Raw genomic sequence first — 259,737 nt, 5'->3', positions numbered from 1 at the left:
GAGGCCCCTAATAACATAATAAGGCCCCTAATAACATAATAAGGCCCCTAATAACATAACGAGGCCCATTATAACACAATGGTGCCCCTAAAAACATAATGAGGCCCCTAATAACATAATTAGGCCCATAATAACATAATGATAATAAATATAATGAGGCCCATAATAACATAATGAGGCCCATAATAACATAAAGAGGTCCATAATAATGTAATGAGGCCCCTAATAACATAAGGAGACCCCTAATAACATAAAGAGTCCGTTATTAACACAATGAGGCCTCTAATAATTTAATGAAGCCCATAATAACATAAAGAGGTCCATAATAACATAATGAGGCCCCTAATAACATAACGAGGTCCCTAACAACATAATGAGGCCCCCAATAACATATTGAGGCCCCTAATAACATAACGAGGTCCCTAACAACATAATGAGGCCCCTGATAACATATTGAGGCCCCTCTAATCATTAGTGAAAACAAGACAAAAACAGAACTACCAGAGTGTGTGTGTGTGTGTGTGTGTGTGTGTGTGTGTGTGTGTGTGTGTGTGTGTGTGTGTGTGTGTGTGTGTGTGTGTGTGTGTGTGCGTGTGTGTATGTGTGTGTGTGTGTGTGTGACATGTACATGTGTGTGTACTTGTGTCAGTGTGTGTACACGTGTGTCTACCTGCATGCCTGTGTGAGGCAGATGTTGACAACTATCTTTTCTTCTTTTTTTTGTCTCCTTGTCATTGTTTACTCTAAGTCTCTGTCTGTTATACAAGAGTTGTCATGAGTTTATAGATCGAATACGCTTCAAATAAAAAATGTAGACATAAAAAGGTATGTCTTTAATTTACGTCTTAGACTCAACCAGTAATGGTTACCCCAGGGTTGTGGGGAGATGGTGGTGGCGCTTTGCGGAGCACAGAATTGCATGGTTTGTGTTTGGAGTGATTCTTAATGTTTCATCTCCACAGTGAAATATTTATTCCAAGAGTCTGGACCTCATAATTATAAAAGAGCATAAACATATTTTGTGGTATTGTCCTCAGGGAAGCACGGGGAAGGAAAGAGGCGCCCCATGAGGACAGCATGGTCCACCTCCTCAACACTATAGACCCCAGACCAGATCCCCTTCAGTACAGCATGGTCCCCCTCCTCAACACTATAGACCCCAGACCAGATCCCCTTCAGGACAGCATGGTCCCCCTCCTCAATACTACAGACCCCAGACCAGATCCCCGTCAGGACAGCATGGTCCCCCTCCTCAATACTACAGACCCCAGAACAGATCCCCGTTAGGACAGCATGGTCGACCTCCTCAACACTATAGACCCCAGACCAGATCCCCTTCAGGACAGCATGGTCCCCCTCCTCAATACTACAGACCCCAGACCAGATCCCCTTCAGGACAGCATGGTCCCCCTCCTCAATACTACAGACCCCAGAACAGATCCCTGTTAGGACAGCATGGTCCCCCTCCTCAATACTACAGACCCCAGACCAGATCCCGGTTGCTGTTCTGGTTCTGGTTGCTGTCTGGACCACTAGCTGCTGGTTGCTGTCTGGACCACTAGCTGCTGGTTGCTGTCTGGACCACTAGCTGCTGGATGCTGTCTCAACCAGGGCAGAGTGCCATTGAGGTTTATTCAAAAAAGCCGTAGCAACCTAATTCCATTCTGTTGTTGGTATGACTTTCAACCAGCTGACCAAAACCTTAACTGTTTTTTAAAACTTGTATGCAAGCATGATTTTCATGATAGTCCTATCATTCATAATTAATCATATAATATCATTCTTAATTATTCATATCTTCTATTTTTCACAGAGCATAACAGACCAAGATCAAGACATCCAAACAGACAGAGATACCACCTGGCCCCTAGGTGAGATACCACCTGGCCCCTAGGTGAGACACCACCTGGCCCCTAGGTGAGACACTACCTGTCCCCTAGGTGAGACACCACCTGGCCCCAGGTGAGATACCACCTGGCCACCAGGTGAGATATGACCTGGCCCCTAGGTGAGACACCACCTGGCCCCCAGGTGAGATACCACCTGGCCACCATTTGAGATACCACCTGGCCCCTAGGTGAGACACCACTTGGCCCCGCAGGTGAGATACCCCCTGGACCCTAGGTGAGATACCATCTGGCCCCTAGGTGAGACATCACCTAGCCCCTTGGTGAGACACCACCTGGCCCCTAGGTGAGATACCACCTGGCCCCTAGATGAGACAACACCTGGCCCCTAGGTTAGACACCACCTGGCCCCTAGGTGAGACAACACCTGGCCCCTAGGTGAGACAACACCTGGCCAGTAGGCTAGACACCACCTGGCCCCTAGGTGAGATACAACCTGGCCCCTAGGTGAGATACCACCTGGCCCCTAGGTGAGACACAACCTGGCCCCTAGGTGAGACACAACCTGGCCCCTAGGTGAGACACCACCTGGCCCCTAGGTGAGACACCACCTGGCCCCTAGGTGAGACACCACCTGGCCCCCAGGTGAGATACCACCTGGCCACCAGGTGAGATATGACCTGGCCCCTAGGTGAGACACCACCTGGCCCCCAGGTGAGATACCACCTGGCCACCATTTGAGATACCACCTGACCCCTAGGTGAGACACCACCTGGCCCCTAGGTGAGACAACACCTGGCCCCTAGGTGAGACAACACCTGGCCCTTAGGTGAGACTGTCACGATCTTTCAAGATCGAACCCAGAAGCAGACCAGGACAAGGAGCGTAGGAAGAAGGTGAGTATTTATTTACAGTGAAATGTGAAAAGGTAGATATATCCAGATGGCGTAGCGGGCAGCGGTGGTGAGTAGATGAGAGGAAATAGGTGAATCCAATGTAGTAGCAGAATCCTCTGTCAACCAGGCGGGAATGGAGTGAATGATCCAGGTGAGTAACTGAAGACAAAACAAACGGAGGTAAGTTCAAGGCAAGCAATACGTAAATGAAAACAACAAAACAAATTCTATCCAACTGGAGTCTGGTACTCAGGCACAACATACTGTTCATGGCTAACGATCCGGCAGGGAATGGAAGTCAGGTCAGAGCTTTTGAAGGGTAGAGATGATGATCAGGACAGGTGTGCAGATTACTGACGGGAAACAGGTGAGGGTGAAATCAATCTCCCAATGAGCTAATTCGCCCGGCAACCAGACAGGGTGCGTTCCAGGACACCTGAAACACACTCCAGGACAGACACACAGGCAAACCCAGACTCAGGAAGCGGGATTCGTGACAGTACCCCCCCTCCGACGAACGCCACCGGGCGGACTACCTGGAGCGCCAGGATGGAGGCGGTAGAAGTCACGAATCAGGTCGTCATCCAGAATCTGTCGCCGAGGAATCCAACTCCTCTCCTCTGGACCATATCCTTCCCAGTCCACTAGAAACTGGTACCCTCGACCCCGCCGTCTGGAGTCCATGATGCGGCGCACCGTGTAGACAGGACCACCTCCGATCATCCGAGGAGGAGGAGGACGAGGAGGAGGAGGCAACAGAGGACTGAGGTGAACCGGCTTGAGACAGGAGACATGAAAAGTGGGATGCACTCTAAGTGTTGCAGGCAACTTGAGTCGAACCACCACAGGATTTATGATTCTCTCCACTACAAACGGACCAATGAACTTAGGTGACAACTTCCTTGACTCCGTCCGTAGAGGAAGATCCCGTGTAGCCAACCAAACCTTATCTCCAACCGTATAAGCTGGGGCAGGAATACGGCGACGGTTCGCCTGTATCTGATACCGGTCAGAAACTCTAAGGAGAGCCTTCCTGGCCCGATGCCAGGTCCGGTGGCAACGACGAATATGGGTCTGGACAGAGGGAACCGAGAGATCCCTCTCCTGAGAAGGAAACAAAGGAGGTTGGTATCCGTAAAGGCATTGGAAGGGGGACATCCCAGTGGCAGATGAAGGAAGGGTATTATGGGCATACTCAACCCAGGGTAATTGAGATGACCAAGAGGTGGGATCAGAGGAGACAAGACAACGCAGCGTGGACTCCATCTTCTGGTTGGCTCTCTCCGCTTGACCATTAGATTGTGGGTGAAATCCAGAAGTGAGACTGACTGTAGCTCCAATGGCCAAACAGAAGGATTTCCAGACAGCAGAGGTAAACTGAGGACCACGGTCAGACACAATGTCACTGGGCAATCCGTGAACCCTGAAAACCTCCCTGACCAGGATCTCGGACGTCTCCGTAGCCGATGGAAGCTTGGAGAGAGGAACAAAATGAGCAAACTTGCTGAATCTGTCCACAATGGTCAGAATGACCGTGTTCCCAACAGAAGGGGGCAATCCCGTGACAAAATCCAGGGCCAGATGCGACCAAGGTCGCCGAGGAATAGGTAGGGGGTGAAGAAGCCCAGAGCTGGGCCGATTGGTACTCTTGTTCTGGGCACAAACAGGACATGCGGCAACAAACCTCCGGGTATCTTCTCCCATGGCAGGCCACCAAAAACGTCTGCGCAGTAGTGCCATAGTCCGAGCAACGCCAGGGTGACAAGCTATCTTGCTGGCGTGGGACCACTGAAGGACAGCAGAACGGACCGACTCGGGTACGAACAACCGACCGGGTGGACCGTTACCGGGGCCGGGCTGCGTCCGAAGGGCCGCCATCACATCCTCCTCTATCCTCCATGTAACGGCTCCCACGACAACATTCTGGGGAAGAATCGTCTCAGTCTTGACCCCACTCTCCTCCGTCTTAGAGAACATCCGGGACAGGGCGTCCGCCTTCCCGTTCTTAGACCCAGGTCGGAACGTCAGGGAAAAATTGAAACGTCCAAAAAACAAGGCCCACCTAGCCTGACGGGCGTTGAGACGTTTAGCCGATTGTACGTAAGCCAGATTCTTGTGGTCAGTCCAGACCACAAACGGTTGCTCCGCTCCCTCCAACCAGTGCCGCCACTCCTCCAAGGCAAGCTTCACAGCGAGAAGCTCCCGGTTACCCACATCGTAGTTTCTTTCAGCTGGAGAAAGACGACCAGAGTAGAACGCGCAGGGATGGAGTTTACCGTCAGTGGAGCTACGCTGGGACAGGATGGCGCCCACACCCACATCAGAAGCATCCACTTCCACAACGAACTGACGGGAAGTGTCAGGTTGAGAGAGAATCGGGGCGTTGGTGAATCGGCTCTTCAAGTCCAGAAATGCTCGGTCTGCCTCAGGAGTCCAACAGAACTTTCTGGTGCAAGACGTCAGGGCAGTTAAAGGTGCAGCCACCCGGCTGTAGTCACGGATAAACCTCCGATAAAAATTCGCAAACCCCAGGAATCTCTGGAGCTGCAATCTTGTACCGGGCTGGACCCAATCCCGAACCGCCCGAACCTTCTCTTGGTCCATCTTGATCTCTCCCCTGGATATGATGTACCCGAGGAAGGACGTTGTATGGGCGTGAAAATCACACTTCTCCGCCTTCACGAACAGACGGTTCTCCAATAACCGCTGCAGGACCTGCTTGACATGCAGAACGTGGCTAGAAAGCTCCTTTGAGAAGATGAGGATATCATCCAGGTAAACGAACACAAAAATACCAATCATATCTCTCAAAACGTCATTCACCATACTTTGGAACACCGCCGGAGCGTTGGTCAGTCCAAACGGCATCACCTGGTACTCAAAATGTCCCATCGGAGTATTGAACCCAGTCAACCACTCGTCCCCCTCCTTGATCCGAACCAAATGATAAGCATTACGTAAATCAAGCTTCGTAAAAACCGTAGCACCCTGTAAGGAATCGAAAGCCGAGCTCATCAAGGGCAGGGGATACTTGTTCTTAACCGTAATCTCATTCAAACCCCGATAATCAATACACGGTCGAAGAGAACCATCCTTCTTGCTCACAAAAAAAAATCCTGCTCCCAAAGGTGATGACGATGGCCGAATGAGACCTGTAGCTAGAGACTCCTTGATGTAGGTCTCCAAGGCCTCACGTTCCGGTCGAGAGATACTGTATAACCGTCCCTTGGGAAAGGCAGATCCAGGAAACAGATTAATCGCACAATCATAAGGTCGGTGGGGAGGAAGAGACAGAGCCTTCTGTTTACTGAATACCTCACCCAACTCGTGATATGTTTCTGGAACCAGGGACAAATCAGGAGGAGCAGAGTCACTGACCTGACTGGAAACAGCAGGAGAACAGGCAGTCCTAAGGCAGTTAGCATGACACTCAATGTTCCAACTAGTTACCTTCCCTGTCACCCAATCAAACGAGGGATTGTGTTCCTTCAGCCAGGGGTAACCAAGAACCAGAGGAACATGGGGCGAGGACAAAATGAAGAAAGAGATAAACTCTGAATGATTTCCCGACACCAACATCTTAACCGGTTCAGTCCTCATAGTGATCCGTGCCAGACTACTGCCGTTCAGAGTGGTTGCTTCAATGGCTTCCGGCAATTGCTCCTTGGAAAGCCCCAGCTGTTCCACCAAGTCGGCATCCATAAAGTTGCCATCGGCACCTGAATCGATAAAAGCGTTCAGGTCAAAACTCTGATCCTTATTCATAAGGGTCGCAGGAAAACGGGGTCTGACAAGATCCTTGAGAGATTGAAACTGGCTCGCTAAAATTCCTCCCAAATTTAGCGAGCCGGGCAGTTTAACGGGCGCTGTGGACAAGCGGAGTTGTAATGTCCCGATCTACCACAGTAGAAAGAGCTATTGGTCTCACGTCTACGTTGGCGCTCCTCCTTAGTTAGCCCGTGTCGCCCCACTTGCATTGGTTCAGAATCTGGTGGCAAGACTCCTCCACTAATCCCGTGTGGAGAATAACGATCAATACGTCCTGGTTCACCTCCTGAACCGAATGGTAACCGAGTTACAGATTGATTGGATAGACCCCACTGCTTCTCCCTCCTTCTCTCTCGGACTCTATTATCAACCCGAATAGATAAAGCGACCAAGCTGTCTAAGTCACTAGGCTCTGGATAAGAAATCAGCTCATCCTTAAGTTCATCTGACAACCCCTTGTAAAAAACCACTTGTAGTGACTCATTCCAACCACTCTCCACAGCCAATGTCCTGAACTCAATCATAAAATCTGCCACACTGCGATCTCCTTGGCGAAGAGAGAACAAACGTTTAGCTGCGTCCTTACCTCGGACTGGATGATCAAAAAGCTTCCTCATCTCTCCCGTGAACTCCTGATATGAAGCCGTGCAGGTTCCCTGTCGTTCCCAAACGGCTGAAGCCCATTCCAGAGCTCTTCCACGCAACAGTTCAATAACCAAGGCTATCCTAGCCTTGTCAGTGGCGTAAGAATGGGGCTGTAGATCAAACACTAACCCACACTGCATAAGAAACGAACGGCATTTTCCCAAATCCCCTTCATATTTATCAGGCGTCGGTACCTTGGGTTCACGAAATGGAACCGCTTCAGACACGGCAGGTGAGATGGGTGAAACCGGTGGTGAATGAATCACCTGCAAACTGAGCTGATCCTGGACTTGTGTCAAGCTAGCAGATAAATTCTGGATCGAACTCGCTATCTCCTGTAGCGCCGTATTGTGTTGTCCCAATTTCTTCTCCTGCAGGGTAATGGCATGGCAAACGGAGTCCAGGTCCGCTGGGTTCATTACAGGCCGGATCGTTCTGTCACGATCTTTCAAGATCGAACCCAGAAGCAGACCAGGACAAGGAGCGTAGGAAGAAGGTGAGTATTTATTTACAGTGAAATGTGAAAAGGTAGATATATCCAGATGGCGTAGCGGGCAGCGGTGGTGAGTAGATGAGAGGAAATAGGTGAATCCAATGTAGTAGCAGAATCCTCTGTCAACCAGGCGGGAATGGAGTGAATGATCCAGGTGAGTAACTGAAGACAAAACAAACGGAGGTAAGTTCAAGGCAAGCAATACGTAAATGAAAACAACAAAACAAATTCTATCCAACTGGAGTCTGGTACTCAGGCACAACATACTGTTCATGGCTAACGATCCGGCAGGGAATGGAAGTCAGGTCAGAGCTTTTGAAGGGTAGAGATGATGATCAGGACAGGTGTGCAGATTACTGACGGGAAACAGGTGCGGGTGAAATCAATCTCCCAATGAGCTAATTCGCCCGGCAACCAGACAGGGTGCGTTCCAGGACACCTGAAACACACTCCAGGACAGACACACAGGCAAACCCAGACTCAGGAAGCGGGATTCGTGACAGAGACACCACCTGGCCAGTAGGCTAGACACCACCTGGCCCCTAGGTGAGATACAACCTGGCCCCTAGGTCAGACACCACCTGGCCCCTAGGTGAGACAACACCTGGCCCCTAGGTGAGACACCACCTGGCCCCTAGGTGAGACACCACCTGGACCCTAGGTGAGACACCACCTGGCCCCTAGCTGAGACACCACCTGGCCACTAGGTGAGATAACACCTGGCCCCTAGGTGAGACACCACCTGGCCCCCAGGTGAGATACCCCCTGGACCCTAGGTGAGATACCACCTGGCCCCTAGGTGAGACACCACCTGGCCCCTAGGTGAGACAACACCTGGCCCCTAGGTGAGACACCACCTGGCCCCTAGGTGAGACACCACCTGGCCCCTAGCTGAGACACCACCTGGCCACTAGGTGAGATAACACCTGGCCCCTAGGTGAGACACCACCTGGCCCCCAGGTGAGATACCCCCTGGACCCTAGGTGAGATACCCCCTGGACCCTAGGTGAGATACCACCTGGCCCCTAGGTGAGACACCACCTGACCCCCTAGGTGAGACACCTCCTGACCCCTAGGTGAGATACCACCTGGCCCCTAGGTGAGTGTCAACATTTCTTATACTGTTACATGTGCAAGCTGCATTCATTCATTCAGAATTGCCTTGAAAACAATTATGATTTATTTCCCGCACTGTTTTTATTGTAGGTGGCAGAATCCCCATCCTGATTTCACCTGACGGTCAGTGTTGAAGGGACAGCGGAGGGCCTCCGCTCCGGTGAAATGTGTTACATCCATCATGCTTTGTCTGGACCCTCTTACAGAATTGTCCTGTTGTTGTTGACCAGCCCAGCCCAACACACAGGGGATACGTCTAAGATTAGACTGACTTGTTTTACCATAACTTCACTATCAGTTGGATTGGAGAAATATAGCTCCTGTAAAGTAACAATATGAGACATTGGTTTCAATAGGATTGCAATAGGAGAGGATATTGGTCACACGGATAGGAAGAAGGGCTCTTGTTGAGTAGGTTCTCTTTTTTTAACTGTTGGAGGTGAGGGATTGTAAGAGGTGAAAGAGGACCTGAGGGAGCAGATACAATTCCCTTGGCTTAAGTTACTCTGAATCAGAGCAAACTCCAAATATACGTGAGAGTTGACTTGACTTTGTTGACGTATTTATTCAAAGTGTCACTTTAAAATATAAAAACGATCCTATGTAATTTACTATGTCATTATCATAATTATTATTCATGCAGATGTGATTGAGTATGTCATCATTTTGAAAAAAGTCATAAGCTCTGAACAAGGGGAACATCGAACACCATGGAAATCACCTGCCATGCTCCACTATCTTTATCAGTGTTATGGAAACCACCTGCCATGCTCCACTATCTTTATCAGTGTTATGGAAACCACCTGCCATGCTCCACTACCATTTTCAGTGTTATGGAAACCACCTGCCATGCTCCACTACCATTATCAGTGTTATGGAAACCACCTGCCATGCTCCACTACCATTATCAGTGTTATGGAAACCACCTGCCATGCTCCACTACCATTATCAGTGTTATGGAAACCACCTGCCATGCTCCACTACCATTATCAGTGTTATGGAAACCACCTGCCATGCTCCACTACCATTATCAGTGTTATGGAAACCACCTGCCATGCTCCACTACCATTTTCAGTGTTATGGAAACCACCTGCCATGCTCCACTACCATTATCAGTGTTATGGAAACCACCTGCCATGCTCCACTACCATTTTCAGTGTTATGGAAACCACCTGCCATGCTCCACTGCCATTATCAGTGTTATGGAAACCACCTGCCATGCTCCACTGCCATTATCAGTGTTATGGAAACCACCTGCCATGCTCCACTACCATTATCAGTGCTATGTAAACCACCTGCCATGCTCCACTACCATTATCAGTGTTATGGAAACCACCTGCCATGCTCCACTACCATTATCAGTGTTATGGAAACCACCTGCCATGCTCCACTACCATTATCAGTGTTATGTAAACCACCTGCCATGCGCCACTACCATTATCAGTGTTATGGAAACCACCTGCCATGCTCCACTACCATTATCAGTGCTATGTAAACCACCTGCCATGCTCCACTACCATTATCAGTGCTATGTAAACCACCTGCCATGCTCCACTACCATTATCAGTGTTATGGAAACCACCTGCCATGCTCCACTACCATTATCAGTGCTATGTAAACCACCTGCCATGCTCCACTACCATTATCAGTGCTATGTAAACCACCTGCCATGCTCCACTACCATTATCAGTGCTATGTAAACCACCTGCCATGCTCCACTACCATTATCAGTGCTATGTAAACCACCTGCCATGCTCCACTACCATTATCAGTGCTATGTAAACCACTTGCCATGCTCCACTACCATTATCAGTGCTATGTAAACCACCTGCCATGCTCCACTACCATTATCAGTGCTATGTAAACCACCTGCCATGCTCCACTACCATTATCAGTGTTATGGAAACCACCTGCCATGCTCCACTACCATTATCAGTGTTATGTAAACCACCTGCCATGCTCCACTACCATTATCAGTGTTATGGAAACCACCTGCCATGCTCCACTACCATTATCAGTGCTATGTAAAACACCTGCCATGCTCCACTACCATTATCAGTGCTATGTAAACCACCTGCCATACTCCACTACCATTATCAGTGTTTAGAATGCTGCCACATTCCCATAGAGAAGGCAGCTAAGCAGCGAGCATCGCTTGCATCTCCGGGGCTGCCCGTGGGGAGAGAATGTTTGGGTCTATCCGAGATGGGGGATGACATGCATGGGGTGCCAAGCAGGGCCCCTTATTCTTAACAATTCACCACAGTTCCTGGCCCTCTCCCCAACGCACATATGTATCAGTAATGTGCTGACAAAGTTCACAGAGGTCAAACCAGAATAAAAACATAATTAGGGACATACTAATCATTGAAATAGTTAACAGTTAAGCTTTTCTCCCTTTGCCTTGATAATCCTAATGGGTTTATTTAGAGCATATGGGTAATAAACTCAGCAAAAAAAAAAAGTCCTCTCACTGTCAACTGCGATTATTTTCAGCAATCTTAACATGTGTAAATATTTGTTTGAACATAACAAGATTCAACAACCGAGACGTAAACTGAACAAGACATGTGGCTAACAGAAATGGAATTATGTCTCCCTGAACAAAGGGGGGGGGGGGGAGGTTAAAATCAAAAGTAACAGTCAGAATCTGCTGTGGCCACCAGCTGCATTAAGTACTGCAGTGCATCTCCTCCTCATGGACTGCACCAGATTTGTCAGTTCTTGCTGTGAGATGTTACCCCACTCTTCCACCAAGGCACCTGCAAGTTCCCAGACATTTCTGGGGGGAATGGCCCTAGTCCTCACACTCCGATCCAACAGGTCCCAGACGTGCTCAATGGGATTGAGATCCGGGCTCTTTGCTGGCCATGGCAGAACACTGACATTCCTGTCTTGCAGGAAATCACGCACAGAACGAGTAGTATGGCTGGTGGCATTGTCATGCTGGAGGGTCATGTCAGGATGAGCCTGTAGGAAGGGTACCACATGAGGGAGGAAGATGTCTTCCCTGTAACGCACAGCGTTGAGATTGCCTGCAATGACAACAATCTCAGTCCGATGATGCTGACACACCGCCCCAGACCATGACGGACCCTCCACCTCCAAATCGATCCCGTTCCTGTAATGACTTTCGTCGGTGGAAAGAGAGGAGGACCAAAGCGCAGCGTGGTACGTTTCCATATTTATTGGAATACTTTTTCAATACGAACAAAAACAATAAACAGACGAAAACCAACGAAGCTACAGTCCTGAACTAGCGAACATAGAACACATGAACGCACAAACAGGAACAATCACCCACAAACCAATAGTGAAAACAGGCAACCTAAATATGGTTCCCAATCAGAGACAACGTAAAACACCTGCCTCTGATTGAGAACCATATCAGGCCAATAAGACAAACCTAACCTAGAAACATAGAACATAGACTATACCCACCCAGCTCACGTCCTGACCAGCTAAATAAAGACAAAACAAAGGAAATAAGGTCAGGAACGTGACAGTACTCCCCCCCCCCCCCAAGGTGCGGACTCCGGCCGCAAAACCTGAACCTATAGGGGAGGGTCTGGGTGGGCATCTGTCCACGGTGGCGGCTCTGGCGCTGGACGTGGCCCCCACTCCACCAGAGTCAATCCCCGCTTCCGTGGCCTCCTCTTAACGGCGACCCTCCAAATTAACCCCACTGGACTGATGGGCGCCTCTGGACGGAGGGGCAGCTCCGGACTGAGGGGCAGCTCCGGACTGAGGGGCAGCTCCGGACTGACTGACGGCTCTGGCAGGTCATGGCTGGCTGGCGGCTCTGGCAGCTCCTGGCTGGCTGGCGGCTCTGGCGGCTCCTGACTGGCGGGCGGCTCTGGCGGCTCCTGACTGACGGACGGCTCTAGCGGCTCCTGACTGACGGACGGCTCTAGCGGCTTAGGACAGACGGGCGGCTCTGACGGCTCAGGACAGACGGGCGGCTCTGACGGCTCAGGACAGACGGGCGGCTCTGACGGCTCAGGACAGACGGGCGGCTCAGACGGCGCTGGGCAGATGGACGGCGCAGGCGACGCTGGGCAGACGGCCACACCTGTAGGGAGGAGACGGAGAGAAAGCCTGGTGCGTGGGGCTGCCACAGGACCCACCAGGCTGGGGAGACCTACAGGAGACTTGGTGTTAGGAGGAGGCACCTGAAGGACCGGGCTGTGGGGGAGCACTGGAGCTCTGGTGCGCAGCCTTGGCACCACTCCCCCAGGCTGGAATACTACTCTAGCCAGGCCCCTCCAGAGTGCAGGCACAGGTTGAACTGGGCTGTGGGTGAGCACTGGAGATCTAGTGCCTACTACACGCACCTCTCCCTTAGGCTCCACTCCCACATTTGCCCGGCACGAGCGGAGCGCAGGCATAGGACGCACTGCACCCTCCCAGCGCCCCGGAGACCCAGCACGCAGAGCCGGCGCAGGATACCCTGGACCGAAACGGCGTACTGGAGACCAGACACACTGAGCAGGCACACCACGCCCTGGCTGGATGCCCACACTCACATGACACTTTCGGGGGGCTGCCCTATAGTGCACCGGGCTATGGGCACGCACTGGCGACACCGTGCGCTTAACCGCATAACACGGTGCCTGACCAGTAACGCGCTGCTTATAATAAGCACGAGGAGTGAGCTCAGGTCTGCTACCTGGCTTAGCCACACTCCCCGTGTGCCCCCCCCCAAAATAAATCTGGGGCTGCCTCTCGTACCTGTCGCGCTGCCGTGCTGCCTCCTCATATCGCCGCCGCTCAGCTTTCGCTCCCTCCAGCTCAGCTTTGGGGCGGCGATATTCCCCAGCCTGTGCCCAGGGTCCTTCTCCGTTTAAAATCTCCTCCCATGTCCAGGAGGGCTGAGATTTCGGCCGCTGCTGCTGCTGCTGTTGCTGCCCGTTACCACGCTGCTTGGTCCTTTTGTGGTGGGTGATTCTGTAATGACTTTCGTCGGTGGAAAGAGAGGAGGACCAAAGCGCAGCGTAGTACGTTTCCATATTTATTGGAATACTTTTTCAATACGAACAAAAACAATAAACAGACGAAAACCAACGAAGCTACAGTCCTGAACTAGTGAACATAGAACACATGACCGCACGAACAGGAACAATCAGCCACAAACCAATAGTGAAAACAGGCAACCTAAATATGGTTCCCAATCAGAGACAACGTAAAACACCTGCCTCTGATTGAGAACCATATCAGGCCAATAAGACAAACCTAACCTAGAAACATAGAACATAGACTATACCCACCCAGCTCACGTCCTGACCAACTAAATAAAGACAAAACAAAGGAAATAAGGTCAGGAACGTGACAGCTCCAGAGTACAGGGCTCGGTGTAACGCTCATTCCTTTGACGATAAACGTGAATCCGACTATCACCCCTGGTGAGACAAAACCGCGACTCGTCAGTGAAGAGCACTTTTTACCAGTCCTGTCTGGTCCAGCGACGGTGGGTTTGTGCCCATAGGCGACGTTGTTGCCGGTGATGTCTGGTGAGGATCTGCCTTACAACAGGTCTACAAGCCCTCAGTACAACCTTTCTCAGCCTATTGCTGACAGTCTGAGCACTGATGGAGGGATTGCGCATTCCTGGTGTAACTCGGGCAGTTGTTGTTGCCTTTCTGTACCTGTCCCGCCGGTGTGATGTTCCGATGTTCCGATCCTGTGCATGTGTTGTTACACGTGGTCTGCCACTGCGAGGAACGTCAGCTGTCCGTCCTGTCTCCCTGTAGCGCTGTCTTAGGCGTCTCACAGTACGGACATTGCAATTTATTGCCCTGGCCACATTTGCAGTCCTCATGCCTCCTTGCAGCATGCCTAAGGCATGTTCACGTAGACGAGCAGGGACCCTGGGCATCTTTCTTTTGGTGTTTTTCAGAGTCAGTAGAAAGGCCTCTTTCGTGTCCTAAGTTTTCATAACTGTGACCTTAATTGCCTACCGTCTGTAAGCTGTTAGTGTCTTAACCACCGTTCCACATGTGCATGTTCATTAATTGTTTGTGGTTCATTGAACAAGCATGGGAAACAGTGTTTAAACCCTTTACAATGAAGATATGTGAAGTTATTTGGATTTTTACAGATTATCTTTAAAAGACAGGGTCCTGAAAAGGGACGTTTCTTTTTTTGCTATGTTCCAAAGTTTTATCTCTAAGTACGCCATGTATGGCTCAGTGACAATACATGCTGCTCTTCTCTTTCTGTCTGAGGTGCATGCCAACACGGCCAGTTATGAATATTCAGCCCAGGCCGTATTAGTCCCTGATGATCTCTTATCTTTCAGACCTTGTGGTTTGGAACCAATCCAAACACACATGTCATACAATTGTCTGTCAGCCCATTGAAACATGGAAAGCTTTCCAGACAGAAAAAGGGAGTGGGTAGTTGTTGGTTTCAATTAGGCTAGTTGTGAATGAGAGAAATCTGTTAATGATAATGATGTGAATGATAAAACAAATCATGGCGATTAGAGGAATGTCATATGTTGCCTGACTGGAGTCATAGACTCCATCAGGTTCTTTATTTAACTTTGTAGCCCTTTACACTCGTAACCGGATACGGGTTGAAAATGGCAGATTTGGACACTGATAAATGCCTACATCAGAACGCAGTGGTTGTATAGTAAAACAGAAGTATATATTTTTTACCTTTATTTAACTTGGCAAGCCAGTTAAGAACAAATACTTATTTTACAATGACGGCCTACCCCTGCCAAACCCTACCCTAACCCGGACGACGCTGGGCCAATTGTGCACCGCCCTATTGGACTCCCAATCACATCTGGTTGTGATACAGCCCGAGATCAAACCAGGGTCTGTAGTGACACCTCTAGCACTGAGATGCAGTGACTTAGACCGCTGCGCCACTCGGGAGCCCATGCAATACATGACATCAGAGCTCAGTGAGTGTACAGTAACATGCTATAATGATGTCAGAGCTCACGGTCTCCTCTTCACATCTCTTTATGGGTTTTGACTGACAGCCGTTCTGAGCTTGAGCACCGTGCGCGACAAGAAGTTTCCCCCATCCCTTCCGCTATTGGGCAACTTTTGCACATTTTTTGTTGTGTGAGTGAGGGAAATGTTGTAAATTAAGAGGACTCTATGTATTTTGAAAGGTGAGACGTTGAAGATTATAATAAATACAGCGTTGATGTCTTACAAGCAAGCCTAACAGCCGTGAGTCCAAATGTGCACTTCACATTTCAGATCAAATCAAAGTTTATTGGTCACGTACACAGATTTGCAGATGTTATTGCAGGTGCAGTGAAATGCTTGTGTTTGTAGCTGCAACAGTGCAGTAATACCTAATGCTTGTGTTTCTAGCTGCAACAGTGCAGTAATACCTAATGCTTGTGTTTGTAGCTGCAACAGTGCAGTAATACCTAATGCTTGTGTTTCTAGCTGCAACAGTGCAGTAATACCTAATGCTTGTGTTTGTAGCTGCAACAGTGCAGTAATACCTAATGCTTGTGGTTCTAGCTGCAACAGTGCAGTAATACCTAATGCTTGTGTTTCTAGCTGCAACAGTGCAGTAATACCTAATGCTTGTGTTTGTAGCTGCAACAGTGCAGTAATACCTAATGCTTGTGTTTCTAGCTGCAACAGTGCAGTAATACCTAATGCTTGTGTTTCTAGCTGCAACAGTGCAGTAATACCTAATGCTTGTGTTTCTAGCTGCAACAGTGCAGTAATACCTAATGCTTGTGTTTGTAGCTGCAACAGTGCAGTAATACCTAATGCTTGTGTTTGTAGCTGCAACAGTGCAGTAATACCTAATGCTTGTGTTTCTAGCTGCGACAGTGCAGTAATACCTAATGCTTGTGTTTCTAGCTGCAACAGTGCAGTAATACCTAATGCTTGTGTTTGTAGCTGCAACAGTGCAGTAATACCTAATGCTTGTGTTTCTAGCTGCGACAGTGCAGTAATACCTAATGCTTGTGTTTGTAGCTGCAACAGTGCAGTAATACCTAATGCTTTCTAGCTGCGACAGTGCAGTAATACCTAATGCTTGTGTTTGTAGCTGCAACAGTGCAGTAATACCTAATGCTTGTGTTTGTAGCTGCAACAGTGCAGTAATACTTAATGCTTGTGTTTCTAGCTGCAACAGTGCAGTAATACCTAATGCTTGTGTTTGTAGCTGCAACAGTGCAGTAATACCTAATGCTTGTGTTTCTAGCTGCAACAGTGCAGTAATACCTAATGCTTGTGTTTCTAGCTGCAACAGTGCAGTAATACCTAATGCTTGTGTTTCTAGCTGCAACAGTGCAGTAAAACCTAATGCTTGTGTTTCTAGCTGCAACAGTGCAGTAATACCTAATGCTTGTGGTTCTAGCTGCAACAGTGCAGTAATACCTAATGCTTGTGTTTGTAGCTGCAACAGTGCAGTAATACCTAATGCTTGTGTTTCTAGCTGCAACAGTGCAGTAATACCTAATGCTTGTGTTTGTAGCTGCAACAGTGCAGTAATACCCAATGCTTGTGTTTCTAGCTGCAACAGTGCAGTAATACCTAATGCTTGTGGTTCTAGCTGCAACAGTGCAGTAATACCTAGCAATACAAAAAAATGCAATACACACTTAATCCAGAAAGAAAGAAAGAAATTAGGAAATATCAGAACGAGACGGAATATAAATATATATATAGATATAATAGACAGTATGGACAGTATATGAACAGAAAAGGTGTGCACAGCAGTAGTTATATAGAATGGTGTGTATAGACAGTATGGACAGAATATGAATAGAAAAGGTGTGCACAGCAGTAGTTATATAGAATGGTGTGTATAGACAGTATGGACAGAATATGAATAGAAAAGGTGTGTACAGCAGTAGTTATATAGAATGGTGTGTATAGACAGTATGGACAGAATATGAATAGAAAAGGTGTGTACAGCAGTAGTTATATAGGATGGTGTGTATAGACAGTATGGACAGAATATGAATAGAAAAGGTGTGTACAGCAGTAGTTATATAGGATGGTGTATATAGACAGTATGGACAGAATATGAATAGAAAAGGTGTGTACAGCAGTAGTTATATAGGATGGTGTGTATAGACAGTATGGACAGAATATGAATAGAAAAGGTGTGTACAGCAGCAGTAATTTCCATATCATAAAACTCATGTCATATAACCTAGAGTGTCAACGTTTATGATCACCATGTTTGATGTACAGTTACAAGACGGCATGGCGACATACCCTCGGTTGTTCTGAACAGAATGTTTGTCTGTTGTGAAGGAAATTTGCTGCAGCAGAAGCACCTGAATGCACTCATGACCCCTATGCACACCAAAATGATGATCCGTTTCCCTGAATTGCATTGTGAAAGCCTAACACTGTAGTATCGTATATTATAACTTATCTAGTCATGTCGACAATAGAACTGTCACATTCTGACCCTAGTTCTTTTGTATTTTCTTTGTTTTAGTGTGGTCAGGGCGTGAGTTGGGTGGGTAATCTATGTTTTCTATTTCTGTGTTGGTTTTCTGTGTTTGGCCTGATATGGTTCTCAATCAGAGGCAGCTGTCAATCGTTGTCCCTGATTGGGAACCATATTTAGTTAGCCTGTTTTCTGTTGGGTTTTGTGGGTGGTTATTTTCAGTCTTTGTGTGTCTGCACCAGACAGAACTGTTTCGTTTCGTGTTATTCTCGTTTATCGTTATTTTGTTTGTTTGTTTAACGTATTCTATTAAAATGGATACTTACCACGCTGCATCTTGGTCCTCCTCTCTTTCTACAGACGACGAACGTTACAAGAAGAGACTTTCAAATGATGCCCATCTGACCCAGATTGTGATTTGTAATGGACCGTTTTTGGATTGCGTTAACAGCAACAGTAATTGTGTGACGGCGGGGATGCAGGGCTGTGTTCCAAACAAAACAACCACAAGTGTGCTTGCTCTAGTTCCTCAACGGCACAGCCAGGAGAGCTAAAAAAAAAAGCACCTTTTAGTTGAAGACTCTGAGTCATAAAAGTGCATTGAAATTACTTAGGAATTGTGCACATTGGAGAGGTGTGTGGCCACTTGGAGACACCAGTTAGTCCTCTCATCCCTAGTGGCGCAGCAGTCTAAGGCACTGTATCTCAGTTCTAGAGGCATCACTACAGACCCTGGTTTGATTCCAGGCTGTATCACAACTGGGCGTGATTGGGAATCCCATTGGGCAGGGCACAATTGGCCCAGCGTCGTCTGGGTTTGGACGAGGTAGGCCTTCATTGTAAATAAGAATTTGTTCTTAACTGACTTGCCTTTGGTCTTATCTACCCCACATTTTCCAGGAATATTCTTATGTTACTAAATGTATTTCGTTATCAACAAATGCGGCGAATAGTACAGTAAATATAAAATGCACATCAAATCAACAGTGTAATGTTTGGATTCAGTCTTGTGTCAGGTGAACTGTGTTCTCACCTTTAGTCTAATCATTTTCCCATAATCTCCAAACGGTTAACTTTTAATTGCTATTATCTTTATGAATATTCTTTCCATATTTCTTCTGTAAGAAACATTTCAATTTAGCCCTATCCATATAGCCCAGTTTAAAAGGTTAAGTATTCTGTGAAAGTAAATTGTTACCTTTTTAGAATAGGGGCTAGGTCTGAATATCTAGCACATGCAAGGTCTTCATCAATGTGTGGTAACACCTCATCTTGTTCCTATTGCATCAGGTGTATGTGGTTCCTCTTATCATCTGTATCCATCTAAAGAGGAGGACTGATGCCTGTACTTTGTCAGTGAAGTTATACAGTATAGCATTCTTCCAACGGGACGTCGTAAAAAATGGACCAAAGCGGAAATAGGATATGGAGAAAGTTCCATAGCTCAAGTGGTCAAACCACAGCTCTTTCCGTTTATCTGCAGAAAATGGAACACATGCTGGAATGAAAAACAAAGCTACATAAACAGATGACTTGAACTTGGCGGCAGAGCAACATATAGATTGAGCAGGAAAGAGATCCCATTGATTTCTACAGAAAGAAGAGATGAGAAAAGGGCCAGGTTGTTGATACAGTGATGATGATGTCATGGGTTTGTGTATGATACTGAGATAGATGGGCTTTTAGACAATATACAATGAAAGTCCTGTGAAGTCACCATGAAGGGAAACTATGCTGGTTAGAGCACTACTGCACTGCCTCCCACTGCGCACAGACGTCAGTTCAACGTTTAGTTTTTATTTACATTTGGTTGAGTTGTCAACTAATGTGAATTCAACATGAAATCAACAAACTAAGATTAACTTTGGTACCAAGGTCTTTAAATATGGCCCGCATACACAATGCTAAATGAAGCATATATGTGGTATGTAAGTTGAAAAGCAGCCTAGATTGAAGCAAGGGAGCTGCAGCAGCAACACTTCTCTTTTGAGTTTCACAGTTCCCAATTAGCCATTTAATTGTGGCATGGCTTCGTGTGCCCTAATGGTAAATATAGTCTCTCTGCCCCAGAGTCGTTGTGGTCGTTGTCAAGGCCAAGTGGGCAAGAACTGGAGGTGCTGCGAGGGGGCTACGGTGGCTGACTGTGCGACAGGGGCGGGTCGCACCCATCCTCATGACCATAACAGGGAGCAAGTTGTCTGTTGTGTGGCAGGCTGGGGGAGAGGCAGGGGGAGGGGAAGAGCGGCAGGTCTCTGCCACAGGAACCAGATGACTTGGCACACTATCATCTCTGTTTCCTCTGTGGTACAGAGGGATGGGTGGGGCCTGCAGGCGCGGCGGCACAGCCAACCATCCCTGAGCCCCGAGACTGTGCCGTACCCAAAGAAATGAAAGCCTGCACACTGCTATTTTCAGTTTGGCTTTGTGTTTTGGCGGTTGGGTGTGGGAAGAGAGGGGGGTGGGGATAGTGAAGATAGTAGCATGTGCCAAAAACTGTGAATGGGCCTTTACTGCAGTTGGTTGGCTACTCTCGTCATTATCACGGTGTTGATTACAAGTAGCCGTTAGTTGTGGCTTGAATTTAACATTTAGTGGGTTTATGTTTAGTAAATATAAACAATCACCATGTAAAAATAAATGTTTACTCATAGTGGTGATGATCATAATTATAGAATGTCCAATCTGTTTTCTATAATTAAGCCCCTTCAGGACTGCCTATAACTTGAGTCGAAACACAGTAGCTTCTGGGATAGGACTGCTGTACAATACTACAATAGTTACATACATGCCAAAGTGAGCAACTATACCCAGGATATTTACAACTGAAACTATAGACACTTTTCTGTAAAAAGTGTGGAACCGGTCCGAAAATTTGTTCATGCTGTATTTGTGCATGGACTTCCACTAAGTTAAAAACCAAAGAGGAAGAAAAAAAGAACTTAACCAAACAGAGCACAGTGCAGTGTGCTGGCTGGATGTTGGCATGTGTTTAGTGGGTTGAGGTGAGTGTGAGTGTTAGTCTGCCTTTGTGCATGTCAAGTAAACAGTACCATGCCCTCGCCAACGCTATAGCGCATAGCTTTCAGTATTATCTTTTTTGTTTTTGGAATCTAGGGCCATTTAGAGACATTATTGAAAACAAAAAGGATTACCGGTAGCTCCAGTAGTTTATATGATGAGATAAGTATGAAGTGTAGTAAGAAATAGCTTGAGTAATAACAGTGAGGACCTTGAAACCAGCTCTTTTAACAGTTCTGTACTGTCAGACTGACAGCACTAAGCATGGTTTAGTTGATGTTAATGTGACAACAATCATTTTACAGGATACCCTACTGCCATTGAATTACATTTATGTCAGTGGTGCATAAATTGTGACCGAGAAACAAACAAAAAATACGACATTCTTAACAAACCATGGGAATTGGTTAACTAACTCACCTGTTGCTTTGACCAAAGTCACCCTACAGATGTAGGATCTTAATTTGAGCCAGTTTGCTACAGCTGGAAAATAATCCTGCAGCAAAAGGAAATGTGAATTATATGGATTATAATGAATGGACATATTTGTAGTGGTTGATACATTTTTCCCAAGGGATAATCAAGTCTGAAATTTCAAAGTGGAAATTACAAGCTTCAGAAGCCTTTTCAAGCCTCAAATACACTACAAGTTTACACTACAAGGAAGGTTCTGCAATAGGGTGATCAAATGAAGATCCTACATTTGTACCATGAAACCCTCCCTCCCCTTGTTACAGAGCTATAAAACCCTGCCAGTAGAGAACTATACACATATAAGTCAGCATGAGCAAACCATTCATCCTTTTTCCCATCCTGTATATCCTAGTGATATACAGCCAGTCGTCAAACCCAGTTTGGTTCTGTCTTAAAGGAGGAAAATGCAATGGACTGTCACTAATTTGCATCCAGTGCTATTTACCTCTTATGGCTAATCTCACATTGTGGAGTATAACAATGCAGCACGAAATGAGGAGGAAATGTCAGGTTATGTTTCAGTGCCAGCCTCCTCCTCACTCTCCATCTGTAGCAATAGCCGGTGCGTATTGGAACATATGCTGCTTGTTGCACACCAACCATCTGTTGGCTGAACTGATGGAGTGATCCTGTTGCCAGGGTGATGGGGCCATTCAGTGAAATAACCCTGTGTACAAACATTTCCTGTTTCTAGTACATAGGAATGTCTTTGCTACTGCATGTTACCTAGAGCAACTTTTGTCAGTGAAAACGGTTTTGAAGACAATAAACATTTTTGTAAAGTAACAACCTAACAATTTTGTGCAGAACCAAATGTGTCTTAATCCCAAACTGCTTTTAGGAGATGTCAATATCTATATTTCAATCATCAAAATAATTCTGCTTTCAATATGATCTAACATTAAGTGATATGAAAGTAACTGCCCAGTGTTTCCAGATTTCTACAAATTATGATTTATAATTACTTCCAATATGAGTGAAGTAGGTTTCCTTTAAAAAAAAAAAAAGGTAATTAAGTATGTTAAAAATCAGCTTTTCTGTGTTGGAATGGTGTAGGCGTACCCCAACAACAGAATGGTGTGGGCGTATAATAGTATTTAAAAATATTCATGCAAGTAGACCCCTGATTGGCCAGCTCATCTTCCTCTAGGCCGCTGATTGGCCAGCTCATCTTCCTCAGGGAGTTGACATCATGTTCTATGAGGAAAAAGCAAGCATTTTTTAAAAGGTCGGTTTGAGATACAAGTTTGAGGTGGGGTTTGAGTGTTTTTCTCAAATGTATGATTTGGCCACAAATACATGCATAGGATGAGTCAACAATATTATTTGGGTATGCGTTAACAGATGATGAACTTTAAAAGTATGATTTTCACTGGGCAGTTACTTTAAGACATGTTAAGTCTCTCCCAATGGAAAGTATCATTCAAAGCCTATCTACTGTTGTTTTCCGTTATGTTCATGTAGGTATGGCTCTCAGGGGTATAGACCTCAGGTATATTTCCCCAAGGAAGGCCATGCCCAGAGAGAGAGAGAGAGAGTTGTGCTGTGCACACTCTAGTGTGATGTGTCGTTGAGCCCAGCCGTGTCTGATTTCTGTTCATTCAACTGCCGTCACTCCAGCCAACCTGAGACACAAAGGGGAGAGGAGCGCCCCAACACAAAGGACCAGGGAGAAAGTCAAAGCATTTGAAACCCAATCCTCAAGACATATGCTGCCGTTTTGGCCGTCTACTTTGCTCTCAACTGTATCTAACTGATGCTGTATTCACTTCAGTCAAAAGACTGAAGGATCCTCTATACTCCCTACTCCACCCTCCATTCCACAGGCCTGGTGACCATATGTCAGCCCCACACGTGACTTACTACTGTATCAAAGTCACAGAGCATCTCCAGGGAAAAGTTCTCAAAAGTGCACCAAACTCTTTGGGTAACCTTGTCTGAATGAATACAAGGGCATGGCTATGAGTTGCAGCTGTGGCTTGCTGAAACGCTGTGAACTAACTGAATGAAACAGTGCAAGATAAAATGACAGGCTGGTGGGGATGTCATTCAACGTACAAAACAGAAAGTCAAGGAAAGTTGCCTTCGACTGTGGTCTGTAGTGTGATCAGTGTAAGGACAGAACTTGCATTGTTGCAGCATAAGCTATTTTTGTCACATAAGTGACTACAGCCGCTCACCACCACCACAAGGTTCTGTGAAATACCCGGAACAACAGGTCAGCCAAACATGAGGCTACAACATCTTCAGTTTTTAAACCCTACTTTTAGATTCTTCTAAATTGGGCGATTTTTTATAGGATCATGAGAGCCTGAACAAAAATACACCTGAGATAATTGTTTATTTTTGAGTGCCTCAAGAGGGCCTCTCTGTACCCCCACACTAACATAATGGTACCCATACCAACTAAGGATCACACAAAAAAACATTCCATGTAGTTGAATTGTGAATGGGTGTATGCCACGGTGAGCAATTACTGTATGTCGGACGGTGAAGTGGTAGGGGGCTTCACATGTCAATACGTTTTAATGACAAGGATGAGGACCACATGAGAACAGCCCCCAAGAGCAGGGGAGATGGAAGTACCACATGGAGCGAGCTGCTGCCATGGAGGTCCGAGATGTGAGACCGAGCACAGAGGGCAGGGCGTGGGCTTCCTCTAGCTCACACGGTCATGACCAACTTTTACAGTCTCACGTGCTGCTGGAGATCTCTATCAGGTCTTCAAGGGACTGGCAAATCATCCCCGCTGCTTGTAGGATGTTTTTAGGAAAAAGCACTTTCCTAAAAAACAAAAACTGATATTTTTACATTGACTCCCAGCTCTAGCTTGGTCTTATCTAGAGTCAAATGTTGGTGATGCTTTATGTGAATGTTGCATCATAATTCCTACTAGAGGGTATCATTCATAAAGAGCTTGATATTACGTACTGCATTACTGATGTCAAAGGCATCATGTTTAAATCAACTGTCTGTAGGCATGATCACATTCCCAAATTTTTGTCAATTAATCAGTATGGGGGAATTCAGACCCGAGTTAAGCATATGTAAATGGAAGGAAGTTAGAGGCAGTTTTGTGAACCAATAATACTAGCATTTATGGAATGACTGGAAGTCTATGGTATCTGCTAGCATGCTAGCAGTCATTGCGCTAGGGCTAGTTAGCAACTTCCTTCAAACTGGTCGCAGAGACATAAAAATGGTATGCCTTTAATTCCCTTTTTATGCACTTTTCTCTCTGACCTTGAACTTAAGCATGGGTAAATGCATGTGCCAGCCAGGTCACAGATATGGGCCTTGACTTCATTGCCAGATAATTAAACCACCTTTTTGTGTGAGGGAACTCTGAATAAGGTCTAGCAACCTGTCGCTTCCCGATTGAAATAACACCATTCCCCGTGCATTGTAATTGAGAAATTGATAAGAGCTATTGATAAGAGCTAGGTAAATGAGTAATCCTTTTGCATAAGTGGATTGTAAATACAAATGACTATTGTTTTAGATCTATTTTACCTTATGATCGCTGGAGACAAATGTGAAACCAGTCATATGGCAGCAAACTGAATCATATCAACATGACAGGTAGGCTATGTGTGCCTTCCCCACAGTGAAGTATATCAACATGACAGGTAGGCTATCTGTGCCTTCCCCACAGTGAAGTATATCAACATGACAGGTAGGCTATCTGTGCCTTCCCCACAGTGAAGTATATCAACATGACAGGTAGGCTATCTGTGCCTTCCCCACAGTGAAGTATATCAACATGACAGGTAGGCTATCTGTGCCTTCCCCACAGTGAAGTATATCAACATGACAGGTAGGCTATGTGTGGCCCTTCCCCACAGTGAAGCATATCAACATGACAGGTAGGCTATCTGTGTCTTCCCCACAGTGAAGTATATCAACATGACAGGTAGGCTATCTGTGCCTTCCCCACAGTGAAGTATATCAACATGACAGGTAGGCTATCTGTGCCTTCCCCACAGTGAAGCATATCAACATGACAGGTAGGCTATGTGTGGCCCTTCCCCACAGTGAAGCATATCAACATGACAGGTAGGCTATGTGTGGCCCTTCCCCACAGTGAAGCATATCAACATGACAGGTAGGCTATCTGTGCCTTCCCCACAGTGAAGCATATCAACATGACAGGTAGGCTATCTGTGCCTTCCCCACAGTGAGGTATATTTACATGACAGGTAGGCTATGTGTGGCCCTTCCCCACAGTGAAGCATATCAACATGACAGGTAGACTATCTGTGTCTTCCCCACAGTGAAGCATATCAACATGACAGGTAGGCTATCTGTGCCTTCCCCACAGTGAAGTATATCAACATGACAGGTAGGCTATCTGTGCCTTCCCCACAGTGAAGTATATCAACATGACAGGTGGGCTATGTGTGGCCCTTCCCCACAGTGAAGCATATCAACATGACAGGTAGGCTATATGTGCCTTCCCCACAGTGAAGCATATCAACATGACAGGTAGACTATCTGTGCCTTACCCACAGTGAAGCATATCAACATGACAGGTAGGCTATCTGTGCCTTCCCCACAGTGAAGCATATCAACATGACAGGTAGACTATCTGTGCCTTCCCCACAGTGAAGCATATCAACATGACAGGTAGGCTATGTGTGGCCCTTCCCCACAGTGAAGCATATCAACATGACAGGTAGGCTATGTGTGGCCCTTCCCCACAGTGAAGTATATCAACATGACAGGTAGGCTATCTGTGCCTTCCCAACAGTGAAGTATATCAACATGACAGGTAGGCTATGTGTGGCCCTTCCCCACAGTGAAGTATATCAACATGACAGGTAGGCTATCTGTGCCTTCCCCACAGTGAAGCATATCAACATGACAGGTAGGCTATCTGTGCCTTCCCCACAGTGAAGCATATCAACATGACAGGTAGGCTATCTGTGCCTTCCCCACAGTGAAGCATATCAACATGACAGGTAGGCTATCTGTGCCTTCCCCACAGTGAAGCATATCAACATGACAGGTAGGCTATCTGTGCCTTACCCACAGTGAAGCATATCAACATGACAGGTAGGCTATGTGTGGCCCTTCCCCACAGTGAAGCATATCAACATGACAGGTAGGCTATGTGTGGCCCTTCCCCACAGTGAAGCATATCAACATGACAGGTAGGCTATGTGTGGCCCTTCCCCACAGTGAAGCATATCAACATGACAGGTAGGCTATGTGTGGCCCTTCCCCACGGTGAAGTATATGAAATGCTGTGCCGTTGTACAGAATTTAAATTCTAACTTGCAGGGATGAATGTTGGAGACGCAAGCCAAATGAGATGACAAGCCAAATCTGTGCAGAGTGACAGTCGGGCCAAATATTGTAACGATCGTCGTAATCCTCCTCCTCGGACGAGGAGGAGAGGCGAGAAGGATCAGACCAATATGCGGAGTGATTAGTGTCCATGATTATTTATTATATCGAAACTGAACACGAAACAAAAGAACACCATGAAAACAATCGACAAACAGTCCCGTGTGGCACGAATGCAGACACGCGATACAACCACCCACAAAACACACGTGAAACCCCGGCTGCCTTAGTATGATTCTCAATCAGGGACAAACGATCTACAGCTGCCTCTGACTGAGAATCATACCAGGCCGAACACAAAAAACCCCAACATAGAAAAACACACATAGACCAACCCACCCAACTCACGCCCTGACCAACTAAATAAATACAAGAAAAAAGGAAAACAGGTCAGGAACGTGACATAACCCCCCCCTTAAGGTGCGAACTCCGGGCGCACCCGCATAAACTCTAGGGGAGGGTCTGGGTGGGCGTCTGTCCACGGTGGCGGCTCTGGCGCTGGTCGTGGTCCCCAACCCACCATAGTCAAACCCCGCTTCCGTGGTCTCCTCCCAATGGCCACCCTCCATGTCAAACCCACTCTACCAAAAGGCAGCACCGGACTGAGGGGCAGCACCGGACTGAGGGGCAGCACCGGACTGAGGGGCAGCACCGGACTGAGGGGCAGCACCGGACTGAGGGGCGGATCCTGGCTGGCTGGCTCTGGCGGATCCTGGCTGGCCGGCTCTGGCGGATCCTGGCTGGCCGGCTCTGGCGGATCCTGGCTGGCCGGCTCTGGCTGGTCCTGGCTGGACGGCTCTGGCTGGTCCTGGCTGGCCGGCTCTGGCGGATCCTGGCTGGCCGGCTCTGGCGGATCCTGGCTGGCCGGCTCTGGCGGATCCTGGCTGGCCGGCTCTGGCGGGTCCTGGCTGGCCGGCTCTGGCGGGTCCTGGCTGGACGGCTCTGGCTGGTCCTGGCTGGACGGCTCTGGCTGGTCCTGGCTGGACGGCTCTGGCTGGTCCTGGCTGGACGGCTCATAACAGACGGACAGCGCTGGGAAGGCAGGCAGCTCAAACAGCGCTGAGCAGGCAGGCAGTTCAGGCGCCGCTGGGCAGACGGCAGACTCTGGCCGGCTGAGACGCACTGTAGACCTGGTGCGTGGTATAGGCACTGGCTGCGCTGGAGAGGAGGAAAGCTCTGACAGCGCTGGACAGGTGGGAGCAGCTGGAGAGAGAACCCGGAGAGACAGCCTGGTGCGGGGGGCTGCCACCGGTGGACTGGTACTTGGAGGTGGCACCGGGTATACCGGACCGTGACAAATATAACCTTTGTGTGCTCTAGAATGTTTTAATTTCAGGCCAGACTTTTCTCAGTTTTTAAAAATAATGTGTATCATGTTAAATATTAGCCACCACTGTCAGTAATACCCACCCACACACTTTTTTAACTGTCACTTGTCTCCAAGGGCAAGTGCTGAGGCACATTCTATTAGAAATTAGAATGTCCCTATTCATGTGGCCGGTGTAGAGGTCTTTTTTCTCCATGTATATTAAACCCCGCCCTCCACTGTGGCCTTTATTTATTATAATAGTGCTACTGCAAGTGACTACAATTCCCATCCCACTGGGCAAAAACTGGTTGTATCAACGTTGTTTACACATAATTTCAACCAAAACAATCTATATGATGATGTTGAATCAATGTGGAAAACTGATTGGACTGAAAAAGTCATCAACGTAAGGGTATTTCATATTTTTTTCACACGACTTTTAACCTAAATCCAATGAAATGGTGACATTTGTTGTTGATTTCACATTGAATTCATGTTAGTTGACAACTCATCCAATTGTAATTCAAAACTAGACGTTGAACTGACGTCTGTGACCAGTGGGATGATGTGCTCTCATATATTAGAAGCATTTGTCTGCAACTCATTCCCACAGCATTGTGTTAGATCTGGGTTTATGTGCCACGGACTGCCACCAACCATTGCCCTCGTTGGCATTCTTTTGTCTAGATTTATATTGAAGGTAAACAGAGGGAGGTGCCTAGGTTGCATATCAATGAGGAGTAAGGGGGTTGGTGCCCATAGAGGACCCAGTTATATAAACACTCATCTCCATGCCAATCCACCCATCCTGCTAACATTTGATTGAGCCACCAACTCCTGGTTTGGAGTCCAGGTTCACTGGATTTTACTGAATGTGAAGTCAAGTAAAACCTCAACAGTGTTTTATGTTCTCTCTGGATCTGTTTATTTTGAACCAGCATGATCAAATAGTGACAACAATGGCTTGAGGAGGTCTCTACCAATGTCATCCCCATATCCCCCCTCTGGATTGGATCAACAACAGTGCTAACTAAAGCACACATAATCTTAGTAGACACAGTAGTAATTGCCATATCATATACAATATTTAGGGGTTGACATTAGCAATGCATACAATTTTTATTGTAATCAACCAGATCACTCAGAAATAAACTGCGTTGATGCAACAGGCACAAGGACACCTAATGTTTCGTAGCTGTAAATGCGTGTGTATAATTTTGCTTGTTGGAGGGTCATTTTGTTACTTGGGGGAAAAAACACCCCCGACCCCATTGGCCTTTCATATTTTGCCAAAATTGCCTGCGCATGTCCTCAGACAAGCTAAGCATTAAGTATAGCAGAGTTGTGATTTACTGGAGACAGTCACAGCCATAGATCCTCCCCTAGAAAAACTGAAGAAAGAAAGCTCACAGATTCCATGCGGTGGCTTACCCACTAAATCATCAGGGTTCTGGTGGCAAACTGATCCAAACCAGTCTTATTTCCCAACACATTTCAGGGACTTCTGTACATTAGACTCAAGTATATTTTGACGCAACACACAGAGTCAACCAAGAGGACAAGGAAAGACAATAAAAAGTAACAAGGAGGTCATAATGGTGCTTAGTCCAGTACCAAGCCTGTCATTATGAAGTTCCTTCATCTCCCTCTGGACGTTTCGCTCCCAGTTCCATCACAGCGACATTTAAATAGCTTTACTAACAGGAAGGCTTTGGCAAAGTCTCGTTCAGATCTGCTATATTTAGATGTCAGTGTTTATAAATTGCATCCCTTCACAAATGTGTTGACTCAAGCTCGGCTTTACCGGAGGCAGGCAGGCAGAAGGTCTAGCAGCCCTTTCTCTCTGGTCTCATTCAGGCAGTCAGAGGTTGCTGTGGCAGTAGTCAGCCAGCCATGGGGGGACAGCAGTCAGCCAGCCAGGGGTGGACTGCAGTCAGCCAGCCACAGGGTGGACAGCAGACAGCCAGCCGGGGGTGGACAGCAGGCTTGCAGCAGGCTGCATTCTCCCGGTCACAGAGGGCCAGCGTGCCCTAAATTCTTGCACTTAACCGTCCCTTCTCTTTAGAGTTACTGTATTCTGGAGAATTTGGCCACAAGAAAGATGGTGAGGACGATAGTAGGCTATGTAGTCAATAGAACACTGGAGCCATTGTCTCCCCTTTAGAAAGATTTGGACTGTGTCCTCTTTCCCATTGTGATTCCCCAATTACTCTTAATGATACTGGCAGAATGGTAAAAGTTGCGGTTCTTACATCTATCGAAGATTTATGCTATTGGAATCTTTCCCTTGGCCATCATTACCCCTAAATATGTTTTCTGGGTAGCTTGAGGAACACTGCCATGTTGCTGTGTACTTTGTGCTCGTAGATGACATCTGGAACAGGCTGAGGGGCGTTGCGGGTCCAATGAGCCCAGGGATCATTTAGCACGTCTTTAGCAGGGCCGGTGACTGAAGAGCTGCGAGACTGACTCCCAGTAGCATATGGCTTTGTAGTTAGGCAAGGAATCACCCCCTCCTGGGCCGAACAGCTGTCACGCCACAAACAGCCAATTACATGTACATTTAAAAGCCAGTGAACTGAACAGATCCAACAATCACTGCTAGGTTTCCCACCCTCAACCTCAGGATGCCCCTATGTCTTTCTCCTCCTGGGTTATTTCCATGGAAACTTCTGCCCTGGCCAGCCGGCCCCACACTCAGGAACATCGGGTTGTGAATGGACTAGCTAATTCCACCCAGATGGCACCTGGAATGGAGATGCCATGCACTTCCTCTGATCTGGTGTCAATCACATGCTTGAAGCTCGTTGTTAAGAGGGAGCTGCAGGGGTCACCACGGGCCAGGGTCCTCTCTTCCATGACCTGAGCTGTGGAAGATCAGCATAAGGTGAGTCACTCAGGTGTTTTCTCCCTCCCATGGATTCCTTATGATAAATCATGGGGAAGTGGCGGCCGCTATTCCATAGAGCAGACCCTTTGATCCTGTCTCCATGGTAATAAAGAGCTTTGAAGCTGCTTTAGCACTGTCCATGTTTCACAATAGACTCCAAGCTGAGATTGCTTTCCTGAATGGAGGTGTTGTTGCCTTGATCTTAAATCTTAAAGGGACGTGGCCTCCTTGGCTACTGCTAGGTGAGAGTCAGGCCGTGGCCTCCTTGGCTACTGCTAGGTGAGAGTCAGGACGTGGCCTCCTTGGCTACTGCTAGGTGAGAGTCAGGCCGTGGCCTCCTTGGCTACTGTTAGGTGAGAGTCAGGATGTGGCCTCCTTGGCTACTGTTAGGTGAGAGTCAGGCCGTGGCCTCCTTGGCTACTGTTAGGTGAGAGTCAGGACATCACCTCCTTGGCTACTGCTAGGTGAGAGTCAGGACATCACCTCCTTGGCTACTGTTAGGTGAAAGTCAGGATGTGGTCTCCTTGGCTACTGTTAGGTGAGAGTCAGGATGTGGCCTCCTTGGCTACTGTTAGGTGAGAGTCAGGACATCACCTCCCTGGCTACTGTTAGGTGAGAGTCAGGATGTGGCCTCCTTGGCTACTGTTAGGTGAGAGTCAGGATGTGGCCTCCTTGGCTACTGTTAGGTGAGAGTCAGGATGTGGCCTCCTTGACTACTGCTAGGTGAGAGTCAGGACATCACCTCCTTGGCTACTGCTAGGTGAGAGTCAGGACGTGGCCTCCTTGGCTACTGTTAGGTGAGAGTCAGGATGTGGCCTCCCTGGCTACTGTTAGGTGAGAGTCAGGACATCACCTCCCTGGCTACTGTTAGGTGAGAGTCAGGACATCACCTCCCTGGCTACTGTTAGGTGAGAGTCAGGACATCACCTCCCTGGCTACTGTTAGGTGAGAGTCAGGATGTGGCCTCCTTGGCTACTGTTAGGTGAGAGTCAGGATGTGGCCTCCTTGGCTACTGTTAGGTGAGAGTCAGGATGTGGTCTCCTTGGCTACTGTTAGGTGAGAGTCAGGCCGTGGCCTCCTTGGCTACTGTTAGGTGAGAGTCAGGACATCACCTCCCTGGCTACTGTTAGGTGAGAGTCAGGATGTGGCCTCCTTGGCTACTGCTAGGTGAGAGTCAGGACATCACCTCCTTGGCTACTGCTAGGTGAGAGTCAGGACGTGGCCTCCTTGGCTACTGTTAGGTGAGAGTCAGGATGTGGCCTCCTTGGCTACTGTTAGATGAGAGTCAGGACATCACCTCCTTGGCTACTGTTAGGTGAGAGTCAGGATGTGGCCTTCTTGGCTACTGCTCGGTGAGAGTCAGGATGTGGCCTCCTTGACTCCTGCTAGGTGAGAGTCAGGACATCACCTCCTTGGCTACTGCTAGGTGAGAGTCAGGACGTGGCCTCCTTGGCTACTGTTAGGTGAGAGTCAGGATGTGGCCTCCCTGGCTACTGTTAGGTGAGAGTCAGGACATCACCTCCCTGGCTACTGTTAGGTGAGAGTCAGGACATCACCTCCCTGGCTACTGTTAGGTGAGAGTCAGGACATCACCTCCTTGGCTACTGTTAGGTGAGAGTCAGGATGTGGCCTCCTTGGCTACTGTTAGGTGAGAGTCAGGATGTGGCCTCCTTGGCTACTGCTAGGTGAGAGTCAGGACATCACCTCCTTGGCTACTGTTAGGTGAGAGTCAGGATGTGGCCTCCTTGGCTACTGCTAGGTGAGAGTCAGGATGTGGCCTCCTTGGCTACTGCTAGGTGAGAGTCAGGATGTGGCCTCCTTGGCTACTGTTAGGTGAGAGTCAGGATGTGGTCTCCTTGGCTACTGTTAGGTGAGAGTCAGGCCGTGGCCTCCTTGGCTACTGTTAGGTGAGAGTCAGGACATCACCTCCCTGGCTACTGTTAGGTGAGAGTCAGGATGTGGCCTCCTTGGCTACTGCTAGGTGAGAGTCAGGACATCACCTCCTTGGCTACTGCTAGGTGAGAGTCAGGACGTGGCCTCCTTAGCTACTGTTAGGTGAGAGTCAGGATGTGGCCTCCTTGGCTACTGTTAGGTGAGAGTCAGGACATCACCTCCTTGGCTACTGTTAGGTGAGAGTCAGGATGTGGCCTTCTTGGCTACTGCTCGGTGAGAGTCAGGATGTGGCCTCCTTGACTCCTGCTAGGTGAGAGTCAGGACATCACCTCCTTGGCTACTGCTAGGTGAGAGTCAGGACGTGGCCTCCTTGGCTACTGTTAGGTGAGAGTCAGGATGTGGCCTCCCTGGCTACTGTTAGGTGAGAGTCAGGACATCACCTCCCTGGCTACTGTTAGGTGAGAGTCAGGACATCACCTCCCTGGCTACTGTTAGGTGAGAGTCAGGACATCACCTCCTTGGCTACTGTTAGGTGAGAGTCAGGATGTGGCCTCCTTGGCTACTGTTAGGTGAGAGTCAGGATGTGGCCTCCTTGGCTACTGCTAGGTGAGAGTCAGGACATCACCTCCTTGGCTACTGTTAGGTGAGAGTCAGGATGTGGCCTCCTTGGCTACTGCTAGGTGAGAGTCAGGATGTGGCCTCCTTGGCTACTGCTAGGTGAGAGTCAGGACATCACCTCCTTGGCTACTGTTAGGTGAGAGTCAGGATGTGGCCTCCTTGGCTACTGCTAGGTGAGAGTCAGGATGTGGCCTCCTTGGTTACTTTTAGGTGAGAGTCAGTGGAAGTGCTTGGAGTCGGCCATGGTGTCCTCCTGTCCTCCTATAGTCGTGCTAATGAGAACTTCCAATTCTGATCCAGATGTATCTTTCCACAGGAAACCAAGCAACATAGGTCTACCTATATAGTACGCAACACAGTAACCATGGTATGCTGCTAATACTACCACGTCAAAAGCAGGCCTACTCATTTAGTCAGTTTCTCATTTAGTCAGTTTCTCATTTAGTCAGTTTCTCATTTTAGTCAGTTTCTCATTCCATCCTAAACTACCAGAGCATCCTGAGGACAGAGGACATCCTGTAGATGAGCTGGGTAATTGAGCAGTAAACAGGAATCGTTCCTAATAGTCAGGTACATGCCATCAGCCTGTCTCTTTGATAAGAAGACGTGCTTCCCCTTGGCAGGGTCTTGTCAAACAGCATCCTGCCAAGGAATTCAACAAGCTCTCACAGTCTCACTTCAGAATTAGACGTTCATACATGTTTCTCAAACGTCAAATTTCTAAGTTGTTCCAAACGTCAAATTTCTAAGTGTTTAAGGTTACGTGTAGGCATTAACTCCAAATTATTGGTTAAGCATTAACTCCGAATGGTTAAAGTAAGGGTCAAGGTTTGTGATAGGCTTAATACAAAAATATCAAAAACCTTTTGAACCAGAGGCAGAGGCATACACCCATTTTTTTATGTTTTTATTTAACTAGGCACGTCAGTTAAGAACAAGTTCTTATTTACAATGACTGCCTACCCCGGCCAAACCCTAACCCAGACGATGCTGGGCCAATTGTGCGTCGTCCTATAGGAGACTTACGCCCATCCACCATCCCTGTCCACAACACCCTAGCAAAACCAAAACCTACTTGAAAGTAACAGCGCTCACTGTTGCCCCTAGCGGCCGGTTTCCATGTAATCTCCCGACATGGATGGACGTCGAATACTGACTTGTATGAAGGAACTTGCTAATATACTGTACCCTTTAGAGGGAAAGGGAGGGAGCCCAATACCTACTTCTAGAGGGAGGAGCCTACTTAAAAAACAAATGTTTAGTCATTTGGGTAGACACTCTTATCCGGAAAGACTTACAGGAGCAATTACGTTAAAGAGCCTTGTTGAAGGGAATGGGATTCAAACAAGCGACCTTTCAGTTACTGAACCAATGTTCTTAACCACTAGGCTACCTGCCACCTTTTTAGAGGGAACCGCTGGTTCTTTAGGGGACAGTAAACATGCTCTAATGCAGCAGACTGGAAGATACGCGAGGCAGTGTGTGTGTGTGTGTGTGTGTGTGGGGGGGGGGGGGGGGGGGGGGTTCTCTCTGTCTGTCTGTGTGTGTGTGTGTGGGGGGGGGGGGTCTGTCTGTCTTTCTGTGTGTGTGTGTGCATGCGTGTGTGCGTGCGTGCGTGTGTGCATGTGTGTGTGTGTGTGTGCATGTGTGTGTGTGTGTGTGTGTGTGTGGGGGGGGGGGGGGGTTCTCTCTGTCTGTCTGTGTGTGTGTGATGTGGGTGGGGTTCTGTCTGTCTGTCTGTGTGTGCGTGCGTGCATGTGTGTGTGTGTGTGTGTGTGTGTATGTGTGTGTGTGCGTGCGTGCGTGCGTGTGCGTGTGCGTGTGTGCGTGAGTGAGTGAGTGAGTGAGTGAGTGAGTGAGTGAGTGAGTGAGTGAGTGAGTGAGTGAGTGAGTGAGTGAGTGAGTGAGTGAGTTGGGGGTCAATGGGGAGGAACTCCTGAGCTAGCTGCTGCATCGTTAACCCCGGTGGAGGAGCATCCCCTGCTGCCAGGCAGGTGTGAATAACCCCCATTTTCACCTTGGACCATTCCCAAGTGCCAAAGGCCTGCTGGGCTACCACTTCACAGATTCCTGCTGGGCTGCCACTTCACATAGGCCTGCTGGGAAAGATCCAGGCAGAAACAACACAGACAGAGAGACCCCAACCAGAGGGACACCTGGAAGAAGCGACACCAGAGGGACACCAGGAGGTAGCGACACCAGAGGGACACCAGGGACACAAGGTTATGCATACAATGACTTAGACCTCCATAGTTTTTTAAGGCATTGGTTTTTATCTTATAACCTGTGCTTTGCTAAGTAGGGAAGACCATGATTTTGACCCAGATTATTGATGAAGTGGTTTAGTAGAGGGCTCTCCAAGAACAGGGCTGTCGGAAGCACATCTGTCGGTTTATAAGGAATCCTTTATTTATCTAGATGACTACTGCATAGTGTATATCACAGCATATGTGACTCACCACATGAATTTGGTCTTTTGTAGCAATATTTGAAATTGTGTTTTTTACATAGGATAAACGTAGAGAGGAACAATATGAAAGTATTTCTGCTTTGAAAGTTGTTAAACTTGTAAACTCACTTTTGAGAAAATGGCCTTTGAAGGTTTTGATATCTAGTGAAGAGCTCTTCTTTGTCTACACCCATTCAGCATCGTACACACCCTCTTAACCTTTAGCCCCACCCATCTCGTTTCGCTCTTGGAACATTCAGAGAGCACACTTGATGCTATGGCCAATGATTTGTTTACCTCTGGATAACATGAAAACAGCCTAACCAGCTCGGCTGGCAAGAATTTCATTAGGCTTTTTTGGCAACGTTTACTGACACCGGCCATATTCAACGGGTGTTGTACACTTTAACTTAAGACATGTAGCTAGCTAGGTAAACAATGAACCTAGCTAGGTAAAACAACGATGAACATAGTGCCAAATCATGTCATTACTACCCTGCATGACTCTGCTGGGAGCTAACCAACCAGGTTCAATGTTAGCTAGCTAACATTAGGGTCTAACTAGCAATGCAAACAGCTCTGGGATACGAATAATAACATCAGCTAGGGAGCCAGCCAGCAAACGTTAGCTAGCTAGCTAACAGTACACTTTAGCTTAACATGTATTTATTTTTATATTTTTATTTCACCTTTATTTAACCAGGTAGGCTAGTGGAGAACAAGTTCTCATTTACAACTGCGACCTGGCCAAGATAAAGCAAAGCAGTGCGACAAAAACAAGAGTTACACATAAACAAACGTACAGTCAATAACACAACAGAAAAATATATGTACAGTGTGTGCAAATGTAGAAGATTAGGGAGGCAAGGCAATAAATAGGCCATGGAGGCGAAATAATTACAATTTAGCATAAACACTGGAGTGATAGATGTGCAGATGATGATGTGCAAGTAGAGCAAGAAGATAAAAAAACAATATGGGGATGAGGTAGTTGGGTGGGTGGGCTATTTACAAATTGGCTGTGTACAGGTACAGAGATCGGTAAGCTGCTCTGACAGCTGATGCTTAAAGTTAGAGAGGGAGATATAAGTCTCCAGCTTCAGTAATATTTACAATTTGTTCCAGTCATTGGCAGCAGATAACTGGAAGGAAGGGTGGCCAAAGGAAGTGTTGGCTTTGGGGATGACCAGTGGAATATACCTGCTGGAGCAAGTGCTATGGGTGGGTGTTGCTATGGTGGCAAGAATTTCATTAGGCTTTTTTGGCAACGTTTCCTGACACCGGCCATATTCAACGGGTGTTGTACACTTTAGCTTAAGACATGTAGCTAGCTAGGTAAACAATGAACCTAGCTAGGTAAACAACGATGAACATAGTGCCAAATCATGTCGTTACTACCCTGCATGAATCTGCTGGGAGCTAACCAACCAGGTTCAATATTAACTAGCTAACATTAGACTCTAACTAGCAAAGCAAACGGCTCTGGGATACGAATAATAACGTCAACTATGGAGCCAGCCAGCTAACTTTAGCTAGATAGCTAACAGTACACTTTAGCTTGAAATGAAACCACTTTCTGTCAAAATGTACAGATGGCATACAAGTTTGTTATTAAAGCACATGAAAGTGTACATGTTCCAGAAGGCATTTCTGCCAGAAAGAAACGCATTTTGATGTAAATAAAAAAAAATGTTTAAATGGCTCTCCTGTGAAGTCGTGACTTAGATGCCCTCAATCTCACACAAAGCATTAAGGAACCCACCAGGTACAACCCTAAATCTGTAAACATGGGCACCTTCATAGATATTATCCTGACCAACTTGCCCTCCAAATACACCTCCGCTGTTTTCAATCAGGATCTCAGCGATCACTGCCTCATTGCCTGCATCCGCTATGGGTCCGCTGTCAAACGACCACCCCTCATCACTGTCAAACGCTCCTTAAAACACTTCTGCAAGCAGGCCTTTCTAATCAACCTGGCCCGGGTATCCTGGAAGGATATTGACCTCATCCCGTCAGTCGAGGATGCCTGGTCATTCTTTAAAAATAATTTCCTCACCATCTTAGATAAGCATGCCCCGTTCAAAAAATGCAGAACTAAGAACAGATATAGCCCTTGGTTCACTCCAGACCTGACTGCCCTTGACCAGCACAAAAACATCCTGTGGCAGACTGCAATAGCATCGAATAGTCCGCGCGATATGCAACTGTTCAGGGAAGTCAGGAACCAATACACACAGTCAGTCAGGATAGTAAAGGCTAGCTTTTTCAAGCAGAAATTTGCATCCTGTAGCTCTAACTCCAAAAGGTTTTGGGACACTGTAAAGTCCATGGAGAACAAGAGCACCTCCTCCGAGCTGCCCACTGCACTGAGGCTAGGTAATACGGTCACCACCGATAAATCCATGGTAATCGAAAATTTCAATAAGCATTTCTCAACGGCTGGCCATGCCTTCCTCCTGGCTACTCCAACCCCGGCCAACAGCTCCGCCCCCCTCCCCCGCAGCTACTCGCCCAAGCCTCCCCAGCTTCTCCTTCACCCAAATCCAGATAGCAGATGTTCTGAAAGAGCTGCAAAACCTGGACCTGTACAAATCAGCTGGGCTAGACAATCTGGACCCTCTCTTTCTAAAACTATCCGCCGCCATTGTTGCAACCCCTATTACCAGCCTGTTCAACCTCTCTTTCGTATCGTCCGAGATCCCTAAAGATTGGAAAGCTGCCGCGGTCATCCCCCTCTTCAAAGGGGGTGACACCCTAGACCCAAACTGTTACAGACCTACAGTGTATCCATCCTGCCCTGCCTATCTAAAGTCTTCGAAAGCCAAGTTAATAAACAGATCACTGACCATTTTGAATCCCACCGTACCTTCTCCGCTGTGCAATCCGGTTTCCGAGCCGGTCACGGGTGCACCTCAGCCACGCTCAAGGTACTAAACGATATCATAACTGCCATCGATAAAAGACAGTACTGTGCAGCTGTCTTCATCGACCTGGCCAAGGCTTTCGACTCTGTCAATCACCGTATTCTTATCGGCAGACTCAATAGCCTTGGTTTTTCTGATGACTGCCTCTCTTGGTTCACCAACTACTTTGCAGACAGAGTTCAGTGTGTCAAATCGGAGGGCATGTTGTCCGGACCTCTGGCATTCTCTATGGGGGTACCACAGGGTTCAATTCTCGGGCCGACTCTTTTCTCTTTATATATCAATGATGTCGCTCTTGCTGCGGGCGATTCCCTGATCCACCTCTACGCAGACGACACCATTCTGTATACTTCTGGCCCTTCCTTGGACACTGTGCTAACTAACCTCCAAACGAGCTTCAATGCCATACAACACTCCTTCCGAGGCCTCCAACTGCTCTTAAACGCTAGTAAAACCAAATGCATGCTTTTCAACCGTTCGCTGCCCGCACCTGCCCGCCCGACTAGCATCACCACCCTGGACGATTCTGACCTAGAATATGTGGACAACTATAAATACATAGGTGTCTGGTTAGACTCTAACTCTCCTTCCAGACTCATGTTAAACCTCTCCAATCCAAAATCAAATCTAGAATTGGCTTTCTATTTCGCAACAAAGCCTCCTTCACGCCACCAAACTTACCCTAGTAAAACTGACTATCCTACCGATCCTCGACTTCGGCGATGTCATCTACAAAATAGCTTTACAATACTCTACTCAGCAAACTGGATGCAGTCTATCACAGTGCCATCCGTTTTGTTACCAAATCACCTTATACCACCCACCACTGCGACCTGTATGCTCTAGTCGGCTGGCCCTCACTACATTCTCGTCGCCAGACCCACTGGCTCCAGGTCATCTATAAGTCTATGGTAGGTAAAAGCTCCGCCTTATCTCAGTTCACTGGTCACGATAACAACACGCACCCGTAGCACACGTTCCAGCAGGTATATCTCACTGATCATCCCCAAAGCCAACACCTCATTTGGCCGCCTTTCCTTCCAGTTCTCTGCTGCCAGTGACTGGAACGAATTGCAAAAAACTTTTATTTCCCTCACCAACTTTAAACATCAGCTATCTGAGCAGCTAACCGATCGCTGCAGCTGTACATAGTCCATCTGTAAATAGCCCACCCAATCTACCTACCTCATCCCCATACTGTTTTTATTTATTTTTCTGCTCTTTTGCACACCAGTATCTCTACTTGCACATCATCATCTGCTCATTTATCACTCCAGTGTTAATCTGCTAAATTGTAATTATTCGCTCCTATGGCCTATTTATTGCCTTCCTCCTCATGCCTTTTGCACACACTGTATATAGACAAACTTTTTTTCTACTGTGTCATTGACTTGTTTATTGTGTTATTGGCTTGTTTATTGTTTATTCCATGTGTAACTCCATGTGTTGTTGTCTGTGTCACACTGCTTTGCTTAATCTTGGCCAGGTCGCAGTTGTTAATGAGAACTTGTTCTCAACTAGCCTACCTGGTTAAATAAAGGTGAAATAATTTTTTTTTTTAAACACTAGGGCCCCTCAGGGGTGTGTACTTATTCCCATCCTGTATTCCCTGTTCACCCACGACTGCGTGGGCAAACACGACTCCAACACCATCATTAAGTTTGCTGATGATACAACATTGGTAGGCCTTATCACCGACAACATTGAGACAGCCTATAGGGAGGAGGTCAGAGACCTGGCAGTGTGGTTCCAGGACAACAACCTCTCCCTCAATGTGAGCAAGACAAAGGAGCTGATCATGGACTACAGGAAAAGGAGGACCGAACAGAACCCCATTAACATCGATGGGGCTGTAGTGGAGCAGGTCAAGAGTTTCAAGTTCCTTGGTGTCCACATCACCAACAAACTATCATGGTCCAAACACACCAAGACAGCCGTGAAGGCACGACAACACCTTTTCCCCCTCCGGAGACTGAAAATATTTGGCATGGGTCCTCAGATCCTCAAAACGTTCTTCAGCTCACCATCAAGAGCATCCTGACCGGTTGCATCACCGCCTGGTACGGCAGTTGCTCGGCATCTGACCGTAAAGCGCTACAGAGGGTAGTGCGTACGGCCCAGTACATCACTGGGGCCAACCTTCCTGCCATCCAGGACCTAAACAGTAGGCGGGGTCAGAGGAAAGCCCCAAAAATTGTCAAAGACTCAAGTCACCGAAGTCAACAGCTGTTCTCTCTGCTACCGCATGGCAGTTGATACCGGAGCGCCAAGTCTAGTACCAAAAGGCTCCTTAACAGCTTCTACCCCCAAGCCATAAGACTGCTGAACAATTAATCAAAGGCCACCTGGACTATTTACACCCCCCCATTTATTTTTACACTGCTGCTACTCACTGTTTATTATCTATGCATAGTCACTTTACCCCCACCTACATGTACATATTACCTTGACTAACCTGTTTTCCCGCACATTGACTCGGTACCGGTACCCCCTGTATATAGCCTCGTTATTGTTATTTTATTGTGTTATTTTTTATAATTTTTTACTTTAGTTTATTTGGTAAATATTTTCTTAACTCTTTCTTGAACTGCATTGTTGGTTAAGGGCTTGTAAGTAAGCATTTCATGGTAACCTGTTATATTCGGCTGTATCGGCATTCCTCCTCCTCTTCATACGAAGAGGAGGAGTAGTGATTCGACCAAAGTGCAGCGGGTTGTGAATACATAATGATTTATTACAGCAAACGACGAAACACGAAAAACAAACACTTGGAAGTATTACAAAATAACAAAAACGAATGTAGACTGACCTAAACCATGAAAACTTACATATAACACGAAGCACGTAGGAACAGGTACAGACTATAACAAACGAACGAACAAACAAACGCTACAGTCCCGTGTGGTGCGCAGACACAGACACCGACGACAATCACCCACAAACAAACAGTGAGAACAACCTACCTTAATATGACTCTCAATCAGAGGAAACGTCAAACACCTGCCTCTAATTGAGAGCCATACCAGGCAACCCCAAAACCAACATAGAAACAGAAAACATAGACTGCCCACCCAAAACTCACGCCCTGACCAATAAACACATACCAAACAACAGAAAACAGGTCAGGAACGTGACATCGGCGCATGTGACAAATACTGTTTGATTTGATTTGATTTGTTGAGCTACAAGGTCTTGGTGTAGTGCGTTCCTCAAAATACCGAAAAGAAAATGTATTGTGTCTCATCTGAAATATGTGATGATAATTCTCATTAGTCAAGTGACATACATGCTGGGATATTTAATGTGCTGCCATTATCTACTAAATGTATCAAGTCATACTTATCTGCCATTATCTACTAAATGTATCAAGTCAAAATGATCTGCCATTATCTACTAAATGTATCAAGTCATTTTGCTGCCATTATCTACTGAATGTATCAATTAATTTTTCTGCCATTATCTACTAAATGTATTCAGTCATTTTTTGCCATTATCTACTAAATGTATCAAGTCAATTTGCTGCCATTATCTACTAAATGTATCAAGTCAATTTGCTGCCATTATCTACTAAATGTATCAAGTCATTTTTTGCCAATATCTACTAAATGTATCAAGTCAATTTGCTGCCATTATCTACTAAATGTATCAAGTCATTTTGCTGCCATTATCTACTGAATGTATCAAGTAATTTTGCTGCCAATATCTACCAAATGTATCAAGTCATTTTTGCTGCCATTATCTACTAAATGTATCTGGTCAAACTTATCTGCCATTATTGACTAAGTGTATCAAGTCAAATATATCTACCATTATCTGCTAAACATATCAAGTAATTTTTTCTGCCATTATCTACTAAATGTACCAAGTAATTTTGCTACCATTATCTACTAAATGTATCAAGTCATTTTTGTTGCCATTATCTACTAAATGTATTAAGTAATTTTGCTGCAATCAGCAGATTTTGCCTGTCCTCTCTGAGCATTGTCTTTATTTCTTGAGTGCATAATTTGGTTGTTAGTGACCCAGCATTCTGCCACAAAATACAACATTCTAACTTAATAAAGTGTACATCTGTTTCTTTAGTTTTTCTGTAATGCATTAACTATTTACAATTCTTTAGATTTGTTCCATGAAAAGAAATTCTGATTTAAATATATCTCTTTCCCACAAGCTGTTGTCTCCGTCTATGTTTTGAACCCCTCCCCTTCCCTTTGGAGCTGTCTGTGGGAAAAGCCATCCAGCTAGCAGGGTAGAGAAACCATTGAAATGGGTAATTCAATTTCAGTGTATTGCAATGAGGAGAGAGAGAGGGAGACAGGGAGGAAGAGGGAGACAGAGAGAGGGAGGGTGACTGGGAAGAGGGTGAGAGAAAGACAGAGAGAATATCTTGTCTGGCTACTGCATTTTGAATGAATAAAATAACTGGTGGATCACTTAAATCATGGAGTTGAACCAATGCGCCACCTATTGGTGATGTTGTGTAACACATTTATTTTTTCACGTTTGTATGATACATTTGCCACTGCTTGGTATAGAGAGGTTTTTACATAATTGTTATTGGATGAAGTGAGTGACACTACCACAATGTAAAGCACTTTGACACATTGTAGAAATAACATCCCTACATGAATGCAGTCATTTAGTGTTATCACTGTATGATAGTAGGCCCCTCAGTGAACATCCAAACCAGTTAACAACAAGCAGTAAGATTCAGTTGGAGCACCCCTGATACATCTCAATATGGATATGCAAAACTGGTATATTATGACCCCTTTTGACTGCAGTAGTCTGAAGAATGATGGAATCTAAAAAACTCACAAAGATGTTTGATTTTAGCGAACAGGAATGAATAAGTCAGCAGGAAAGAGAATGGCGGTGGGCCATGTTGCATTCGGGTTCTACTACTGCAGTAGCTGAGAGAAGGTAGCTGGGCCATGTTGCATTCGGGTTCTACTACTGCAGTAGCTGAGAGAAGGTAGCTGGGCCATGTTGCATTCGGGTTCTACTACTGCAGTAGCTGAGAGAAGGTAGCTGGGCCATGTTGCATTCGGGTTCTACTACTGCAGTAGCTGAGAGAAGGTAGCTGGACCATGTTGCATTCGGGTTCTACTACTGCAGTAGCTGAGAGAAGGTAGCTGGGCCATGTTGCATTCGGGTTCTACTACTGCAGTAGCTGAGAGAAGGTAGCTGGACCATGTTGCAGCAGGGCTCTACTACTGCAGTAGCTGAGAGAATGTAGCTGGGCCATGTTGCAGCAGGGCTCTACTACTGCAGTAGCTGAGAGAAGGTAGCTGGGCCATGTTGCATTCGGGTTCTACTACTGCAGTAGCTGAGAGAAGGTAGCTGGACCATGTTGCAGCAGGGCTCTACTACTGCAGTAGCTGAGAGAATGTAGCTGGGCCATGTTGCAGCAGGGCTCTACTACTGCAGTAGCTGAGAGAAGGTAGCTGGACCATGTTGCAGCAGGGCTCTACTACTGCAGTAGCTGAGAGAAGGTAGATGGACCATGTTGCAGCAGGGCTCTACTACTGCAGTAGCTGAGAGAAGGTAGCTGGACCATGTTGCAGCAGGGCTCTACTACTGCAGTAGCTGAGAGAAGGTAGCTGGACCATGTTGCAGCAGGGCTCTACTACTGCAGTAGCTGAGAGAAGGTAGCTGGACCATGTTGCAGCAGGGCTCTACTACTGCAGTAGCTGAGAGAAGGTAGCTGGACCATGTTGCATTCGGGTTCTACTACTGCAGTAGCTGAGAGAAGGTAGCTGGACCATGTTGCAGCAGGGCTCTACTACTGCAGTAGCTGAGAGAAGGTAGCTGGACCATGTTGCAGCAGGGTTCTACTACTGCAGTAGCTGAGAGAAGGTAGCTGGACCATGTTGCAGCAGGGCTCTACTACTGCAGTAGCTGAGAGAAGGTAGCTGGACCATGTTGCAGCAGGGCTCTACTACTGCAGTAGCTGAGAGAAGGTAGCTGGGCCATGTTGCATCCGGGCTATACTACTGCAGTAGCTGAGAGAAGGTAGCTGGACCTTGTTGCAGCAGGGCTCTACTACTGCAGTAGCTGAGAGAAGGTAGCTGGACCTTGTTGCAGCAGGGCTCTACTACTGCAGTAGCTGAGAGAAGGTAGCTGGACCTTGTTGCAGCAGGGCTCTACTACTGCAGTAGCTGAGAGAAGGTAGCTGGACCTTGTTGCAGCAGGGCTCTACTACTGCAGTAGCTGAGAGAAGGTAGCTGGACCTTGTTGCAGCAGGGCTCTACTACTGCAGTAGCTGAGAGAAGGTAGCTGGACCATGTTGCATCCGAGCTCTACTACTGCAATAGCTGAGAGAAGGTAGCTGGACCTTGTTGCAGCAGGGCTCTACTACTGCAGTAGCTGAGAGAAGGTAGCTGGACCATGTTGCAGCAGGGCTCTACTACTGCAGTAGCTGAGAGAAGGTAGCTGGACCATGTTGCAGCAGGGCTCTACTACTGCAGTAGCTGAGAGAAGGTAGCTGGACCATGTTGCATTCGGGCTCTACTACTGCAGTAGCTGAGAGAAGGTAGCTGGGCCATGTTGCATCCGGGCTCTACTACTGCAGTAGCTGAGAGAAGGTAGATGGACCATGTTGCAGCAGGGCTCTACTACTGCAGTAGCTGAGAGAAGGTAGCTGGACCTTGTTGCAGCAGGGCTCTACTACTGCAGTAGCTGAGAGAAGGTAGCTGGACCATGTTGCAGCAGGGCTCTACTACTGCAGTAGCTGTGAGAAGGTAGCTGGACCATGTTGCATCTGGGCTCTACTACTGCAGTAGCTGAGAGAAGGTAGCTGGGCCATGTTGCATCTGGGCTCTACTACTGCAGTAGCTGAGAGAAGGTAGCTGGACCATGTTGCATTCGGGCTCTACTACTGCAGTAGCTGAGAGAAGGTAGCTGGACCATGTTGCATCCGGGCTCTACTACTGCAGTAGCTGAGAGAAGGTAGCTGGACCATGTTGCATTCGGGCTCTACTACTGCAGTAGCTGAGAGAAGGTAGCTGGACCATGTTGCATCCGGGCTCTACTACTGCAGTAGCTGAGAGAAGGTAGATGGACCATGTTGCATCCGGGCTCTACTACTGCAGTAGCTGAGAGAAGGTAGATGGACCATGTTGCATCCGGGCTCTACTACTGCAGTAGCTGAGAGAAGGTAGCTGGACCTTGTTGCAGCAGGGCTCTACTACTGCAGTAGCTGAGAGAAGGTAGCTGGACCATGTTGCAGCAGGGCTCTACTACTGCAGTAGCTGAGAGAAGGTAGCTGGACCTTGTCAAAGGCTACTCTCTTTTGTCACTGAGTGTAGAAGAGCCCTGATAACAGCCACCAGGTTGGTGAGAGGTGCCGTTAGAGCAGACAGGGCTGAGCTCCAGCCTCACGCCACCAGGGTGTTAGCCCCCCCCCCCATCCTCTCCCCCTCTGCCTCCACTGCCATCTCCTGTGCCTCTTTAATGAGTGTCAAAAACAGGGATGATCAATATAAAGTGGCCTTGTACAGATACAGTGTGAGAAGTGGGGGGAGCAATGGTGTGTGTGTGTGCAAGTGCATGTAAGTGTGTGTTTGTGTGTGTGGAGGACTGAGACGGTATGCAGATCAAAAGAGGTCCTGCTGTGGACCTGTAGTATGGACCACAATGTCCTTTACCATCATCCCACAACAACAATGGGCTTCCTGAAGCTGTGGAGGAATACCACAAATAACTGTCTCCAATCAGCCAGTCTGCCTCGGCGTGGAGTGTATGTGAGCCTACAGGTCAACCTGAACCATTGTAACCAAAGTCTATACTTCTAAACAATCATGTTGAGGGAGTGGTGCCTAGAATGGTGTCTGGGAAGTAACAGATATGTGTGGTTTGTTAAAAAAGCTGAGTAAAATATTTCAAATCAAATCAAATGTTATTGGTCACGTAAACATATTTAGCAGATGATATTGCAGGTGTAGTGAAATGCGTGTGTTCCTAGCTCCAACAGTGCAGTAATGCCTAACAATTCACAACAATACACACAAATCTAAAAGTAAAAGAATGCAATTAAGAAACATATAAATATTAGGACGAGCAATGTCGGAGTGGCATTAACCAAAATACAGTAGAATATAGTATATACATACAGTGCATTTGGAAAGTATTCAGACCCCTTGACTTTTTCCACCTTTTGTTACCTTACAGCCTTATTCTAAAACTGATTAAATCGTTTTTTTCCCTCATCAATCTACACACAATACCCCATAACAACAAAGCAAAAACAGGTTTTTAGAAATGTTTGCAAATGTATTAAAAATAAAAAAACTGAAACATGACATTTAAATCAGTATTCAGACCCTTTACTCAGTACTTTATTGAATCACCTTTGGCAGCGATTACAGCCTCGAGTCTTCTTGGGTATGACACTACAAGCTTGGCACACCTGTATTTGGACAGTTTCTCCCATTCTTCTCTGCAGATCCTCTCAAGCTCTGTCAGGTTTGATGAGGAGCGTTGCTGCACAGCTATTTTCAGGTCTCTCCAGAGATGTTCAATCGGGTTCAAGTCTGGGCTCTGGCTGGGCCACTAAAGGACATTCAGAGACTTGTCCCGAAGCCACTCCTGCATTGTCTTGGCTGTGTGCTTAGGGTCGTTGTCCTGTTGGAAGGTGAACTTTCGCCCCAGTCTGAGCTACTGAGTGCTCTGGAGCAGGTTTTCATTAAGGATCTCTCTGTACTTTTCTCCATTCATCTTTGCCTCGATGCTGACTAGTCTCCCAGTCCCTGCCCCTGAAAAACATCCCCACAGCATGATTCTGCCACCACCATGCTTCACCGTCGGGACGGTGCCAGGTTTCCTCCAGATGTGACACTTGGCATTCAAGCCAAAGTTTGCTCCATTCATCTTTGACCAATTCCACTCAATTGTCATGCTTGAGTAAAAGTAAAGATACCTTAATAGAAAATGATTCAAGTATAAGTAAAAGTCACCCAGTAAAATAATACTTCAGTAAAAGTCTAAAAGTATTTGGTTTTAAATATACTTAAGTATCAAAGTAAATGGAATTGCTAAAATGTACTTAAGTATCAAAAGTAAAAGTAAAAGTATAAACCGTTTCAAATTCCTTATATTTTTATTGACAGATAGCCAGGGTCATGCTCCAACACTCAGACATAATTTACAAACAAAGCATTTGTGTTTAATGAGTCCACCAGATTAGAGAGATTAGGGATGACCAGGGATGTTCTCTTGATAATTGTGTGAAGTGGACCATTTTCCTCTCAAAATGTAACGAGTACTTTTGGGTGTCAGGGAAAATGTATGGAGTAAAATGTACATTATTTTCTTTTGGAATGTAGTGAAGTAAAAGTAAAAGTTGGCAAAAATATAAATAGTAAAGTACAGATACCCAAAAAACTACTTAAGTAGTACTTTAAAGTATTTTTACTTAAGTACTTTACACCACTAGTCTGATGGCCTTGAGATAGAAGCTGTTTTTCATTCTCTCGGGGCAAGTGGGATAAGTTGAGCAAAAGGGGCAAGTTAAACCACCCTTGTTTCTAGGAAACCATACACTAAATTAATCATTTGACCAAATATTTAGGAAGAGGTCATCATTTCATGGAGTCTGATATTAAGGAAGAAACCACATGGAAAAAGTGGTAAGCAAGTTAGGTTTAAAAAAGTGATTTTCATCAAGTCAAATGAATGTATTGTGTTTGAGGTTTTATGTAGATCATTTTAAGATTGTTTCTAAACATCATTTGAGGTCTCTATAGGCTTCAATATGAGGTCCTAAACCTCGCATGAACGTGCACCCTTGTAGCTGTGGAGGCTAATATAGTCAAAATGTTTGTGTTGGGGTAAGTTGAGCATCAATAGCCATGGGTTTGAGCCAATGGTTGAGCCAATGGCAAGTTGAACAAATTGAGGTGTTTAATGCATTTATTTCTATTGACTGATTTCCTTATATGAACTGTAACTGAGTAAAATCTTTGAAATTGTTTATATTTTTGTTCAGTAGATATCTTTGTTAGAACGAATACTATATTTCCTTTGATGGAGTGATGCTGAATGCATAAACTTACCCCACTCCCCCCTACTCCGAATGTCATGAAAAGAGAAAATGAATCAGATTGTCCCCACTTTTTCATGTGAATTTAACATTCCCAGGGACTCAGTCCTTAAAGGAAAATTTCACTCAAAAACTATATTTAGGTATTTGTTTCAGTAGTCCACTGTTGATAAAGTCAAAAATCCAAAAATCATTTCAACATCAGCAATCAAGTTTTCAAGATACAGAAAGTGTCAGTCTTTAAAGCATATATTGAAAACTTGATTGATGACATTCAAAACATTTTAAACAGTTCTTAACTTGATATGACAGTTCTAATCTAGATGTGTGTTGGTGTAGACTAGAGAGGTATTTAGGGAACACTGGAGAGCCTCTACATATGACAAGTAAGGTAAAGGATATCCTGGAGAGAGGGTTTGGCCCGTGTCCTGCGCCTGTCACAAATAACAATAAAAAGTATGAATAACTCATAAGAAGGAGACCCCTGATGTGCTAGTTGTTAGATTAAAGGCTAAACAACATTAGTAGCTCAGCATGTGTGTGTGTGTGTGTGTGTGTGTGTGTGTGTGTGTGTGTGTGTGTGTGTGTGTGTGTGTGTGTGTGTGTGTGTGTGTGTGTGTGTGTGTGTGTGTGTGTGTGTGTGTGTGTGTGTGTGTTGAGAGAGAGAGAGAGAGAGAGAGAGAGAGAGAGAGAGAGAGTGAGAGAGAGAGAGAGAGAGAGAGAGAGAGAGAGAGAGAGAGAGAGAGAGAGAGAGAGAGAGAGAGAAGAGAGAGGAGAGAGACAACAAGAGAGAGGGGGAAAAGAGAGCAAACAGTCCCTTGTCCATTCAAAGACAAAAACTTGGGCGGGCGTTTCAAGTACTGATTGAATAAATGAGCCTAGTGACAGTGTGAAAAGAGACTATGAATGGAGCAGGGAAAGGTGGATGGCAGTTATTATATTTCCCTCTGGAGACTGGTGTTCCCAGGGGATGTAATTGATTTAGATGGATCAACAGTGGGGTTCCCACAGCCTGCGTCTGTTTGTTCTCCAACACCATTGAGCAGACTGACCCTCTCCACGAACAAGAGGGGAGAGAAAAACAAAAACAACTACAAAACCCGGGTGGAAGAGAGCAAAAGGACTGTTCACACTGGCCCATAAATCGGTCCCTTTCCTCTCCAACATTTGATTGTTTTCCTGCCCCTCCCAATACGCCCTTATTTTTAGGACTTTGATAGACTTTATTCTCAGGCTTCTATTTGATGCTGTTTTTATTGAGTTTTTACGTGAAATCGCAGTAATGGCCTGTTACATTCTGAATTTGTCGCTGAAGCTTTGATTAAGAAAGAAATAAGAGAATCTCAGACCACTTCATTTCAATGCAACATCAAGCCGGGCCAACTCCCCTTTGATATAACAGCACCACTATAGATGTTCTAAGTTAACTGAAATATGCTAAAGATGTACTGTAAAAGCTATCTACCTATGGTTCAGCTACAGTAGTAGCTTATGTTAGCATTCAGCTAACTAGTAGCTAATGATCTATGACGATGCAGAAATAATTTTGTTAAGTTCGCTTCTTAGCTCTTTATAAATGGCACGGTATGGTAACATTACTGTACTTTTATATATGAGGGGTAGTAATCGTTCCTTTTTAATCAGCTAACGTTATTTGATTGTTAGCCAGCTAGCAGTGCTATATGTGCTATTGTCTTGTAATTTAGCTAATGAGTTTTACAGATGAGAAAATAAACCCTTTATTTGTCTGCACATGCTTGTGAATGGTTGCAATATGGTTAAGATGGGAAGTTGCTCACATAGTTGATTAATAGTTAGTTAAAGCATGCTTACTGGCTACTGTCACAGTAACTGTGATGTTTACGGTAAATATTGCTGCTTAGCAACGTGGCGTTACCAATCCACATCCAAATGTAAGGCAATAATGTCATGTAAATTGTAGAAATCTCTTCACGACACCTCTCCTCCAACTCTCTTCCAACTCTCATCAGTCTGAATAGGCCCTTGACTATCAGCAGAGGAACAGAAGGGGGAAAACATCTGACCTGCTACTTTTCACAGCAATCTTCTCCAAAACAATGCCGACTCTGCCGGTTAAACAAGAGGTGAAAAAAGCAAACTTATTAAATAAAGTTTCTCCATACTCTGCCAAGAAAGAGTTCACATTAGCTTAGTACACTCTTAGAAAAAAAGGGGTTATCTAGAACCTTTTTTTATTTATTTTTTATTTCACCTTTATCTAACCAGGTAGGCCAGTTGAGAACAAGTTCACATTTACAACTGCGACCAGGCCAAGATAAAGCAAAGCAGTGTGACACAAACAACAACACAGAGTTACACATGGGATAAACAAATGTACAGTCAATAACACAATAGAAAAATCTGTATACAGTGTGTGCAAATGAAGTAAGGAGGTAAGGCAATAAATAGGCCATAGTGGCGAAGTAATTACAATTTAACAATTAACACAATTAACACTGATAGCTGATAACTGATAACACTGATAGATGTGCAGATGAGGATGTGCAAGTAGAAATACTGGTGTGCAAAAGAGCAGAAAAAAGGGTTCTTTGGCTGTTCCCGTAGGATAACCTTTTGAAGAACCCTTATTGGTTCCAGGAAGAACCCTTTTGAGTTCCATGTAGAATTTTACCTTTATTTAACTAGGCAAGTCAGTTAAGAACAAACTATTATTTTCAATGACAGCCTAGGAACAGTGGGTTCCTAGCTGCCTTGTTCAGGGGTAGAATGACAGATTTGTACCTTGTCAGCTCAGGGAATTGAACTTGCAACCTTTTGGTTACTAGCCCAACGCTCTAACCACTAGGCTACCCTGCCGCCCCAAAGCTTTAGAAAGAGGGTTCTACATGGAATCTAAAAGGGTTATACCTGGAACCGAAAAGGAGTATCCTGAGGACAGCCGAAGAACACTTTTGGAACCCTTTTTTCTAGGACTGTATTAACCCATACACGACACGTGGCCCACAAAGGGTGTACACACCAATTGAGCATCTTATGCAAGGTGGCTGTCATTTGGTGCATGTGATGCCAAACGAATAGATCAGTGGAGATGCTATCTGAGCCCCAAGCCACCATCTGCAGTGGAATTCCTTGCATGAGCTCAGTCTGACAGACACTCAGGTCTGTCACTTTTTAATCCCCTCCATCATCACCCTCGTATGCCACGTTGTCCCAAAAAAGAAACCATTGGCATGAATGTGGACAGGACAAATGGTTCCTGGTTCTGGTCCCCCAAAATAAGGTGGGTTCTTCTAACATGTGTGTGTGTATGTGTGTGTGTGTGTGTGTGTGTGTGTGTGTGTGTGTGTGTGTGTGTGTGTGTGTGTGTGTGTGTGTGTGTGTGTGTGTGTGTGTGTGTGTGTGTGTGTGTGTGTGTCACGCCCTGACCTTAGAGATCCTTTAAATTCTCTATTTGGTTAGGTCAGTGTGTGACTAGGGTGGGCAATCTATGTTTTCTCTTTCTTTGTTGGCCGGGTATGGTTCCCAATCAGAGGCAGCTGTCTATCGTTGTCTCTGATTGGGGATCATACTTAGGCAGCCTTTTTTCCACCTTAGTTTGTGGGATCTTGTTTTTGTACTGTTGCTTTCCAGCCCTACAGAACTGTGCGTTTCGTTTTGTATTTGTTTTTTTCGGTGTCATCAATAAAAGAAAGATGTACACCTACCACGCTGCACCTTGGTCCAATCCTTCCATCGACGAGCGTAACTGTGTGTTTGTGCGCGCGCGCACGTGTGTGTGTGTGTGTGTGTGTGTGTGTGTGTGTGTGTGTGTGTGTGTGTGTGTGTGTGTGTGTGCTGGCTCGCGACAATGTATTGAATGTTGATCAAATCTTTTTTTATTTTTTACAGATAAGGAAAATGTTATGACTTTAATATCTTGAAAACAATCATGTTTAAAGCAAATTCATAAAGGTTTGATTGTCCTAAACTGAATAAGCCTGTAATAAAAGCACTTCTCCATTGCCATGCCCTTTGACAACCCGCTGGGCCACCCAACCATAACAATATGTATGGATTTACTCCCACACTTCAAACCAGACAAGAATACCTTGTGGCATGGTCAAGGACATGGACAGCTTTTTATGGTTCATTTATTTTTCCCAAGTACGGCTTTATGGTGTCTAAGAGCTTATGCATTCAAATTAGTCTATCTGCCCTCTTTCTCACACTCTGGCCACAGGCAGCTGGCTAGTGGACAAACTGAGGGTGAATCGAGGGTGCTCTAGCTTTTAATCTTTGTTTTATAGCTATTTCAGCCCAGGCAACGCTTATTTAGGCTTCAATAAGGAGATGATGGGACACTAGGACTCTTGTATCAGTTTGAGGGAGCATTCAAAAGCACATGACCAACATCAATCACTGATGAATTGTAGGCCTGCTACAACAATGAACGATTGTCACTGGTGCTGTGAAATTCTGTATGTATCATTATCTTATACAATCCATGTTATTTCCCTCATCAACAGGATCTTTGAGTCTACAACAAGAACGCCATATTGCCAGAGGGACATCCATCATTGTGTGGAAAGGTGCCTTTTATTTTAGTATGGCACTTAAAATTCTGCCTGATTCTTCTGGTTCAGTGCTTCACGTGCAGACAGTCGTTTTTTCTAGGCGACTGCTGAGGTCATACTGTCCTGGGAAATTTAAGTTATCCATTTAAATCAACAAATGATCGCGACCTCTTCTGAGTATATGAATGTGCCCAGTGGCAGATGGCAGTGTTCCATAACCCATAGACTTAGAGCACTAACCCCCAAGGGGGATCATGCATCCCTGGGTCATCAGTTGGTCACACCAAGGAAGAGGGAGAGAGTGAGAGATAAAGGGAGGGGAGGGTGGAAGAATGAGATAGAGGTGACTCTTGTTCGCTCTTAATCCCCCAAATTGAGCAAATACATTTTAGAGTTCTGCATATGCAAACAGAGGGGTTAAGACTCTCTCCAACCCTGATTAGGCCTCTATCTTATCAGGGATAAGGATGCCCATGAATAATTACGGACAGCCATGTAGACTTATTTTACCCGCTTGTCTTTTTGACAGCTGCCAGCAGTATTTTCTATTTCAATTTGACCAGGCAAGTCAAACCCAAATTAACAAGACAGCTAAGTCTATTCTATCCCAAATAAACTAGACAGCTAAGTCTATCCTATCCCAAATAAACAAGACAGCTAAGTCTATCCTATCCCAGATAAACAAGACAGCTAAGTCTATCCTATCCCAAATAAACTAGACAGCTAAGTCTATCCTATCCCAAATAAACAAGACAGCTAAGTCTATCCTATCCCAAATAAACAAGACAGCTAAGTCTATCCTATCCCAAATAAACAAGACAGCTAAGTCTATCCTATCCCAAATAAACAAGACAGCTAAGTCTATCCTATCCCAAATAAACAAGACAGCTAAGTCTATCCTATCCCAAATAAACTAGACAGCTAAGTCTATCCTATCCCAAATAAACTAGACAGCTAAGTCTATCCTATCCCAAATAAACAAGACAGCTAAGTCTATCCTATCCCAAATAAACAATACAGCAAAGTCTATCCTATCCCAAATAAACTAGACAGCTAAGTCTATCCTATCCCAAATAAACAAGACAGCTAAGTCTATCCTATCCCAAATAAACAATACAGCTAAGTCTATCCTATCCCAAATAAACTAGACAGCTAAGTCTATCCTATCCCAAATAAACAAGACAGCTAAGTCTATCCTATCCCAAATAAACAATACAGCTAAGTCTATCCCATCCCAAATAAACAAGACAGCTAAGTCTATCCTATCCCAAATAAACAAGACAGCTAAGTCTATCCTATCCCAAAAAAACAAGACAGCTAAGTCTATCCTATCCCAAATAAATAAGACAGCTTAATCAAGGCAACCAATAGTGGTGCATCAATATCATAATTTTAAACAGACTGCAACACTCCAGTTATGGCTTCTTTTCCCATGGAGGAGGCACACTGTTGTCTGACACTCATAACATGTAGGAGCCAGTTGTCACGACTTCCGCCAAAGTCGGTCCCTCTCCTTGTTCGGGCGGCGTTCGGCGGTCAACGTCACCGGCCTTCTAGCCATCGCAGATCCACTTTTCATTTTCCATTTGTTTTGTCTTTGTCTTACACACCTGGTTTCAATTCCCCAATTACTTGTTCATTATTTTACCCTCTGTTCCCCCATGTTTGTTTGTGAGTAATTGTTTGTATGTAATACGGTCCGTTATGTGGGCTCGCTTTATTGTATTGTATTTGTCTATTTTGAGTAAATTACATTTATTTACTCATATCTGCTGTCCTGCACCTGACTCCTCTACACAAGCTACACACAGACCACATTACACCAGTGGTGTAGTGGAGGGTAAATGCAAGTAAACGCATTTTACCCAAACTTTTTTTTGCAAGACAGTTTACCCACCTTTTGAGGGAAAATGCTTTGAATGTACAGGGAGCATTACTTAATTCACTGCGACCGGCGATCAGAGTTTACTCAGCTATTCCTTGACCACTACATCCCTGGTATGAGCCGTGTGTGTGTGTGTTGAGACACATCAGCTGCTTTCTCAATTAAAACTAGAGATCTCTGTGAGTCAGCAGTTGAAGGAGGAATTTGTCCATCCCCCATCTCTGAGAGAGAGAGAGTAACGAATCAACAAAAGAACAGTGCAAACTAGAATGCTATTTGGCCCTAAACAGAGAGTACACAGTGGCAGAATACCTGACCACTGTGACTGACCCAAACTTAAAGAAAGCTTTGACTATCTACAGATTCAGTGAGCATAGCCTTGCTATTGAGGAAGTCCGCCGTAGGCAGACCTGGCTCTCAAGAGAAGACTGAGGTGAATGAGGTGGAAACTGAGCTGCACTTCCTAACCTCTTGCCAAATGTATGATCATATTAGAGACATATTTCCCTCAGATTACAAAGACCCACAAAGAATTAGAAAACAAACCCAATTGAAATAAACTCCCATATCAATTGGGTGAAATATCACAGTGTGCCATCACAGCAACAAGATTTGTGACCTTTTGCCTCAAGAAAAGGGCAACCAGTGGAGAACAAACACCATTGTAAATACAACCCATATTTATGTTTATTTATTTTCCCTTTTGTATTTTAACTATTTGCACATAATATGATATTTAATTAAAATGTCTTTATTCTTTTGGAACTTGTGTGAGTGTAATGTTTAACGTTCATTTTTATTGTTTAATTCACTTTTGGTTATTATCTACTTCACTTGCTTTGGCAATGTCAACATATATTTCCCATGCCAATAAAACCCTTAAATTAAAATTGAGAGAGAGAGAGAAAGAGAGAGACCACAGATTCCAATTGTCTATACTTAAACTCTTTAATATCATTCTGTTCTGGCATCTTCCCCAATATTTGGAACAAAGGTCTGATCATCTCAATCCACAAAAGTGGAGACAAATTTGACCCCAGTACCTACCTGGGGATATGCATCAACAGCAACCTTGGGAAATCCTCTGCATTATCATTAACAGCAGACTCGTACATTTCTTCAGTGAAAACAATGTACTGAGCAAATCTCAAATTGGCTTTTTACCAAATGACTGTACGACAGAACACGTATTCACCTTGCACAACCTAATTGACAAACAAACAAACCAAAAAAAGGCAAAGACTTCTCATGCTTTGTTGATTTCAAAAAAGCTTTCGACTCAATTTGACATGAGGGTCTGCTATACACATTGATGGAAAGTGGTGTTGGGGGAAAAACATATGACATAATAAAATCCATGTTCACAAACAAGTGTGCAGTAAAAATTGGCAAAAAACACACACATTTCTTTCCACAGGGCCGGGGGTGAGACAGTGATGCAGCTTAAGCCCCACCCTCTTCAACATATATATCAACGAATTGGCGAGGGCACTAGAAAAGTCTCCAGCACCCGGCATCAACCTACTAGAATCTGAAGTCAAATGTTTACTGTTTGCTGATGATCTGGTGCTTCTGTCCCCAACCAAGGAGGGCCTACAGCAGTACCTAGATCTTCTGCACAGATTCTGTCAGTCCTGGGACTTGATAGTAAATCTCAGTAAGACAAAAATAATGGTGTTTCAAAAAAGTCAATTTGACAGTACCATAAATAGAAATTCCATCTAGACACCATTGCCATAGAGCACACAAAAAACGATACATACCTCGGCCTAAACATCAGCGCCATAGTTAACTTCCACAAAGCTGTGAACGATCTGAGATTCAAGGCAAGATGAGCCTTCTATGCCATGAAAAGGAACATAAAATTCAACATACCAATTAGGATCTGGCTAAAAAATACTTGAATCAGTTATAGAACCCACTGCCCTTTGTGGTTGTGAGTTCTGGAGTCCGCTCACCAACCAATAATTCACAAAATGGGACAAACACCAAATTAAGACTCTGCATGCAGAATTCTGCAAAAATATCCTCCGTGTACAACGTAAAACACCAAATAACGCATGCAGAGCAGAATTAGGCCGATACCTGCTAATGATCAAAATCCAGAAAAGAGCCGTTCAATTCTACAACCACCAAAAAGGAAGCGATTCCCAAACCTTCCATAACAAAGCCATCACCTACAGAGAAATTAACCTGGAGAAGAGTCCCCTAAGCAAGCTGGTCCTGGGGCCCTGTTCACAAACACAAACAGACCCCACAGAGCCCCAGGAGAGCAACACAATTAGACCCAACCAAATCATGAGAAAACACAAAGATAATTACTTGAGACAATGGAAAGAATTTACAACAAAAAAACTGAGCAAACTAGAATGCTATTTGGCCTAAACAGAGAGAACACAGTGGCAGAATACCTGACCACTATGACTGACCCAAACTTAAGGAAATATTTGACTATGTACAGACTCAGTGAGCATAGCCTTGCTATTGAAAAATGTCGCCTAAGGCAGACCTGGCTCTCAAGAGAAGACAGGCTATGTGCACACTGCCCACAAAATGAGGTGGAAACTGAGCTGCACTTCCTAACCTCCTGCCAAATGTATGACCATATTAGAGACACATATTTCTATCAGATTACACAGACCCACAAAGATATAGAAAACAAATCAAATTTAATAAACTCCCATATCTATTGGGTGAAATATCAGTGTGCAATCACAGCAGCAAGATTTGTGAGATGTTGCCCCAAGAAAAGGCAACCAGTGAAGAACAAACACCATTGTAAATACAACCTATATTTATGTTTATTTACTTTCCCTTTTGTACTTTAACTGTTTATCATTACAACACTGTATATAGACATAATATTACATTTGAAATGGCTATTCTTTTGGAACTTTTGTGAGTGAAATGTTTTATTGTTTATTTCCCTTTTGTTTAACTATTTCACTTGCTTTGGCAATTTAAACATATGTTTCCCATGCCAATAAAGCCTGTTAAGTTGAAATTGAGAGAGAAAGAGAGGTTCTCACAGAATCACACCCCTCCATCTGGACAGGCCCCTTTCCAAATGTTAATCACAGCAGGGACCCTCATTTTTTAACCTACATCAGGAACAACTCTCTTTAGAACACTTTGGGGGTAAACAACTGCTGTTTTTTTGCGGGGGGGTTGTTGTTTTTTGGTCCTCACTTTCTAGATTCACTTTCTAGGATGTCAATCATCAACTGTTGTCAATCGTCAACAACAATGTCCACATCAAGTTACACTGTGTCAAAACTTTAGACAATTAGTATACGTTACAGGACCATTTATAAGACTATATACGTACTTTTATAAAACTAACCACACATGCATTCCACGTTTAAAACTTTGTGTTGTTCTTGCCTAGAGATAAAACAATGGTCTTTAAACACCTATGCTAAACTTTGACCCATGATAAAGCACACTGGGACCAGATCAACTCAGCCTTTTCTGTGTAAATCTGTGAGTTATATGTGCCACCTGCTACAGTATATCGATCAATGATAAGGTACAGGGCATAAGCCTACAGAGACCCATCAGCTTTATTTTACCATAAGATTCAACCTGTTCAGTATAGTCAGATTGGATTGACTCTGACAAACGTATATTATTTGAAGAGCCTGTAGCCTGTCAGAATCAGAATATTAGTATGTGTTATTCAGACATATCTCACTCCAACATGATGAAAGGCTTTGAGGTGTTATTGGCCACCAGCAGGCGTTTGGCATTCTGGCAAAAACAACCTGAGCACTGGTGTGTGTCTCCCCCCTTGTGTTTAATGATGAACTAGGCAACCCTTTCAGGCTCCACTAATTCTGTTCCCGTTCCCAGGACAGAACAATCTACACCAAGAGAAGGGGAATCTCAAATGTTGCAATGGTATTACAGAATTACAAGAAAACGGGAGTTAGAATAGTTAGACTAAACAATAGGAGCAATACCAACAGCACAGGACAAGATATTGGCACTAAAAATCGAATTTGTTTTTTCCCATCTACTGTTATGTATGCTTGGGTACAGTGAAGAAGTGGGTATACTCTAATTTTGTAAAACATTTCCCAAATGGCCCGCCCGGGGAAGGAAAGGCACCCTGTGGGAAAAATAATTTGAGAACAGTGACAAACACTCTGAATGACCTAAAATGATAAATCCCATATTGGTCTTTCACAGTCAGGCCAACCCAAACTGTACTGTGGAAGTAGGCTAACAGTAGGCCTAATATTGAAACAGATAAATGAGGCTTTCAACTGAGTAAAAAAATGGCCACTGGATTGAAGCAAATAATCATAATATCATTATGCTAGTGTAACGGATGTGAAATGGCTAGGGTACGCGCTAGTAGCGTTTCAATCATTTACGTCACTTGCTCTGAAACCTAGATGTAGTGTTGCCCCTTGCTCTGCAAGGGCCGCGGCCTTTGTGGCGCGATGGGTAACGATGCTTCGTGGGCGACCGTTGTTGATGTGTGCAGAAGGTCCCTGGTTCGCGCCCGAGGTCGGGGCGAGGGGACGGTTTAAAGTTATACTGTTACATTGATGCTGTTGACCCGGATCACTGGTTGCTGCGGAAAAGGAGGAGGTTGAAAGGGGGGTGAGTGTAACGGATGTGAAATGGCTAGCTAGTTAGCGGGTACGCGCTAGTAGCGTTTCAATCAGTTACGTCACTTGCTCTGAAACCTAGATGTAGTGTTGCCCCTTGCTCTGCAAGGGCCGTGGCTATTGTGGAGCGATGGGTAACGACGCTTCGTGGGTGTCAGTTGTTGATGTGTGCAGAGGGTCCCTGGTTCGCGCCCGTGTCGGGGCGAGGGGACGGTTTAAAGTTATACTGTTACACTAGATAGGAATAGGCTACTTTGTAGCTAGTTAACATTTAATTGAGAAGTTTATTGGGGAAAGCCTTTCTATCTACCATAAGATGGTTAGGCCTATCATTAGCATTGCTATATTTTTCCTGTTCCTCAATTGTTTGAAACCTAAACATTTGACTTGAGGCATGTCTTACCTTGCTTCAAAGTAGCCTATAGCCAAAATTCCACCATAGAAACTTGGAGGCAATTATATTATAATGACTTCCTTATATGCATTCTATTCTATTGGTTTTCTTTCAACTTTCTTTCATTGTCTAGCAGCCAAAGCCATTATCCTACTCATATTAGCAACCCATGATAGTTATTGCATCTTTAGATCTCCCCTCTTTCTACATTTCTAATGGATATTTCCAAACCTGTCCATGAAACCTCTCGCATGTATGGTGCACATTTTAGAACATGTTTCCCTCAAGTTGCATTACCGCCATGAGCACATTGCTGCCCCTTAAATGTGAATAAATAATAGTTCATCAACATTTTAAGCTAAACATTCAAAGGCATCTTAAGGCTAGGTTCATCATTAAAACCTTTATAGGAGCATCGTTAATCTCTGAGCTGTTTCCCAAAACCATCCTTATTAAAGTTGCGCTTGAAAAGGATCAAATCTAACACCCGCTTCAGACCACTGATAGAACAGCAAAGTGCTTTGTTAGATTTGACCACTGATAACTTCAGAACAAAGTTGACTACAGATACAACATTGCCAATGTCTTTACAATTGATACAAACAAGCCACATATAAAAAAAAGCTTCAAATGAAAATCGAGAAGACTGCATTAAAATATAAACAGTACCCTAGGCTATATAGCCTATTTCAATCATATTGAAATACATGTAATGATCAATCAATTGACTTATACTTTGCTACTTGTAGGCTCTATCTGAAACTTGTCTCAATATATTTCATGATGTGTAGCCTAACGTGCACAATGATGTGCCAAATTAGTGATTTTGTGCATTTTCATTGGATAAGCTTCATAATAGGCAGCCTCAGTATTTGCAGTCATAGGTGGTAATATCTCTCTAGGTCTTGTCAGTATTGTGAAATAATTATAATGTTAAGGTAAGATTTGAATGGAGAAAGTTGATCAGAGAGCCTTTATTTTGATCCTATCAGTAGCCCTATCTACACATGCTCCAACTAGCACTTAGCGAACATTCTTTTTGTGTGGTGTTTTGGGAAATGCATGTTAGGCCTACATATTCAGCGGTTGTAGGAAAGATACATCGTTAACACTCATAAGTGTTCCATGCCATCGAGAAACCGGGCCCTGATCTGTTCCATCAGCCTTATTTATTCATATGGCGTATAGCCTACTTCCGCTACACTACTTTGATATGCATCGTGGAGATAAAGAAGTTAGCAGGCCTATACACAATGGCCATTGAAAAATACGTGGGTATACAACGTATACTTGCGTAAACCCTCCACTACACCACTGATTGCGTATTTAGCCTCTCTTTCATGTCTACTGATTAAATAACTTGTTAAAATGTTAAAAGGAAAAGAAACGAGGAAAAGAAATAGCAGTGGTGGAAAAAGTACCCAATTGTCATACTTGAGTAAAAGTAAAGATACCTTCATAGAAAATGACTCATGTAAAAGTGGAAGTCTAAAAGTATTTGGTTTTAAATATACTTAAGTATCAAAAGTAAATGTAATTGCTAAAATATACTTAAGTATCAAAAGTAAAAGTACAAGTATAAATATTTTCAAATTCTTTATATTAAGCAAAGCAGATGGCCACATTTTCTAGTTTTTATTTATTTACTAATAGCCAGGGACACACTCCAAAACTCCTACATCATTTACAGATGAAGCATGTGTTTAGTGAGTCCACCAGATCAGAGGCAGTAGGAATGACCAGGGATGTTCTCTTGATAAGTGTGAATTAGACAATTTTCCTGTCCTAAAATGTAACGAGTACTTTTGGGTGTCAGGGAAAATGTATAGAGTAAAATGACAATCATTTTGTTTAGGAATTTATTGAAGTAAAAGTAAAAGTAGTCAAAAATATAAATGACAAAGTAAAGTGCAGATACCCCAAAAACCTACTTTAAAGTATTTTTACGTAAGTACATTACACCACTGGGAAATAGGGATCTACTCCCACGTTTGTTGGCCAAACTAGAATCGGTAGCTTTGGCGACACCACATGGACATCTTTGTTCATTGCAGCTAAAGTTTTGGCGCACTTTCTGAACGGACCCTTTCTGAACGCCCCTGCTCACAAATAGGCATGCGTATTTCTCATTCATCACAGCGTTTCCGCTTCCTTTAAGTCTCCCGTTCTTTTTGAGAGGTATGTTTATAGCTAGCTAGCTATGTTGTTAACGTTTGCAGTTACACGTGCTGGTATTTTCCCGTACAATGTTCTAATTGTGACTCACTTTTAGGCCAGAACTGTTTTGATAGCAACTATAATCTTCCGGTTGATGGTGTTTGAAGTTTCCCATTTGGCTTCTCTTTAAAGGAAATGACTCGTTTGCGAGTAAGAACTGTAGCTAGCTATGCTCGTTTGTTAGCCTAGCTAACGTTAGCTATCAATAATAGTAAGGAAGCCCTTTGCGACAATTGCAATGTTTATACTCCACTGCATGATATAAGGAATTGTAAGATGAAGTTGGAGCATCTGTGTAATTTAATTGATCACCTTGTTTTTGTCCTGCTAACGTTAAATCGGATTTTCCAACACCAACCAGATTGAAACCCACTGTTTGTTGGTAGCTACATCATGGGAGCTTACTTATCGCAACCCAACACAGTGAAGTCCTCTTCCAATGGTGGAAACCAAAAGATGAGCTTCGGCTTTGCAGCCATGCAGGGCTGGCGTGTCTCTATGGAGGTAAGATTATCTAAAAACATTGCTTATTGGATTCAGCAGTAATTCTTTGCCAATGTTGTCTAGTTACCACCTAGCAAGAATGCGAATGACATGGTTTGGTTTAGACGACAATAAAAAGCTTTATCTAACTGGCTGTAAGGGATAGGTAGTCCTTATATAACTTTATAAAGTGTGGCATCATAGGTAACTAACTATATGATTCCAACCATTAATGTGTCATAGTGTTAACTTAGTTGAGGCTTACATATGAAAGTCAACGTTGTTGTGCAGGAAGACTTTGTTTGTAACTAACGTTAGCTGGGTAGCTAAATTGTTAGCTAGCTACAAAGCTAACTAGCTAGCTATGTAGCTAACTTTCCTGCATGTACTGATTTGGAGATTCCACGCTTTAAAGCCACGTCGTTTAGATGTGCATACAATTAAGACTGTGCCAGCAAATGCATCCCATTACATTTTCACATTCAAATGGCACTTGTCTGATTAGTGATTTATAAAATCTGGTGGAAGGCTCATTTGTCTATTTATTTTACCAGGTAAGTTGACTGACACATTCTCATTTACAGCAACTACTTGGGGAATAGTTACTGGAGAAAGGTAGGGGGATGATTGAGTCAATTGGAAGCTGCTGATGATTAGGTACAGTGGTGGAAAAAGTACCCAACTGTCAAACTTCAGTAAAGATACATTAATAGAAAATAACAAAAGTAAGTCACCCAGTAAAATGCTACTTAAGTAAAAGTGTTTGGTTTAAAATATACTTAAGTATCAAAAGTAAGTGTAAATAATTTCAAATTGCTTATGTTAAGCAAACCAGATGGCACCATTTTCTTTTTTATTTACAGAAAGGGGCTGAAAGCCAGGGGCACACTCCGTCATCATTTACAACCAAAGAATTTGTGTTTAGTGAGTCTGCCAGATCAGAGGCAGTAGGGATAACCAGGGATGTTAGGTTCATAAGTGTGTAAATTTGACTGTTAAGCATTCAAAATGTAACAAGTACTTTTGGGTGTCAGAGAATTTATGGAGTAGAAAGTTCATTTTCTTTAGGAATGTAGTAAAGTAACGCCAAACTAATTCAGTACTTTAAAGTATTTTTACTTAAGTACTTCACACCACTGATTCGGTATGATGAGGATCAGATAAGGAATTTGGCATTCCATGAGAGTGAAATGTTTTTGTTTCTTGCAACAGGATGCTCACAACTGCATTTTAGAACTGGATGATGAAACGGCCATGTTTTCTGTGTATGATGGACATGGAGGTACTGTGTATTCTTACTATCCCTGAGAAACTTTTTTGAGCATACCATGAACTTGTTTTGTTAATACCGGAGACTATTAAGCTAGTTACTTTAATTTAAGTAATCAAGACTTAAAATGCTTTTGCCTTCACAGGTGAGGAAGTTGCATTGTACTGTTCTAAGTACCTACCTGATATCATTAAAGAACAAAAGGCTTACAAAGATGGCAAACTGCAAAAGGTGAGTGGAATAATGCATTTGGGCTAGGGAAAGGAATCCTTTTGACATGGGCAGTTTAAAAATTACAATTTAACCTTCATTTAACTAGGCAAATCAGTTAAGAACCAATTCTTATTTACAATGACGGCCTACTGGGGAACAGTGGGTTAACTGCCTTGTTCAGGGGCAGGAGGACAGATTTTTACCTTGTCAGCTCGGGGATTCGAACCAGTAACCTTTCAGTTACTGGCCCAAGTGTCTAACCACTAGGCTACCTTCTGTTGGATATGTAAGAATTAAGCGGGCCTACCAATAAATAATGCATTTTGGGCACCCTTAAAGCTACAATGTAACTTTTTGGGTGACATGACCAAAATATTTTTGCTTTAGTTTGTTTAGTAAATATTTTCTTAACTCTTCTTGAACTGCATTGTTCGTTAAAGGCTTGTAAGTAAGAATTTCACGGTTTATGCGTAGAAATGTGTTTTATAGATATGTCAGTCATTGAAAGCAAGTCGAAGAGGTGTATGTTCTATGTGCTCTATTTCTATGCTTCCCGTAAAGTTTTGTTATTGTGTCTTTTGTCCATCCGCTGTAAATATACCAGATTTTTGGTTATGGAAAATATATTTCACAGCGGTTTAGATGGTACTATGATTTTGTTTTATACAATGATAGATGGTACAATGAGTCGCAACTAGGAAATGGTGGAGCGATTTCTGCAATATTGCATCTTTAAACGATATTAGAAGTGAGTACCTACCAACTTTGGTTGTAGATCTTGTGCTCTTTGTCAATCTCCTCCATAGGAGCATACGTTGTCTTACTGGGTGGATGCATGTCGATGTGTTTCAGGCTTTGGAGGATGCATTTCTGGCAATTGATAGCAGGGTGACCACAGAGGAAGTGATCAAAGAGCTTGTTCAGATAGCTGGCCGCCCACAAGAGGAAGCACCAAATGAAAAAGTTGCTGAAGAAGATGATTGTGAGTAGACTCCAGCAACTGCCCAAGATCTAGTAAAATGATTGGTCACATACGTGTTTAACGGGTGTAGCAAAATGCTTCATATGTAGTTAAAGACATTCCGGTGGCGGGAATCGTAAACCATAATTAAAAACAAATAATTTGTAATTCAAACCCTTGTGTTCCTTTCCCTCTGTTAGTGGACAATGAGGAGGCAGAACTTTTGCATGAGGAGGCCACCTTGACCATTGAAGAGCTGCTCGTTCGCTACGGACAGAACCGCAATGCACTCAAACACAAGAAGCTCTGTCCGGAGGGCAACAAAGAGTCTGGGGAAGGTGAACCACATTCCTATGGGGAGAAGGGCATCAATGGAGAAGTGGAGGGTGAGATGGACAGCAATGGGAAGGCCAAGGCTGGTGGTGGTGCAGGATTCTCCAAGCTGCGGGCCTGCAGGAGAGCAGGAGGGGACAGCTCTTCAGCAACAGGAGCAGCAGGGTCCTGTGAAGGAGAGAAGGACACCGGGCCTTCCTGCTCTTCCTCAGCGGCTCCAGCTCCGGGAGACACCAGCTCAAAGTTCTTTGAGGACAGTGACGAGTCTGGGGAAGAGGAAGATGAGGGAAGTGAAGAGGAGGTGAGGTGGAAGAACAAGCCTTCAGGAATTACTGTAACTCTGGCCAACCCTCTACCTGAAGAGCTACTGGGTTTGTAGGCTTTTGCCAACAATTCTTACTCACCTGGTTAAGATAATCATGGTCCTGGTGAGCAGCTATTGTCTGAGATTCTGGTTGGAGAAAATGTCTGCAGAAGGACTGCTCTCCAGGAGGAGGGTTGGCCACCTCTGCTGGATCAGATTTCCCCCACTGGATTTGAACAATTAAACATTCTAAGCTTTTTATAATGTTTTGAAAGAATCGTATGTGGGTTAATGATGTAATTATGCTTCTACAGGATGGCAGTGAAGAAGCTGAAAGCAGTGATGAGGAAGACACTGAAGAGGGAGAGGATGAGGAGGAAGAGATGTGCTACCCCGGAATGGATGGAAAAGAAGAGGTAGAATACACAGCTTAATTTAGATCCTGCCATAACCCTAAAGGAAACCTAAACCTGAATGGAAAGCCTGAGTAGCCCTGGTTGTTGTAATGGGGCTATTCATGTCTATCTGGAGTAGTGGTCACTTTATCTCAGTAAATGCAACATTTTATCCTACCTTTGTGTTTTGACCTGGATTAAACTGAAGGCGGCTATTCTCCGATAAGAGCTCTGTGTCTCTACCCCTCCTAGCCTGGCTCAGACAGTGGCACTACAGCGGTGGTGGCTCTGATCAGAGGGAAACAGCTGATTGTGGCAAACGCCGGGGACTCCCGCTGTGTGGTGTCTGAGAAGGGCAAGGCCATAGACATGTCCTACGACCACAAGCCAGAGGATGAGCTGGAGCTGGCCAGGATAAAGAATGCCGGGGGAAAGGTCACCATGGACGGCCGCGTCAACGGAGGACTCAACCTCTCCAGGGCCATCGGTAAATGGATCCTCCTCCTGTATATCCTGGCATTGGTGTTTCGATTGAAGTATCAGGCATAGTTTCCAGTAAAGAATGGCCTTGCTGTTGAAGAACGGGCATCAGACTGAAAGGACATAACTGAATGGCCTTTGTTGTGTTTTCAGGCGATCACTTTTACAAACGAAACAAGGCCCTTGGCCCAGAGGAGCAGATGATCTCCTCAATGCCTGACGTCAAAGTGCTCACCCTCAACCCGGAGCATGACTTCATGGTCATTGCATGCGACGGAATCTGGTAGAGCTTGTTTGATTCTAGCATTTTATAGTACTGTTTTCTCTTAAATTAGGCCGTACTTCAATAATCAATTTGTGAAATGGAACCACCTCTGAATTCCTCCTTAATGAGTGTCATCCACAGGAACGTCATGAGCAGTCAGGATGTTGTGGACTTTGTCAGTCAGAAAATAAAGCCTGATGTCAGTGGCGTTGCCAGGCCTTTGTCCTCCATAGTTGATGAGGTAAGAGATATAGCTTTTTTATTTATTTTTTTACTCGATCCATCAGTCCCCTGTACGCATAACACCTTTCTTTAACAATGAACTATGAACTTTTTATTTGGTCTCCGTAGCTACTTGACCATTGCCTTGCACCTGATACGTCTGGAGATGGTACAGGCTGTGACAACATGACCTGCATCATCATCACGTTCGGCGCTCACCCTGGCAACAGCATGGCCGACATCACCAATAAGAGAAAGCCTGAAGAGATTATCCCAGAGAAGAACGGGAATGACAGCAAGAAGTCAAAAAGCGAATAGAACTGCCAACAAGTAGAATAACTCCAGTCCTTTTCACAAGCCAGGACTTTTTCTCTGGAAACTTTTAAAGACAGTGGTCTCTGGAATAGGATGAGTTTTAGTTAATGTCCCAAGATACAAGAATAAATGGAAAACAAACATTTTCTTGGTGTGTAATTGATTTTGCTTATCTGCCCCATTGGAAACGTGACTCCTAGTGTACTGTTTGTCACCACACCCTTTATGTATATACTTGTTAATTGAATAAATGCATTTTCTTTAATTATGGATCAATGTGGTGCATACTTCTGACACCATTGTAATTACAAATACATTTTAAATGTGATGAGGGACATCTTGTCTACTTACTTTACCAGGACAATCCCTGTTTGAATTGGGCACATGTCCCCTGACAGAACACTGAGAAACTACTCAACAGTTAAATAGATTTAAACAAAAGGATTAAATTTATGTAACATTTTATACTAGCTGTATTTTAATGAATACATTTTACATTCCTTGCACTCACTGATTCCCAGAACATAGCCAACCTGCTGAGTTAAGGCCACTTGCTATTTAAATGTCTCTCATACCTTGGTTTGCACATCCTACCTTGGTTTCTCTAACTATGCCTTGAATTTTGCATTACTCGATTATGGTCCAGGTTTAGCAAATGCTTTTGTTAGTGAATAAACTATTCAAGGGACAGAGGCTCATTACTTAATCTGTTTGTATGCTGGACTAAAAGGTCCACTCAGTTAAAGGGATACTAAAATATATTTTAGTACATTTATTACTTTCAGAGAACATTGTGAGTTGCACATGAAAAATCACAAGAATATTTTTTTCCCCTCCCTAAATCAATAAAGTTGACAAACCTGTAATTTTGTTTCTATTTAATCAGTGATGGATATGGCAAGGTTGCACAATCATGTAGCAAAGCACTAAAGCATCATGCCAATAGTTTCATACCTAACAAATAAATGGTTTGGAACTAGCCTGTTTATGCGATCATTCTACGCCATCAAGGAGTGGAATGAAAGCACAAACTGACTGGTACACAGGCCAGTTGGCACTACTGTTCCCAAAATACTAGTGAGATTACTTTATTTTACTTGAACAAAGTTTTGATGTTGGTATCCAAAAGTAAATGGAATTTCCATACCATTCAATCTTCATCTTAGATTTTCAAGATATGCAACAGATAAAATCCGATAAAGATGTCATACATTAACCAGATAACCTTTACCATTATCTACTCCTAAATCTTCTCATCTGGCTATGGTGAAGTTAATGGTATAAACAAATGGAATGTTCCTTAAACATGTTGGGCCTAGGTGTTTTCTTCTACCACATCGGTGTTCTGATGAACATCCCCAACCAGCTGTTGTGAGAATCAGCCATCTGAAACAATATCCTATATAAAACACAATCTGAATGTAACATAGCCAGTAGACTGTTTGTGGTACTCCTCTTAGTGCTCGATTCAAGTCAAACCCTCATCCTGTATGCAGTAACAGAAAATCATTTTTTTTAAATCTGAAAATCACGCTGCCCGTGTTTGTCATCAGCAATGGTTACCTGCATTCTTTTATGAATACATCTCAACTGTTGGTTCATCAACTATTTCCTATCAAAAAAAGAAATAATAATTGAGCCGACATGGATTTACATGTATGATAATACTGTAATTCAATTGGTTTCCTGCAGATGTGACGCTTAGCATTCAGGCCAAAGAGTTCAATCTGGGTTTCTTCAGACCAGAGAATCTTGTTTTTCATGGTCTGAGAGTCCTTTTGGCAAACCTCAAGCTGTTTGTTGTGCATTTTACTGAGGAGTGGCTTCCGTCTGACCACTCAACTATAAAGGCCTGATTGGTGGAGTGCTGCAGAGAAGGTTGTCCTTCTGGAAGGTTCTCCCATCTCCACAGATGAACTCTACACCTCTATCAGAGTGATCATCAGGTTCTTGGTTACCTCCCTGACCAAGGCCCTTCTCTCCCGATTGCTCAGTTTGGCCGGGGGCCAGCTCTAGGAAGAGTCTTGGTGGTTCCAAACTTGTTTAATTTAAGAATGATGGACGCCACTGTGTTCTTGGGGACCTTCAATGCTGCAGAAATGTTTTGGTACCCTTCCCCAGATCTGAGCCTCGACACAATCCTGTCTCAGAGCTCTACAGACAATTCCTTCAACCTCATGGCTTGGTTTTTGCTCTGACATGCACTGTCAACTGTGGGACCTTATATAGACAGGCGTGTGCCTTTCCAAATCATGTCCAAACAATTGAATTTACCACAGGTGGACTCCAATCAAGTTGTAGAAACATCTCAAGGATGATCAGGATGCACCTGAGCTCAATTTCGAGTCTCATAGCAAAGGGTCTGAATACTTATGTAAATAAGGTATTTCTGTTTTTTATTTGTAATACATTTTCAAAAATGTCTAAACATCTGTTTTCACTTTGTCATTATGGGGCATTGTGTGTTGATTGATGAGGATTTATTATTATTATTTATATATTTTTTGTGTAATTTTTACCCCCTTTTTCTCCCCAATTTCGTGATAATAATCTTGTCTCATCGCTGAAACTCCCCAACACGCTCGGGAGAGGTGAAGGTTGAGTCATGCGTCCTCCGAAACATGACCCGACAAACTGCGCTTCTTAACACCCGCTCGCTTAACCCGGAAGCCAGCTGCACCAATGTGTCAGAGAAAACACAGTTCAACTGACGACCGAAGTCAGCCTGCAGGCGCCCATCCCGCCACATGTAGTCGCTAGAGCACGATGAGCCATGTAAAGCCCCCCTGGCCAAACCCTTCCCTAACCCAGATGATGCTGGGCCAATTGTGCGCCACCCTATGGGACTCCCGGTCACGGCTGGTAATGACACTGCCTGGGCTGTAGTGACAGCTCGAACCCCAGGCTGTAGTGACGGCGCAACACTGCGATGCAGTGCCTTAGACCGCTGCGCCACTCGGAAGGCCAATTTTTTCATTTATTTAATACATTTTAGAATAAGGCTGTAACAAAATGGAAAAATAAGTGAAGGGGTCTGAATACTTTCCGAATGCACTGTGTGTGTGTGTGTGTGTGTGTGTGTGTGTGTGTGCGTGTGCGTGTGCGTGTGCGTGTGCGTGTGTGTGTGTGTCCGTGCGTGCGTGCGTGCGTGCGTGCGTGCGTGCGTGCGTGCGTGCGTGCGTGTATGCGTGCGTGCTATCCTTAACGAGGCATGTGGTACACAACATTCCGAGCTAGCATGACTGGCTAATATCTTGGCTAGCAGGCTAGAAGCAGCATGACTCACATGGAAAAGGAATAACTTTATAAACCTTATGAATATGGTAAATACTTTTCTGCCTTAGAAACACCCAACTAAAACCCCATGACATGTTGGAGAGTACTTACAATTATATGCCCACATTAAACACAGGTCAAATAAAATAAACATGAGGAATAGCCCAGTGAGTCCATTCTTATTTGACCTCGATCTCACTCTGACGGCAGGAGCTGGGTTGAGTGAGGTGTGATGGGGAATGGCGAACTATGGCCAATACAAGTGGTGTGACTTGCAGGTACACTAATAAGATATAAGGGGTGTTGGGCAATTACAACAAACTAATGGTTCAGAGGTGCTGAAACTGCTCAATAAGAGCTCGCCTTTTTAACTCGCTCTCCCGTTTGTGTCTGGATGGCACAATGAGCCAGAAGAGGCAGGCTCAGGTCATCTAGGAGATACAGAGCGACGCACCGGGGAGCCCATTGATCATGCTGTTGTCACTCAAAGCCGGAGGGGTGGGGGTAAACCTCACTGCCGCCTCACGCGTCTTTCTCATGGACCCAGTAAGTGTGTGTGCCATGCAGTAACAGACATACACACTCTGAGATGTGTGTAACATGCAGTAACAGACACTCTGAGATGTGTGTGTGTGTGTGTGTGTGTGTGTGTGTGTGTGTGTGTGTGTGTGTGTGTGTGTGTGTGTGTGTGTGTGTGTGTGTGTGTGTGTGTGTGTGTGTACCAGGCTTGGAACCCAGCAGCAGAGGACCAGTGTGTGGACCCCTGTCACCGCCTCAGCCAGAAGAAAGATGTTGTCATCACTAAGGTCAGAGGTTACAGGGCTGGGGGTTGTCTGTAATGTAGTCACTAAAGTGCATAATTTTGGTGGGTAGTCTATACTGAAGGACAGAGCAGCAGGAATGCAGGAATAAAGTTTCTGTGACTAACCAAATATACATTGGTCTTGTTTCTTTAAATATTATGTCTTAAAATCCCCACAGAGGGAAATTCAGGGATCAAACCTCTGTCACATCCTCCTCTAGGCCAGTGTCTCCAGTCTTCCAGTATTCCTAACAGCACACATTTTTGTTGTTGCCCCTGACAAACTCACCTGATTCAACTGGGGTGGCAGGTAGCCTAGTGGTTAGAGTGTTGGACTAGTAACCGAAAGGTTGCAAGATTGAATCCCCGAGCTGACAAGGTAAAAATCTGTCACTCTGCCCCCGAACAAGGCAGTCATTGAAAATAAGAATTTGTTCTTAACTGACTTGCCTAGTTAAATAAAGGTAACTAAAAAAACTCAAGGTCTTGATGATTATTTGACAAGTTGAATCAGGTGTGCTTGTCCGGAACAACAACAACGTGTGCTGTTGGGAAACACTCCTATAGAGAATGGGCGAGGCATGGTTTTACTGTACAATTTACTGACTTGCTTTACTTTACACCAGATGAAAATATTATGAGGCTAAATGAATGTTATTCCTAACAAAACCAAGATCTGAAATAATCTTGATACCAGTGTTTGCTTCCCCTTTTTGGCCAACTGCCATGTAATGCTAAACCAGCAGAAACTCACACTGGCATGTAGGCTAGAGGGTATTTATTGACAACACTTATTGACAATTACTGCATCCCAAACAGTACCTAATTCCCTATATAGTGCATTACTTTTGACCAGTGCCCATAGGAGACGCACACATATTTGTTTGTAATTGATCAATTTCACATGGCTGTTAGCCTATAACCAGAGAATATTCTCCACTGTAGTTCTAAAGGGAAGTAACGGTCAGATTGGTCACAGACTCCTAGGAAACCAGATGATGTTTCATGAGGGACTGAATAGAACTATATATTGAGTCACTCCCATTTTTCATAGCTCTCTGTGTGTGTGTTCCTGTCCCCCAGTCTCCATTCTCTCAGTGTTGTTCCTATACACAGTCAGTAGAACAGGAAATGATACAGAGGCAGTCAGGCAAGTTGAAACCTGTGCACGCACACACACACAGCCCCGTGCGTAGACAACTAGGCTTTATAACCGACACTACAGGAGCTCAAAACATTCTTGGACAAGTGAACTGTAATGTGATGGAAAATAGATGCTGAAAGAGAAAGAGTTACCAGGTGTAATATGATGGGAATTAATGCAAATGGTAGATTTATTAAACTCACTCTAACGTCTGGGATCCACTGAACATTCAGAGAGTAGAGGACAGAATTGGTACAAGTCTTCTGGCTGTATGCCCACCTCCAGGTATGAATACCTACTGTATTGTCAAGCCTTGAATTACATTGGTTTTATTGTAAAAGTTTGATGTACTGTTAGTGTGCATTATTATTGTAACATGAGATTCCCTTTGAACAACACTTCTGCTAGACCCCCTTAGTGTGGATTACATCATGCTTAACTTCTGCTAGTCCCCTTTAGTGTGGATTAAATAATGTTTAATGTATTCTAGTCCCCCTTAGTGGGGATGAAATCATGTTTAACTTCTGCTAGTCCCCCTTTAGTGTGGATTAAATCATGTTTATCTTCTGCTAGGCCCCCTTAGTGGGGATTAAATCATGAGGGACTGAATAGAACTATATATTGAGTCACTCCCATTTTTCATAGCTCTCTGTGTGTGTGTTCCTGTCCCCCAGTCTCCATTCTCTCAGTGTTGTTCCTCATGCTAGGCCCCCTTAGTGGGGATTAAATCATGTTTAACTTCTGCTAGGCCTCCTTAGTGGGGATTAAATCATGTTTATCTTCTGTTTTACATGCACTATTTTTTATTTTACCTTTATTTTTAACTAGGCAAGTCAGTTAAGAACAAATTCTTATTTTCAATGACGGTTTAGGAACAGTGGGTTAACTGCCTTGTTCAGGGGCAGAACGACAGATTTTAACCTTGCCAGCTCGGGTATTCGATCTTGCAACCTTTCGGATACTAGTCCAACGCTCTAACCACTAGGCTACCTGCCACCCCTCTCTGACTCCTTATAACTTAGGGTTGGATTGTTACTGTAGGCTATATCAAGTTCAAAACTTTCAAAAAGTTACCCTTTCTTAAAGAAAATATTTAAAATGGACTCTTACTAGAACAATTGAACTAAGTATTATGTCAGTTGACAACAAAAAAACAACTGTCATGTTGACATAGATCAGATGGTACACTCACTTTGAATGGGTTAGTATGGAGAGGGAATAGACTTGGACTTCTGACCAGTTATTGGTCCTGGTTGTCAATAATGTCACTACTGAAATTAGAAGAAGGAATTGAGTCCTTTGTTTTCGGAAGTTCTCCCCGTGTTTCTGGAGGCCTTATATGGCAAACTGAGATTGTAGCTTGACAATGGAGTGAGCTGTGCATCGTCAACCCAGGTTGGTGCTGGGCTACAGGCTTCCTGTTCTGTGGGCTCTGTGTTGTGAGTCTATAGAGCTCTTTAAGTTTTGGGTTAGGACATTCTGAACTGTAGTGACTGCTGGCAGCAACTTCCTGTAGCAGTATTTTTATGCACAGCGATGGGAGACAACCTTTACTGATGTCTGCCTGCCTATTGTTCAGGTTAAAATCATGAAACAGAAACAGCCATACTGGTCACTGCATTCTTTATGATGATAATCTGTAAGGCAGAAGTGGATCATGTTGATTGAGGACAACTATGACGTTAGTAACTGAGTACTCCCACCTCAGAGATCCTATTAAAATACATGTATATAATTCAATGACTCCGATAATGTTGAGGTTTCCAAATGTCTACTACTGTATGGCCGGAGTCCTGTCTCAGTTTACTGGATCTGAATATGTTTTTTATGTGTGTATGTCCCAAATGCCCAGCCTATTCTCTATGTGCTCTGGTTAAAAAGTAGTGCACTATAAAGGGAATAGGGTGCCGTTTGAGAAGCACGAAGTCAGATATGCCCATTTTAAATGTACTGTTTTGAATGTTTACAGCTCCAAGATGAACTCTTTTAAAAAGTGACTATCTGCATTTCAACACAGAGGCTCCAGCCAGCAGAGTGGCTAACTAGGCCTAACTACAGTAACTGTAGGCCTAACTACAGTAACATGGCGATGGTGCAGGTGGAGTTTGAGTATGAGTACACAGCCAAGGACGGGGCTCTGGTCTCCATCAAGCCCAACGAAAGGTAATTGAATTGAAAATCTTTATTATCCAGAAAATATTTCACAAAATGGAAATTAGTCTTTAGTTAAAAAAGTAAAATTACAAAGGAACAGATCAGACAACATGATATAGATGATAGAACTTAACAATACATGCACAGTACACGCGTCATTGCACAGCCCAAACACATTCTTCACATTGCCTCTCTGGGCCTCTAATGTTCACAGGTACATCCTGGTCTCCAGGACCAATGACTACTGGTGGCATGTCCAGAAGGACCAGAGGACCAAACCCTTCTATATCCCTGCCAAGTATGTGAGGGAGCTCTCTGTGAAGACCCAGGGCCCACTGGACCTCACTAATTCTGGGACTCAGAGTCGCACATTCTTGCAGTCAACGACTGACAGAGAGCCACTGGACATGTCTAACAAAGGTCAAAGGTCAGACGCTGTGACGAAGGTCCGCATGTCCACGGATCACTCTGCGAGAGCCACCACTCACAGGATGTCCACGTTCGGGGTATCACAAGACATTGATGAAATCAAGCATTATGAGCACATGAAGACCATGGTGGGACTGCAGACCTCCAATAACGAGACTAGAGATATCCCGCCACATGATCTGAAGAGGCGAAGTTTAGCTCCAGGTTTCTCATTCACCTCAGCCTCAGACGCTCAAGGTCTTGGTGATATGCTACAGCACTGTTCCCTAAAGCTCCATGTCTCACCTGAGCCCACAAGCGAACTTCCCCAGTTGCAGTCAAGCCCTCCTACACTTATCAAGGATCAAGATAAACAGCAGATCTCAGATGGCCAGATAACGAAAACACTGCCAGGGGATCCTAGTGGGCTATCTCATTTATCTCAGGACTCAGATATCTATGAGACTATATCAGATACCCAGCACTCAGAGTTGACAGACTTTGTGGGAACAGAACTGGCTGGATCTTTGGGTTCAACTGAAACACCAGCAGAACAACAGCAGAGCCTGGATCGAACTTCTGGTCCGATTGATGTTACAGCCCCTTCCCCTACAGCTCAGGTAAGATTAAGTTTCACTGTAGACATTCATAACATCCTACATAAATGTATAATATGCAAATATTTTATTTGACTTCATAATGATTTACATGAAGCCATTTGTAAAGGATGTGAGTTGGATGGGAACGTCAGAGAAAATAACCGGTATTACTAACTTCTGACATCAGAGGGTGCTGTTCAGTCATGGTAGAACTGGCATCCCGACAAGCATTCGAGGTCTGATGGATAAGCACAGAAGTAATCAAGCCTTGCAATGCTCTGTCATGCTTTTTTTCTCAGCTTTTTGAAGAAATTATTACTGAGGTTGGGAATCACTATGTTCATTATTTGGTTTGTTCATTGTCGCTACCCTGTTGTGTTTATCTTAAGAAAAGGAGAGATTTTATAAAAAAATTCACAGAGGAATTATTGTTATACTCTGGGAAATAGTCAATGGTTGCATCCCCAATGGCACCCTATTCCTTATATATCAGGGGTACTCAACTCTTACCAGTGGTCAAGAGGCTGCTGGTGTTCTGTTCTACCTGATAACTAATTGCATGCACCTGGTGTCCCAGGTCTAAATCAGTCACTGATTAGAGGGGAACAATGAAAAAACGTAGTGGAACTGGCTTCGAGGTCCAGAGTTGAGTTTGATGGCCCTATACAGTGCACTACTATTAACCTGGGCCTCTGGTCAAAAGTAGTGCCCTTTATAAGGAATAGGGTGCCATTTGGGATGCACAATTGAATCACAAACACAGATGAGAACTAGGCATATGACTTATTCTGTCAGATTTCCCAAAAGTTAATATGGTCAACAGGACTCAGCTAATGAATCATAAACTATATCACATTCAGGGAAATAGTTATACCATCTGGGATCCAAAAACATGACTCAAAAGATGATTTCAGTAAGTGAGCCTTGTGATCTGCATTAAAGATACATGGTGAGTTTATGGATAACAGAATGCAGTGAGTTTGATTGAAGGTTGTGCTGTTGTCTTGTACAGACATGTACAAGTTATCCATGAAAGGGTCAAATTCCTGCTAATGTATGGAAAGATTCCTAACATAGCATATACTAGCTATAGTAGACTCCATGTGTTATTCTGTGGCAGCTCATATACACAAGCCCTTTTGCTTTTGTGTGCCAGTCCAATGGGGTAAGGGGTGCCACTGCCCCTAGAATGCAACTGTAGGGTCAGGACGGTCCGGTCCAGCTGATTCAAGTGCTCTATCTGGTCCGTTCGGTACAACTGTCTGGAATACGATACGCAGGACACAATCACTGTTATGTGTATGGACCTATGCAATTTGATTGTAACATTTGAGATTTCCCAAAAGTGGAATCCTCTTTCTACCTTTTCTTTCCTCTTCTTTTTACTTTCGTGAATGTGGGTGGGGGTTAGGGGAGTTGGTGGGGCAACCACAGAACAAGTTAGAAACCGGTTAGTTCGGCTGGTTCGAATACATACCTACTGTAACCAGAAAAGAAAGAGTTAATCAGAAACTTAGGCTACCAACAAACCACTCCCAAACGACTGGCTGTAGCTTCCAGCTGCTACCTGTTGCCAGAGCACCAGTGACGTTGACGAGAACTATACCGCCGTAAAAAATATTAACATTTTGCAAACGCAAATTACATTGACTACAGTTGGTTGGTTTGACAGGCGTCACCGTGAAGCAACATCGTTTTTTGGAGAAACCTGAAACATTCCGCGAGTCTGCTTTCCATCGTTGGTTCACCTGCTCCGAGGTAAAGTGACGTAGGCCGCTCCTAGTATCAGGATGTAGTCAAGCATGGAACGAACATTTTATATCCTTCTCAATGCTGAGAATTAATTTGTTACATTGTTGCGCTTGCAGGTGGCAATGTGTAAACATTTACATTTCTGACTAAACTAGTGTGCAAAGTTTGAAAGTAGTCTGTAAAGTAGGCCTACATTGTTGTTACATTTGCTATAACAGAACTTGAACTAGTTTGCTTACTTGAAACTCTGATGTTGTTTGTGTCGCACTGCTTTGCTTTATCTTGGCCAGGTTGCAGTTGTAAATGAGAACTTGTTCTCAACTAGCCTACCTGGTTAAATAAAGGTTCAATAAAAAAATCTGATAATTGAATGACCTTGTGGTACCCCTGCTATGCAGCAACAAGGGCAGCATTCCAAATTGCACCCTATTTAGTGCCCCATAGGGATTTGGTCCCTATGGTCAAAAGTAGTGCACTATATAGTTCTGTCCTTTCTGGCATGGGATCCATCCACAGTTCATGTGTTAGTGCCAGCTATTTGCACATTCTGTACATTTCTTCTCCCAGCTATGTCATTATTTTCATGCATCCAAATCAACATATGCTAAAAAAAAACATTTGTAACATTTAAGTTGTGTACAGTACAGTGGCTGCATTCTAAATTCTGATGAAGAGGCTTTAATCAAACAGAATGTACAGAGAGCCTTCAACCTGTATTCACTGTGTTCTCGAGCTGTAATGATGTGCCATGTGCTACAGATTCCTGAAATAAGTAGAATTTTTGGTGCAGCTAGATATCAGTCCTGAAGGCTTTTTCAGGAGTGAATGACAAGGGGTTTTACATTTTGACTCTGTTTTTTCACTTTAAAATGTATGCTAACAAAAACCATTGATTTCAAAGTTTATCAAACCATACAACTCTATGCACAAGGACTACTTTTAACAATTTCCACTGAAAAATGTACAAAATTGAATTTAGTGGAAGAACTGTGCAGATTCAAACTTTGGTAAAGAAATTACAGTAAAATCATGCAATCATGTTTTCCAAATAACTGTTAAACATCATGGCAACATGAGTTCGAAAAAGTCTCTTTTGGTTATTGAACTACAGTAAGTGAAGTGGATTTACAGTCGAAGTTTACATACACTTAGGTTGGAGTCATTAAAACTTGTTTTTCAACCACTCCACAAATTTCTTGTTAACAAACTATAGTTTTGGCAAGTCGATTAGGACATCTACTTTGTGCATGACAAGTAATTTTTTACAGAAAGATTATTTCACTTATAACTCACTGTATCACAATTCCAGTGGGTCAGAAGTTTACATACACTAAGTTGACTGTGCCTTTAAACAGCTTGGAAAATTCCAGAAAATGATATCATGGATTTAGAAGCTTCTGATAGGCTAATTTACATAATTTGAGTCAATTGAAGGTGTACCTGTGGATGTATTTCAAGACCTACCTTCAAACTTAGTGCCTCTGCTTGACATCATGGGAAAATCAAAAGAAATCAGCCAAGACCTCAGAATGTTTTTTTTGTAGACCTCCACAAGTCTGGTTCATCCTTGGGAGCAATTTCCAAATGCCTGAAGGTACCACATTAATCTGTACAAACAATAGTACGCAAGTATAAACACCATGGGACCACGCAGCCGTCATACTGCTCTGGAAGGAGATGCGTTCTGTCTCCTAGAGATGAACGTACTTGGTGTGAAAAGTGCAAATCAATCCCAGAACAACAGCAAAGGACCTTGTGAAGATGCTGGAGGAAACAGGTACAAAAGTATCTATATCCACAGTAAAACAAGTCCTATATCAACATAACCTGAAAGGCCGCTCAGCAAGGAAGAAGCCACTGCTCCAAAACCGCCATAAAAATTCCAGACTACGGTTTGCAACTGCACATGGGGACAAAGACCATACTTTTTGGAGAAATGCCCTCTCGGTTGATGTATCAAAATTAGAACTGTTTGGCCATAATGACCATCGTTATGTTTGGAGGAAAAAGGGGGAGGCTTGCAAGCCGAAGAACACCATGCCAACCGTGAAGCACGGGGGTGGCAGCATCATGTTGTGGGGGTGCTTTGCTGCAGGAGGGACTGGTGCACTTCACAAAATAGATGGCATCATGAGGAAATAAATCATGTGGATATATTGAAGCAACACCTCAAGACATCAGTCAGGAAGTTAAATCTTGGTTGCAAATGGGTCTTCCAAATGGACATTGACTACAAGCATACTTCCAAAGTTGTGGCAAAATGGCTTTAGGACAACAATGTCAAGGTATTGGAGTGGCCATCACAAATCCCTGACCTCAATCCCATAGACAATGTGTGGGCGGAACTGAAAAAGCATGTGCATGCAAGGAGGCCAACAAACCTGACTCAGTTACACCAGCTCTGTCAGGAGGAATGGGCCAAAATTCACCCAACTTATTGTGGGAAGCTTGTGGAAGGCTACCCAAAACGTTTGACCCAAGTTAAACAACTTAAAGGCAATGCTACCAAATACTAATTGAGTAAATGTAAACTTCTGACCCACTGGGAATGCGATTAAAGAAATAAAAGCTGAAATAAATCGTTCTCTACTATTATTCTGACATTTCACGTACTTAAAATAAAGTGGTGATCCGAACTGACCTAAGACAGGGAATTTCTACTCGGATTAAATGTCAGGAATTGTGAAAAACTGAGTTTAAATGTATTTGGCTAAGGTGTATGTAAACTTCCGACTTCAACTGTACATCCGATAATGGAATTACGGTAACAGAATTGCATCATGGGTCCCTAATCTGTACTACACAGAAATGCATAATTATGGATATGAATGTCCAAACTTGTGAAACATGAGGAGAATGACATCACAGCAGAGTAGATTACAGTACAATGTACTCTACCTTTCTTTACTGTACTGTACTATTAGACTTTGCAGTACTGTGTTCTACTCAATGTATTGTGCTCTACTCACGGTGTTCTACTCACTGTGCTCTATTCTACTGTGCTCTGCTCTACTCACTGTACTGTGCTCTACTCACTGTGCTCTATTCATTGTGCTCTACTGTGCTCTACTCACTGTACAGTACACTACTGTGCTTTACATACTGCTCTACTCACTGTGTTCTACTCACGGTACTCTGCTGTGCTCTAGTCACTGGGCTGACGTTGCTTTCAGAGGCAATTTTTTTTCTTGGGAAATGGTGCCTTCCATGCCTTCATTTCCCAAAAAGATAGACTCTTAGCTTTCATATGACACCAATTTGATATGCTCCTATTCGATGGAAATGCCCATCACCTTTACATATCTTGTAACTGTAGCCTTCACTTACGCTGTGCAATAAGGGCTCTGGTCTCACACTTTATCACAGTGCACTACTTTTGACCAGAGCCCTATGTAGGGACTAGGGTGCCATTTGGACCTTGATTTCAATCCCTTTCTGACAGCACCCCTTTTTGATTTTAACAAAACCTTCGATACGTGTTTGCCCATGGTAGAAGTGGTCAGAAAGTTACTTTTTAGACCTGAATGCCAAAACATTCAGGAGATAGAGGTGCTCAAAGTTGACCCATTTTGCATACCCCAGCCTATCATGAAACATCCATATCTTCATCACTGGAAAATATCAACGGTTGAGTTTGATATCATTTGAAAGCTTACAAAAAGTTTTGTCAAACTACTCTGATTTCTTGAAAAAAAGTATACAATAAATACACATCTACAGTACCAGTCAAAAGTCTGGACACTTACTCACTCAAGGGTTTTTCTTAATTTTTTCTACTATTTTCTACATTATAAAATAATAGTGGAGACATCAAAAACTATGAAATATCACATATGGAATCATGTAGTAACCAAAAAAGTGAGATTCTTCAAAGTAGTCACCCTTTGCCTTGATGACAGCTTTGCATACTCTTGGCATTCTCTCAACCAGCTTCACCTGGAATGCTTTTCCAACAGTCTTGCAGGAGTGTGTTGGGTTTGAAAAACAAATGGTAGTCCCACTAAGCGCAAACCAGATAGGATGGCGTATTGCTGCAGAATGCTGTGGTAGCCATGCTGGTTAAGTATGCCTTGAATTTTAAATAAATCACTGGTACTGTAACCAGAAAAGCACCATCACACCTCCTCCTCCATGCTTCACGGTGGGAACCACACATGCAGAGATCATCCGTTCACCTAATCTGTATCTCACAAAGACATGGCAGTTGGAACCAAAAATCTCAAATTTGGACTCATCTGACTAAAGGACAGATTTCCACCAGTCTATTGTCCATTGCTTGTGATTTATGGCCCAAGCAAGTCTGTTCTTTAGTATTGGTTTCTTTGCAGCAATTTGACCATGAAGGGCTGATTCACAGTCTCCTCTGACCAGTTGATTTTGAGATGTGTCTGTTACTTGAACTCTGTGAAGAATTTATTTGGGCTGCAAATGTTGAGGCTGGTAACTCTAATGAACTTATCCTCTGCAGCAGAGGTAACTCTGGCTCTTCCTTTCCTGTGGCGGTCCTCATGAGAGCCAGTTTCATCACAGCACTTGATGGTTTTTGCGACTGCACTTGAAGAAACTTTAAAAATTCTTGAAATGTTCCGGATTGACTGACCTTCATGTCTTAAAGTAATGATGGACTGTCATTTCTCTTTGCTTATTTGAGCTGTTCTTGCCATAATATGGACTTGGTCTTTTACCAAATAGGGCTATCTTCTGTATACCACCCCTACCTTGTCACAACACAACTGATTGGCTCAAAGGCATTAATTCACTTTTAACAAGGCACACCTGTTAATTGAAATGCATTCCAGGTGGCTCTTGAAGCTGGTTGAGAGAATGCCAAGAGTATGCAAAGCTGTCATCAAGGTAAAGGGTGGCTACTTTCAAGAATTTGCTTAAGTTTTTTTTGGTTATTACATGATTCCTTAGGTGTTTTTTCATAGTTACAATGTAGAAAATACAAAACTAAAAACCCTGGAATGAGTAGGTATGTCCTAACTTTTGACTGGTATTTTGTGTCATTGTATAACATTTAACATGAATTAGGGCACGGTATGCAAAATATGTCAGCTTTGGAATGAACCAGGTTAAAAAAAAGCTTTTTCTGTTTCTAATTAAATTTACTGGCAAAAAGAATGCATGCATTTGATCAGAGTTCAAAGTTTTGATTGAATATTGACCTCTGCCTGCCAAAATCAAATGCAAGGAAACTGCTCCAACAGATTGTGTGTGTGACCTATCTATCTGATCCTGCTCTCTGACAGAAAAGAACACTGAACACTGTCTGTTTTGTTCTCCTCCTAAACAGCAACACTGGCCCAAATGCCTCCCTATTCCCTATATGGTGCATCTTATTAGTCTGGTCCAAATGGTTCCCTACTCCCTATATGGTGCACTTAATACTTTTGACCAGAGCCCTATGGGCCATTCCCTATGGGCCCTGTTCAAAAGTAGTGCACTATATAGATAATAGAGAGTAATTTGGGACACATACTAGGTTTGGCTTCTCACTGGGCACAGACGTCAATTCAATGTCTATTCCTCTTTGATTCAAACAACATTGATTCAACCAGTGTGTGCCCAGTGGGTTCTTACTGAAATCATTGGGAGGTTATTTGAGAGTAAGGATGGGTGAATACATTTAGATGAATCCAACATTTAGGGTAACACCGGATGTCATGATCCCAAGACTCTGTGGAAAATAGTGATGGTTAGACTATCGAGTGGAGTGGACTACCCTAGTTAAATGAACTCAATTGACATGAAAATGAATGTAGGAATGGTTTTCTTACATGATCAAATGAACCATAAATTCCTTAACTATTATTATAAACAAAATATGAATGTAAAAAACAGTTGTGATCTTGTTGATATCATCATGTTCATGCATACTTCACCAGATCACTATGTTATTTGCATTAGTACTGGTAAATTGTAACTGCCAAGGACCGAAAGGCTCCTTAGCAGCTTCTACCGCCAAGCCATAAGACTGCTGAACAGTTCATCAAATGGCCACCGGACTATTTGCATTGACCCCCCCATCCCCCCTCCTTTTGTTTTGTACACTGCTGCTGCTCGCTGTTTATTATCTATGCATAGTCACTTCATCCCTACCTACATGTACGGATTGCCTCGGCTGGCCTGTGCCCCCGCACATTGTCTCCGTGCCTGTACCCCCTGTATATAGCCTCGTTATTTTATTGTGTTACTTTTTATAATTTTTTACTTTAGTTAATTTGGTAAATATTTTTTTGATTCTTTCTTGAACTGCATTGTTAGTTAAGGGCTTGTAAGTAAGCATTTCACGGTAAGGTCTACACTTGTTGTATTCTGCCCATGTGACAAATAAAGTTTGATTTTATTTAGTAAACGTACACACACCATTTGAGAGAGAAATGGAAATTCAGCATTTTTCTCTGTGCTTGTTGTGCAAATCTCCTCTAGAGGCTCCCAATGACCGTTCCTCAGCTGTAATGAGACTATTTCATGGCTGTGTTTACACAGGCAGCCCAATTCTGATCTTTTTTTCACTAATTCAGATCAGCTCTGAAAAATATCTGATGTTATTGGTCAAAAGTCCAATTAATGGGGAAAAATTATCAGATTTGGCCTGCCTGTCTAAACGCAGCCTTCGGCCACGTTCCTCTGCCTAGGTGCTGCTGATGCCTGCCAGATCTTACAATACCTGGGTAGGTATTTTATTTTTTTAGCTAACCACATATGTTATAGTAATCTGTCAGTCGATGACATGGCACGCAACCATTGGTTGATGCATGCAATCTTTGGTTGATGCATGCAACATCTGAGCAGGGGAACGGAACCATTGTCTAAAGAGGGTATTCCCAAACTGGGGTACGGTACGTGTAATGCCGTCGGGGGTACCCCAAATAAAAATGTGATTCACATTTAAAAAATGAATCATAATATTAAGTTTTTGAACATTTTTTTCTTCACATTTTCAGAGTATCCTGCCTTGGCATATCGCGCTGTTAAGACACTGATGCCCTTTGCAACCACGTACCTACAGTATGTGAGAATGGACTCTCAGCCCTCACTAGCATGAAAACTAAATACAGGCACAGACTGTGTGTGGAAAATGATTTAAGACGGAGACTCTCTCCAATACAACCCAACATTGCAGAGTTACGTGCATCCTTCAAGCACACCCTTCTCATTAACCTGTGGTGAGTTATTTAAATAAGGTTTTATATGTAAGATGGTTAAAGAAAGAGAAAAATTATTTATTATTATTATATTATTATTTGTGCCCTGGTCCTATAAGAGCTCTTTGTCACTTCCCACTTGTCGGGATGTGACAAAAACTCACACTCATTCTTATGTTTAATAAATGTATAGTGTGCGTGTGGCATTCTTACAATGATGGCAAAAAACATTTGAAAGTGTGCTGACCCTGGTACTGGAGGGGGTACGCAGCTGGAGGTTGAATGTTTGAAGGGGTAGGGGACTATAAAAAGTTTGGGAACCACTGGTCTAAAGTATCTTGTCTCCTTAGTCATAGAATCATATTAGATCCAGAATGTCTTTAATTTTATCTTGATGCATGGTTCTTTTTTATGTACTCTGTTTGTAATAATAGGGTTAACTGCTTGGGACTTCGCTATCAAAGCTCTTGAGATCTACATATCTGTAAATAGTTAAAATGCCTAAGTGGCTTTATTGCCCATACAGAAAAACCATATTAGTTCACATGTGAAATGTGTTTTCGGAACACTTCACATGTGATCAAGTTTTCACATGTAGTGTCATTTTATCACGTGTTGCTTTAATGTTATCACATTAACTTCACATAAGTTCACATGAAAACATGGATTTTTGGAACACTTCACATGTGAAATGTATGTTTTTTCCGTAAGGGTGTGTACAGTACCGTAGGCATTCTTGGACAGCAGTTGTTACCCAACACCTAAGTCAGTTTCAGTGTCTTATGTTTCAGACACTGCAGTATGTTCAGAGATTAGCATATCTTCTCTTTTTCCTCTATCCATACATGTATACTGTAGAATGTATACATCTCTGTGTTCCATCTATGTTCTAGAATTTCTATGTTCTCGAAACTCTATGTTCTGACTGCCCCGCATATGAAGCAGGAGAAGAGACATGTCAATAAAGCGTCAATCAGCCTGGCCTGAGGTAAAGTGAAGTGAGGAGATGGGTAGGGAAGTGATAAGGCTGCTGTGCTGTATGTAGGTTGTAAATGGAGCCATAACTGCCGTCTCTGGGGTAATCCAGGATTCTGGGCCATGAGGAGTGATGTAACGGGTAGGAATCAGACTCCATTAATAGGCCGACTGTGTTTTTGTGGCCTGATTTTGAGCCCCAATTTGCTCCTCCATTGTTTTATTGGATGATTGCTAAAGCAGTGAAGTAATCAGGTAGATTGCTGGTTTGTAGCATTGCTCAAGGCTATAAGAGAAAGTTCTGATTATTCTCCTTTAGGGCAATTAGAGGCTATACAAAATATGGCTATCATCTCCTTCTTCAGGAGCTAGTTTAACATCACAACGATGTTTCCTCTTCAACCATCTCCTTCTTCAGGAGCTAGTTCAACATCACAACGATGTTTCCTCTTCAACCATCTCCTTCTTCAGGAGCTAGTTTAACATCACAACGATGTTTCCTCTTCAACCATCTCCTTCTTCAGGAGCTAGTTCAACATCACAACGATGTTTCCTCTTCAACCATCTCCTTCTTCAGGAGCTAGTTTAACATCACAACGATGTTTCCTCTTCAACCATCTCCTTCTTCAGGAGCTAGTTTAACATCACAACGATGTTTCCTCTTCAACCATCTCCTTCTTCAGGAGCTAGTTTAACATCACAACGATGTTTCCTCTTCAACCATCTCCTTCTTCAGGAGCTAGTTTAACATCACAACGATGTTTCCTCTTCAACCATCTCCTTCTTCAGGAGCTAGTTTAACATCACAACGATGTTTCCTCTTCAACCATCTCCTTCTTCAGGAGCTAGTTCAACATCACAACGATGTTTCCTCTTCAACCATCTCCTTCTTCAGGAGCTAGTTCAACATCACAACGATGTTTCCTCTTCAACCATCTCCTTCTTCAGGAGCTAGTTTAACATCACAACGATGTTTCCTTTTCCGCAGTACTTCGCTGTCCCTCTTTTAGTCAACGTTATTCATTATAAGGGATGATATTTTAATTTGAAACACTAATTTGAAATACTATTGGTTGGGGTGTTATTATGATACTGTTGGGTGTTATTATGATACTATTGGTTGGGGTGGTATTATGATACTATTGATTGTGGTCCCTTATGGGAAAAATCACATGATTTCACATGTAAAACCATGTGCTTTTTTGAAACGCGTGACATTTCACAAGAAGATTCACATGTGAAACCATGTGTTTTTGGAACACTTCATGTGTGATGTTATTTCACACGAAGTTTCACATGAGGATTTTCACATGTGATCACATAACCTTTCACATGTGTGAGTCGTTATGATGCACACACAGTGCTTTTAACAGTGTTTTCAACTTACATATTTGACACACATGACTACATTGTGTATGTTTATTTCTACAGTAATTATTATTCAACATGTCATTACCTGGGATTTGAACGCACAACCTCTTGGTTCACGGCATTCCTATCTTCATGCTATGCCACCATGTCTGTATCAATGACTGACTGATTTCACCTGTATTCCTACACTTTGGACTTAAAAATGTGAAAATGATTATATTTATCATAGGGATTCAGGAGTATCATTAAAACAGAATAATATGACCCACCAACTATACAGAAACTCTTCAATTGCTGAAATAAGTCAATTAAATCAATGAATAGTCAGAATGACTGATAACTAAAATAACAGTGCAGATGGCACTTTTTTGCTAAGTGCAAAGACGTAGTATAGGTAATGAATGTGTCTGGGAATGCTACAGACTTTGTGGTGCAGCAGAAAGTTCAGTGTACCTCAAATTCAGAGGTTGTGAGTTCAAATCCCAGGTGGGGTCATATTTTAGCTGAACAGCAATAACACATGAAATAGCACATGCGGAAACGTGATCACATGAAATTTCAAAAACACACCTTTTCACATGTGAAGTGTTCACATGTGAAATGTTACATGCGAAGTGTTGAAAAAAAAAAGTTTTCACATATGAAATGCCATATGTGGGGTGGCAGGTAGCCTAGTTGTTAGAGTGTTGGACCAGTAACCGAAAGGTTGCAAGATTGAATCCCCGAGCTGACAAGGTAAAAATCTGTCGTTCTGCCCCTAAACAAGGCAGTTAACCCACTGTTCCTAGGCCATCATTGAAAATAAGAATTTGTTCTTAACTGACTTGCCTAGTTAAATAAAGGTAAAATAAATATGTGAAGTGTTTCAAAAGCACGTTTTCACATTTGATATTTCACATGTCATATATGAAGTTTTCCAAAAACACATGATTTCACATGTGAAGTGTTCCAAAATGAAGAGAAATAGCTAATAGTGTAATTTATACAGCTGAACTGTGTTTTTACAGGAAATATACTGTTGCACAATGAACTGTATTCTGGAAATACAAAGAAATTCTAATTCTAAATATTTTCAAAGCTGAAAAATTAGGAATTGGAGTTTGGTTCACTTTCTGAATTGACTGAGAGTAAAATGGAATTGACCTCAACATTGGTTAGCACACTTGGAATGCAACCACTCCTACGTTTTGAACTCACAATCTTTTGGATGCCAGCAACCTGAATTTCCTGCTTCACCACCAGGTATGTGGCCATGTCAGAGATCGACCACATTTATTGTCAAGAATACATTTCTGTACTTTGCTAAAAGTTTTCCAGAATCAACTCAATGATTGTGTGATTATCTGACAACACCAACGAACAAGTAGCAGTGCTCAGGGAAACTTGACATCAAGGCCTAAATTCAATCAGATCAATCAAACAAGTGATTGCAGAAACCTGCATTTTTTATTTAAGCTTTATCTAACCAAGCAAGTCAGTTATGAACAAATTCTTATTTACAGTGACAGCCTACCCCGGCCAAACCCGGACAACGCTGGGCCAATTGTGCGCCGCCCTATGGGACCCCTAATCACAGCTGGTTGGGATACAGCCTGGAATCGAACCAGCGTCTGTAGTGACGCCTTTAGCACTGAGATACAGTGCCTTAGGCTCCTAAGTGGCGCAGCGGTCTATCTGGTGTTTTGGCGATGTCGGAGGTGTAACTGCTGTCGTGTCTCTGACTTCTTTAATGAGATGACATGCCAGTTTCAAATCGATTACATAATGTTTAATTGATTACTTGATTGAATTCAACCATGCAACAATTAAAACATTATCCTGGGCCACCACGGAAGCGTTCATTTATATAGAGCAGCTATCTCGCAAATCCACTCTTAAAGATCTGAAGATCTTTTATATCAATAGCATTCAATCAGTCATTAATAATTCTTTACCTGATATCAGTCTCATCTGAACATCGTAAAATTCTTAGTTATCTGGTTATCTGGAGCTGGTGATGTGAGGCTCTGGTTTGCCCAGTTGATGTCGCCCTCATCCTTGGTGGAATCTTCCAGGTCGTCGTGTGAGAAGTTCACGTGGTCTGAGAGGTTCAGCTCACTCTGGAGATGCTTCCTCGTCGGTCAGTGTTCTCGTACTAGATTTGCGCATATGTTCAGCTGCAGTCTGATATATGCTAGTTTAGTATGCATCTCTTCTCTAGGTGATCAATAGTTCAGAGTTCATACCATTTCACGTGTGGAGCAAGCTCTCACATTTTTTGGCCTGTAGGGTTGAAATTCTAATTAGCCCTTTTTAAACCCTCACGGTATTTGGAACTGAGGTGACTTTTTGTCACAGAGGCTTTTATTCAAGAGTGGAAAGGGGGTTGGTTCATCATTTCCAACCAATGTCTATTCACTTGGGCATGGCTACTGACTTAGTTCAACTTTACATGGAAGGCCAATTCTCTAATTTTAAAGGTTAACATCACTTTACATAATTTTGCAAATAGTTTAAGCTTTACTCAGTCATTTTATACAAGAATTAGATGCAAGCCTCATAACTGAGGAACCTGTATGAACAGAGTTAGGGTAATCAAATGTATTTATATAGCCCTTTTTACATCAGCTGATATATCAAAGTGCTGTACAAAAACCCAGCCTAAAACCCCAAACAGCAAGCAGAAGCACGGTGGCTAGGAAATCTCCCTAGAAAGGCCAAAACCTAGGAAGAAACCTATGTGCTCAAAAGTTGTCACGTGTTCTAATACAGTATGTTGAAGTTTTGGATCGCCATGTCACATTTATTTCACATTAATTTAACAAGAGGTCGTGTTCTCAGATGTGCTCACATGTTAGTTAGTGTAGTTTTATGTTATCACATTGCTTCACATGAGATCACGTGTTCACATGTGAAATTCATGTGGTTTCTCCGTAAGGTGTGGTATGATGATACTATTGGTTGGGGTTTCTAGTTTTAATGTCACATGCACAAGTACAGGGAAATGTCTTTCTTGCAAGCTCCAACCCCAACAATTCAGTAATCAATAACAATGTAATACTAAAAATAAGGAGATAGAACAAAAACACACAAGAAATAAAAAATAAGAAGAACATGAGAAAGTAAGTCAGCATACAGGGTCAGTTCCAATACCATATTTACAATGTGCAGGGATACTGGAGTGATAGAGGTAGATATGTATCGGGGTAAGCATACTAGATACAGGGTCAGGGGTGTTATTATGACACTTGGTTGGTGTGTTATTATGACACTTGGTGTGTTATTATGATACTATTGGTTGGTGTGTTATTATGATACTGTTGGTTGGTGTGTTATTATGACACTTGGTTGGTGTGTTATTATGATGCTATTGGTTGGTGTGTTATTATGACACTTGGTTGGTGTGTTATGACACTTGGTTGGTGTGTTATTATGATGCTATTGGTTGGTGTGTTATTACGATACTATTGGTTGGTGTGTTATTATGACACTTGGTTGGTGTGTTATTATGATGCTATTGGTTGGTGTGTTATTATGACACTTGGTTGGTGTGTTATTATGACACTTGGTTGGTGTGTTATTATGACACTTGGTTGGTGTGTTATTATGATGCTATTGGTTGGTGTGTTATTACGATACTATTGGTTGGAGTGTTATCATGATACTATTGGTTGGTGTGTTATCATGGTACTATTGGTTGGTGTGTTATCATGACACTATTGGTTGGTGTGTTATTATGATACTATTGGTTGGTGTGTTATCATGATACTATTGGTTGGTGTGTTATTATGATACTATTGGTTGGTGTGTTATTATGATACTATTGGTTGGTGTGTTATCATGATACTATTGGTTGGTGTGTTATCATGGTACTATTGGTTGGTGTGTTATCATGACACTATTGGTTGGGGTGTTATTATGATACTATTGGTTGGTGTGTTATGATACTATTGGTAGGTGTGTTTTTATGATACTATTGGTTGGTGTGTTATTGTGACACTTGGTTGGTGTGTTATTATGACACTATTGGTTGGTGTGTTATCATGACACTATTGGTTGGTGTGTTATCATGACACTATTGGTTGGTGTGTTATCATGACACTATTGGTTGGTGTGTTATTATGATACTATTGGTTGGTGTGTTATCATGACACTATTGGTTGGTGTGTTATTATGACACTATTGGTTGGTGTGTTATTATGACACTATTGGTTGGTGTGTTATTATGACACTATTGGTTGGTGTGTTATTATGACACTATTGGTTGGTGTGTTATCATGACACTATTGGTCGGTGTGTTATCATGACACTATTGGTCGGTGTGTTATCATGATACTATTGGTCGGTGTGTTATCATGACACTATTGGTTGGTGTGTTATTATGATACTATTGGTTGGTGTGTTATTATGACACTATTGGTTGGTGTGTTATCATGGTACTATTGGTTGGTGTGTTATCATGACACTATTGGTTGGTGTGTTATGATACTATTGGTTGGTGTGTTATCATGATACTATTGGTTGGTGTGTTATCATGATACTATTGGTTGGTGTGTTATTATGATACTATTGGTTGGTGTGTTTTTATGATACTATTGGTTGGTGTGTTTTTATGATACTATTGGTTGGTGTGTTTTTATGATACTATTGGTTGGTGTGTTTTTATGATACTATTGGTTGGTGTGTTTTTATGATACTATTGGTTGGTGTGTTATTATGATACTATTGGTTGGTGTGTTATTATGATACTATTGTTTGGTGTGTTATTATGATACTATTGGTTGGTGTGTTATTATGATACTATTGGTTGGTGTGTTATTATGATACTATTGGTTGGTGTGTTTTTGATACTATTGGTTGGTGTGTTTTTATGATACTATTGGTTGGGGTGTTTTTATGATACTATTGGTCGGTGTGTTATCATGACACTATTGGTCGGTGTGTTATTATGACACTATTGGTCGGTGTGTTATTATGACACTATTGGTTGGTGTGTTATTATGACACTATTGGTTGGTGTGTTATTATGACACTATTGGTTGGTGTGTTATTATGACACTATTGGTTGGTGTGTTATCATGACACTATTGGTTGGTGTGTTATCATGACACTATTAGTTGGTGTGTTATTATGACACTATTGGTTGGTGTGTTATCATGATACTATTGGTTGGTGTGTTATCATGACACTTTTGGTTGGTGTTTTATTATGACACTATTGGTTGGTGTGTTATTATGACACTATTGGTTGGTGTGTTATTATGACACTATTGGTTGGTGTGTTATTATGACACTATTGGTTGGTGTGTTATTATGACACTATTGGTTGGTGTGTTATTATGACACTATTGGTTGGTGTGTTATTATGACACTATTGGTTGGTGTGTTATTATGACACTATTGGTTGGTGTGTTATTATGACACTATTGGTTGGTGTGTTATTATGACACTATTGGTTGGTGTGTTATTATGACACTATTGGTTGGTGTGTTATTATGACACTATTGGTTGGTGTGTTATTATGACACTATTGGTTGGTGTGTTATTATGACACTATTGGTTGGTGTGTTATTATGACACTATTGGTTGGTGTGTTATTATGACACTATTGGTTGGTGTGTTTTTATGATGCTATTGGTTGGTGTGTTTTTATGATGCTATTGGTTGGTGTGTTTTTATGACACTATTGGTTGGTGTGTTATTATGACACTATTGGTTGGTGTGTTATCATGATACTATTGGTTGGTGTGTTATTATGACACTTGGTTGGTGTGTTATTATGACACTATTGGTTGGTGTGTTATTATGACGCTATTGGTTGGTGTGTTTTTATGATACTATTGGTTGGGGTGTTTTTATGATACTATTGGTTGGTGTGTTTTTATGATACTATTGGTTGGGGTGTTATTATGACACTATTGGTTGGTGTGTTATTATGACACTATTGGTTGGTGTGTTATTATGACACTATTGGTTGGTGTGTTATTATGACACTATTGGTTGGTGTGTTATTATGACACTATTGGTTGGTGTGTTATTATGACACTATTGGTTGGTGTGTTATTATGACACTATTGGTTGGTGTGTTATTATGACACTATTGGTTGGTGTGTTATTATGACACTATTGGTTGGTGTGTTATTATGACACTATTGGTTGGTGTGTTATTATGATACTATTGGTTGGTGTGTTATCATGACACTATTGGTTGGTGTGTTATTATGATACTATTGGTTGGTGTGTTATCATGATACTATTGGTTGGTGTGTTATCATGACACTATTGGTTGGTGTGTTATTATGACACTATTGGTTGGTGTGTTATCATGACGCTATTGGTTGGTGTGTTATTATGACGCTATTGGTTGGTGTTTTATCATGATACTATTGGTTGGCGTGTTATGATACTATTGGTTGGCGTGTTATTATGACACTATTGGTTGGTGTGTTATTATGACACTATTGGTTGGTGTGTTATTATGACACTATTGGTTGGTGTGTTATTATGACACTTTTGGTTGGTGTTTTATTATGACACTATTGGTTGGTGTGTTATTATGACACTATTGGTTGGTGTGTTATTATGACACTATTGGTTGGTGTGTTATTATGACACTATTGGTTGGTGTGTTATTATGACACTATTGGTTGGTGTGTTATTATGACACTATTGGTTGGTGTGTTATTATGACACTATTGGTTGGTGTGTTATTATGACACTATTGGTTGGTGTGTTATCATGACACTATTGGTTGGTGTGTTTTTATGATACTATTGGTTGGTGTGTTTTTATGATACTATTGGTTGGGGTGTTATGATGCTATTGGTTGGTGTGTTATTATGATACTATTGGTTGGTGTGTTATTATGACACTTGGTTGGTGTGTTATCATGATACTATTGGTTGGTGTGTTATGACACTTGGTTGGTGTGTTATTATGACACTATTGGTTGGTGTGTTATTATGACACTATTGGTTGGTGTGTTATTATGACACTATTGGTTGGTGTGTTATTATGACACTATTGGTTGGTGTGTTATTATGACACTATTGGTTGGTGTGTTATTATGACACTATTGGTTGGTGTGTTATCATGACACTATTGGTTGGTGTGTTTTTATGATACTATTGGTTGGTGTGTTTTTATGATACTATTGGTTGGGGTGTTATGATGCTATTGGTTGGTGTGTTTTTATGATACTATTGGTTGGTGTGTTATTATGACACTATTGGTTGGTGTGTTATCATGATACTATTGGTTGGTGTGTTATTATGACACTTGGTTGGTGTGTTATTATGACACTATTGGTTGGTGTGTTATTATGACACTATTGGTTGGTGTGTTATTATGATGCTATTGGTTGGTGTGTTTTTATGATACTATTGGTTGGGGTGTTTTTATGATACTATTGGTTGGTGTGTTTTTATGATACTATTGGTTGGGGTGTTATTATGACACTATTGGTTGGGGTGGTTCATTTTGGCCAAAGGCATCAGACAGTCAGCGGATACAACAGTCTGATCCCATCCCTTCACTACCGTTTCCTGTGTCAAGTCAAGCACTCACCAACTCTGCAGAACTTCAGATAATCTGGGTTCATCCTTGTGAACTTTTACAAAGATGTTTTCCCCTGAAATGTGTACATTTCACCTCTCTCCAGTGCACAATTGTGTTTTGCTGTGTACATTTCAGATTTGTTGTCATTGATTTTAAAACCATACTTTAGTAGTATTGTTATAGTTACTTTCAGGGTGATTACAGACGTGATATTCAAAGAGAAAATGTAACTCAAACCAGAGTTGTAGCCGTGAACACATGAGCTGTGAGGACAGTAGACTAGATAAAGTTCCTTCTTTTTTCGGAAAGAAGATAAACCAAGGTTTTTTTTCACTATTATCTTAGCTTTCTCTCTCTCTCTGAACCTCCTCCCCCTGTCATTGTAACAGAAAAGGCTGTTATTTTTTTCAAGGAATCTCTAACTGTCATTGGTCACCAGCAGACACAGCTGGTCTGAGAGGATGTGTAAGTTAGGGTGTGTGTGCCTGCCCGCCTGCCTCAGCTCGTGTCAGTTCAGTCCTGTGATAGCTAGTGTAGCTGTGCTCTATTCAGCTGTAGGATTATATGGCTCTACTCATTGGGATTACATAAACATGGTGGATCTTTATGCAAAGCCCCGGCATGGGTACCGGGTCCGGGGGAGCTTGGCTCTCCCAATACCAGCCCAGGTAGGTCCAGAACTAACTGTACACTATACTGTATATCTAGATGCAACAGTACAGCCTCAGTAAAACTATGGCTAAATTAGGCTGTCCAGAATAGAGATCAGAGTGTGTTGAGTTTAATTAGGCTGTCCAGAATAGAGATCAGAGTGTGTTGAGTTTAATTAAGCTGTCCAGAATAGAGATCAGAGTGTGTTGAGTTTAATTAAGCTGTCCAGAATAGAGATCAGAGTGTGTTGAGTTTAATTAGGCTGTCCAGAATAGAGATCAGAGTGTGTTGAGTTTAATTAGGCTGTCCAGAATAGAGATCAGAGTGTGTTGAGTTTAATTAAGCTGTCCAGAATAGAGATCAGAGTGTGTTGGGTTTGTTCAGTATATACAACATTGACAGTATTTACGTCTACCTTGTTATCACCTTCCTACTTCCTGTTTAGTCTACTTAGTCTCACCCCACTGAGGATATATTGCTTCAGCTCAACTTTATTTTCCTGTGCTGCAGTGTAAGTCAACCCCAGAGAGCATGCTCAATAACACAAGCAATGCCTGCTTCAGCATGTTTAGCACATATCTCCGTTAAGCACTCTTGATGTAGACTTGAGGTTAGAGTTTTGCTAGTTGTTAGTTGACACATTTGCCAACACAAAACCATAGTTTCTCACATATAGGTATTGCATTTACTGTGGGCTGCTTATTGTGGGTGTTGGTGTAATGGGTAGATTGAGGGTTAAGCCTGTAGTTTATTTTTATTGGTGACACTGACATTTTACGCCACAAACATCTGGTCAGTGTGTGCTTATTGTGGGTAGATATCTCTTTCCAGTGGGCAGGGGAGGGGGCATTCCACAATCAGAGAGATCAATGATGCAGCTCTCATTTCCTCTCTCTTGTCTGTCTAGTCATGCGTATTGATTACCTTGTGGTGATAATGAGATCAATAATGATGTTATTGAGCTCCCGAGTGGTGCAGCGGTCTAAGGCACTGCATCACAGTGCAAGAGGTGTCACTACAGTCCCTGGTTCGAATCCAGGCTGTAGCACATCCATCCGTGACTGAGAGTCCCATAGGGCGGCGCACAATTGGCCCAGCGTTTGGCCGGGGTAGGCCGTCATTGTAAATAAGATTGTTTTCTTAACTGACTTGCCTAGTTAAATAAGGGTTCAATAAAAAAAATATTAAAACATTTAAAAAACTAGATGGTGTACCGAGTCCATATCTGATCACCACAAAACATGAAATGGTCAAATTTACCCATTACTATACATATCTGCCTTCCGACCATTGACCTAAATAGGTTTCCGACCTGTCACCATTCCTCAATCCAGTGGTTGGTTGAGCAGGGAGAATATTTAGCAAAAAAACAGTGCAAACTTGAATGCTATTTGGCCCTAAACAGAGAGTAGACAGTGGCAGAATACCTGACTGCTTTGACTATGTACAGACTCGGTGAGCATGGCTTTGCTATTGAGAATTGCCGCCGTAGACCTGGCTCTCAAGAGAAGACAGGTTATGTGCACACTGCCCACAAAATGAGGTGAAAACTGAGCTGCACTTCCTAACCTCCTGCCAGCTGTATGACCATATTAGAGACGCATTCGGAAAGTATTCAGACCCCTTGACTTTTTCCACATTTTGTTACATTACAGCCTTATTCTAAAATGGATTCAATAGTTTTTTCCCTCATCAATCTACACGCAATACCCCATAATGACAAAGCACTTTTTTTTTTAAATTAACTTTATCACATTTACATATGTTTTCAGACACTTTCAGACACACTACTACAGCCCTGAGTCTTCTTGGGTATGACGCTACAAGCTTGGCACACCTGTATTTGGGGAGTTTCTCCCATTCTTCTCTGCAGATCCTCTCAAGCTCTGTCAGCTTTGATGGGGAGCGTCGCTGCACAGCTATTTTCAGGTCTCTCCAGAGATGTTTGATCGGGTTCAAGTCTGGGTTTTGGCTGGGCCACTCAGGGACATTCAGAGACTTGTCCCGAAGCCACTCCTGCGTTATCATGGCTGTGTGCTTAGGGCCGTTGTCCTGTTGGAAGGTGAACCTTCGCCCCAGTCTGAAGTCCTGAGTACTCTGGACAGGTTTTCATCAAGGATCTCTGTACTTTGCTCCGTTCATCCTTCCCTCAATCCTGTCTAGTCTCCCAGTTCCTGCCGCTGAAATACATCCCCACAGCATGATGCTGCCAGCACCATGCTTCACCGTAGGGATGGTGCCAGGTTTCCTCCAGACGTGACACTTGGCATTCAGGCCAAAGAGTTCAATCTTGGTTTCTCATGGTCAAAGTCCTTTAGGTGCCTTTTGGCAAACTCCAAACGGGCTGTCGTGTGCCTTTAACTGTGGAGTGGCTTCTGTCTGACTACTACCATAAAGGCCTGATTGGTGGAGTGCTGCAGAGATGGTTGTGCTTCTGGAAGGTTCTACCATCTTCACAGGTGTGTGCCTTTCCGAATCATGTCCAATCAATTGAATTTACCACAAGTGGACTCCAATCAAGTTGTAGAAACATCTCAAGGATGATCAACGGAAACAGGATGCACCTGAGCTCAATTTCGAGGCTCATAGCAAAGGGTCTGAATACTTATGTAAATAAGGTATTTCTGTTTTACAAATTTAATACATTTGCAAAAATTTCAAAAAACTTGTTTTTGCTTTGTCATTATGGGGTATTGTGTGTAGATGGACGTGGAACAAAATTAATTTAATCCATTTTAGAATCAGGCTGTAACAAAATGTAGAAAAAGTCAAGGGGTCTCAATACTTTCCAAGTGCATGCACTGTATTTCTCTCAAATTACACAGATCCACAAAGGATTTGAAAACAAACCCCATTTTGGTAAACTCCCATATCTATTAGGTGAAATACCACAGTGTGCACCACAGCAGCAAGATTTGTGATCTGTTGCAACAATGGCAACCAGTGGAGCACAAACAACATTGTAAATACAACCTATATTTATCTGTTAATTTATCTTCCCTTTCATACTTCAACTATTTGCACATTGTTACAACATTGTACATTGCCAATAACATAACATTTGAAATGTCTCTATTCTTTTAGTGTGTAATATTTACTGTTCATTTTGTTTATTTCCCTTGTTTCTTGTCTATTCCATTTGCTTTGGTAACGTTTGCCATGCCAATAAATCCCTTTGAATTTGAGGGAGGGAGGTGGGAGATGGAGAGGGAGAGCACTCTCACAATGCCATGATGAGTATATCAAAGGCAGCAGTGTTCCCAGGGGGACCTCCCAGGAGTCAAAAAAGTCAGGCAGAGACCTCTCATGGGATACAGGAGGTGAGTCTCTGGCCTCTGGAACAGATGAGACTCCAGGTGAGACTCTGGCTCGGTTGAGACTCTTGCCTCTGGAACAGGTGAGACTCTGGCCTCTGGAACAGATGAGACTCCAGGGGAGACTCTGGCCTCTGGACCAGGTGAGACTCCAGGTGAGACTCTGGCCTCTGGAACAAGTGAGACTCCAGGTGAGACTATGGCCTCTGGAACAGGTGAGACTCCAGGTGAGACTCTGGCCTCTGGAACAGATGAGACTCCAGGTGAGACTCCAGATGAGACACTGGCTTCTGGAACAGGTCAGACTCCAGGTCAGACTCTGGCTTCTGGAACAGGTCAGACTCCAGGTGAGACTCTGGCCTCTGGAACAGATGAGACTCTGGCCTCTGGAACAGGTGACACTCCAGGTGCGACTCTGGCCTCTAGAATAGGTGAGACTCTGGCCTCTGGAACAGATGAGACTCTGGCCTCTGGAACAGGTGACACTCCAGGTGAGAGTCTGGCCTCTAGAATAGGTGAGACTCTGGAACAGATGCGACTCCAGGTGAGACTCTGGCCTCTGGAACAGATGAGACTCTGGCCTCTAGAACAGATGAGACTCCAGGTGAGGCTCTGGCCTCTGGAACAGGTGAGACTCCAGGTGAGGCTCTGGCCTAAGGAACAGATGAGGCTCCAGGTGAGGCTCTAGTTCTTTGGAACAGGTGAGACTCCAGGTGAGACTCTGGCCTCTAGATTAGATGAGGCTCTGGCCTCTGGAACAGGTGAGACTCCAGGTGAGACTCTGGCCTCTGGATCAAATGAGACTCCAGGTGAGACTCTGGCCTCTGGAACAGGTGAGACTCCAGGTGAGACTCTGGCCTCTGGAACAGGTGAGACTCCAGGTGAGACTCTGGCCTCTGGAACAGGTGAGACTCCAGGTGAGACTCTGGCCTCTGGAACAGGTGAGACTCTAGGTGAGACTCTGGCAATGTAGTATCAGTGAGTGAGTGTGCCAATGTTTACTGGAAGGATGGACACTGATTTACTTCTCTCATTTATTAAATTAAAACAACTTTATTTATCCCAAAGGAGCAATTACTTAAGGCAGCTGCAACAATGACAACAAGACTAACATTTAGGCTAACAAGATTAACTCGACAATCCTTACCATGTGTATTGGCTTTGACTAGGTCTATATTTACATACTCTGAATTGCGTTTTGTGCTTCATACGGTAGAATACTGGAACTTTCTATAGCTGTGGGTTCCAGATAAGAGGGAGAATAAAAGGTATTTGAAGTTATATTCAGTCAGCTGTTTGAGTCATGTAAGCATTCTTGACATAGTTTTTTGACTGGCTTCAATTAGTAACCATTGTGTCAGTAACCATTGTGAAACTGTTGCATGAAACCTGAATATTGGCCTTGTATACAGGGTTGGGGAGTAACTGATTACATGTCATCTGATTACAAAAAAATGAAACTACTGTAATCAGATTAGATACTTTTGAAAAACTACATGATTATTTATTGGATTACGGTTCAATTCAGAAAGGATGTTTGAGAAATACATTGACACCTTTCTGTTTTCTCAATGATATTCAAATCAGCATCAAACAAAGGCGCAAGTTAAAATGTATTCCACCTGAGAGAGTCGACCAGAAGTCAGAGACCTCTATGATGGCACACAAAATGCTTTTGATGGATATTTTTTGTCTTCGTCTTCTAATGCCATTTAAGGGAAAAGTAATATGATTATCTTATTTAGTTTGGGTAATCCAAAAGTTACATATACTGATTTACAATTTTGGACAAGTAACTGTTAACTGTAACGGATTACTTTGGAAAATAACCTACCCAACTCTGCTTGCATATTTCTTTATGTGGACAGCTGTCATTAATCTTTCTTTTCACTGGAAAACCCAACCTAAATGGAAGACAATGTCACATATGAATGCCTTGGCAGTATTGTGAAGCAGTACAGTTTCAGTTTGTTGAGTGGTGAACTTTGTACATCCTTGTTGCACATCCAGTTTTGGCAATGCAGAGTCAGTGTCTGTAGGTAACTGGGTAATCTATCAAATCACATTTTATTTGTCACATGTGCTGAATACAACAGGTGTAGACCTTACCGTGAAATGCTTACAAGCCCTTAACCAACAATGAAGGATTTTTTTAAATTAAAGAAAATATTTGCTAAAAAATAAATAAAGTAAGAATAAAAAGCAACACAATAAAATAAAAAGAACGAGGCTATATACAGGGTGTACCGAGTCAATGTGCGGGGGTACAGGTTAGTCGAGGTAATATGTACATGTAGGTAGGGGTGAAGTGACTACTCATAAATAATAAACAATCAGTAGCAGCAACGTATAAAATGGGAACAATGCAAATAGTCTGGGTAGTCATTTGATTAACTATTTAGCAGTCTAATGGCTTGGGATTAGAAGCTGTCGGATGCCGAGCAGTTGCCATATCAAGCGGTGATGCAATCAGTCAGGATGCTCTCGATGGTGCAGCTGTATAACTTTTTGAGGATCTGACTACCCATGTCAAATTTTTTTCAGGCTCCTGAGGGGGAATAGGTGTAGTAATAGTGGGCGTCTGTAAATTTAGACACAAATGAGGCGTTGGTTTGTGGTCTGGAGCTTGATGCTCTCTCTTCAGCTTTAGAATTTACTTCCTGAGCTGACTGCTCCGGAAGACCGTCTCTGTTCTGCTCTGTCACCCTCTTACTGAGTGCTATAAGCCTCTTGTTCCTCCAGAAAAAAACAACTACTTTTATCTACACAGAACCAACTGACTGTCTGTAGAGGTGATAGACATAAGTTAATGTTGGTTATGTTGTTCACAGGCTTGGCTCTCTGTTGCATGAAGCATTTTGACTGTGACTCAGTGTCACTTAGCCTCAACCTGGTCCCAGATCAGTTTGTGTTCCTGCTGTAAGTTTATTGTTAAGACAGTGCAAACACATCTGGCATCAGATAGTGTTCTACCTACTTGGTGTCACACTGTAGTTCGAAACTTTTCCAGCTGACCTCTGGCCCCATATTATCTGCTCTTCCCATAGGTCAAGGAGAGTGTCCAGAACGCCGTGTACGTCAATGTAGCGGAGCTCGGCAGAAACATCTCTGAGTCCCCTCCCTCAGCCTTCAACCCTCCCTGCACTCCTCCATACCTGGACTCTAAGGGATGGGAGGTGCACACTGACCAGGAGAGTGGACGGGAGTACTACTACCACCCCGAATCGGGGCAGACCACCTGGGACAACCCCTACATAGACCTTGAGGCTCCCGCCGAGGTGTCTGTGTGTTCGCCCTCCTCTCAGTTCCCCTCCCTGTCCCCCACCTCCGCCTCCCCCCCTGCATGGACCTCTGACTGGAAGCAGTGTTTGGATGTGACTAGCGGCCGCCAGTACTTCTACAACCCAGTATCGGGGGAGACGTCTTGGGAGCCCCCAGAGCCACAGTGCCCCTACCCCCCTCTGATGGAGCCTCTGAGTGGGCTCCGGTCTCTGGAGGAAGGGCCGGTAAGGCCTGCTCCACTTAGACACCCAGTCTATTTTAGTTTCATCATGGGACGTCTACAAATAATACGCTCATCTTTTTAATGAAGTTTAAGTTCCTGCTAAGTCCTACACCTACCATACATAGCAGACAGTTGGTTTTCATGATTATGTAATTATCCTCCTGCTAAGTCCGACACCTACAATACATAGCAGACAGTTGGTTTTCATAGATTATGTAATTATCCTCCTGCTAAGTCCTACACCTACATTACATAGCAGACAGTTGGTTTTCATAGATTATGTAATTATCCTCCTGCTAAGTCCTACACCTACATTACATAGCAGACAGTTGGTTTTCATGATTATGTAATTATCCTCCTGCTAAGTCCGACACCTACAATACATAGCAGACAGTTGGTTTTCATAGATTATGTAATTATCCTCCTGCTAAGTCCTACACCTACATTACATAGCAGACAGTTGGTTTTCATGATTATGTAATTATCCTCCTGCTAAGTCCTACACCTACCATACATAGCAGACAGTTGGTTTTCATAGATTATGTAATTATCCTCCTGCTAAGTCCTACACCTACATTACATAGCAGACAGTTGGTTTTCATGATTATGTAATTATCCTCCTGCTAAGTCCTACACCTACCATACATAGCAGACAGTTGGTTTTCATGATTATGTAATTATCCTCCTGCTAAGTCCTACACCTACCATACATAGCAGACAGTTGGTTTTCATGATTATGTAATTATCCTCCTGCTAAGTCCTACACCTACAATACATAGCAGACAGTTGGTTTTCATGATTATGTAATTATCCTCAAACTAGTAGGCATTCTGTACATACATTGACCTCATTGTGAACTTTTTGCAAACTGCATTGTTGAGTTTTCACCATTCTAAAGAGGCTTGTGAAAGAAAAAGCTTTGAAAAGGTAAAAGGAAGCTAGAAGGTAAGTCATCCATTGTCCTGGTCTCCATCTGTTTTGAAGTAGAACACTGAATGTAACATTATCACAACGTGTGTGTCTGTCTGTGTACATGCGTATGGGTGTGTGCATGTGTCTGTTTACACACCTGCATGCGTGTGTGTGTGTGACATGATGTTTGTGCAATGCATAATGTGTGTGTGTGTGTGTGTGTGTGTCCAGCCTCCCCTGCCTGAGGAGGACTACCAAGCAGATGACTACCAAGCAGATGACTACACAGCCGAGGTTGACCTACCAGAAGAGGAGTTGTTGGCTGTGTCCCCTGTGACCCCTCACTCCTTCCCTAAGGACTACACCCCCAGCCATGTGACCCGGGCAGTCATCCCCAGGGCCAGCCTGGACAGGAGCGCCCCAACGGGCTGGAACCTCAACATAGACCCTGATGGGACTTGGGTGTTCTCCAACAGACACTCACCTGATCAGGTACACAGACTCTTTATTTAGATGTTATTTATTCTGGTTAGTCTTTATTGACCCTTTATTTAGACTTTATTTATTCTGGTTAGTCTCATTGACCCTTTATGTAGACTTTATTTATTCTGGTTAGTCTTATTGGCCCTTTATTTAGACTTTATTTATTCTGGTTAGTCTTATTGGCCCTTTATTTAGACTTTATTTATTCTGGTTAGTCTTATTGACCCTTTATTTAGACTTTATTTATTCTGGTTAGTCTTATTGACCCTTTATTTAGACTTTATTTATTCTGGTTAGTCTTATTGACCCTTTATTTATTCTGGTTAGTCTTATTGACCCTTTATTTAGACTTTATTTATTCTGGTTAGTCTTATTGACCCTTTATTTAGACTTTATTTATTCTGGTTAGTCTTATTGGCCCTTATTTAGACTTTATTTATTCTGGTTAGTCTTATTGACCCTTTATTTAGACTTTATTTATTCTGGTTAGTCTCATTTGAGATAAAAAATGTACTTTTCAAGCGAGAGCTGTCCAGGAATGCAGTCTAGGGGTAAACCGTGCCACTCAGCTTGAAGGAATATCACGGCTAAATGCACCGTTATGCCATTAGACTAGAAGATGTCGTAAGTGTATGCACTACGTACTATGCACTACGTACTATGCACTACGTACTATGCACTATGTTTTCTCCAGAAAGGTTCAATAAAGTCAATATTTAACCGGAAGTCTTTGTCATTGTGTGTGTGGTAACAGTGGATCAAATCGTTGGATGACAGAGGACTGACGTACTACTACCTTAGTGATGGCTCCAGATCCCAGTGGAACCTGCCTGAGGTAGAGATCAAGATTAGAAAACACCCATAGCGAGTATGAAATGGAAGATCTCATTCATGTGAACAGATTGATCTAAATTTGCCTATAGCAAAGAGAACATTCTGTTATTATTACTCCTCTTCATTCCCATTGGAACACAAGGCCACAGTGAGCTCCTCCCCTTCTTCATGTCCTCAGCAACATGTTGTGCATGGCTTAAAGAGAGGTTCATCTTGGCCAGCTCGTCCACACGGTTTAGATCAGTATTTTCCTCATGTAGATGTGAAAGGTTTCTCCACTGTGAACATGCATTTCTCCGTTATCATTTGACCAACCAAGGCCCCTGTAGTGTCAGGCCAGTCCAAGGTGGGGAACAGTGTTAAGCTGGACAGGGTCTCTTTAACGGTCATGAAGAACTGGAGACACACCATGGGTGCAACTTATGTCAGCTCAGCCCTGCAGGAGGTGGTGAGGACTAATAACACATACTGGAGCATTAACATAACTCACGTCCCCCTAACCAGAGCCCACCACAGTAGAGCTATGAGATAGAGTAGGTGTGTCAGCTGGCTCTGACCACAGTGTTCAGTAAGGCAGAGTGAAGTGACTGAGCTCCTTATGAAACCCCTGACCCTCAGCTCTCATACTGAGCCACCCTGACACCGCTTCCTAAACGAGAGAGCTCCCAGCACCTGGGACATTTCAGTCATCCGTGTGTTCAGTGTACCACAACAGAGTAGACAGTGTACCGCAACAGAGTAGACAGTGTACCGCAACAGAGTAGACAGTGTACCGCAACAGAGTAGACAGTGTACCGCAACAGAGTAGACAGTGTACCGCAACAGAGTAGACAGTGTACCGCAACAGAGTAGACAGTGTACCGCAACAGAGTAGACAGTGTACCGCAACAGAGTAGACAGTGTACCGCAACAGAGTAGACAGTGTACCGCAACAGAGTAGACAGTGTACCGCAACAGAGTAGACAGTGTACCGCAACAGAGTAGACAGTGTACCGCAACAGAGTAGACCGTGTACTCTGGAGTAAGATTAAGTGATTGCAGACGCTAGGAAGTTAGGAATTAAGTAAAAGTAAAGCATCCATTATTCTTCTCCTGTTGGGCAAAAGTTATTCCCGACTCACAGAAGAAATACCTCAGACTACGGCTCCAGTGCGGACAACTCTCCAGAGATGGGGCAGCACCATGTGAGTTCTCCTCCTCCTCACCTGCCCTCCCCTGCTGATCCTCATCAGATTAGATCAGTCCTGTTCTAGCTAAAATTACAGTTCTGTGATGCCCCAGCTAGAGCACTGTTTTGTGTCTTTTCCTGAAGGCTAATTGGTTGAGACTCCAAAGAAGCCTCTCCAATCAGAGCCCAGAGTCTCAGCGGCACAATGTGTTTTAAAAAAAAATATCTAATTTGTTTTACGATTTTCTTCATTGTAGAATAATAGTGAAGACATTACAACTATGAAATAAAACATGGAATCATGTAGTAACCAAAAAGTGTTAAACAAATCAAAATATACTTCAAAGTAGCCACCCTTTGCCTTGATGAAAGCTTTGCACACTCTTGGCATTCTATCAAGCAGCTTCATGAGGTAGTCACCTGGAATGCATTTCAATGAACAGGTGTGCCTTGTTGAAGTTAATTTGTGGAATATCTTTCCTTCTTAATGCATAAGAATTTGTTCTTAACTGACTTGCCTAGTTAAATAAAGGATTATTTTTATATATATATGCAGTGGGGAGAAAAAGTATTTGATACACTGCCGATTTTGCAGGTTTTCATACTTACAAAGCATGTAGAGGTCTGTAATTTTGATCATAGGTACACTTCAACTATGAGAGACGGAATCTAAAACAAAAATCCAGAAAATCACATTGTATGATTTTTAAGTAATTCATTTGCATTTAATTGCATGACATAAGTATTTGATCACCTACCAACCAGTAAGAATTCCGGCTCTCACAGACCTGTTAGTTTTTCTTTAAGAAGCCCTCCTGTTCTCCACTCATTACCTGTATTAACTGCACCTGTTTGAACCCGTTACCTGTATAAAAGACACCTGTCCACACACTCAATCAAACAGACTCCAACCTCTCCACAATGGCCAAGACCAGAGAGCTTGGCCATTGTGACACTGTCAGTGATTTATTTAGAATTAAAGACACACTTAACCATCATGGCTACCATCCCATCTGGTTTGGGCTTAGTGGGACTAGAATTTGTTTTTCAGCAAGACAATGACCCAACACACCTCCAGGCTGTGTAGGGGCTATATGACCAATAAGGAGAGTGATGGAGTGCTGCATCAGATGACCTGGCCTCCACAATCACCCAACCTCAACCCAATTAAGATGGTTTGGGATAAGCATTTCAGGTTAAGCTGGTTGAGAATGTGCAAAGCTGTCAGCAAGGCAAAGGGTGGCTACTTTGAAGAATCTCAAATATAAAATCAATTTTTATTTGTTTAACACTTTAGGTTACTACACGATTCCATATGTGTTATTTCATGTTTTTGATGTATTCACTATTATTCTACAATGTAGAAAATAGTAAAAATAAAGAAAAACCCTAGAATGAGTAGGTGTCCAAACTTTTGACTGTTACTGTAATACATGCATGCTATCTATCTAAGGGCTAATGGTGTGACGTACTAATGGTGTGACATACTAATGGTGTGTTGTACTTGTAGAGTAGTAGTTGCTTGGGACTATTCTGATATGGCATAGCTACCCCTGGGAGAGTGGAAAACAGATGTCACTTGGGAAATGTAATATTTCCTGGTATATTAATTGATTTCCCTTTCGAGGACAGCTGATATCACATCACCATTGGCAAACTGTCAGCCAAAACCACGAACTGCCACACCCACCCCCTCATCACACCTCACTACACCCTGAAAGAAAGCATGCACTAGTCGAAAATGTCTGTGCTTTCATCCCCTCCATGCTGTTCATTATAAAACATAGAGCTAGAGGTGTCTGTTCACGAGCTAAGACAAAGTAGCTTGTTGTGAGAGTTTAGCCACAGTTGTCAAATCCGCCTTTTGCTTTTTTTGTGCATTTCTATTAGTAGAGCTTAAGGTTAGTATCAAGGCACCAATAATGATGTCTCACTTGAACACTTGGCTTCACATCATTAAAGCATGTTATGTGTGGATCCTTTTTCAGGTGCAGAGTTTGGAAAAAGTTGGAATACTCAACAAAACTAAAGTGTCAGAGAACGGGAAAAGAGTAAGGTAATTCTGACCTCATCCAAAGTCTGGGCATAATTGCTGACATGAAAGACATAGAAACAAGTGATGAAATTATCAGCCATCTACTTGAATGTATAGTCATCCATTATCCATTACATCCATTACATTACCAAATGACTTTCTACACTGCAACATTCCCTGAAGTACAGTACAGCTCACACTCAGTGACCTTCCTGTAGGAAAAACTGGGCCCAGTCATGGACGGTTCTTCACGGAGGGGTTCTGACCTTCCATAAAGAGCCCAAGTCTGCAGCCACGGGAGCCTCTGTGAGTGAGAGGTGTACATGTGTTACCTGCACAGAAAAATATCTCTAACATCTCCTTGGTTACACATTCCCTCACCTGACTGTGTGGGAAATCTACATTCCTGTTCTGGGACATTCAGTACATTTCTGAGGGAGTGAGGGAACTAACAGCTTTGAGACATTAGCACTGAGCTGAACACCTAGACATGGTATCAGAAACATCTACAGTAGAATGTTTCACTGTGTCTTATTAGAAGTAATGAAAGAAAATGCTGTGAACATCTTAGAATACAACATACAGGATGTTGAAGCCATGACAGAGTGACGGCTCAGCACAGACAAGCCCTGAAGGCTCAAGGAGGCATGACAGTCAAAGATTTGTCCAGCTTTCTGATTTCATGGAATGCAGTGCTGTCAGTTTTCATCAACTGGTCCTCCATGATGTCTTTCTCTCTTCACAGATCAAGTCCAATCAGATCGTCCCAGAGGTCACGGTGGATCTACGAGGGGCAAAGATTGGCTGGGCTCCCAGGGATAAATCCAGCAAAAAGAATGTTGTAGAAGTGAGTTGACAGTTGGTTGCTATGGAATCATAATAGGAGTTGTACTAGATACAGCAAAGACAATCCTGACAGGATAGACTTAATTCAAGCATACCGATTCCCTGCCCATTGTGATAAGTGAATCTGGGAAGCAACATCATGTGAGAATACATTTGCCATTAATCCAAGACTGTTACCCTCTGTATACATCTGTAAAGCAAATGTTTAACGTCATAATAACCTCTCTATGTTGTCTTCAGTTGAAAGACAGAAATGGCGTTGAGTTTCTGCTACAGTATGACACTGAGAGTATCATCAACGACTGGCACAAAGTTCTAATGGACAGCATACGACAGCTGGTATGTTTCTTTAAGTAAATTAACTCGCACACTTTAACGTGCTACCAGGTGCATGGAGACAAATATGTACTGGATAAAAAGAAAAACTTCCTGATGAAGGTCAATTTAGGTCAGTTAACTTAATGGCTGTTGGTTCAAACATCATGCATGTTAGTCAATGACATTGCAGGACCAGGAACACCACCAATCTGAGGAGGAGGATGGGGACGTCAGTGAGAAGTCCTACAGTATAGCCAGAGATCAGAGGTCACCAGGTACCATGGACAGGAGGAGGAGGTGTAAGTTCTCCTTGCTCCAAATACACTGTAGCAGACGTTTCAGCTGCAATAGCCTCCGCCAGGTCAACTTGCTCATGTTTCGTGACTGTGTCCCCCCCTCCTCTTCCTCCTCCTTCTCTTCCTTCTCCTCCCCAGCTTCCAGACCGAGCACGGCCACCTCCTCTGGGGGAGAGACCGAACAGAAGAAGGTTCGTACCAAGCTGATGAAGTTCCTCCTGAAACGACCCACACTGCAGTTCGTCAAGGAGAAGGGTTACATCCGAGGTGGGCTCATAGGGTCTTCATTCCTTCAAAGCAGCACATGCCTAACTGGCTCCAAATCAGGCTACATAACATTTACTGTCAGGATTTGTCACGACGATGTTACTAATCCAGAGAGAGATTATATGTTCATATCTTCTGTTGTGGTTGTGATGGGTCAGGGTTGGGGTCAAGAGAATTGAATCATTGAAGGAATTGGAATGTCAATGTACTTCCTGAATTGACTGGAATTGAAATGGAATTGACCCCAACCCTGATACGGGTCAGCATCATATATATATATACACTGTACACACTAACCTCCATCATCCTTTCCCTCAGACAATGTGTTTTGCTGTCATCTGGCTGCACTGTGTGCCCAGGAGAAAACTACAATCCCCAGCTTTGTGGAGAAATGTATTCGAGCAGTGGAAAAGAGAGGTAATGATTAGTAATCACACTGATGATGATTGTTAAATGCCAGCAATAACATTATAATAGCAGTGTATTATTCAGCACAGTGTATATGGTAATAGAAAAAAAGTTACCACAGTAGTTGATTGACCCATATGCTGATGTGTGTGTGACTTCACAGGTCTGGACATGGATGGACTCTACAGAGTCAGTGGGAACCTAGCTGTCATTCAGAAACTACGCTTCAAGGCAGATCATGGTAATGCCTTTACATTTACTGTGTGTGTGAGAGACTGTGTTCTGTGACTGTGTTCTGTGACGTCCAGAGGGTCGTTCTACATTTTTGTTTTATGGACTCCGCTGGTGTGGCTGAATATTGTTTTATGGGTTCCGCTGGTGTGGCTGAATATTGTTTTATGGGTTCCACTGGTGTGGCTGAATATTGTTTTATGGGTTCCGCTGGTGTGGCTGAATATTGTTTTATGGGTTCCACTGGTGTGGCTGAATATTGTTTTATGGGTTCCACTGGTGTGGCTGAATATTGTTTTATGGGTTCCACTGGTGTGGCTGGATATTGTTTTATGGGTTCCACTGGTGTGGCTGGATATTGTTTAAAATGGACAAATAAAACATATCAAAAAAGTAATTGTGTTCCACAGAGGAGCTGGACCTGGAGGATGGCCAGTGGGAGGACATCCACGTTATCACAGGGGCTCTGAAGCTGTTCTTCAGGGAGCTTCCTGAACCCCTTTTCCCCTTCAGTCACTTCAGCCGCTTCATCCAGGCCATCAGTAAGCAGCAGGCCGGACGCTGTGCTGTTGCCCCCTAATGGAACCTCAGTTTCCTCATTCAATGTCGTGTAGTCTGAAACTGTGTTAAGCATTAGACCCACAATGCCACCTGTTTACTCACAGACTGAAACTGTGTTAAGCATTAGGCCCACAATGCCACCTCAGGTTCCTCACAGACTACGTGAATAGACTGAAACTGTGTTAATTATTAGTCCCACAATGCCAACTCAGTTTCCTCACACAGTGTAGAGTAGTCTGAAACTGTGTTAAGCATTAGACCCACAATGCCAACTCAGTTTCCTCACACAGTGTAGAATGGTCGGAAACTGTTAATTATTAGCCCCACAATGCCAACTCAGTTTCCTCACACAGTGTAGAATAGTCTGAAACTGTGTTAAGCATTAGACCCACAATGCCACCTCAGTTAACAGTCTGAAACTGTTAAGCTATTACTTCACTATCAAGGAAGGACTAATCGTGTTTACCACCTCACTTCCCTTTTTAATAAGCATTGGAGATTGTAACACACTTGTGCCCTTGAATCTATACATTAGTAAAATGTGTATTGTTCTATCCTGTCTTGTTTACAGGAACTGTTGATTACCACCTCAAAGTGTCTTTCATGCGAGAGCTTGTTGAGTCTCTCCCTCGGCCAAACCATGATACCATGGAACTCCTCTTCAGCCATTTACGCAAGTATGTCTTTCACACACTCACATTTAGCCTGTGTCTCAAATGGCACCATATTTGCTATAAACAGCACTATTTTTTACCAGAGCCCTATTGTATTGATGATATTATGATAACTAATGATAACTGGTTGTATTCTGCTTCTCTCTCTTGTCTTCTTGCTCTCTCTCTCCCCTCCCTGTCTCTCTCTCCCCTCTCTTTCTCCCCCCTATCGTCCCTCTTTCTCACTCTCGCTCTCTTTCTTGCTCGTTCTCTCACTTGCTCTCTCTCGCTTTCGCTCTCTTCCCACCCTCTCTCTCTCTCCCCTTGCCCCTCTTAGAGTGATAGAGTATGGAGAGGAGAACCGTATGACTGTGCAGAACGTGGCTATCGTCTTTGGTCCCACGCTGCTCCGGCCAGAGATGGAGTCAGCCAATATCACCATGCACATGGTTTTCCAGAACCAGATAGTGGAGCTAATCCTCAACCAATACGAATACATCTTCCATTCCAGTTGAACCAATGGTAAGCATCTGTCAGTCAGAGGACGGGTCAAATTAAGCAATATTGCAGGAGGGGAAAAAACACAATCACTACCGCACAGAGGGTGCATCCAACTAATCTTTCCTTCTTTCTAAAGTGTGCACTTGTTCACTACTCTGCACACATTGGATTGGTGTAGCATGGACTAGAGGGAGTTTAAATATAGGCCTACCTGTCATTTCCTTTCAAATCCATGAAGGGAAGGGAACAAGCGCACACTACAGGAGAAGAGAGATTGGGAGGCAACCACGGAGAAGCTAGTTGAAGGGGATGTCAAATATTTGCACTGCATTTATTGTAATATCTTCATTGGATAATCATTAACCAATTCAGATTGTTCTCTGAATTTCTGCAACTCATTGCATTCCTCATTGTGAAATAGCACACCTGCTCAAGGCATCACTTATGTGCAATCTAAAAAGACATGTGGGTTGCTATAGGCCTACTTTGAAATCTTCCTTTCATGTAGAAATGTAACATCACAATAACATGATTTTATCTTAACACCCCAATCCCCAAGGCAACCTGGAAAGACACTTTGATACTTTGTTTTTACCACAGATCAGACAAACCATTTCAGATGGATTTTTAAAGATTCCATTGAAATGTTTAAAGGTGGATCTGATGTTGCTGTATAGCTCAGAAGTCCTATGTTATGAATGTGTCTTATTCAGTCAATGTATATAACTAATTTAGACATTTATAAAATATATGCTGTGACACTGACTTCCCTTGTACAGCCTCTCTAGATTATGTACTGGATAATCAGATGACATCTTTTTTTAAATACATTTAGTTTGAACTTACAATGAGAATTTGTTTAATTAACACAGAATGATAATAATGTATGGCGGTACTATTTAAGGATGTTTGTTAGCCTTAATAGAGTCGAGAAAGACCAAAATGAAAAGACAGGTATGATAAGCATGACATTAGGTTTTTGTTCTGTACATAGAAATAAATATCATATTTTTGCTGTAAATTACTGAAATTGCACAATGTGTTTCTTTAATAAAATAACAGTAAAACGTGTCAAGTAACATGACTCACTCCTTTCTCAATATGTCTTGTAATATAAACCAGTTTTTCATGACATAATGTAACTTATCCACTGATGTGTGATAGATGTGTGTGATATATAGCCCAACCGGACGCCATATTGCGCTATTTAAGCAATAAGCATGTGGGATATGACACAACGCGGAGTGCCTGGATACAGCCCTTAGCCATGGTGTATTGGCCATATCCCACAAAACCCCTGAGGTGCCTTATTGCTATTATAAACTGGTTACCAATGTAATTAGAGAAGTAAAAATGTATGTTTTGTCATACCCGTGGTATACGGTCTGATATACCACGGTTGTCAGCCAATCATCATTCAGGGCTCCTACCACCCAGTTTATAATATTCCTTTTACGTCATTTGTCATTGGATGAGTTAAGGAATAATATCATCCGATGACAAACGACGGGAAGAGCACGCCTGTTTGAAACGCAAAAGCGTTGCGGTAGCTTTTGATAAAGAAGAACATCAAGACGAAGCGACTGCTTTGTAAGTGGGTTGCACTGTTGAGCGTTACATTGTACGGAGATTGTGACAGCTGGTTAAATGCATCCCTTGAGAATGCAAGAACAAGATGTACGTCAGGAGAAGTGCAGTATTATCATAAGGAGACTTGGAATACGGAGGAGGAATGGCAGGAAAAAGAGAGGCAGAGGAGGTCTAAGAGAGAGAGGGAGGAAGAGGGTGAGCTTGAGTCGGTTAAAAATGCCGGAGAAAAGGGAGATGGTTTGTTAAAGAAGAATGGTAGAACGTGTAAGCAGAATGAGCTGAAGACAGGAGGAGAAAAGGATGTGAATGAGGTTGAAGTATTGGAGGTTGTAGGTGTGGTGAAGTTCTCGGAGCCTGATGCTTGCACCAAGGGTCAGGATAAAGATGAGTCTGTGACAGTAGGAGTGACGTTTTTGGAAAATGTGGACACTTGCCTTTTGGCAGATCCATTTGTGGTTTCAGGGTGGGTGAAAACAGAGTTGGGTGCTGTGGAATCGGTGAAGGTAACCAGAAGTGGTCTTGTGATAATTGTTTGTGTTTCTGATGGTCAAAGGGAGAAGGCGCTCCTCGTTAAACTAATGGGGGCAAGAAATGTGAATTGTTTTGCTCTCAAGAAAAAGGCACCATTGAAAGGAGTGATTTCTGGGGTAGCAGTAAATGTAAAAGTTGACCAACTGAAGCGGAAAATTCCCCGTGTTTGTGATGCTTGTTGTTTGGTGCGACACAGACAGGGTGGCATGAGTGGTGAAACAGAAGAGTCATTGTTCTTTTGAGCTTTTTTATTTAAATGTTTTTTATTTCACCTTTATTTAACCAGGTAGGCCAGTTGAGAACAAGTTCTCATTTACAACTGCGACTTGGCCAAGATAAAGCAAAGCAGTGCGACACAAACAACACAGTTACACATGGAATAAACAAACGTACAGTCAATAACACGATAGAAAAAGTCTATATACAGTGTGTGCAAATGAAGTAAGATTAGGGAGGTAGTGGTGAAATAATGACAATTTAGCAAATAAACATTGGAGTGATAGATGCGCAGAAGATGAATGTGCAAGTAGAGATACTGGGGTGCAAAGGAGCAAAAAAATGACGATATGGGGATGGGGTAGTTGGGTGGGGTATTTACAGATGGACTATGTACAGGTGCAATGATCTGTAAGCTGCTCTGACAGCTGATGCTTAAAGTTAGTGAGGGAGATATGAGTCTCCAGCTTCAGTGATTTTTGCAATTCGTTCCAGTCATTGGCAGCAGAGAACTGGAAGGAAAGGTGGCCAAAGTAGGAGTTGGCTTTAGGGATGACCAGTGAAATTTACCTGCTGGAGCGCGTGCTACGGGTGGGTGCTACTGTTTTGATGTTGAGTCGTTGCTCGACAAAGTGATGTTAGGATGTATAATATGTATGAGCTTTTGTGCCAAATACATTATGTTGTTACAGGTGTCAAGCTTATGGGCACGTGGCAGCAGTGTGTAGGAAGGAGGTTCCTAGATGTGAGAGGTGCGCAGAAGGGCATGAGACAAAGGAATGTGTAGCATCGGGGAAAGTAGTGGTATGTGTTAATTGTAGGGGTGCCCATGGGGCTGGGGATCAGAAATGTTCCATGCAAGAGAGGCAGGTTGAGGTTTCCAGGGTTAGAGTATTTATGCTGCAGTAGTTTATGTGTCGGGGGGCTAGGGTCAGTCTGTTATATCTGGAGTATTTCTCCTGTCTTATCTGGTGTCCTGTGTGAATTTAAGTATGCTCTCTCTAATTATCTCTTTCTTTCTCTCTCTCGGAGGACCTGAGCCCTAGACCATTCCTCAGGACTACCAGGCATGATGACTCCTTGCTGTCCCCAGTCCACCTGGCCGTGCTGCTGCTCCAGTTTCAACTGTTCTGCCTGCGGCTATGGAACCCTGACCTGTTCACCGGACGTGCTACCTGTCCCAGACCTGCTGTTTTCAACTCTCTAGAGACAGCAGGAGCAGTAGGGATACTCTCAATGATCGGCTATGAAAAGCCAACTGACATTTACTCCTGAGGTGCTGACTTGTTGCACCCTCGACAACCACTGTGATTATTATTATTTGACTATGCTGGTCATTTATGAACATTTGAACATCTTGGCCATGTTCTGTAATAATCTCCACCCGACACAGCCAGAAGAGGACTGGCCACCCCTCATAGCCTGGTTCCTATCTAGGTTTCTTCCTAGGTTTTGGCCTTTCTAGGGAGTTTTTCCTAGCCACCGTGCTTCTACACCTGCATTGCTTGCTGTTTTGGGGTTTTAGGCTGGGTTTCTGTACAGCACTTTGATATATCAGCTGATGTAAGAAGGGCTATATAAATAAATTTGATTTGATTTAGAGTAGTGCAGAAGTTGTCATATGCTGAGGCAGTGAAGAAAGTAGAGGAAGATGGGTCAAGGGGGAGGGATCCTGAGAGGAGTGGTGGAAGTAGATCTGTATCAGTACAGAGGAATAGCCAACAAGTGATTTCAGTGAGTTTGGGTTTATTAGCATTTATAGCAATGGTTATCAACTGTACTGTAGGGATGGAACGTAAGTCACAGAAAATTGAGGTTGTGGTGGAAGCTGCAGTTAAGGTATTTGGGTTTGCGAGACTTGACATCAGAAGAGTTACAGAGTGTGTTAAGTGTTGGTGTCCCATCCTTTCAGGTTGTTGGCCTGAGGTAGGACCAAATATATTAATAGTGGAGTAGGGTGGTGTTATATTTTATTAATATTTTTTATTTTTATTTTGGTAAGTGTGGTGTTAGATGGTAGTGTATTTGTTTATTTATTTATAGATTTTTCAAGCAAAGTATAACGAAGTTGTACTCCAATCTAGTAGGTGGCGGTAATGCAACATTTATTGGATGCCAACCGCCGTTATCGCATTGAAGAAGAAGATTTATAGGTTCCACTTACTTCCGGGTGTCAGCTGTGCGAACATCTTTTGCAATGAGTTTTGAGTGGCCTTGGCAGTATAATTTCCCTCCGTTTTTTACGTAAGTTAACCCTTTTCACAACTATACTGTGATTCCAGGTATAAAGAAGTATTGTGTGGATTGTGTTTGCGAATAAAATTGTTTACCTGCTTTAAAATAATGCTAGCTGAAGCTAGCTAGGGAAGTTAGCTTTAGCCATCCAAGGCGAACAGATTTTAGGTTCGATTCAAGGTTTCGATGCAATGAATGATTGCAGTGCTTTGCTCGATATGTAGCTAGCTAGATAGCCATGCTTCTTGATGTTATAACTACTTCGTTTATAAGTATAGTTAACGTTAGCTACCTATGATATATTAGCTAGCTGGCTAGTAAAGCTTGTTAGCTAAGATGGTCAATTGTCTAGATGCATTGCATTCAATTTTCTAATTTGCAACAACTAATGTATGATGTGGTTGTTCCCAGCTAACGTTTATGATTATTATTCACCTCTCCAACTTAATCAAACTTACTTAGCCGTTAGTGAGTGATTATCTGGGTACTTCAGTCTCTTAACTTAACTACATGCCAATATAAGTTGATGCAATGGTTGCTTTTGATTGTTGACAGGTTACAGCCCAATGTTGACACCAGACAGAAACAACTTGCAGCATGGTGCTCCCTTGCTCTGTCCTACTGCCGCCATCACAAGCTCTACACTTTGGACATCATGGAAGTCCAAGAGTGCCCTGTGTTCAACCACAAGAATATTGATAGTATCCTTTTATTCACCATGTTCTAAGTTTCACTTACTGACATACGTCATAGATCTAACCAACCTGAAAAAAACACAAGAGGCCATCTCTGGATCTACTGTCCTGTTATTTGTTGTTGGATAGTGACTTTGAGGCTATGGAAAGGTAATAACTTAGAAACTTTATAAGGATGTTCTTTGAAATTATACCCCCTGAATATTTCCCCTTATGTCTGCTAGAAACCTTAACTGATCTTGCAGGAAAACTATCAACGGAGGCCATACTAATTGTTTTTGAGGAATTGAGGAAAAAAGGTAACAGGACTGCTTTCATTGAAAGATGTATTTGGATACTTATTATGACACTAACAATAATTGAACTGGATATTGCTTGCAGGGAACCTGGAATGGTTAGACAAGAACAAGACACAGTGTCTAGTCATGTGGAGGAGGCCAGAGGAATGGGGCAAACTGATTTACCAGTGGGTGAGTAGGTCTGCTATGGGTCCTGGTCTAAAGGAATACACTATATAGGGAGTAGGGTGCTTCTCTGGACGTAGCCTAGATCTCCTTTTACATTGTTGGAAGAATACTGTAATGTAGTATCATTATAGAAGATGTGCTGTGGTCTAGTAGATTTCCTAGTAATAGTCTAAATCCTGATGACCTCAGTATGCTATTATTGATACTTCTTTATGAAGTTTGTGTTTCCTCTCCCTATCATTTCAGGTCTCTAAAAACGGTATGGTCAATACGGTGTTTACACTCTACGAGCTCGCCAACGGTGACGACACAGAAAGCGAAGGTACAACAACAGAAATGTGCATTTCTGACGTACAGTGCATTCGGAAAGTATTCGACACCTTGACTTTTTCCACATTTTTCCCCCCGTTACTGCCTAATTATTAAATCGTTTTTTCCCCTCTTCAATCTACACACAATACCCCATAATGACAAAGCGAAAACAGGTTTTTAGAAATTTTTGCAATTCTATTAAAAATAAAAACTGAAATACCTTATTTACATAGGTATTCAGACCCTTTCCAGAAGGACAACCATCTCTGCAGCACTCCACCAATCAGGCCTTTATGGTAGAGGGGCCAGACAGAAGTCACTCCTCAGTAAAATGCACATAGCCCGCTTAGAGTTTGCCAAAAGGCACCTAAAAGACTCTGACCATGAGAAACAATATTCTCTGGTCTGATGAAACCAAGATTGAACTCTTTGGCCTGAATGCCAAGTGTCACGTCTGGAGGAAACCTGACACCATCCCTACGGTGAAGCATGGTGGAGGCAGCATCATGCTGTGGGCATGTTTTTCAGCGGCAGGGACTGGGAGACTAGTCAGGATCGAGGGAAAGATGAACGGTGAGATCCTTGATGAAAACCTGCTCCAGAGTGCTCAGGACCTCAGACTTGGGTGAAGGTTCACCTTCCAACAGGACAACAACCCTAAGCACACAGCCAACTCAGGAGTGGCTTTGGAACAAGTCTCGCTCAATACGGAAGTGGTCAGATGACGCGGATGCTACGCTACAGGACTGTTTTGCTAGCACAGACTGGTATATGTTCCCGGGTTTCATCCAATGTCGTTGAGGAGTATACCACCTCAGTCATTGGCTTCATCAATAAGTGCATCGACGACGTCGTCCCCACAGTGACCGTACGTACATATCCCAACCAGAAGCCATGGATAACAGGCAACATGCGCATCGAACTAAAGGCTAGAGCTGCCGTTTTCAAGGAGCGGGACACTAATCCAGACGCTTATAAGAAATCCCGCTATGCCCTCAGACGAACCATGAAACAAGCAAAGTGTCAAAACAGGATTAAGATTGAATCCTACTACACCGGCTCTGACACTCGTCGGATGTGGCAGGGCTTGAAAACTATTACGGACTACAAAGTGAAAACCAGAGGCGCGAGCTGCCCAGTGACGCGAGCTTACCAGACGAGCTAAATACCTTTTTATGCTCGATTCAAGGCAAGCAACACTGAAGCATGCACGAGAGCACCAGCTGTTCTGGATGACTGTGTGATAACGCTCTCAGTAGCTGATGTGATAAAAACATTTAAACAGGTCAACATTCACAAAGTCGCGGGGCCAGATGGATTACCAGGATGCCTATTCAAAGCATGCGCGGACTAACTGGCAAGTGTCTTCACTGACATTTTCAACCTGTCCCTGAACGAGTCTGTAATACCTACATGTTTCAAGCAGACCACCATGGTCCCTGTGCCCAAGGAAGCGAAGGTAACCCGCCTAAATGATTACTGCCCCATAGCACTCACGTCGGTAGTGTCTGACCTCACCTATTGGGACCCCAACAGTAGCCATGAAGTGCTTTGAAAGGCTGGTCATGGCTCACATCAACAGCATCCTCCCGGATACCCTAGACCCACTCCAATTCGCACACCGCCCTAACAGATCCACAGATGACGCAATCTCAATGGCACTCCACACTGCCCTTTCCCACCTGGACAAAAGGAACACCTATGTGAGAATGCTGTTCATTGACTACAGCTCAGCGTTCAACACCACAGTGCCCACGAAGCTCATCACTAAGCTAAGGACCCTGGGACTAAACACCTCCCTCTGCAACTGGATCCTGGACTTCCTGACGGGCCGCCCCCAGGTGGTAAGGGTAGGCAACAACACGTCTGCCACACTGATCCTCAACACTGGGGTCCCTCAGGGGAGTGTACTTAGTCCCCTTCTGTACTCCCTGTTCACCCGACTCCAACACCATCAAGTTTGCTGATGACACAACAGTGGTAGGACTGATCACCGACAACGAGGAGACAGCCTATAGGGAGGAGGTCAGAGACAACAACCTCTCCCTCAATGTAAGCAAGACAAAGGAGCTGATCGTGGACTACAGGAAATTGAGGGCCAAACTGGCCCCCATTAACATCGACAAGGCTGTAGTGGAGTGGGTCGATAGTTTCAAGTTCCTTGGTGTCCACATCACCAACGATCTATCATGGTCCAAACACACCAAGAAAGTTGTGAAGAGGGCACGACAATGCCTTTTCCCCCTTAGGAGACTGAAAAGATTTGGCATGGGTCCCCAGATCCTCAAAAAGTTCTACAGCTGCACCATCGAGAGCATCCTGACCGGTTGCATCACCGCCTGGTATGGCAACTGCTCGGCATCTGACCGTAAGGCGCTACAGAGGGTAGTGCGTACGGCCCAGTACATCACTGGGGCCAAGCTTCCTGCAATCCAGGACCTATATAATAGGCATTGTCAGAGGAAAGCCCATAAAATTGTCTGAGACTCCAGTCACCCAGGTTATGGACTTTTCTCTGCTACTACACGACAAGCGGTACCGGAGTGCCAAGTCTAGGACTAAAAGGCTCCTTAACAGCTTCTACCCCCAAGCCATTAGACTGCTGAACAATTAATCAAATGGCTACCGGACTATTACATTGACCCCCCCTACATTTGTTTTGTACACTGCTTCTACTCACTGTTTATTATCTGTGCATAGTCACTTCCACCCTACCTATATGTACAAATGACCTCTAACCTGTACCCCCGCACACTGACTCTGTACCGGTACCCCCTGTATATGGCCTCGTTATTGTGTTACTTTTTATTATTTTTTACTTTCGTTTATTTGGTAAATATTTTCTTAACTCTTGAACTGCACTGTTGGTTAAGGGCTTGTAAGTAAGCATTTCACTGTAAGGTCTACACTTGTTGTTATTTGGCGTATGTGACAAATAAAGTTTGATTTGAACGTCCTTGAGAGGCCCAGCCAGAGCCTGGACTTGAACCCGATCAAACATCTCTGGAGAGACCTGAAAATAGCTGTGCAGCGATACTACCCATCCAACCTGACAGAGCTTGAGAGGATCTGCAAAGACGAATGGGAAAAACTCCCCAAATATAGGTGTGCCAATGTTTTAGCGTCATACCCAAGAAGACCTGTGGCTGTAATCGCTGCCAAAGGCGCTTCAACAAAGTACTGAGTAATCAAATGTATTTATTAAGCTGTTTTTACATCAGCCGATGTCACAAATTGCTATACAGAAACCCAGCCTAAAACCCCAAACAGCAAGCAATGCAGATGTAGAAGCACGGTGGCTAGGAAAAACTCCCTAGAAAAGTAGGAACCTAGAGAGGAACCAGGCTCTGAGGGGTGGCCAGTCCTCTTCTGGCTGTGCCGGGTGGAGATTATAACAGTACATGTCCAAGATGTTCAAACGTTCATAGATGACCAGCAGGGTCTAATAATAATAATAATAATAATAATAATAATAAATGGCTTTTCATAGCCGAGCATTCAGATCCTGACTATAGAGTTAGAAACAGCAGGTGCGGTAGAGAGAGAGTCGAAAACAGCAGGTCTGGGACAAGGTAGCACGTCCGGTGAACTGGTCTGAATACTTATGTAAATGTGATATTTTGTGTTTTACTTTCATGTGATCAACTGTTTTTGCTTTGTCATGATGGGGTATTGTGTGTAGATTGAGGAAAAAAAGCAATTTAATCTATTTTAGAATAAGGCTGTAACGTAACAATGTGGAAAAAGTCAAGGGGTGTGAATACTTTACGAATGTACTGTATTTCCTGCTATTCATCCCTACCACAAAACATTTGTACTGTTTTATACATACCATCTGAGCTGTACAGCATAAGTAAATAGCTGTAACACATTTCCCCCAGAATTCCATGGGCTGGAGGAGTGGATGCTGATTCGCTCGCTGCAGGCCCTGCAGACGGACGGCAAGGCAGAGATCATCACCATGGATGACGGGAAGGGTGTCAAGTTCTTCTGAAGTAGCATTGCATTGTGGGATTGATCAAGGGCTCAACTCAGATTGGGAACCTTTAATCCTTATAGACTGTGAGGGATTCTGCTAGCATGTTCCCAAATCTGTTTGTGTTGTCCTGCTAACTCATGTGGTCCTGCACACTCATTGGTGTGACACAGGATGTGCTCAGGATGTGGCAAGACAGTGCAAACAGATCTGGGACCATGTTAATAGGGGTACTGCTGTTTAAAAGGCTATTATTTGCACCTCAGCACCCAATCCACTTGCTTGATGAGAATAATAGTACATTTTTGGTTTAGGAAGTTGCCTTTTTTGGTTCCTCATAAGTTTAAAGCATTTTCTTATTGGAAAAGAACCAATCTAGATAGTAAATTTACATTTTAGTAATTTAGCAGACGCTATTATCCATTTGCAGGAGCAGTTTAGGAGATGACTTTAGTTTGACTACTGTGGTAGTCACCTGGGACTTTTGATGTGGGCAGGTGTTCTGACACGTGTCAAATAATTCAGGGGAGCCAGTCCTATACATGTTTAGGTATTCTTGGAGAGAGACTTTCCCCACAATCTATCTTCCCCTTACTGTTTTCTTCTGTTTTGTATTTAGAACTCATTTTTATTCTCACCTTCCTGGTTAATAACGAATATACTTGCAGCGATGTGGTGGTGGTGGTGCGGCAGTGCTGGGGACTTCTGCCCGCCTGTTTTATTGCTGTTCCTCTTTACCAGAAATCCCAGGCAAGACACCCTAGAAACATTTGGGGAGTTTGAAAACCCCCGGAAGAGGAAACAGAATCTTGTTTTAGTTCAGCTGTTATAATGGTGCTGGATGTCTCATGTACAGACTGACTGCTGTAAACCCTTAGTACAGAACCTATGACACTCCTATACACTGTCTCTGTTCTATTGAACCTCTTTTTTTTAAACTAGTGGAATACTGTAAGAAAATAAATGGAATAGATATTGAGTCCTACTTGTAGTTATGATTGAGGACAATGTTGTACGTCAAGGTCTGATTTGAGCGCCAATCAATTTTGTATATATGAATGTCTATGGTGGCAACATACCAAATCTCTGCTCAGGGGAGCTTGGATGAATTTGTTGTATTATAGTGCCCCCTAGTGTCAAAAGATAAATACAGTTTCTGTATTACAGTTTTAATACAACTTTATGAATGGGCACCAGGCTTATATAGGGAAGAACATTATTTAGTTAAAGTAATACTAAAGGTTGTTTGAGAGCATCAAATCAGTGATGTTTTGTGGGACAATTCTGACTGACTGATCTACAAATGATAATGAGTGGTTATGCAGTGATTTGTAGATCAGTTAGTTGGAAGTCGTCTGCAATGTTGATCAAGCCCAGAGACTCTACATAACCAAGAAAGATATAGCCTGCCTTACACAACCGTGTTGGTAGTAATTTCCCAGGAATCACTAGACAGACTGACTGGGATGTTACTGTGTTTACCTACAGTTCATTCGTAAAGTATTCAGACCCCTTTACCTTTTTCACATTTTGTTACGTTACAGCCTTATTCTAAAATTGATTAAATACATTTTTTCCCTCATCAACATCCACACAATACCCCATAATGACAAAGTGAAAACAGGTTTCTATAATTTTTTGCCAATGTATTACAAATAAAAAACTACTTATTTACATAAGTATTCAGACCCTTTGCAATGAGACTAGAAATTGAGCTCAGGTGCATCCTGTTTCCACTGATCATCCTTGAGATGTTTCTACAACTTGATTGGAGTCCACCTGTGGTAAATTTTATTAATTGGACATGATTTGGAAAGGCACACACCTGTCTATGTAAGGTCCCACACTTGATAGTGCAGGTCAGAGCAAAAACCAAGCCATGAGGTCGAAGGAATTGACCGTAGAGCTCCGAGACAAGATTGTGTCGAGGCACAGATCAGGGGAAGCGTACCAAAGCATCTTTGCAGCATTGACAGTCCCCTAGAACACAGTGGCCTTCATCATTCTTAAATGGAAGAAGTTTGGAACCACCAAGACTCTTTCTAGAGCTGGCTGCCCGGTCAAACTGAGCAATCGGCGGAAAAGGTCCTTGGTCAGGGAGGTGGCCAAGAACCCGATGGTCACTCTGACAGAGCTCCAGAGTTCCTCTGTTGAGATGGGAGAACCTTCCAGAATGACAACCATCTCTGCAGCACTCCATCAATCAGGCCTTTGTGGTCAGATGGAAGCCACTCCTCAGTAAAAGGCACATGAAAGGCCACCTGTAGTTTGCCAAAAGGCACCTAACGACTCTCAGAATATGAGAAACAAGATTATCTGGTGTGATGAAACCAAGATTGAACTCTTTGTCCTGAATGTCAACTGTCACATCTGGAGGAAACCTGGCACCATCCCTATGGTGAAGCATGGTGGTGGCAGCAACATGCTGTGGGGACGTTTTTCAGTGGCAGGGACTGGGACACTAGTCAGGATCAAGGGAAAGATGAACGGAGAGATCCTTGATGAAAATCTTCTCCAGAGCTCTCAGGACCTCAGACTGGGCCGAAGGTTCACCTTCTAACAGGACAATGACCCTAAGCACACAGCCAAGACAATGCAGGAGTGGCTTCAGGACAAGTCTCTGAATGTCCTTGAGTGGCCCAGCCAGAGCCTGGAATTGAACCCGATCGAACCTCTCTGGAGAGACCTACACAGATAGCTGTGTAGCGACGCTCCCCATCCAACCTGACAGAGCTTGAGAGGATCTGCAGAAAAGAATGGGAGAAACTCCACAAATACAAATGTGCCAAGCTTGTAGCGTCATACTAAAGAAGACTCAAGGCTGTAATCGCTGTCAAAGGTGCTTCAACAAAGTCTGAGTAAAGGGTCTGAATACTTATGTAAATGTGATGTTTTTGTTTAGTTTTAATATTTTAGCAAACATTTCTAAAAACCTGTTTTTGCCTCGTCATTGTGGGGTACTGTGTGTAGATTTTAATCCATTTTAGAATAAGGCTGTAAAGTAACAAAATGTGGAAAAAGTCAAGGGGTCTGAATACTTTCTGAATGCACTTATTACAATCACCAGCTGATCATGTGGAATGTCTCCATAGGCTTGGTCCTTGGTCCAGCTGAGCTGACTCTTGTGCGTGTTTGCTGATAACTCACTGTAGTGTGACAGGTGTGGCTGACTGTGGCCTTGGTGATAAGTGTCTTGTTTCAGCCTATGGGAGAGAAGCTCTGTCTCCCACTCTACTATCATCATGGCTCAGTGTTTCATCTGCGTCTATATTGGCTCTGTATTCTCTATATAGTGGGATTCTGGTCAAACATAGTGCACTATAGGGACTGCTGTTTGGGACACACACCATGGCTCTCACTCTGCCTTTCTTTCACTGTTTATGATGAGACCAAGAAGGACAACTGCATGAGGGAAGAATTCATTGCCAGAACCATATTGTGCCCTCATAGTCAAGCATTCCTTATTAGAAGAGAGTTGAAGCATATTTTATGAACACATTATTGTTCATATCATCCAAAACAACCTTATTAACAGAACACCGCATCTTAGAACTTGCCCAGTACACCCTGTCTGTGCCTATGTAGTGGACTGTGGAAGCCTGTGAGGGCATGGGAAGAATCCAGACAATCCATGTTTCCTGTACAGAGCTACAGTAAATACACTAAACAAAAATATAAACGCAACATGTAAAGTGTTGGTCTGATGTTTTCATGAGCTGAAATTAATGATCCCAGAAATTGTCCATATGCACAAAAAGCTTATTTCTCTCAGATTTTGTGCACAAATTTGTTTACATCCCTGTTAGTGAGCATTTCTCCTTGGGCAAGATAATCCATCCACCTGAGAGGTGTGGCATATCAAGAATCTGATTTAAAAAGCATGATCATTACACAGGTGGACCTTGTGCTGGGTACAATAAAAGGCAACTCTAAAATATGCAGTTTTGTTCCACAACGTAATGCCACAGATGTCTCAAGTTTTGAGGGAGCGTGCAATTGGCCTGCTGACTGCTGGAATGTCCACCAGAGCTGTTGCCAGAGAATTTAATATTAATTTCTCTACCAATGCCATTTTAGAGAATTTGGCAGTACGTCCAACTGGCCTCAAAACCGAAGACCAAGTGTAACCCTGCCAGCCCAGGACCTCCACATCCGGCATCTTCACCTGCGGGATCGTCTGATACCATCCACCCGCACCAACGAATTTCTGCACAAATGGTCAAAACCTGTGTGAGGCAAGCTCATCTGTGTGCTTGTTGTCCTCACCAGGGTCTTTACCTGACCGTTGGCACGCTGGAGAAGTTTGCTCTTCAGGGATGAATCCCGGTTTCAACCGTACCGGTGTGTGATTGAGCGGTTTGCTGATGTCAACGTTGTCAACAGAGTGCCCCATGGTGGCGATGGGGTTATGGTATGGGCAGGCATAAGCTATGGACAATGAACACAATTGCATTTTATCGATAGCAATTTGAATGCACAGAGATACCGTGACGAGATCCTGAGGCCCATTGTTGTGCCATTCATCCAACGCCATCACCTCATGTTTCAGCATGATAATGCATGGATGGCCCCATGTCGCAAGGATCTGTACACAATTCCTGGAACGTGAAAATGTCCCAGTTCTTCCATGGCCTGCATACTCGCCAGACATGTCACCCATTGAGCATGTTTGGGATGCTCTGGATCGACAAGTACAACAGCGTGTTCCAGTCCCCGCCAATATCGAGCAACTTCGCACAGCCATTGAAGAGGAGTTTTAAATATATATATTTCACCTTTATTTAACCAGGTAGGCTAGTTGAGAACATGTTCTCATTTACAACTGCAACCTGGCCAAGATAAAGCAAAGCAGTGCGACAAAAACAACAGAGTTACACATGGGATAAACAATCGTACAGTCAATAACACAATAGAAAAATCTGTATACAGTGTGTGCAAATGAAGTAAGGAGGTAAGGCAATAAATAGGCCAATAGTGGCAAAGTAATTAAAATTCAGCAATTTACACTGGAGTGATATATGTGCAGATGAGGATGTGCAAGTAGAAATACTGGTGTGCAAAAGAGCAGAAAAACAAAAACAAATATGGGTTTGGTTGGTTGGATGGGCTATTTACAGATGGGTTGTGTACAGCTGCAGCGATCGGTAAGCTGCTCTGACAGCTGACGCTTAAAGTTAGTGAGGGAGATATAAGTCTCCAGTGGGACAACATTCCACAGGTCACAATCAACAGCCTGATCAACTCTATGGGAAGGAGATGTGTCGTGCTGCATGAGGCAATTGGTGGTCACACCAGATACTGACTGGTTTTCTGATCCACTCCCCTACCTTTTTTTTAAGGTAACTGTGACCAACAGATGCATATCTGTATTCCCAGTTGTGAAATCCATAGATTAGGGCCTAATTAATTAATTTCAATTGACTAATTTCCTTATATGAACTGTAGCTCAGTAAAATCTTAAAAATTGTTGCATGTTGTGTTTATATTTTTGTTCAGTGTAAAAGTAGCAGCTAGAGAGAGCCCTTTATATGGAATATAGTGCAATTTGGGATGCAAGAAAGGGAGACATGCCCCTGTGCCATTACTGACCTCCATTAGGCTATGAGGTTAATCCCATGCTGCTCTGATTCCCCTCACCATGTTTACTTGGTTCTATGGTATTTGGTAATATAATTACATAACTGATTCATTAATAACATACCTGATTCATTAATTACATAACTGATTCATTAATTACATAACTGATTCATAGGAGCTCTGTGTTTGGGGTTGTTGTTTAACATCTTACATGCACACAGACAGAGATAACAGTATTGTAATTTAAATGCTTTTTACCCACATAACCTAACTCAGAACAGGAAAATCATGTTATCAAAGATTCCAAAGAAAATAAGGAATATACACACAAATGGACATATACCTCATGAAGTCAGTCAGAAGAGGCATTGAGAAGAGGCTCTTGTTTGTGAATCAAGCGCTGTATGCTGCGTCACATTGCCCAGGTAAACTACAGGAGACTGTTTATGGGGGCGGAGTTGAGAGCGCGCGCGGGTCTCGGTCGATATAGACAGAGGCTTTCATTTCTTCACTAGAGGTTACAGCTGAGTTGACGACTCACACATACAAGAGCAATGAACGGTCCGGTCGACTCGGATTATCGGAGACGCATTTTGTGAATTTTCCGAATTTGAACACCTTTTCAGGTAAGCTATTTTAATTCAATTGCAAAATTGAGAAAACTTGTTTTTGTCAGTCTATATTGACCTAATTGTCTTGTACTAGGCTACGTGCCACACATTTTACCCTATGTTCCACAACTAAACTAATGTGTAAAAATGTATAACTAGGCTACAATGGAAAGTAGCGTCAATTGCTGAAAGATATGTGTAAAATAGCATGCTGTTTTATTAAGGTAACGGCCGGGTTTAATTTTCTTATTTCTTTTTTTAAGTCTCGGAAATCAGAATACGAACCGTTACAATGTCACACACGGAGTTTGAGGTAGCTGGACGCGGCTTCCCAAGCCTTTCCGTCGAACTGAAAGATGACTGCTTATCTGGCCGGGTCCCGTCGATGACACGGAGGAACAACTTGGGTGCCAGGAGAAACTCTTATGGACTTCACAAAATTAACATGGACATCGACCCACAACTCTATGGTGGAGCGCTTTCAAAGGCTCTTTCCGGGTCCGCGGAGAATATTTTAACTTTAACGGAGGCCAGAGTTGAGGACCACAAAACGGAGACTCCGTTGGCGTCTCCATCTCCGGTCTCCATCCCGGGCGCGAGCATCACCGGCAGCAAGTCCCCCTGTACCCAAGTCAAGGACCCGGTCACCCCTCTGGTGAACAACTGGAGCTCGATCCCGAGCCCCAACAGACAAGATGCCAGCTCGGACTCAGACAATGAGCTTGTTCAAAACAAACCACACGACGTGTTGTCACGCAGTCCGTATGAACGCAAATGGGAACAGGAGGAGAGGGAGGACATTGAGACCAAAGCTGTGGCCACCTCACCTGATGGAAGATACCTGAAATTCAACATTGAGATTGGGAGGGGTTCGTTTAAGACCGTTTATAAAGGACTGGACACAGAGACTACTGTGGAAGTGGCATGGTGCGAGCTGCAGGTGAGTGACAGACATCATTTTACATTATTGTCATGAAACAATGGTGATCATGATGTCATCAGACCTTTTTTCTCGTGCTGAATTGCTAATATGATAAACATCGTTAATTTAAATCTATTGGCACCATAGAAGTTATTCTTATTTATTTTTGTGCATGTGATGTAGTTCATGGGGATAATTAGCCTGATGCTTGGTGACACTGCTATGACACTACCAACTGCCAGTAGTAGGTTATGTAGTGACAGTGGACCAGGTGGGACATAGACACCTCAGAGTCCTAGGCCTATACTTTTCTCCTTCACCTTAGAATAGGCCTAATTCATAGGCCTACACTCTCAGTACAAAACCCCAACAACCTCATGGGTCTCCCTGTGGTGAAAGTTCCAGAGCAATCTGTGACATTGGTTGGTAATCCATATTCTCTGTGACATTGAGCTGGCTCCTGTGGCTCTTGCATGCCAGGATGTCAACCTGTCAACCTGCTGCTCCAACTGAGCCAGTCTGCCTGGCCGGCCAGCCTGCCTGCCATGATCCCCTCTAAGCTGTGTTTTCAGTACCAACCAGTAACACCAGCTCCCTGCCTGTCTCTCTCAGCCTTGCTCACATGTAAACTAGGAACTGCCAAAGTCGCAGATGATTTTAATTCTTCCCTCACTCAACTACAAATCCTCAATCCCATAAGAGACACCTATTGACTGACTGTGCTATTAGATTATTCACTCACTGTTATGTATGAATCATTTGTATTGAGGGTTCTTTTATGGTGTCTGTCTGAACCACTCCCCACACGCTCATTCAATGGCTAGCTTTAGCAAGTTTGAGAAACATTTGGTTGATTCATTGGTCAAATGAACCAGTTATCTACCTTTGAAAATACATGATCTAACTAGGGATAGCTAACACAATGTCACAAAGTATGACGCACTAGCCAGTTAACTTTCATTCTGAAATAACTTCATATTTCCGAATTAGTCAGATATTAGTTTAGATCATCTTGAAATTGTCATGGGGAGCATGCTGTTTTAGTCCACACAACATGTCGCCCTATCACCTACAGTAGAACCTGATGAACATGGGGGGAAGCAATAAAATTGGCCAGCCACAGTTATGCTTTTTTGTCCTACCAGATCCCCGATGAGAAGGTTCTAGCTAGTGTATCTCTCTTTCCTTCAACTCTTGTTGGATGTAGATGTCCGGTTTATCAGGTCCCAGGCTCCCATGACTGTTATTTACAAGTTAATTACAATTAGCTTTAGCACCACCTGATAGAGCAGATCTAGTCTCGCTTCCAGAAGTAAGTCGTCTGGCGCGAGAGACTGGGAGGGAGACTAGAGCAGATACAGAAGTTCTGACTGAACGCACATTTAAGTGGCCCAGGATGGTCCATTTACTTTGTGCTGTTATAATATATGCTATGAAATCCTGCGATTTCATTGGGGCAGTTCTTCCTTATAGCAAATAGCTGGGAAAACCTGGTCTCATAGACTAGACATAACAAAGTAATTGTAAATCTGGGACACTCAAATTAGTATGATATGTTACGTTTGGTATGGTTACGTAAGACAGATGGTTACTTAAGTCAAAAACAAAAGTAGGGTGGTTGGTTGGTCGAGGTGGGTGGGTGTACAACGTGAATGTCTAGCAACTCAAAGGTTGCGAGTTTGAATCTCATCACGGACAGCATTTGAGCTAATTAGCAACTTTTCAACTTTTTAGCTACTTTGCAATGACTTAGCATTCTAGCTAACTCTTCCCCCAACCCTAACCTTAATCCTTTTAGCTAACACTTCTCCTACCTCTCACCCTAATCCCTAGCCTAGAAAACGATAGCCAGCTAACTAACGTTAGCCAACTAGCTAGAATTCGTAACATTTCATACGTTCAGCGAATTTGTAACATATTGTACGTTTTTCAATTTAAACTTATAATACAAATTGTAATTCGTAACGTATCGTACGAAATGGGTGATAGACATCCACAGATTAATACATACCATTTGAAACGTAACATATCATACTAAATGGAGTGTCTTAGATTTACATACAGTATAATACGAAATGCTCTGAGACTAGGTTGAAAACAATCCAAGCAATGTTAGCACGCCTATGTGCCTGCGGAGCTGCTGCTGGCAGAATCACTGCGGGGCAGAGTAGTAAGTAACTGAACAGCTTGTTTTGAACAATATATTTTTGAAACAGGAAAAGGTACACAGTACACTTTTATGAGCATTTAAAATATAATCTGTGAATTATATAATATACTATATCTTTTTTTATCTAACTTTTTTTACCAATCCAAGTGTGACGCCTCCCCTAACCCTTACCGTGCCGTATGTTGAGCGGAGGTGGGTCAGGGAAGACTTCTTATAGGGAGAAGTTGTGATGAATGTTCCTTTATTTTACATTGAGAGATAGAGAAGGGCTGCCGCGTCATCTTGGGACCACTCCCATGTATTGTGGTAAATCAAATCTTTGAAAACATTGTTTGTATAGAAATGCCAAGTGTTGTTTCTGTTTGAAACACATCCCATAAAAATAGATCTCCCACTGAGGAGGGTGGTGGTTACTGAGCAACAGAGGCCCAGGCCTGGACAGCAGCAGCCAGGACACAGTTGGATCTCCTTCAAGGAGCTGAGAGACAAGGTGTGTATCCCAAATGGCACCCTATTCCCTATTTAGTCCACTATAAAGGGAAAAAGGTGGCATTTGGGATGTAGACAAGTGAATTTGACCTGATTCTTATTCCCCTTTCTTCACCGACATCTCTCAGAATATAGTTTAGTTTGGTTTAGAGGCCAGTTGGTTACCTGCCTTACTCTGGCTAGCTGCCATGTTCAGTTGTTCATGGTGGTTTGGTTTCTCCTCTCTCTCTCTCTCTCTCTCTCTATAGGACAAGGAGGCTTTAGCTGGGTTAAGACCCCTAATCACCTCTAATGAGCTTTAAGGTGGCCGTTGTTGGTGTAGTTACCACTACATTATTCTGTTCTGTTCTGGATGACTGTGTGATAACGCTCTCGGTAGCCGATGTGAGCAAGACCTTTAAACAGGTCAACATTCACAAAGCTGCGGGGCCAGATGGATTACCAGGACCACTACTCAAAGCATGCACAGACCAACTGGCAAGTGTCTTCACTGACATTTTCAACCTCTCCCTGACTGAGTCTGTAATACTTACATGTTTCAAGCAGACCACCATAGTCCCTGTGCCCAAGGAAGCGAAGGTAACCCGCCTAAATGATTACCGCCCCATAGCACTCACGTTGGTAGCCATGAAGTGCTTTGAAAGGCTGGTCATGGCTCACATCAACAGCATCCTCCCGGATACCCTAGACCTACTCCAATTCGCATACCGCCCCAACAGATCCACAGATGACGCAATCACAATCGCACTCCACACTGCCCTTTCCCACCTGGACAAAAGGAACACCAATGTGAGAATGCTGTTCATTGGCTACAGCTCAGCGTTCAACACCACAGTGCCAACGAAGCTCATCACTAAGCTACGGACCCTGGGACTAAACACATCCCTCTGCAACTGGATCCTAGACTTCAACACTGGGGCCCCTGATCCTCAACACTGGGGACACTCAGGGGTGTGTACTTAGTCCCCTCCAGTACTCCCTGTTCACCCACCACTGCGTGGCCAAACACGACTCCAACACCATCATCAAGTTTGCTGATGACACAACAGTGGTAGGCCTGATCACTGACAACGATGAGACAGCCTATAGGGAGGAGGTCAGAGAACTGGCAGTGTGGTGCCTGGACAACAACCTCTCCCTCAATGTGAGCAAGACAAAGGAGCTGATCGTGGACTACAACAAAAGGCGGGCCGAACAGGGGCTGTAGTGGAGCGGGTCGAGAGTTTCAATTTCCTTGGTGTCCACATCACCAACAATCTGTCATGGTCCAAACACACCAAGACAGTCGCGAAGAGGGCACAACAAAACCTTTTCCTCCTCAGGAGACTGAAAAGATTTGGCATGGGTCCCCAGATCCTCAAAAAGTTCTACAGCTGCACCATCGAGAGCATCCTGACCGGTTGCATCACCGCCTGGTATGGCAACTGCTCGGCATCTGACCGTAAGGCGCTACAGAGGGTAGTGTGTACGGCCCAGTACATCACTGGGGCCAAGCCTCCTGCAATCCAGGACCTATATAATAGGCATTGTCAGAGGAAAGCCCAAAAAACTGTCTGAGGCTCCAGTCACACAGGTCAGGGACTGTTTTCTCTGCTACCACATGATATGTGGTACCGGAGCACCAAGTCTAGGACCAAAAGGCTCCTTAACAGCTTCTACCCCCAAGCCATTAGACTGCTGAACTGCACTGTTTGTTAAGGGCATGTAAGTAAGCATTTTACGGGAAAGTCTACACTGTTGTATTCGGCGCATGTGAAAAAGTTTGATTTTGATTAGATTATTCTGACCTCAGGGGGAAGCTGTTTTAATTGCTCCGCCTTTTAGTACTGCTTTGGTTTTATCAATATCTTTGTCGCACCTGGACTACTGTTCAGTCGTGTGGTCAGGTACCACAAAGAAGGACCTCGCACCTGGACTACTGTTCAGTCATGTGGTCAGGTGCCACAAAGAAGGACCTCGCTCCTGGACTACTGTTCAGTCATGTGGTCACGTACCACAAAGAAGGACCTCGCTCCTGGACTACTGTTCAGCCCCCTGCACGACGCCTCGAATCCAGGATGGAACGAACGGAGTACGCCGTGGCCCCCTCGATGTCCAGAGGGGGCGGAGGGACCTCCCGCACCTCAGATTCCTGGAGCGGACCAGCCACCACCGGCCTGAGGAGAGACACATGGAACGAGGGGTTAATACAGTAATCAGAGAGAAGCTGTAATCTGTAACACACCTCGTTCACCCTCCTCAGGACTTTGAATGGCCCCACAAACAGCGGACCCAGCTTCCGGCAGGGCTGGTGGAGGGGCAGGTTTCGGGTCGAGAGCCAGACACGGGTCTCACTGCGGTGACGGTCCGCGCTGTTCATCTGGTGAAGCGCAGCGTGCTGGAAGTGAACATGGGCAGCCTCCCATGTCTCCTCTGCGCACCTGAACCAGTCGTCAACCGCAGGAGCCTCGGTCTGACCCTGATGCCATGGCGCCAGAACCGGCTGGTACCCCAATACGCACTGAAAGGGGGAGAGGTTTGTGGAGGAGTGGCGAAGCGAGTTCTGTGCCATCTTGGCCCAGGGCACGAGCGCCGGCCACTCCCCTGGCCGGTCCTAGCAATAGGACCGCAGAAACCTGCCCTCATCCTGGTTGACTCTCTCTACCTGCCCGTTACTCTCGGGGTGAAAACCCAAGGTAAGGCTGATCGAGACCCCCAGACGTTCCATGAACGCCTTCCAGACCCTCGAAGTGAACTGGGGACCCCGATCAGACACTATATCCTCAGGCACCCCGTAGTGCCGGAAGACGTAAGTAAACATGCCTTCCGCAGTCTGTAGGGCCATAGGAAGGCCGGGCAGAGGAAGGAGACGGCAGGACTTAGAGAAACGATCCACAACGACCAAGATAGTAGTGTTTCCCTGTGAAAGAGGTAGATCGGTTAAAAAATCCACAGATAGGTGTGACCAAGGTCGTTGTGGAACGGGTAAGGGATGTAGCTTACCTCTGGGCAGGTGTCGCGGAGCCTTACACTGGGCAAACACTGAGCAGGAGGAAACATAAACCCTCACGTCCTTAGCCAAGGTGGGCCACCAGTACTTCCCAGTCAGACAGCGCACCGCCCGGCCGATCCCCGGATGACCAGAGGAGGGTGATGTGTGGGCCCAATAGATCAACTGGTCACGGACAGCAGACGGAACGTACATATGCCTGACAGGACACTGGAGGGGAGCAGGCTCTGTATGCAACGCGTGCTCTATGTCCGCGTCCAACTCCCACACGACCGGCGCTACCAGGCAAGAGGTCGGGAGTATGGGAGTCTGATCCATGGGCCGCTCCTCTGTGTCATACAGCCGGGATAGTGCGTCTGCCTTCGTATTCTGGGAACCTGGTCTGTAAGACAGGGTAGACACAAAACGGGTAAAGAACATGGCCCACCTTGCCTGACGAGGATTCAGTCTCCTCGCTGCCCGGATGTACTCCAGGTTGCGGTGGTCAGTCTAGATGAGAAAAGGGTGTTTAGCCCCATTCAAGCCAATATCTCCACGCCTTCAATGCTTTAACCACAGCCAATAGCTCCCGGTCCCCCACATCATAGTTATGCTCCGCTGGGCTGAGCTTCTTCGAGAAGAAAGCACAGGGGCGGAGTTTTGGTGTCGTACCCGAGCGCTGTGAGAGCACGGCTCCTATCCCAGCCTTGGACGCGTCCACCTCCACTATGAATGCCAAAGAGGGATCCGGATGGGCCAGCACGGGAGCCGAAGTAAACAGAGCTCTTAGCTGCCCAAAAGCCCTGTCCGCCTCAGCCGACCACTGCAACCGTACGGGACCCACCTTCAGCAGTGAGGTAATGGGAGCAGCCACCTGGCCAAAACCCCGGATAAATCTCCGGTAGTAATTGGCAAACCCTAAAAATCGCTGCACCTCCTTTACTGTGGTGGGAGTCGGCCAATTACGCATGTTTGCAATGCGGTCACTCTCCATCTCCACCCCTGATGTGGAAATGCGATACCCTAGGAAGGAGACGACCTGCTGAAAGAACAGGCATTTCTCGGCCTTGACGTACAGGTCATGCTCCGACAGTCGTCCAAGTACCTTGCGTACCAAAGACACATGCTTGGCGCGTGTAGCGGAGTATATCAGAATGTCATCGATATACACCACTACAACCTGCCCGTGCAGGTCCCTGAAAATCTCGTATACATAGGATTGGAAAACTGATGGAGCATTCATCAACCCGTACGGCATGACTAAGTACTCATAATGGCCTGAGGTGGTACTAAACGCTGTCTTCCACTCGTCCCCCTCCCGGATACGCACCAGGTTATACGCACTCCTGAGATCCAGTTTCGTGAAGAAGCACGCCCCATGCATTGATTCAATCGCCGTGGCGATAAGAGGTAGCGGGTAACTGTACCTCACTGTGATTTGATTTAGACCTCTATAATCAATGCACGGGCATAGACCTCCATCCTTCTTCTTAACAAAAAAGAAACTTGAGGAGGCGGGTGAAGTGGATGACCGAATGTACCTCTGACGCAGGTATTCAGAGACATATGTCTCCATAGCCACCGTCTCCGCTTGCGACAGGGGATACACGTGACTCCTGGGAAGCGCAGCGTCTACCAGGAGAGTTATCGCACAATCCCCCCGTCGATGAGGTGGTAATTGAGTCGCCTTCTTTTTACAGAAGGCGAGAGCCAAATCGGCATATTCTGGGGGGATGTGCACGGTGGAAACCTGGTCTGGACTTTCCACCGTGGTAGCACCAACGGAAACCCCTACACACCTCCCCGAGCACTCTCGCGACCACCCCGTGAGAGTGGGGTTATGCTGAGCTAACCACGGAAGGCCTAGTACAATGGGAAACGCAGGAGAGTCAATGAGGAAGAGACTGATTTTCTCCTCATGATCCCCCTGCGTCACCATGCCCAATGAGATGGTGACTTCCCTGATTAGCCCGGACCCCAATGGTCGACTATCTAGAGTGTGAACCGGGAAAGGTCTAACTACAGGAATAATAGGGATCCCTAAACTAAGGGCTAACGCTCTGTCGATAAAATTCCCCGCTGCACCTGAATCGACGAGCGCCTTATGCTGGGAATGCGGGTAAAAATCAGGTAAACAAACAGGTACAAACAGGTGGTCAACAGAGGACTCTGGATGAGTGTGGTGCAGACTCACCTGAGGTGACGCCAGAGTGCTCTGCCTGTTGCCTCTACTCCCAGAGGAACTGACACGGCACCGACCAGCAGTGTGCCCTCTGCTGCCACAGATGGTGCACGTGATGGCTCCTCCTCTAGTCTCCCTACGCGCAGCCCGTCCCAACTCCATGGGCACCGGAGCGGTGGTGCTGGAAGATGGCACCGACAGAGCCCCCTCTGGACGTCCGCGGGTGACCAGCATGTTATTCAACCGGATGGACAAATTCACCAGTTGGTCGAAGGAGATGGTGGCATCCCTGCAGGCCAGCTCACGTCGGACGTCCTGCACCGATAGTGGTCGATGAGGGCCCTGTCGTTCCAGCCTGCTCCGGCGGCCAAGGTTCGGAATTCCAGGGCGAATTCCATGGCGATCCTCGTCCCCTGCCTCAAATGAAAGAGCCATTCCCCCGCCGCTCTACCTTCGGGTGGATGGTCAAAGACGGCCTGGAAGTGACGGGTGAACTCCCCGAAGTGGTCCAACGCCGCGTCTTCTTCTCCCCACACGGCGTTTGCCCACTCCAGAGCTCTCCCCGAGAGGCATGAGACGAGGGCAGACACTCTCTCCCTTTCCGAGGGAGCTGGGTGCACAGTGGCCAGGTATAGGTCAAGTTGTAAGAGGAACCCCTGGCACTGTGCTGCCGTTCCATCATACTCCCTGGGAAGGGAGAGACGCATCCCACTGGAACTGGATCAGGACGGGATGGGTAGAGGTAACCCCGGTTGCGCTGGTCAAGGCACTGGGGAGACTTCCTGTCTCTCCCAACGGTCCATAGTCTGGACAACGTGATCCATCATGGTCCCAAGATGATGTAACATAGCAGAATGTTCCTGGACGCCCTCCTCGACTCCTCTAACCAGGGTTCCTGCTCCTGCTGACTCCATAGTTTGGTGTGTAATTCTGTCAAGGGTGTGTACGAGAGGCGAAGTCAGGTGCAGGAGAGCAGAGTGTAGTGAACAGGCACACTTTAATTCCGTTCCACAAAAAAACAATTCCGTTACAGCACATAAAAACAATAACGTGCCAAAAACACGGAACATGACAAAAGTAATGCTTCCGACAATAATCCACATCACAAACAAACAATTACACACAAAGACATGGAGGGGAAACAGAGGACTAAATACATGCAGTAATTATGGAATGAAAACCAGGTGTGTAATGGAGCAAGACAAAACCAATGGAATATGAGAAATGGAGCGGCGATGGCTAGAAAGCCGGTGACGTCGATCGCCGAACGCCGCCCGAACAAGGAGAGGAGCCGACTTCGGTGGAAGTCGTGACAGTATTGTAGATATGTAGTGGTGTAATATTGTTGTATGGTGGTATTATACATGTTGTATTGTAGATATGTAGTGGTGTAATATTGTTGTATGGTGGTATTATACATTTTCTAGTGGTGTAATAATGTTATATGATGTACTGTTTTATATTTTGTTTTATGTGTAATGTAAGTGTCTTAATGTGTTCGGTTCCAGCTGCTCCCTGTACAGTCGTTGATGTGTTGGTGTCCCTGGTTCCAGCTGCTCCCTGTACAGTCATTGATGTGTTGGTGTCCCTGGTTCCAGCTGCTCCCTGTACAGTCGCTGATGTGTTGGTGTCCCTGGTTCCAGCTGCTCCCTGTACAGTCGTTGATGTGTTGTTGTCCCTGGTTCCAGCTGCTCCCTGTACAGTCGTTGATGTGTTGTTGTCCCTGGTTCCAGCTGCTCCCTGTACAGTCGTTGATGTGTTGGTGTCCCTGGTTCCAGCTGCTCCCTGTACAGTCGTTGATGTGTTGGTGTCCCTGGTTCCAGCTGCTCCCTGTACAGTCGTTGATGTGTTGGTGTCCCTGGTTCCAGCTGCTCCCTGTACAGTCGTTGATGTGTTGGTGTCCCTGGTTCCAGCTGCTCCCTGTACAGTCGTTGATGTGTTGGTGTCCCTGGTTCCAGCTGCTCCCTGTACAGTCGTTGATGTGTTGGTGTCCCTGGTTCCAGCTGCTCCCTGTACAGTCGTTGATGTGTTGGTCTCCCTGGTTCCAGCTGCTCCCTGTACAGTCGTTGATGTGTTGGTGTCCCTGGTTCCAGCTGCTCCCTGTACAGTCGTTGATGTGTTGGTCTCCCTGGTTCCAGCTGCTCCCTGTACAGTCGTTGATGTGTTGGTGTCCCTGGTTCCAGCTGCTCCCTGTACAGTCGTTGATGTGTTGGTGTCCCTGGTTCCAGCTGCTCCCTGTACAGTCGTTGATGTGTTGGTGTCCCTGGTTCCAGCTGCTCCCTGTACAGTCGTTGATGTGTTGGTGTCCCTGGTTCCAGCTGCTCCCTGTACAGTCGTTGATGTGTTGGTGTCCCTGGTTCCAGCTGCTCCCTGTACAGTCGTTGATGGGGCTCTGAACTCTACAAATTCTTTGATTTCAACAAATAGCTGGAAGTAGGACAACAGGTAGCCTAGCGGTTAAGAGTGTTGGGCTAGGTTGCTGGTTCGAATCCCCGAGCTGGCTAGATGAACACATCTGTCGATGTGCCCTTGAGCAAGGCACTTAACCCTAATTGCTCCGGTCAGTCGCTCTGGATAAGAGTGTCTGCTAAATGACTAAAATGTAAATGAAACAGAGCACCTTTATTCCTTCAATGAGTAGGCCTGTGATGTTTCTGGTTTTGTGGTATAGTGAAGTATTACAATAAATGCACCTATGTATGGTGATAATACTGTATGGTGGTAATACTGTATGGTGATAATACTGTATGATGATAATACTGTATGATGATAGTATCATATGGTGATAGTATAGAATAGTATAGTATGGTGATAGTATAGCATGGTGATAGTATAGTATGGTGATAATACTGTATGATGATAGTATTGTATGGTGATAGTGTCATATGGTGATAGTATAGCATGGTGATAGTAAAGCTTGGTGATAGTATAGTATGGTGATAATACTGTATGATGATAGTATTGTATGGTGATAGTGTCATATGGTGATAGTATAGCATGGTGATAGTAAAGCTTGGTGATAGTACTGTATGATGATAGTATCGTATGGTGATGGTGTCATATGGTGATATTATAGCATGGTGATAGTATAGTATGGTGATAATACTGTATGATGATAGTATCGTATGGTGATAGTGTCATGTGGTGATAGTATAGCATGGTGATAGTATAGTATGGTGATATTATAGTATAGTATGGTGATAGTATAGTATGGTGATACTAGTGTATAAATCTGACTGACAAGTGCTGAACTGGAGGCACCATTCTAGAGGTCTTCACGGGTCCAAAAAGTAGAACCCGTTCCGAAATAGACCTGGGGCTTTCCCACCCGGACCCGATATGCATAATTATATAGTTTTGATATAGATACCCGTTCCGAACGGACCGAGGACAACGAGCCCCCTCCTTATAGACTTGGTCAGATCCAGACCTGGTCCGATCCGATCGTAGTCAGGGAAGCAGAAGAAAAGCCATTTTTTAAGCTACTTTATGAACCAGAGCTGATAAAGTGTGACAGGAGGGAAAGAGAGTTGCCGCTCTAGCAGGCGGGGGGCCATACTGTGAGGGAGTGACAAGGGGAGCAGGGAGGACGGATGGAGAGACGAGAGACAGCAGCTAACCAAGCCGACTCGCGCTATACTAGACTAATCGCTGCCATAGCTAGGTTATTTATCATCCAATATGATTACTTAGTGCCTGTCTTGACTGCATCAAACCAGCAAAAGCTAGTTGAGCTAGCTAATGTTAGCTAGCTAGGCTAATTGAGGCTACAGTGTAGCATGCGCTTTCTCATCCTACAGTTACAAATAACAACAACTCCATTCAGAATATTAAGTAGCAGCCTACCTGGTCGTTGTAAACTACCCTTCTCCTTTTAACTTTTAATTTCAGCATTTTAATTTCATATTCCATTGATTAGATATATCCTAACTTTTGCCACATGGAGGCTCTATGACTGTAGCCTATTGCCTCTTTGATGTCTTCTGATTGGCCAACAACAACAAGCGACACACGCCATGCTCCACTGTCATGAAAAGCAAGAGCAGCAGCATCAATTATAACATCTCTCTCTCTACTCCAGCAGTCTGTTAGGATCTGTACGGGCCCTCCCGGACAATTCAATTCAGTTCAAATTACACATACCCAAGACCTGTGACAATCAGATCCAACCCAGACCTGTGACATTGTTTAGAATTCTGGATCTGGACGTGCTTGGGTCCCAGATTGTCTCTCGGGTATTTGGGTACAGGTGGATACTTGAAGACCTCTACACCACAATACAGTTATGTATGTGTGTAAAGTAAAACAATTGTGAAGAAAAATAAATGTTGAAATCATTCATCTCTACCCTTCTTCCCCTAATCCAATCATTCAACAAATAGAGTGGATTTCAACATTATCAAGCATTTACTATCAGATACGAGAGTTATCCTCATGTAGCCTATGTGGTCAGGCATACTATATGTGTGTTTGTAACAGTGAAGCAGAAGGGAAGGGAGAGTGAGGGGGTACACTCACCACCCAGGCTGCGGTGGCCAACTGGAACCAGTAGTGGAGCAAGAAAGGCTCTGGAGGGAGTAGGATCTGGAAGCTTTGCTGTTTACATGTAAGATCTGCTTTTAGGTGCATGCTCACTTTATCAGTGCCAGATTAAACTAAAGTAGTTAAACCCTCATTTATACAATTATACACTTTTCATGATGAGTTGCATCATGGTTCAACATACAAATCATTCATTTCTACTATTGTTTTATATCATGCTACCGTAAACCATGGACTAGCCTGCGAATATGTGTGTGTGTGTGTGTGTGTATCCGTTACCTCCGACAGAGGGGTTAATGTTCAGTGTCAAAACAGAGGCAGGGTTTCGGAGGGTCTCCTATTAATTTAGCTGCTGGAAACATCAACACTGTCTATCCTCTCAGAGCCCACAATATGACTGGGTCCATCTTATCTGCACCAGCCCCATATTCTATTGACTTACTGAGGAAAGTGGAGGGGGCCCACAATGGTGCAGTGTAGATGCCAACACGTCATGTTGATGTGGAGGGAGCCAGTGTAGATGCCAACACGTCATGTTGATGTGGAGGGAGCCAGTGTAGATGCCAACACGTCATGTTGATGTGGAGGGAGCCAGTGTAGATGCCAACACGTCATGTTGATGTGGAGGGGGCCAGTGTAGATGCCAACACGTCATGTTGATGTGGAGTGGACCAGTGTAGATGTCAACACGTCATGTTGATGTGGAGGGGGCCAGTGTAGATGTCAACACGTCATGTTGATGTGGAGGGGGCCAGTGTAGATGTCAACACGTCATGTTGATGTGGAGGGGGCCAGTGTAGATGCCAACATGTCATGTTGATGTGAAGGGGGCCAGTGTAGATGCCAACACGTCATGTTGATGTGGAGGGGGCCAGTGTAGATGCCAACACGTCATGATGATGTGAAGGGGGCCAGTGTAGATGCCAACACGTCATGTTGATGTGGAGGGGGCCAGTGTAGATGCCAACACGTCATGATGATTTGAAGGGAGCCAGTGTAGATGCCAACACATCATGTTGATGTGGAGGGGGGCAGTGTAGATGCCAACACATCATGTTGATGTGGAGGGGGCCAGTGTAGATGCCAACACATCATGTTGATGTGGAGGGGGGCAGTGTAGATGCCAACTAGTCATGTTGATGTGGAGGGGGGCAGTGTAGATGCCAACTAGTCATGTTGATGTGGAGGGGGGCAGTGTAGATGCCAACTAGTCATGTTGATGTGGAGGGGGGCAGTGTAGATGCCAACTAGTCATGTTGATGTGGAGGGGGGCAGTGTAGATGCCAACACATCATGTTGATGTGGAGGGGGCCAGTGTAGATGCCAACACGTCATGATGATTTGAAGGGAGCCAGTGTAGATGCCAACACATCATGTTGATGTGGAGGGGGGCAGTGTAGATGCCAACACATCATGTTGATGTGGAGGGGGCCAGTGTAGATGCCAACACATCATGTTGATGTGGAGGGGGCCAGTGTAGATGCCAACACATCATGTTGATGTGGAGGGGGGCAGTGTAGATGCCAACACATCATGTTGATGTGGAGGGGGGCAGTGTAGATGCCAACACATCATGATGATGTGGAGGGGGGCAGTGTAGATGCCAACACATCATGATGATTTGAAGGGAGCCAGTGTAGATGCCAACACATGTTGATGTGGAGGGGGGCAGTGTAGATGCCAACTAGTCATGTTGATGTGGAGGGGGCCAGTGTAGATGCCAACACATCATGATGATGTGGAGTGGGCCAGTGTAGATGTCAACACGTCATGTTGATGTGGAGGGGGCCAGTGTAGATGTCAACACGTCATGATGATGTGGAGGGGGCCAGTGTAGATGCCAACATGTCATGTTGATGTGAAGGGGGCCAGTGTAGATGCCAACACGTCATGTTGATGTGGAGGGGGCCAGTGTAGATGCCAACACGTCATGATGATGTGAAGGGGGCCAGTGTAGATGTCAACACGTCATGTTGATGTGGAGGGGGCCAGTGTAGATGCCAACATGTCATGTTGATGTGAAGGGGGCCAGTGTAGATGCCAACACGTCATGTTGATGTGGAGGGGGCCAGTGTAGATGCCAACACATCATGATGATTTGAAGGGAGCCAGTGTAGATGCCAACACGTCATGATGATGTGGAGGGGGGCAGTGTAGATGTCAACACGTCATGATGATGTGGAGGGGGGCAGTGTAGATGTCAACACGTCATGATGATGTGGAGGGGGGCAGTGTAGATGCCAACACGTCATGATGATGTGGAGGGGGGCAGTGTAGATGTCAACACGTCATGATGATGTGGAGGGGGGCAGTGTAGATGTCAACACGTCATGATGATGTGGAGGGGGCCAGTGTAGATGCCAACACATCATGATGATTTGAAGGGAGCCAGTGTAGATGCCAACACGTCATGATGATGTGGAGTGGACCAGTGTAGATGCCAACACATCATGTTGATGTGGAGTGTGCCAGTGTAGATGCCAACACATCATGTTGATGTGGAGTGGGCCAGTGTAGATGCCAACACGTCATGTTGATGTGGAGTGGGCCAGTGTAGATGCCAACACATCATGTTGATGTGGAGGGGGGCAGTGTAGATGCCAACACATCATGATGATTTGAAGGGAGCCAGTGTAGATGCCAACACATCATGTTGATGTGGAGGGGGCCAGTGTAGATGCCAACACATCATGATGATGTGAAGGGGGCCAGTGTAGATGCCAACTAGTCATGTTGATGTGGAGTGTGCCAGTGTAGATGCCAACACATCATGATGATGTGGAGTGGGCCAGTGTAGATGCCAACACATCATGTTGATGTGGAGTGTGCCAGTGTAGATGCCAACACATCATGATGATGTGGAGTGGGCCAGTGTAGATGCCAACACATCATGTTGATGTGGAGGGGGCCAGTGTAGATGTCAACACATCATGATGATTTGAAGGGGGCAGTGTAGATGTCAACACATCATGATGATGTGGAGTGGACCAGTGTAGATGTCAACACGTCATGTTGATGTGGAGTGGGCCAGTGTAGATGTCAACACGTCATGTTGATGTGGAGGGGCCAGTGTAGATGTCAACACGTCATGTTGATGTGGAGGGGCCAGTGTAGATGTCAACACGTCATGTTGATGTGGAGGGGCCAGTGTAGATGTCAACACGTCATGTTGATGTGGAGTGGGCCAGTGTAGATGTCAACACGTCATTGTGATGTGAAGGTGGGCAGTGTAGATGCCAACACATCATGTTGATGTGGAGGGGGCAGTGTAGATGCCAACACATCATTGTGATGTGAAGGTGGGCAGTGTAGATGCCAACACATCATGTTGATGTGGAGGGGCCAGTGTAATGTCAACACGTCATTGTGATGTGAAGGTGGGCAGTGTAGATGTCAACACGTCATTGTGATGTGAAGGTGGGCCAGTGTGGATGCTTCTCCAGCTCATTTACATCCCTATTCTAATCAATTTCTATGGTCGATGCCCCTCCTCTCCAGCTCATTTACATCCCTATTCTAATCCATTTCCATGGTCGATGCCCCTCCTCTCCAGCTCATTTACATCCCTATTCTAATCCATTTCCATGGTCGATGCCCTTCCTCTTCAGTTCATTTACATCCCTATTCTAATCCATTTCCATGGTCGATGCCCTTCCTCTTCAGTGCATTTACATCACTATTCTAATCCATTTCTATGGTCGATGCCCCTCCTCTCCAGCTCATTTACATCCCTATCCTAATTCATTTCTATTCCATTGAAAATAATATTTTTTCTAAAATCATTACAAAAAGTTTCCCTCAGTCATCATAATATGCCATTGTTCCGCTTCAGTTGATGAGAATGAGCGAATGGAGAGAACGTGTTGATGACTGTGGTGAGTGTTAGCTAAATGTTCTACCCCGTGTTGCTGCCTAGCCTCTCTCCTGGAGGTAGAACCTGGCTCTGACCAATGGGAGACCAGAGAGACCGCTCATAGAACACTCAGTGGAACATAACAGACCAAAATCATATTTCCTTCTGCCAGTAGTAATGATTGAGCTATTGTTCTTACTACTTTTATGCACATGACACATGCCATTATCATTACAGGAGACACTCTCTGTGTATTAATACTTCAGTGGGACTCATATTCTTTTTGGACTCAACAATGGGCCAGAATCCATATCATTAACTTTTTCAGCCTATAAAAATATGTGAATAAAAATGGTTTGGTGACCCACATTTCATTGGATGATCAGCTTTCTTTGTTTAAAATGAATCTGATTGGATGGTTTGTTCTATTACCCAATCTCTGAGAGATACAGTAGGCATAATCCTGGTTTTTGATTGGCTGCCCGCTCTTCCTGCTCCCACCACTTACAGTGCTCATTATTTTGATCTGTCTTTCGTTTTCTTTCCATCTGCAATGTTGCTGTAGCATGTTGCTGTAGCATGGTGCTGTAGCATGGTGCTGTAGTATGGTGCTCTAATATGGTTCTGTACTATGTGAGCATGGTGCTGTAGCATGGTGCGGTAGCATGGTGCTATAGAATATTGCTGTAGCATGGTGCTGTACCATGGTAGCATGGTACTGTAGAATTGTGCTGTAGCATGGTGCTGTAGAATGGCACTGCAGATGCTGTACATTGTGCTCCACTCTACATTGTGCTGTAGAATGGTGGCATGGTGCTGTAGTATGGTGCTGTTGATTGGTCATGTAGAATGGTGATGTAGCATGGTGCTGTAGAATGGTGCTGTAGAATGGCACTGTACCATGGTGGCATGGTGCGGTAGAATGGTGATGTAGCATGATGCTGTATAATGGTGCTGTAGCATGGTGCTATGGTGCTGTAGAATGGTGGCATTGTGCTGTAGGATGGTTGTGTAGCATGGTGCTACAGGATGATGCTGTAGAATGTTCCTGTTGAATAGTCGAATGGTGCTGTAGCCTGGTGCTGTAGCATGGTAGCATGGTGCTGTAGGATGGTGCTGTAACATGGTAGTATGGTGCTGTAGCATGGTAGCATGGTGTTTTAACATGGTGCTGTAACACGGTAGCATGTGGCTGTAGCATGTTGCTGTAGCATGGTCGAATGGTGCTGTAGACCCGGGCTGTAGCATGGTCCTGTAGAATGGTAGCATGTTGCTGTAGAATGGTAGCATGGTGCTGGAGAATGGTGCTGTAGAATGGTAGCATGGTGCTGTAGCATGGTAGCATGGTGCTGTAGAATGGTGCTGTAGAATGGTGCTGTAGCATGGTAGCATGGTGCTGTAGAATGGTGGTGCAGAATGGGGCTGTAGAATGGTAGCATGGTGCTGTAGCATGGTGATGTAGAATGGTAGCATGGTGCTGTAGCATGGTAGAATGGTGATATAGAATGGTAGCATGTTGCTGTAGCATGGTGCTGTGACATGGTAGTATGGTGCTGTAGCATGATGCTATAGCATGGTGCTGTAACATGGTAGTATGGTGCTATAGTATGGTGCTGTAGAATGGTGCTGTAGCATGGCACTGTAGGATGGTGCTGTAGAATGGTGCTGTAGAATGGTAGCATGGTGCTGTAGCATGGTAGCATGGTGCTGTAGAATGGTGCTGTGACATGGTAGCATGGTGCTGTAACATGGTAGTATGGTGCTATAGTATGGTGCTGTAGAATGGTGCTGTAGCATGGCACTGTAGGATGGTAGCTGTAGATCCACATCAGTAGAGAAACTGGTTTAAACTCTAGGAAAAAACAATATCACACCACAGCTGCATGGTATTGACAGTGTACCATGGTCTGTTTTGGGGGAAAACATGTGGTCATGTGTGGTCACTCAGGAGGAGTGTGGGGCTTGGAGGTCTAGATTGGTGCAGCGATTTAAGGCACTGCATCTCTAGTGCAAGAGGCATCACTATAGTACCTGGTTCGAATCCAGGCTGTATCACATCCGACCGTGTTCGGGAGTCCCATAGGGCGACGCACAATTGGCCCAGCGTCATCGGGGTTTGGCCAGGGTAGGCCGTCATTGTAAATAATAATTTGTTCTTAACTGACTTGCCACGTTAAATAAAAAATAAAATAAAGAATAGAGGGGCCTAGGTCACCCTTCCCAAAACAAGCCCAGTGCCTCAATCACAGATGAGGCGGAAAGGGTGCCCCACCACCCCACCACACAGTTAATCCTCTGTCAATGTTGCGACTACAGTGATGAATGGGTTAATGGCGTAACGAGTGTTGGACACACTAATGGCTATAACCTGTTTGGGATCAGCACCTCACACCACATGGTCAAACAGAACAACAAACATTCAAACGTGTTTTCTCAGTCAACAGTTTATAGTATGTACTTTAACAGAGCAAGACACCCCTTTAGGGTTACTAAAGCCCCCCCTGCTCATACTGCACTCTAAAAAAAGATGGGTTAAAAACAACCCAATTGAGGTTATTTGGTAACACAATGCTGGGTAAATATTGGACAAAACACACGCTGGGTTATTTTGACCCAATAAATTGGGTTGTTTGGATTACCAAACATGGGTTAATTTAACAATCCGTTGGGTTTTTATTCGCTTTCATGCTGGGTTGGCCCAGCAGCTGGGCCTTTTTAATGCAATCCTCATCTTATTTTTAGGAGGCGTGGTTTATTAGGGGCGTGGCTTTAGTGGCCAGCCTTCAGAGTCATTTCTGTTCATCATGTTAAGTTTATTTTTTTTGCACATGAAATATTTTTATATCAAATTAATAACATTATTATTTCCATATTAAAACAAAGTGGTGACTATCCAAACATTGGGATATGCAAAGACTCTTGAGGAACTCATACACTAATAAAAGCTACAAAAGTGTCAGTGTTCAACCTTAACACGTGATAACAATACAACAGAACGGATTAAACAGAATTACATTTACTCACACGAGTGGACAAAAATAACTATCTGAAAGCCACGCCACTATTAAGTCACGTCTCCAGTCTTCTGATCTGACCCACTTGGTCATATCTCAATAACCCAGCATCAACAACCCAACCGTGGTCTTTTTAAAGTGAACAAATGCCTGCAAGCCAGCAGCTGGGTCATCCAAACAACCCAGACTTTTTTAGAGTGTGGAAGGGTGGCCAACTGGACATCTAAACAAAAGTCAAATATATCATGCCCATACTTCATTTTTTAAATCTTAATTGTTTGTCATTTCCTTCTCTCTTTTTTTTTTTTTTACACCAAATACAAACATAAAAACAATGACTACATCCCCTCTGCCAAGACCCACATGCTCACACTCACATCCTTATTGCTTGCATTATTGTTTGCCACATGGCCTTAAGTTGTACCAATTTGTTTTTCTCAGTCACCAATGCTATTTCAATATTTCAGTAATAAATCATTTGAGTTATCCATTGTGTTAATGATGGTCGGATTAATTGATTTCCAATCCTTTTCTGACTCAAATAAGATTCCCTCAAAGTTGCTCTGATGTCCAAAAGATTTCAAATAGAAATGTCATGATATGTAACTTTTATGTTGCTTGTATTTGAAACTATCTACTTTGGTGAGTCCAATATTACTTTTCAATTCTGTCATGGAAATAAATGTATACTGTACAAAAATATGAACGCAACATGCCACAATTTCAACCATTTTACTGAGTTACAGATCATATAAAGACATTAATTAATTAGGCCCTTAATCTATGGATGTCACATGACTTAGCAGGGGCGCAGCCAATGGTGGACCTGGGAAGGCATAGGCCCAACCACTTAGAAGCCATGTCTACCCACTGGGTAGCCAGGCCCAGCCAATCAGAAGGAATTTTTCCCTACAAAGGGATTTATTACAGACAGAAATACTCCTCAGTTTCATAAGCTGTCCGGGTGGCTGGTCTCAGACGATCCTGCAGGTGAAGAAGCCAGATGTGGAGTTCCTGGGCTGGCATGGTTACACGTGGTCTGCGGTTGTTAGGCAGGTTGGACTTACTGTCAAATTCTAAAAAAATACATTGGACGTGGCTTATGGTAGAGAAATTAACATTAAATTCTCTGGCAACAGCTCTGGTAGACATTCCTGCAGTCAGCATGCCAATTGCACGCTCCCTCAAAACTTGAGACATCTGTGGCATTGTGTTGTGTAGCAAAACTGCACATTTTAGAGTGACCTTTTATTGTCCCCAGCACATGGTGCACCTGTGTAATGATCATGCTGTTTAATCAGCTTCTTGATATGCCACACCTGTCAGGTGGATGGATTATCTTGGCGAAGGAGAAATGCTCACCAATAGGGATGTAAATACATTTGTGCACAAAATTTGAGAGAAATAAGCGTTTTGCGCACATGTAACATTTTTGGAATCTTTTATTTCAGCTCATGAAACTCACAACACTTTACATGTTGCGTTTATATTTTTGTTCAGTATATTTCTATGCCTTTAGTGTTCCATGTGGAGCAATTTATCGGTGAATTCTGAAAAGCTATCCAAGTATTTTTCCATAAGGTTGTCTTTTTAGGGAGTGATATTGGTTATTGTGGAATACATTGCATTTTCTACCATATTTTTATAGTGTTCTTAACTACTGTAGGAAGTTATTCATGTTCTTATCTTTACCCTTTGAAAATAGACACGTAAAAGATTCTGGGGATGAGCATGTGCATCTTCAATATGTACCCATTGTTCCTCTTTAGTGCATTTAACTGTATAGGGTAGCGAGGTTAAAAGCCTTGGGTAGTGAGTTGATACAATAACAAGTCTAAAAAGTTAAAACCACCCTCACATTTAGGAAGATGTAAAACGTTCCTTTTTATCATAGGAATTTTATGAGCCCATATAAAATCAGTTAGGAACACCATTGACTACAGCTCAGCGTTCAACACCATAGTGCTCACGAAGCTCATCACTATGCTAAGGACTCTGGGACTAAACACCTCCCTCTGCAACTGGATTCTGGACTTCCTGACAGGTCGCCCCAGGTGGCAATAGTAGGCAACAACACGTCTGCCACGCTGATCCTTAACACTGGGGCCCCACAGGGGTGTGTACTTAGTCCCCTCCTGTATTCCCTGGTCACCCACAACTGCGTGGCCAAACACGACTTCAACACCATCATTAAGTTTGCTGACGACACAACAGTGGTAGGACTGATCACCGACAACGATGAGACGGCCTATCCCTCAATGTGAGCAAGACAAAGTAGCTGATCGTGGACTACAGCAAAAGGCAGGCCGAACAGGCCCCCATTAACATCGACGGGGCTGTAGTGGAGCGGGTCGAGAGTTTCAAGTTACTTGGTGTCCACATCACCAACAAACTATCATGTTCCAAACATACCAAGACAGTCGTGAAGAGGGCACAACAAAACCTTTTCCCCCTCAGGAGACTGAAAAGATTTGACATGGGTCCCCAGATCCTCAAAAGGTTCTACAGCTGCACCATCGAGAGCATCCTGACCGGTTGCATCACCACCTGGTATGGCAAGTGCTCGGCATCTGACCGTAAGGCGTTACAGAGGGTAGTGCGAACGGCCCAGTACATTACTGGGGCCAAGCTTCCTGCAATCCAAGACCTATATAATAGGCGGTGTCAGAGGAAAGCCCATAAAATTGTCAGAGACTCCAGTCACCCAGGTCATAGACTGTTTTCTCTGCTACCGCGCGGCAAGTGTTACCGGAGCGCCAAGTCCAGGACCCAAAGGCTCCTCAACAGCTTCTACCCCCAAGCCATTAGACTGCTGAACAATTCATAAAAATCGCCACCGGAGAATTTACATTGCCCCCCCCCCCCTCTTGTACACTGCTGCTACTCACTGTTTGTTTGTTACCTGTGCATAGCCACTTCACCCCCACCTACATGTACAGATTACCTCAACTAGCTTGTACCCCTGCACACTGACTCTTTACCGGTGCCCCCTGTATATAGCCTCGTTATTCTTATTGTGTTACTTTTTATTATTACTTTTTATTTTAGCCTACTTGGTAAATATTTTCTTCTTCTTGAACTGCACTGTTGGTTAAGAGCTTGTAAGTAAGCATTTCACGGTAAGTCTACACTTGTTGTATTCAGTGGCAAATAAAGTTTGATTTGATTTTATGACCGAGTATACTTTTTTAAAGAATGTCTTTGATGGGGTAATTGGTATTACCGAAAATAAATACAAAAACTTTGGGAGCCATTCCATTCGAAAGAGGCGACCATGTCAGCATGCATTGTGCCCGGTCCGCCACAGGAGTCGCTAGAGCGCGATGGGACAAGAACATCACTGCCGGATAAACCCTCCCCTAACCTGGACGAAACTGTACCAGTTGTGCGCCTCCCCTGTGTATTCCGGTCATGGCCATCTGCAACAGAGCCTGTACTCAAACCAGGATCTCTAGTGGCACAGCTAGCACTGCAATGCAGTGCCTTAGACCATTTATACATTATTTTTTATAAAATGTATTATTTCACCTGGAAAGTTAAAAGCTTCCAAAGTCTTGAATAGAAAAGGCTATTCAAGACGGTGAAAATCCTTTTAGTTGTCAACAGCCATTATGGATCTCTATATATGTATTATTTTTTGCATATTGCATTAAACTGAAACATGTTCTTGTAATTGTTTGTGTCTATTTTTTATAAACTCTGTTTGATTGATATGTATCAGGTCTGGTAAGACTTTTGCCATTCTATTGCTTATATCTTTGTTATTATTTTATCACATTTTATTAAACTTAAGGGGCGATAATCAGCAGGGGAATCTACAGATTTTCCTGGTTTTAATATAACTGAAATATAACTATTTTATACATGGAATTAGGAAGTACGGATTTGAGTGAATAGGGGGACCACTTTGTCCCAAAATGTTGAATAGAATTCTATGGGAAAGCCATCCATTCCAGGTGCTTTTCTCCATGTGAATGTTTTAACAGTATCTAAAAGAGGTCGTTCGATTATGATTTTTCAACGCCGATACCGATACCGATTATTGGAGGACCAAAAAAGCCGATACCGATTATTGGAGGACCAAAAAAGCCGATACCGATTAATTGGCCTATTTTTTAAATGTATTTGTAATAATGACAATTACAACAATACTGAATGAAAACTTATTTTAACTTAATATAATACATCAATAAAAATCAATTTAGCCTCAAATAAATAATGAAACATGTTCAATTTGGTTTAAATAATTAAAAAACAAAGTGTTGGAGAAGAAAGTAAAAGTGCAATATGTGCCATGTAAAAAAGCTAACGTTTAAGTTCCTTGCTCAGAACATGAGAACATGTGAAAGCTGGTGGTTCCTTTTAACATGAGACTTCAATATTCCAAGGTAAGAGGTTTTAGGTTGTAGTTAATATAGTATTTATAGGACTATTTCTCTCTATACCATTTGTATTCCATATACCTTTGACTATTGGATGTTCTTATAGGCACTTTAGTATTGCCAGTGTAACAGTATAGCTTCCGTCCCTCTCCTCGCTCCTACCTGGGCTCGAACGAGGAACACATCGACAACAGCCACCCTCGAAGCAGCGTTACCCATGCAGAGCAAGGGGAACAACTACTCCAAGTCTCAGCGCGAGTGACGTTTGAAACGCTATTAGCGCGCACCCCGCTAACTAGCTAGCCATTTCACATCGGTTACACCAGCCTAATCTCGGGAGTTGATAGGCTTGAAGTCATAAACAGCGCAATGCTTGAAGCACAGTGAAGAGCTGCTGGCAAAACGCACGAAAATGCTGTTTGAATGAATGCTTACGAGCCTGCTGCTGCCTACCATCGCTCAGTCAGACTGCTCTATCAAATATCAAATCATAGACTTAATTATAACAGAAATACACACAGAAATACGAGTCTTTGGTCATTAATATGGTCGAATCCGGAAACTATCATTTAGAAAACAAAACGTTTATTATTATCGCATATACCCTGACTCTGCGTGCAATGATCGCAAGAGAAGTGACAATTTCACCTGGTTAATATTGCCTGCTAACCTGGATTTCTTTTAGCTAAATATGCAGGTTTAAAAATATATACTTCTGTGTATTGATTTTAAGAAAGGCATTGATGTTTATGGTTAGGTACACGTTAGAGCAACAACAGTCCTTTTCCCACGAATGCGCACCGCATCGATTATATGCAACGCAGGACACGCTAGATAAACTAGTAATATCATCAACCATGTGTAGTTAACTAGTGATTATGATTGATTGATTGATTGTTTTTTACAAGATAAGTTTAATGCTAGCTAGCAACTTACCTTGGCTTCTTACTGCATTCGCGTAACAGGCAGGCTCCTCGTGGAGTGCAATGAGAGGCAGGTGGTTAGAGCGTTGGACTAGTTAACTGTAAGGTTGCAAGATTGAATCCCCGAGCTGACAAGGTAAAAATCTGTCGTTCTGCCCCTGAACAAGGCAGTTATCCCACCGTTCCTAGGCCGTCTTTGAAAATAAGAACGTGTTCTTAACTGACTTGCCTAGTTAAATAAAGGTGTAAAAAAAAATTATAATAATTAGGCCGGGGCCTGCGGCGAGGGTCCCCAGTCCGGGGCCTGCGGCGAGGGTTCCCAGTCCGGGGCCTGCGGCGAGGGTTCCCAGTCCGGGGCCTGCGGTGAGTGTCCTCAGTCCGGGGCCTGCGGCGAGGGTCCTCAGTCCGGGGCCTGTGGTGAGGGTCCCCAGTCCGGGGCCTGCGGCGAGGGTCCTCAGTCCGGGGCCTGCGGCGTTCTATGTTTTGTATTTCTTTGTGTTTGGCCGAGTGTTGTTCCCAATCAGAGGCAGCTGTCTATCGTTGTCTCTGATTGGGAATCATACTTAGGTAGCCTTTTTTCCCACCTATGTTGTGGGATCTTGTTCTTGTATTGTTGCTGTTGAGCCCTACAAGGCTGGACGTTTCATTGGTTTTCTCTTTCTTGGTTTTGCTGGTTATCATTAAAGAATATGATTAACCTACCCCACGCTGCATCTTGGTCCACTTCTTCAGACGAACGTCACATATTTTTCCTGCTTAAGTTCCGAAGTTTTATTTTCTTCTTTGCCTTGTTGAGGGATAGGGTCAGATTTTACTTTAGCTGAGTATGAGATTATGATACTGACACAATGCTAGTAGTTATTTCCACTATCTCATTGGTTGGACACATCATTGGATAGAGTTGAATCCCCTTTGGCTCTGAAGGACTCTGAAGGGCACTATAAAGAGCTCTCCTCGCCTCTTGCATACTATCACGTCGTTAACTATTCTATATCTGGTTGTCATGGTTGACACCGTACAATACAGTGTTGTCCTCTCTCTGTAAACAGAACACATAAGTTGTATTCCAAATGGCACCCTATTCCCTACATAGTGCACTACTTTTAAGGGACTCGGTCAAAAGCAGTGCACTAGTAGGGAATAGGGTGCCATTTGGGATGCACCCACAGATGTAGGATCTTTTTTTGATCACCTTCTTGCAGGAGAACTTTACTTCAATGAAGGACATTTTAAACTTGTAGTGTATTTGAGGTTTAAAAGGCTTCTGAAGTTTGTAATTTCTACTTCTACAAATTAAAAACACCAAAACAAAGAATGCCAGACACCATGGTTCTTAATCTGACTATTTCTCAGTACCAAATATTGTACATACATACAGTGCCTTCGGAAAGTACTCAGACCCCTTTACTTTTCCCACATATTGTTACGTTACAGCCTTATTCTAAAATGGATTAAATTTAAAAAATCCTTAGCAATCTACACACAATACCCCATAATGACGAAGCGAAAACACGTTTTTAGAGTTTTTTGCACATTTATAAGAAATGTGGAACAGGAAAACCATATTTACATAAAAAATTGCTGCATCATTGAAGGTCCCCAAGAACACAGTGGCCTCCATCATCCTTAAATGAAAGAGGCTTGGAACCACCAAGACTTTTCGTAGAGCTGTCCGCCCGGCCAAACTGAGCAATCAGGGGAAAAGGGCCTTGGTCAGGGAGGTGACAAAGAACCTGATGGCTACTCTGACAGAGCTCCAGAGTTCTTCTGTGGAGATGGGAGAACCTTCCAGAAGGACAACCATCTCCACAGCACTCCACAATCAGGCCTTTATGGTAGATTGGCCAGATGGAAGCCACTTCTCAGCAAAAGGCACATGACAGCCCGCTTGGAGTTTGCCAAAAGGCACCTAAAGACTCTCAGACCATGAGAAACAAGATTCTCTGGTCTGATGAAACCAAGATTGAACTCTATGGCTTGAATGCCAAGCGTCATGTCTGGAGGAAACCTGGCACCTGAAGCATGGTGGTGGTAGAAGTATGCTATGGGGATGTTTATCAGTTACAGGGACTGAGCTCTCAGGACCTTAGACAGGGACGAAGGTTCACCTTCCAACAGGACAATGACCATAAGCTCACAGGGAAGACAATGCAGGAGTCGCTTTGGGACAAGTCTCTGAATGTCCTTGAGTGGCCCAGCCAGAGCCCTGACTTGAACCCGATCAAACATCTCTGGAGAGACCTGAAAATAGCTGTGCAGCAACTCTTCCCATCCAACCTGACAGAGCTTGAGAGAATCTGCAGTGAAGAACGGGATAAACTCCCCGAATACAAGTGTGCCAAGCTTGTCATACCCAAGAAGACTCAAGGCTGTAATCGCTGCCAAAGTTGTTTCAACACAGTACTGAGTAAAGGGTACTAATACTTACAGTTGAAGTCGGAAGTTTACATACACTTAGGTTGGAGTCATTAAAACTCGTTTTTCAACAACTCCACAAATTTCTCGTTAACAAACTATAGTTCTGGCAAGTTGGCTAGGACATCTACTTTGTGCATGACACAAGTCATTTTTCCAACAATTGTTTACAGACAGATTATTTCACTTATAATTCACTGTATCACAATTCCAGTGGGTCAGAAGTTTACATACACAAAGTTGACTGTGCCTTTAAACAGCCTAGAAAATTCCAGAAAAGTATGTCATGGATTTAGAAGCTTCTGATAGGCTAATTGATATAATTTGAGTCAATTAGAGGTGTACCTGTGGATGTATTTCAAGGCCTACCTTCAAACTCAGTGCATCTTTGCTTGACATTATGGGAAAATAAAAATAAATCAGCCAATACCTCAGAAAGAAATGTGTAGACCTCCACAAGTCTGGTTCATCCTTGGGAGCAATTTTCAAAAGCCTGAAGGTACCACGTTCACCTGTACAAACAATAGTACGCAAGTAGAAATGGGACCACGCAGACGTCATACCGCTCAGGAAGGAGACACGTTCTGTCTCCTAGAGATGAACGTACTTTGGTGCACAAAGTGCAAATCAATCCCAGAACAACAGCAAAGGACCTTGTGAAGATGCTGGAGGAAATAGGTACAAAAGTATCTATATCCACAATAAAACGAGTCCTATATCGACATAACCTGAAAGGCCGCTCAGCAAGGAAGAAGCCACTGCTCCAAAACCGCCATAAAAAAGCCAGACTACTGTTTGCAACTGCACATGGGGGAAAATATCATACTTTTTGGAGAAATGTCCTCTTGTCTGATGAGACAAAACTGTTTGGCTATAATGACCATCGTTATGTTTGGAGGGAAAAGGGGGAGGCTTGCAAGCCGAAGAACACCATCCCAACCGTGAAGCACGGGGGTGGCAGCATCATGTTGTGGGGGTGCTTTGCTGCGGGAGGGACTGGTGTACTTCACCAAATAGATGGCATCATGAGGAAGGGATATGATGTGGATATATTGAAGCAACATCTCAAGACATCAGTCAGGAAGTTAAAGCTTGGTCGCAAATGGGTCTTCCAAATGGACATTGACCCCAAGCATACTTCCAAAGTTGTGGCAAAATGGCTTAAGGACAACAATGTCAAGGTATTGGAGTGGCCATCACAAATCCCTGACCTCAATCCTATAGAACATTTGTGGGCAGAACTGAAAAAGCGTGTGCGAGCAAGGAGGCCTACAAACCTGAATCAGTTACACCAGCTCTGTCAGGAGGAATGGGTCAAAATTCACCCAACTTATTGTGGGAAGCTTGTGGAAGGCTACCCAAAACATCTGACCCTAGTTAAGCAATTTAAAGGCAATGCTACCAAATACTAATTGAGTGTATGTAAACTTCTGACCCACTGGGAATGTGATGAAAGAAATAAAAACTGAAATAAATCATTCTCTCTACTATTATTCGGACATTTCACATTCTTAAAATAAAGTGGTGATCCTAACTGACCTAAGACAGGGAATTTTTTACTTGGATTAAATGTCAGGAATTGTGAAAAACCGAGTTTAAATGTATTTGGCTAAGGTGTATGTAAACTTCCGACTTCAACTGAATGTAAATTCAATATTTCCGTTTTTAAAACATTTGATAAAAAATCGAAAAACCTGTTTTTGCTTTTCATTATGGGGTTTTGTGTGTAGATTAATGAGGGGGAAAAACGATTTAATTCATGTTAGAATAAGGCTGTAACGTAAGAACATTTTGAAAAGGTCAAGGGGTCCGAATACTTTCCGAATGCACTGTACATCCTTGTTCTTAGAAAGTGCCTAGTAGATCATTCCAGGAAAAAGCTTGATCTAATATTTGATTCAGAGGAGGCTGGTGGGTGGAGCTATAGGAGGCTCATTGTAATGGCTGGAGTGGAATAAATGGAATAGTACCAAACAGATCTAACATATGGAAACCACATGTTTGACTTTGTTCTGTTCCATTCCAGCCATTACAATGAGCCTGTCCTCCTATAGCTCCCCCCTCCAGCTTCCTCTGATTTGATTACAGGGTACTACTTGATGTAAACCTGATTGCATTCATGCTTAGTAGGGCACCTGTGTGTACACACAGTGTTCTTTCATGTTTTGCTATAACAGAAATGTCATTGCCTCTTGCTAATCTAATGGGCACTACTAATGGGCATTAGACAACACACTGTTTCGTGGAAAAGCAACTGAGTGGCCTGATTTGTGGGCTATGCTGTATCATGTGTCTATTATTCAGCCCACTGTAATCACTGGGGTATACCTAGCTCACATTATATATGAACAAAGCATGGATTCATGCGTCTGTTATTCAGCCCTCTGTAATCACTGGGATATACAGTGCATTCGGGAAGTATTCTGACCTCTTGGTTTTTTCCACATTTTGTGGAAATAGCTGTGCATTGACGCTCCCCATCCAACTTGACAGAGTTTGAGAGGATCTTCAGAGAAGAATGAGAGAAACTCCCCAAATACTGGTGTGCCAAGCGTGTATACCCAAGAAGACTTAAGGCTGTAATCGCTGCCAAAGGTGCTTCAAAAAAGTACTGAGTAAAGGGTCTGAATACTTATGTAAATGTGATATTTCAGTTTTTCCTATTTAATACATTTGCAAAAAATTCTAAAAAACAATTTTTGCTTTTTTATAATGAGGTATTGTGTGTAGATTGATGAGGGAAAACAATTATTTAATCAATTTTAGAATAAGGCTGTTATGTAACAAAATGTGGAAAAAGTCAAGTGGTTTGAACACTTTCCAAATGCACTGTACCTCGCTCACATTATATATGAACAGAGCATGGATTCATTATACCAGACAAAACAACATGGACTCACTACTTAGGGAAGTAATGGCTCAGTGTTGTTGGCAAACACAGTTACCTGGGCAGTGTCATGCAGGAGACTGAGGCTGCATCACAAATGGCACCCTATTCCCTACATGGTGCAGTACTTTTAGAGCCTATGGGGCTGTGGTCAATAGTAGTGCCCTGTATAGGGAATAGGGTACCATTTGGGACAGGCCCACTGTTACCTGGCCAGTACCATGCAGGAGACTCCTTAAATTCCAGTTTAAGAACTTTGTGTTCCTCTCAGGCCCTTAACGACTGGTGTAAGATGTAACCGTGAAGGAACATCACAGCCTGTTAAGTTTTCTGCTCCAGTACACTAAACACAGAATATTATTATTTATGTACCAAAACACTTGGGTTGAAAAAACAGCTAAACCTGTGTTTCTTACCTGCAGTAGCTCCAGAGGTGTAAGAAACCTCACATAACACATAACATGTTTATTGAATTCTGACACAGTAGCCTCATGAAATTTGGTCTCTCAAGCCAGTGGAAATAGGTTACTAACAATAAGTGGCACACATACACAGTGTTTTGAAGAATGGTCAAATAAAAATGTTTTGCTAACATTTTCCTCCTGTGTTTGCCAAGTATGGGCTCATTTCAGATTTCATAAGTTTGTGTGGCGTACTGTGGAGGGAAGGATATGGCTGGAGACAAAGCTGTGGTCATTATTGTTTATTTTATTTCACTTTTATTTAACCAGGTAGGCTAGTTGAGAACAAGTTCTCATTTGCAACTGCGACCTGGCCAAGATAAAGCAAAGATCATCACAGCTAGCTAGCTGCCACCGAGTGGCCCAGCTCCGAAGCTAGCTATGAGCCAGGCCCACCTCCCGGCCTCCTCAGTGATCACTCGGCTACACAGCTGATGCCTCCCGGACTCTTCCCCAACACAGCTAGAATCCACTACTCCACCGGATTCTTGCCGTAAGCTCTGAACCCTTGCATCGGATCATCGCTGCTAGCTAGCTGCTACTGAGTGGCTATAGTGGCTAACGCCTCTGTTCTGAAGCTAGCACCAGTTAGCCGCGAGCCAGGTGCATCTCCCGGCTAGCAAACAAAATTACTACAACTACAATACCTCTTTCGCCAACTGTCCTGGACCCTTTGTCAACAAGGAGCCCCGCCGTTCCACCACGACTGGTCTGCCGACGTAACTCCATCCGCTGTGCCCTCAACCGGCCTTTGCCGGACGTCGGAGCAGGCGCTTCTACTAGCCACGGCCTGCTAACTTCAAACGCTGTGTCTCCTGCTTGCTAGGTAGTAACGACTACCCAGCAGCTGCCCTGTTTCATCTATTGCTGTTCACTGGACAATATGATCACTTGGCTACATAGCTATGCCTACTGGACTGTTCATTAATCACGGTACTCCATTTTGTATATGTTTAGTTTATCTGTCGGTCCCAGCCTCGAACTCAGGCCCTGTGTGTAGTTAACTGACCCTCTCTGCCCATTCATCGCCATTTTACCTGTTGTTGTTGTCTTAGCTGATTAGCTGTTGTCTTACCCGTTGTTGTCTTAGCTAGCTCTCCCAATCAACACCTGTGATTGCTTTATGCCTCGCTTTATGTCTCTCTCAAATGTCAATATGTGTTGTATATTGTTGTTTAGGATAGTTATCATTGTTTTAGTTTACTGCGGAGCCCCTAGTCCCACTCAACATGGCTCAGATACCTCCTTTGTCCCACCTCCCACACATGTGGTGACCTCACCCAGCATAACTAGTGCGTCCAGAGATGCAACCTCTCTTATCGTCACAAAATGCCTGGGTTTACCTCCGCTGTACCTGCACCCCACCATACCCATGTCTGTACATTATGCCCTGAATCTATTCTACCACAACCAGAAATCTGCTCCTTTTATTCTCTGCCCCCAACACACTAGACGACCAGTTTTGATAGCCTTTAGCCGTACCCTCATCCTACTCCTCCTCTGTTCCTCGGGTGATGTGGAGGCTAACCCAGGCCCTGCGTGTCCCCAGGCACTCTCATTTGTTGACTTCTGTAACCGAAAAAGCCTTGGTTTCATGCATGTTAACATCAGAAGCCTCCTCCCTAAGTCTGTTTTACTCCCTGCTTTAGCACACTCCGCCAACCCTGATGTCCTCGCTGTGTCTGAATCCTGGCTTAGGAAGGCCACCAAAGATTCTGAGATTTCCATCCCCAACTACAACATTTTCCATCAAGATAGAACTGCCAAACGGGGAGGAGTTGCAATCTACTGCAGAGATAGCTTGCAAAGTTCTGTCATATTTTCCAGGTCTATGCCCAAACAGTTCGAGCTTCTAATTAAAAAAAATAATCTCTCCAGAAATAAGTCTCTCACTGTTGCCGCCTGTTATAGACCCCCCTCAGCTCCCAGCTGTTCCCTGGACACCATATGTGAATTGATTGCCCCCCATATATCTTCAGAGTTTGTTCTGTTAAGTGACCTAAACTGGGATATGCTTAACACCCCAGCAGTTCTACAATCTAAGATAGATGCCCTCAATCTCACACAAATTATCAAGGAACCCACCAGGTACAACCCTAAATCCGTAAACATGGGCACCCTCATAGATATTATCCTGACCAGCTTGCCCTCCAAATACACCTCTGCTGTTTTCAATCAGGATCTCAGCGATCATTGCCTCATTGCCTGCATCCGCTATGGGTCCGCGGTCAAATGACCACCCCTCATCACTGTCAAACGCTCCCTAAAACACTTTTGCGAGCAGGCCTTTCTAATCAAACGGGCCCGGGAAGGATATTGACCTCATCCCGTCAGTCAAGGATGCCTGGTCGTTCTTTAAAAGTAATTTCCTCACCTTAAATAAGCATGCCCCTTTAAAAAAATGTAGAACTAAGAACAGATATAGCCCTTGGTTCACTCCAGACCTGACTGCCCTCCACCAGCACAAAAACATCCTGTGGCGGACTGCAATAGCATCGAATTGTCCCCGCGATATGCAACTTTTCAGGGAAGTCAGGAACAATACAAACAGTCAGTCAGGAAAGCAAAGGCTAGCTTTTTCAAACAGAAATTTGCATCCTGTAGCTCTAACTCCAAAAAGTTTTGGGACACTGTAAAGTCCATGGAGAACAAGAGCACCTCCTCCCAGCTACCCACTGCACTGAGGCTAGGTAAACACTGTCACCACTGATAAATCCACAATAATCGAGAATTTCAATAAGCAATTCTCTACGGCTGGCCATGCTTTCCTCCTGGCTACCCCAACCCCGGCCAACAGCTCCGCACCCCCCGCAGCTACTTGCCCAAGCCTCCCCAGCTTCTCCTTCACCCAAATCCAGATAGAAGATGTTCTGAAAGAGCTGCAAAACCTGGACCCGTACATATCAGCTGGGCTAGACAATCTGGACACTCTCTTTCTAAAATTATCCGCCGCCATTGTGTAACGGCGTTCCTCCTCCTCTTCATCCGAAAAGGAGGAGTAGTGATTCGACCAAGACGCAGCGTTGTAACTTGACATTATATTTATTAAACAAAACCGAAAAACAGGAAGAACACTTGAATAGATACAAAACAACAAACGACGTAGACTGACCTGAACGAACGAACTTACATATACACGAAGAACGCATGAACAGGAACAGACTACATAAAAAGAACGAACAAACAAAACCGAGACAGTCCCGTGTGGCGCGACAAACACAGACACAGGAGACAACCACCCACAACAATCAATGTGAAAACACCTACCTTAATATGGCTCTCAATCAGAGGAAATGAAAACCACCTGCCTCTAATTGAGAGCCATATCAGGTCACCCTTTAACCAACATAGAAACACATAACATAGACTACCCACCCAAACTCACGCCCTGACCGTCAAACACATACCAAAATAACAGAAAACCGGTCAGGAACGTGACACATTGTTGCAACCCCTATTACCAGTCTGTTCAACCTCTCTTTCGTATCGTCCGAGATCCATAAATATTGGAAAGCTGCCGCGGTCATCCCCCTCTTCAAAGTGGAGACACTGTAGACCCAAAGTGTTATAGACCTATATCCATCCTGCCCTGCCTTTCTAAAGTCTTCGAAAGCCAAGTTAATAAACAGATTTCGAATCCCACCGTAACTTCTCCGCTGTGCAATCTGGTTTCCGAGCTGGTCATGGGTGCACCTCAGCCACGCTCAAGGTACTAAACGATATCATAACCGCCATCGATAAAAGATTGTACTGTGCAGCCGTCTTCATCGACCTGGCCAAGGCTTTCGACTCTGTCCATCACCGTATTCTTATCGGCAGACTCAACAGCCTTGGTTTCTCAAATTACTGCCTCACCTGGTTCACCAACTACTTCTCAGACAGAGTTCAGTGTGTCAAATTTGAGGGCCTGTTGTTCGGACCTCTGGCAGTCTCTATGGGGGTACCACAGGGTTAAATTCTCGGCCCGACTCTTTTCTCTGTATATATCATCGATGTCGCTCTTGCTACGGGTGATTCCCTGATCCACCTCTACGCAGACGACACCATTCTGTATACATCTGGCTCTTCTTTAGGCAATGTGTTAACTAACCTCCAGACGAGCTTCAATGCCATACAACACTCCTTCCGTTGCCTCTAACTGCTCTTAAACGCTAGTAAAACTAAATGCATGCTCTTCAATCGTTCACTGCCCGCACATACCCGCCCGACTAGCATCACTACTCTGGACGGTTCTGACTTATAATATGTGGACAACTACAAATACCTAGGTGTCTGGCTAGACTGTAAACTCTCCTTCCAGACTCATATTAAACATCTCCAATCCAAAATGAAATCTAGAATCGGCTTTCTATTTCACAACAAAGCCTCCTTCACTCATTCCGCCAAACATACCCTCGTAAAACTGACTATCGTACCGATCCTCGACTTCGAAGACAGACTCTCTCCAATACAATCCAACATTGCAGAGTTATGTGCATCCTTTCAAGCACACCCTTCTCATTAAAATAGCCTCCAACACTCTACACTGCAAACTGGATGCAGTCTATCACAGTGCCATCCATTTTGTCACCAAAGCACCATATACCACCCACCACTGCGACCTGTATGCTCTAGTCGGCTGACCCTCGTTACATATTCGTCGCCAGACCCACTGGCTCCAGGTCATCTATAAGTTTTTGCTAAGTAAAGCTCCGCCTTATCTCAGCTGACTTGTCACGATAACACCACCCACCCGTAGCATGCGCTCCTGCAGGTATATCTCACTGGTCAATCTCAAACCCAACACCCACTTTGGCCGCCTTTCCTTCCAGTTCTCTTCTGCTAATGACTGGAACGAATAGAAAAATCTCTGAAGCTGGAGACTTATATTTCCCTCATAACTTTAAACATCAGCTATCTAAGCAGCTAACCGATCGCTGCAGCTGTACATAGCCCATCTGTAAATAGCCCATCCAATCTACCTACCTCATCCCCATATTGTTTTTATTTACTTTTCTGCTCTTTTGCACACCAGTATTTCTACACATCTATCATTCCAGTGTTAATTTGTTAAATTGTAATTATTTCGCTACTATGGCCTATTTATTGCCTTACCTCCTCACACCATTTGCACACACTGTATTCAGACTTCTTTTTTTATTCTATTGTGTTATTGACTGTACGTTTGTTTATCCCATGTGTAACTTTGTGTTGTTGTTTGTGTCGCACTGCTTTGCTTTATCTTGGCCTGGTCGCAGTTGTAAATGAGAACTTGTTCTCAACTAGCCTTCCTGGTTAAATAAAGGTGAAATAAATTAGGGTGCCCGTGTTTACGAATTTGGGGTTGTACCTGGTAGGTTCCTTGATAATTTGTTTGAGATTGAGGGCATCTAGCTTAGATTGTAGGATGGCCGGGTTGTTAAGCATATCCCAGTTTAGGTCACCTAACAGCACGAACGCTGAAGATAAATTGGGGGCAATCAATTCGCATATGGAGTCCAGGGCACACCTGGGGGCTGAGGGGGGTCTATAGCAAGCGGAAACAGTGAGACTTATTTCTGGAAAGGTGGATTTTTAAATGTAGAAGCTTGAACTGTTTGGGCACAGACCTGGATAGTATGACAGAACTCTGCAGGCTATCTCTGCAGTAGATTGCGACCCCGCCCCTTTTGGCAGTTCTATCTTGGCGGAAAATGTTGTAGTTGGGGATGGAAATTTCTGAATTTTTGGTGGCGTTCCTACGCCAGGATTCAGACATGGCTAGGACATCAAGGTTGGGGAAGTGTGCTAAAGCAGTGAATAAAACAAGCTTCGTGAGGAGGTTTCTGATGTTAACATGCATGAAACCAAGGCTTTTACGGTTACAGAAGTCAACAAATGATAGCTCCTGGGGAATAGGTGTGGTACTGGCATCTACAGGGCCTGGGTTAACCTCTACATCACCAGAAGAACAGAGGAAGAGTAGTATAAGGGTATGGCTAAAGGCTATAAGAACTGGTTGTCTAGTACGTTGGGAACAGAGAATAAAAGGAACAGATTTCTGGGCGTGGTAGAATAGATTCAGGGCGTAATGTACAGACAAGGGCATGGTAGGATGTGAGTACAGTGGAGATAAACCTAGGCCTTGAGTGACGATGAGAGAGGTTTCGCCTCTTGTGGGACCCGTTAAGCCAGGTGAGGTCTCCACATGTGTGGGGGGTGGGACAAAAGAGCTATCTAATGCAAGGTGAGCGGGACTGAGGGCTCTACAGTGAAATAAAACAATAAGGACTAGCCGAGACAGCAGTAGACAAGGCATATTGACATTAGAGAGAGGCATATTAACATTAGAGAGAGGCATAAAGCAGTCACAGGTGTTGATCGGAAGAGCTAAGACAACAACGGGTAAATGTCGTTGAATGGGCAGAGCTGGTCAGTTAGGTACATGCAGGACCTGAGTTCGAGGCTGGACACTTGATACCTGTGCATGATTTTCACATCTCTGAGAATCCTGACTTGTTCCAGGATGGACATGACTAACTCCTGTACAATAAATCATGCTTACTATTTTTTGGAAGCGTGCGTTACATGAGACAAACATCTTATCAACTCTTGCCCCACAAATGAAGATTGGGAAGAGTTGCTGACATTGTTTTGAGAAATGAATAACTTTAAAAGATGATACAATGTTTTATGACACAATTATTTCAGTTCCAAGGCCAGTCAGTCAGGCACACATGCAGTTCTTCCTTTCACGCACGCCTACTATCTAGCAAAACCTCCAACCAGGCCAAACTTCCAGGTCAACGGCAGCCTAAATATTTCTGCAAAGGCTGCGTCCCAAATGGCACCCTTTTCCCTATTTAGTGCACTACCGTTGACACTATATATAGGGAATGGGGTGTCATTTGGGACGCACTGGGCACTGGTCAAAATTAGTGCACTATATAGGGAATAGGGTGCCATTTGGGATGCACTTGAAGACAGAAATCTTGAATCTGTGTCCAGCGTAGTCTTTTGCTTGTGTAGTTAATTGCTTTAGGCGCCACTAAAGCGGGAGCCAGGTTTTCAGATTGCTAGCCCCGGTGAGAGAGAGGGTGGGCTGAATCTCCCCTCTCCCCCGCTACATTCATAGAACAGCTCAGGTTTTCTTTGGAAAGTATACACTGGTACCTCAGTTCCTCACACTGCACTGTCTGTCTGTCTCTCAGTGTATGTGTGTGCCAAAGATCTCTATCTGAAGGAGCCTCTGGAGAGCATATGGGACCTACACATATTGTAGTGATGGGTTAAAGACACATAAAGAAGGAGAGAAACAAGATAACCGCTTTAACTGCTTAAGTTAGCCACAGCACTGGTACTGCATTCATTCTAGACCACATGCCATGATGTCTCCCCCACCCCTCTCAATTCAATTCAAAGAGGTTTATTGGCATGGGAAACACATGTTTACATTGTCAGAGCAAGTGAAATAGATAATAAACAAAAGTGAAATAAACAACACAAGTGAACAGTAAACGTTACACTCACAAAAGTTCCAAAGGAATAGAGACATTTCAGGTGTTATATTATGTCTATTTACAGTATTATAATGATGTGCAAATAGTTGAAGTACAAAAGGGAAAATAAATATAGGTTGTATTTACAATGCTGTTTGTTCTTCACTGGTTGACCTTTTCTTGTGGCGACATGTCACAAATATTGCTGCTGTGATGGCACACTGTGGTATTTCACCCAATAGATATTGGAGTTTTATCAAAATTGGATTTGTTTTCACATTCTATGTAATCTGAGGGAAATATGTGTCTCTAATATGGTCATACAGCTGGCAGGAGGTTAGGAAGTGCAGCTCAGTTTCCACCTCATTTTGTGGGCAGTGTGCACATAGCCTGTCTTCTCTTGAGAGCCAGGTCTGCCTACGGTGGCCTCTCTCAATAGCAAGGCTATGCTTACTGAGTGTGTACATAGTCAAAGCTTTTCTTAATTTTGGGTCAGTCACAGTGGGCAGGTATTCTGCCACTGTGTACTCTCTTTTTAGGGCCAAATAGCATTCCAGTTTGCTCATTTATTAAAATTATTTATTTCCAATGTGTCAAGTAATTATCTTTTTGTTTTCTCATAATTTGATTGGATCTAATTGTGTTGCTGTCCTGGGGCTCTGTGGTATCTGTTTGTGTTGGTGAACAGAGCCCCAGGACCAGCTTGCTTAGGGGACTCTTCTCCAGGTTAATTTCTCTGTAGGGGAGGGCTTTGTAATGGAAGGTTTGGGAATTTTGATAATCTCTCTCTCTCGCTGTCTCTCTCTCTCTCTTTTTCCATCTCTCACTCTCTCTCTCTCTCTCTGCCTCTCTCTCTCTCTGTCTCTCTCTCTATTTTTATATCTCTTTCTCTCTGTCTCTGTCTCTCTCTCTCGATCCTAACCTAGTCTTCCATATACTGCACTCACACACACATCACTGCTTGCATTTTGGATGTTATATGAGGACAGTGTTATGTTCCTGACCTGTAAAGTAAAGTCTACGCCTCCTTTAGTGCTGGGTTGGCTGTTGTCCATCCGTTTCCCAGTTGTCATATAGGGGTGCTGCTGATAACCAGGAAGCTCTTAATACCAATGGTCCAACCATCAACACTGCTTATGTAACTGTGGAGGGAGTTGGCACAGGGTCATAATAGTTCCTGCAGCCTTTCCATGCAGATCCAGTGCTGTTATTGTAAAGTTGAAACGTCTAGAAGCAACAACGGCTCAGCTGTGAAGTGGTAGGCCACACAAGCTCACAGAACGGGACCACGAAGAACTGAAGCGCGTAGCATGTTAAAATCTTCTGTCCTCGGTTGCAACTCTCACTACCGAGTTCCAAACTGCCTCTGGAAGCAACGTCAGCACAATAACTGTTCGTCGGGAGCTTCATGAAATAGGTTTCTATGGCCGAGCAGCCACACACAATCCTAAGATCACCATGCTTAATAAAGCTTGCCACCATTGGACTCTAGAGCAGTGAAACGCTTTCTCTGGAGTGATGAATCACGCTTCACCATCTGGGTTTGACGGATGCCAGGAACACGCTGCCTGCCCCAATGCATAGTACCAACTGTAAAGTTTGGTTGAGGAGGAATAATTCCAGTGAAGGGAAATCTTAACGCTACAGCATACAATGACATTCTAGACGACTCTGTGCTTCCAACTTTGTGGAAACAGTTTGGGGAAGGCACTTTCCTGTTTCAGCATGACAATGCCCCCGTGCACAAAGCAAGGTCCATACAGAAATGGTTTGTCAAGATCGGTGTGAAAGAACTTGAGCTTACTTGGCTGCACTTGACCATATGATTGGACAATAATCAAGATAAGAGAAAACTAGAGCCTGCAGGACTTGCTTTTTGGAGTGAGAGCAGAGCATCTCTTTATTATGGACAGACCTCTCCCCATCTTTACAACCATTGAATTTATATGTTTTGACCATGACAGTTTGCAATCTAAGGTAACACCAATTAATTTAGTCTCCTCAACTTGTTCAACAACCACACCATTCATTACCAGATTCAGCTGAGGTCTAGAACTTTAGGGAATGATTTGTACCAAATACAATGCTCTTAGTTTTAGAGATGTTCAGGAGCAGTTTATTACTGACCACCCATTTCAAAACAGACTGCAACTCCATGTTAAGGGTTTCAGTGACTTCATTAGCTGTGGTTGCTGACACATATATGGTTGAATCATCAGCATACATGGACACACAGGATTTGTTTAATGCCAGTGGCAGGTGATTGGTTAAAATAGAAAAGACTAGAGGGACTAAAGAGCTGCCCTGCGGTACACCACACCCTACATGTTTGACATTAGAGGCTTCCATTAAGGTAAACCCTTTGAGTTCTATTAGATAGATAGCTCTGAATCCACAATATGGCAGATGTTGAAAAGCCATAAAACATACGTTTTCTCAACAACAGGTTATGATCAATAATATTGAAGGCTGCATTGAAATCTAATAGTACAGCTCCCACAATCTTCTTATTATCAATTTATTTTAACCAATCATCAGTCATTTCTGTCAGTGCAGTACATGTTGAGTGCTGTTTTCTATAAGCATGCTGCAAGTTTGTTGTCAATTTGTTTACTGAGAAATAGCATTGTATTTGGTCAAACACATTTTTTCCAACAGTTTGCTAAGAGCTGGCAGCAAGCTGATAGGTCTGCTGTTAGAACCAGTAAAGGCTGCTTTACCACTCTTGGGTGGTAAAGCAGATTAAAAATATGACAGATAGGAGGGGCTATAAAGTCAGCTACCATCCTCAGTAGCTTTCCATTTAAGTTGTTAATGCCAGGAGGTTTGTTATTATTGATAATTCCTCAATCCATGAAGCCTTAACAATTCTAACAGTCAGTTTCTTAACAAGTGCATGTTCATCAATAATTGAAAGAATCAATTTCATAAATTCATCAAGTGCAGCATCTGGATGCTCCTTATTAATTACATCAGACCAACAAATATGTTTTACATCATCCACAGTCACAGCAAAATCTTTTGTATGATGCCTTATACACTATTTTAGGCCCAGCTTTCCTGGATATAGCCACTATATTGTGATCACTGCATCCAATGGGTGCGTATACAGCTTTAGAACAAAGTTCTACAGTATTAGTCACGTATACTCCCCCTCCCGCGCTCGAGGTTGTCAGGCTGCTTATTATTACGCACACCTGTCACCATCGTTACGCGCATCAGCACCTCATCAGACTCACCTGGACACCTTCACCTTCCTGAGTACCTTCCCTATATATGTCACTCCCTTTGGCTCTTTCCCTAGGCGTTATTGTTTCTGTTCCATTGTTTCATGTCTGTACGCTACTTGTGTTTCTTGTTTTGTCCTTGTGTTATTTATTATTAAAAGTCACTCCCTGAACTTGCTTCCCGACTCCCAGCGTACATGTAACAATCAATTAGTAAAAATGTGATCAGTACATGTGGATGATCTTGTTCCTGTAGTGTTTGTAAACACCCTGATAGGTTGATTAATAACCTGAACCAGATTACAGGCACTGGTTACAGTGAGAAGCTTCCTCTTGAGCGGACAGCTTGATGAAAACCAGTCAATATTCAGGTCCCCACGAAAGTAGACCTCTCTGTTTACATCACATACACTATCAAGCATTTCACAGATATTTTTTAGATACTGACTGTTAGCACTTGTTGGCCTATAGCAAGATCCAAAAAGAAAAGGCTTTAGATGTGCCAGGTGAACCTGCAACCACAACACCTCAATAACACTTAAAATTATATCTTCTTTAAGCATTACAGGGATATGGCTCTGAATAGCCTCCCCATAACCATTCCTATTTCTTCTATAGATGTTATATCCTTGTATTGCTACTGCTGTATCATCAAATTAATTATCTTAGTGAGTCTCAGAAATAGCTAATATATTAATGTTATCTGATGTTAGAAAGTTATTGATTTCATGAAACTAATTTCTAAGGCTACATACAGAATATTAAAATGGGCTATTTTCAGCCCTTTCCTGGGTAGATTATCAGAGATAGACATAATATGGAAAAGAGCAAACAAAACAAGATAATAAAATAAAAACATTCAGCAGTCCATTAATCAGTTAGTGTGTGTAAGTGTGTGTGTGTGCTGCAAGGTTGGCACTATGAACCCATAGGCTTGGCTCTCTCATCCCTTCCAGGCTTTTGGGAGGGAGGGTGGACAATGAGCCTGTCATAGCGGATGTAATACAATACGCTCTGGCAGCTTTCATGTCTGAGCACTTATTGTTGGTTTCTCTTTATGTTCAGACCAAGGTTAAGTCTGTCACTTGTGTTGTATCAGTGTTAAATTCAACCATATAGTGATATTTATGTAATCTGGAAAGCATGTGATGACACATCATGTTTAAGTAGATTTGACATGGTTGTCAACATAAATTGTCCTATTTTCAAATAAGGCACATCAAATCATCGTACAGAATTATCTGCAGCTTGTGTACATGTGTTTATGCTTAAACGGCATCATTACATCACTGTGAAATTAGTCCATGTCACACAACAAATTGATCCTGTGATAGCATAACGTGATAGCATAAAGTCAACACAATTGATGTTTTCACTTTTACTTTTGTTCTAAATTCACATACTGGTATTCCCTATTATTCCTGATATTTATGCTATGTGGGTAATAATAATAATAACATTAATTCATTTAATTTCTAGCACAGGTTTCATTAAAGAACAATCCAAAATTGCTCAGTAATTGAACAATAGGTCTTTATTGGAAACCGGTTTTGGATGAGTCAACATAATAATAATAATCAGTCCCTAATCAGACACACGTTACAGAGCCTCTTTGGAGGCTAGCAGAAAATGTTATGCTTACTCTTGCAGGCTTTAGTTCAGGAATGCCTGAATAAGACATTGGCTATTCCAGGAACACTTCTGAAGTTGCCAAAATCTCTTTATTCTGTATTTGAATGTGTTGTGCTTGTCATGTGGTACAGTGAGTGAGCTCTCTCGTAAACTCAGTGGTTTAGGGAGCTGTCAAGGTTTCCAGGGCAGGCTGGTTGACCATGAGGCTAAATGCACGTACACACCACAGTGAGCTGTACTGTAGAGGACCTTCAAGTTAAACAGGTCAGTCAGGTTGTCAGTCAGGTCAATCAGACCGTCAGTCAGGTCGTCAGTCAGGTCAGTCAGGTCAGTCAGACCGTCAGTCAGGTCGTCAGTCAGACAGTCAGTCAGGTTGTCAGTCAGGTCGTCAGTTAGGTTGTCTGTCAGGTCGTCAGTCAGGTCGTCAGGTCAGTCAGGTTGTCAGTCAGGTCGTCAGTCTGGTCGGCAGTCAGGTCAGTCAGACCGTCAGTCAGACCGTCAGTCAGGTCGTCAGACCATCAGTCAGGTCGTCAGTCAGGTCAGTCAGACCATCTGTCAGACCTTCAGTCAGACCGTCAGTCAGGTTGTCAGTCAGGTCAGTCAGACCGTCAGTCAGGTTGTCAGTAAGGTCGTCAGTCAGGTCAGTCAGGTCGTCAGTCAGGTTGTCAGTCAGGTTGTCAATCAACAGGAGACATGGCCCTCTGCTCTCCACTAGGGTTATGATTAAACACACGTGTCCTAACACACAAACACACATACACACAAACGAATGCGCATGTACCCAGATTTTCTGCAGCTGCAACTCAATGACAGTCTTTACCATGCAGTGGGTGTCATCTGTATGAAAACAGAGGCAGTAGAAGCACCCAATCAGAGAGTTTACCTTCAAGGACACTGAAGCTCATTCTCCCATCAATACTGTAATCCTAACATACGAGTCCTAGAATGTATCGTCTGTAGTCGCATCATACTCCTGTCTCTGTTACACTAATTCTCCACATACAGTATACATACAAACTCCTTGGTCAAAAGTTATTTTATTCTTATTTAATTAGTGTTTTGTAGTTGATGGACGTTCGGGCTCCCCTCATATATCTTGCTTTCTGAGATAGTCCAGATCCTGAGACAGGCCCTCCCATGCTTGATAGGGCTTGAAGTCCCAAATGGTACCCTATTCCCTAGTGCACTACATTTGACCAGGGAATTTCCAAAACTAGTGCACTATAAAGGGAATAGGGTGCAGGGCCTGGTAACGTGAGTGTCAGCCGCCTTCTCTAAAGGGGAGGAAGGTATCGTGGTCAGGTAATTGTAAACATAAACATACCCTCCAAGTTTTTCCCAGAACCGCCTGAATGTAGGATTCATGGTTGCAGAAGCCTAGAGGTCTCTCCAGAGTTTTCTCCAGCTAGGCACCCACTGCAGCCTCCTGGCAGCTTTACTCAGAGACCAGAGACTGAATCAAGCCGTTCATACCTCCCTCTGCACAAAAATGTATTTGTTCACCCACCTACTGTGACCCACCTACCCACTGTGATTATACTGTGACTCACCTACCCACTGTGATTATACTGTGACCCACCTACCCACTGTGATTATACTGTGACCCACCTACCCACTGTGATTATACTGTGACCCACCTACCCACTGTGATTATACTGTGACCCACCTACCCACTGTGATTATACTGTGACCCACCTACCCACTGTGATTATACTGTGACCAACCTACCCACTGTGATTATACTGTGACTCACCTACCCACTGTGATTATACTGTGACCCACCTACCCACTGTGATTATACTGTGACCCACCTACCCACTGTGATTATACTGTGACCAACCTACCCACTGTGATTATACTGTGACTCACCTACCCACTGTGATTATACTGTGACCCACCTACCCACTGTGATTATACTGTGACCAACCTACCCATTGTGATTATACTGTGACCCACCTACCCACTGTGATTATACTGTGACCCACCTACCCACTGTGATTATACTGTGACCAACCTACCCACTGTGATTATACTGTGACCCACCTACCCACTGTGATTATACTGTGACCCACCTACCCACTGTGATTATACTGTGACCCACCTACCCACTGTGATTATACTGTGACCCACCTACCCACTGTGATTATACTGTGACCAACCTACCCACTGTGATTATACTGTGACCCACCTACCCACTGTGATTATACTGTGACCCACCTACCCACTGTGATTATACTGTGACCCACCTACCCACTGTGATTATACTGTGACCCACCTACCCACTGTGATTATACTGTGACCCACCTACCCACTGTGATTATACTGTGACCCACCTACCCACTGTGATTATACTGTGACCCACCTACCCACTGTGATTATACTGTGACCCACCTACCCACTGTGATTATACTGTGACCCACCTACCCACTGTGATTATACTGTGACCCACCTACCCACTGTGATTATACTGTGACCCACCTACCCACTGTGATTATACTGTGACCCACCTACCCACTGTGATTATACTGTGACCCACCTACCCACTGTGATTATACTGTGACCAACCTACCCACTGTGACTATACTGTGACCCACCTACCCACTGTGATTATACTGTGACCCACCTACCCACTGTGATTATACTGTGACCAACCTACCCACTGTGATTATACTGTGACCAACCTACCCACTGTGATTATACTGTGACCCACCTACCCACTGTGATTATACTGTGACCAACCTACCCACTGTGATTATACTGTGACCCACCTACCCACTGTGATTATACTGTGACCCACCTACCCACTGTGATTATACTGTGACCCACCTACCCACTGTGATTATACTGTGACCAACCTACCCACTGTGATTATACTGTGACCCACCTACCCACTGTGATTATACTGTGACCAACCTACCCACTGTGATTATACTGTGACCAACCTACCCACTGTGATTATACTGTGACCCACCTACCCACTGTGATTATACTGTGACCCACCTACCCACTGTGATTATACTGTGACCCACCTACCCACTGTGATTATACTGTGACCAACCTACCCACTGTGATTATACTGTGACCCACCTACCCACTGTGATTATACTGTGACCAACCTACCCACTGTGATTATACTGTGACCCACCTACCCACTGTGATTATACTGTGACCAACCTACCCACTGTGATTATACTGTGACCCACCTACCCACTGTGATTATACTGTGACCCACCTACCCACTGTGATTATACTGTGACCCACCTACCCACTGTGATTATACTGTGACCAACCTACCCACTGTGATTATACTGTGACCAACCTACCCACTGTGATTATACTGTGACCAACCTACCCACTGTGATTATACTGTGACCCACCTACCCACTGTGATTATACTGTGACCCACCTACCCACTGTGATTATACTGTGACCCACCTACCCACTGTGATTATACTGTGACCCACCTACCCACTGTGATTATACTGTGACCAACCTACCCACTGTGATTATACTGTGACCCACCTACCCACTGTGATTATACTGTGACCCACCTACCCACTGTGATTATACTGTGACCCACCTACCCACTGTGATTATACTGTGACCAACCTACCCATTGTGATTATACTGTGACCCACCTACCCACTGTGATTATACTGTGACCCACCTACCCACTGTGATTATACTGTGACCCACCTACCCACTGTGATTATACTGTGACCAACCTACCCACTGTGATTATACTGTGACCAACCTACCCACTGTGATTATACTGTGACCCACCTACCCACTGTGATTATACTGTGACCCACCTACCCACTGTGATTATACTGTGACCCACCTACCCACTGTGATTATACTGTGACCCACCTACCCACTGTGATTATACTGTGACCCACCTACCCACTGTGATTATACTGTGACCCACCTACCCACTGTGATTATACTGTGACCAACCTACCCACTGTGATTATACTGTGACCCACCTACCCACTGTGATTATACTGTGACCCACCTACCCACTGTGATTATACTGTGACCAACCTACCCACTGTGATTATACTGTGACTCACCTACCCACTGTGATTATACTGTGACCCACCTACCCACTGTGATTATACTGTGACCCACCTACCCACTGTGATTATACTGTGACCAACCTACCCACTGTGATTATACTGTGACCCACCTACCCACTGTGATTATACTGTGACCAACCTACCCACTGTGATTATACTGTGACCAACCTACCCACTGTGATTATACTGTGACCCACCTACCCACTGTGATTATACTGTGACCCACCTACCCACTGTGATTATACTGTGACCCACCTACCCACTGTGATTATACTGTGACCAACCTACCCACTGTGATTATACTGTGACCAACCTACCCACTGTGATTATACTGTGACCAACCTACCCACTGTGATTATACTGTGACCAACCTACCCACTGTGATTATACTGTGACCCACCTACCCACTGTGATTATACTGTGACCCACCTACCCACTGTGATTATACTGTGACCCACCTACCCACTGTGATTATACTGTGACCCACCTACCCACTGTGATTATACTGTGACCAACCTACCCACTGTGATTATACTGTGTTTGGTTACATTTCTCACAGCTATCGGAAACCTCCTCTCCAAATGTCTAGAAGTCACAGTTCAAGTTTTAAGAAAAATATGATTATGTAACACTGGAATGTGGTTCTCAAGATGGACAACCAACCTGTGGTTTTTCACACAAAAAAACAAATTAGTACAGTAAAACATCTCCGTCAGTGGTTCTGTCTGTTCTCTCCCTGTAGGACACACATTTTCATATTTTTCACACATCTTGATAAGCTTATTCATTCTGTATTGTGTGATAATAAACAATAGTCATAAAGTCAGGCCTGAGGGGTGGGGGGGTGTTCCCTGGCAATATGCTCTGCCCATAGAAATGGAATTCTAGAATGGTTCTAACTGTGTCGTATGTAATAATTCTAGAATATATCTATGTTGTGCTCCGTGCAGACGCGTAAGCTGACCAAGTTAGAGCGGCAGAGGTTCAGTGAGGAGGTGGAGATGCTGAAGGGTCTGCAGCACCCTAACATCGTTCGCTTCTACGACTCCTGGAAGGACAACTCCAAGGTCCTCAAGTGCATCCTGCTGGTAACCGAGCTCATGACCTCAGGCACCCTCAAAACGTGAGTTTTCACTTCCTGCCCCAACCTGGCCTCAATCATCGTTGTAGTAGAGGAGACTGTTGTGCCTGTTTTGTCCCATTTGTTTTATATCCTCTAAAAATTCCTCCTAACAAATTCATACCATTTCAATATTTTCTATATTATTTTATATAGATTATAGAATCTTGATAGAAAACAAGGATGGATAAAAATAGTTTTCTATCTGAACTTCTGACAGTCCTCTCTGGTTTGGAATGTACTGGTCTGGCCTGTACTCTTTTGGTAATGCATCCTGATAACATGTGTTTACTGCAGGTACCTGAAGAGGTTCAAGGAGATGAAGCTGAAGCTGCTGCAGCGTTGGAGTCGGCAGATCCTGAAGGGGCTCCACTTCCTCCATACCCGCACCCCTCCCATTATCCACAGGGACCTCAAGTGTGACAACATCTTCATCACCGGCCCCACCGGCTCCGTCAAGATAGGAGACCTGGGCCTGGCCACACTCAAAAGTGCCTCCTTTGCTAAAAGTGTCATTGGTGAGTGTATAAGAGTTTATTAACTAGCTGCAGTAATCTATTTTTATGGATTAATTTCATGTTTTGGGTTTTTCTAGTTTAGGGCCTTTGAGTGCTCTAACTATATAATCATTATTAGATCACTGTGCCACAGATTACAACCCTATGAGGCATGTCCTGTGTAATCAAATGTCTCTTTCCTAGAGAAGATGTGTGTGTGTGTGTACACCTGTGTGTGTGTGTGTGTGTGTGTCTTCTTGTGACTCTCTCCTCTCCTCCAGGTACCCCAGAGTTCATGGCTCCAGAGATGTACGAGGAGAAGTATGATGAAGCTGTGGATGTCTATGCCTTTGGGATGTGTATCCTGGAGATGGCCACCTCAGAGTACCCCTACTCCGAGTGTCAGAACGCAGCACAGATCTACCGCAAAGTCACCAGCGTGAGTGTAAATATATATGCCATTAGGCAGACCCTTTTATCCAAAGCAACTTTGGCATATACTCTCCGAAAAAGGATTCCAAAAGGGTTCTTCAGGTGTCCCCATAGGGATATCTGATTTTAAGTACCTTGGCATCATACTTGATTCCAACCTCTCTTTTAAAAAGCATGTGAAAAAGGTAATTCAAATAACCAAATTCAACCTAGCTAATTTCCGATTTATACGAAATTGTTTGACTACAGAGGTAGCAAAACTGTACTTCAAATCTATGATACTCCCCCACTTAACATACTGCTTGACTAGTTGGGCCCAAGCTTGCTGTACAACAGTAAGACCTATTCAGTCTGTCTACAAACAGGCTCTCAAAGTGCTTGATAGGAAGCCCAATAGCCATCATCACTGTCACATCCTCAGAAAGCATGAGCTCCTGAGTTGGGAAAATCTTGTGCAATACACCGATGCATGTCTTGTATTCAAGATCCTAAATGGCTTGGCTCCCCCTCCACTCAGTACTTTTGTTAAACAGAAAACCCAAACATATGGCAGCAGATCTACAAGGTCTGCCATGAGAGGTGACTGTATAGTTCCCCTAAGGAAAAGCACCTTTAGTAAATCCGCTTTCTCTGTGAGAGCTTCCCATGTCTGGAATACACTGCCATCAGACACACATAACTGCACCACACATCACACTTTCACAAAATGCTTGAAGACATGGCTAAAGGTCAATCAGATTTGTGAACATGGTCCCTAGCTGTGTGTTGCCGCTTTCCATGTCTGTTGTCTGTAACTTGTGAGGTGTGGAAACACTTCGTTGCTTTTATGAATTTTGTCTTACTGCTTTTTGTTCTATGTTGCTCTGTCTGTATGCTACGTCTTGCTTGTCCTATGTTGCTATGTCTGTATGCTATGTCTTGTTCTATGTTGCTATTGTCTATATTGTAATTGTTTTTAATAACCTGCCCAGGGACTGCGGTTGAAAATTAGCCGGCTGGCTAAAACCGGCACTTTTACTGAAACGTTGATTAATGTGCACTGTCCCTGTAAAAATAAACTCAAACTCAAACTCAACTCAAACTCAAACCCTTTTTGGTTCCAGGTAGAACCAATCCTTTTTTTCCCTAAGAGTGTACATGTTGGTATGGGTGGCCCCAGGGGGACTCAAACTCAAAACCCTGGTGTTGCAAATGCCGTGCTCTTACAATCCTGCAACACAGGACCAAGGTCCTACATAGACTGGGACTCTCCTCTCTCCATGCAGGGTTAGTCAATAACGTAATTGTGCACACCTGTTCACTCTCTTCCTCTTGCACCATGGAAGAGAGAAAATAACTATATGAATGTCCTAGATGTCTGGAGGAAGGGAAAAGTCTACACGGGTTTCCTTGGGATGTCCCAACTTTGATGTCACCCCATTGAAGTTGATATTTAAAAGGTAAGGTAAGGGTTAGGTAAGGGTTGGGGTTAACGTTAATGTAAGGACGTCCCAAGGATTCTGGATTGCACTAACCCTGGAAGAAGTCTTGATGTTAGACTCCACTCTCCAGATGGAACTGAGGTGGCCATCTCCAGGATACACATCCCTAAGGCCACAGCTGCATCATCCTTCTCCTCATACACCAATTTAGGAAAGCACCATTTTTTTAATGTTTTATTTATTTAAAGCTGTGTGCATTACCATGTTGTAGCCTTACCACCATCTCTATTCTCATCTGCAATTTTGACTCATAATATATGATATTTAACTCAGTGATTCTGAGCTCGTTCTACGCTTATACCTTTCCAAAGATCTGACTGGATGCTCACACTCAACATCAGCTTTATTAGAAGATTCCATTTCCTACAGACTATGATTACATGGTGCTAGTTACCAGGGAGACAGATGGCATGATGCTAGTTACCAGGGAGACCGATGGCATGATGCTAGTTACCAGGGAGACAGATGGCATGATGCTGGTTACTAGGGAGACAGATGACATGGTGCTGGTTACCAGGGAGACAGATTACATGGTGCTGGTTACCAGGGAGACAGATGACATGGTGCTGGTTGCCAGGGAGACAGATGACATGGTGCTGGTTACCAGGGAGACAGATGACATGGTGCTGGTTGCCAGGGAGACAGATGACATGGTGCTGGTTACCAGCAAGACAGATGGCATGGTGCTGGTTACCAGGGAGACAGATTACATGGTGCTGGTTACCATGGTGAGAGAGATTACCTTTTCAGAGCAGCTCATAATAAAGACCTTTCTAATTGACTCTGATTCCAACATATTATCAGTCATTTAATAGCAGATGAAACATACAATAGTACTTAAAGACCTTTCCCTTCCACCAGAGAGATGCAGCTCAGGGTGCCTTCAGAAAGCAGTCACACCCCTTTACTTTTTCTACATTTTGTTCTGTTACAGCCTGAATTTAAAATGGATTAAATTGAGATGTTGTGTCACTGATCTATACATAATAATAAAATATTAAAAATAAATAGGACATGAAAAGCTGTAATGTCTTGAGTCAATAAGTATTCAACCCCTTTGTTAAGGGATGCCTAAATACGTTCAGGATTAAACATGTGCTTAACAAATCACATAAGTTGCATTCTGTGTTCAATAATAGTGTTCAACATGATTTTTTCAGAGATGACTACCCCATCTCTGTACCCCACACATACAGATAATTATAAGGTCTCTCAATCGAGTTGTGAATTTCAAGCACAGATTCAACCACAAAGACCAGGGATGTTTTTCAATGCCTCGTAAAGAAGGGCACTGATTGGTAGATGTGAGCATGGTGAAGCTATTTATTAAGCTTTAAAACAGTTAGAGCTCAAAGGTTGTGATTTGAAAAAACTGAGGATGGATCAACAACATTATAGTTACTCCACAAAACTCTGTCATTAAGGCTAGTAAAAAGAAGGAAGCCTGTACAGAATAAAAATATTCCAAAACATGCATCCTGTTTAAGGCACTATACTGCAAAAAATGAACTCTTTGTCCTGAATACAAAGTGTTTTGTTTGGGGCAAATCCAACACATCACTGAGTACCACTCTTCATATTTTCAAGCATGGCGGTAACTGCACCATATTATGGGTATGCTTGTCATCGGCAAGGACTAGAGAGTTTATGATAAGAAATGGAATACAGCTAAGCACAGGTAAAATCCCAATGAAAAACCTGGTTCAGTCTTCTTTCCAACATTTGAGTCATTTAGCAGACACTCTTTTCAGAACAACCTACAGTTAGTGCATTCATTTTAAGATAGCTAGGTTGGACAACCACATATCACAGTAAGTACAATTTTCCTCAATAAAGTAGCTATCATCAAAGTCAGAGCTAGAAAGGGGTGGAAGTATTAGTTCACCACAGGCATTCATTCTCCTTGTTTCTGGGTGGGAGGGGGACATGCTGTGGGATTATTGAATATACTCTGAAGAGGTAGGGTTTCAGATGAAGATGGGCAGGGACTCTGCTGTCCTAGCTTCTGGGGGAAGTTGGTTCCACCATTGGGGTGCCAGGACAGAGAAAAGCTTGGACTGTGCTGAGCGGGAGCTGCCCTCCCTTAGGGGTGGGAGGGCCAAGAGACCAGAGGTGGCTCGGGTTGGGGTGTAGGGTTTGAGCATAGCCTTTAGGTAGGGAGGGGTAGTGTCTCGTGCTGCTTTGTAGGCAAGTACCAGGGTCTTGTAGTGGATGCAAGCTTCGACTGGAAGCCAGTGGATTGTGTGCGGAGGAGCGGGGTGACATGGGAGAACTTGGGAAGGCTGAACACCAGGTGGGCTGCAGCATTCTGGATAAGTTTTAGGGGTTTGATGCCAAAAGCGGGGAGGCCAGCCAACAGCGAGTTGCAGTAGTCCAGAAGGAAGATGGATTAGGACCAACACAGCTTCGTGTGTGAGGTAGGGTCGTACTCTACTGATGTTGTAGAGCATAAACCTGCAGGAGCGAGTCACAGCTTTGATGTTTGCAGAGAATGACAGGGTGTTGTCCAGGGTCACGTAAAGGTTCTTCGCGCTTTGGGAGGGGGACACTGGAGTTGTCAACTGTGATAATGATGTCTTTGAGCAGGTAGTCCTTTCCCGGGAGGAAGAGCAGCTCCGTCTTGTTGAGGTTGAGCTGGTGGACCGACATCCAAGCTCAGATATCTGCCAGAGACGCAGAGATGCATGTCGCCACCTGGGTGTCAGGGGGGAAAGTAGTTGAGTGTCATCTGCAAAGCAATGATAGGAGAGATCATGTAAGGATATGACGGAGCCAAGTGACTTTGTGTATAGACAGTAGAGGAGAGGGCCAAGAACTGAGCCCTGGGGGACACCAGTTGTGAGAATACATGAACAGCACATATCCTCTTATGGTCAATATGAAAGTTCTGCGAGAGATAGTGATAGAGTTTGTCAGAGACAGCACGCTCAAGTGTTTTGGAAAGAAAATAAAGAGGGGATACTGGTCTTTAGTTTAATATCAGAGGAGTAGAGAGTTGGTTTCTTGAGAAGGGGAGTGATTCGGGCCATTTTGAAGTCAGGGGGGCGCAGCCAGTGGTCAGGGATGTGTTGATGAGGGAAGTGAGGAATGGGAGAAGGTCTCCAGAGATGGTCTGGAGAAGGGAGGAGGGAATGGGGTCAAGCAGGAAGGTTGTCGGGCGGCCAGACCTCACTAATCGCACGATTTGATCTGGAGAGAGAGGGGAGAATGTGGTCAAGTTATAGGGTAGTTCTGTGTGAGTGGGACCAGTGGACTCAATAGGCTGAGTGAATGAGGAGTGGATGTCCTCAACCTTCTTTTCAAAGTGGTTCACAAAGTCTTCCGGAGCGAGGGACGGGGTGGAGGATTTAGGAGGGAGGAGAAGGTGGAAAAGAGTTTCCTAGGGTTAGAGTCAGAAGCTTGAAATGTAGAGTGATAGAAAGTGGCTTTGGCAGTAGATACAGAGGAAGAGAAGGTAGAGAGGAGGGAGTGGAAAGATGATAGGTCCTTCAGAAGTTTAGTTTTACTCCATTTTCACTCAGCTGCCAGCAGCCTTGTTCTGTAAGCTCGCAATGAGTCACTCAGCCAAGGAGCAGGAGGGGAGGGCCGAGCTGGCCGAGAAGAAAGGGGTTAGTGCGAGTCATAGGATGTGGAAAGAGAGGAGAGTAGTGTTGAAGAGGCAGAATCAGGATACAGGAGGGAGAAGGATTTAGCAGAAGGGAAAGAGTAGTGGGAGAGAGAGACAAGATTGTGATGGTGCATGCCCATCTGAGTGGTTAGGGTTGGAGGAAAGGGAGAGAAAAGCAAACAAAGTAGTGATCAGAGACCTGGAGGGGGTTGCAGTGAGATTAGTAGGCAAACAGCCTCTAGTAAAGATGCCTGCCTTGATAGTGGGAGGGGACTGGGAAAGGGTAAGGTCAAGAGAGACAAGGAGGGGAAAGAGAGAGTTGGAAATAAATTAATTGAAGGCAAGCATCGGGAGGGTGAAGTCGCCAAGTACGTATAGCAGTGAGCCATTATCAGGAAATTAGCTTATCAAGGTTCAAGCTCATTGAGGAACTCTAAGGGAACCTAGTGGGCAATATATGACAACAATGTTAAGCTTGAGTGTACAAGTGACAGCATGAAATCCACTTAGGTGAAATGAGTAGCCCTGTGCCCTAACCGCGACGACCAATGTTCTTGGACTATGAGAAAACGTATTCAGATGGAGAGAGCAGCAGTGTTCTCTGGGGTGATCCATGTCTCTGTCAGGGCCAAAAAGTCAAGGGACTGAAGGGCAGCATGGGCAGAGATGAATTTGGCGTTCTTGAATGCAGGTCGGCAGTTCCAAATGCTGCCACGGAGCAGGAATTCCACATGGGTTGTGCGCGCAGGGTATACGCTCCCCACCCCCCGCCAAGTGTCTGTAAAGCCTACAGAGAGAGAAGCGAACAGGTATCGAAAACACACACATAGTTGACAATGCTACAAAAGAGCAAACTGAGATCTGAAAATAATTATGTAAAATACTCAAGTGAACGAGTGATGTGGAGCTTTACTCTCATCCCTTCCTCGAACAGCTCGACAGAACAACTCAACAGAACCGTCTCTGTTTTGGCGACGGTCTTAGTTTTGTAACACGATTGCCACCGCTGAGAAAACAGGGGAGACTAAAGTACTAATTGTTGAAGTTGAAGAGCACACCTCCTGGTACTAATTGCTGATTGCCTAGGAGAGGAGAAACCACTCCCCCGTCAATACAGCCACTGTTTACGAAAACAACAGTCACAAATTGCCTTGCCCCTTAATCTTGGTTGATGTGTCAACAATGCAAGTTAATAGCAGTCAGCAGTTCACACACCAAGTAGGCTACTGGGAAGACAGTTAGCAGCAAGACGTATTAGACAACAACAGAAGACAAAAGTTGTATTTATCACTGCTGGAGATATCAGGAGTCCTCTAGCTATATAATGAAGTACTGGGAGACAAATTAACCTTTCAGAAGGACAATAACCTAAAACACAAGGACAAATCTACACAGGAGTTGCTTACCAAAATGACATTAAATGTCCCTGAGAGGTCTACTTACAGTTTTGACTTAAATCTACTTGAAAATCTATTGCAAAACTTGAAAATGTCTTTCTTGCAATGATCAACAACCAACTTGACAGAACTTGAATAATTTAAGAAATAATAATGGGTGAATGTTGTACAAGAGACTTACCCAACAAGAGTCACATCTGTAATCGCTGCAAAAGGTGTTTCTAACATGTATTGACTCAAGATATATTATTGTTTTTTTTTCCATAATTTTTGAATAATGTTAGAATTTGTCTTCCACTTTGACATTACAGACTATTTTGTGTAGATCGTTAAAAAAATACAATTAAATCCATTTAAATCCCACTTTGTAACACAACAAATGTGGAAAATGTCAAGGGGTGTCAATACTTTCTTAAGGCACTGTATGTAGGTCATCGGGAAAGAGTTCAGTTTAAAGCCAAGTCCGTGATTACATTTCCACCTGATTGCTGGATCAAAGTCCGTGGCTATGTCCCTAAGAGCACCATATAGTGCATTTGGAAAATATTCTGAACCCTTTATCTTTTTCCAAAATAAAGCAAAGCAGTGTGACACAAACAACAACACAGAGTTACACTTGGAATAAACAAACATACAGGCAATAATACAATAGAAAGAGTCTATATACAGTGGGTGCAAATGAGGTAAGAAAAGGGAGACAAGGCAATAAATAGGCCATAGTGGCGAAATAATTACAATGTAGCAATTAAACACTGGAATGATAGATGTGCAGAAGATGAGTGTGCAAGTAGAGATACTGGGGTGCAAAGGAGAAGAATAAATAACAGTATGGGGATGAGGTAGTTGGATGAACTATTTACAGATGGGCTATGTACAGGTGCAGTGATCTGTGAGCTGCTCTGACAGCTGGTGCTTAAAGTTAGTGAGGGAGATATGAGTCTCCAGCTTCAGTGATTTTTGCAGTTCGTTCCAGTCAATGGCAGCAGAGAACTGGAAGGAAAGGCGGCCAAAGAGGACTTGGCTTTGGGGGTGAGATATACCTGCTGGAGCACGTGCTACGGGTGGGTGCTGCTATGGTGACCAGTGAGCTGAGATAAGGCGGGGCTTTACCTAGCAAAGACTTATAGATGACCTGGAGCCAGTTGGTTTGGCGACAAATATGAAGCGAGGGCCAGCCAACGAGAGCATACATGTCGCAGTGGTGGGTAGTATATGGGGCTTTGGTGACAAAATGGATGGTACTGTGATAGACTGCATGCAATTTGCTGAGTGGAGTGTTGGAGGCTATTTTGTAAATGACATCGCCGAAGTCGAGGATCGGTACGATAGTCAGTTTTACGAGGGTATGTTTGGCAGCATGAGTGAAGGATGCTTTGTTGCGAAGTAGGAAGCCAATTCTAGATTTCATTTTGGATTGGAGATGCTTAATGTGAGTCTGGAAGGAGAGTTTACAGTCTAGAGAGACACCTAGGTATTTGTAGTTGTCCACATATTCTAAGTCAGAACCGTCCAGAGTAGTGATGCTAGGCGGGCTGGCAGATGCGGGCAGCGATCGGTTGAAGAGCATGCATTTAATTTTACTTGCATTTAAGAGCAGTTAGAGGCCACGGAAGGAGAGTTGTATTGCATTGAAGCTCGTCTGGAGGTTAGTTAACAAAGTGTCCAAAGAGGGGCCAGAAGCATACAGAATGGTGTCGTCTGCATAGAGGTGGATCAGAGAATCACCAGCAGCAAGAGCGACATCATTGGTGTATACAGAGAAAAGAGTCGGCCCAGTCAGGCCAGGTCAATTAATACATTTGCACAGTATTGTCTCTTATCGATGGCGGTTACGATATCGTTTAGGACCTTGAGCGTGGCTGAGGTGCACCCATGACCAGCTCGGAAACCAGATTGCATAGCGGAGAAGGTACGGTGGGATTTGAAATTGTCGGCGATCTGTTTGTTAACTTGGCTTTCGAAGACCTTAGAAAGGCAGGGTAGGATAGATATAGGTCTGTAGCAGTTTGGGTCTAGAGTGTCTCCCCCTTTGAAGAGGGGGATGACCGCGGCAGCTTTCCAATCTTTGGGGATCTCAGACGGTACGAAGGAAGGGTTGAACAGGCAAGTAATAGGGGTTGCAATAATTTCGGCGGATCATTTTAGAAAGAAAGAGAGTGTCCAGATTGTCTAGCCTGGCTGATTTGTAGGGGTCCAGATTTTGCAGCTCTTTCAGAACATCAGCTATCTGGATTTTGGTGAAGGAGAAATGGGGGAGGCTTGGGCAAGTAGCTGCGGGGGCTGTTGACCGGGGTATGGGTAGCCAGGTGGAAAGCATGGCCAGCCGTAGAAAAATGCTTATCGAAATTCTCAATTATCGTGGATTTATTGGTGGTGACAGTGTTTCTGAGCCTCAGTGCAGTGGACAGCTGGGAGGAGGTGCTCTTATTCTCCATGGACTTTACAGTGTCCCAGAACTTTTTGGAGTTTTAGGCTTCAAGATGCAAATTTCTGTTTGAAAAAGATATCCTTTGCTTTCCTAACTGCCTGTGTATATTGGTTCCTAACTTCCCTGAAAAGTTGCATATCGTGGGGGCTATTGGATGCTAATGCAGTACGCCACAGGATGTTTTTGTGTTGGTCAAGGGCAGTCAGGTCTGGAGTGAACCAAGGGCTATATCTGTTCCTGGGTCTACATTTTTTGAACGGGGCATGCTTATTTAAGATGGTGAGGAAAGCACGTTTAAAGAATATCCAGGCATCCTCGACTGACGAAATGAGGTCAATATCCTTCCAGGATACCCGGGCCAGGTCGATTAGAAAGGCCTGCTCGCTGAAGTGTTTTAGGGAGCATTTGACAGTGATGAGGTGTGGTCGTTTGACCTAAGACCCATTACGGATGCAGGCAATGAGGCAGTGATCGCTGAGATCCTGGTTGAAGACAGCAGAGGTGTATTTGGGTGGCAGGTTGGTTAGGATGATATCTATGAGGGTGCCAGTGTTTACGGATTTGGGGCTGTACCTGGTATGTTCATTGATAATTTGTGTGAGATTGAGGGCATCAAGCTTAGATTGTAGGATGGTGGATGGTGTTCAGCATATCCCAGTTTAAGTCACCTAACAGCACGAGCTCTGAAGATAGATGGGGGGGCAATCAATTCACATATGGTGTCCAGGGCATAGCTGGGGGCAGAGGTGGTCTATAGCAAGCGGCAACGGTGAGAGACTTGTTTCTGGAAAGGTGGATTTTTTTAAGTAGAAAGCTCAAATTGTTTGGGCACAGACCTGGATAGTAAGACAGAACTCTGCAGGCTATCTCTGCAGTAGATTGCAACTCCGCCCCCTTTGGCAGTTCTGTCTTGTCGGAAAATGTTATAGTTAGGAATGGAAATTTCAGGGTTTTTGGTGGCCTTCCTTAGCCAGGATCAGACACGGCTAGGACATCCGGGTTGGTAGAGTGTGCTAAAGCAGTGAATAAAACAAACTTCTAATGTTAACATGCATGAAACCAAGGCTTTTACAGTTACAGAAGTCAACAAATGAGAGCGCCTGGGGAATGGGAGTGGAGCTAGGCACTGCAGGGCCTGGATTAACCTCTACATCACCAGAGGAACAGAGGAGGAGTAGGATAAGGGTACGGCTAAAGGCTATAAGAACTAGTCGTCTAGTACGTTCAGAACAGAGAGTAAAAGGAGCGGGTTCCTTGGCACGGTAGAATAGATTCAAGGAATAATGTACAGTACAGACAAAGGTATGGTAGGATGTGAATACAGTGGAGGTAAACCTATGCTTTGAGTGATGCTGAGAGAGATATTGTCTCTAGAAACATAATTTAAACCAGGTGAGGTCACTGCACGTGTGGGAGGTGGAACTAAAGGGTTAGCTAAGGCTTGTTGAGCAGGGCTAGAGGCTCTACAGTGAAATAAGGCAATAATCACTAACCAAAACAGCAATGGACAAGGCATATTGACATTAGGGAGAAGCATGTGTAGCTGAGTGATCATAGGGGTCCAGTGAGTTGCTCGGCGGGCTGGAGACACGGCGATTCAGACAGCTAGCGGGCCAGGGATGGCAAGCTAGCAGAAGGGCCTTTGAGGGACGTCGCGATGGAAGAAGTCTGTTGTAGCCCCCGCATGCTGTTATGTCGACAGTCCAGTCGTGATGGATCAGCAGGGCTCCGTGTGGTAAAAGGGTCCAGGCCAATTGGCAAAATAGGTATAGTGACCAAAGAGTTTGTCCGATGGGCCTCTTCAGCTAACAGTCCGATATGCTCTAGACAGCTAGCGGGCAGCGGCTAGCAGGCTAGCAGATGGGCTTTCAGGGGACGTTGCAACGGAGGAGCCAGTTGAAAAAACCCCTCGGGTAGATTACGTCGGTAGTCCAGTCATGATGGATTGGCGGGGCTCCGCGTCGGCAGTAAAAGGGGTCCAGGCAAATTGGCAAAATAGGTATTGTAGCCCAAGGAGTGGCTGATAGACCTCTTCGGCTAGCCGGGAGATGGGCCTAGCAAAGGCTAGCTCCAGGCTAATTGGTTCTTGCTTCGGGACAGAGATGTTAGCCAGGAGTGGCCACTCGGATAGCAGCTAGCTAGCTGCGATGATCCAGGAGAAAAGGTTCAGAGCTTGCGGTAGGAAACCTGAGATATGGAGAAAAATACGTCCGATTTGATCTGGTTTGAGTCGCGCTGTGGCAAAATAGGTATTGTAGCCCAAGGAGTGGCTGACTGGCAAGAGTTGTCCGGGCTGAAGGTTAGCTGATGACCGCTAGTAGCTAGTTAGCTGGCTAGCTTCTGTTGGGGGTTCCGGTTCAAAAGAAAGAAAGAAAGTAGCAGATCCATACCACATTGGGTGAGGCAGATTGCTGGAGAGTATGTTGAAGTTGAGGTAAAGAAAAATATATTTTTGAAATATATGCGAAGAAAAAAGGTATAAAAGATATATACACGGGACAAGACAAAGACGTCTGACTGCTACGCCATCTTGAAATAAGTAATTTACATAAGTAATCAGACCGTTTGCTATGATACTCAAAATTGAGCTCCGGTACACCTTGTTTCCATTGATCATCCTTGAGATGTTTCTAGAAATTGATTGGAGTCCACCTGTGGTAAATGATTGGACATGATTTGGAAAGGCACACACCTATCTATATAAGGTCCCACAGTTGACAGTGTATGTCAGAGCAAAACCCAAGCCATGACGTCGAAGGAATTGTCCGTAGAGCTCCGAGACATAATTGTGTTGAGGTACAGATCTGGGAAAGTGTACCAAAACATTTATGCAGCATTGAATTGGGGGAGAAGGGTCTTGGTCAGGGAGGTGACCAAGAACCCGATGGTCACTCTGACAGAGCTCCAGAGTTCCTCTGTGGAGATGGGAGAACCATCCAGAAGGCCAACCATCTCTGCAGCACTCTCCAATCAGGCCTTTATTGTAGAGTGGCCAGATGAAAGCCACTCCTCAGTAAAAGGCACATGACAGCCCGCTTGGACTCTCAGACAATGAGAAACAAGATGCTCTGGTCTGATGAAACGAAGACCGAATGCTTTGGCCTGAATGCCAAGCGTCACGCCTGGAGGAAACCTGGCACCATCCCTACGGTTTAGCGTGGTGGTGGCAGCATCATGCTGTGGGGATGTTTTTCAGCAGCAGGGACTCAGAGACTAGTCAGGATTGAGAGAAAGATGAACAGAGCGAAGTACAGAAAGATCCTTGATGAAAACCTGCTCCAGAGTGCTCAGGACCTCAGACTGGGGCGAAGGTTCACCTTCCAACAGGACAACAACCCTAAGCACACAGCCAAGACAATGCAGGAGCGGCTTGTCCTTGAGTGGCCCAGCCAGAGCCCGGACCTGAACCCGATCGAACATCTCTGGAGAGACCTGAAAATAGCTGTGCAGTGACACTCCTCATCCAACCTGACAGAGCTTGAGAGGATCTGCAGAGAAGAATGAGAGAAACTCCCCAAATGCAGGTGTGCCAAGCTTGTATCGTCATACCCAAGAAGACTCGAGGCTGTAATCGCTGCCAAAGGTGCTTCAACAAAGTGCTGAGTAAAGTGTCTGAAAACATATGTAAATATAATAACAGTTTTCATTTTAATACATTTGCAAACATTTCTAAAAAACAGTTTTTGCTTTGTCAGTATGGGGTATTGTGTGTAGATTGATGAGGGATAAAAAAAAAAAAATCAATTTTAGAATAAGACTGTAACGTTACAAAATGTAGAAAAAGTCAAGTTGTCTGAATACTTTCCGAATGCACTGTATCATCTGAGGGTGCCATTTTGGCCGCATCCTGTTTCTTAAAACATTAATTCGAAGTAAGTAACTCGCTGAAATTGCAAACTTCTCCCTGACAGAGGCGTTTACCGCTCAGAGTGTAAGGACCGACGCCGGGGATAAGAGGTAGACACGGGGAGTTGAACATTTAATGAGGAACAGACAGGTAACAGGACAGGAACAGCTTCAGCACACGGGTTAACAAGGACATATGACAATCATTGCAGAAGCAGGAAACAGAGCGGGGAACCAGACAGATATAGGGAAGGTAATGACAGAGGTGATTGAGTCCAATAATCGCTGATGCGTGTGACAGGGGGAAGGCAGGTGTGTGTAATGATGATGGCAAGAGTGCGCAATGCTGGGGAGCCTGGCGCCCTCGAGTGCCAGGGGGGAAGAGCGGGAGCAGGCGTGAAACAGAGAGGGAGTCAGTAATGAAGGGACCCTCCACATTGAGAGCTGTGTTCTTGGGCTTTGGGCTTGAGCATACAGGGTGGTGACGCCACAGTGGGTGGGTTTGGGCAGGTGATGGTAGAATGATGTGTTTTGAAAATGACGTCTGCCTTCTGCACAAATGTCGTCTCTCTCTCTCTTTCTAAGTGCAGGTTACTGTAGGCGTCGCTGATCGGTCGCCACTCACCATCCATAAAGTCAATGTTCCATAAACAACTAAAAGGACCTACTCAGGGGAGTCTGGGGCAATTACTTGGCAGATTACCACTGCTAGTCTGAACACGTTTTTTAATATAATGTCACGTTTTAACATAATAAACTGTTCAATTCACAAGCAGAGATATTATGTCCACTGTGCAAGTATAGAGTGCATTATAACAGAGTCAGATCGAAAGATAATACTCAATTGGTTTGCTTGCTTGTTCCATTGTTAAATAGATAAGCCATAGGGTTAGGGCCAATTGAAGAGCATTGTCCTTTGTGTTCCTTACTTGTTATCAAGTATTTGGAAGAGTTGAAGGGATGTGGAAAAAGAGTCCTTTACAATCACAATGATCTCCAGATTATAGTGAAATTCAGAGCATTGGCGTTATGTAACACACTGTCACGCTGTTCCAATGTAATAACTGTGTTACAGCAGCTGATGCATTTACACAGAGAACCCATTGACATGTTGTTCCTACTTCAAGGTGTGAAATGAGAATATCACACCCTTAGATACACTCCATTCCTGCCATCCATAGTCTCACAGTTCGATTCTCTGTCTCAGAATAAATAGGTTATCAAGGAAAACATAGGCCGGTGTCTGGCCCTTGGCAAATATTAAACGCAGAAGCCAAACATGACGAGTCAACATTGTTGCACAATTACAACAATGTAAACCAGTTAACCAACCAACCAACTAAACAACCTTTATTTACCAAACAGTTTTATTTTAATGTCTGAATAAACATGGGGTAAGTTCAGGACAGCTGTGATGTTCACGTTAGCTGTTTAAAACATGTGGTGATTTGTTCTGTTCTATTATCAGAGATTGAAACAGTTGCAAACCCATAATGCACTGCTCACCGAGTTGCACCGGCGTGGGTGATGAGAAAGGTCTGCATTCTTTCTGGAGCCATGCTGTCCTTTAAACGACAACACTAACACGAACAAATAGACAGTCTCTTTGGTCTGTCCTTTAAATGGCAACACTAACATGAACAAATAGACAGTCTCTTTGGTCTGTCCTTTAAATGGCAACACTAACATGAACAAATAGACAGTCTCTTTGGTCTGTCCTTTAAACGGCAACACTAACATGAACAAATAGACAGTCTCTTTGGTCTGTCCTTTAAATGGCAACACTAACATGAACAAATAGACAGTCTCTTTGGTCTGTCCTTTAAACGACAACACTAACACGAACAAATAGACAGTCTCTTTGGTCTGTCCTTTAAATGGCAACACTAACATGAACAAATAGACAGTCTCTTTGGTCTGTCCTTTAAACGGCAACACTAACATGAACAGATAGACAGTCTCTTTGGTCTGTCCTTTAAACGGCAACACTAACATGAACAAATAGACAGTCTCTTTGGTCTGTCCTTTAAATGGCAACACTAACATGAACAAATAGACAGTCTCTTTGGTCTGTCCTTTAAACGGCAACACTAACATGAACAAATAGACAGTCTCTTTGGTCTGTCCTTTAAATGGCAACACTAACATGAACAAATAGACAGTCTCTTTGGTCTGTCCTTTAAACGGCAACACTAACATGAACAGATAGACAGTCTCTTTGGTCTTTTCTGTTTCCATGGTGATTTAATCAGACACATCAAATAAGAAAACGTTTCCATCCGATCTTCGTCAGGCCATGGTACCAGAGTTGGGGACATTCCTTTTTTCTTTGTATTCGTACATTTCCCTGTGGTACTACTATGCTCTCTTAGGTTACCATTGCCTTCCATTTTGAACCAAGCATGTAAATAAGCAATGCTAACCAGAATACTTCTCCTTACAGGGGATGAAGCCAGACAGTTTCTACAAAGTCAAGGTCCCAGAGCTCAAAGAGATCATCGAAGGATGTATCCGGATGGACAAAGATGAAAGGTATTTGGCTTCTCATAATATTCTTACATTACATAAAACATATGAGATATTACACATAGGGTGAAATGAACATTCCAGTAAATGATATATCAAATCCTTTGGCGTTTAATTAAGGTGTCCAATTAAAATGAGTTGATTGAATTGAATAGCTACAGTTGAAGTTGGAAGATTACATACACCTTAGCCAAATACATTTAAACTCAGTTTTTCACAATTCCTGACATTTAATCCTAGTAAAAATTCCCTGTCTTAGGTCAGTTGGGATCACCACTTTATTTTAAGAATGTGAAATGTCAGAATAGTAGTAGAGAGAATGATTTATTTCAGCTTTAATTTCTTTCATCACATTTCTAGTGGGTCAGAAGTTTACATACACTCAATTAGTATTTGGTAGCATTGCCTTTAAATTCTTTAAGTTGGGTCAAACGTTTCGGGTAGCCTTCCACAAGCTTCCCACCTCTAAGTTGGGTGAATTTTGGCTCATTCATCCTGACAGAGCTGGTGTTACTGAGTCAGGTTTGTTGGCCTCCTTGCTCGCACACACTTCTTCAGTTCTGCCCACACATTTTCTATAGGATTGAGATCAGGGTTTTGTGATGGCCACTCCAATATCTTGACTTTGTTGTCCTTAAGCCATTTTGCCACAACTTTAGAAGTATGCTTGGGGTCAATGTCCATTTGGAAGATCCATTTGCGACCAAGCTTTTAACTTCCTGACTGATGTCTTGAGATGTTGCTTCAATATATCCACATCATTTCCCTTCCTTATGATGCCGTTTATTTTGTGAAGTGCTCCTGCAGCAAAGCACCCCTACAACATGATGCTGCCATCCCCGTGCTTCACGATTGGGATGGTGTTCTTCGGCTTGCAAGCCTCCCTTTATCCTCCAAACATAACGATGGTCATTATGGCCAAACAGTTCTATTTTTGTTTCATCAGACCACAGGACATTTCTCCAAAAAGTATGATCTTTGTCCCCATGTGCAGTTACAAACCATAGTCTGGCTTTTTCTATGGCGGTTTTGGAGCTGTGGCTTCTTCCTTGCTGAGCAGCCTTTCAGGTTATGTCGATATATGACTCGTTTTACTGTGGATATAGATACTTTTGTACCTGTTTCCTCCAGGATCTTCACCAGGTCCTTTGCTGTTGTTCTGGGATTGATTTGCACTTTGTGCACCAAAGTACGTTCATCTCTAGGAGACAGAACGTGTCTCCTTCCTGAGCGGTATGACGGCTGTGTGGTCCCATGGTGTTTATACTTGCGTACTATTGTTTGTACAGATGCACATGGTACCTTCAGGCATTTGGAAATTGTTTGAAAAATTACTTGTGTCATGCACAAAGTAGATGTCCTAACCAACTTGCCAAAACTATAGTTTGTGAACAAGAAATTTGTGGAGTGGTTGAAAAACGAGTTTTAATGACTCCAACCTAAGTGTATGTAAACTTCTGACTATATGATTCCTTTACCTCAGGTACACCATCCAGGACCTGCTGGAGCACACATTCTTCCAGGAGAACAACGGCGTCCATGTTGAGTTGGCTGAGGAGGACGACACGGTGAAGTCAGGCCTGAAGCTGTGGCTCCGCATGGACGACACCAAGACACTCCACGGGAAGTACAAGGACAACAACGCCATTGAGTTCCTGTTTGAACTCTACAAGGATGTGCCAGAGGAGGTGGCGCAGGAGATGGTGAGCAGCTCACATTTCAAGTTGCAGGTTTATTTGCCATACTGTATGTAAAATCTTACTCAGAGCAGAGCTCTCAGCAGAGATGAAAACAGTACGAAAGCCATGAAATGGTCATGTTGAGATTTGTATAAGTTTCGATTGGTATACTGTATCCACTCCCTTTGGTACTACTCATGTGGTAACAACTGTTGCTGTAATAGGCTGTGTGAGAGAGACATATGGCCTACCCCTGAGGCTGGGTATCTTTCCATAACACTTGTCTTGACCTTTGCACTTGCCTAGCATCATGTCCTCTTTAATCTTCATGTCCTCTAGTTGTAGCATTAATGATAAGAAGGGTTTCCTGTTGTGGCTCTCAAGCTAAGGACCAGTGGAGACAGCTAGGTGTAATACTATATATATTATGCAGGTAGGTAGTAGACTCAGCTTACACATTGTTGGAGTGTCACTGTTGCACCAGGTGAAAACACAGCCATTCTTATTTTTAGAGTCAAACAAAATACAGTGTCTCTGGATACGTAAGTGTGTATATATATATATATATATATATATATATATATATACACTACCATTCAAAGGTTTGGGGTCACTTAGAAATGTCCTTGTTTTTGAAAGAAAAGCAAATTTTTTGTCCATTAAAATAACATCAAATTTATCATAAATACAGTGTAGACATTGTTAATGTTGTAAATGACTATTGTAGCTGGAAACGGCAGATTTTTAATGGAATATCTACATAGATGTACAGAGGCCCATTATCAGCAACCATCACTCCTGTGTTCCAATGGCACGTGGTGTTAGCTAATCCAAGTTGATCATTTTAAAAGGCTAATTGATCATTAGAAAACCCTTTTGCAATTATGTTAGCACAACTGAAAACTATTGTCCTGATTAAAGAAGCAATAAAACGGGCCTTCTTTAGACTAGTTGGGTATCTGGAGCATCAGCATTTGTGGGTTCGATTATAGGCTCAAAATGTCCAGAAACAAAGCACTTTCTTCTGAAACTCGTCAGTCTATTCTTAATCTGAGAAATGAAGGCTATTCCATGCGAGAAATTGCCAAGAAACTGAAGATCTCGTACAAGCTATGTACTACTCCCTTCACAGAACAGCACAAACTGGCTCTAAAACAAGGACATTTCTAAGTGACCCCAAACTTTTGAACGGTAGTATATAGATATATAAACTCAGCAATAAAAGAAACGTCCTTACACTGTCAACTGCGTTTATTTTCAGCAAATTTAACGTGTAAATATTTGTATGAACATAACAAGATTCAACAACTGAGACATAAACTGAACAAGTTCCACAGACATGTGACTAACATAAATGGAATAATGTATCCCTGAACAAAGGGGGGGTCAAAATCAAAAGTAATAGTCAGTTTCTGGTGTGCCACCAGCTGCATTAAGTACTGCAGTGCATCTCCTCCTCATGGACTGCACCAGATTTGTCAGTTCTTGCTGTGAGATTTTACCCCACTCTTCCACCAAGGCACCTGCAAGTTCCCGGACATTTCTGGGGGGAATGGCCCTGGCCCTAGCCCTCACCCTCCGATCCAACAGGTCCTGACGTGCTCAATGGGATTGAGATCCGGGCTCTTCGCTGGCCATGGCAGAACACTGACATTCCTGTCTTGCAGGAAGTCACGTGTAACGGATGTGAAATGGCTAGCTAGTTAGCGGGTACGCGCTAGTAGCGTTTCAATCAGTTACGTCACTTGCTCTGAAACCTAGATGTAGTGTGCCCCTTGCTCTGCAAGGGCCGTGGCCTTTGTGGAGCGATGGGTAACGATGCTTCGTGGGCGACCGTTGTTGATGTGTGCAGAGGGTCCCTGGTTCGCGCCCGTGTCGGGGCGAGGGGACGGTTTAAAGTTATACTGTTACATTGATGCTGTTGACCCGGATCACTGGTTGCTGCGGAAAAGGAGGAGGTTGAAAGGGGGGTGAGTGTAACGGATGTGAAATGGCTAGCTAGTTAGCGGGTACGCGCTAGTAGCGTTTCAATCAGTTACGTCACTTGCTCTGAAACCTAGATGTAGTGTGCCCCTTGCTCTGCAAGGGCCGCGGCTTTTGTGGAGCGATGGGTAACGATGCTTCGTGGGTGACTGTTGTTGATGTGTGCAGAGGGTCCCTGGTTCGCGCCCGGGTCGGGGCGAGGGGACGGTTTAAAGTTATACTGTTACACACGCACAGGATGAGCAGTATGGCTGGTGGCATTGTCATGCTGAAGGATCATGTCAGGATGAGCCTGCAGGAAGGGTACCACATGAGGGAGGAGGATGCCTTCCCTGTAATGCACAGCGCTGAGATTGCATGCAATGACAACAAGCTGAGTCCGATGATGCTGTGACACACCGCCCCAGACCATGACGGACCCTTCACCTCCAAATCGATCCCGCTCCAGAGTACAGGCCTCGGTGTAACGCTCATTCCTTCGACGATAAACGCGAATCCGGCCATCACCCCTGGTCAGACAAAACTACGACTTGTCAGTGAAGAGCACTTTTTGCCAGCCCTGTCTAGTCCAGCAACCGTGGGTTTGTGCCCATAGGCGACGTTGTTACCGGTGATGTCTGGTGAGGACCTGCCTTACAACAGGCCTACAAGCCTTCAGTCCAGCCTCTCTCAGCCTATTGCGGACAGTCTGAGCACTGATGGATGGATTGTGCGTTCCTGGTGTAACTCAGGCAGTTGTTGTTGCCTGTATCTGTCCCGCAGGTGTGATGTTCGGATGTACCGATCCTGTGCAGGTGTTGTTACACGTGGTCTGCCACTGCGAGAACGATCATCTGTCCGTCCTGTCTCGCTGTAGCTCTGTCTTAGGCGTCTCACAATACGGACATTGCAATTTATTTCCCTGGCCACATCTGCAGTCCTCATGCCTCCTTGCAGCATGCCTAAGGCACGCTCATGCAGATGAGCAGGGACTCTGGGCATCTTTCTTTTGGTGTTTTTCAGAGTCAGTAGAAAGGCCTCTTTAGTGTCCTACGTTTTCATAACTGTGACCTTAATTGTCTAACGTATGTAAGCTGTTAGTGTCTTAACGACCGTTCCACAGGTGCATGTCCATTAATTGTTTATGGTTTATTGAACAAGCATGGGAAACAGTGTTTAAACCCTTTACAATGAAGATCTGGGAAGTTTGGATTTTTACGAATTATCTTTGAAAGACAGGGTCGTGAAAAAGGGACGTTTCTATTTTTGTTGGGTTTATATATTTTACACCATACAGTGGTAATAATCAGTACAGGATGTGTTGAAGAATTAATATTCTATATAGATTCAGATAATAAAGCTACATTCACCTCATTTAGCAGACCGTCTAATCAAATAAAATTGTATTTGTCACATGCGCCGAATACAACAGGTGTAGAGCTTACAGTGAAATGCTTAGTTATAAGCCCTTAACCAACAATGCTTTAAGATGTTAAAAAATATATAAAATTAAGTGTTAAGTAAAAAATAGATAAGTAGAAAATAGAAAATAAAATGAACAAATAATTAAACAGCAGCAGTAAAATAACAGTAGCGAGGCTATATACAGGGGGTACCAGTACAGAGTCAATGTGCAGGAGCACCGGTTAGTCGAGGTAATTGAGGTAATATGTACATGTAGGTAGAGTTAAAGTGACTATGCATATATAATTAACAGAGAGTAGCAGCAGTGTAAAAGAGGGGTATGGGTAGCCCTTTGATTAGCTGTTCAGGAGTCTTATGGCTTGGGGGTAGAAGTTTTTAAGAAGCCTTTTGGATCTCGACTTGGCGCTCCGGTACCGCTTACCGTGCGTTAGCAGAGAGAACAGTCTATGACTAGGGTGGCTGGAGGCTTTGACAATTTTAGGGCCGTCCTCTGACACTGCCTGATATAGAGGTACTGGATGGCAGGAAGCTTGGCCCCAGTGATGTACTGGGCCGTACGCACTACTGTAGTGCATTGAGGTCGAAGGCCGAGCAGTTGCCATACCAGGCAGTGATGCAACCAGTCAGGATGCTCTCGATGGTGCAGCTGTAGAACCTTTTGAGGATCTGAGGATATCTAGATATCCCTTTTGCAATAGACCAGGAAACACATAGAATCTAATACCCCAAGATCACATAGTTTACGATTTGATATGGGCTAAGCCATATGCTTAGCCCATAAAGTGAAGTGGACGTGCCTGCAGACAGTGTGTCAAGGGCACAGCTCAGCGTTTAATCATCAGTGGTAGAAATGTAAGAGGAGAGCGAAAAGAAGAAAGCAGAGGTCAGGGCTTTAATAATATAATGTCTCTCGCTCTCACGAACAGGAGGTCATATGAAACAGCCTTTCCTAGGTTGAGTCCCAAAAGTCATCCCAAATGGTACCCTTTTCCCTTTATAGTGCACTACTTTTGACCAGGGCCCACACACTAGTCTGCCATTTGGGAGGTAGGACTTTGTGTCCTCCAGCCCTCTTAGCAGAGGTCACTTTTAATGAGAAGGACCCGGCCTGGCCACCAGCCTTTTCATCAAGTTCCCATGTATTATCATCCAGGACATTTAGTCTGGGTTATGGGAATCTAACAGCGTAATCTGACGAGATGTTGAGAGATGGGTTAGAGAGAGGAGGGAGGCAAACCACCAACTTTGTGTACATCCCAAGTTACACCCTATATAGTGCCCTACAGTACCTTTGACCAGAGCCCTATGGGCCCTTCCCTATGGGCCATGGTCAAAGTAGTGCGCTATAGAAGAAATAGGGTGCAATTTGAGACGCAGACCCTTTTTCTCCCGGCCAGTCTGAGACTGGAACACTATGTTCAGAATGGGACAGCTTTTGATGTAACACCATCCTTTAAAGGCCCACTTGATGATTTACAGCTATATCTTTTACATACATTTTTGAAAAATATCATAGGGCCTCAGATCAGCCCCTCCCCTCCACAGCATCCGCTCAATACATATTGATTGTCTACACAGCAAATGACAAGACTAGCGTCCTGTCCACGGGGGTGTACAGGTGCACTATCTTAATTTGATCACTGTTGTCATAGAGAGTTTTCCTGTGCAGCAGATAATGCAAACTTGTAGTGTATTTGAGGCTTAAAAAGCTTTCTGAAGTTTGTAATTTCCACTTTGAAATGTCAGACTTGATTTTCCCTTACCAAAAATGTATCAACCACTACAAAAATGGAAATGAATTATAATCCACATAATCATTCACATTTCCTGTTGCTGTAGGATTATTTGTCCTGCTGTAGCAAACTGGCTCAAATTAAGATTCTACATCTGTACAGTACAGAACAGCACGGTCAGGAAGTACATCAGACCTCTATGCATTATTATTTACACAGACAGTGGTAGTTCATGGACCGTGATGTGTTCCCTGTTTGTATCAGTATTAAGTCCTGATTCTGCTACGTCCCTTCTCCCAGGTAGTGCTGGGCTTCGTGTGCGAGGCCGACTTCAAGCTTGTGGCCAAGGCCATTCGAGATCGCGTCAACGTCATCAAGCGCCAGCGTGACAAACTGCGCCGCCTCGCAGAGAAGAAGAAGCGGGAAGAGGAGGAGGCCATTGAGGAGGAGCCCAAGCCTGCACTGCAGCCTCCCTACCTGAAAATCAACAGGTCTCCATCAAAGCCCCATCAGAGCCCCATAGGCGTCCACGCCCCCACCCCGGCCCAGAGCCAGGATCGCCTCCCCCCGAACCCGCTGACCCCCGCCCTGTCCCCCGTCAACAGCTCTCTGGACTCGGGCATCAACGCCAGCTTCATCCATGAACCTGAGGAACCAGAGGCAGACCAGCACCAGCACTTCCAGGTCCACCACACCAGCTGCTCCTCGGCCAACTGTGAGAACACTTAACTTAACATTTAGCCAATTTAGGCTGGGGCTCTGTCCTGAATGGCACCCTAGTCCCTATATAGTGCACTACTTTTGACCAGGGCTCATTGCTTTCATAACTGTTGGTTTCATAACTGTTGTAGTGCTGAATGGCCCTGACTAGACGTACATGTGGGAGACTCTGAAAGAAAGGAGGATAACTTAATTATTCAGTCCCTGATGGTATTACAGTGTACCTCACCAGTTGAGTGTGTGTGTGTGTGTGTGTGTGTGTGTGTGTGTGTGTGTGTGTGTGTGTGTGTGTGTGTGTGTGTGTGTGTGTGTGTGTGTGTGTGTGTGTATGCATGCATGCATGCATGTGTATGTGAGTGAGTGTGTGCGTGACTGTGTGGGTGTGTGAGTGCATGCGTGCGTGCACTCCTTTGTGTGAGTGCGTCTGTGTCAGTCAGTCAGTGAGTGCGGCCCTGCCTGGTCAGTCCCATGCTCATGGCTGATGTCTCATGCCTGGTCAGTCACATGCTCATGGCTGATGTCTCATGCCTGGTCAGTCACATGCTCATGGCTGATGTCTCATGCCTGGTCAGTCACATGCTCATGGCTGATGTCTCATGCCTGGTCAGTCACATGCTCATGGCTGATGTCTCATGCCTGCTCAGTCACATGCTCATGGCTGATGTCTCATGCCTGGTCAGTCACATGCTCATGGCTGATGTCTCATGCCTGCTCAGTCACATGCTCATGGCTGATGTCAGATGTGTTTGTTGTAACAGCTGACTGCGAGACAGACGACTATCTCAGCTCCTCTGGCCTCCAGGATCCCCTGGAGATAGCGGTCAGCCTCAACTGGTCAACCCTGACCCCTCCCACCCTGACCCAAAACACTGGGACTGGGACTGGGACTACCGCCCTCAACAGACACCCTCAGCACCACTCCATCCCAGCCCTCCGCTTCCCCTCGGTGTGTGCATGGGACAAATAGCTAGCTAGCTATGATGATGACTAGTAACTCTACCTGAACTGTACATTCATAAAATTTTATTTTTGAATTACCATAATACACTATGTGTCTGTTCCCTCTTCCTGACTGTTCCCTCTCCCTTGGCCTGTTTGTAGAGTATTGCAGTATTGGGTAATATGGAGCATGGCCACTCTGGAGGACACTCTACCAGCGGCTTCAACTCACCTGTGGACAGGTACATTCCTCAGCCTCTTCCCTAGAATAGATACTTTATTGTCCATTTTTGCTAAAAAGAGAAATTCATCTCTTGCCTTTCCCATCACCTCCAGACACACAAATACCAACGCACACACACACACAAACACACAAATGCGCACGCACATACACGTACGCACGTACGCACGCACACACACACACGTTGAGAGGCATAGGGTCAGTCAATGCTGATCTGCTTCCAACAGCAGTGGAATCCGAGATAAACAGACCACCAGTTGTCAAGTTCCAACTGGACCATCTAACCTCTACGGTTCATACGCCTCCGTACACATCTGTGTCCAAACAGCAGACTGACCTGAGGTTCTTAACAGCCCCTCTCTCTAGCTGAGGGAAACGACAGCCCCTCTCTCTAGCTGAGGGAAATGACAGCCCCTCTCTCTAGCTGAGGGAAACGACAGCATCTCTCTCTAGCTGAGGGAAACGACAGCCCCTCTCTCCCAGCTGAGGGAAACGACAGCATCTCTCTCTAGCTGAGGGAAACGACAGCCCCTCTCTCTAGCTGAGGGAAACGACAGCCTCTCTCCCAGCTGAGGGAAACGACAGCATCTCTCTCTAGCTGAGGAAAACGACAGCCCCTCTCTCCCAGCTGAGGGAAACGACAGCATCTCTCTCTAGCTGAGGGAAACGACAGCCCCTCTCTCTAGCTGAGGGAAACGACAGCCCCTCTCTCTAGCTGAGGGAAACGACAGCCCCTCTCTCTAGCTGAGGGAAACGACAGCCCCTCTCTCTAGCTGAGGGAAATGACAGCCCCTCTCTCTAGCTGAGGGAAACGACAGCCCCTCTCTCTAGCTGAGGGAAACGACAGCATCTCTCTCTAGCTGAGGGAAACGACCGCCCCTCTCTCTCCAGCTGAGGGAAATGACAGCCCCTCTCTCTAGCTGAGGGAAACGACAGCCCCTCTCTCTAGCTGAGGGAAACGACAGCCCCTCTCTCTAGCTGAGGGAAACGACAGCCCCTCTCTCTAGCTGAGGGAAACGACAGCATCTCTCTCTAGCTGAGGGAAACGACAGCCCCTCTCTCTAGCTGAGGGAAACGACAGCCCCTCTCTCTAGCTGAGGGAAACGACAGCCCCTCTCTCTAGCTGAGGGAAACGACAGCATCTCTCTCTAGCTGAGGGAAACGACCGCTCCTCTCTCTCCAGCTGAGGGAAACGACAGCCCCTCTCTCTCTAGCTGAGGGAAACGACAGCCCCTCTCTCTAGCTGAGGGACATGACAGCCCCTCTCTCTAGCTGAGGGAAACAACAGGCCCTCTCTCTAGCTGAGGGAAATGACAGCCCCTCTCTCTAGCTGAGGGACACGACAGCCCCTCTCTCTAGCTGAGGGAAACGACAGCCCCTCTCTCTAGCTGAGGGAAATGACAGCCCCTCTCTCTAGCTGAGGGAAACGACAGCCCCTCTCTCTCCCAGCTGAGGGAAACGACAGCCCGTCTCTCTCCAGCCGAGGGAAACGACAGCCCCTCTCTCCCAGCTGAGGGAAACGACAGCCCCTCTCTCTCCAGCTGAGGGAAACGACCGCCCCTCTCTCCAGCTGAGGGAAATGACCGCCCCTCTCTCTCCAGCTGAGGGAAATGACCGCCCCTCTCTCTCCAGCTGAGGGAAACGACCACCCCTCTCTCTCCAGCTGAGGGAAACGACCGCCCCTCTCTCCAGCTGAGGGAAACGCCCCTCTTTCCAGCTGAGGGAAACGACATTCTGTCTCTCTCCAGCTGAGGGAAATGACAGCCCCTCTCTCCAGCTGAGGGAAACACCAGCCTGTCTCACTCCAGCTGAGGGAAACGACAGCCCCTTTTTCTTTAGCTGAGGGAAATTAAGCTCCTCTCTCTCCCGCTGAAGGACACAACACCTTCTCTCGCTCGCTCTCTCTCTCTCTCCAGCTGATAGAAACAACAGCCCGTCTCTCTCTAACTGAGAGAAATGACAGCCCCTCTCTCTCAAGCTGAGGGAAATGATAGCCCCTCTCTCTCCAGCTGAGGGAAATGACCGCCCCTCTCTCTCCAGCTGAGGGAAACGTCCGCCCCTCTCTCTCCAGCCGAGGGAAAAGACCGACCCTCTCTCTCCAGCTGAGGGAAACGAACGCCCCTCTCTCTCCAGCTGAGGGAAACGACCACCCCTCTCTCTCCAGCTGAGGGAAACAACAGCCCCTCTCTCTACAGCTGAGGGAAACAACATTCTGTCTCTCTCCAGCTGAGGGAAATGACAGCCCCTCTCTCTCTAGCTGAGGGAAACAACAGCCTGTCTCTCTCCAGCTGAGGGAAACGACCGCTCCTCTCTCCAGGTGAGGTAATCGACCGCCCCTCTCTCTCCAGCTGAGGGAAATGACAGCCCCTTTTTCTTTAGCTGAGGGAAATGAAGCTCCTCTCTCTCCCGCTGAGGAACACAACACCCTCTCTCTCTAGCTGAGGGAAACAACATTCTGTCTATCTCCAGCTGAGGGAAATGACAGCCCCTCTCTCCAGCTGACGGAAACAACAGCCTGTCTCACTCCAGCTGAGGGAAACGACATTCTGTCTCTCTCCAGCTGAGGGAAATTAAGCCCCTCTCTCCAGCTGAGGGAATCAACATTCTGTCTCTCTCCAGCTGAGGGAAATTAAGCCCCTCTCTCTCCAGGTGAGGTAAAGACCGCCCCTCTCTCTCCAGCTGAGGGAAACAACGTCTTGTCTCTCTCCAGCTGAGGGAAACGACTGCTCCTCTCTCCAGGTGAGGTAATCGACCACCCCTATTCTCTCCAGCTGAGGGAACGACCGCCCCCTCTCTCCAGCTGAGGGAAACGACCGCCCCTCTTTCCAGCTGAGTGAAACGACAGCCCGTCATTTTCCAGCTGAGGGAAACAACATTCTGTCTCTCTCCAACTGAGGGAAATAACATTCTGTCTCTCTCCAGCTACAGCTCCTCTCTCCAGCTGAGGGAAACAGCAGCCCGTCTCTCTCCAGCTGAGGGAAACAGCAGCCCGTCTCTCTCCAGCTGAGGGAAACAACAGCATGTCTGTCTCCAGCTGATGGACACAAGAGCCCTTTTTTCCAGCTGATTGAAGCATCTCTTCTCTTCAGCTGATGGAACCAACAGCCTCTCTCTCCAGCTGAGGGAAACTACAGCCCCTCTCTCCAGCTGAGGGAAACTACAGCCCCTCTCTCCAGCTGAGGGAAACTACAGCCCCTCTCTCCAGCTGAGGGAAACTACAGCCCCTCTCTCCAGCTGAGGGAATTAACAGTCCCTCTCTCCAGTTGAGGGAAACGACCGCCCCTCTCTCTCCAGCTGAGGGACATGACCGCCCCTCTCTCTCCAGCTGATGGACACAAGAGCCCCTCTTTCCGGCTGATGGAAACATCTCTTCTCTTCAGCTGATGGAAACAACAGCCCGTCTCTCTCCAGCTGAGGGACACAACACCCTCTCTCTCTTTCTCTCTACAGCTGATAGAAACACAACCTGTCTCTCTCCAGCTGAGGGAAACAATAGCCTGTCTCTCTCCAGCTGAGGGAAACGACCGCCCCTCTCTCTCCAGCTGAGGGAAACGACCGTCCCTCTCCAGCTGAGGGAAACAACAGCCTGTCTCTCTCCAGCTGAGGGAACGGACGCTCCTCTCTCTACAGGTGAGGTAAACGACCGCCCCTCTCTCTCCAGCTGAGGGAAACGACCGCCCCTCTCTCTCCAGCTGAGGGAAACGACCGCCCCTCTTTCCAGCTGAGGGAAACTACATTCTGTCTCTCTCCAGCTGATGGACACTACTGCTCCTCTCTCCAGCTGAGGGAAACAACGGCCCCTCTCTCCAGCTCAGGGAAAAAACATCCCTTCTCTCTCCAGCTGAGGGAAACAGCAGCCTGTCTCTCTCCAGCTGAGGGAAACAGCAGCCCATCTCTCTCTAGCTGAGAGAAACAGCAGCCCGTCTCTCTCCAGCTGAGGGAAACAGCAGCCCGTCTCTCTCCAGCTGAGGGAAACAGCAGCCCGTCTCTCTCCAGCTGAGGGAAACAGCAGCCCGTCTCTCTCCAGCTGAGGGACACAATAGCCCGTCTCTCTCCAGCTGATGGACACAAGAGCCCCTCTTTCCAGCTGATGGAATCATCCCTTCTCTCCAGCTGAGGGAAACAGCAGCCCGTCTCTCTTCAGCTGAGGGACACAATAGCCTGTCTCTCTCCAGCTCATGGACACAAGAGCCCCTTTTTTCAGCTGATTGAAACATCTATTCTCTCCAGCTGATGGACACAACAGCCCCTCTCTCCAGCTGATGGACACAACAACCCCTCTCTCTCCAGCTGAGGGACACAACACCCTCTCTCTCTTTCTCTCTCCAGCTGATATAAACACAGCCTGTCTCTCTCCAGCTGATTGACACAACAGCCCCTCTCTCCAGCTGATGGACACAACAGCCCCTCTCTCCAGCTGAGGGAAACAGCAGCCCGTCTCTCTCCACCTGAGGGAAACAACAGCCCGTCTCTCTCCACCTGAGGGAAACAGCAGCCCGTCTCTCTCCAGCTGAGGGAAACAACAGCCCGTCTCTCTCCACCTGAGGGAAACAGCAGCCCGTCTCTCTCCACCTGAGGGAAACAACAGCCCGTCTCTCTCCAGCTGAGGGAAACAACAGCCCGTCTCTCTCCACCTGAGGGAAACAACAGCCCGTCTCTCTCTCCAGCTTAGGGAAACAACAGCCTCTCTCTCTCTCCAGCTTAGGGAAACAACAGCCTCTCTCTCTCTCCAGCTGAGGGAAACAACAGCCTCTCTCTCCAGCTGAGGGACACAACAGCCCCTCTCTCCAGCTGAGGGAAACAACAGCCTGTCTCTCTCCAGCTGAGGGACACAACAGCCTCTCTCTCTCTCCAGCTGAGGGAAACAACAGCCTCTCTCTCTCTCCAGCTGAGGGAAGCAGCAGCCTGTCTGTCTCCAGCTGAGGGAAACAACAGCCTGTCTGTCTCCAGCTGAGGGAAACAACAGCCTCTCTCTCTCTCCAGCTGAGGGAAACAACAGCCTCTCTCTTTCTCCAGCTGAGGGAAACAACAGCCTCTCTCTCTCTCCAGCTGAGGGAAACAACAGCCTCTCTCTCTCTCCAGCTGAGGGAAGCAGCAGCCCGTCTCTCTCCAGCTGAGGGAAACAGCAGCCCGTCTCTCTCCAGCTGAGGGAAACAGCAGCCCATCTCTCTCTCCGGCTGAGGGAAACTACAGCCTCTCTCTCTCTCCAGCTGAGGGAAACAACAGCCTCTCTCTCTCTCCAGCTGACGGAAACAACAGCCTGTCTCACTCCAGCTGAGGGAAACGACAGCCCCTCTCTCTCCAGCTGAGGGAATCAACATTCTGTCTCTCTCCAGCTGAGGGAAATTAAGCCCCTCTCTCTCTAGCTGAGGGAAACAACAGCCTGTCTCTCTCCAGCTGAGGGAAACGACCGCTCCTCTCTCTCCAGTTGAGGTAAAGACCGCGCCTCTCTCTCCAGCTGAGGGAAACAACGTCTTGTCTCTCTCCAGCTGAGGGAAACGACTGCTCCTCTCTCCAGGTGAGGTAATCGACCACCCCTATTCTCTCCAGCTGAGGGAAACGACCGCCCCCTCTCTCCAGCTGAGGGAAACGACCGCCCCTCTTTCCAGCTGAGTGAAACGACAGCCCGTCATTCTCCAGCTGAGGGAAACAACATTCTGTCTCTCTCCAACTGAGGGAAATAACATTCTGTCTCTCTCCAGCTACAGCTCCTCTCTCCAGCTGAGGGAGACAGCAGCCCGTCTCTCTCCAGCTGAGGGAAACAGCAGCCCGTCTCTCTCCAGCTGAGGGACACAGCAGCATGTCTCTCTCCAGCTGAGGGACACAACAGCCTCTCTCTCCAGCTGATGGACAAAACAGCCCCTCTCTCCAGCTGAGGGAAAGAACAGCCTCTCTCTCTCTCCAGCTGAGGGAAACAACAGCCTCTCTCTCTCCAGCTGAGGGAAACAGCAGCCCGTCTCTCTCTCCGGCTGAGGGAAACAACAGCCTCTCTCTCTCTCCAGCTGAGGGAAACAACAGCCTCTCTCTCTCTCCAGCTGAGGGAAACAACAGCCTCTCTCTTTCTCCAGCTGAGGGAAACAACAGCCTCTCTCTTTCTCCAGCTGAGGGAAACAGCAGCCCGTCTCTCTCTCCGGCTGAGGGAAACAACAGCCTGTCTGTCTCCAGCTGAGGGAAACAACAGCCTCTCTCTCTCTCCAGCTGAGGGAAACAACAGCCTCTCTCTTTCTCCAGCTGAGGGAAACAACAGCCTCTCTCTCTCTCCAGCTGAGAGAAACAACAGCCTCTCTCTCTCTCCAGCTGAGGGAAGCAGCAGCCCGTCTCTCTCCAGCTGAGGGAAACAGCAGCCCGTTTCTCTCCGGCTGAGGGAAACAACAGCCTCTCTCTCTCTCCAGCTGAGGGAAACAACAGCCTCTCTCTCTCCCCAGCTGAGGGAAACAACAGCCTCTCTCTCTCCAGCTGAGGGAAGCAGCAGCCTGTCTGTCTCCAGCTGAGGGAAACAACAGCCTGTCTGTCTCCAGCTGAGGGAAACAACAGCCTCTCTCTCTCTCCAGCTGAGGGAAACAACAGCCTCTCTCTTTCTCCAGCTGAGGGAAACAACAGCCTCTCTCTCTCTCCAGCTGAGGGAAACAACAGCCTCTCTCTCCAGCTGAGGGAAATAACAGCCTCTCTCTCTCTCTCTCCAGCTGAGGGAAACAACAGCCTCTCTCTCTCTCTCTCCAGCTGAGGGAAACAACAGCCTCTCTCTCTCTCTCTCTCTCTCTCCAGCTGAGGGAAACAACAGCCTCTCTCTCTCTCCAGCTGAGGGAAACAACAGCCTCTCTCTCTCTCCAGCTGAGGGAAACAACAGCCTCTCTCTCTCACTCTCTCTCCAGCTGAGGGAAACAACAGCCTCTCTCTCTCTCTCTCTCTCTCCAGCTGAGGGAAATAACATCCTCTCTCTCTCTCTCCAGCTGAGGGAAACAACAGCCTCTCTCTCTCTCTCTCCAGCTGAGGGAAACAACAGCCTCTCTCTCTCTCCAGCTGAGGGAAATAACAGCCTCTCTCTCTCTCTCTCCAGCTGAGGGAAACAACAACCTCTCTCTCTCTCCAGCTGAGGGAAATAACAGCCTCTCTCTCTCTCTCTCCAGCTGAGGGAAACAACAGCCTCTCTCTCTCTCTCTCTCTCTCCAGCTGAGGGAAACAACAGCCTCTCTCTCTCTCTCCAGCTGAGGGAAACAACATTCTGTCTCTCTCCAACTGAGGGAAATAACATTCTGTCTCTCTCCAGCTACAGCTCCTCTCTCCAGCTGAGGGAAACAGCAGCCCGTCTCTCTCCAGCTGAGGGAAACAGCAGCCCGTCTCTCTCCAGCTGAGGGACACAGCAGCATGTCTCTCTCAGCTGAGGGACACAACAGCCTCTCTCTCCAGCTGATGGACAAAACAGCCCCTCTCTCCAGCTGAGGGAAAGAACAGCCTCTCTCTCTCTCCAGCTGAGGGAAACAACAGCCTCTCTCTCTCCAGCTGAGGGAAACAGCAGCCCGTCTCTCTCTCCGGCTGAGGGAAACAACAGCCTCTCTCTCTCTCCAGCTGAGGGAAACAACAGCATCTCTCTCTCTCCAGCTGAGGGAAACAACAGCCTCTCTCTTTCTCCAGCTGAGGGAAACAACAGCCTCTCTCTTTCTCCAGCTGAGGGAAACAGCAGCCCGTCTCTCTCTCCGGCTGAGGGAAACAACAGCCTCTCTCTCTCTCCAGCTGAGGGAAACAACAGCCTCTCTCTCTCTCCAGCTGAGGGAAACAACAGCCTGTCGGTCTCCAGCTGAGGGAAACAACAGCCTCTCTCTCTCTCCAGCTGAGGGAAACAACAGCCTCTCTCTTTCTCCAGCTGAGGGAAACAACAGCCTCTCTCTCTCTCCAGCTGAGAGAAACAACAGCCTCTCTCTCTCTCTCCAGCTGAGGGAAGCAGCAGCCCGTCTCTCTCCAGCTGAGGGAAACAGCAGCCCGTTTCTCTCCGGCTGAGGGAAACAACAGCCTCTCTCTCTCTCCAGCTGAGGGAAACAACAGCCTCTCTCTCTCCCCAGCTGAGGGAAACAACAGCCTCTCTCTCTCTCCAGCTGAGGGAAGCAGCAGCCTGTCTGTCTCCAGCTGAGGGAAACAACAGCCTGTCTGTCTCCAGCTGAGGGAAACAACAGCCTCTCTCTCTCTCCAGCTGAGGGAAACAACAGCCTCTCTCTCTCTCCAGCTGAGGGAAGCAGCAGCCTGTCTGTCTCCAGCTGAGGGAAACACCAGCCTCTCTCTCTCTCCAGCTGAGGGAAACAACAGCCTCTCTGTCTCCAGCTGAGGGAAACACCAGCCTCTCTGTAGTCTATTTATTGAAGCACAATGGACTCTGATGTTTCTGTTTTACTTTCGTATCAGATGTTTCTGGTAACTGTGTTTTCATGAAGCGGTATGTGAGGAGAACAGCTTTCTTCTCTGTAGGGGAGCCTTGAATGGTGTGGGGCTGGTCTGTGTGCGTGTGTGCGGGTGTGTGTATGGTCCTGCATGTGTAGCACATGGGGATGTGTGAAACTTACTCCTCAGCTTGAAATTTCCCCACTTGCGCCGCTGAATAGCAAGCTTTTTGCGTGGTGCGACTGGTAAGACACTTCCGGAAGGAGGTCACGTGTGCTAGCAAGGCAGAGGTCCTGGGTTCGAGCCTCGGTGTGATCCATATCAGGAGGAAGTGGTACTCGCTAAGCAAGTAGCGTGAGGTCCTTTACGTGTGTGTTGTCATCTGGTGCCCATTCTGTCTAGGGAATACCTTGTTCAAGTTTTATCCGCTGTGCACTAAAGTTACCCAAAAGTTATTCAAATTTTAGAGAATGGTTAGAAAGCACAGTGGAATCTTCTAACCAGTAGAGCGTGTGTCTGTAAATGTTTGCTGGCCTCAGAGGAGTAGTGGATGACTGGAGGGATAAATCAGGGACCATGGCTCTAAGAGACCCAGGGGACTCAATTAGCTAACCGTGAAGCTTTTTACTACATTTTCTCCCAGGCTGTGTAACACGTTTTCATTACATAAATGCTCCACTGCTGAAGAGAACACATGGATTTGTTGTTCCTTTCTTATGACTGTATTGTTTTCTTTCAGAGATGTGTCCCATATTACAGCACACTAACGTTTACTATATCCTCACATTAGGCTTTATTTGGCATATACACTCACCGGACAGTTTATTAGGTACACCCATCTAGCACTGGCACGGGCCCCCATTTGCCTCCAGAACAGCCTGAATTCTTCAAGGCATTCTACAATGTGTCGGAAATGTTCCACAGGGATGTTGGTCCATGCTGACGCGATGGCATCATGCAGTTGCTGCAGATTGGACAGCGTTACATTCATGCTGTGAACAGCCCGTTCCATCTCATCCCAAAGATGCTCTATTGGGTTGAGGTCTGGGGACTGCGCAGGCCACTCAAGTAAACTCGCTGTCATGTTCCAAGAAATGTTTTTCCACTCCTCAACTGTCTAGTGTTGGTGATTGCGTGCCTGCTGGAACCACTTCTTCTCCTTTTTAGCTTATAGGAGTGGAACCCGGTTTGGTCGTCTGCTGCAATAGCCCTTCTATGACAAGAATCAACGTGTTGTGCGTTCCAAGATGCCATTCTGCACGATACTATCGTACTGTGCCGTTATTTGTCTGTTTGTGACCCGCCTGTTTGTGACCCGCCTGCTTCCACAATTCTTGCCATTCTCCTTCCACCTCTCTCATCAATGAGCTGTTTTCACCCACAGGACTGCCACTGACTGGATGTTTTTTTTTTGTCGCACCTGTAACAGAGACGCTGTGAGTCGAGAAGCAGGTGAAACGTTTAATAAAACAACAAACATGAAACGAGACAACATAACAGTGGCGACAATGCATGAACACAGGAACAATACCGACTGAGGAAGGAACCCAAGGGAGTGACAGATAAAGGGGAGATAATCAGGAAGGTAATGGAGTCCAGGTGAGTATCATAATGATCTGCAGGTGCGCGTAATAATGGATGCCAGGTGTGCGTAACGATGCATCCCAGGACTGGTGGTTAGTATACCGGCGACGTCGAACGCCGGAGGGAAGGAGCGGGAGTAGATGTGACAGCACTATTCTCGGTAAACCCTACACACTGTAGTGCGTAAAAAGCCCAGGAGGGCGGCCGTTTCAGAGATACTGGTTCTGGCGTGCCTGGCACTGACAATCATTGCAAACTCAAAGTCGCTTTAGTCACTCGTTTTGCCCATTCTAACGTTCAATCAAACAATAACTAAATGCCTCGATGCCCGTCTGCCCGCTTTATATAGCAAGCCACGGTCATGTGACTCACTGTTTGTAGGAGTGATTTGTGACATCGGCGGATGTAAAAAGGGCTTTATAAATACATTTGATTGATTGATTCATTAATTGTCGTGAACGGGGGTTGTACCTAATAAATTGGCCGGTGAGTGTATATTTGGGATGTTTAACGGTCTAGCTCTGTTTCCTATTGTGACGTGTGGTTATTTCTATTTCATCCTCATTGCATGGTTATTAACTCATAAATGACTGCAACATAAAATGCACCAGTGGTTTTACAGTGGTAATGACAAATTTACTAACACGCCAATCATCTTCACAGCTATGCCTCCGACGTGACCTCGGGTTTGAGTGATGGCTACGAGGGCCTATCAGAGAGGAGTGGCAAGACTGCTGCCAGGCGCACGGCTGGCAAGCTGTTCCGGAGGAGAGCCCGTTCAAGACTGCGCATCACTGGGGTAAAACAAATCAATTAATCAATCAAGACTATTCTATACAACTGATTGTCAAGCCCACAATTAGGGCCTGTCCCAAGAGCACCCTATTCCCTATATAGTGGGGGAATATAATGCTAATGGGGTACCATTTGGGATGCCTACTTTGCAGTTTCCCCTATATTAATTTAGCAGCAGCACTTTTTTAATATACAGTGGGGAGAACAAGTATTTGATACACTGCCGATTTTGCAGGTTTTCCTACTTACAAAGCATGTAGAGGTCTGTAATTTTTATCATAGGTACACTTCAACTGTGAGAGACGGAATCTAAAACTAAAATCCAGAACATCACATTGTATGATTTTTAAGTAATTCATTTGCATTTTATTGCATGACATAAGTATTTGATCACCTACCAACCAGTAAGAATTCCGGCTCTCACAGACCTGTTAGTTTTTCTTTAAGAAGCACTCCTGTTCTCCACTCATTACCTGTATTAACTGCACCTGTTTGAACTCGTTACCTGTATAAAAGACGCCTGTCCACACACTCAATCAAACAGACTCCAACCTCTCCACAATGGCCAAGACCAGAGAGCTGTGTAAGGACATCAGAGATAAAATTGTAGACCTGCACAAGGCTTGGATGGGCTACAGGACAATATGCAAGCAGCTTGGTGAGAAGGCAACAACAGTTGGCGCAATTATTAGAAAATGGAAGAAGTTCAAGATGACGGTCAATCACCCTCGGTCTGGGTCTCCATGCAAGATCTCACCTCGTGGGGCATCAATGATCATGAGGAAGGTGAGGGATCAGCCCAGAACTACACGGCAGGACCTGGTCAATGACCTGAAGAGAGCTGGGACCACAGTCTCAAAGAAAACCATTAGTAAAACACAACGCCGTCATGGATTAAAATCCTGCAGCGCACGCAAGGTCCCCCTGCTCAAGCCAGCGCATGTCCAGGCCCGTCTGAAGTTTGCCAATGACCATCTGGATGATCCAGAGGAGGAATGGGAGAAGGTCATGTGGTCTGATGAGACAAAAATAGAGCTTTTTGGTCTAAACTCCACTCGCCATGTTTGGAGGAAGAAGAAGGATGAGTACAACCCCAAGAACACCATCCCAACCGTGAAGCATGGAGGTGGAAACATTCTTTGGGGATGCTTTTCTGCAAAGGGGACAGGACGACTGCACCGTATTGAGGGGAGGATGGATGGGGCCATGTATCGCGAGATCTTGGCCAACAACCTCCTTCCCTCAGTAAGAGCATTGAAGATGTGTCGTGGCTGGGTCTTCCAGCATGACAACGACCCGAAAAACATTGCCAGGGCAACTAAGGAGTGGCTCCGTAAGAAGCATCTCAAGGTCCTGGAGTGGCCTAGCCAGTCTCCAGACCTGAACCCAATAGAAAATCTTTGGAGGGAGCTGAAAGTCCGTATTGCCCAGCGACAGCCCCGAAACCTGAAGGATCTGGAGATGGCCTGTATGGAGGAGTGGGCCAAAATCCCTGCTGCAGTGTGTGCAGACCTGGTCAAGAACTACAGGAAACGTATGATCTCTGTAATTGCAAACAAAGGTTTCTGTACCAAATATTAAGTTCTGCTTTTCTGATGTATCAAATACTTATGTCATGCAATAAAATGCAAATGAATTACTTAAAAATCATACAATGTGATTTTCTCGATTTTTGTTTTAGATTCCGTCTCTCACAGTTGAAGTGTACCTATGATAAAAAATGACAGACCTCTACATGCTTTGTAAGTAGGAAAACCTGCAAAATCGGCAGTGTATCAAATACTTGTTCTCCCCACTGTATACAGTACCAGTCAAAATTTCGGACACACCGACTCATTCAAGGGTTTTTCTTTATTTTTACTATTTTCTACATTGTAGAATAATAGTTAAGACATCAAAACTATGACTATGACGACATCCTGCATACACACGTCCTGCATACACACGTTCTACATACAGACGTTCTGCTGCTTCCCCAGTGTTTCGTTAGTCTACAGAACATAAACAAAGTTACCCTGATGGATGGTGTCTCTATGTGCAGCTCTCTGACAAAGACGACCGGGTGGTGGAGTGTCAGCTGCAGACTCACAATGACAAGATGGTTACCTTCAAGTTCGACCTGGACGGAGACAACCCAGAGGACATCGCAGTTGTCATGGTTAGTGGTCACCTCTGTAGTTCACTACTTTTAACCAGGGCCCTAAATAGGAAATAGGGTACACCATTTGGGATGCAGACCTAGTCTACTCAGTCGACCATTGGCCCTTCACTGATCTCCAAATAACAGACCTACACACTATAGGGTAGTATAATCTCCAGAGAAATGAAGCACTACCAGCTTAATTTAATAGCAGATTCTACTATCTTCCCCTATCTCACACAGCAGCACAGGCTCTACGTCCCACTTCCAGTTTAAACACTTTTCTCTGTGTTTCTATGTCATATAGATGTATCTCAGTTAGGGGGATGTGAGGCATGTAGATAAGCAGTTTACACCGTGCCATTTTAGTTTACACACGTCTCATTTAGGTTTGATTATGAACTTGGCGGGGTTCTGGCGTAGGGATACACAAAGCACGTAGCCAAGATGAGGTAGTGGTATTTTCTACTTCTGTTGGTGGTAAATTCTAGAACTTTGTGTTGACTGATTATTCTGTTTATTCCAACTCTGAATGAAACACAGTGCGCTTTTGTTTAGTCGAGTCTTGGCACAGAGTTAGTTAGGTCTTATAAAAGCCCCTGTGGTTATTAGTGAAGTACACCAGCACTACAAGAGCTGAATTAAGACATGCTGACAGGAGAGCCAGCCCATTCACCACACCCAACCATCCAATCAAACCACAATTCACAGAATTATGCAAACCGCCTTAATCCTGCTCTAGACCAGTGGTTTTCAATCTGTGGTCCTCGGACCACTGGTGGTCCACGGAGGTACTGCAGGTGGTCACATTTTTGATTGTGATTATTTATTTTAATTACATTTTTTTAGTTATATTTTTTTGTTGTTGAAAAAATTATAACAGTTGGGAGTATTAATGTTATTGTTGGCAATTTTACATAAATGTTCACAATGCAAATTGTTTTAATATAATAATAATAAAAGGCCTTTTATTTGTTCCATTCACTGCTAAAATTGACCAAATATTTTATGTAAAAAAATTATCTGCAACTAATGGTGGTCCTTGAGATTTTGACGTGATTTGGTGGTCCCCGGAACGGAAAAGGTTGGGAACCACTGCTCTAGACTGCTCCAACAAATTAGTACTGTGTGTGGAGGTTATGACAATGAGGGCAGACAGACATACACTACCGTTCAAAAGTTTGGGGTCACTTAGAAATGTACTTGTTTTTGAAAGAAAAGCCATTTTTTTGTCCATTAAAATAACATCAAATTGATCAGAAATACAGTGTAGACATTGTTAATGTTGTAAATGACTACTGTAGCTGGAAATGGCAGAAAATATGGGTAAAATAACACAGACACTGGACAGAGGAACTCTGCCTAGAAGGCCAGCATCCCGGAGTCACCTCTGTTGACGTTGAGACTAGAGGTCGACCGATTAATCGGAATGGCCGATTAATTAGGGCCGATTTCAAGTTTTCATAACAATCGGAAATCGGTAATTTTGAACTCCGATTTTGCCGATTTTTTATAACTACACATGGTTGATGATATTACTAGTTTATCTAGCGTGTCCTGCGTTGCATATAATCGATGAAGTCCGCATTCGCGAAAAAGGACTGTTGTTGCTCCAACGTGTACCTAACCATAAACATCAATGCCTTTCTTAAAATCAATACACAGAAGTATATATTTTTAAACCTGCATATTTAGCTGAAAGAATACAGGTTAGCAGGCAATATTAACCAGGTGAAATTGTGTCACTTCTCTTGCGTTCATTGCACGCAGAGGCAGGGTATATGCAACAGTTTGGGCCGCCTGGCTCATTGCGAACTAATTTGCCAGAATTTTACGTAATTATGACATATCATTGAAGGTTGTGCAATGTAACAGGAATATTTAGACTTATGGATGCCACCCGTTAGATAAAATACGGAACGGTTCCGTATTTCACTGAAAGCATAAATGTTTTGTTTTCGAGATGATAGTTTCCGGATTCGACCATATTAATGACCTAAGGCTCGTATTTCTGTGTGTTATTATGTTACAATTAAGTCTATGATTTGATAGAGCAGTCTGATTGAGCGATGGTGGGCACCAGCAGGCTCGTAAGCATTCATTCAAACAGCACTTTCGTGCGTTTTGCCAGCAGCTCTGCTGTTTATGAATTGAAGCCTATCAACTCCCGAGATTAGGCTGGTGTAACCGATGTGAAATGGCTAGCTAGTTAGCGGGGTGCACGCTAATAGCGTTTTAAACGTCACTCGCTCTCACTCGCTCTGAGACTTGGAGTAGTTGTTCCCCTTGCTCTGCATGGGTAACGCTGCTTCGAGGGTGGCTGTTGTCGATGTGTTCCTGGTTCGAGCCCAGGTAGCAGCGAGGAGAGGGATGGAAGCTATACTGTTACACTGGCAATACTAAAGTGCCTATAAGAACATCCAATAGTCAAAGGTATATGAAATACAAATACAAAAAGTGTTCATTCAGTATTGTTGTAATTGTCATTATTACAAATACATTTAAAAAATCGGCCGATTAATCGGTATCTGCTTTTTTGGTCCTCCAATAATCAGTATCGGTATTGGCGTTGAAAAATAATAATCGGTCGACCTCTAGTTGAGACTGGTGTTTTGCGGGTACTATTTAATGAAGCTGCCAGTTGAGGACTTGTGAGGCATCTGTTTCTCAAACTAGACACTCTAATGTACTTGTCCTCTTACTCATTTGTGCATCGGGGCCTCTCACTCCTCTTTCTATTCTGGTTAGAGCCAGTTTGCGCTGTTCTGTGAAGGGAGTAGTACAAAGCGTTGTACGAGATCTTCAGTTTCTTGGCAATTTCTCGCATGGAATGGCCTTAATTTCTCAGAACAAGCATAGACTGACAAGTTTCAGATGAAAGTTATTTGTTTCTGGCCATTTTGAGCCTATAATCGAACCCACAAATGCTGATGCTCCAGATCCTCAACTAGTCTAAAGAAGGCCAGTTTTATTACTTCTTTAATCAGGACAACAGTCTACAGCTGTGCTAACATACTTGCAAAATGTTTTTCTCATGATCAATTAGTTTTTTTAAATGATCAACTTTGATTAGCTAACACAACGTGCCATTGGAACACAGGAGCGATGGTTGCTGCTAATGGTCCTCTGTACGCCGATGTAAATATTCCATAAAAAATTGTCAGTTTCATTAACAATGTCTACAAGGTATTTCTGATCAATATGATATTATTTTAATGGACAAAAAAATGTCTTGTCTTTCAAAAACAAGGACATTTCTAAGTGAGCCAAAACTTTTGAACGGTAGTGTACATACACAGACAGGCATGCAGGCAGGCAAACAGGCTGACATGTGTTATTGATTTATTCATGGCGTGTGTATTTTCCAGGTACACAATGAGTTCATCCTGCCATCGGAGAAGGAGGGTTTCATCCACCGCATGGGTGACATCATCAAGAGGGCGGAGACTCTGATGAAGGAGCACATGGTTCACGTGGGCGGCAGCCATGGAGCGCCATGCCCACAATACCACAACAGGGTCAACTCATTGTCTGCGTCACAGGTCAGTACCAGCTCAGGTAGCAGCAGAAAACAGTCCATAACCTGGGTGACTGGAGTCTCTGACATTTTTATGGGCTTTCCTCTGACAACGCCTATTGTATAGGTTCTGGATGGCAGGGAGCTTGGCCCCAGTGATGTACTGGGCCGTTCGCACTACCCTCTGTAGCGCCTTACGGTCAGATGCCGAGCAGTTGCCATACCAGGCGGTGATGCAACTGGTGAGGATGCTCTCGATGGTGCAGCTCTAGAACCTTTTGAGGATTGGGGACCCATGCGAAATCTTTTCAGTCTCCTGAGGGGGAAAAGGTATTGTCGTTCCCTCTTCACGACTGTCTTGGTGTGTTTGGACCATGATAGTTCGTTGGTGATGTGGACACCAAGGAACTTGAAACTCTCGACCCACTCCACTACAGCCCCGTCGATGTTAATGGGGGCCTGTTCGGCCCGCCTTTTCCTGTAGTCCACGATCAGCTCCTTCGTTTTGCTCACTCACATTGAGGGAGAGGTTGTTGTCCTGGCACCACTGCCAGTTCTCTGACCTTCTCCCTATAAGCCGTCTCACCGTCGTCGGTGATCAGGCCTACCACTGTTGTGTCGTCAGCAAACATAATGATAGTGTTGGAGTCGTGTTTGGCCATGCAGTTGTGGGTGAACAGGGAATACAGGAGGGGACTAAGTACACACCCCTGAGGGGCCCCAGTGTTAAGGATCAGCGTGGCAGACGTGTTGTTGTCTACTCTTATCACCTGGCAGCATCCCATCAGGAAGTCCAGGATCCAGTTGCAGAGGGAGGTGTTTAGTCCCAGAGTTCTTAGCTTAGTGATGAGCTTCGTGGGCACTATGGTGTTGAACGCTGAGCTGTAGTCAATGAACAGCATTCTCACATAGGTGTTCCTTTTGTCCAGGTGAAAAAGGGCAGTGTGGAGTGCGATTGAGATTGCGTCATCTATGGATCTGTTGGGGCGGTATGCGAATTGGAGTGGGTCTAGAGTGTCCGGGAGGATGCTGTTGATGTGAACCATGACCAGCCTTTCAAAGCACTTCATGGCTACCGATGTGAGTGCCACAGGGTGGTAATCATTTAGGCAGGTTACCTTCGCTTCCTTGGGACCATGGACTATGGTGGTCTGCTTGAAACATGTAGGTATTACAGACTCGGTTAGGGAGAGGTTGAAAATGTCAGTGAAGACACTTGACAGTTGGCCCGTGCATGCTTTGAGTACACATCCTGGTAGTCCGTCTGGCCCAGCGGCTTTGTGAATGTAGACCTGTTTAAAGGTTTTGTTCACATCGGCTACCGAGAGCGTTATCACACAGTCATCCAGAACAGCTGGTACTCTCGTGCATGCTTCAGTGTTGCTTGCCTCGAAGCGAGCATAAAAGCTTGTCTGGTACGCTCGTTACACTGGGCAGCTCGCATCTGGGTTTCCCTTTGTAGTCTGTAATAGTTTTCAAGCCCCGCCACATCCGACTATTATCAGAGCCGGTGTGTGTTTTGTCCTTTTATTTTAATTTAATTTAAATTTCATATTCCCCGCTCCTGTCCCCGCAGGAGACCTTTTGCCTTTTGTTAGGCCGTCATTGTAAATAAGAATTTGTTTTTAACTGAATTGCCTAGTTAAATAAAGGTTAAATAAATAAAAAAATCGCCTAAACCAAAGACAACAATGTGTTAAACAAATCAAAATATATTTTATATTTGAGATTCTTCAAATAGCAACCCTTTGCCTTGATGACATCTTTGCACACTCTTGGCATCCTCTCAACCAGCTTGACCTGGACTGCTTTTCCAACAGTCTTAAAGGAGTTCCCACATATGCTGAGCACTTGTTGGCTGCTTTTCCTTCACTCTGCGGTCTGACTCATCCCAAACCATCTCAATTTGGTTGAGGTCGGGGGATTGTGGAGGCCAGGTCATCTGATGCAGCACTCCATCACTCTCCTTCTTGGTAAAATAGCCTTTACACATCCTGGAGGTGTGTTGGGTCATTGTCCTGTTGAAAAACAATTGAGCCCACTAAGCCCAAACCAGATGGGATGGCGTATCACTGAAGAATGCTGTGGTAGCCATGCTGGTTAAGTGTGCCTTGAATTCTAAATAAATCACAGACAGTGTCACCAGCAAAGCACCCCCACACCATAACACCTCCTTCTCCTCCATGCTTTACGGTGGGAAATACACATGTGGAGATTATCCTTTCACCCACACCACATCTCACAAAGTCACAGCTGTTGGAACCAAAAATCTCCAATTTGGACTTCAGACCAAAGGACAATTTTCCACTGGTCTAATGTCCATTGCTCGTGTTTCTTGGCCCAAGCAAGTCTCTTCTTCTTATTGGTGTCCTTTAGTAGTGGTTTCTTTGCAGCAATTCGACCACGAAGGCCTGATTCAAACAGTCTCCTCTGAACAGTTGATGTTGAGATGTGTCTGTTACTTGAACTCTGTGAAGCATTTTTTTGGGCTGCAATTTCTGAGGCTGCTGACTCGAATAAACTTATCCTCTGCAGCAGAGGTAACTCTTGATCTTCCATTCTTGTGGCGGTCCTCATGAGAGCCATTTTCATCATAGCGCTTGGTGTTTTTTGCGACTGCACTTGAAGAAACGTTCATTGTTCTTGAAATGTTCCAGATTGACTGACCTTCATGTCTTAAAGTAATGATGGACTGTCGTTTCTCTTTGCTTATTTGAGCTGTTCTTGCCATAATATGGACTTGGTCTTTTATCTTCTGTATACCCCCCTACCTTGTCACAACACAACTGATTGTCTCAAACGCATTAGTTAATAGTTAAGAATATTCCTGGGTTTAGGAGTTATGGAGAAAGCAATATGAGTAACACTGTAATCAGGACATGGTGGTACTAAAAAGCTCTCGAACCTTCATAAAAATCCTATGATGTCATTAGTGGAAGCACCAACAGGCCTCCCTCTTTCTGTCATGCCCTGACCATAGAGAGCCCTCGGTTCTCTATGGTGTTTAGGTCAGAGCGTGACTAGGGGGATGTTCTAGTCATTGATTTTCTATGTGGCTGGGTTGTATGGTTCTCAATTAGACGCAGCTGGTAATCGTTGCCTCTAATTGGGGATCATATTTAGGAAGCCCTTTCTCCCACTTGCTTTGTGGGATATTGGTTTGAGTGAGTGCATGTAGAACCACTGATGTCATGGTTTCGTTGTTGGTTTATTGTTTTTGTTTGATGTTTCACCGTAATAAAGATGTGGAACTCTACACACGCTGCGCCTTGGTCCGTCCATTATCAAGAACGTGACACTTTCCTCTCCACCGTCCTGTGTACATTACATTCCAGCTCTAATAATATAATTAGACCATTATTTAGGTTCAGAGTGGTTCACTGAGAACGGGTCTCCATCCCACATGACACCCTATTCCCTTTATAGTGCACTACCTTTGGGTTTATGGCTCTGGTCTAAAGTAGTGCACTATATAGGGAATAGGGAGCCATTTCAGAAGTAGATAGGGGCAGCCAGGAGAGGATACTCTGTAATGCCAGGACATGTTGTTATCTCCAGAGAACAACATGTCTGCTGTGCTGTGCATTCCAGTGAACAGATCTAGGATGTCCATAGTGGAGAAAAATGTGTATATATCCTGGAAATATCTCCTTCCTGGCTCCGGACCAGGACCTGATTGAAAACAGGCTGCTGACCCGACCACATCTCTAACTGAGACCCCATATGGCCTTATACGTTTCTAGACTATTTGGACAATTTGTGTCCCCCCGGGGAGGCGTCAGACGTCACCGTCTGCTTTTGCTGTGGTGTTACTGAACCTGTCTGTGGCGAGAGATGACATTCGTAGCTGGACGCTCAATCGGATACAAATCAAGGCTAACGTTACATATTGAGGAATTATTAACACCGTGGAGGAGCTACAGGCACGCTGCTGTCGGGGGACACCGACTCAGCTCACAAACTCAGACACCTATGTCAACACCTGCAATCAACTAGCCAGCTAGCTAGCTAGGTTGCAATGGAACCCGCTTCGCCTGAAGTAGCTAATGAATGTTTCCAGCTCTGTAGAGCTATGTTTATTGCGCTCTTGTCCACGACAATATTGACAATCCGGAGTTCCAATGCAGCAATTGTTTGCTAGCGGAGAATTACAGGAATGACTTGGCTATGCTTAGCAAACAAATCTAAATTCTGCTCAAACTTATAGGGAAAACACAAACTGGAACTTTCTTGTTCTCAACTCCTATGGCTGGACACCGTCTGATGGATGTTTCCCCGCCTTGTCATCTGTCCCTATCTGAATGGCAGGTGCTTCCTGGAACATGCCTGCGAAGGAAGTCGTCTCTTTCTGCTTCTCTTCCTCCATCCTGTAGTGAAGTAGACGGAGAACAGCAAGAAGAATGTTCCAAAAAGAGCTGGTTCCATGTCACAATTGGTGGAAACCGAAGGCAGCGGCATAATGCTTAGTGGATGGGAGTAACTGCGAGAGGTTCATAGCAGATTGACATATGGAATAGCTTCGCTGCATTGGTGCCTGATTTACCTGCGCCCTCATCACTGGGATTGCCTGTGTCTGCGACGGTGGTGCTGACTCCATTATGTTGACTCCAGCAGCAGCTTCGTCATCGAGTTCGGCTCCTTTCCCCTCGATGGATCTGATGGGGCACTGCTTGCAGTGGGATGTCTGGACCTATCAATGTGAGCAGTGGGCGTACTCTATCCTGCATCTCATGGGCCGGTGAAAGGTTCAACGAATTGTGTGAGGGGTAAGAATGGGTGGATTTCTCCATTCCCTTCTCCGACTGTTGTATTGGGCAGTTCAGTGGTGAGAAATGTCTCAGCATGGGTACAGGACATGAATAAGCTGCTCCCAAACACTTTAAACCAGCATCAGAAAATTGAGTCTATCATAGTTCATGTGGGATTCAATGACATTATGAAGGGCAGCTCAGAACAGCTGAAGATGGATTTTAAAGAACTGTTTGTGTCACTACTTGACCCATAACAAATGCCCCACAATATATCTGTCCCCCTGCCCTCCCTAAATCGTGGCATTGAATGGTTCAGCAGACTTTTAGCCCTCCATAACTGGCTACGAGACCATTGCAACTCTGTGGGTGTTAATCCCTACCATTGTGTTGCTGCGTTGTCATATGCTTCAGAAAATGTACATTATCTCAGGGGCTTTGGAAGACACAATGTAAGTAACCTAATTTATGTCCCTCTTACTGCCCCGAATGCCTCTGCTGATCCCACAGCTATTTTATGCAGTAATCATGTGCCTATGAACCAGAGTTGTACTGTTAGCACTGAGTCGGTGTGCCCTAGTAGGAAGTCCACTGTGTGCAGCTCACCCTGCACTAACATCAATAACATGGCATGTCTACCTCTGCTAAGCTTCCCAGTAAAGCAATGAAAACAATCAAGCATCCCAGAAAAGTGTTAAAAATAGCCCACGTTAACATATGTAGCTTAAGAAACAAGGTTCATGAAATCAATAATTTGCTAGAAACAGATGGCATTCATATTCTGACAATCTTTGAAACTCATTTAGATAATACCTTTAATGATACAGTGGTAGCAATACATGGTTATAACATCTAAAGAAAATAAAGAAATGCCAACGGTGGAGGTGTTGCCGTTCATATTCAGAACCACATTCCTGTAAAGCTTAGAGAGGATCTCATGTTAAAAACTGTTGAAGTAATATGGCTCCAGGTTCATCTGCTTCACTTAAAGCCCATTATGGTGGGAAGCAGCTATAGACCAAGTGCTAACAGCCAGTATCTGGATAACCTGTGAAATTCTTGATAATGTATGTGATATCAACAGAGGTATATTTTCTGGGTGATTTAATTATTGACTGGCTTTCATCAGGCTGCCCACTCAAGAGAAAGCTTCAAACCTGGTCCAGGTTATCAGCCGGGTAGTTCCAAACAGGACAGGAATGAAATCAACAACATATATTGATCACATCTTTACTAATGCGGCAGAAATGTGCTTTAAAGCAGTATCGAAATCCATTGGATGTAGTGATCACAATGTAGTAGCCATATCTAGGAAAACCAAAGTTCCAAGCTTTAGGCCTGATATTGTATACACGTTTTGTAGTGATTCCTATGTTGTTGATGTAAAACATATTTGATGGTCCGTGGTGTATAATGAGGAGCAACCAGACGCTGCACTTGACACATTCATGAAATTGCTTGTCCCAGTTAATAATAAGCAGGCACCCATTAAGAAAACGACTGTAAAAACAGTATGTATGTTTGAGAGGGATGAGGCAAAAGGAATGGCATATAAGTCTGGCTGCACAACCGATTGGCAAACGTACTGCAACTTGAGAAATCATATGACTAAACTGAATTAAAAAGAAGAAGAAACTACACTATGAAACAAAGATAAAGGACATAAGGAATGATAGTAAAAAGCTTTGGAGCCCCTTAAATAAAATGTCCGGCAAAAAGGCAAACTCAGCTCCATCATTCATTGAATCAGATGGTTCATTCATCACAAAATCCACTAATATTACCAACTACTTGAATTATTTTTTTAATTGGCAAGATTAGCATGACATGCCAGCAACAAACACTAACACTACACATTCAAGTGTATCTGACCAAATTATGAAAGACAAGCATTCATTTTGAATTACGTAGAGTGTGAAAGAGGTGAAAAGATTATTGTTGTCTACCAACGATGACAAGCCACCGGGGTCTGACAACTTGGATGTAAAATTACTGAGGATAATAGCAGACGATATTGTCACATCTTCAATTTAAGCCCACTAGAAAGTGTGTGCCCTCAGGCCTGGAGGGAAGCAAAAGTAATTCCGCTACCTAAGAATAGTAAAGCCCCCTTTACTGGCTCAACTAGCCGACCAATCAGCCTGGTACTAACCAGTAAACTTTTTGAAAAAAATGTACAATGCTTTACAGTAAACAAATGAACAACAGACTTTCAGCACGCTTATCGGGAAGGACATTCAAGAAGCACAGCAGTTACACAAATGACTGATAATTGGCTGATAGAAATTGATGATAAAAAGATTGTGGGGGCTGCTGTTTTGTTAGACTGCAGTGTGGCTTTTGACATTATCAATCAGTCTGCTGCTGGAAAAATGTATGTGTTATGGCTTCACACCCCCTGCTATATTGTGGATAATGAGTTACCTGTCTAACAGAACACAGAGGGTGTTCTTAAACGGAAGCCTCTTCAACAAAATCCAGGTAGAATCAGGAATTCGCCAGGGCAGCTGTTCTAGGCCCCTTACTTCTATCATTTTTTACTAATGACATGCCACTGGCTATGAGTAAAGCCAGTGTGTCTATGTATACGGATTACTCAACACTATACACGTCAGCTACCATAGCGACTGAAATGACTGCAACACTTAACAAAGAGCTGCAGTTAGTTTCAGAATTGGTGGCAAGGAATAAGTTAGTCCTAAATATTGAAAAAACTGTGACAAATAGCTCTTATAGGACCAGGGCACAAATAATAATATAATAATAATCAATCATTTTATTCTTTATTTAACCATCTTACATATAAAACCTTATTTGTTCATCGAAAATTGTGAATAACTCACCACAGGTTAATAAAAAATAAAAATAAATGATTTCACCTTTGTTTAACCAGGTAGGCCAGTTGAGATCAAGTTCTCATTTGCAACTGCGACCCGGCCAAGATAAAGCAAAGCAGTGCGACAAAAACAACAACACAGAGTTACACATGAACAAACGTACAGTCAATAACACAATAGAAAAATCTATGTACAGTGTGTGCAAATGTAGAAGAGTAGGGAGGTAAGGCAATAAATAGGCCATGGAGGCGAAATAATTACAATTTAGCATAAGCACTGGAGTGATAGATGTGCAGATGATGATGTGCAAGTAGAGATACTGGGGTGCAAAAGAGCAAGAAGATAAATAACAATATGGGGATGAGGTAGTTAGGTGTGCTATTTACAGATTGGCTGTGTACAGGTACAGTGATCGGTAAGCTGCTCTGACAGCTGATGCTTAAAGTTAGAGAGGGAGATATAAGTCTCCAGCTTTAGTGATTTTTGCAATTCGTTCCAGTCATTGGCAGCAGAGAACTGGAAGGAAAGGTGGCCAAAGTAGGTGTTGGCTTTGGGGATGACCAGTGAGATATACCTGCTGGAGCGCGTGCTACAGGTGGGTGTTGCTATGGTGACCAGTGAGCTGAGATAAGGCGGAGCTTTACCTAGCAAAGACTTATAGATGACCTGGAGCCAGTGGGTTTGGCGCCGATTATGTAGCGAGGGCCAGCCAACGAGAGCATACAGGTCGCAGTGGTGGGTAGTATATGAGGCTTTGGTGACAAAACGGATGGCACTGTGATAGACTACATCCAGTTTGCTGATTAGAGTGTTGGAGGCTATTTTAATGAGAAGGGTGTGCTTGAAAGGATGCACATAACTCTGCAATGTTGGATTGTATTGGAGAGAGTCTGTCTTAAATAATTTTCCACACAGTCTGTGCCTGTATTTAGTTTTCATGCTAGTGAGGGCCGAGAATCCACTCTCACATAGGTATGTGGTTGCAAAGGGCATCAGTGTCTTCACAGCGCGATTTGCCAAGACAGGATACTCTGAGCGCAGCCCAATACAGAATTCTGGCAGTGGCTTCTGATTAAATTAAATTTTCACAGAACCGCTTGTTGCAATTTCGATGAGGCTCTCTTGTTCAGATATTGTTAAGTGGACTGGAGGCAGGGCATGAAAGGGATAACAAGTCCAGTTGTTTGTGTCATCAATTTCGGGAAAGTATGTGCGTAATTGTGCACCAAACTCACTCAGGTGCTTCGCTATATCACATTTGACATTGTACGTAAGCTTGAGTTCATTTGCACACAAAAAAATCATACAGTGATGGACAGACCTGTGTGTTGTCCTTGTTAATGCAGACAGAGAAGAGCTCCAACTTCTTAATCATAGCCTCAATTTTGTCCCGCACATTGAATATAGTTGCGGAGAGTCCCTTTAATACTAGATTCAGATCATTCAGGCGGGAAAAAACATCACCCAGATATGCCAGTCGTGTGAGAAACTCGTCATCATGCAAGCGGTCAGACAAGGTAAAATGATGGTCACTAAAGAAAGCTTTAAGCTCGTCTCTCAATTAAAAAAAACGTGTCAATATTTTGCCCCTTGATAACCAGCGCACTTCTGTATGTTGTAAAAGCGTTACATGGTCGCTGCCCATATCATTGCATAGTGCAGAAAATACACGAGAGTTCAGGGTCCTTGCTTTAACAAAGTTAACCATTTTCACTGTTGTGTCCAAAACGTTTTTCAAGCTGTCAGGCATTCCCTTGGCAGCAAGAGCCTCTTGGTGGATGCTGCAGTGTACCCAAATGGCGAGAAACTGCTTGCACGCGCATTACCACTCCACTATGTCTCCCTGTCATGGCTTTTGCGCCATTAGTGCAGCTACGTTTGGCTACATACGGACCGTTAGTGGAACCGTTAGTTTGTTTGCTGTTTAGGACGGTTTAAAGTTAGTTATTAGTTCAGATTATGGTGGTTAAAAGATTTAAACCAAAGCGAAGTAATGGGAACACCACATAGTTGTTAATGATTGTCTTAATGGGTCGTTATTCAAATGGCCCTCATCATTAAAATGACCCTGCTTTTTATGCAACTGACTTCTCACAACAAACCCATTGGGTTTATGTCCTATGTTTATGTTTATTAAAGAAATGTTCTGAAACTTTGGCGACTACTAAATATTTTTTTATCCTTTCGCTTTGGGCTGGATGTGTCAATGTGTAGTTCATTCATGCATAATCTATGAGCAGAATTACTTTTTTACCTCAATTAGTTTGAAAGCTGTGCTGCGCCATTTTCGTTACATTTTCCCCCACTTGGGCCAGCCCCCTAGCAATGTAAGTTCTAGCCAATGAGCTTCAGCCCCTCGCTATTTGAGTGACACCTAGCAAGATGCACACACAGCAGAGTGAGAGAGAAATTATGTGGTGTACATATCTGCTCATGTGTGATGTAGTACGCAATTTTCAGCGACCACTTTTGGCATGTGAGCGCTACTTTCAGAACTACTGGCTAAAAAGTATTAAAAAAATTACCAGACAATCTCTAACTCACTGTGTATATCTGTGTCCTCTCTTCCAGCCTAATCTTCACAGTCACATTGTGGAGCGGACACAGACTGCCTCCTCTCTACCAGGTAAGAAAACAAAACCTCAGTTCTTCTCAGTATCATCTTGTGCTGCTTGGTCTCTATTCATATTCAACCTCCCTACACCTACTGTGTGTTCACTAGGGTTTGTATGGTAAATAGACATGCATTTTCTTGCCACTGTGCATGTCCATCTCAATGACTGAGACTGACTGTCTGTATCTGTCTGTTCTCCCAGACTTCAGCATTACTGACCCCAGTGTAGGCGTGCATGGTTCTCCCTTGGGTCCCGCTGATGGAGGAGACTTCTTCAGCCCAGCAGACGTAACATTACCTGCATGGAGACCTCTATTACGCTCCCAGTCTTTCCACAACGCCCCAGGTACTGTACTGTAACAGCCTACCTCTCCTCCTCCTCCCCACAGGCCCATGTGAAGAGACTTAGCATTGTTTACTGTTCACCACAGAGAGAGGACTGTTGCAAACTAAATGACACCCTATGACCTATAGGGCACGACCAAAGCCTGGTCGAAAGTAGTGCACTATTAAAGGAATAGCGTGCCATTTGGGATGCATCCTCATCTTGGCAGTGGAACACAAACCGGGTCCGACACTGTCGTAAAACCCCTCCCTCCTCAGACCCCGTTCTTAGTATTGTCAGGACATTTGAATGGTCCCGACTAATTTTCCCTGCACCTCAAAGCCCGGTTTTGTGCCTCAGTGGTGCCGTGCCAGCCTTGGGTAATTACCTCATCTGAAGGAAGCTTGTTGCCTATTTTCGAGAGGTGAATGCAGTCACTGTGAAGCATAAGCTTTCCCAGCCTGTTTTCTGTTTTCTAGCACACACACACACACACACACACAAACGTACGCATACACATACAAACACACACACACAAACAATCCCACTCCCCCTCTTTCCAAGAAAGCCCCCCCCCCCCACTGGAGGAGATGGAAGCATTTAAAGTCAATTAAAGAACACACAACGTCCCCTTCCACCCCACAAGACTTGGAGGCCATCTGAAGTATATCCCCCCTTCCTCCTTCCCCTGTTGTCTCTCTGTACTCTGCTGGACACAGCACAGTCTGGTTTCACAATGCCTGCTGGAACTGAGTGTTACCCAAACTATATTTCTATCTGAATTTACGTTAGTGGCTGGATTACCTCAGTGACTGGAGTGTTGGTGGCTGGATTACCTCAGTGACTGGCGTGTTAGTGGCTGGATTACCTCAGTGACTGGCATGTTAGTGGGTGGATTATCTCAGTAACTGACGTGTTAGTGGCTGGATTACCTCAGTGACTGGCGTGTTAGTGGCTGGATTACCTCAGTGACTGGCGTGTTAGTGGCTGGATTACCTCAGTGACTGACGTGTTAGTGACTGGATTACCTCAGTGACTGGCGTGTTAGTGGCTGGATTACCTCAGTGACTGGCATGTTAGTGGGTGGATTATCTCAGTGACTGGCGTGTTAGTGGGTGGATTACCTAAGTGACAGGAGACCTGTTGGTTCATAACTGTAGAGCCATTTCTGAATACAATTTCAAATTAATGGATGGGGTAGTGTAATGGCGTCCGCACTAATCCCTGAGGAGTGTGGAATAGACATTGAATTGACGTCTGTGATGTTTTCAATTTCAGACTTTCATAAAATGTCAAAACTAGTCTTTCCTTGCTCCATTAAATTTCTAATCCAAAATAAATCCCTGTCTGTGTCCCAAATGGCATCCTATTCCCTACATTATGCACCACTTTTGACCAAGGCACTACTTTTGGGTGCCATTTGGGATGCATACATAACTGCACATGCCCCAGCCACTCTGGCTATCAGCTCCTGTTATGCAATGACAATCTCATCAAAGCTCTCTCTTAAACTGTGATTTTGTTAAGACAAAACCCTGCCATTCACCATGGAAAGCACTGTACATGAGGGATTTATGTTCTAAATGCCTGATGTGACATCAGGCAGGGTTTTTGGCAGTGGGGCAGAAGGAACAATCCAAAATCTGAGGAGAGTGAGATGGAGCAAGAATAATATAATTCACTAGTCTCTGTGTTCGTTCAGTCCGTTTCCCACTCTTTTACAACCTAAGGGGTTCTCTAGACATTGGCATAAGAGTTTGTATGAGGACACTGTAAAGAACACATTGAGGTTTTGTAAGGCGTTATTTTTACACAAGTGGTATTTCTGAGTTAGGTAATGTTATGTTGTTTTGTGTCTACCAATCTGTCACCACACATGAAGTTCCCTCTCAGTAAATAAAAGTTACTTGAATATGATAATAACTAACATAAATTGTTCTGTTTTGTTTCTATCTTCCAGGTTCTCCTCACTGCCAGCAGCACCACCCAGCCTCCATGTTCTCCCCAGAGCACCCCCAGCCCCAGCAGCAGCACCCCCACCCCCAGCAGCACCACCCAGCCTCCATGTTCTCCCCAGAGCACCTCCATCCCCATCCCAAGCAGCAGCACCCCCATCCCAAGCAGCACTACCACATGCCCCCCTTCATGGGCCACACACACTTCCCTTTCCCTTATCCAGTGAACCACGGCTCCCCAAAACCAGCCCATTCTCCCCTCACACGGGTTGCCAGCAACCCCATGTTCCCCTCCGTTTACTCCCCAGCCTTCTCCGGGGGCCACCACTCTGATGCCCCGAGCCCCTCAGAGTACAGCGGGGAGGGGAACCCTCTGTCTCCCTCTGCTCACCCCCAGCACTCCGACATGTGGCCTTCCCACACACAGCCCCTATTCTCCCTGGCCAATGTGATCTCCATGGCGATGAGCATGGCTCACTCCTTCATCCCTGCCAACACCCTGGCCAACCAAGGGATGCCCTCCATAGCAGGCTTCCACCCCCAGCTTACCCACCCCCAGTCGGGCTACCCATCCATCTACTCCCCACACTACCAGACAGCTCCAGTGGAGGTCCCCTACCCTCAGGGTGGGATGCCTGGTCAAGGAAAACAGCACAGTGTCTACCAGGGCGCAAACACTCCACCACAGATGCAGAGGGATGGGTCTGGGTCTGTGTACTCTCAAAACAGACACCCCAGCTGGCAGCATAACCACATATCTCCCTCTATGATGGGCTACAACACCCCTCCAAGGAACCCACAGGGGATGTCACTGCAAACAGTGTCTTCCAAAAGCTTAAGCCATTTACAGAATAGTTCCCAGGGATCCTACATGGTTCCTCAGGACCAGTCTGATGTGTCCAGCTCTGCGTCGGGGTCTGACCTGTCCCCCTCGGCACCAGACAGCCCGGAGAGCACAGTAAGTTACCAACTAGACCTTACATGACTGTCTGACAGTGACAAGTAATGTCATTCTTGCTGAATATTTTTGGTCACTGAAACATAGCTGAAATTATTTTGCAAGCCTACTGGAAAAAAGTAATCAACATTGTTATTTGTTACTTTTATTTCTTATTTTTTTAGGTATTTTTCTTAAAACTGCATTGTTGGTTAAGGGCTTGTAAGTAAGCATTTCACTGTAAGGTTGACCTGTTGTATTCGGCGCATGTGACAAATAAAATTTTATTTGAATAAGAAAATGATAAAGAGAAATACCTAATGTAATGGGGGGATAGGTTTAATTTCTCTTAATCATTTTCTTAATAATGTTGATTACATGTTTCCTTCCTCTTTTCCCAAGTTATCATCGTTCAGCTCAACCACACCGATGTCCAGACCAATGGTGCCTGAGATGAATGCCAGTGCTCCCAAGCCCAGAGTATCTCCCAGTTACACAGGTAGAATTCACAGTGACTTCCCCTCGCTACCTCTACTCTAGCTGTATTGTACTGTACTGGCCCTTACCTAAGCTTACTGTTGATCTGTTGATGGTAGGAGACGGGTCGGGGAGGACGCTGGCAGACCTTGTTAGCACACTAAACAAATGAAGAGTAAACATTCCAGACACACGCACACACGCACACACACACGCACACACACACACACACACACAACGAGGCCGTTTCTCTATTATGCACGTGTGTTTTATGTTGTATTCTGTCTAAATAAGGCCTACCCAGCTAGCACATAACGTTCTGAGAACCATATGTTTCTTAGAGCTTGGTGAGAGCATGGTTGTCCTATGGTTATTTTGCATACACACTTCCCACAACTTTCTGGGAATGGTGCAGGATAGTTGCTTGGCTTTGGAACATTTTAAGCACATTTAAGGAACTTGACAAAAAAACATTATTTTCTTGGTATTTCATTACTTTAAAAGTGTTATTGAAACATTCAGTGAAAGTTTGAAGGAAGTTATTTTTCAAAATACTCTAAATAACCTATATTTTCCATTCTCATAGCGTTAATTAAACCTCCAGGAAAACTTTCAAGGAACCAGAGTAAATCATTCTCAGAATTGCCCTGCAATCTAAAAATAAGCGTGTTTGGGCCAATTTACCCTTCCCATTGTTTCCTGTTCTGTTTTATCCTGTCCACATCAGTGTTTGGTGACAACATCACCTATTAGCACTAGCAGTGCCTCGGGATCATTGAATAAGGGACCAATACGTAGATGTGATTATAGCCCTGCCTACCAGTATTGACCTATTAGAAGATTTGCCCTGCAGAACTGACCAATTAGAAGGCTTCCAGACTCGTTACAGGCCTCTCCTCCCATTTCCTCCCCACCTGTCTGTGTTTACACCGCACCTCCGCCCTGCTCTGGTCCGCGAGCGACCCAACCCAACAAGGCCCACCCCGCTCAACAGACAGACAGAACAGGCTCTGTTTGAGAAGTCCCAGGGCCACATTCAGCAGAGAAAAGCTGTTTCCAAGCCAGTAGAGTGCCACCTAGATCCACACATCAGCTAACTCTGATTCCTTCCACTTCTTACACCATCGCCAGATGTTGGCAGTAGATATGGCAGTTGGATTGGTTTTCTAACAGAAAGTTATGAAACTAAGGCCAGGGTTCTATCTGATCAACGGTAGAGCCACGTACAGTGGGGCAAAAAAGTATTTAGTCAGCCACCAATTGTGCAAGTTCTCCCACTTAAAAAGATGAGAGAGGCCTGTAATTTTCATCATAGGTACACTTCAAATATGACAGACAAAATGAGATTTTTTTTCTCCAGAAAATCACATTGTAGGATTTTTAATGAATTTATTTGCAAATTATGGTGGAAAATAAGTATTTGGTCACCTACAAACAAGCAAGATTTCTGGCTCTCCCAGACCTGTAACTTCTTCTTTAAGAGGCTCCTCTGTCCTCTTCTTTAAGAGGCTCCACTCGTTACCTGTATTAATGGCACCTGTTTGAACTTGTGATCAGTATAAAAGACACCTGTCCACAACCTCAAACAGTCACACTCCAAACTCCACTATGGCCAAGACCAAAGAGCTGTCAAAGGACACCAGAAACAAAATTGTAGACCTGCACCAGGCTGGGAAGACTGAATCTGCAATAGGTAAGCAGCTTGGTTTGAAGAAATCAACTGTGGGAGCAATTATTAGGAAATGGAAGACGTACAAGACCACTGATAATCTCCCTCGATCTGGGGCTCCACGCAAGATCTCACCCCGTGGGGTCAAAATGATCACAAGAACGGTGAGCAAAAATCCCAGAACCACACGGGGGGACCTAGTGAATGACCTGCAGAGAGCTGGGACCAAAGTAACAAAGCCTACCATCAGTAACACACTACGCCGCCAGGGACTCAAATCCTGCAGTGCCAGACGTGTCCCCCTGCTTAAGCCAGTACATGTCCAGGCCCGTCTGAAGTTTGCTAGAGAGCATTTGGATGATCCAGAAGAAGATTGGGAGAATGTCATATGGTCAGATGAAACCAAAATAAAACTTTTTGGTAAAAACTCAACTCGTCGTGTTTGGAGGACAAAGAATGCTGAGTTGCATCCAAAGAACACCATACCTACTGTGAAGCATGGGGGTGGAAACATCATGCTTTGGGGCTGTTTTTCTGCAAAGGGACCAGGACGACTGATCCGTGTAAAGGAAAGAATGAATGGGGCCATGTATCGTGAGATTTTGAGTGAAAACCTCCTTCCATCAGCAAGGGCATTGAAGATGAAACGTGGCTGGGTCTTTCAGCATGACAATGATCCCAAACACACCGCCCGGGCAACGAAGGAGTGGCTTCGTAAGAAGCATTTCAAGGTCCTGGAGTGGCCTAGCCAGTCTCCAGATCTCAACCCCATAGAAAATCTTTGGAGGGAGTTGAAAGTCCGTGTTGCCCAGTAACAGCCCCAAAACATCACTGCTCTAGAGGAGATCTGCATGGAGGAATGGGCCAAAATACCAGCAACAGTGTGTGAAAACCTTGTGAAGACTTACAGAAAACATTTGACCTCTGTCATTGCCAACAAAGGGTATATAACAAAGTATTGAGATAAACTTTTGTTATTGACCAAATACTTATTTTCCACCATAATTTGCAAATAAATTCATTAATAATCCTACAATGTGATTTTCTGGATTTTTTTTTCTAATTTTGTCTGTCATAGTTGAAGTGTACCTATGATGAAAATTACAGGCCTCTCATCTTTGTAAGTGGGAGAACTTGCACAATTGGTGGCTGACTAAATACTTTTTTGCCCCACTGTAACTGCACGCTTGATATTTAAAGGAAATTTCAGATTGAGCTGACATATGCAGCGTTTACCTTGAATGCTCCACGAATGCGGAAACATTGCCTTTAAACGGTGCATACCCGAAAAGGGGCAATCGGATTGAATCCCGGCCTAAAGCATTGTAATCAATTTGAGTGTACATGAGTCAATATCAGTGGAATATAATATCAACTACTGGAACAGAATGTAAACACAAACAGCAGATTGTGAAAATGAATTATTATCACTGTATTGATATTGATCATAAACCCCCTTCTCCCCACAGATCCTCCACCTGCTGTTGTCACAGTGGGCCGTTTTCAGGTCTCCCCTAGCATGGAGATCCCTGTGACTGCTGAACCAGGTGGACAGGGCTCTAACCCCGCCAGGCCCATGTCAGTGGGCAGCACCACCACCTCCAAGAGCAGCACAGAGGAGCAGGAGCATTGGGAGTCAGAGACCAGCCTGAACACCTCCCTCACTCTCTCCCCCCCACACCGACACCTCACTATGGGGGAGGCCCGGGAGGTCCAAGTAGAGTGGGCCGGGACCAAGGAGCAGCAGCAGGAAGAGGAGGAGGAAGAACAGGGGGAAGAAGATGAGGAGGAAGAAGATGGGGAAGAAGATGAGGAGCAGGAGGAGGAGAAGGAAGAAGATGAGGAGGAGCAGGAGGAAAAGGAAGAGCAGCAGACAGTGAGGAGGAGGAGAAGGAAGAGAATGTGCAGTCTCAGTCTGATGGGTATGTCTGCAGACATCGGCCTGTCCGTTATAGCGGTGGACTCAGAGGGGCGTGGCCTGTGGGAGGGAGGGGCAGGGAGCCCCACCTACAACTCCGCTCTAAACCACATGTGGCTGAGCTACAGCCGTAACGTCACATACCTGAGCAGTGACGACTCAGAGAGTGAGGACATGTGGGAGGAGCTGCAGGAGATGAGGGAGAAGTGAGTGTTTCACCTTCAGCATCTCCTCAGTCATTCACCCATTTTGGGTTTTAATCGAAGTTTGATTACTTTGAACTCAACTTGACTCTCAACTATTCCAAAGCACTTAAACATATCCTCCTCAGAGTCCTAAACTGTTTATCTTTATCCCGCTCTCTCATTCTCTCTCTCTCCCTCCTGTCAGACACTTGGCAGAGGTGCAGAGTCTCCAGGCCACCCAGAAGAGGGAGATTGAAGAGCTATATGAGAGGATGGGGAAGGTTCCCCCTGCGGGGATTGTCTCTCCTGCCGCCATGCTGTCAAGTCGCCAGCGCCGCCTCTCTAAGGAAAGGAGTTACCTCTCCTCCTCCCGCAGAAACAGTCTGCAGCGCCTGGACATGCTCCCCCTCCAAGGTATCATTAGGAGGAACTCTCTGGGTGGCAGCAGCAGTAGCAGCTCTCTGGAGAAGCCCTCTAAAGGGGTGACTTTTGCATCTGACGTCAGTAGAATGGTGGGTTTACACATTGTCCTTACAGGGTCCGAATACTTCTACTTGCGTTCTAAATAGTAGAATGATTGGGAATGCGAAAATACAACGTTTTATAGTGTGTGGGGGGAAAAATTGTATGCTTTAAATGCCAGGATGTCATACTCATGTCATTCTCATTTCGGCTCATTTCATCTACAACAAATTCGCTGCCTGCTACTGAGGAATAGAATCATCTTTTCAGACCAACGTGTGTTTGACAACAGCTGATAATCAGATAAGGGGACAAGCTGTACCAAAATGAACAAATGGCGGGAAACAACGCAATTGCGCATTAGCTGACACACTCTCGGTATGGGTGAGTCTAGTATGTTGACATTTGTTGCTTACTGAAAATGTTTTTATTAAATAGTACATTCTAAATAGTGTGTGATTAGTACACATGCAGTTTTAGTAAGTAGTAGGCAAGCCAGATTTCAGACACGGCTACTGTATTGAGTATGTGTTGTATTCATCCTGCTGTCCAAAATCTAAGTTCATCTAGAAGACAGGAGGTGAACGATTCTCCACTATATCTGAATACTCTACACACAGGGGCGAAAATCTGATATCAACCTTGGAGGGGACAATTACATGAAATTTTCTCAGGAGCAATTCCTGAGGGGGACACCAAAAGTAGTGCTGTAACACAGCCTACGTTGTAATATGTTAAATGTATATTGAGGGACCATAATCACTACTACTGGATAATTGTTAGGTACAGTAGTTAACTGAAGGGTTGTCCCAACTTGTTTAAATCATTATAATACTACTACTAATAATAGTTATAGCAGTGTTCCTTATCAGTCCAGTATGTATGCAGGTATTCGTACTTACAACCAGCAATATCAAGAAAGGCCAGTAGGCGGCAATGGTACTGTACACTGTATGGGAGCAGTTTTCATAAATACAATGAACATGGTGTGATCTCATCGTAAAGAATCTCCATTGAGAACCATCACAAAGTTGGTCTCCGTATTGAATTGACCTTTTAATTTGACTTTGTGATACATTTATATAGTCATTAAATATGTGCACCTGGCCTGAGTCTACTACAATATCTTTACAAGAACAAAAAGCTTAAAATAAGTACAGTTCTAAAAGCAAAATAACTACTTCAATGAAAAACCCAAATAAATCAAACAAAATATCCTTCAGTCAGTGTCTCAACTCTTCAAACAGCAGCTATGGACAAGTATGTCACACAAAGTATGCCATTTTAAATAAAATAACATGAAATAAATAATTTGTAAGTGTACTGTCATGTACTAAAAACTACTAAACAAAAGAACAAAATCAATTACACCAGGGGTTCTCAAACAGGGGTCCATGGACTAATTGCAAGGTGTCCGTGAAATAAAAAAAAGTGTAATGAACGTATTCAGTACCACAAGGTTTCCAGTAAGTTTACATATAATATAGAGGGGGTGGAGGTCCCTGAGGACCGCTCAAAACCTTGCCTGCCTTGCCTCAAAATATGCAGGGGTTCCAGTACCCAAAAAAGGTTGAGAACCACTGCTATACACACTACTGAACAAAAGAACCGAACATATGTTTGCGGGTTTCAATGGATCCAACAAATTGCTGGCAGATATTTTCCCTCTTGAGACTGTCCAGCCTGTCTTTATGTACATTACAGACAACTACGCCGTTCAGTCTCTCTTGGCCCATGCTAGCCCGTAGCCAAGTCTTTAACCTGCGAAGTGCACTGAAACTCCTCTCAGCCTCACATGAAGACACTGGCACCACAAACAAAATTCTGATCAGCACCTCAACTTGGTCAAACAACCCCCGCACCTCCACTGGAAGCCTCCTGAGGACCTCTGCTGCCTCTCAACTGCTGCTACAGGGGTATTTGTTGTGAAAGAGAGGGATCTGCACTGAAAGAGAATCTATGTTCAGCTCAGGGTACTGATCTAGAGACTCATCCAACTCCCCCGTGAGAAGCGCTCTTTCCAACTTTTGCAGGACGTTTAGACTGTCCTGGTCAAAACGGTCGCCAAACTGAACCTCCACACCATCCAACACTTTAAAAAATTCTGCCCTATAGTGATCCACTGCTTTGCCAGCAAATCGTCTTGAGTGCGTCTCAATGGATTCAATAGAGTCAATCAAAGTTGTTGCTTTCTCATACAGTGCAAGGTAGCTTTCGTCATTTCTCTTGCCCCTAAGAGATGACCGCACACACTCGACTGCAGCCTGCATACCAGAGACAGTCTGAGTTTTCTTCTGCAGTGAAATGTTTAGACATTCAAGCTCTCCAAGAACAGCAGAGGCAAGTGTGAGGCCCAACACAGTCTTGCCTTTGCTGAAGTGCTCGAATAAGCCACTGGCAGTTGAAGCTGTCTTGGATGCAGATTTTGCCATCTCCTCTAGGCTGCTTAGTACCCTCTCATACTGCCCTAGCACAGCTCTAATAGCAGTATTCCGCACAGTCCACCTTGTTGGACATAGGGGTTTCAGGGTGGTCAGATTTGTATCTTTGGACGTGACAATTGATTCAAACATGCTCTTAAACTTTCCTGACTGGCCATAGAGGACACCTAAATGATGGACCCAAGAAAGGGAATCCCAGATCAGTGGGGAGGCTGAGCAGCCAGCCTGTGTAATCAGATTTACACAGTGTGCTCCACAATGGACATAGAGGGCTAATGGCTGCTGCCTCCTCACAATTGCCTGTGCACCTGTGTATTTTCCTGCCATGTTTGAGGCACCATCGTAACTCTGCCCACGTAAGCCAGACATGGGCAAATTGAGCCTCAACAACACATCAGTTGCCACTTTCGCAATGCCCTCGCCTGTTGTCTCCGACACCCTGTATAGCCCAATAAACTCCTCGTGAGGGACAAGGTCATGGTCAACATAACGCAGACAGACACTCTCCTGTTCAGCACCAGAGACATCTTGAGTACCATCAACAATGAATGAAAATTGTACAATCGGAAGAGACCTAATCTCAGCTGCAATGCCTCGAATGACTGTATTGGCCATGATGTTCAGAATTTCATTCTGTGCTTTGGGGCCTGTGTACATTGTGGTACGCTCTGTTAACCACTTCAGTAAAATGGGATCATCCTCTTCTGCCCTGAGTTTCAAAAGCCGGTATAAATTCCCACTGTCATCCGTGTGGCCTCTAAAGGCTTGTCCCTGTCTTACTACATGCCGCACCTAACTAACAATTTTCATCAAGCAATGCCTTGCGTCCTCCTGCTGTTTACCCCACGTGCTGGATAACTGGACACCGATTGGATTTAGCTGGTGTGCTGTTACAGTTACAAAGTGGCGGTGGGTTTGGCAGTTTTGATGTGCTGTGAATTTTTCAATGGCTTTTCTCCAGTTCCTAAATCCTGCACTAATGAAGGCAGCATCTGCTCTTTGGCCAAAAGATGGCTGGCTTGAAAACCCTTGGCTACAGTGAAAACACAACACTCCTTTTATTGATGGATTATAATGTAGCCAGGGGAAATCGCGAAACCATCTCTCTTGAAACGTCAACACTCTGTTGACAAGAGTTTGCGGTTCTATAAATTGTGGGTGTGGCTGATATGGTTTTGTGCCATCACTGAGGAAACTGGACGATGCTGTGCCACTGTCCCCTATACTGGTGCTGCTGGCAACAAGGGTGACACCTGGTCCTGCCGTGGCTGTGACACTGTCCTCTGAAGTCTCTCTCCTTGGCTCTTTCCCTTTCACCACCCTCACTGACTCACAGTCTGTCTCCTAGAAAAGAAATAAGGTGTTTGCTGTACTCCTAACTACCGGTACCCAAAACTACACAATTAATCACAACAGCAATACCATTGCCTTAAACAAATCTTGGTTCAGTCACCAGTTTAAGTTGAGAGTGGGGGAATCCATGGCATTTTCCAATTATGTCCCTATTTTACAAATAAAAAAAATTGAGAACCTTTCATAATGTTGCCAAACAAAGACTCAACAAACTTACCTGAGACTCCCTGTCTCTGCCAGTCTGTCCCTGCATATCTGTCCCCAGCTCTGCTGTCTGTGTGCCATCTGTTGCCTGCTCTGCCTAATGACATCATTGTGAAACATTTCCATTAGCATTTCACTTCTTTCTTATGAACATTTTATCAACTCGTCTTTGAGATATTAGGCTACTAGAGTTCTTACTTTGCGTTTTTGGTGTACTGAAAAATACTCTGATGTCCGTCTTTTTACTTTTTTCTGACATTTTTCTACCTGGCTGGCTGGCTGGCTGGCCGGTCTAGCTGCACACACACACATTTACACAACACATGCTGCAACCTTTTGTAATTTTAACATAGTTTGTTTCATATTGGCTGGCTTCCAACAATAGCTGAATTTGCAAAGCTAGCGAGCACCAATTCCGTTTCTGTGGTGTTTGCTATAATCTTTGCTACCTGGTTAAATAAAGGTGAAAAAATTATAATAATTCACTAGCGACAATTTAGCTTTTGCAACGAGACCATTAAATATATTTAAGACAATGGTATAAGAGAGTGTAGTTCTGTTCAGTTTGGACTTCAGTTTATCGCTAACCTTATCACAGGGACTTTGAAGCACTACAGCTGCATGCTAATCTTGGAATAAACTGACGATAGCAAATATTCCATCTTTGACGACGCCACATAAATGGAATAGGTACTAGCTAGCTTGATAGTTAATGTTTGCTTTAGTTTGCGCGTTAGCTCTGCAAATTCAGCGAGTGTGTGAACCCTGCAACATTAAAAAAATATATACATTGCTATGGCGCGATTGACTGGATTACCTCACGTCAGTTACGTACATGTGCCTTTCGGACAGTAGATACGAACTCTCTATTACCTTGCAAGCTAAAGAACTGTCAGTGGATCAAATCATTGTGAGGCAAAGGGCGGGGGGGTCGCAATCTTGTGAAACTTAAAAACGCGCTATTAAGTGTCTATAATCAGCACAAGTGCTTTCATTGCGTATTATTAATATGATTGAAATTACATAGTTATGTTTACAGTGATATATTGGGGGGGACAAGTCATATTTTTCCCAGGATGGGGGGGTCGTGTCCCCCCCGTCCCCCCTGGGATTTCCGCCTATGTTACACATCTAATCATCATCTCCTTGTCTCCTCTCTCACCAGTAAGAATCTTGACCCATGCTTGCTGTAGAATAAGTCCGGACTACCTCATCTGAAGAGTGCAGTGATCATGTCCATCTTGCTGGAGGAAGGAAGTGACATCACATCTAAACCCTTTATCTGGCCCCCCACTGGAGGAGAGAGAAACCTAGGCCCCCCAGAAACCAGGAAGCTCCTCTGCTGAGCTAATGGTCACAGGGTTAATTAAAGGTCACAGGTTCATCAGAGATCACAGGGTTCATCATAGGTCACTGAGCCCTCTGCTATGAAGGGACAACAGAACCTCTGTCATCTGCTGTCAGTCACCCCAGAGAGAAGCCCTGTCAGTACAATGGTCAGTAGGATGCCACCAGAACAGTGTGAGTATAAAATGAGTGTAAAAGGCTCACAACAGTACCAGCCCAGGAAGTGTACCATCATTCCTTATACTATGCTATGTTGAACATGTGTGATAGTTGTACATACAGTAGAGCCTTAGTGATCAGCTTTAATAATACTGCCTTGTAGCCACAAAGCAGTAAGGGTTGTTCGACAATATTGGGATCAAGTCCGGGGCAGTTGATCAATATTTTACTGCTTATCTGACTGTCGCAGACAGTTTTTATTGGGACTGTTTCAGATTATTCACATTTTTATTTGCACATTTGACTGTCTGTTTGCAATCTGTTGATGTTGATGCTGATTGTAAGCTCACTACTGCCCTCTAGAGTGACTATGGAAATCCAGATATGTTGTTGTACTTTGCTGGTTATCCAATGTGCAATAGTGAAGCCATATTTCTGATTAATTCAACAGCATTATGAAGGACAACTGTTGTCGACATGTAGAAGGATGTGAACATTGTTTTCTAATGTTAGGCAGTATCTTATATACATGATAGTGAGCATTTATCAATACAATACTATAGACCAGTAGTTTTCTATTGCTGAATACAACCTAGTGGTAGAACTATAACACTGAGATCATTGCGGTGTCAGTCTTTCCAGGAAGCTAGGCACAATACAGCTCTATACACGAGGAATATCCAAGACAAACTAACCAGCTACTCCTTTTAAAAAACAAATCCAGTGAAAGTATTGCCAAATCAGCCACGTTGATAAAAAGTAAAAACTACTTATGGTTGATGATTGTTACGAACCTCTCCTGACTTTTTCACTGAGATTATATTTTCTACAAAAAGAATCCAACATACAGACTAATGGGTCTCACCATGATTGTAAATATGAAATAATGCATTTATAAAGTACGTTTACAAATGAACCAAAGACATTTTGGCAACCTACATTTCTTGCACATACACGGAGTGTATAACACATTATGAACACCTGCTCTTTCCATTAGACTGACCAGGTGAATTCACAATTTCTTTCCAAAAAATGTAATATATTTTTTACTTTCTTATATATAAAAATTTATTCTGCGGCTATGGGCAAGACAAAATATTAAAGTGCCTTTGAACAGGGTATGGTAGTAGATTCTAGGCACACCGGTTTGAGTGTGTCAAGAACTGCAACTCTGCTGGGATTTTCACACTCAACAGTTTCCTGTGTGTATCAAGAATGATCCACCACCCAAAGGACATCCAGCCAACTTGACACAACTGTGGGAAGCATTGGAGTCAACATGGGCCAGCATCCCTGTGGAATGCTTTCAACACCTTGTAGAGTCCATGCCCCGACTAATTGAAGCTGTTCTGAGGGCAAAGGTGGTGCAACTCAATAATAGGAAGGTTTAGGGCTGTCCCCGACAAAAAATTAAATCTTGGTCGACCGAGTCCTTTTTTCTTTTGACCTGAGATGTTAAAACATGTATTTTTTCAAAATGTTAAAACAAGTATTTTTTCATACAGACACACCCTATGTGTTTTAATAAAAGCAACTATATATACACTGAGCTTATCTGATGCTTTAAGTACTTGATTTAATTAAACAATGAATATACACAAATTACTAAAGAGGGAACGAGAGATCAATATATCCTAACCCGAAGGAAAAAACCTGTTCCGACCCTCCTTCTCCAGCTGCTGCTGGCCTTCGCTGATTCTTCCGTTAAGCTTCTGAAGTTGCCGGTAATAGGCTACACCAGGGGCCGGCAACCTTTTATATTTGGAGTGTCAATTTATCTTACCATTTCTACCGATCTGGGTGCCAGTTATGATTTTCATATGCACATTTTAGTGGAACAGTTTAATTTAATTTAATTTATAATCGTCTTTGTATCTCAAAATAATTGTCATGTGGTTAATCTAAATTATATCTACATATGAATGAAAATGATACACATCTAAAAGTCACTTCTATTGCAATTGGCAACTATGTAAAAATAGTTTACATAATGCCAACAAATAAAAACATTGCAGCCTGCAGGTAGAATCTATCCTGATAAAAATAAACATCCTTTAAATCACATTGGCTACCCATGGCCTGTCTGCAACGAACTTGAAAATGTTTTGGGTACAGCCTGAAGCTTGAGCTAGCAAATTTGCAACATGGTATAAAACATTCTGGGCCCTCAGAGTTCCCCACACCAGTGAGCTCCAGACAGACAAGCTGTAGGCTATTGTGCAAGGGATAAGAAGTAATCATCTATTTTTTTTACATTTCAACTGGATCAGAGCATGACATTTTTCCCTTTCATGCCAAGTGGATATCGGAAAGGAAAGCGCTGGAGATATTTTTCAAATACATTGAGGTTCTGAAAACAGACTTGGTTAGCTCCAGAGCTCATTAAGACAATAAGAAATACTATCAGACATCCCCCAAATATGCACATTTATAGGCCTGCCAGGTAGCCTAGGCCTATATACTTCTAGGCCTATATGTGTAATTAGGTACACGTCCTTACTCAACATTGACAGGAGCGCTCCCATGAAAAGACAATTAATACATTGACAAAACTCGTTAATTGATTGAAATAAACCAAAACTTGTTCCTCACAAGTGTAGCATAGGTTGTGAGCTCTGCAAACAACATGTCCACTCCGACAATGAGAACCGCAAAATACTGGTATAATAATATAATGAATGCATTAACAGAAATTACCCTAACCAAACAAACATTGTAGATTTGAAATTATGGGGATTAATGGTAAATGTAGCCTATTACTGGTGATATACACTACCGGTCTAAAGTTTTAGAACACCTACTCATTCAAGGGTTTTTATTTATTTGTACTATTTTCTACATTGTAGAATAATAGTGAAGACAGCAAAACTATGAAATAACACATATGGAATCATGTATTAACTAAAAAAGTGTTAAACATCAAAATAGCCACCCTTTGCCCTGTTGACAGATTTGCACACTCTCGGCATTCTCTCAACCAGCTTCACCTGTTATACTTTTCCAACAGTCTTGAAGGAGTTCCCACATATGCTGAGCACTTGTTGGCTGCTTTTCCTTCACTCTGCGGTCCGACTCATCTCAAACCATCTCAATTTGGTTGAGGTCGGGGGATTGTGGAGGCCAGGTCATTTGATGCAGCACTCCATCACTCTCCTTCTTGGTCAAATATCCCTTACACAGCCTGGAGGTGTGTTGGGTCATTGTCCTGTTGAAAAACAAAATGATAGTCCCACTAAGCTCAAACCAGATGGGATGGCATAATTGCTGCAGAATGCTGTGGTAGCCATGTTGGTTAAGTGTGCCTTGAATTCTAAATAAATCACAGACAGTGTCACCAGCAAAGCACCCCCACGACATAACACCACCTCCTCCTCTATGCTTTACGGAGGGAAATACATATGCTGAGATCATCCGTTCACCCACATTGCATCTCACAAAGACACAGCGGTTGGAACCAAAAATCTCCAATTTGGACTCCAGACCAAAGGACAAATTTCCACCAGTCTAATGTCCATTGCTTGTGTTTCTTGGCCCAAGCAAGTCTTTTCTTATTATTGGTGTCCTTTAGTAGTGGTTTCTTTGCAGCAATTTGACCATGAAGGCCTGATTCAGTCTACTCTGAACAGTTGATGTTAAGATGTGTCTGTTACTTGAACTCTGAAGCATTTATTTGGGCTGCAATTTCTGAAGCTGGTAACTCTAATGAACTTATCCTCTGCAGCAGAGGTAAACTCTTGGTCTTCCTTTTCTGTGGCGGTCCTCATGAGAGCCATTTTCATCATAGCGCTTGGTGTTTTTTTGCGATTGCACTTGAGGAAACTTTCAAAGTTCTTGAAATGTTCTGTATTGACTGACCTTCATGTCTTCAAGTAATGATGGACTGTCATTTGTCTTTGCTTATTTGAGCTGTTCTTGCCATAATATGGACTTGGTCTTTTACCAAATAGGACTATCTTCTGTATACCCCGCCTACCTTGTCACAACACAACTGATTGGCTCAAACGCATTAAGGAAAGACATTCCACAAATTAACAAGGCACACCTGTTCATTTAAACGCATGATGATTAGGTGATTACCCAGGTGATTACCTCATGAAGCTGGTTGAGAGAACGCTAAGAGTGTGCAAAGTTGTCATCAAGGCTAAGGGTGGCTATTTGAAGAATCCCAAATATAAAATATATTTTGATTTGTTTAACATTTTTTTGGTTACTACATGATTCCATGTGTTATTTCATAGTTTTGATGTCTTCACTATTATTCTACAATGTAGAAAATAGTAAAAAGAATAACCATTGAATGAGTAGGTGTTCTAAAACTTTTTACCGGTATTGTATGTAACAGGGAATTGATCACAGACACTAACAATCAAAGGGCAAACAGTTGACACAATGAAGTTATGAAACAATGAGAGATGTACCTTCTGCATCTTAGCCACACGCTCCTTTGACCACGGTCTCCTCAGTGAATTAGTCCACTGAGACATGCGCAAATCAGAATTTTTTTTAATTATCTTGGCCGACCAACAGCCTATGGACCAAACAATCGACCAGTAGACTAAATGGGCTCAGTCCTCAAGGTGTTCCTAATGTACACAACATTGAACAATGATAAAACATTTCTGCAATGTGTAATAAACAAGGCACCCTCTGCACTTTAGTAACTTCTACTTTAGTAGTCACTAATTTCACACTTTTTGGTAAATGAAGTAGCTTATTTATATGCACAGGTAGGGAGGCGAGAGAATGACTGCATAACAAATGGATCGAACTGTAAGCCCTTAGCCATTGCCTTAAATACGCACACTGAATTCTATTTTTATTTTATTTAACTAGGCAAGTCAGTTAAGAACAAATTCTTATATACAATGACGACCTACCCCGGCCAAACCCTAACGACACTGGGCCAATTGTGTGCCACCCCATGGGACTCCCAATCACGGCCGGTTGTGATACAGTCTGGAATCGAACCAGGGTCTGTAGTGACACCTCTAGCCCAGATGTACTGCCTTAGACCGCTGCGCCACTCAGGATAATACTCACCTAAGATTTCCACAAATGTATATATTTAAAGAAAATGTGATTACAATGCTAATATTTTAATATATGTGTATGATTGTATCGCTTTGATATGCAACGCTGCTGTCCTGCCATGCTCAAATCTGTGCCTTCCCCTTGCAATGTCTTGTTTAATATTTTTACTCTGTAGGTTTGGTGGCTACAGCATACTCTGTAAATCATATTTTGACATAATAAATAGTTGGAATTATGATAGCGTTCCTCTCTGCTTCCGTACTATTGTGGCAATATTAGTGTACAGTTGAAGTCGGAAGTTTACATACACTTAGGTTGGAGTCATTAAAACTCATTTTTCAACCACTCTACATATTTTTTGTTAACAAACTATAGTTTTGGCAAGTGGGTTAGGACATCTACTTTGTGCATAACACAAGTCATTTTTCCAACAATTGTTTACAAACAGATTATTTCACTTATAATTCACTGTATCACAAATCCAGTGGGTCAGAAGTTTACATACACTAAGTTTACTGTGTCTTTAAACAGCTTGGAAAATTCCAGAAAATTATGTCATGGCTTTAGAAGCTTCTGATAGGTTAATTGACATAATTTGAGTCAATTGGAGGTGTACATGTGGATGTATTTCAAGGCCTACCTTCAAACTCAGTGCCTCTTTGCTTGACATCATGAGAAAATCAAAAGAAATCAGCCAAGACCCCAGAAAAAACATTGTAGCCCTCCACAAGTCTGGTTCATCATTGGGAGCAATTTCCAAGCACCTGAAGGTACCATGTTCATCTGTGCAAACAATAGTATGCAAGTATAAACACCATGGGACCACGCAGCCGTCATACCGCTCAGGAAGGAGACGCGTTCTGTCTCCTAGAGATGAACGTACTTTGGTGCGAAAAGTGCAAATCAATCCCAGAACAACAGCAAAGGACCTTGTGAAGATACTGGAGGAAACAGGTACAAAAGTATCAATATCCACTGTAAAACAAGTCCTATATCAACATAACCTGAAAGGCTGCTCAGCAAGAAAGAAGCCACTGCTCCAAAACTGCCATAAAAAAGCCAGACTACGGTTTGCAACTGCACATGGGGACAAAGATTGTACTTTTTGGAGAAATGTCCTCTGGTCTGATGAAACAAAAATAGAACTGTTTGGCCATAATGACCATTGTTATGTTTGGAGGAAAAAGGGGGAGGCTTGCAAGCCGAAGAACACCATCCCAACCGTGAAGCACGGGGGTGGCAGCATCATGTTGTGGGGGTGCTTTGCTGCAGGGGGGACTGGTGCACTTCACAAAATAGATGGCATCATGAGGAAGGAACATTATGTGGCTATATTGAAGCAACACCTCAGTCAGGAAGTTAAAGCGTGGTCGCAAATGGGTCTTCCAAATGGACAATGACCCCAAGCATACTTCCAAAGTTGTGGCAAAATGGCTTAAGGACAACAAAGTCAAGGTATTGGAGTGGCCATCACAAAGCCCTGACCTCAATCCTATAGAACATTTGTGGGCAGAACTGAAAGTGCGCGAGCAAGGAGGCCTATAAACCTGACTCAGTTACACCAGCTCTGTCAGGAGGAATGGGCCAAAATTTACCCAACTTATTCTGGGAAACTTGTGGAAGGCTACCTGAAACGTTTGACCCAAGTTAAACAATTTAAAGGCAATGCTACCAAATACTAATTGAGTAAATGTAAACTTCTGACCCACTGGGAATGTGATGAAATAAATAATTATCTTTACTATTATTCTGACATTTCACATTCTTAAAATAAAGTGGTGATCCTAACTGACCTAAGATATGGCATTTTTACTAGGATTAAATGTCAGGAATTGTTTAATACTGAGTTTAAATGTATTTGGCTAAGGTACATGTAAACTTCTGACTTCAACTGTATGTCTGACATTTAGCCTAGGAAACATTGCACTGACCTTACATGAAGATGTAATTTGTGTTGTAAAAAAACTACATAATACGATTTTTACAACTCCGTCCTTTATCATCATAAATATATTTCAATCTGATTGTGTTTCTTTGTCTCAGTTCAGTAGTTCCAATTCAAATCCCACACATTTCAAGGCCACTGTAAAATTAACATTATTGATTGGAGGTTGAATTAGTTCTATAGACAGTTTTGGGAGACATATGACGCTGAATGGGGCAGTACCAATAATTCTATACAAGTGACTGACTACTTATTGGGAGAAAAGGAAGAATAGGGTCATGTACATGTAGGGCACACTACAGAAAAGTGACCGTTTCTTACAAAAAAAAGTCTACAACAACTACAAGTAGTCCATTTTCTTCCATTTAGTAAACACCACCCAGGTATCCTGAATTGGTAGGGCAATCGGGAGCAGTAGATCTTTTCTCCTATTGACAAGCATGCTAATCACAATGACAACACTTAAGTCAGCAACATAATTACATAACCTACAGATCCTGGGCAAAAGAAGGTCCAATGCTGCCTCTGAAAGTTGACAATGGCTAGCAGTGGAATAAGGTGTAGCGTCAGCATTAGTCTCTTCGTCCCTTCCAGTGCAGTAGATAGGATACGTGGCACACCACAGTTCATCTGAGCTAAGTTTTCTGATTGCCATGTCAGTTGGCACCTGTCTTTGCCCCTCTCATCTTGGCCTCCTCATCCAGCTCATCCATGATCTTCTCCTGTTTCACTGAGTAAAACGTGTAGGCATCTAGGAGAAGCAAAGTCAAGGCAAATGTGCAGATTGAGGCAAGGGATGTGCTGGCTGAAAAGCGATCTACAGTCGACCTTAGTTACTGTACATACACATAAAAGATTAATGTTTTCAACATCAACATACATTTATGGCAGACATGTTTTACACTCATCACCAGCTTTCACTGTAACAGCCTACAATAAACTGACAAACAGAGAGCTATTTAGGTAGCTAGTTAGCCAATTAGTGAAACAGAAACTGGGCATTCAGGAGACGCTGAATATGGCGATTCGATTTTAAAGGATAATTCAACGTCTCCTGTACACCCAAACGCTGGTTGCTACAGTACATTGCTGCGCTTCACCATTACAACGTGCATGTCATTACATTTCTACAATGACTTGCAGCTTCAATGTCCTACATGAATGTCCGGTTGACTAAACTATGGAAAATATTGCCATGGCTTGTTCTATCATGCCGGACAGTGCAAGTTATCTCCTACGTAACTAGCTAGTTCACCTTGTGTGACTGTTTGACAAGGATACAAATTCCCATTACAATGGCTCCGATACCAAGTCCTGTTGCAATATTACGGCCCCTCAGTTGCTGCGATTTCTTCTTCCATTGCGCGAGCTCCACTTGTCTGATAAAGTAGAACTCGTCCCTGGTAAGATCCTCCTTGTTTGGATCTATTCTCTTGGCAAAGGGGACTTCAGGATCAGGATCCACCGTTGGTTTCTGGTCAGACATTTTTCCGACGACCAGATTGGTCTGCTTTTGCAACACTATAATAGGTCCCTCAGACGTTTCCGGGTTCGACGCAAAAAGTTCCTGTTTCGAATGCGATATATGTATGTGTGTGTTGCATCTCATGGCAATATGAACTACTGCCTTTCATGGAAAACGGTTCTAGAATTTTGTCATTTAAAAAAGTATCTATTTTTTCCCCTATGTGTATCGAGAACAAGTAACGTTAGAAACAAGTTCAAGCTGTATGGCTAGTAACTATGTAGAAAAGTTAACGTTAGCTTTGGCTTTGATTTGTTAGGATCCCTTTAGCGTTACAGCTAGTCTTACTGGGGACCGACACAACGAAAATACATTACAGACAAAATACTTTACAATTTACATACATTTAAAAACATGAACGTGTAGTGTGTGTGCATCTATCAGTTACATGACAGTACATGCACACAAAAGGTCACATGGGGCCCTTACAAAAAAAGGTTGCCGTTTTGAAACTGCAGTAAAAGTTGAGTAACTGCAGTCAGTCAACTGTGGAGTTTTGGACGCAGTAATTAAAATGGCATGTATGCTGTTCTTTGTATGCCATTTTAATATTTGAGAATTAACCAATGATATTAGGCCACTCTTGGCCATGATTACAGACACCTGTGTGTCTTTTGACACTATATAAACGAGTAATCCCGTAGTGTTTGTGATTATACCCTGATGAAGACAGCTTGGCTGTCGAAACGTTGGATATTACATTTTTGCACCTGAGCTCCTAGAGTGTGCAGCTCTCCTTTATTTTCAAATGTATTTCATACCATTCTATGTCATTTCACATGACTGGAGACTTTGGGATAATATTTTTTAATACAGCACAGATGATCAGAATGGCAGGCTACTTTGACACTGACAAACTGAGATCAATAAAACGACCTTGTCTTGAATCCATCAATAGCCCAGACTTAGGCTACAATATGAGTAGGAAATATAGTCCTAAAAATGCTTTCCAGTTTCACAATCTCACCCAATGATGCTGCTGGTGATGGCTGATTCTCTCGTGCCAAAAGCCTCTCTCTCTTGGAAGTTTACCAAATATTTTAGCCTACAGCAGTCTTCTCTTTTCAGCAGGAGCCATTTGCTTTCCTGTGTTTCCCTTGATTTGTATTTTTAATATTTCGAAAGACCTGTTATGTCTGCGTGATGTTTTTTCACTGTCAGATTTGCTGTGCGTTCAAAACTGTATTCTATTTTCTGTCTATCAGAGCAGAGGGAGAGAGATCATAGAAAGTGAATCTCATTCTAGTTATTTGAGAGATACTGGCGCGCTTCTCATACAGCCAAGGCCACGCATTGGTCTCAAACATAGGTTACAATGTTGTGCAAAACATAAACCCTTAGAATATTAGGCCAAGAGTGAAAATCTATTTTTCACTGTTTTTTTGTGGGGGTGTGAAAATTAATGAAGAGACAACTCAAATTAATTTTGATCGCAACTGTAAAAACATTTGACATTTAAAAAAGTGAAAATTATTTTTCATGCCACCAAAGGTAACAAATCCATCCAAATAGCTTCTGGAAAAAAACAGCCCTAAACAGAGAGGTGCCAGATCCTGTTCTGGCCTGATCCAGCTCAAATGAAGCACTGGTTACACTGCAAAATTACTGCAGTAAAAAAAACAGTTTTATTTTGGACGCAGTATTTGCAGCATACTGCTGTTATACAGCATTGTACTGCAGTTAAACTGCACTCTGACTGCAGTATTTTTTTGTAAGGAGAGGCGTTGTGCCATTGTCACGATCGTCTTCTTGAGAAAGAGAGGACCAAGGCGCAGCGCGTGAAAAATACATCTTCTTTAAAAAAAATAAAAATTCTTTTTTTTTTTTTTTTCTTTATTTTAACAGGGAAAACAGACTGAGACCTGGATCTCTTTTACGGCTGTGCCCTGTGTAAACATGTTGACATGTACAGTTTTAGACATACAGACAAGAACATTTCAAAACATACACAATTCAACAGAAACAATCACAGACAACATCATATTGATCCTCCATAAACATTTTAAAATGGGCAAGGGACACCAGAGTGTCTAACTTAAGTTGGATCTGCAGTTTGTTCCATAAATAAGGTGCAAAGGAACTGAAGGCAGTCCTACCCAACTCTGTGGAGACCGCAGGAGTCTCTAATGTAATCCACATCTGTGATCTAGTTTTAAAATTAGTACATCTTGTGGAAATTAATGATGATATATATGGAGGTAGTTTTAAAAGAAGTGCTTTATAAATAAACAAGAGAGCATGTTGCTCTCGCCTCACAGATAGAGAGACCCAACCCACATGTTGATATAGGATACAGTGATGAGTTCTGTAACTATCACCCGTGATAAACCTGAGTGCACAATGGTAAATAGCATCCAGTGGTTTTAATGTGTTTGCCGATGCATGCATATAGATAATATCACCATAATCTAAAACGGACATAAAAGTAGCCTGCACAATTTTTTTCCTATTTACAGAGGACAGACAAGCCCTGTTTCTGTAAAGGAATCCTATCTTGAATTTGAGCTTTTTTCCCAATTCAGTAACATGTTTTTTAAAAGAAAGCCTATCATCTAACCATACCCCTAAGTATTTATATGCAGAGACCTTATTGATTTGAGTACCATCCAAGCTAGTGATTACAAACGTGTTTCTAACTGAGAGTTTAGACCTAGAAAAAAACATGACATTTGTTTTCTTAGCGTTTAAAACAAGTTTAAGCTGTAAAAGAGACCCCTGTAGTATCCTAAAATCAGACTCCAACTGCATTAAAGCTTGGTCCGCTGTTGGAGCAATAGAGTACATCACTGTGTCATCTGCATATAAATGGAATTTACAATATCTGACATCATCACCAATGTTGTTTATATAAAGTGAGAACAATAGTGGGCCAATTATTGAACCCTGAGGGACCCCTTTAAGTAACTGTAAGGGGTCAGACTTGACCCCATCGACCATGACGGCTTGAGTTCTATCTTTAAGATAGTCATAAAACCATCGGCAGGCATCAGTGCCCAGTCCTATTGATGACAGCTTACTCAAAAGGATAGCATGGTCTACAGTGTCAAAAGCTTTTGACAAATCTACAAACAACGCAGCACAGTGCTTTCTATCGTCTAAGGCATTTGCAATATCATTTACAACAAGCATAGTGGCCGATGTGGTACTGTGTTTAGATCTAAAACCAGATTGATTGGTACTAAGAATACTGTTAGCAGAAAGAAAAGATTGTAACTGTTTGTTGACTATAGATTCTAGAATCTTTACCAGACAAGGGAGCCTAGAGATGGGTCGATAGTTATCCAAATCACTACCGTCACCTCCCTTATGTAATGGCAGAACAAAAGCTGCTTTCCACACCTTAGGGATATTTCCTGTGCTTAATGTTAGATTAAAAATGTGTGTTACTGAACCAGCAAAAATAGGTGCAGCACACTTAAGTAAGTACGGGTCTAAATTGTCAGCGCCTAAGGATTTCTTAGTATCAATGGCACACAGGGCAATTAGAACCTCTGCTTCAGTTATTTTCTGGAAACTAAAAACAGGGTTACCATTTTTAGAGTAACGGTTGAAAAGCAAGACGAAAAATCAACTAACTGGCCAGTACCACAAAGTCCACTTTTCCTTTCAAATAAAAAACCAGCAGAGATGAAATGCTTATTAAAAGCATCACAATGCTTTCCTAATGAAGGAAAAAACAACCACTTACAAAATGAACAAAACAAACGATCGTGAAGCTAAACAGAACTAAGTGCACACATGCAACATAGAACATAGACATAGACAACACCCCACAAAAGCCTACTGCCTATGGCTGCCTTAAATATGGCTCCCAATCAGAGACAATGAATGACAGCTGTCTCTGATTGAGAACCAATCTAGGCAGCCATAGACATAACTAGACAACATTACTCTACTCTGCCCCATACACATACAACACCCCTAGACACTACAAAACACATACATTCCCCATGTCACACCCTGACCTAACTAAAAAACATAAAGAAAACAAAGAATACTAAGGCCAGGGCGTGACAGTACCCCCCCCCCCCCAAAGGTGCGGACTCCGACCGCACAACCTGAACTAAAAAGGGGAGGGTACGGGGTGGGCCCCATCATGGCGGCGGCTCGGGTGCGGGACGTGGCCCCCACTCCACCATTGTCAATACCCGCTTTGGTAGCCTCCTCCAAATGACCACCCTCCAAATTAACCCCACCGGACTAAGGGGCAGCACTGGACTAAGGGGCAGCACCGGACTACGGGGCAGCACCGGAATGAGGGGCAGCACCGGAATGAGGGGCAGCTCCGGAATGAGGGGCAGCTCCGGACTGGCTGGCGGATCCTGGCTGGCTGGCTCTGGCGGATCCTGGCTGGCTGGCTCTGGCGGATCCTGGCTGGCTGGCTCTGGCGGATCCTGGCTGGCTGGCTCTGGCGGATCCTGGCTGGCTGGCTCTGGCGGATCCTGGCTGGCTGGCTCTGGCGGATCCTGGCTGGATGACGGCTCAATGCTGGATGACGGCTCTGGCTGGTCATGGCTGGATGACGGCTCTGGCTGGTCATGGCTGGATGACGGCTCTGGCTGGTCATGGCTGGATGACGGCTCTGGCTGGTCATGGCTGGATGACGGCTCTGGCTGGTCATGGCTGGATGACGGCTCTGGCTGGTCATGGCTGGATGACGGCTCTGGCTGGTCATGGCTCGCTGACGGCTCTGGCTGGTCATGGCTCGCTGACGGCTCTGGCTGGTCATGGCTCGCTGACGGCTCTGGCTGATCCTGTCTGGCGGAAGGCTCTGGCTGATCCTGTCTGGCGGAAGGCTCTGGCTGATCCTGTCTGGCGGAAGGCTCTGGCTGATCCTGTCTGGCGGAAGGCTCTGGCTGATCCTGTCTGGCGGAAGGCTCTGGCTGATCCTGTCTGGCGGAAGGCTCTAGCTGATCCTGTCTGGCGGAAGGCTCTAGCGGCTCCTGTCTGGCGGAAGGCTCTAGCGGCTCCTGTCTGGCGGACGGCTCTGAAGGCTCATGGCAGACGGGCGGCTTTGCAGGCTCATGGCAGACGGGTGGCTTTGAAGGCTCAGTACAGACGGGCAGTTCATGCGGCGCTTGGCAGACGGACAGTTCAGGCGCCGTTGGGCAGACGGGCAGTTCAGGCGCCGTTGGGCAGACGGGCAGTTCAAGCGCCGTTGGGCAGACGGGCAGTTCAGGCGCCGCTGGGCAGACGGCAGACTCTGGCCGGCTGAGACGCACTGTAGGCCTGGTGCGTGGTACCGGAACTGGAGGTACCGGGCTAAAGACACGCACCTTCAGGCTAGTGCGGGGAACAACAACAGGGCACACTGGACTCTCAAAGCGTACTATAGGCCTGGTGCGTGGTACCGGCACTGGTGGTACCGGGCTGAGGGCACGCACATCAGGGCGAGTACGGGGAGAAGGAACAGTGCGTATAGGGCTCTGGAGACGCACAGGAGGCTTGATGCGTGGTGCCGGAACTGGAGGCACTGGACTGGATACACGCACCACAGGGAGAGTGCGTGGAGGAGGAACAGGGCTCTGGAGACGCACTGGAAGCCTGGTGTGTGGTGTAGGCACTGGTGGTACTGGGCTGGAGCGGGGAGGTGGCGCCGGAAATACCAGACCGTGCAGGCGTACTGGCTCCCTTGAGCACTGAGCCTGCCCAACCTTACCTGGTTGTATACTCCCCGTCGCCCGACCAGTGCGGGGAGGTGGAATAACCCGCACCGGGCTATGTAGGCGAACCGGGGACACCATGCGTAAGGCTGGTGCCATGTAAGCCGGCCCGAGGAGACGCACTGGTGGCCAGATGCGTTGGGCCGGCTTCATGACATCCGGCTCAACGCTCAATCTAGCCCGGCCGATATGAGGAGCTGGTATGTACCGCACCGGGCTATGCACACGTACAGGAGACACCCTGCGCTCTACTGCGTAACACGGTGTCTGCCCGTACTCTCGCTCTCCACGGTAAGTACAGGGAGTAGGCGCAGGTCTCCTACCTGACTTCGCCACTCTCCCTTCTAGCCCCCCCCCAAGAAATGTTTGGGGTTTACTTACAGGCTTCCTTGCTAGTCGCGTACCCTCATAACTCCGTTCCTCTCTCCGGTTGCCTCTGCTCTCCTAATCGCCTCCAGCTGTTCCCATGGGAGGCGATCTCTTCCAGCCAGGATCTCCTCCCATGTGTAGCAACCCTTTCCGTCCAAAACATCCTCCCATGTCCACGAGTCCTGTTTTTTTTCCCCCTGTTGCTGGTTCCTCACACGCTGCTTGATCCATGGATGGTGGGGTGTTCTGTCACGATCGTCTTCTTGAGAAAGAGAGGACCAAGGCGCAGCGCGTGAAAAATACATCTTCTTTAATGAAGGAAAAAACAACCACTTACAAAATGAACAAAACAAACGATCGTGAAGCTAAACAGAACTAAGTGCACACATGCAACATAGAACATAGACATAGACAACACCCCACAAAAGCCTACTGCCTATGGCTGCCTTAAATATGGCTCCCAATCAGAGACAATGAATGACAGCTGTCTCTGATTGAGAACCAATCTAGGCAGCCATAGACATAACTAGACAACATTACTCTACTCTGCCCCATACACATACAACACCCCTAGACACTACAAAACACATACATTCCCCATGTCACACCCTGACCTAACTAAAAAACATAAAGAAAACAAAGAATACTAAGGCCAGGGCGTGACAGCCATGAGGTGTTGCTTTATTTGTTTTTTGAAACCAGGTTTGCTGTTCACTTGGGGTATAGAAGATGGGAGTTCCATACAGTCATGGCTCTGTATAATAAGGTACATTTCCTTGAATTTGTTCTGGACCTGGGGACTGTGAAAAGACCCCGGGTGGCATGTCTGGTGGGGTAAGTGTGTGTGTAAGTTGACTACGTGTCACACCCTGATCTGTTTCACCTGTCTTGTCACCACCCCCCACCTGGTATCTCCTGTTTTTCTCATTATCCCGTGTATTTATACCTGCGTTTTCTGTTTGTCTGTTGCCAGTTCGTCTTGTCTCGTTAAGTCCTCCTAGCGTATTTTCCGTGTGTTACCGGCCGTCTAGTTCTTGTTATCTAGTCTTCCCGGTTCTGACCTTTCTGCCTGCCCACCATTCTGTACCTTTTTGACTCTGCCTTATGTCACATCTGCTCCCACTACGCCCTCTGGTGTCCATCCGGTGTATTCCTAACCTGCAGTTCTCCCCCTGTATACTCTCTCTCTCTCTCTCTCTCTCTCTCTCTGTGTGTGTATGATTGTGTGGTTGGAGACAGGTGTGCTGGAGTCGTAATCTCTGCTCAGTCAGTTGTTATCCTAGCGTTTTGTCAGTTCTCAAGATCCTGTTGCCCTGCTGTGCTTGTTTCCCTGCCTTACTCCGTTTTGTCCTCTCGTTGCAGTACCGCTCTGTCTCTGGCTCCTGTCTCCTGTACCACATCTCACCACCAACCACCTTGCTCTGGACTTCACTCAGCACCGCCACCTTGGATTCCCCTCAGGACCTGTTTACCCTGTTCTACTCAGCCAACTACAACCTCACTCTACACTTCGGGGTTTTTTGCAACTCATCTGAGCTACCCTGGTTCTGCACTCCATATCTCTCCGTGTACAATAAACATTTTGGTTCATTCATCCCTGCTTCTGCATCTGAGTCCGCTCTTGGGTTCCCCTGTGTTCGCTCCGCGTAACACCTTAGACTACGAACCTCTGCCTGCCCTCGACCTGCACTTTTGCCTGCCCCTTTGTCATAATAAATATTCTGAGAACCAAGCCATCCGCCTCCTGTGTCTGCATCTGGGTCGTGATACTATGCAAACAATTAGGAATTTCCAACACAATGTTTCTTATGAAAACAAGTAGTGACGCAGTCATTCTTTCCTCAACTCTTAGCCAAGACGAGACAGGCATGCATAGTATTAATATTAGCCCTCTGATTACAATAAAGAGCAAGACGTGCCACTCTGTTCTGGGCCAGCTGCAGCTTAACTCGGTCTTTCTTTGCAGCAATTGACCATATGACTGGAAATAATCAAGATAAGATTAAACTAGAGCCTGCAGGACTTGCTTTGTGGAGTGTGGTGTCAAAAAATCGGAGCATCTCTTTATTACGGACAGACCTCTCCCCATCTTTACAACCATTGAATCTATATGTTTTCACCATGACAGTTTACAATCTAAGGTAACACCAAGTAATTTAGTCTCCTCAACTTGTTCAACAGCCACACCATTCATTACCAGATTCAGCTAAGGTCTAGAACTTCAAGATGGCGCCGACAGAGATTGTCGCCTCGCATCAGGTCCTTAGTGAACTATGCAGTTATTTGTTTTTTTTTAATGTATTATTTCTTACATTGTTAGCCCAGAAAATCTCAAGTGTTATTACATACAGCCGGGAAGAACTATTGGATATCAAAGCGATGTCAACTTACCAACATTACGACCAGGAATACATCTTTCCCGAAGCGGATTCTTTGTTCGGACCTCCACCCTGGACATGGGATCTTACCCCAGAGGCCGACCCAAAACAACGAGGTCGCCGCAGGAGAGGCAGACGGAGCGGCCTACTGGTCAGACTCAGAAGGCGAACATACCATCCACCGCTTCCAAGCATATTACTCGCCAATGTCCAATCTCTAGATAACAAGGTGGACGGAATTAGGACACGAGTTGCATTCCAGAGAGATATCAGAGATTGTAACATTCTCTGTTTCACAGAAACATGGCTCACTCCGGATACTTTGTCAGAGTCGGTACAGCCACCCGGTTTCTTCAAACATCGCGCCGACAGAAACAAACATCTCTCTGGAAAGAAGAAGGGCGGAGGTGTGTGCCTTATGATTAAATCAAATCAAATCAAAGTTTATTTGTCACGTGCGCTGAATACAACAGGTGTAGGTAGACCTTACAGTGAAATGCTTACTTACAGGCTCTAACCAATAGTACAAAAAAGGTATTAAGTAAACAATAGGTAGGTAAAGAAATAAAACAACAGTAAAAAGACAGGCTATATACAGTAGCGAGGCTATAAAAGTAGCGAGGCTACATACAGACTCCGGTTAGTCAGGCTGATTGAGGTAGTATGTACATGTAGATATGGTTAAAGTGACTATGCATATATGATGAACAGAGAGTAGCAGTAGCGTAAAAGAGGGGTTGGCGGGTGGTGGGTGGGACACAATGCAGATAGC

At 44.4% G+C, this 259,737-nt stretch overlaps 5 protein-coding genes across 6 annotated transcripts; 4 read left to right on the top strand and 1 right to left on the bottom strand.

Annotated features, from left to right (window-relative positions):
- Window positions 1–62,648: 62,648 nt before the first annotated feature.
- LOC120046822 (protein phosphatase 1G-like) lies at window positions 62,649–68,887 on the top strand. 2 transcript variants are annotated; one of them, XM_038992359.1, is made up of 11 exons: window positions 62,649–62,741; window positions 63,142–63,284; window positions 64,476–64,545; window positions 64,679–64,764; window positions 65,599–65,728; window positions 65,908–66,341; window positions 66,659–66,760; window positions 66,992–67,226; window positions 67,373–67,502; window positions 67,626–67,725; window positions 67,836–68,887. In XM_038992359.1, exons 2-11 carry the CDS (start codon window positions 63,174–63,176, stop codon window positions 68,022–68,024), a joined length of 1,587 nt encoding a protein of 528 aa, XP_038848287.1. In that variant the 5' UTR covers window positions 62,649–62,741; window positions 63,142–63,173; the 3' UTR covers window positions 68,025–68,887. The 2 variants fall into 2 exon arrangements, with proteins under 2 accessions (XP_038848287.1, XP_038848288.1); XM_038992360.1 differs by lacking the exon at window positions 62,649–62,741 and adding an exon at window positions 62,767–62,930.
- A 6,439-nt stretch (window positions 68,888–75,326) lies between these two features.
- Window positions 75,327–112,688, top strand: LOC120046001 (rho GTPase-activating protein 27-like). The gene is made up of 19 exons (XM_038990916.1): window positions 75,327–75,406; window positions 75,612–76,063; window positions 99,237–99,644; window positions 99,698–99,781; window positions 99,915–100,094; window positions 101,985–102,046; window positions 102,201–102,659; window positions 103,802–104,062; window positions 104,808–104,888; window positions 105,207–105,335; window positions 108,836–108,937; window positions 109,177–109,275; window positions 109,445–109,553; window positions 109,689–109,817; window positions 110,136–110,234; window positions 110,389–110,466; window positions 110,867–110,998; window positions 111,589–111,694; window positions 112,008–112,688. The coding sequence occupies exons 1-19, from the start codon at window positions 75,327–75,329 to the stop codon at window positions 112,183–112,185; spliced, it is 3,228 nt and encodes a 1,075-aa protein (XP_038846844.1). The 3' UTR covers window positions 112,186–112,688.
- A 3,888-nt stretch (window positions 112,689–116,576) lies between these two features.
- Window positions 116,577–123,172, top strand: LOC120045728 (vacuolar protein-sorting-associated protein 25-like). The gene is made up of 6 exons (XM_038990669.1): window positions 116,577–116,752; window positions 117,299–117,444; window positions 117,684–117,737; window positions 117,820–117,908; window positions 118,152–118,227; window positions 122,099–123,172. The coding sequence occupies exons 1-6, from the start codon at window positions 116,706–116,708 to the stop codon at window positions 122,209–122,211; spliced, it is 525 nt and encodes a 174-aa protein (XP_038846597.1). The 5' UTR covers window positions 116,577–116,705; the 3' UTR covers window positions 122,212–123,172.
- Window positions 123,173–128,673: 5,501 nt separating this feature from the next.
- Window positions 128,674–236,657, top strand: LOC120046000 (serine/threonine-protein kinase WNK4-like). The gene is made up of 19 exons (XM_038990915.1): window positions 128,674–129,321; window positions 176,935–177,107; window positions 177,402–177,622; window positions 177,883–178,040; window positions 193,236–193,324; window positions 194,802–195,021; window positions 200,418–200,832; window positions 201,596–201,783; window positions 201,939–202,018; window positions 212,635–212,770; window positions 214,808–214,924; window positions 218,275–218,448; window positions 228,580–228,634; window positions 228,825–228,968; window positions 230,908–231,860; window positions 232,242–232,338; window positions 235,455–235,631; window positions 235,920–236,109; window positions 236,294–236,657. The coding sequence occupies exons 1-19, from the start codon at window positions 128,674–128,676 to the stop codon at window positions 236,655–236,657; spliced, it is 4,599 nt and encodes a 1,532-aa protein (XP_038846843.1).
- Window positions 236,658–249,058: 12,401 nt separating this feature from the next.
- On the bottom strand, window positions 249,059–250,552 carry LOC120045727 (cytochrome c oxidase assembly factor 3 homolog, mitochondrial-like). Its single transcript, XM_038990668.1, has 2 exons — window positions 250,312–250,552; window positions 249,059–249,781 (listed from the first exon to the last, which is right to left on the bottom strand). Exons 1-2 carry the CDS (start codon window positions 250,514–250,516, stop codon window positions 249,687–249,689), a joined length of 300 nt encoding a protein of 99 aa, XP_038846596.1. The 5' UTR covers window positions 250,517–250,552; the 3' UTR covers window positions 249,059–249,686.
- Between the last annotated feature and the right edge of the window lie 9,185 nt (window positions 250,553–259,737).

This window comes from Salvelinus namaycush, chromosome 4 (genome assembly GCF_016432855.1).
Source record: "Salvelinus namaycush isolate Seneca chromosome 4, SaNama_1.0, whole genome shotgun sequence".
NCBI classification, from domain to species: Eukaryota; Metazoa; Chordata; class Actinopteri; order Salmoniformes; family Salmonidae; genus Salvelinus; species Salvelinus namaycush.
The sequence above is the reverse complement of the archived record's forward strand: the minus strand, read 5'-3'. Positions and strand labels throughout refer to the sequence as shown.

Excerpts from the sequence above, each read along its gene's own strand:
- LOC120046822 (XM_038992359.1), top strand. The coding sequence starts at position 63,174 with ATGGGAGCTTACTTATCGCAACCCAACACAGTGAAGTCCTCTTCCAAT. Across the intron at positions 66,342-66,658 it reads ATGAGGGAAGTGAAGAGGAG|GATGGCAGTGAAGAAGCTGA; the intron begins GTGAGGTGGAAG and ends ATGCTTCTACAG. Across the intron at positions 67,227-67,372 it reads CAACCTCTCCAGGGCCATCG|GCGATCACTTTTACAAACGA; the intron begins GTAAATGGATCC and ends TTGTGTTTTCAG.
- LOC120046001 (XM_038990916.1), top strand. The coding sequence starts at position 75,327 with ATGGCGATGGTGCAGGTGGAGTTTGAGTATGAGTACACAGCCAAGGAC. Across the intron at positions 99,645-99,697 it reads TGGAACAGGTGACACTCCAG|GTGAGACTCTGGCCTCTGGA; the intron begins GTGAGAGTCTGG and ends ATGCGACTCCAG. Across the intron at positions 102,660-103,801 it reads GGTCTCTGGAGGAAGGGCCG|CCTCCCCTGCCTGAGGAGGA; the intron begins GTAAGGCCTGCT and ends GTGTGTGTCCAG.
- LOC120045728 (XM_038990669.1), top strand. The coding sequence starts at position 116,706 with ATGAGTTTTGAGTGGCCTTGGCAGTATAATTTCCCTCCGTTTTTTAC. Across the intron at positions 117,445-117,683 it reads CAACCACAAGAATATTGATA|GAAAACTATCAACGGAGGCC; the intron begins GTATCCTTTTAT and ends CTGATCTTGCAG. Across the intron at positions 117,738-117,819 it reads TGAGGAATTGAGGAAAAAAG|GGAACCTGGAATGGTTAGAC; the intron begins GTAACAGGACTG and ends TATTGCTTGCAG.
- LOC120046000 (XM_038990915.1), top strand. The coding sequence starts at position 128,674 with ATGTCACACACGGAGTTTGAGGTAGCTGGACGCGGCTTCCCAAGCCTT. Across the intron at positions 200,833-201,595 it reads CAGCTGCTCCTCGGCCAACT|CTGACTGCGAGACAGACGAC; the intron begins GTGAGAACACTT and ends TTGTTGTAACAG. Across the intron at positions 201,784-201,938 it reads CAGCCCTCCGCTTCCCCTCG|AGTATTGCAGTATTGGGTAA; the intron begins GTGTGTGCATGG and ends GCCTGTTTGTAG.
- LOC120045727 (XM_038990668.1), bottom strand. The coding sequence starts at position 250,516 with ATGTCTGACCAGAAACCAACGGTGGATCCTGATCCTGAAGTCCCCTTT. Across the intron at positions 249,782-250,311 it reads AGCCATTGTAATGGGAATTT|ATGCCTACACGTTTTACTCA; the intron begins GTATCCTTGTCA and ends TGCTTCTCCTAG.